A 264173-nucleotide genomic window follows, 5' to 3' on the forward strand; every position below is an offset into this window, starting at 1 on the left:
CCGCGGGCGCCGCGCGCCCGGGCTCGGATCCCGGACTCCCGCCTCCGCAGCTTGGCGCTCTCCCGAGCCGGAGCCGGAGCCGGAGCCGGAGCCGGAGCCGGAGCCGGAGCCGGAGCCGGAGCCGGAGCCGGAGCCGGAGCCGGAGCCCGGCGTCGGCGCGGGAGGGGGCGGGGGAGGGGCGGTGAGGTCAGCCGGGCGGCGCGTCCGCGGGCGCGCATGCGCGGAGCCGGCCGTGAGTGGCAGCGGCGCGCGGGGGGCGGCGGGGCCGGCGGTGGGGGAGGGGAGCGGGGGGCGGGGGCGTCGCGGCGGCCGCGCGCGCGGGCGAGACGCGGCCAGTCGGAGAGGTCTGTGGTGCGGGGCGCCCGGCGGCCCTCGCGCGCCGGCCGCGGTCGTGCGTGTGTGTGCGTGTGTGTCGGTGTGTGGTACACGCCCGCCCGCAAAACTTCCTCCTCCCGGGCCCGGGGGGCGGGCGCTGAGGGGCCGGCGCTCGCGCAGCCCGGAACCCACAACAACAACTGGAGCAGCTGTCAAAACTTCGCCGCCGCCGCCCCGCCCGACGCGGCCGCGCGGGGGAGGGGCAGCCGCGGGGCGCGACCCCCTCCCGCCCGCCCGCCCGCGCGCCCGCCCGCCCGCGCGCCGCTCCCCGCTCCCCGCCCGGCCCCTGGCTCCTCCCCGCGGCGGGCGGCCTGGGGGAGGGGCGCGGGCGGAGACCCGGGCCGGCGCCCCTCACCCCTCAGTTTCCCCGCCGCGCCCGCACCCGGCCCCCGCCCGCGCCCCGCCCGCCGCCCGCACCTCCCCGCCCGCGGCCCCTCCCTCGCGCCGCCCGCCCCGCCCGCCGCCCCCCGCCCGGCCCCTGCGCGCCGAGGTGCGCGCGCCCGCGCCTATGTGTGTGAGTGCGTGTCCTGCTCGCTCCATGTTGCCGCCTCTGCCGGTACCTGCTGCTGCCGCTCCCGGAGCTGCGGGAAATGCGAGAGGCTGAGCCGGGGAGGAGGAACCCGAGCAGCAGCGGCGGCGGCGGCCGCGGCGGCGGCGGCGGGAGGAGCCCCCCAGGAGGAGGACCGGGATCCATGTGTCTTTCCTGGTGACTAGGATGTCGTCGGAGGAGGACAAGAGCGCGGAGCAGCCGCAGCCGCCGCCACCACCCCCCGAGGAGCCCGGAGCCCCGGCCCCGAGCCCCGCAGCCGCAGACAAAAGACCTCGGGGCCGGCCTCGCAAAGATGGCGCTTCCCCTTTCCAGAGAGCCAGAAAGAAGTAAGTTGAGTGTGAGGCGGCCAGGCCGGGAGCCAGCCGCGGCGCCGGGCCGGAGCTGTCACCGCGCGCCCGGCCCGCCGCCCCCGCGCCCGCCGCCCCCGCGGGGTGGGGGTGGGGCCGCCCGCCGCGCGTCCCCGGCCCGGCGCCCGCCCGCCGCCCTGCCCCGCGCCCCTGCCCCGCGCCCCGCGCCCCGCGCCCCTCGCCGCGCCCGGGCCTCCCGCGGGCGCCCCGCACAGCCCGCCCCGCCGGGCTCCGCCGCCTCGCGCCGCCGCCGCCACACTTTACTTTTTAGTTGGGCCCTCGCGCCGCGCCCGCCGGGTGCCTCTCTCCGGGGCGACCCGTGTCGCGGTCGCCGCCTGGCCCCGCCGGGTCTTTTAAAAAACAAACACGGCGGCACACCTGGCGGGGCCCGGGCGAGTTTATTGTCAACTACAAAGCGGCGCGCCCCGGGCCGCCGGCCGAGCTGTCAAACGCCGCGGCCAGGTGGTCTCCGTGCCGGCGGGGGAGGGGGCGGCGGCGGGGACGGGCGCGACGGGTGCCGCTTTCCTTTGTCACCCTTTAACTTTTGTGGCCCCCCACCCTGCGCTTTCCTCCTCTCTCGATGTCTTAGGAAGTCGTTTGACTTCTCCCTCCCCTCCCCCACCCGGACCCACACTGCCCAGCACCCAAGCGCGCGGCTCCCTGGCGGCCGGGCGGCTGGAGGCCGAGCGAGCGCAGGAAGTTTGGGAAACGCAGGCCGGCGGTGCCGAGCACGTTTGCTGCCGGGACGCCGGGGAAGCGCTGCCCAACTTCCATGGAAGTTCCCGGGTCGGGGACAGACAGCCCTCGGCGGCTTTTGAGCAACACGCACCAGCTGCGTGTGCCTCGGCTTTCCTCCGTGGCTAGCGTTGGCTTTTTACCGAACCGGCTGCACGGCCAGTTTGCCTGGAAATTAAGACGCCCGGTTTGGTGCCAGTGCGTCGCTCAGCCCTTGCGGCCCTTGACGGTGCCATGCAAGGTCTGTGCCTGTCTTCCGAAGTTGTAGAATGGCGTGTGTCGCTTACTCATGTCACCGTACGATCGTCTACGCAGCTGTCGGTAGTGGAAGGGTGCACGGGACGGAGGGAAGCTGCACCTTTCTGGATACCCTTGTTTTTGTTGTTGGGCGAATTCATTTAGTAATGTTGTTGCGTTTGCTGGATACATAGTTACAATAGTGGCGTTAAGTGGGGCAGAGCTGAGCGGCCTGCGGGAACCCCAGGAAGCTCTCCACTGGACTGTTTTTTTTTTGGTGGTTGCTTTTTCCCCCTTTGCTGTCCTTTGACTATGAAGCCGATTCAGGGCCTTCAACTTGCCTCCATATTTTATTGCCAGCTCTTCGCCGAGCTATGACAAATCGTCAGGGAAACAAGTACAGGATGTATATATAATTGCATTAGCTTCTTTGTGATACAAAGTTAGGGTTTGGTATGCCATTTTTATTGTGATGTAATGTCTGGTGTAAACTCCCATTATTATTCCTGTATTAATTAAAATTGGGGGAAGGGAGGTGGAGTTTTGAGCAACTTTAAACTTCTTTGCCCTTTTTTGTATTCTTTTTAGCAACACATATCAAGCCGTGTTAGGGTTTTAATTCGATTGCTTCCCATTTTCGCAATTTGCAGATCACTTCTTGGCCTCTTTCTGAACGTTAATTTGGGGCTATTATGTTTTAGATTTGTTTTTAAATTCTTTACTCTAGGAAGAGTACACCTATCCATTGTCAAGCCCCTCTCCCATACACATGGCAAGTGTGTGCGGGCACACACACTTCCCCTGAGATTGAAATGAGCTCACTGGTATTATTATTATTTTAATTTTTACAGAATACACCCATCTAACAGTATGAAAACATCAACACTTTGGAAAGTATTTAGAACAATTCTAAGTCTTACGAGAGTTTTTTCTTAGATTTGAAAACTGGTACAGCATTCCTTATGGGAAATTAAGTCTAGTGGTAACTTTGATGGTTCCACACTTTTTAGTGAATTTTTTAAAATTAGGTGTCTTGAAGAGGATGGAACCTCCAATAGTTTTAGAAATATGTAAATGGAAACCAGTCAGTGAAGTGAAAGCAAAGAGAAGGGCTTCCAGTTGGGTAGTTCCACACAGCCTCAGGACATGGACATGCTGCAGAACAGGCCCTCTACTTAGCTGGGTATTGGAGACCCTGAAAGTGAAACTGACATGTAGCAAATGTAAATTGGGTTTGTAAATGTTAAAAGTATTTGCAAATTAGTTATGTAAGAAATGAAAATTAATATTCTTTGTGAAGTGGGGTGGAGATAAAGGTTTTTAAATTGTCAGTGTTATTTAGATGGTCACTAAGTGGGTTGTTTTCTGTTAGAGAAGATGGATGCATTATGACACATTTTTTTAAACAATGGATCTGTGTATTTGTGTTTGGGTTAGAAAAAGGTAACCCGTGTGCTGCTAATGACACTTCCTTTGAGTTTGAATTTTTAATAATTAGGTAAACATTAAATATCTTCTTATTTTATAATATTAGATAATTTGGGGGGGGCAGATCTTACCTTAGGTTTATTTAATATTAGATAAATTTAATGTTTTATCAAATTAAAAAAAAGGCTATATATATATATATATATATATAGTTACTGGTTTTTACATGAACTATTATTACTTTAAAATTATGTTTACTACCTAAAATCAAGAATTTTGAACTGCAGCTATTGACCTTAGAGGCAGAATTTGAACAGTAGGTATATAAATAGTAGTTTCCTGTAGTACAAAAGTCAGGTGGGACAGTGAAATTTTCATTTGTCTAAAAGTTCTTCATGGTAAGGGCTGTCTAATTATTTGGTTATTTGGAGTAGTTCATGGTCTTGGTCAGAGGCACAGGTCTTCCTGTTGGTGCCACAGGGAGTCGGCACATTCTAGAGGTCTGACTACTTTTCTGTTAATGTTAAGGAAACTCTTTCTGAAGCTTTTTTTTTCATTTTTCCTTCCTTAGAATATATAAGGGAAGCCAAGAAGACATTCCACTATTTTTCTTACAAAGTCAACAAAGTTGATATTAGAGATGCGGTGGGTCTTGGGGTGGCCCAGGAGCAGCAGTGGTGGGGAGAGGACTGGTGAGGCACCATCCTCGACCCTTTTTGTATAAAGTCTTTATAGCCTGCACCTCAAGAGGTCAGTTACTCTTATTAGAAGGCACCTTGAGCATTCTTGCTGTAGAAGAATTAGGCACAACTAGTGATGTCATACAGGGGATCAGCAAAATATGGCTGTGCTGCAGGTGATGTAAGGCCCCCCCAACAGCATTTCTCATTTCCGTAGCTGTGAACTTGAAATAAGTGATTAAAAAAAAAATCCTTTTGCACTATAATATATGGAGTTTCATGAAACAACAGCTTATAGTTTAGCAGTGTCATGATCATTACTCATGCTTTTTGTGATAGTGCAACTTTGTGATTCTTTTTTATGGTAGTAATTTTTTTATTTTAAAGTAAGTTAGATAGCCCTGGCCTGGTGGCTCAGTTGATTGGAGCGTCAACCCATACACCAAAAGGTTGCAGGTTCAATTCCTGGTCAGGGCACATACCTGAGTTTTGGGTTCGATCCCCAGTTGGGTCTCTCTCTAAAAATCAATAAAAACATATTCTCGGAATTAAAAAAAGAAGCATGAAATAGAATAACATTTAAAAAAAATAATAAAGTAAGTTAGATAAATGGAAATTTTTGGTAATTATTGATCTCTGGCACTTACTGGGCACCGAAATGTTTTAATTTATTCGAAAAGCTGGTCCAGGCACAGCGGCCTGCCTTACCTGTTGGGCAGTAGCTGTCTAACCCGACCCCTGTTTCTCTGTCTCATTCATGGAGTCCCTGGTCTTGGAGAGTATGATGTCTTTAGCCAGGTATAGAATTTTTAGTAAGTATGTTGGTTGTTATTAATATGTAAACTTGATAAACACGCATTCCCACGTAAATTTAAAAGCCTCACACATTTATTTCCCCAAAATAGCAATTTACTACATTTTCCCCATTATCTGCGTTAATCCCACCTGGCCAGATTCGTAGGCCGTGTGCACAGTGACAAGGCACACTGCTCCACCCTTTGCCTTTCCCCTACCTTTTTGCGCAACTGCGCCTTACTCCCCTGGCCGCAGTCAGATTTCCTCTGGGCAGATAGCACTGGTCCAACCCTGTGTTCTTAAGCCACTTACTGTGACGCCTGAGGGGCTCCCGTGGAGCCTCATTGCCCTTCCAAGCGGAAAACAGCCAGTTTTTAGTTGTAGGCAACCTTGGATGCTCTCTCTCTGCACTTTTGCTCTTGGGGACGTGTGGGTTCCCTTGACAGGATTTGATAGTTTTTAATCTATGAGATATTTGGACCGAACATTGGGTATGGAATAAACTTCCCAGTCACTGTGTGGGTGTGGGGGGGGTGTGCCTTTTTTTCTTTATTGTTTTGGCCCATTTTAATTTTTTAAAATTTCAACAAACGTATTAATCCCTTCCTTCTCTCTTTAAAAATTTTCCTTATCGTGTCTGTGCTAAAGTGGCTATGTTCAGAACTTCTTGGCAGAAGTTATTGAGTAAAGTAGGGATGATGTCTCTTTTTTTTTTTTTCTTCCTGTGAGGGCCGCACCTAAACCTACGCTTGTGGTTAGCATAGACCGATCTCGCATTAGTCATTGGAAGTGCCACTCTCTCTGCAGAATTTGAAGGACTTCAGAACAGCAGAGAAACAGGAATGACACAGCCCTTTTTGTACTTTGTCTAGAAAAAGCCTCCTGTAAAAGACAGGGAAATTGCTTGACTTCGCTTTTGCTGTTAATTTTTGCGATAACTAGGTGCGATGCACAGGTGCTGAAGTTGTTTCAGAAGTCTGGGAAATACTCCTGTAACTTTTCAGATCTTTCACTTGCCATGTTACTCACAGAGCATGCAAGTAACGTGCTGGGATGGACAGTCAGCCTGGAGGAAGGTTCACTGGGGCCAAGAGGGGTCTGCAGAGATTTGGAGGGAACAGTGCTTGAATTAGACCTTGAGGAATCAATAGGATTTAGCCAATAGAGTGAGAAGAAAGTGAGAGTGTTGGGGGCGGGGGGGGGGGGCGGTTAGCGGTGTGAACGGAGAGAAGTGTTAAAGGTGTTTTCTTGGGGTGTGACTACAGCGAGAGGCTTAGTATGGGGTTTGGGGCCAAGCTGTGATGGTCCTTGAATGCCACTCTAATGAGTTTGGGCTTTATAGGCCTAGGGTCATAAACTGTTTACAAGGACCAGGTAGGTAATTTAAACTAGTTGCGAGTTGCCTGCGGCTTGTAAGATCCTGAATGACAGCTGACACTTAGGCCTTTGATTGGGGGGAAATGGTGAGTGAAAGCGGCCTGGAGAGTCCTAGGAGCCCATAGACCTCGATTAGGTGCAAGCGATAGACCATTCTGGGTGATGGTTGCCACGTGAGACCCAGAGACCTCGTTTCCAGATACTCTGGTTTTCAACAGAGGCCGGAAGCTTAGTTTTTTTTTTTTTTTTTAAGTGAAATCTCTTGGTTTTTAAGTGTTTTCAATTAATTAAGATCCACAGCACTGTTTGGGACTGCACGGCGCAGGCTGGGTTTAATCTGTGGCCTGTGAGTGGGCTGCAGGTCTTCAGTGCATCATGCCCGGGTTATTGTATTTTGTAACTTAATGTTTTAAAAGCAGATGTTTGCAGTCTTCCCGAGGACTGGAATGTCATTAAGCTACTTTGTATTCATTATTTTGTGGAACGCAGGTACTCGGATACTTGGCGATTTGATTGATGGCTATTAGGAAAACCGCCCTGGTGATAATAGGAGGAGAGGACGACTTACCTGCAGGCCCAGAGGATGGGCTGTTCGCAGTCACCGGGCCCGGCCTGGGGGCAGAGGGTCGGCTGCTGGTAGTGCGGAGGGAACGAGGCCCGATTTTGAAGTTCCTGACATGTCTAGAGGAAAGAAATGTCTGGGATGTAGAACTGGAGTTTAGGAGCTAGATTAGGATAGGCGATTAGAGATGAGATTTACCAAAAATCACTGAGAATATGGAGAGTGTGTAGAAAAATAGTAAAAGGATTAAAATACTTACCCTTAGGAGATGGGGGAGAAATCACCCAGAAGGTCCGTAAACATGACAAAGGAAATCAGAATATATTCCCAGTATAAATGGGCAGGTACAAGTATATGTGCAAAGATGCTCATGGCAGCAGACATTTGCTATTACTGTTTTTGCCACTGTCATCAGTCATCAATCAAGTGTTTGCCCGACGTAATAGAACTTGCCAGTGACAGACACATGGTGAGATACCAAGCTCTAAAAATGTCATGGCATAAACTAATGTAGTAGTTATTGGGGGGGGGGGGAGACAATAAAGATTTCCTCTCTGTACAGCTGTCCTTAATAAAGAGAAAAAGATTGAAAAAGCTAGGTCAGCAGAAATCTCTATAGGATTTTTTTTTTTATTGTGAGTAACACATGAAAACAACCAGAGCAATTCTCTGGAAGCTATATATGTGGCAGTATTGTTACAAAATCATTTCAAAAAAATTTTCATTACCTAGACTTGTTAATAAATGAGACTTCTTGTTAGGTGGTTCTATTTTATTTTAATTTTTAAAAAATATTGATTTCAGAGAGAGGAAGAGAGAAAGAGAGAAACATAAGTGATGAGAGGCATTGATCGGCTGCCTCCTGCACACCCCCTGCTGGGGATCGAGCCTGCAACCCGGGCATGTGCCCTGACTGGGAATTGAACCATGATCTCCTGGTTCATGGGTTAACACTCAACCACTGAGCCACGCCAGCCAGGCTCTTAGGTGGTTTTAAAATGATTTTTTTTTTATGTCTTTCATGCTTGGGTCACTTTTAATCTTTATACTTCAGTGTAATCCATTTACATCAGAAGCAACATAGTTGATGGTCCTAGTGAAGTCTGTGTGTTTTGTTCTTAATTCCATCTTTTAGTAGACCCTAGCAAAAACAAAAAACAATTAAAAAAACCGCCTTCCCAATTTCCTGGTCTTTGGGGATCCTAATGACATATATATACCATGTGTTTGGAGTAAGCACCCAGTTGCACATAAAGTAACAATGTACTCATAGAGTTACAGAATTTAAAACTTGAAAATCCTGAGAACATTTGGTCTACCCCATATTTTACAGGTAGCTGAGCCCTAGAGAGATTGCGGCATGTGAGAAGTCCTGCATTAAGATGTTGACCTGTACACAGATAAATGGGGAGAAGACTGTCTGTTATGTTGGGGACTCCCAGTGAACCAAGCCTACTGGACTCATGCTATTGTACAGTCCTCACTCCAGGATATTTTTTTCATTGATTTTTTTAAAACAGAGTGGAAGGGAGGGAGACAGAGAGAGAGACAGACACCTGACTGTGGCTGGGAATCGAACCTGTGACCCTTTGGTGTGTGGGCCAACACTCCAACCACTGCGCCACACAGGCCAGGGCTCCCCCTGTATCTTGGCCAGCTCTGTGACTCACTTTAACCAGTAGAATGCCACAAAAATGACACTACTAGTTTGGGGCCTACGTTTTTTGTGTTTTTTTTGTTTTAAAATGTCTTTATTAATTTCAGAGAGAGGAAGGGGGAGAGAGAGAGAAACATGAATGATGAGAGTCATGGATCAGCTGCCTCCTGCACACCCCTTAGTGGGGATCGAGCCTGCAGCCCAGCATGTGGCCTGACTGGGATCTCCTAGATCATAGGTCTGTGATCAGCCACTGAGCCACGCCTGCCGGGCGGGGCCTGAGTTTTAAGAAGGCCCGGAACTTCTCCTTTTCCAGGCGTGGAGCCCTGAGTCCTCATGTAAGGAGCTTGGTCAGACCCTGCTGGAGAGACTGTGTGGAGCGGGAGGGCTTCTGAGACTGCAGGGAGACGGGGTGCCCCAGCCCAGCTGTCCCCGCGTCCCAGCGGAGTTCAGCCCCAAGTCAGGTGACCGCTAGTAAGACCAGCGGAGGAACTGGCCAGCTGAGCTGGGCCCAGATTGCAAAATTATGAATCAGTAAAAGCCGTCTTGTTTTCGTCTGTTAGTTTTTGTGGTGGCCTGTTACACAGCATATAGAGTGGGAGCAGATGGTTTTCTGAATGAGGGGACTCGAAGAACAGAAACATGTCTGAGGTGTGAGTGATCAGAATCATTGTCTTCCAGCTCGTTTTCCTGAGATAGTTCAGTGGTGCCGCCTCTGCCCTCCGCTGCTCCTTTCCCGGAGGCATTTGGAAACAAAGATGACTTTTCATTATTGGGGAATTTAAATGGTATTTTAAAGTGTCGTCGTCACAGCCCTGGCTGGGTGGCTCAGTTGGTTAGAGCGTCGTCTCCGTACGCCGAGGCTGGGGTTACATCCCCGGCCGGGGCACATGCAAGAGCCAGCCACGGTGCATCAGTAGTGGAACGGCAAGTTGATGTTTCTCTCTCTCTAGAATCAACATATATAAAAATTTTAAAAAATTAATGTAGTTACAGTGTGGCTTAGACTATAATTAGGTAACATGTAATGGGAAGATAAAACAATTACGAATATCAGCCTTCAAGAAAGTATGATTTTACTTTTTTTTTTTTTTCAATTCTTGCCCGAGGATATTTTTTCTGTTGCTTTTCAGAGAGAGTAGAAGTGCGAGAGAGACAGAGAGACATACCGATGTGAGAGACACACATCAGTTGGTTGCCTCCCGCACATGCCCTGACCCCCTGGGGCTGCGGATCGAGCCCGCAACCGAGGTACATGCCCTTGGCTGGAATCGAACCCGGGACCCTTCAGTCCGCGGGCCGATGCTCTAACCACTGAGCCACACCGGCCAGGGCTGATTTTACTTTTTTTTGACTTAAACAGAGATCTCATACAGGGGTGGGCAAAAGTAGGCTTACAGGTGTGAGTACTCGCAAAACAGAGTTTATTCTTGTCCTGTTATTTATTAGTTATTGTATCACAGCGTAAGCCTGCTTTTGCGCGCCCCTGCGTCTTTGGAGGACCACAGACTATGTCCGAACACCTGTGTTCTAGCTCTGGGCCTCGGTTGGGTTCCTTTTTACATGATAGGAAAATCTCAAAATCGTTGTGACTTGAATAGGAGCGTTTATTTCTCCCCATCAAAGTCTGGAGGGTAGGCGCCGGGGCTCATTTGGGGCCTTGGCCCTGCGGCGTTGGCAGGGACCTGGCTCACTCTCTCTCACGGGTCAGGTATTTCCAGGGTGCGGCCTTGGCTGCGAGGTTCCACGGTGGCTACTAGAGCCCTGGTCGCTGTGTTGACATCCCAGAAAAGAGTAGGCCAAGGGCACACGCCTCCTAAAACCCCCTTCTGAGGAGTACCGTATGCTTCAGCGTGTGTGTAATTGGCTGGAACGGACTCACGTGACCACACGTGGCTGCAAAGGAGGCCGGGAATGTGGTCCCTTAGCCGAGCCCATTGCTGCCTGGACTAGGGTCAGCGTGTTGTCACTCGGTGGGAGTGGACAGTGCAGAACAGCCAGCGTCTACCCCACGCTGAGCCACTGGTTTCTGTCCGCGGCCTGGTGAGATGCAGGATGTGGAACCCTGGAGATACAGGTGGACTTCATGAGGGCAGCCCCGCTTCAGTGGGAGGACTGTGCGGTGCTCGGCCGAACCCAGAGCCCCTGGTTTTTGGCCTCAGCAGGGTAAGGAAGTAGTAGAGGCGTTTATTTTTGGGGTAAATACGGGAGTAATAGTAGGCTGTCATTTACGGACTACCCCGTGTACAACTGTAGCCTTTTATTGTGTACAGTTACTTCAGTTTTTAAAATCTCTCCATTCGAAATGTGTGATTATTCTGCTAACCTTTGGACTAACCTTTTTTTTCCCCCTTTTAAAAAATATCCTAAAATTTATTCCATATTTTAAAAGTTTGCTAATAATCCTGAGTCCCAACCTAGTGCAGAACATTCTCCAACCTGGAGATGACAGTGATGTAGAGAGATACTGAACTCTTTTTTTCCCCCCCAATATGTTCTTATTGATTTTTAGAGAGGAAGGGAGAGGGAGCGAGATAGAAACATGGAGGAGAGAGAAACATCGATCGGCTGCCTCCTGCACACCCCCTACTGGGGCTCGAGCCCGCAGCCTGGGCATGTGCCCTGACCGGGAATCGAACCGGCAACCTCTTGGTGGGCTGGACAGAGCTCAGCCAGCTGAGCCGCGCCAGCCGGGCTCAGCTCCTTGTATGTGTAGGTCAGAATATCTTGAATGTGCTGAGGCGACAGCCAGCCTCAGTTCTTAGTGGTTCAGTCAAGGGTGTGTTTCTTGCTTGGCCTACATGTTTATCACGGGCCTGTCTGGGCTGAGGGAGACGTCCTTCTGTCCTTCCCGGTCGCCAGGGGAGGGAGAAGACAGCAGGGTAGGCCGTGCTCCCGCCCATAAAGACCCTCCGGATGTGGCCCACGTCCAGCGGGTGTTCAGGTCATTGGCCCTTGAAAGCCGGCGGAAGCACCTCCCTTGAAGGAGGCAGGGGAGTGAAATCCTGCCGCGTTTCTGGGGGGGGAGCTGGAAGTATTTGAGGAAGAGCACCGATGAACGTCCTACAGGGTAACATTTATTTTAGTCCAAATAATCCTATGACTTTGGAATATGTTCGGTTACCTGTCACTGAATATAACCATCTGGTTGCCTGTTGTACAGCAACATCGTGATTAGGGACTGTGTTTAATGCCGTTAAACGTACAGAGCATCCTGCGGAGGCCGGAATGGTACAGGAGGCGGAGGCCTCGGGCCGTGGGAGGCTCTCTTCCTCTCCCCCACTCACGTGAAAGGAGGGAAGGAATCGGACACTGAAATGACGGTGACCTGTTAGTGGGATGATGATAGGTCACCTCAAATCTGTTTTTTTTCCAAAGTAAGTTTTCATAAAGCATGTGTTTTACTCTCAGTCAGAGCCACTTTGCCTTTTCTCTACGGATCTCCCAAGAAGAGGTTACTGACCATCTATGCCCTGGAGAAACCAAAATAAGACACAATCCTCTCCTCAGTTTTTACTGATACGGTGCAAACCAGGATGCAAACGGACATCCTTCAAGGGGAGATACTGCAGAGGACTGAGGACGCTTAGGGAGGAAGAGCTTAGGGCGGGGGTTGAAAAGAGCAAACATGGGAGTAGAGTCTTGAAGAATTCAGTAAACTTGACTGAAAGGGTGAGTGAGGAACTAGTGCGTGGCCATCACGGGCGAGGCGCTTCTAGTGCACACAGTTATTTCATTTGATATTTAACAGTCACGCGCAGTAGAGTCATGAGTCCAGCTCTACAGGAGAAGGGGCCACGTTTCAGGAGGACCCCTTAGTTGGTAAGTGATTGAGTCAGGATTTGAACCCAGGTGTGTCTGCCTCTGCGCTTTGCTTTTTAAGGAACTCCAGTCCAGCTTTCAGCTCTACGAGGGAAAAGGCCTGAGGATCTAATGTGTAACACGGTTATTGGGGTTGATAACACTGTTGTGTGATTGAAATTTGCTAAGAGACTGGAACTTAACTTTTCTCACCAGAAAAGAAGATAAATACGTGATGCGATGGATGTTTTAATTAACTAGCTGGGAGGAACCCTTTCACAATGTGTCTGTTTCAGGTCATCACGATGGACACTTTATTTTTTTTAAAAAATATATCTTTTTTGATTTCAGAGAGAGGAAGGGAGAGGGAGAGAGAAAGATAGAAACATCAATGATGAGAGTCATTGATCGGCCGCCTCCTGCACGCCCCCGACTGGGGATGGAGCCCCCAACCCGGGCCTGTGCCCTGACCGGGAATTGAACCGCGATCTCCTGGATCCTAGGCCGACGCTCAGCCGCTGAGCCGCGCCCGGCCGGACATGATGGGCACTTTACCTCACATTTTACTTGTCGGTTATACCTCAGTGAACTGGGGGAAGTGCCCATGCACGCGGAGGAGAAATTGCTGCCCTGTATCTGAGAAAATGAGGAAGGGAAAGTAAGTTGGGAATTTCGAATTTTTACTGCAGGCAATAGGGAGCCAGTGGAAATTTTAGACAGACTACCACTGTCCCTTGGTTAGAAAAATAATTTTGGCCATAAGCGGGAAGATGGTACGTAGGGCGTCTGTACCCTGTCTGTCCTGTTTCAGGATCAGAGCAGGAGCCCAACCCGATTTAGCATATTCTTTCTTTTTCATTGAGAAGGGGGACTCGCCCAGCTTCCACTTTCAAGTTGTTCAACCCCAGAACCAGAAGGAACCCCAGTTACCTGTCCAGTGTCGTCAGTGTATGGGTTAGGCCAGGAAGTGCCAGCAGGCAAGCAGGTTTGACATTTGAGGTCACACGTCAAGAGCAGGAGGTAAATGGTCTTTTTTTTGCCAATAACTGGTACTTACCCAAGGTTCATTAGCTGACGACCAAGTGTTAGACGGCTGGTGGGAAAACCCATTTTGCGGTCCATCCATGTTGTTGCATGTTTCAGTAGTTCCGTTTTCTTCTTTTAAAATCTGTCAATTTGAGAGAGAGAAAATATTGATTTGTTCCACTTATTTATCCGTTCATTGGTTCATTCTTGCATGTGCCCCCCGGGGATCGAACCCCAGCCTTGGCGCCTCAGGAGTTGCCCTGACCCGCTGAGCTCTGCCGGGGCCAGTGGTCTGTTTCTCCGCATTGGTGAGTGGTAGTCGGTTGTGCGATGCGCCACATTTTGTTGACCAGTTTGCCAACTGATGGACATTTGTCTCGTTTCTGGTGTTTCGTCCCCAAGAATAATGCTACTCTTGGCTTACGTGTCTTTGGACAAATGTTTTCCCTCCTCGGGTGGACGCCTAGGAGGAGAACTTGCTGGGTCCGCGGTCGGCGCGTGTTTAAGGCCCCGAGAGCCCGCGAACCCCTCGGGCGCCGGGCGGCTGTGCTCCCTCCACACTGCGGGGGCCCCGGCCTCCCAGGCGCGAAGCCGTCCGTCTGCTTCCAGCCCTTCCCGTGGGCGTGGGGTGATGTTGCGTCGTGGTTTTAACCTGCACTCCCTAGTGATTTGTGTTGCTGCACAATTTTACAAATGCTTATTTATCATTTCTGTATCTTATTTGGTTTAAATATCAATTTAAATCTTTCCCGTCTGGGGGAGGTGTCTTACTTTTGAGTTGTAAGAGTTCTGTATATCTATATATTAGACCCCTTTTTTTTTTTTTAGAGCAATTTTAGGTTTATAGCAAAACTGAGAAGAAGGTGCATAGATTTCCCGTCTACCCTCGGCCCCCACACGTGCTTAGCTTCCCCCGCTGTCAGCAGCCCCCGCCAGAGTGGTAGGTGCCCCGCTCACGACGCGTCACCCTCACCCGGAGTCCGGAGTTGAATGTTACATTTCACTCTTGGTGGCGGTCGGTGGGTGGATTTTGACAAATGTAAAATGACATGTACCCACCGTTGTAATACCCAGAGTAGTTTCACTGCCCTAAAAACCCTCTGCGCGCCCGCTTTCCACCCCTCATTTCTCCCTAATCCTTGGCAACCACTGCCTTTTATTTATTTTTTAATCTCCATAGTTTGCCTTCTTTATGTTTTTGATACAAGTCCCTTATAAGTTACGTGTTTTACAGTTATTTCCCCCCAGCCTGTGGCTGCTTTTCGTTTTGAAATAGTGTCTGTTGAAATGCTGAGCTGTGTACTCTCGATGACGCCCAGGTTATCCCGGTTTCCCCGTATGGACTGTGCTTCTGGTTTCACGTCTAAGAGCCTTCGCCTGACCCAGGACGGGAAAGACGAGTGTTTACGTCTCCGCTCTTTTGTAGTGTTTTGTTTTCCATCAAGGTCAGTGCTCCATACGTGTTCCGTTATTTTTGCGTGTGGTGTGAGGTAAGGTCTGAGTTTCTCTTGTAGATGGACGTACGGTCGTTTCAGCACCTTTTGTTGAAAAGACTGCCCTTTCCTCGCTGGATGTCCCGGCACCTTTGTTGAAAATCACGTGATCATAAACGTGGGTTTATTTCTGGACTCCCTTCTGTCCCATCGATCTGTGTGTCCGTCCCTGTGCCAACACCGCACAACGGGATTACTGTGGGTTTACCGTGAGTTTTGAAGTCAGGTAGTGTAATTTCCCCAGCTTCCCTCTTTTCCAAAATTATTTTGCCTGTAGCATTTCCATATAAATTTTAGGGTTACTATGTCAATTTCTTAAAAAAAAAAAAATCTATTAGACCTTTGATAGGGATTGCAGTGACTGTTGATCGATTTTGAGGGAATTGCTACCTTACTCTTCCAATATATGAAATCGTGTATCTCTTCACTTTGATCTTTAATTTCTTTCGGCCACATTTTGTAATTTTCAGTGTACACATCTCGGGCTTTTTTGTTGTTGTTAGATTTACTCCTAGGTATTTAATTCTTCTTGATGCTGTTGTAAGTGGAATTGTTTCCTTAATTTCATTTATAAGTTGTCGCTAGTATATAGAGATAAGCTGATTTCTTTTACAGGTGATGAGGCAGACGTGCTGAGGGGGGGCCGCTACAGCGGGGTTTTGCAGTGAGAGAGATTGGGCTCAGCTCCTGAAGTGTAACTTATTTTTACTTATTGGCCTTATATTCTGTGATCTTACTAAACTTATTAGTTTCGGTATTTTTTTGTAGGCTTTTCATGACTTTCTACATCCAAACAGATAAGCTTGAACCGATCAGCTGCTTATTTTAAAAATCCCAAGCCAGGTTTTATCCCGGCACAAGGGTCTTTCGTGTTCCCCTTTCACGCTTGGGGCACGCGAGGTCCTTCTTGAACTGAGGGATCTCGGTGAGCTGGCAGCCTGGCAGAGACGGGTCTCGGACGACAAAGCCACTTAATTTTCTCCCCGACTCAGGTGAGGGTTAAACAGAACGACCAGGAGGAGCTGAGTGCACACAAGCGGAGCCACAGTTCATAGTGGGACGTGCCACTGTTTTCTTTTTTAGTCCTTACCTGAGGGTATTTTTTCCGTGCTCTTCGGGGGGTGGGGGAGAGGGAACATCCATGTGAGAGAGTCGATTGGTTGCCTTCCGCACGCTCCGCCGCCCGGGGCCGGGGGTCAGGCCTGCAGCTGAGGGACGTGCCTGGGACCCGTCAGTGCTCGGGGTGATGCCCTCGCCACGGAGCCGCCCCGGCCGGGCCTTCGGCGCATGCCCTGCTGCCGCTCCAGCGGCTCGTTGGCCGAGCGGGACGGGGACGGCGCCCGCTTCATAGGGTCGCTGCGGGAATCACATTCACGGGTGCGAGGTGCTTGGCGTGGGTCTGACGCACGGCGAGCGCTTTATTCGTTAGCATTAAACACGCAGGGTTTCGGCGGGAGGGCGAGGGGAGGGAAGCTGCCTAACTGGTGCGAGTCAGGTGGTCCTGGCGTGGGTTTGATTGAGCCTTGGGGGTTCTTAGCCCCTTTTTGGGGGGTTACAGACACCTTTGGTTATATCCCCACTTTCCACAGAAGAATGGGTACAGGAATGTAGCTGTACCAACGTGTAACTTAAAGGAGAGGGTTCAGTGACCCCCGAAGCTTATCCGAGAGCTCGTAGGGGTGCGTAGCCCCAGACCGAGAACCCTTCCTCGGAAAACACAGTGCGCTCTGAGGGCCGCTGTCCTGGATGCAGGAGGGATGCAGGTTCCCCCGAGCTGAGGCCCTGGGGGAACAGGGTGAAGCCCCCTGCAGGCAAGGTGACGTCGGGGGCACGACTCAGCAGCGTGACCAGCTTTTGGTCGACTGGCACGTGCACCGCAGGGTGTAGACGGTGCTGGCGCCCAGGCAGGCACGTGGACGTGCGGGTGGGGGGGGGCTGTTCCAGGGGTAACTGCGAACTGCCCTCGTTTCCTGTTAAGTAAATTTTCACAGACTGGAGCAGTTCAGCCAAGACACAGCCGAGGGACAGGTCAGGCTCCGGTGTCTCGAGGACACTGCCTGTGGTTTCTCAGCCTTGTATGCCCAGGAAACAGGGCAAAGTTTTTGATATTCTTACGTTTACATTGTTGGTGGTGTGTGTGTGTTTTTTCTAATTCCCATCTGATGATACATTTATTGATTTTTTTTTTTTTTTTTTTTGAGAGAGAGAGAGACAGACTTCAGTTTGTTGTTCACTTACTTACACGTTCATTGGTTGCTTCTTGTACGTGCCCTGACCCGGGATCGAAATCGCAGCCTTTAGGTGTATGGGGACGGCACTCCCAACCGAGCCCCCGGCCAGGGCTGGCTTTTATTATTTAAGGGTGATAAGGTGGGAGTAAATCAAAGTGTGGAATTTATCCCCTGAAGGACTAATTTACACCAGGAATTGTCCCTCTCTCTCGCTGGCTTCACGTCTTGGCTTTTATTTTCCCTCTTTCCGTCTTTACCACACAGCCCTCCTATTAGCCTCTTGGGTGACCCTTTACTCCCCCAATTCGCCCTTCTTTGCGGACCCCGCCCTTTTTTTCCCTTCTTCCTGGGGCGGGGAGGACCTGTTCCATCGGAGGCCGTGGGCTGCCAGGCGTTGCCGGGCTCAGCGATGGAGCCTGGCGCCCCAGGTTCCTGACCCTTGCTCGCACTGCCCCTGGAAAACCACGCGGGGAAAGACCTTAATGATCGTTTCACATTAAAAAAAATGTTTTTAAGGCTTTTCTTATAGCCAAGATTCCATATGAACTGTTTGTGATATCGCATGATACTTGCCAGTCTAGTAATTTTGAATCCTAATGTTACCTCCCTGTGTTAAGAGGCTACTGCCCCCCGGCCGGTGTGGCTCAGCAGCTGAGCATCAGCCTAGGATCCAGGAGATCGGGGTTCGATTCCCGGTCAGGGCACAGGCCCGGGTTGTGGGCTCCATCCCCAGTGGGGCCTGCAGGAGGCAGCCGATCAGTGACTCTCATCATGGATGTTTCTCTCTCTCTCTCTCCCTTCGTCTCTCTGAAATCAATAAAGACATATATGTATATTTTTATAAAAAGGCTACTGTCAAGTGTAGGCCTTTTCTTTCAAGGTCATTGGAATAATATGATAAATGGGCATTAATTTGAGCTTTGGTAAAAATGGAATTAGTTTAGTTTAAAATTAGTGTGACTGGGATTATGTTATGAAATAATTCTTTTCTAAAATTTTGGAAACATAACTAGATTATCCTTCCGCTCATTAAAACATGTCAAAACATCGTCTTTTCCAGGTTGAGCATGAATTTCTTCTGCTATTATCGTATAATCTGTGGATTTCTAACTGTGGAAATCTGTTATTTCAGTCACTGAAATTTTATTTAAAGTTACATTTTTATTACAGAAAATGTGGAACATGGAAAGAAGTAAAAACTCACACCCTTTCACACCACTGACACAGATGCTGTTATTTTCATCTGTTCTCTTTCCAACTTCTTCCATATGTACATTTTGTTTTCATTGTATTAATGATGGTTTATACTATAGATTTTGGAGCCTACTTCCTCCGTTAGCACACAAAAGAAAATTTCCATGTCCTTAATCTTCGTATCATTTTTGAAAGGAGCTTAATTTTTCATTGAATTAACTTTAGTAAATATCCCCATCACCCCCATCCCATTCCTCCACTTCCCTTAATGATACGACTTTTTTTGGCTTATGATTATACCATGTAAAATGCTCTGCAGGCATTTTTGAAGATGCTCACATTCATATTTTGGATTATTTTTATGCAACAGATTTCCACAGGCAGGATCACTCGGTTTAAACAAAGAAGAATTTTATGATTGTTGATACATACGAGCGGGGAGTGGGCTCTAATGTCTAAACTAACTGCTGCGCCTCAGACGTTGGCTCTTCCCTTTCCAGTTGGACTCCGTGTAAGCTGTTGAATCTGTTTCCTCACCTATAAAACGGGGTTGATGATAAAATCCCTGCCTTAGTGTTACTGAGAGAATTAAAGAGGGTGCGTTGCGTGTTCAGAAACCCTTCAGAACAGTGCCTGTGAAACACAAACTCTTATTTTTATTAAAAAGTTTAAAATGCTTCCCAAAAGGGCTGCATCAGCTTATAATGTCAACAGCAATGTGTGTGCGGAGCAGTTTCACTGAGTCTTTGTCGCGCCTGGTTTATTAAAGCAGAACCTTTATGCCCTGCCGGGTGGCGCGGTTGGTTGGAGCATCACCCCCATGCGCCAGGGTTCAGTCCGGGGCAGGGCACGTACTGGGATCAGCCAGTGAGTGGCAGCGATAAATGGAGCAACAAATTGATGTCTCTCCCCCTCCCTCTAAAAAAATCAAGTCGGTCAGTATAAGAAAACCCACACCCTTTTATATTCTTAATCACTGAAAAGCTGCACTTCGATTTTGTTTATTTTTTTATAGTTTAATGTATTTTTTAATAGCGAACTTACAGGAACAGCACAGAAGACAGACAACATTAAAAACATGTACTTGCATGTAGGACAACTCAGCTAGAAAAGGATAGTGAACGGATGGAATCTGCTGTATGATAAAAATGCTACAAACACTTTTTAGTTGCCATCAATAAGAAATTTACTTGTTTTAAAAAAAACCCAAATGCTCGCACTGTCCAGAAAAATTTAACAGGCTCGTTTATATTGTTATAAAGTTGAACCGCTGAAACTTGTTCACGGAAACATTTTGACTTGCATTAGTGCTTTATATGTCCCCGCATTTATATTAAAAAAACTCACACACAAATGAAAATGGAAAAACTGCCAATACTTGATTTCTGTCCCCTATTTTCAACTCGCAACCATATACTTAGGTACCTTTTGACCCCATGGGAAAAAAAAATCCAACATTCAGAACTACCAATAACAGGAAGAAAATTCTTTTAAAAGAATGAAATGTTTCCCATCAGAGTGGATTCGTAAGCACATCCTCCCCGTGTGCAGCGTGCTCGCTGGATGGCTTTGGGCGTAATTGTTACGCGTTTGGCATGGGTAACACACAGGTTGGTGTCTTCAAAGAGGCCAACCAGATAGGCCTCACTTGCCTCCTGCAAAGCACCAATAGCTGCGCTCTGGAAGCGCAGGTCTGTTTTGAAGTCCTGAGCAATTTCTCGCAGAAGACGCTGGAAGGGGAGTTTGCGAATCAGAAGTTCAGTGGACTTCTGATAACGTCTAATTTCACAAAGTGCCCGGTACCAGGCCTGTAGCGATGAGGTTTCTCCACCCCTCCAGTAGGGGGCGCACTCTCATGAGCGGCTCTGGTAGCCAGCTGCCTCCTCGGTGCTTTGCCACCGGGGGATTGTGGGCAGGCTGCTTTGTGGGAGCCATGGCATGGGGACCCCTTTACTTACCCCCTTTCTGCGGCTGGAGGCGGTGCAGGCGTTAGAGCGATGGTGGCTGCGAACACTGCACTTCGGTTTAAAATTTTTACTTACTTGATTAGTGGGATTATTGAAAACTGGATTTTACTACTTGCCTTTCCTGTGAATTTCTCACTCATGTTTTGTTTATCGCTTATTGGCAGGTGGACGTTCTTAATGTTTTTCATAGTACGTGAGCTCTTTGTACGACACAGTAAGACAGTTGCTCTAGGTATTTGGTTGTCTTTGGCTGTATAGAAAGTTATCTTCTGTGTCCTCAGGTTCCCTTATTTCTCTTAAGTGCTTTAAGGGTTTATTCAATTCTTATTAGAGAGCATTAAGGAAAACATTTGGTTATTAATCTCCTTTTTTGTCAGATCCCATTAGTAGGGCACAGTACTGAGAGAGAGATGCCTTCAGGTTTTTAGTGGTGGAATTGCTCCTGTTTTGTTTTTCTTTGTTTTAAATAACTTAGGCCCTGGGCGGTGCTGTTCAGTGGTTAGAGCGTCAGCCTGCAGTCTGAAGGGTCCCGGGTTCGATTCTGGCCAAGGGCACGTACCTTGGTCGCAGGCTCAATCCCTGGCCCCCGGCTGGGGCTCCTGCGGGAGGCACCTAGTCGATGTGCCTGTCTGTCTGTCTGTCTCTGTCTCTCTCTCTCTCTGTCTCTCTCTCGCATCCATGTTTCTCTCTCTCTCTTTCTCTCTCTCAAAAGCAATGGAAAAAATATCCTTAGGTGAGAATTTAAAAAAAAAGTACTGAAAATGTTCATTCCTAAAAATAAATAAGTAAATAAATAATGACAGAGGATTCGTAATGAGTCTTCTCTTTTGAAAACATTGAGAAGTTAACTTACTTCACAGCCCCAGTGAAAAGCCGTAAGACGCGTTGAGAGTCGCAGAGAAACCTGCTGCCCCAGGGCACCCCGGCTCTCGCCTTCGCCCACCGTGGGGCCTCGTTTTCCTTAATCTTACCCCTTTCTCTCCCCTCATATTTCCACGGGCAGCTGGTAAGCGCAGCTCTGTGCTTCCGCAGGGTTCTTCTTCCCTTCCTGTCGAATGTGTTGGGGTGACAGTGGTGAACAAGGTGACGCAGGTCTCAGGGGCACGACCCCACAGCACAGCACCTGCGCCCCGCGTGGTGCCCGCAGAGTTCCTGCCTGCCCTGTGCCGCTGGTCTGCAGTGACGTTCGGGATCTTAGGGGAAGCTGTGGGGGACGCGAGGGGGGCCGTGGAGTGGGTGAGGGGAAGCGATAAGTTAATGAAAGCCAATTGCTCCGGATTCATCTTCCCGCTGCCGACAGGGCCTGTCCCGCAGGGTAGGCCTGTGCCACGGCGTAGGGAGGGCGCAGTCCCCGGGGCTGAGCGGAGGCCGGCTACCAGTTGATGATACTAGAAATGGTCTCTCCAGACGCTGTGTTTCCGTTCGGTCCCCCTGAGTAGTTCTCAGCACTGGCAACTGTTCGTGCTTCACGCACACTTTCTAAAAGACTTTTGTAAATGCAATTTAATCAGAATAAAAGTCTTGGGATTGAAGCTTGTGTAGAGTTTTATTCGCATTTGAAACTAATTACAGTGGAAATAAAAACTAGGAACTGTTTTGCATCGTGTCTTCTAAAATAGCCTTTGGAATGACATTGTTTAACTTTGTGAAAGTAAAAAAAAAAAAAAAAAAATACACTTCTGTTTTTCGGTTGTTTTCTCGCGCCCCACGGAAGCCTGGGCTTACCCCTCACCCGACGGCCGCGTCAGGCAGCGTCTTGGGCCGGGCGGCTGCTGGGCTGCGTCCAAACCTGAGCTCCTCCCGCCTGACGCTGGGCCTCAGTGGCGTTGCCCTGACGCTTTAGGTTGGGGGACTGTCTCCTAGAAGGTGGTGATCTATAACCAGCGTTCCCAGTTGCCGAGACTTTGCAGGACACCGGGTCTGAAAAAGGCCGCGTCCCGACCGGCCTCCGCGGGAACAGCCGTGAACTTGACCCCCCGTTGGTGCTGCTCGGGCCCCGCGCCCCTCCCCCCACGGACGGCTTCAGAATGTTTATTTAAAAGCAGAGATTCTTTGGTAACCAAGACCACTTAAATCATCACTTAAGCGACTTTATTAGAACAACGGAAGTAGACTACAGTTACATATGGTGTGTGTGTGGTTTTTTCGTGTTTTTGTGTTTTTTTTTTAATTTGTTCGGTGCCGGGAGCAGAGAACGCTCGGCCAGCTTCGCGGAGCATTGGGAAGTTTGGGGAGGAAAGCGGACTCGTTTGTGTATTGAGCAGGAGGGCAGATTCTCCGTAATGACAGATGCTCGGTTAGAGGTTCGGAAAACCGGACATATTTGAAACATAAAAAAAAACCCCAAAACCCCACAATAAACATCTACAGATAAAAGGAGAAAGAAAAATTTGCCAAATCGAGTGGCAGCATCTGAAGTAGACTTTTTCATGATAAAAACTCTCTGTTAACTGGGGGGGGGGGGGGGCCTGGAAGAGGGAGGCTTGTAGGACATTTTCGGGAGACGCTGAGACCGTTTCAGGTGCTGGTTAGTATTTCGGTTTTACTTCCGCACTAGAGGGAGGAAAGGGTTAACAGAGAGGCTTCCACACTGACAAAAATGACTCGAAATGTGTTTGTTTTCTTTTGTTTTATAGTCTCGGTTTTCAACAGAATTTCGTTAAGTCGCGTAACAGAATAAAACATCACAGAGTGAAGCAGGGGCCGTGGGCATTGCGCGGCGCAGGGGAGCCCCGGGAGCGGCCCGGGCGGGAGCGGGCCCGGGCTCCGGGAGTCCATCCCGCCTTTTCCAGGCGCCTGCTACCCAGGATCCACTTTCTCCAGCCCCGCGCTCCTCCCCCCCTTTCTTGTGGGCTCCGGGGAGTGTGTCTGTGCTTTCGGCAGTGGGTGTGTGTGGGTGTGTGTGGCTGGCCAGAGGCTCTCGGAGCCGTGGCCGAGCTGGCGGGAAGGACCCTCGGTGCCGTCTGCCTTGTCCTGAGCGGTGGGCGCCGCAGGGGGTCGGGTTGGCAGGCCCTTGGCAGCGGGAGCCCCCCCAGTGATGGAGCTGCCCGCCGAGGCCGGGCGGTGGAGCCCAGCTGAGCGACCCGTCCTGGGCATGGGACCTGGCCGGGGAATATGGCTGATCCGAGCGGTGCCAGCAGTTATGAGATGGTTTAGGCACAGAAATGCAAAAATGACAATATAAAAAGGGCCAGAACCCCAGGTGCCGAAAGGGGAACGCCATCCCTTTCCCGAGGACCGTGTTTTTGCATCTGGCCCGGGAGGGAGGCTGGGCTGGATTGTTGCTGTTAAAAACAAACAGGCAGACCCAGCAGGAGCCTGCGCTTCTCTGTTCGGGGCTCCCCCGGACGAAGGCTGGAGACGGGGCGGCCCGAGGCGCCGAGACGTGCGTTTTCCTTGTAGAATCCAGTCTGGGTTTGGAAGTGAGGAAATGACAAATAATCATACAGGTTTCACGTTCTGGACGCTCAGTGGTTGGGCGTCAACCTAGGATCCAGGCGATCGGGGTTCGAGTGCCAGTCAGGGCACATGCCCCGGTTGCGGGCTCCATCAATGACTCTCCCATCATTGATGTTTCTGTCTCTCCCCCCCCCCTTCCTCTCTCTGAAATCAATGAAGATATATTAAAAAATAAAATAAAATAATTCAGCATTTTGATTCTAATTCTGTATAAATTGTGTGTATGTAAGAATATATATAGTTCTGTAAAATATTTTAACGGTAATACGGATTTCACACACCTTGAAATACTTATATAATTTGAACACTCTGGGAGAAACACGTTGGCTTCCGTTACAGGCTTGAAGATTTTCAAAATAGTTCTTGATGTGTGTTTAATTCCCAGTAATTAATTCGGGTAATCTACTAGAGTTTAATCAGAAATTATTTTAAAAACAAATTATTATGTAGCTAATGTGCTTTAGGGAACTTGTATCAGCAGAAGATAAACAGTTTGGTGGATTAAATACATTCTCCTTTTGTTAAGTAAAGCTATGACAGTGTAGGGCTGACTTCATTATGTTCACAAGCTCATATTTAGACTTTTACCTATCCACCTGTCCTATTTAATATTTAGATATAGTTATTTATTATATGTAAAATTTGTGTATTTAACCTGAGGTGGCATGTTACACTTTTTTTTTTTTAACAAAACCTTGTATTATATATTATATATATTAAACTGTCTCTTCTAGAATATTTTTTACTATATATATATATATATTTTTTTTTTTACCCAGGGCATAAAATCCTTCTTGGCCACTTTTCTAAAAGTAAGGTTAAATAATACTGAAATACATGTTTTATTTTCTGTAAGTATCATTGATTTGGAAACAATGTATTCTGACAAGGTAAACTTTAATTTAACTGTTCAATAGCATATATTTCAGAATAAACAGTTGCTTCTAATGTAAAATCATTTGTTACATAATTACCGTTCTAGTTGTGTAGTTTCTTTGCACGGGCGTTTTTAGCGTCTAGACCCATAGGAAATGTAAAATAGGCTAACGTGATGTAGTTGTCTCCGTTTCTAAGCTGCTCAGTGCCTTATTAAACACCAAACCGTATTTTTCTTGGCTTCATTTTCGTGACAACAAAAAATGTAATTTTCTGAAGTGTCAGATTACACAATAGCTCCCTATATTTTGACTTGAGAGGGTTTGGTAACTTATTTGTCAGCGTTCCTTCGCTTTCGGTTGTATTTCACGGATAACGGCAGCGGGTCTGAGACTGGTCTGCAGCGTGATGTGTGATGTGTGATGTGTTCATTTTGTGGCCGTCGTAGGCGCTTGGCGCTCGATGCTGAAGGGAGCTGGACTGTTCTTCCAGCAACTCACTGCTTTATGTTTAACCGCCGCCGGTGACACGCGGGGTGTCAGAAGAACGCTGTCCTCATACGGAGGCTTCCTCACAATGTCATTTGTCTTTTGAAGAAATAAATCCTGGTTTGTTTTTAGGCGTTTCATTTAAAACAAAAGGCTTCCGTTTCTTGAGTAGAATGTCGTTAAACAAAGTGACGAGCACCGTCCACCACCGGTTTCCAGGATTCCCCCTCAGCTGTCTCCTCCCGGCGGAAAGGAAGCCACCGCCGGCAGCAGAAACAAGCCCCGAACCCAGAAACGCTTGTCAGAAAGGCCGGGACCCGCCGCACGCCTCCCGCCGTCCTCCAGGGGAAGCTTTTAAATAGTTCCTTTGCGTGGTATCGTGATGAAAGAATAAGCTTGCTTTAGGATCGATCGATTATAGATTGACTTCTGCTCTGATAAATGAGGATTTCGCCCCCTTACGTTCACTCTCCCAGTAGATGTTACCACTTTTGGCTTCTCGGTAATCTTTGTAATTCACATAACACGGTAGAGCTTTGCTTCACCTTCCTGTAGATTGTGTATCTTGACCTTTCCCAAGAGGGGACGCTGAGGAAAATGGTGGTGCCGCTCCTGTTTCCCGCCTTTCCTTTGCCCTTGCGCCCTTCTGCGCCTGTCATTTCTACGTGGGCATTGTCACGGTTGAGGATATTTGTTACCTGGTTTCCGGACTCCTCTATACTTCGCCTGTGACTTGGTTTTAATCGTTGAAAGTCAGCTGATAGTTTCTGCGTCACTGTGGTGATCTAAATGTTCACAGCAGAGGCCGAGAGACCGTGGTGACCCGTCCTGTGCTGGCTCCTGGGTTTTGAGCCAGCGACGGCCTTTTTTCTTGCCCTGTCAGTTTTCTTCCTTGCGTGTTACCAGCTTTCCTCGCAGTTCGGTTTTATCACTGTTATTTTAACGTACATGAGTATTTCCCCCCCGAGGACATGTCTCTCCTGGTCCTGTTTGTGGAGTTTGGACCTGGTGTGACCTAGACCTGTTCCGTGTCACTCTCAGTGCTGGGCTTTGGTCCTGTGGTTACTGGATCTTAATTCTTTGTTGAGTTACTTGTTTTAATGCAGTGCATCCCTCACACGCATTTTTAAGGCAAGACCGTGTGGGAGATACAGTTTTGAGCCCTGCCATATCTGAAAAAGTTTTTATTAGCCTTACCGTTGACGGGTATTATGTTATTCAGGCCAAACTACGGTGCAGGGTGTTTCCCCTCAGAGCTCTGAGGCCGTAGCTGCAGTGTCTCCCAGCACCCCTCCTTGCAGAGGAGTCGAGATGGGCCCGTTCCTTTGAGGGTGACTGTTCACATTGAAGCTTCTCCAAGGGGTCTGTGGGTGTGCTCTTTTCCATCACTAAGCTAAGCCTCGTGTTTCCTAGTTCTTGGAAGTCCTCTGATAACACGGTAATTATCTCTCCGCTCTTCTTTCTAGGTCTCCGTTTAGTTGGTGGTTGGACCTCCTGAATTAACCCCTCTCCCCCTGTCGTGCTTTTGTTCCCTGCTTCTGGCCATTTCCTCGGCTTTCTTCTAGGACTCCGTAGTGTTTCTGTAGCAGTCATATTGTAAATTTTCAAGAATTTTCTCTCCTCACCCCCCCCCCCAGCATTCTTTTCTTATTCGAGACTATGGATTCATAACCTTCTCGAATCTCTTAGAAAATGATGAGTTTTCTTTAAAGTGCCCGGCGGGCGTGGCTCAGGTTGAGCATCGACCTAGGATCCAGGAGGTCTCGGTTCGATTCCAGGTTGGGGCTCGATCCCCAGCAGGGGGCCTGCAGGAGGCAGCCGACCGATGACTCTCATCATTGGTGTTTCTCTCTCCCTCTCCCTTCCTCTCTCTGAAATCAATATTTATAAATAAGTAACCACACTCTCCTTTGTCTGTTTGCTGTAGGATAATTTTTGTTGTTTATTTGGTCTTGTTTATATTGTGGGCTTTTTATGAAACATCCGATCCTGGGTTATCATTCAGGTTTAAGAATTAGCTCTTGGTGGGAATCAATGACTGGCAGACTTTAGGGGTGAAGCTGGTAATTATTTCTTTGAATTCCAACATTTAGGAGTCCCTTGTGTTACCCCAAAGTGCCATCCCCACATTAGGTTCACTTCTTCGTCTCCCCAGCCTTTCCTTTAGAAAGATCTCTCCATTTTATTTTACTTTTTAAATAATTTTTTTTTCTTAAAAACTTTTTTTTACTGCTATTTACAGAGTCTTGTATTCAAGGGAGATAAACATGTGTGTTTGATCTGCTGTTTGAGCCGGAGATTGGCCATCAGCCCTTAAACTGGACCAGCCCCGAGCGAAGAGCGCTTCGATACGTGTTTCTCCCCCGTTGCGGAATGGGTTAGGCTGTAGAACCACAGGGTGTCCCCCAAAACATATACGCTCTGTAACCTTCTGTAGCTCAGTTTTGAAAATGAAACGTGTTTTAAGAAACACTGCCTTCATAATCATTCACAGCGTGTGTGTACATTTTTGGGGACACCCTGTGTATCAGGAGCTTTGCGCTGGGCCTGCGGTGTCCTGGGCGTGCAGAGAAGAGCGCCCGTGTACGGTGTCGGGCCTTTTCCAGCAGGTGCCCACGGGGGCGGCGGCACAGAACAGCTTCGGGTGAAAGGGGTGCTGGGAAAGCGCGCAAGCGGCTCGGGGGAGCCCGACCTGAAAAGTGAAAGGGCCTCTCCCCCCTTCTCAGCCCACAGTTCACAGGTAGTTGCCGTTAACTTCTGTGTCCGTGGCTTTCTGCTGTGCACACCCTTTCTCTGTTTGTACGTGATGGGCTTATGCTCGTTTTTACAAAGATGGGGTCATTTTGTATAAACATCGGACCCTCGGTTAGGGGCGCTGACCCCACACAGTCAAAAATCCGAGGGACACGAAAATACCTTTGACCCTCGAACAACACGGGTCGATCTGAAACCCGGGTGCGAGCGGAGCCGCACAGCCCAAGCCCCGTGGTTCAGGGGTGGCCTGCGCTGCTCTGTGGTTGGCTCTGTCGCTGGGCAGCCGCCTCGGACATCCCGTCTCTTTTAGCACATACACATCCATCCCATTCTTTCCAACAGCCGCGCGACCTTCCCGCAGCCGGCGGGAAGTGCTTGCTCTCGCCAGGTTCTAGGTTCTGGGGACTTGGTGGGAAACGCGAGGCCAAGCCCTTGCCTTCCCTGTGCCAGCACGTCAGTGGTGGGAGATGCAGAGTGAACACACTCCTTGTCATTAATTTCAGACGCTGAGAAATGCTGCGGCGTGAACAGTGGTCGTGGTATCGACAGTATCTGTGAGGGGTCCTGAGAGGCGGCGAGGCGGGTGTGGGGAGTCAGGCGGTCCTGAGGTGATGGCGTCGAAACAGGCCTGAGGATGGGGCAGTTAGGGGACGGATCAGGAGAGCACTGCTCACTGCGAAGGCCCCACACCCGAATGGGCGTGTCCTACCTAAGGGACCTTCACCCCCGGGTAAAAGGCTGGCTTTGCTGGACCCCGAGGAGAGCCTAGGAGATGCCGACAGAGAGGTAGGCGGGGCCTGCGTGCCACCCTGAGAGCAGGGATTTTATTCCCAAAGCAGTGGGAGCCAGGAGAGGGTTTTAACTGGGTGACCAGTGAGGCCATTGAGGTCATCTTGGCAGATACGTCCTCGCGTAGGCTTGGGACCCAGGAGAAGGGCAGTAGGCTTCATATGTGCTTGTTTATTTTTAATCCTCAGCTGAGGACATGCTGAGAGGAAGAGAGTGAGAGAGAAACACCGATCAGCGGCCTTCCACATGCCCCGGCCGGGGAAGCGGACCCACAACCCTGGCATGCGCCCCGACTGGGAATCGAACCAGCAGCCTTTTGGTGCACAGGAGCATGCTCAGCTGGGCCACTCCGGCCGGGCTCGTGTGTTTTGAAAGCTGCTGTGCTAAGATCCGCTAAAGGATTCGATGAGATGCGTCTGCGAAAAAGAATTACAGTCGTCCTGCCGGTTTCTGGCATTAGCAGCGCAGGTGGACAGTAGTGTCATTTACTGAGAGCCTCATGGAGAAACGGGTTTTAACCAGGTGGAGGTACCCTAATTTACTTAACCGTGATGGGGATCGATGGTCACTTAGTTTCCAGCTGTATTAAATTTGTAGCGAGCGTCCCTGCACACTCATAAGTGTGGGCGTGCTATGGAAGTTAAATTCCTCCACGCAGAGTCCTTTTATCAGAAGCATGTAAGTTTCAAGTTTTGCGAGCTAGTGAGTGACCAGCTGCTCCCCAGAAATGAGGCACTGCCTGGCCCATGTGGCTCAGCGGTGGAGCATCAGCCTAGGAACCAGGAGGCCACAGTTCAGTTCCCGGTCAGGGCGCAGGCCTGGGTTGCGGGCTCAATCCCCAGCAGCGGCCTGCAGGAGGCGGCCGATCAGTGACTCTCATCATTGATGTTTCTCTCTCCCTCTCCCTTCCTCTCTCTAAAATCAATAAAAACATTAAAAAAAATTTTTTTTAAATGAGGTGCTGACCTGGGCTCCCGCCACAGAGCATGCCTTTCCCCGGCACCCTCACCGACGGGGGATTCTGGAGAGGATGGGAAAGGACACGCGTTTCTGGTGGTGCTGACGGAATCGCTTCTGTACCAGGCCCCCGAGCGCTCTCCCCAGGACGAGCACCGGCCCTTGTCCTTTCTCTTCCGTACCCTTGACGTCATAGCACGTGTGTGTTTCATGTACTAGCCATACAGTCGTCGGTCCGTCCTTCTAGCTTTGGTGACGTTTATGAGGCCCCTCGTCATGATCACGGCCGTCAGGCTTGCTTAGCGTGTGCCAGGCACCGGCCTGAGTGTTCCATGTGCCGTGTCTGTCTGTCTGGTCCTCGCAGCCGTCCAAACGCACTGCGCCTGCTTCAGCCTTTACGCTCTCCCTTCCCGTAAAGAACTCTCACCTCCGTGAGAAAACTGAGAGAAAGGACTTCTACAAATCTTTGTCTTTTCATTTGTCTTCTTTCTGTCAGTGTTTCTCTCTGGTGAGTTCGGCACTTTGAATACCTTCTGTCAGTTGTTGGGTTGAACCCCAGACGCACCATAAGCGGCAGGAGGGCAGCGGTGGAGCCGACGGGCTGCGGACCCGCGCAGGTGGAGAAGGCCCGCCGCCTGGCTGCGCGTCGGTGGGCTGTCGGTCTGGTCGCTAAAACCGCCTGGGTTCAGATTTAGCCTCAGCACTTCGTAGCTACTTGGTTTCGGGCTGATCCTTGGTCTTTTTTGTAGCTCAGCGTTATCAGCTGTGAAACGGGGTAACTGAAAAGTAGTCCCTGTCGTGTGGGTTTCCTGTGGGCATGGCTGCCGCAGGGCCCCGTGGACGCGTGGCTCCTGGCAGGGCGCGGGGGACCTCGTCTGTCAGCTGTTGGCCCAGGTGAGCATCCTGTCTAGCACCCGGCGCGCGGGGGAAATGCAGGGGATGGATTAACTCTCACGGATGACACGTGTTTTGCATAAAAATTTAAAAAATAGCTGAATACCGCTAGTGTTTCGGTGAGTCGTGTTGAATGGGATGCACGTGTATTAAACTTTTATGTTTTTTCCGTGCGACATTATTTCATGGTTATTTTAATCTGCCCGCCTCATTGAGTGAAAATGACTGTACTTACCACTAGCTTTTTTATTTACTTTTATTTATTTTTTTACCCCAAACCGCCTACCTATGTCCTGTATAAGGTACCTTTTGGCTTCAAATCACACAAACCTTAATTTACAGTGTCCGAAGTGATGGGTACAATTTTCTCACGGGGTCAGAAGTCCAGATGTCACTCAGTAGCTCGGTGAGGTGACCGGGACCCAGATTCGCCTCCTCCCTGGCCTGCCGTCTTGGGCGTGCTGCGGATGGTTGCTGTGTGAGTTCACTGAAATAATTATTCAGCACCCGCCGTGCACCAGGCAGTCGTCTCCAAGAGTGGGAAGTAACAGCGCTGAGCAAACAGACTGGTGTCTTGCCCTTGGGGAGCTTGCTTCTGGTGGGGGCCAGGGAGGAGACAGGTAGGCGACAGGAGCCGCGTGTCCGAAGGGTCCTAGAGAAAACAGCACTGAAGGGGACGGCGAGGCCCAGTGGGGTTTATTTATTTATTATTTATTTATTTATTTATATATCTTTATTGATTTCAGAGAGAGGAAAGGAGAGGGAGAGAGAGAGAGAGAAACATCAGTGATGAAAGTCATTGATCGAGCCCGCAACCCGGGCATGTGCCCTGACCGGGAATTGAACCCTGATCACCTAGATCCTAGGTCGACGCTCAACCGCTGAGCCACGCCCGGCCGGGCAGAGTGGGGTTATTTTAAATGGGGTGGCCAGGGAAGGCCTCCTGGAGCTGACTTTTGAGTAGGGCCTCACAGGTGGTAAGAGGGCAGGGCCCACGGGTGGGGAAGAGCATTTCAGACAGAGAGCTAGGCCCCGAGGCAGGAGTGCATCCTGTCCAACCACTCGGAGGACGCCAGCGTGGCGGGCTGAGTGCTGGGCCGCAAAGGGCAGGGCCTCCCAGGCCATCAGGAGCGCTTTGGGCTTTTATCCTGGGGAGATGAGATCTCTTTGAGCCAAGGACTGACCTTATCTTTTGAAGGCTGTCAAAGGCTCCTGCTGGCTGCTGTATCTGGACTGGAATGAAGAGCGTAAAGGCGGAGGCAGGCATGGCGGTTGGGAGACGATTGCAGGCAGGCCGGGGGGAGAGGGTTTGGGAAAAGGGAGTCAGAGCAGTTCTGCGTGTTTTGAAGGTAGAGCTGAAAGGATCTGTCCAGGAGTCGGGTGTGGTCACGTTCCCAGCAGCCCACATGCCCACAGCCAGTGGAACAAAACCTTTCCCGGAAGCCCCAGCAGGTTTGCCCCGATCCTGTTGGCTGTGGTGCGTCACGTGCTCATATCCTGTCCTAGGTGCCAGTGAGGCCAGGAAAGCGGACACTTGTTCCTCTTAGGCCTTGTAGGGGGAGGTGGCCCTGACAGCAGGAACGGGCTGTGAGGGGGTGGCTGTTGGTGGGGTGATACATGTCATTGCCCACTTTCCTTTTGGGTTGGGGTGGCCACCCCTTTTTTAAAAGTGATTTGTAAATTGCTTTTGCAGTCTAAAAAATAAGCTCTTGTTGCAATAGGTTCTAAATATTTCCAAGCCTCATATTTTAATGAGGTTTTTGTTTTTGTTTTTTCTCTGAGATCAGTTTTTAAATTTTGAAATAAATGAATCCTTTCAAAGCTACACGTAGGGGCAGGTGAACGCAGAGTCCCATGCATAATTTACAGTTTTTCCTACAGCGAGTGCAAGTGTCATTTTAGCCTGGATGCGGGCTAGTCATGCTTTATAGAACTAGCTCGTGGTCTTGTGAGGGCAGCAGTGGGGTGGGTGGGGAAACCGGACCCCTCTCCCCTTCTCTGTCCCCTTAGACCCCGCTTGTTACTGCTCCCAGCACTGAAGATGGGCAGCCTCACAGTCTCTTCTCCTCTCTTCCATGGTTATCTGTTGACCCTACTTCCTTTCCTCCCTTCCTTTCTACCGTCACCCACAAGGCCGATGGCTGGGTTATTACATGACGAGATTTTTGTTTTATTGTGATGAGTTGTTCATGCTTCACTTCGAGACGGGGGCGCAGCGCGCTGGCCACGTAGCACAGTTGGTTAGAATGTCGTCCGGCTACGCCAAGGGTGCGGGTTCCATCTCCAGTCAGGGCGCAAGAAGCAACCAGTGAATGCATCAGTAAGTGGGACAGCTAATCGATGTTTCTCTCTCTCCCTCTCTCTCTAAAAAAGTACCAAGTCCGGCTGGTGTGGCTCCGCGGTTGAGCACCGACCCGTGATCCAGGAGGTGGCGGTTCGATTCCCAGTCAGGGCACCTGCCTGGGTTGCAGTTCAGCTCGATCCCCAGCAGGGGGCGCGCAGGAGGCAGCCGACCGGTGACTCTCATCATTGATGTTTCTCTCTCTCTCCTCCCTTCCTCTCTCTGAAATCAATAAAGATACATTAAAAAAAATCAAAACAAAAAAGACGGGCAGCAGAGCTTTAAGGTTCTGAGTGTGTGCTCTCTCGTCAGACACAGCCACGTGTTCGAGCCTGAGCGTCCCGGCTTATTAGCTGTGTGACCCAGACGACTCCACACAGCACCGCTCACGGGAAGCGAAGTGCAGGCGCCGCCTCCTGGTGGTTCTGACGGGACTCGGGGCGAGTTCATTGAACCCTGAGCTTTTAGGGAGATGGTGCCGAACGCTAAGCTCAGTGCCTTTCAGCCACTTAAGGGGCAGCAATGCCAGTTCCATAGCCCTTCATTTTACCTCCGACTCAGGGTTGATGACTAATAACCAACCGGGTGAGTTACAGGTGGGGAAGTGGGGCCCTTCTGGAGCAGCTGTGAGCTACCGTGGAAGGTGTTTTATTTTTTAATGTTTCATTTATTGATTGATTTCAGAGAGAGGAAGGGAGAGGGGGAGAGAGAGAGAAAGGCACCTGAGTGTTTCCTCACAGTAGCCCCGTATTATAATTTGGCTTAAAATTCGTGGCCTTCGATTTACAGCGTGGTTAGTGACCGCCCGTCGCTACGCGGCCCGGTGAGGGCTTCCTGGTGAGGTGAGTGGACAGTTGCGGCGAAGGGCAGGAGCCGTGTGCCAGTGGGCGGCCACCAGACAGAAGGAAGGACTTAAGGACAGGTGGCACCGGGGTGGGAAGTTGCTCGGCCTGTTTGAGAGGAGTCTGGTTACTAAAAGCGCGATACACTGTATGTCACGGCCCCACGTGGGATTTAACCAGAGTTCACCATCTAATTGTGGCTCCCACGCAGTTGTCTTCCATCCAGCATTTGAATCGTCCCTCCGTTAGCAAGAATTTGAATCCGTGGCTCCAACATGTGTATCCTTTTAATTTTCCTTTTTGAATAAATTGTATACAGGGGTGGGCGAAAGTAGGTTTACAGCTGTGAGTACGCGGAAGAGTTTATTCTTGTATTATGTAATAATTATTGCATTATTTTCCATACGGACAACCGTAACCCTGCTTTTGCCCCACCCTGTGCATCTGTGATAATCAATTACATAGGTGTGGATTGCCAAATTTTAGGAGAGCTAAATTTAGTATTTTGTCTTATTAACCCTAAGTTCTAGTGTTTTCGGGCCGTGGTAGGAGATTCAGTGTCTCGTGTGCACTGCACCCCGGAGCCCTCCCTCTAAAGACTGGGCTGTAAGGAAGCCTCAGACGTTGATCATCCTGCTCCGTGAGTGAAGCAGGGTGTGGGGGGAGAACAGGCTGGAGTGAGTGGCGAGGGGGTCTGAGTCCTGCAGAGACCGTTGGAGAAATCAGAGCACCAACCAGTTACAAAGTCCTGGGGCCCTGCAGACACGTGTCCCTTTCCAGCCTGGCTTGTGGGACTCCAGAGGGGGTCGGTCTGCAGCAGTAGGTGGTGAGTTCCTCTGTCCAGCGTCAGTGTTTTGACGATGGCTTTAGACTGGCCAGATGTCACTGATGGGCAGCAGGTGAAGCGGTCCCTCCGTGGAAAGCTGCTCAGCGAGTCTAACCAATTGCTAAAAAAATTTTTTTTAAATTGGAACAAAAAATGAAACACACTTCCAGGCCTGCTTACCTCTGTAAAGGTTGTAAATGACTATTCATGTTTCATTAACATTGATTTAGCATCCCAGTAATTTCACATACGTTACTTCATCCACAGGCCCCTCCTCCCCCCCGTTTTTAACCCACAGCCCTTTTAGTAATGAGGAATCAACCTGGTTAACCTTCGTAAGCGAAAACGCCAGGATTTTCCAGGCCTTGGACGCAGACTCTGTCCCTGCCTCCCTGCCGTGGCCTCCTGAGGTGCCCTGAGGGTGGGTGCAGAGGTAGGAAGACGCCCACTCCATAGGGAGGGAGGGGGGAGGGTCTGTGCCCAGAGCAGAGGGAGGGCTGCTTCCGGGGTCACGGTTCTGCCTCATGCACGTGCCAGGTGCACGGAGCAGGTGCTTGGTAGGTATTTGCTAAGCATTCAGGGCTCTTAGTATCCAGCAGAGGGGGATTTTAAGACACCTTAGGACGGGGGTTTGAGCCTCAGCACTTGTGCTCGCCTGACTGTACGACCGTGGCCTGAGTTTCCTTCTGTGAGAGGTGGAATTGGCCTCTGCGGGGCTGGGGTGTGTGTGTGTGCAAGTACCAGTATGGGAAAGCCTCTTCAGTACAAAGTTGACTAGTTTCATGTTTGTCTTAAGCCGTCGATGTGTTAAAATGCCGTGTGCGGGGATCCGCACGTTGGATTTGGTCGGTGCTGAGCACCTGCGGCTCTGCCGGGCCCTGTGCTGGGCATCAGAAGCTTGCAGAGCGGGAAGGTGCGGGGCCTGTAAATCCCGCAGGCGGGTGGCGGGCCCGGGTGGACCCGGTGGGGTGTGTACGCGCTCTGAGTGCTGGAAGGAGGAGCCACCCACTGTCCCCTGAGGCTTACCTGACGCTTTCCTGGCCGAGGTCACACTCAGACTGAAGCTGGTGAAGACCGTCCAGAGGTGTTCCAGGCAGAGGGAACCTCACGTAAAGGCCAAGAATTTTGATGGGTGGATAAAGGGGTAAATGTGATACGCGTGTAACCTGTGGAGGAGAGGTGGCCGGCGAGGCTCACCTGGTGGGCGTAGGTTGTGTCGGAGGGTCCTCCGTGCTCTGGCGAGAAGCCCGTGTTTCTGTCCCTGACTTGGCGTGTGTGACCGCGACGAAGATGGGAGCTGCGTCAGATTCGCCTTCTCAGCGTGTCTGCCTGGAAGCAGTCAGGTGTTAGCAGGTGAGAGGAAAGGGAGCCTGAAATAAGTCAGTTTTGGGGACGGTGAAGCGGCAACAGGTCGAAGAGGTTTCAGGGGTGTGACTAGTGGGGGAGACTTAGAGGGGGAAACTGACACGATCGGCGTTTCCAGGCAGATGGAACAAATTTGGGTCGAAGCCAGACGATGCCGAGTTCAGTCTTGGGTGTGTTGAATGGCAGGTGCCTGTGTGGCACTCGGGTGAAGGCGGCCACTGGGTCTTTGGGTACGTGGGTCGTGGGGTGACCTCGAGAGCCAGCGTGAAGGCAGAGGCTGAGGGAAGTAGAGCCTGTCTGGTGAGGAGGGTCCCAGCGGTCAGAAGAAACACTGTCGGGAGGCGGAGGACCAGCCGGAGAAGCAGGGAGGGGAGGTTTGTAGGGACGCTACGGAGCCCCGGGTGGGTGGGTCAGGAGCGGCTCTGGGGACGGTGAGGACAGCCCACGGTGTCTCAGAGACCCCCAGTCCATCGCGTACCCGGGACCTGGGCTGTTAGCCGGGCTGCAGAAGGTTCGGTGGCGAGTGAGAGGTAAGGACGTGGAGCCGCGAGTGACCGGTGAGGCTTCCCGAAGAAGCCAGAGAGGAGGCAGGCTCGGGGACGAGGCGCTGAGGGGCCGAGGCTGCGGCTCGTTCACAGGCTTGTGGGAGGGGACAGCGGCGGGGCGCGGTCCTTACAGAGGGGGTGCCTTTGGGGCGAGGGGTTGACTTGGGACCCCGGGCAGGTGCCGCTGGTGAGGCTGTAGGCACAGGTGGGGCGGACGCCTCCGCGGCGCGGTCCTTGGGTTTTTACACAGAGCGACGTGAGTATCACCAGAGCCTCTGTTCCCTATTGTCCGCCACGTGGTTTCCGTGGGCCCTCGCCCAAGGGTGAGTTGGAATATCCTCAGCTTGTCCCAGGAGGAGGACCTGTTCTGGTGTCAGGAACCAGGTTTTCTTCCGTCTGCACTTGCACTCGAATGGGGGAGGCTGCGTGGGGAGCCCGTGGCCGAGCCACCTGGTGACGGGCCAGCCTGCCACGTGCGGCGAGGGCGTCGCGTTCGGCTAAACATCGGGATCCAGGTGTGGGCCGGGCTGCTTTCTCTGGAGGCTCTGAGGGGGGCCTGTCCCGAGCCTTCTGTTTGTCTGTCTGTCTTTCTATCCTATCTCTGTCTGTCTGTCTGTCTATCTATCTATCATCTATCAATCAATCGTCTGTCTTTATTGTTGAGACTATTAGAGATGTCCCCCACCTTCCCCCCACTGTCCCCTCCACCGGCCCTGCCCCGCCCCAGGCCATCGGCCACGCTGTCTGTGTCCGTGGGTTGTGCGTGTAAGTCCTTCCGCTGGCCAGTCCTCTGTGTTTCTTGACCTGCGGCTGCACCACTTCAGCCTCTGTCCCTGTCGCCGCGTGTCCTTGCCCCCGTGTGTCTGTGCGTGTCTGTGCCCAGATTTTCTCTGCCTGTAGGGACACTGCCGCACTGGACTGAGGGCCCATCCTGCTCCGGTGCGACCTCATCCTAACTCGATCACATCTGCAGAGACTGTTTTCAGACACGGCTGCAGTTCTGAGATGGACATGAATTTTGGGGACACGATTCAACCCAATCTGGTAGTTTTAGGAATGAATTTCTAAAGTGAAAATTTCATGCATCCACTAAAGTGTATAAAAGTATAGGAAGTTTTACTAATCAAGTTAAAGCCGGACCATTCCACTTGTTTTAACCTGCTCAGGGCAAGTCTGAGTGCAGGCTTGTTTTTTTTAACTGATTTTAGAGAGAGAGGAAGGGAGAGGGAGAGGAACGTCGGTGTGGGAGAGAAACACTGATTGGTTGCCTCCTGTACACAGCCTGACTGGGCTCTGACCTCTGACCTCTGACCCCTCGGTGTCTGGGACACCGTCCCAGCCAGCTGAGCTGAGCAGCCAGGGCTGTGATGACAAGCTTTTAGTAACTTTTAAAATTGTAAACCAATTCAGATGAAATCTTGCCTAGATCCATACATCTGAATTATAAATTAAAACTTCCCCAATTTTATTATTTTTTAAGCCCAAGAATACCATTGTTATCAAGGAGAGATCACGAGGGATCATCTTTTCTGATGAGAAATGCCACTGCATGTGTTTCAGTAGATGGTTTTAAAATGCTTTCTGTTGGGCTCCCCTCGGCCCCCTACATACCGATTGCCCTGTTAACCTGGTCCAGGCGCCATCACCTGAAGACGAAAGACTTCTTGAGGTTCTTGGTGTGTAATTTCTGCTTTTTGTTGTATTTTCAGTTTCCAGGGGTGGTGGAAGGGTGTCTTTTCTTCTTTTAAAAAACATGTTTTTATTGATTTCAGAGAGAGGAAGGGTGAGAGAGAGAGAAACATCAATGATGAGTCATCGACCGGCCGCCTCCTGCACGCCCCCTGCTGGGGATCGAGCCCAAAACCTGGGCCTGGGCCCTGACCAGGAATCGAACCCCGACCTCCTGGTTCATAGGTCCATGCTCAGCCACTGAGCCACGCCCGGCCGGGCTTCGCACATATTTTGACTTTGAATTTTCAAACTATCAGAAAGTTTCTCAGACTAAAGCAAGCAGGTTAAAACAACATTTCAGAGTCAAATATAATTCATTTTGAACGCTCGCTGTTTTGGATTATCTTTACTGTGATCTCCCCTCCCCCAGTTCTGTTAACACAGGTAGTAAGACTTTGTTTCCTGTTTCGCTGTCATCCAGTTGTACAAGATTCTAGGTGAAGGAACATTATCTCTTAATATACTGTAATTACAATAATAACCACCTCTGAGCTCTTGACAAATGCTATTTTGATGAATGTGAAATAATTTTAAAATAGCGCTTAGGACACAGTGAGGTGCTTGACAGATGATACTTGGTTTTGAATTGCTCTTGTCTCTTGAAGGGTCTGAAACATCTGAACAAAACCTAAAGACTAAAATAGTCCTCCAAACATTGTAAAGTCTGAAACCCAGAGAGAAGTGTTTTAGAATTCTAACATACTATTTTTCCTGCTATAACCCAGATTAGAACTGTTTCACAAAAAGGAATGTGCTCGGTTAACTGTGATCAAAATCTCCTGATTAGAATATACTGTTTTGTGTGTTTGTTTTAAAATAGACTTACAGATATATAAACAGACATATATAGGGTGTCCCCCCAAAATGTATACATACACTTTGGATAATTATAAAGGCAGTGTTTATTAAAATACTTTTCATTTTCAAAATTGAGCTGTCAGCTGTTAAAGTGTATACATTGTTGCGGACACCCTGTGTATCCATACATATGAGTGAAGCGGATTAGGCGATACATTTATTAAAAAGGGCTACAATGTTTCATCCCAGCCTAGGTGCTTCCCTGTAGATCACCGTAATGTGGGATTTGGGGAGTTTGATCACTTTACGTTACTGTAAATCATAGATGTGTCCTATTTGACAGCATTTCTTGCTCTAAAAGTTCACATGCTCGTCGTAAATTCAAACTCTAACAAAAGGTATCAACCGCGAGCTGAGCTCTGTTCCCCAGAGGACATCACTGGAAACTGCCTCGTGTTCCTTCCCGAGGCTTTTCATTTGTAGGTGAGAGACGTATATGCACAGAAAAGAATATAGGCAGGTAGATGTGTTTTGAAAACAAATGGAATTATGCCGTAAACACTGTCCTGTAACTTGCTTTTGCTCCATAGTAGTATGTCTTGCACTTCTTTTCATGGGTACATCTTGATTACTGATGGAGGTGCAGTTCAGCGGTGATTGAAATAGTGATTTTTTTCACTTATTGAATCCTATTTTAAAAGTGACAATATTATAAATCATGCTATATAATTGTCAATAAATAGGGAAGGCTCAAGTAAAATCAAACAGGAAAAGTTGGATTAGAAAATTAAAACTCTATATGGTTACGTGCAATGGTAAGGAAGCCTAGTCTCTCTCATGGACACGGTATTTAAAAATATCCCCATGTACCTCCTGTCTGTTGTAAAGCCCCACTGAAACTTTTGGGGGGCTATTAATACCTTTTTGATTTAAGGTAACATTGTTCTTTACTTGTTTCTCGGAGAGAAAGTGATTTTTTTTTTAGAACTTCAGAACGAAATTCTGTATGAATGTGTCCTCTGTAAATTAGAAATCCTGGTTCCACGTACTGGTCTGCCGGTCGTAGGAGACTCGTAGGAGCTGAGCTCTGTGTTAAGCCTGCGCTGGTTCAGATCCTGGGAGCTACGTAGCGATTGCGTGGCCACGACTCCCTCCGAGCGTCAGTTTCTCGCCTGTTAGGAAGAGGAATGATCTGATCATAGTGAGGGGTCCACCAGAAGCCAGCTGCTGCCACAGATGAACCCCGAGATCTCAGGGGTTAGGACAGTAACAGTTACCTCTGCTCCCAGGATTGCCCTGGGCGTGGATGCCTCTGGGCAGGTGGGGAGAGGGGTGCAGGGTTGCATGGAGGCTTGGGGCAGGGCGGGGGCGTCGTGAAGGGGGTGCCGGTCCCTCCTGCCCACCTGTCGTTACCTGGAAGTCAGACGCGTGGTGGGGGAGTTGGGGAGGGCAGCCGCGTGCCGGGAGGCGCGTTTGTGAATGGCGGCCAGCCCGCCGTTGCCGGAAGCACTCAGCCTAGATATGTTCTCAGGTCACTTCCCCTCTTGGGGCCTGTGCTCCCACCTGTAAAGTGGGGGCAGAGGGGAGCACTTAGCATTTACTGAGAACTTGTAGGCAGTACTGTTTTAGGAGAATCGTATGTTATAATCGCATTAACTCATTTAATTCGTGCAGAAGTTCTGTAAGTAGACTGTTACTGTCCTTTGTTTCTTGTTTAACATCCGAGGAAACTAGGGCAGGGAGTGAGCCGGGGAGTCAGGATTTGAACCCGGCGGCATTCTCTCTCCTGCGGGGTCCATGCGGCTGGAAGCCGTGTGTGCCCGTGGCTTCCCGTCACCCCGCCCTCCGCCTGTCCTGGAACTTCCTCCTCTTGGTGGCTCTCCCTCAGCAGAGGTCGTCTTTGCGCTAAAATAATTTTTTCCAGGTTGCTGCTGCCTACGATTGTGATCGCTTTTCCTCCCCTCCATCTGCCTTGATATTCAGCAGGCTTACAGTCACTATAGTCACCCCTTTTCCCTTCCCACCTGTTTTTCTAACTGTCACAGAAAAGTTTCCCAAACACAAATGGGTAGAGGATAGTCCAGTGAAACCCCGAGTGCCTGTCACCAGCTTAAACAACTAGTGACACATGGCCTATTGCTGCTGTTACCCACTTCTCTCAGGTGTTATTCCGAAACAGATTTCAGGCCTAATGGAATCGAACCCGGGCCCATCCGCCCGCAGGCCGACACGCCGACCACTGAGCCACACCGGCCAGGGCCATCTTGTTTATATTGTTACACTGAAAAGGGGCCGTCGTAGGAAGATCCCGCGTCAGTCACCACGGTGCTGCCGGAGGTCGGCAGCTGCAGGGCTTCACCTCGCTGGGAAGTGACGCACCTGAATGGTCTTTTCTTGGTGGACAAGGAGGGGTGGTTTTTTTTTTTTTTTTTCAGTCTTTGAGAGAGAAACTGTGCAGATGAGCATCCCAACAGCTAAAGCTTTGTGTGCCTTAGTGTTTGCTCGTGATGGATTCCTGCGTGGGATTCCTGGGCCGCGGGGTGTGTAGATTTTAACGACTTCTCATATTCACAAAAATCTCTGCGGCGTAATCATCCCAGTTTGTGCTCCTACCAGTAATACACGAAAGTGCCGGTTTATTGGTTTTCTTGCTAATGCTGGGGATTGTTTGGTTTTGTTGTTGGTGGTTCGTTTTTCTTCCTAACCTGTAAAAGAGCCCGGCGATCGGCCCGGGCACGTGCGTGCTCCTGCCCGCCACCCGGCTGACGGCCCACTCCGGCGTCCCCGCAGCGGCCGCGTGTAAGGGACCAGCAGAAGGGAGACGGCGCGCTCGGGCCGGGACAGGCCGCGGGGCGGGGCGGGGTTGGTAGAGGCGACTGTTACGGTGCCGTGAGGATTGTTTGAAAAGATGGTAAGTTTGGAGGGTCGATGAGTTCGGGGGGCGGTGGATCGGGGGTGCTCCGAATAAGCACAGCGAGCGAGGAGAGGCCGGGCCCTCGCTGCTGCTCTGAGCCGAAAGCTTAGCTTGTGTCCGAGGGAAGCCGAGTGGCTTTTGATTTCTCTGACCTGGAGAGGTTGGGCGTGTGCCCCAGAATAATTCATTTTGCTGAAAAAGAAGATTCCTGGGGTAGTCCTGGGAGAAAGAATAAAAAAAGCGGACTGTGGCCAGTTGTTTAAAGAAGACCTTGCCCTGGCCGGCGTGGCGCGGTTGGTTGAGCGTAAGTCCTGCTCCCCAAAGGTGGCAGGTCCGATTCCTGGTCGGGCGGACGCCTAGGCTTCGGGTTCGATCCCCAGGAGGGGGCATGTAGGCGGCAGCCAGTCGATGTCTCTCTCTCTCTCTCTCTCTCTCTCTCTCTCTCTCTCTCTCTCTCTCCCCCTTCCGCTCTCTCTAAAATCAATTAAAAAACATATTAAAAAATAAAAAGACCGTGAATGCCACGCCCCAGGGGTTGGGCTCTAGCGTGGCACGTTGTAGGCAACCTCAAGGCGTGTCGCCCAGGTAAACGGTGCAGCGTTGGTGCGCAGGCCCTCGGGAGGCAGGCAGAGCTGCGGAGAAGGCAGGAGTGAAGGCCCCCCCCCCCCCCCCCGTGACGGCTGGGACTGGAGGGGAGCCCCTGAGGTGGGCGCGAGGCAGGACCTGGGAAGAAGGGGCCGGCTGTGGTGACTGCTGCAGGGACACCCGGGGGGAGGAACAAACGTTACTGAGCGCCCCGAGCCTGATCTTCCGAGAGCGGTAGATGGCATGAGAGGCAGACAGTTGTCTTTCTGACAGTTGCTGTAAAATGTGGCTTATGGAAACTTTCAAGCCCCACCCCAAGATCATGGTGTGTTTAGTAGTAACGTGGTGTGCGTCTCGTGAGATGTTTAAGGCCTCCGTTGCGGAACAGAAGTAAGAGAAAGTGGAAGTGACCCGGATCACCGCCGGGAAGAGGGGCGGTGCCGCCCGGGCCGCTCGTCCTGGCACCTCGAGGTTCTTGAGGTTCGGGGCGGCTGCCGCCTCCTGTGGGCTGCTCTGTGCATGAGGGATGTCTGGCAGCTTCCCCGACTCCACCCACCACGTCTTCAGACGTTGCCACTTCTGCGTGCATGTGTGTGTGTGTGCTCGTGCGTGCATGTGTGCGTGCGCGTGTGTGTGCTCATGCGTGCATGTGTGCTTGTGCGTGCATGTGTGCGTGCGTGTGTGTGTGCTCGTGCGTGCATGTGTGCGTGCGTGTGTGTGTGCTTGTGCGTGCATGTGTGCGTGCGTGCATGTGTGTGTGCTCGTGCGTGTGTGAAAATGTCCCCTTCCCAGTCGAGATCCACTGCTCTTGTTACAGAGCCACGGCTACTAAGGAAGAGTCATTGGATCCCCAGAACGGTGCCCGGCACACAGCCAGCACCCCAGTATATGTCCAGTAAACGAACAGTCCTGTTTTGGCTCGAATTAAAAGCAGCGCAGAACCTGCGCTGACCAGGCTGCTCCATCATGGGGTGAGATGTCCGTCGAGCGCTTCCTTTGGGTCTCATTTTCTAATCTGGATTATTAGACCGACGGGGTTATTTCTTCCCGGGTGTACTCGGTTCTCGTACTTTTTTGCCATAAAACGTTCAGAGCCTCTCTGCTGAGTTTCGTCCAAACCTCTGTGTGGCATTCGGGTCCTGGGTCCATTGCACCTGCCAGCGCTTGTTCTCCCTGCCCGTGGCTGACTTCTACCCTCACCCCCACCCCAAGGCGCCCTCCCCCGCCCCCCGCCCGCCCTTCCTCCTGCGTCTTCGCCACAGTGCTCCCCGCTCAGCTCTTGGTTGCGTTCGCTGTACCGAGACGTTCTGCTGTTTCCATGTGCACAGTTTTTAGGCCGAGGGCTGTCCCTTACTCGTACTTGCCTCTCCGCTGGGCGTTGACTGTAGCAGAGGCTGGATGTCTCATCGGGGATGTTTGGGGGGATTCCTTCACTGGCATCAAGTTGAGTAAATCCTGCCGACACTGATTCTGTGATACCACTTCAGATGCCCTCGTGGACGTGCAGTTCCATCAAGTAGTAGATCAGTATTTCTAGGAACTGTTCATCACGGATCTTTAAACGTGTATAAAAGCAGAGAGATTCCTGTTTTTATTATTTTTTATTTTTATTTTTTAATATATCTTTATTGATTTCAGAGAGAGGAAGGGGGAGAGAGAGAGAGATAGAAGCATCAATTATGGGTCACTGATCGGCTGCCTCCTGGCAGCTGCCCCTGTGGTCAGTCATTCATGTTTCTTCTGCCCCTCCCCTCCCCTCCCCTCCCCTCCCCTCCCCTCCCCTCCCCTCCCCTCCCCTCCCCTCCCCTCCCCTCCCCTCCCCTCCCCTCCCCTCCCCTCCTGGGTTATTTTGAAATAAATTCAAGATTTCACATTATCAATACATATTTTTGTATGTAACTAGGTTTTGGGTTTTTTTCAATGGCTTCTGTGAAATGTTTTGGGAAAACTGGTTCTGCTGAAAGGGAAGGTGGAGTTTGGAAGTCACTCAGGAGGTGGCCTTGGAGGACGTTTCCTTTGTGTTGTGGGGCCTCGGACAGGGGTGAATGGAAGATGGGGGGACACGTACCGCATGTGGGTTCTTTTTAAAGGCCAGGCTACGGAAGGAAGGGTTCACGAGAGGGTTCTTGAAGTTGAAAATAGAACATAGACACCCCCTCCCCCAGAACCCGGGACTTAAAGATAAGTTTTTGTTTCAGAGTGAAGGAAATACTGGAACTTGAGTTTGTTAATTGTGTTTCATGGAAGTTCATCGTTATTGTCTCGTATTAACGGGTAGGGAACGTGAGACCGGGAAGCAGCATCGGGCGTGTGCCGGTCACATCGAGAGGGGTACAAATGGGCAGGCGGGAACACCGTAGAGGCGGCTCTGCCCCAGGGAGCGTAGCGGATAAAAGGAAAAGGGAAGGGAAAAACCCCTATTGCTCGAATATTAATGAGCAAATCAGTTTAAATAACCATGAGAGGCCTCTGGAAAAGAGATGTCGCCGTAGGACACAGTGGGACACAGTAGCGCTGAGTGGGTGGGCCTCGGGGGAAGCGGAGACGGAGTCCAGGGCCTTTTGGGAGCAGCTAGGGGCTGGAGGGGGCTGGGCCTTTGGAGGGGAGGGAGCTTCCTCTCTAAGTTACCTTTAAGTTGTGAAATTTCGTGTTCCTTCTGTCTGACTTTACATATAATTATGTATAGTTTAGTTTAGAAATAGTGACACGTCCGCTCGTGTCCCTCCTCTCCATCCCCTCCTGGGTCTCAGATTTGCCTTCAGGGAACTTCCTTCCCGAGTCTCCGGACGCTGCCTGGGTGGCGTCTCTGGCTGGTCGCGTTTGTACTTGGTCGTAATTTAAAATCTCTCTTACTCTCAGCTGTGGCTAAAACCGTGCCAGGGCACCTCTCCTGGGTAACGGCGAGTGATTTTCGGAACAGTGGCACCAGTTCCGCCCCCACCCGTGAACCTCGAGAAGTTCCTGTGGCTTTAGGTTTCACCGGCTCGGTGTGATCGGATTTGAAGCATCCCCAGTGTAGAAGGAGACAAACATCTTAACGTCGTCGCACATTTCATTTTTCTGATTGTCTGCGAGATTGAACACCTTTTAAGTATTTTCCCTCTAACTTTATTTTCCACTATCTTTTGCTTTTATGCTTAAAGGTCTGGTCATCGTTTAAAACTGTTTTGTTTATAAATCTGGTCTGGTAGTTTCTGTCTTTCTACTGGGGACTATCGTTCCCATGTTTTACAATCGCCGCTTGTTGATAATTGTGTATGTTTGGAGTTGTTTCTGTCATTTTATTTTATACGTATTATTTGTCAGATCCCCCCCCCCCCCCCATTTTCTACTTACAGTGTTTCTGCTGAGAAATTTGGTGCTGTTTTGATTCTCGGGCCTTTTTAAGTAAATTTCCCTTTCCCACATTTATTTCTGTGCTTTCTTTTATCCTGTTCTATATTTCACCACAAAACATTGTTTTGAAACAGTTTACTAGAACATAAGAAGTTGCTGTTGTTTTTTTTAAATGGGTCAATGCATTTTTTAAAATAGATTTAATTTTTTAAGGCAGTTTTAGGTTTATAGAATTGCACATAAAGTAGTTCCCACGTGTCCCTCCCCGCAAGAAGACTTATTTAAAAGGAAATTTCAGGTAAACAAAATGGACGTGAGTTTAAAGTCTGTCATTTTTTGCGTCAAGGGCCTTCTGAAACACTTGTCCCCGTGGGGGTCTCTTCCTCCTGCTTTTTGTTTCTGGCTTTCGAAGCGTCGTTGTTAACAAATGCTCACGCCACGGCTCTCTGTTTACCGCTGTAAATCCTTGGGCTGTAAAGTGGTAAAAATAAAACAACAGTAAGAAGACGGTACCTTCAGGTACTGGTTGGAAAGCTCTGTTGATGGTAATAACGATACAGTTTTCCCGCCGCACGGTCCAGCCCCGGGAGCTCGGCGGGGTCCTCAGCGGGGAGGCTCCGCGGGAGGCGCGATGCCGTGTAGTCTCCGAGCCCGGTCGCGCTGCCGGGACGATTCCTGGCCATTTAATGGGCCTGTGGTCACTCCTGGCTTTTCTCTTTGCTTTGGCTGCAGCGCCCTTAAGGCTTCGTAGATTCGCCCTGACAGTCACTCGCACAGCGACGTGGTCTTTATTTTTCCCGGGTGGTTTTTCTCTAAGACTTGGACACACGAGACCACAAGCTGCGTCCTGGACGCTCCTTACGTAGGAGACTGTCCGGGTGGTTGTCCAGTTTACGCTCGTCTGTAACCTGCCCAGGTGAGGGCGTTAGCGCCCTTTGCTAATTTGATATGTAAAAGGCTAACTCCTTGCTTTTATTTCTGTTCCTAAAATTGTGAGTGAGGTTGACAGTCGGCAGTGTGTTTAAAGGGCATTTCATTCTTTTTGTAAATTTTTATTGCTGGTCATAGTTTTTATTACTCTTTGTTTTTCTATTGAAAATTTTGTTTTTCTCTTTTCAAAACACTGGGTTGCAGGTTCTCCCTGCCCTGATTGGGGCGCATGTGGGAGGCAACCAAAGATCTGTCTCTCTCATGTCAATGTGTGTGTCGTGTCTCCCCCCCCCCCGGCCACCACTGTCTCTCTGAAAAGCAGTGGAAAAAATATCCTCGGTTGAGAATTAACCAAAAAAAAAAAAAAAACAAAACCAAAAAGGCTGGGTAAGGTTGCCTATAGCTGTTTACCCTTTAATTTTGGATATATTGTTTTGCTCTGTCTTTAAAGTCAGCTATCTTTTCTTTTGCCATTTCTGATCAGATGTTAATCTTTCAGGGTGAAATTCTCATTTGATGTTATCTTTTGGTGTTACCCCACGAGTTCCATTTTGTTTGTATTTAGTATTTTCTGTTTCTCTCCTCAAGTCCACTCTGGTAGGTTCTTGAGCACACGAGGCTCGAGATAGCTGGTTTCACGGCCCGTCCTGTCCGTTCTTCGTTGTCTTCTGTTTCCATTCCTTGGTTTTCCTCCTGATTCCGACTTGCGAACCTGCTTCTTGGTATACCTGGTAAACCTTTCCCGGGTGCCGCCTGCTTTGATGTTGTTGCTGCTGAGAGCTAGGTTTTGTCATGCTTTCGTGAGTGTTCAGCTTTTTTTCCTTGCCTGGCAGCGAAGTTAGTTGTGGACCATTTGGGGTCTCTCGGGACTTAGCTGTCAGCTCTTTCAGGTCAGGGTAACGTCTGTTAGCCTTACTTCCAAAGGTGTGTTGGTTCCACTGTCGTCCCTACTGAATGCGTTACATCCAGCTGGTGAGGCCTCAGCACTCGGCTCTGTGATCTCCGGGACTTGTGTGCGTCGCAGCTCTTCTGCAATTGGTCTTTGAAGTTGCTCTTGTCCAGCCTTACGGGGTTTTACAGCACAATTATACAGATTGGCATCCAGATAAAAACTCACGGGGACCCTTATGCGGGTTTCTGGAGAGCTCTTTCCCTGCACAGCACAGAGATTCTGTCCTGTAATTTGTAGCCTCCTGGACTGATGGTCTGTCTCCCCCTTCTCAGCACAGTGGCCAGTGTCTGAGTTCCCCTCTCGGCTACAGTTTAAATGAACTCCATGCAGCCAGCCTTTGTGATTGGGGGCTCACCTTGTTTGTTTCCCTTTGTCCAGGGATTACAGTCCTGTCCCAGCCTGTTGTCCAGTGTCCAACAATGGCTCTTTCTTATATTTCGTCTGGTTCTCTAGTTGTTGGTGGCTGGAGGGTAACTTTGAATTTTCTTACTCCCATGCGGCTTTAAGTAGAAGTCGTCTATATTATTTTAGGAACTCAAATTGGTTTTAATTTATGAGATTAATACAGAGCATTACGTCTCTGTTTTCTCATATTTAGTTCTGCCTCTTTCTCCCCTCCCCTCATGAAATTTGAAATTTTGCTGTTTTGGCTGTTTGACCTGGTATGTGATATTGAAAAATTCCCAATATTAAATCACGTTTGTATTCTGGTTATATTTAGTCTGTATTATTTAGATTTTAAAAAAATGTTTTAATTGATTTTAGACAGAAAGAGGGAGGTAGAGAGAGAGAGAGAAAAATAAACATTGATAAGAAAGAACCACCAGTCGGCTGCCTCCCGCACGCCCCGACTGGGGATTGAGCCAGCAGCTCGGGCATGTGCTCTGACCGAGAATTGAACCGGTGACCTCTTGGTGCACAGGTGACGCTCGACCAACTGAGCCACACTGGCCAGGGCAAGATTTATTTTTTAAATACATATTTTTTTTGGCTATACAGGGTGTCTCCCCAAAATTTATACACACTTTGAATAATTATTACTTCCAATGGGTTAAATCTGAAAAGAAGGAAACTATCAGTTGAGCTGTCAGCTGTTAGGTGTGTGTACATTTCTTTGGGACACCGTATGTTTGTTAGTGTTTTGGTTCAGGTGTTTCTTTTTAATTGTATTTTTAGGGTAGAGGTGACTTTTTGACAGTTTGCAATAATTCACCTATAAAATGATTTTGACTTTGGTCACTTAAAAAAATTTTTTTTTTCTTTTTGTTCAAAATATTATAGATGTCCCTTTTTCTCCCCAATGACCCATTCCACCCCACCCCCCTCCCCAGTCTCTCTCCATTGTCCGTGTCCCTGGTTGTGCATATACACATATAAATTCTTTGGTTAATCCCTCCCCCTACACCCACCGGCCCTCCTCCATCCCTCTGAGATTAAAAATTCTTATTTAAAGATTCTTATATCTCCTTTATTGGTTTTAATTGTTGATCATGCTTTTGAAAGTAAGATTTATTTAAATGTCTTTCCTATTGTTTAAAACAGCCTTTTGCTTTATTTGTTTCATATTAATCCTGTATTATTTTCTATTCTTTCAATGTTTTTCAACTAAACACTGAGTTCATTTGTATCTTTTTTTTAAAGTATTAAATAATTTAATGTGCTGAAATCTGAATACTGCTTTGTTCATTCCTAAGTTTTTTTAATATGTAGTGTCATGTTTTTTTCTTATTTTATGTGCTTTAATTTTTTGACTCATTTCTGTCACTTATTTACGAGACATGAAAAAATTTAAAGGCCTTAGTTTTTGTTTTGTTTTTAATTGCACTGGGTCAGAGAATCCCACGTCACCCCGACTCTTATGTTTACTTCACTGAAGTGTTTATAAACTAAATTTCATCCCACTTGCAAGGTGGATACGATTAGATCATGTTTACTCCTTATAATTTTCTCTCTCTGAGTGGCTGACAGGGCCGTGCATCACTTTCTTTAAAACACACCTGTCTGCGCATCAGTCCTTAACTTCATTAGACGTAGTGGTGTAGCTGGTGCATGAACTTTGAAAGGAACCATGACTCTAGACCGAGGGCGTTGTCCGAAGGTTGGCTCAGTGAGGGGCTGGGCCTAAAACGCAGAGTGACCTGGGACGCCAGCTGTGGCGACACGGACAGGCCAGGGTTTGGGCGGGAATGGCCGAGTCATTAAATATTACTGTTTAATGGGATAAAACGTTAGAATAGTTGCCTACGTCTTATTCTGTGTACTTTTCTATTGAGTGTAATACTAAGCAGTTCGCGTTTAACGCCGTGTCTGTGCTTCCCGCAGGCCTCGCAGCCGGGGGAAGGCGTCTGTGGAAGATGAAGACAGCGTGGACGGGCTGGAGACGGCAGAGACAGAAAGCACCGCGGAGACAGGTACGGGAGCCGAGCAAATTACACGGGCGCGCACACTCATTTCCCCTTAGCCTTTGCCCGTAGGCTCCGTTCTGGTGTCTCGTGCTGAGGTCGTTTAAGGACAGAGCGAGAGCGTGCAGCCCTCCTTTTCCCCTCACAGCCCCGATTTCGTAGAAATTACTTAATATCTGTAGGGATGTGTTTTATTAAAGGAGATTAAAACTGGAGTAAACAGTAATTCCGGGCCACCGGTTCGACAGCTCAGAGCGCATTTCTGGCTTATGAACCATGTGGTGTTTGTTTAGAGCTGACTGTGTTGTCGTGTGTGAGGGAAACGAACAGCTCCCCGGGTGACCGATGCTGTGAAATGCCGGGGCAGGCCGTGCCCAGCGCTTTCTGGTCTGTCCGCTGGACTTTCAGGCGACTTAACTAGGCCACTGTGCGTTGTGTACCTGCAAAAGGTAGGTAGAGTGGGCTGCCCAAGGTAGTCTCCAAAATTCATCCCAAGGTAGCGATTTAGTAAGTTGTCAGAGGGATGAGACTTCATGCTGTCTTCAGAGGAGGCTTATGTGGGAAGTGGTGCCCCTGGCAGTGTTTCATCAGCCATGGAGTAGGGTTTCGATGTGGCCACAGGCCTTTTCTCTGAAGTAGTGTCGTCTCGATGCATATAGAATGTCATGCAGCTTTTAGAGAAAAGCTAGAAAGTGCCGTATATTTTAAAACGTAGTTTTCCGTACAATACTTTCGGCGTCAGATGTGTTGCTGTTACGCAGTTACAGTTCTTGGAAAGCTCTCGAATGTTCTGCAATTCCCATCCCTCCTCCCAGCAGGTCTGGTTAGGCCGAGCGACAGGGTGAAGCCTGGGCGGTCAGAATTCCACACGTCGCCCTTGGGTGCGCATTTACCGGCGCATTACTTTACCGTTGGGTTTATATAAGTTCCCCACTAGTTCCTTTCATGTGGGTTTCCCCCCCCTTAGCATAATTTTTTTCTATACTGTACACAGTGACTTCCTGGTGAAAGTCTTTGAAGTTCTAAAGTGACGTTTTTTACGTAATGACGATACGTCCTTTTAAAGCTGCCGCCAGACTGGCCCACAGGTCCCTTTGATGAGCAGCCTTCCTGAGCGTTTCTGAAGGTGGAGCACCCGCCTCCCACTCTCCTCTGCTGCTCCCGTTGCCAGTTTTAAAAAATATGTTTTTATTGATTTCAGAGAGAGGAAGTGAGAGGGAGGGCGAGAGAGAAACGTCAGTGATGAGAGAAACATCCATCGGCTCCTCCGGCACACCCCTTACCGGGGACCGAGCCCGCAGCCCCCGAGCGTGTGCCCCGACCAGGAATCTCCCGCGCACAGGACAGTGCTCGGAACTGAGCCACACCAGCCAGGGCTCCCGTTGCCAATTTCAGTAATCTATTCGGTACCCAGAACCTGGGCTCCTTGATTTTCCTCAGAAATCGTATTTGCCAGCCCACCCCAGCCACTTGTTCTCCTGGTCACGCTTCAGCCTTTGTCACTGTGTCACTTTCTAGGACAACCGCTGTTTCACTTCCAGAAACCTCCCTTCAGCCACCGTCCCCTCGACTCACTGCCCCTTCTTTTCCCAGCTCACGTCTCCTAACGTGCACACGAGCCGTGTGGAGCCCCCCAGTCGGGTGGTCTTGCCCACGGCTGTGTCTCCCTCCCTCGCTCCCTCTCCGCTCAGCGTCCCTGGCCCATCCCTATAGCTCTTCTCTTACGCACCCTCGCTCCTCTGCTGTTCTCCCACTGCTTTCCTTCTGTCCACCATCCGAAGCTTCCAGGGATACTTAAAATAAAATCCAGAGTCCATACCTGGCTGCCCGTCCAACCATGTCTTCTACCCTTCCCCTTGCTCCCTGGGCCCAGCCACACCGGCCTCCGTGCTGTTCCCAGAGCGCCCCAAACACAGCCCTTCCTCGGGCGTTTCACTTCTGTCACCTCTGCTTGGAACGTCGCCACAAAGCTGAAATTCTGGAACTTGATTTTTTCTTGCTCGAGGAGTAGTAAGCCCCACAGTCAACCATCCCCCCACACCGTCTCCTGTGAGATGTGAAGGCAAGTCAGGCTTGGTGGGAGGTTTTAACAGGAGCAGGGAGATCTGTTTCTCACCCTGGCCTTTTCTACGACAGTTAAGTACAGCCAGGTGTGTTTGCCTTTGCTCTGTCTTTGTCCTGGGAAAGACCTCTGTCCATTTCATTTAGAGAACACGCAGGACAAAGGACAGTCGTTAAAACTACCCGCCTGCAGATTGACCCAAGCAAAGAGAAGAGTCCCGAAAATTTCTAGTCAGTTTGAAAGCACATTCGAGCCCTGGCCGGTGTGGCTCAGTGATTAGAGGGTCCGCTCGAGCCCCGAAGTGTCTCGGGTTCGATGACTGGTCGGGGGCACATACCTGGGTTGCAGGCTCGGTCCCCGGCCCTGGTCGGGGAGCGTGCAGGAGGCAGCCGACCCATGTGTCTCTCTCACATCGGTGTTTCTCTCTCCCTCCCTCCCTCTCTAAAAATCAGTGGAAAAAATATCCTTGGGTGAGTGTTAGCAACAGAAATAAGCACACTCAGCCGGCCGCGGGGCTTGAGCTCTGTGCACGTCTCAAGGCCGTGGGTTTATTGGAAGGTCTCTTGTTCTTGTAAAATCCACGTCTTGACACATTTCTTTAATGATTTGTAGGTAATAGGAGAGTATTTATTAAAACGAGCACCCTTTAGGGGTGTGGGGTGGGAGTGGTGGGGATGCTGTCTTACTAGTGGTTACTGGGAAAATAGCAAGACATCCGTCCCCCGGATCCAGCTTCGTTACGTTTTGTTGGTGAGAAGATCCTGGCTTTCTTTGGGAGGTGGGGGCTGTTGCCAGTCCCTGTACCTTCCTTTTTGAATAAAATCAACTTGGATGCAGCGCTTGTCACTGGAGAAGAGGAACTCCTCTTTTCTTGGAGGGTCATTATGTGATTAGGGCTTCGTAAACTTGCTTTAGTTAATTATAACTGGTTAATTATGATTTAGCTAATTATAATTAAAGTTTTTCTTTTTACTGTTCGAGTTGTCGTAGTGCGGCCAGTGGGGCCCCTTTTCAGCTGGCTCCTGCGTCGTCTTAAACAGCATCTCAAGTGGGCCAGAGCCCGTTGCTCTTTGGTGACAGTGCTTTCCAGGCCCACCCCCAGTTCTCTCTACCCCAAGATGCGAAATCAACTCTGAGGCTCCTGGTTCCTTTCCGTGGAAAGGACAGGATTAGAGATGAAAGCCTGGGCTCCGGGGAGAGTGAGCGAGCGACTCCATCTCAGCGACGCTGCTGGTGAACACGTGCCCGGGAGCGCGCCCACGCTTACAGCGCCTGTTCACGTCCACGCCTTCAGTTCGCCTTCAGCTCCCTTGTTTAAAACCGGCTTTGGCTTTTAGAGCAGCTGCGGTTTGCAGTCAGGCTGAGGGGAGGTACGGAGATTTCCCGGGTACCTCCTGCCCCGCGCGGGCCCGGCCTCCCCGGTGACCAGCGCCGCCCACGTGCGCCGGGGGGAACCTGCGCGGACACGGCGTCGTTACCCGGAGCCTGTAGTTGATCCTGAGGTTCGCTCTTGGCGTGTTGTGCATTCTGTGGGTTTGGACAGATACGCGGTGACGTGTGTCCGTCATTTTAACGTCTCACAGAGTTTCGCTGCCGCCAAACCCTCTGTTCTGCCGACTCGTCCCGTCCTCTCTGACCCCTGGAAACTGGGGTTCTTCTTTCTGCCTCGACCGTTTTCCTTTTCCAGAATGTCACGTACTTGGGGTCGTACAGTATGTAGCCTTTTCAGACGGGCTCCTTTCACTTAGTAATACGCATTTAAGGTTCTCTTTGTGGCTTGGTGGCTTGTTTCTGTTGATGAATAATATTCTGTCGGATGTGTGTACAGCAGTCTATCCGTCACCCACTGAAGGACGGACGCCTTGGTTGCTTCCAGGCTCCGGCAGTTACGGAAAAAGCTGCTGTAAACATCGGTGCGCAGGTTTTCGTGCGGATATAAGTTTTCCACTCCTTTGTGTAAATACCAGCGTGCACGGTGGCTGGGCCATATGGCGAGAGTCCGTTTAGCTCAGGAAGAAACGGCCGGGTTTCTCCAAAGCGGCTGCACCACCCACGGTGCACCCCCAGCGGCGCGTGCGTTGCCATCGGCCACACCATCGCCTGCGCTTGGTCCCTGTGCTGGGTTTCACCATTGTATATAGTGTCTTTTAAATTTACGTCTCCCTGGGAACATATGATGTGGAGCATCTTTTCATATGCTTATTTGCCCCGTTTGTCTTCTCTGGTGAGGTGTCTGTTAAAGTCTTCGGCCCATTTTTAAATTAGGTTATTCTCTTATCATTGAGTTGTAAGTTCTTTGTATACTGTGGATAACAGTCCTTTATCAGACACGTCTTTTGCACGTATTTTCTCTCATGCCTCTTGACGGCGTTTTTCAGAGCATAAATTTTTAATTTTAATCAAGTCCAGTGTATCAGTGTGTGTCACACGCCTTTGGTGGTGTATCTAAAAACGCATCGCCAAGTCCAAGGTCACCTAGAGTCTCCTTTGTTATCTTCTAGGACATTTCCAGGTTTGCCTTTGGCATTTGGGTCGGTGATTCACTTTGAGTTAAATTTTTGTGAGGTCTGTGCCTAGATTTTTCCCCAGTCCGGATGTCCAGTTGTTGCAGCACCGTTTGTTGAAAAGACTGCCCTTTCTCCATAGTATAGCCTTCGCTCCTTTCTCAGAGAAGTTAGCTATAGTTAGGAGGCCTGTTTCTGGGCTCTCTGTTTAGATCTGTTAGTCTGTCTGCTTTTTACCTTTACCACTCTGTCTTCATGACTGTGGCTTCCTAGACTTCGTGGCATCAGACAGTGTCCTTCCCTCACTCGCGTCTTCCTCAGTCTTGTGTTGGCTCTTTTGAGTTTCCATATAAGCTTTAGAATCGCGTTGTCGATATCCACAAAATAACTTGCTGGGATTTCTATCAGTATTGCCCTGAATCTATAGTTCACATAGAAAGGGACTGACATCTTGACAATATTGAGTCTTCTAAGTCATGAACATGGAATGGCATTGCATTTGGGGAGGAGAGGAGGTGCTGGGGTTAATAGTATATATTTTTTAAACTTCAAATTCCACTTGTTTTTTGCCGGTATGTAGGAAAGTGATTGACTTTTGTATGTTAACTTTCGTATCCTGAAACCTGTCTATAATAGCTTATTGGATGTTCCAGAAGTTGTTCGGTTGATTTTTTTTTTTTTTTGGATTTTCTACGTAGGTGATCTGCAGACAAAGACGGTTTCATTTCCCTGTTCCCAGTCAGTATGCCTTTCATTTCCTTTTCTGGTCTTACGGCAGCAGCTAGAACCTGCAGAGCATCACTGAAAAGGAAGGGGTGTTGAATCACCCTTCCTTGCTCCTGATCTTAGTAGGAAAGCTTCCAGCTTCTCTCGGTTCCTTTTTGTAGCAGTTCTTTATCAAGGTGACGAAGTTCTCCTTTATTCCTAGTTTAGTGAGAGGTTTTGCTGTTGTTTTTTTAAATCACAAATGGGCGTTGGATTTTATCAAACTTTTTTTGTGTGTGTGAATGTAATGGTGGGGATTTTTCTTTTTTAGCCCATTGATGACAGTCATTGGTTTTCAAATGTTGAACCAGCCTCGCATACCTGGGACACATCCTACTTGGTTGTGGTGTATAATTCTTTTTATACACTGTTGGGTCTGGCTTGCTAATATTTTGTTGAGGATTTTTGCATCTATGTTCATGAGAGCTGTTGGTAAGTAGGTGTTTTCTCCCTGTAAAACCTTTGTCTCTCTTTGGCATTAGGGTGTACTGGCCTCATAGCATGAGGTAGGAGGCATTTCCTCTGCTTCCGTCTCCCAGGAGACGTTGTAGAGAATTGGTGTAATACCTTCCTCCGGTGTTTGATGGAATTCACCAGTGAATCCATCTGGGCTTGGTGCTTTCGTTTTGGAAGGTTATTAATTATTGATTCAATTTCTTTAACAGATATAATCCTATGTTTATGTCTTTCCTGTGATGAGTGTTGGCAAATTATGTCTTGCAAGGTTATCAAGTTTATGGGCATAGAGATGTTCACAGTGTTCCTTTGTTATTATTTTAACGTCCACGGGGTCTGTAGTGATGCCCCCTCTTTCATTTGTGATGTTAGTATTTTGTGTTCTCCCCTTTTTTGTCTTAGTTAACCTGGCTAGAGGTTTATTGATTTTTTTGACCTTTTCGAAGAATCAGCTTTGGTTTTATTGACTTTTCTCTGTATTGTTTTCAGTGATTTCATCTCTAATTTTATGATTTATTTTTGTTTGCTTTGCATCTAATTTGCTCTTCTTTGTCTAGTTTTTTAGGGTGGAAGTTTGGCTGATTGATTTTAGGTCTTTTCTAATATATATATTCAATGCTATAAAATTTCCTCAACACGCTGCTTTCACCGCATCCAACAAATTTTGATAAGTTGAGTTTTCCTTAATTATTTAGCTCAAAATATTTTAAAATTTCTATTGAAATCATTTTTTTGATCCATATGTTATTTAGAAGTGTGTTGTTTAACCTCCAGATATTTTGGAATTCTCCAGTTATCTTCCTGTTACTGATTTCTAGTTTAATTCCATTGTGATCTGAGAGCAGACATTGTATGATTTCTATTATTTTAAATCTGTTTTATTGCCCAAGATGTGGTCTGTTGGTGAATGTAGCACGTGAACTGGGGAAGAATGTGTCTGCTGTTGTTGGATGGAGTGGTCTGTCGATGTCCATTCCATCCAAACGATTGATGGTGGCGTTGAGTTCAGCTGCATCCTTACTGATTTTCTGCCTGCTGGATCTGTCTCCTGACAGATGGGTATTAATGTCCCCGTATATAATACTGGACTCATACATCTGTCCTTGTAGTTCTATCAGTTGTTGCCTCACGTATTTTGGCACTGTTGTTAGGTGCATATGTGTTAAGAGGTACTGTGTGTTTTTGGAGAATTGACCCCTTTATGTAATAACCCTGGTTACCCTGATAACTTTACTTGCTATGAAGTCCGCTGTGTCCGAGATGAATATAGCTTCTGCTTTCTTTTGATCTGAAATCTACTTTCAGCAAATTTCCAGGATTCAGTTCACTATCAACTCTACTCATCATGTCTAGTACATTGTATCTTTAGACATATTCATCCTGTGTAACTACAGCTTTGTATCTTTGACCAGCATCCCCCCCATTCCTCCAGCCTCAGCCCCTGGCAACGACTGTTCTGTTCTCTGCCCACCTTTACATTTTTTATTAGAACTTTGTCTTGGTTTGTTGGTTTTTCTAGGCTACAGACTTTTCAAAGTTCTACCTGGAAGGGACTTTTCCCAAACTATCCCTGGTACATCAGTCCTATCTAAAGTGTCGGCGAGCATTTGCTGGAACCTTTCCTTCCGTGTTTTGGTTAACACCAGGTCAACGGCATGTTGAGATACGTTGTCAGCAGTGCCACCCAGCGCTCGCCACTCATGCTGGTCCCGGGCTTGCCCGGGAACCTCCTTTCTCACAGAGGAGAGTTGTGCGCAGAGCATGCCTGCTTGGCTCTCACTTTGTATAGACCAGTCTCTCAATCAGTTACCCAGGTCTTTCTCTAAGAATCACCCCTTCTCTCCTGTCTGTGACTACCCACTCCACCTCCTTTCCAGAAATGCCCTTCAGTCGTTAGACTTCTCTAAGCTTATTTTTCTAGAGTAGCCAGGAGTGTCTGTACCTTACTTCTATGGGGAGACATTTTTAAAAATCTTCACTGAGGATCTGTTTTTTTATTGATTGATTGGGAGAGAGAGAGAAGAAAGAAACATCGATGGGTTGCTCCCCACATGCGCTCCGACCAGGGATGAGCCCAGGACCTTTTGGTATATGGGGTGATGCTCCAGCCAGCTGAGCCACCCTGCTGGGATTTTAATTGAAATTGTCTTAAACCTGTATCTCAGTTTGGGGAGAATTGGTGCATTTACTGTGTTGAGTCTTCCGTCCTGTGAACCTGCCATGTTTCTCTGTTTGGGACGTCCTTGATTTCTTTCGTTGGCATTTTGTGATTTCCATTATCCAGGCCCTGTCTGTGTTTTGTTAGTTACATCATTTCATTTCTTGGGAAGCTGTTATGAGTGACATATATATATTTCTTGTCATACTCCCCAACCATTTATCAGCAGCAGGCACACTCACACTGTGAAATCAAACATCCTGTTGAAAGCTGGACAAACTGCGAGCTCCCCCCTTTTAGGTGTTGTGTCCACGCCCGGTGGGAAGGGTTAGCAGGATACGGTCAGGGATGGAGCCTGAAGTCACCCCCAATGGCAGGGCCTCCAGGCTAGAAGCTCCAGACAAGGCCCCGGGGTCTAAAACAGCAACTTCAGAACCACTGTCCGATTTTAATGTCTGTCATGCTAATGAGTCATTAACTCCACCAATGAAAACAGCTCTAACATCCATCATGCTCAGTAGCACCGCCCTGGGCGTTGATGGGAGGTGAAGGTCAGCGGGAGCAGGGAGCACCCCCTAGTTGCTGTAGGGGTGCTGCGGCTTCCAGAGCAGCTCAGCAGGGCCCTCCCCCCACTCCTGGGGAGTGAGCTAGTGCTTCACCAGCGTGTGCACGTCCCTGGCGCACGGTGTAGTTTTGAAGGAAGTTAGGGATAGCAAGCCCTGCCCTTCCCCAGGTGTAAATGGTTGAAGAAGTGACACACGTCTAAGAACGGGTTCCAGATTGTACGTTGCTAGTAGGTAAAGATACGATTTGTTTTTGCGTGTTTGCCTTGTGCTCTGCGATCTTGTAAACTCACTGTTTGTATCATGTGAGCTGTGGGAGTTTTTGTGGATTCCGCCCTTTCCAGCTTATGGAGTAAATATTTAACTCATTAATTTTCCTTAATTACTAAACCAGAAAGCAAAGTGCGAAGGCTGGTGAACCTTTTCTCGTAACATGATTTCTGGTGTTTTGGATATTATTATGTGCCTTATTTTCTGGATGGTTTTTAGTTGCAGCTTTGACCTCCCCTTGGACTTGTCAGATGCTCAATAGAGTTTTTAAAATTTCTAGGTATTTGTGCAGATTTTATTGTTGTTTGTTTTTGCTTTGTCGTTAATTTCTAATTCTGTTGTGGTGGGTTGGCACCCTGTTTTCATTTTGGAATTTGAGGTTTCTCGAAGTCTTCGTTGGTTTGGGGGCGTCCTCAGCTATTAGATATTCAAGTACCGAGTGTGCACCACCCTCCCTTCCCTCAGGGCCTCAGGCTGCGTCCCTGCTTGTTGCCGTTCGTCCTCTTTGGTGTGTTTCATTCTCTTGTCCCTCTGTCCTGTCTTCTGGACAGATCACTCCAGACCTTCCCGCTCACTTACCCGCCTCACTTTGTCTGATCTGTGCTCAGACCAGGTGGGCCCATTTGCCATAATTTAAAGTCTGTTACTCGTTTTCAGATGTGCAGCATTACTTTTCTAGTTTCTCTTGAAAAATTTAATGGGTAGGGTTTATTCCCTTTAATGTGGGAAACACAGGTGGTTCATATTTTTTTGCTCCAGTGGATGTTTCAGTCCTTCCTGCCTGTTCTCTGCTGGACTGGACAGTGTATTTGACGGTTTTGTTTGTTTTCGGTTTTTTTGTGTGGAAATATATTGATGATTTTTTTCCCCCATCAAAGATAATTTTGTTTTGTTTCTTAAATTTTCCAGGGACCCAGGGCACTTGTGACCGGGCCCACCCTGTCCAGTGGCGCGGCTGTTCTCTCTGTTCTGAGCACCGGCCTCAGCGCTGCACAGCAGCCCTCGCGAGGACGGCTTACTCCCGGTCACTCTTCTCCTCATGTCCAGCCACTGGGGTTCATGCCCTCCCTGAACCCCAATCCCCGATGGTTGTAGACTTCTAGGACCATCTCCTAGTCTGTTGCTGATACCCCCATGGGAAACGCAGCCCTGAGTGCCTGGCTCCCCATCCTCACTGCTTCCCCAGGAATTTTGTGTGTTTTTTAAATCCTCACTTGGGGATATTTTTTCCGTTACTTTTCAGAGAGAGTGGAAGGGAAAGAGGAGAGGGAGGGAAAGAGACACATCGATTGGTTGCCTCCCGCAAGCGCTGCATCCTGAGCCGGGCTGGGGATTGAGCCTGCAACCCAGGTACGTGTCCTTGGCCAGCATCGAACCCGGGACCCTTCATTGCGCAGGCCGACCACTGAGCCAAACCGGCCAGGACTCCCCCCGGAGTTTTCACCAGTACTCCTTACCACCTTGTGAGTAGACTTTTTAATTTTGTTTTTTAATCCTCAACTGAGGATATGTTTTTATTTTTAAAGAAAGAGGAAGGGAGAGAGAGAGGAAAAACACACATCGATGTTAGAGTCATTGATCGATTGCCCCCTGCATGGCCCCTACTGCGGATCGAACCCACAACCCAGGCATGTGTCCTGACCAGGAATCAAACCCACAACCTTTTGGTGTACGGGACGATGCCCCACCAATCCAGCTACCTTGGCCGGGACCGTAGACTTTTTGATTTTTAAGATATGTCGCTCGGCTTTCTTCTTTGCCTTCAAGGGGAGGGTTGTTCCAGATCAGCCAGTCTGCTGCTGTGCAAGTAGACATTCTCTGGGGATTTCTCGGCACCCGAGTATGTGCTTAGTTTATATCATTGTTTTCTGGGCATTTGGATAGAATGTGTAACTCCTTTTGTCCCCTTGGATAGTGTATGAAACGTGATATCCATTATTAGATCCAGTCCATTAGGGTATTTCTATTAAAAGTAAGATAACTCAGGTTCCAAGAAAGAGGGCCGCCTGTGGTCATACCCTGTCTCGTTCAGAGGTCAGATGGGTTTGAGCCGGCTTACGTCAGGCCCACAGTGTCACCGATGCCTGGGTCGCCTGCCTCTCTGCTTTTTCCCCGAGTGAGCTTCATTCTGACGGGAGCCGGCTGCCTGCAGTCTCGGTTGCTACGTGATTTCTGGTCCGTGTCCACCCAGAGGGAGCTGTCTCTGTATCAGACGGACCCGTTCAGGTCCCTGGTCTCTGTGACTCAGTCTGTTTCAGAAGTAGGCCAGTTGGTGCAATCCCAGGGCAGCCGTCGGAGCTCACTCCTGAGACGGGAATAGAAGCCGCCTGGGGCCAGGGCCGGAGGTGTGGAGCGGGCACCCGGAGGCAGCGGGGTGGCCTCTGCCCAGTCTCCACAGGTCGCGCTCAGCTGCGCCCTTGCTTACCTTTCACCTGCCGCCTGGTTCGGGGCTCGGACGGGGGCCGGCTGCTTTCTTTCTGTTGCTGTGGTTGAGTTGCTTTGGTCTGCAGATTCGATCTTCACTTTGTTTCCAGAATGTTTTCTCCCATGGAACCTTTGTGAATACTTTCCCCGTGCTGTCTGCCTCCTTCGTCGGGGAGGGATAATTACGCACGTTTGTTGTGTGTTCCTTTCCTTCCTGGGCTGATCTTCGCCATGGCTTCCACTGCCTCAGATTCTGTGTGCTTTCTCCAGCCTGCGGTCCACATTAGCAACATTGTCTCAGAGCTATTGTTGCTGCTTCATGGGGCTCCTCTTGTTTTCACTTATACAATTATTTTGTTTTCTTTAATTGCGTCACTTGGAATCACAATTTTCCACTAAAGTAGCGGTTGGTTTAGGATCTGGAGCCAGACAGCCTTGTGTTGGAATCCAGGCTCCTCTGCTGTGTTCTCACCCGAGGATATGTTTTTATTGATTTGAGAGGGAGAGAGACAGACGGACATCAATTGGTTGCCTCCCATACATACGTGCCCCCACTGGGGATCGAACTGGCAACCTAAGCATGTGTCCTGACTGCAAATCAAACCCGCAACTTTGTGTACAGGATGGTGCCCACCTGAGCCACCCGGCCAGGGCTGCTGTGTTCTTGAGCCAAGTTCCTCAACCCCATTCTTGCTTCCTCGTGTGCGCGGTGGAGATGACGGCAGCTGCTGTTGGAGGCGTCTCTTGCGCCCGGCACGTCTCGTTGAGCAGACCAGGAATGCAAGGACTTGGCCGCTCCTTATCTGGGCCATTTCTCAGAACTGCGTCTGCATGGAGCAGCTGGACGTGTGAGGCAATGTCTCCCTTGCGGGCAAAGCACGGGGCTTGTTTAGTGCTTATCGTAAAAGCAGTGGGTTCCCCACTCTCTGTTCCCTCCTTCCTTCCTTGTCATGCATTTCACCATTCATTTGGGCTCAGGGTGTCACCCCTGAGAAACCTGGGGGTCGAAAGGAAACTGATTCCCTCTCGCTCATGCTGCTGGCCACGCAGGGAGTGACGAAGTCCTTTGTCTTTGATCCTGGAGACTCGTGTCTCCTGCCGGCATCTATGAAACAGTAACCCTGACGTGTTAGCTTGTCTACAGTCCTGGACCTGGCAGCCGTCTTCGTAAGGATGTTGTGAAGTTTGCATGAGTTAGTGCACATACCCACTCACATTATTGCCTACAACATAGTGCGTGTTTCCTGAAAGTTAGTCATGGTGATATTTCTTTAAATATTCTTTTCATATTATTTGCACTGAGTTTTGGGGCCTAAGTAAAGATGTTTCTCAGAAGATTAAGATTGCTATAAATAGCTGGTATTAGATGGTGATGATGTATATTGTAATTTGCTGGTTTTAATTTTTAAATTAATTGTAAAAAATGATTATCCATTAAAAACACATTTTTAAAAAGTTATATAGAAAAATTAAAGGAAATACTTTTAATTACTAAATTAAATATCCAGAGAGCAGTTGGCTTTTAACAATTATTATATTAATTAATGTCAGCTTGTTTTGAGCTGTTGATAAGTATTGGGTTCTTGATTGGTCGCCTCCTGCATGCCCCCTGCTGGGGATCGAGCTCATAACCCTGACCGTGAATCAAACCATGATGATCTGGATCCTAGGTTGATGATGCTCGACTGCTGAGCCACGCCGGCCGTGCTGGACTCATTCTTAATCCTTTGTTTTAAAAAAATCACATTAAAATTATAACAGTAATGCACATTTCTGAAAACATGGAACTCTATGGATAAGTGTAAAGAGAATAAGTAGCTATAAAAGTGTTAAGTCCTAGAAAAAAACAATGTTTTACATTTTTGTGTGTTTATTTTTGCTACATTTCAAACTCTCTCTGTGCTCTGTGAAAGGAGTGGTTACTTCATATTAATAATCGCATCAGTATTGTAAGTAGTTTAGTGAATAAAGGTAGGATAGATAAAATGTTAGCTTTTTTGTGTGTTATTTCTGTTCTTGAGGTAGTGCTAAGTCTTTACCTTTACAACGAAATTTGGTGGCAGTGGATACACTAGATTTAGTAAGATACAGACACATCCAGAGAATGGAACTATCGAAAGGCCAGCTTCTTTTGACCACTGCTGTTCTAAAGAAGGAAAGGACACGATTGCACAATTTCTCAGATGCATCTTCTTCTGTAGTCTTAGTATAAAGAAGCATGGAGAGTATTGTCATTCTGTGGAGGTGAAGGGAGTTAGGAGAGAAGAGTAATTTTTATTCTACTTAATAGTTAACTAAAGCACAGAAGCCAGCATATTGTTTGGATCACTGGTAAAAAGTTGCCAGCGTTGACCAACATAATTAGCAAATACCAGCCCGTTTAAAACATTTTGTGTATCTTCCTCTGTGCTCTTTGTAATTCTGTATGTGTGTGTGTATTGTAAGACTTACCTGCGTGGTTTGCGTGATATAGTATATAATGAATTTAACAAGTGTCGAACATCACCCAGGTTTTGTGAGAGGCCCTGGTTTATAAACAGGTCTGGTGCCCACTTTTGTAGAGTGGGGTGCTGTCTCCTAGGAATGGGGTGCTTTTCTGTGCCATTGACCCCTTTGGCAGACTCTTTTCCAAGCTGTGTTTTTAAATGGATAAAATACATTAGAATGCTCCCAGCTGGTGTGGCTCAGTGGTTGAGCGTTGACCTATGACCCAGGAGGTCTTGGTTCGATTCCGGGTCAGGGCACATGCCCAGGTTGCGGGCTCGATCCCCAGCAGGGGGCGAGCAGGAGGCAGCTGATCAGTGACTCTCATCACTGATGTTTCTCTCCCTCTCCCTTCCCTTCTCTCTCTAAAAATCAATAAAAACATATTATTAAAAAAAACAAAACAAAAACGTAACATTGCAAAGGTAATTATATTGAAATATCAAAATAGTAAGAAGCCAAATTTGTAATTTTGTAATGTGTTTTTAAATTCACCCTTAATTATAAATCTAATTTAATACTTACTGTAATTCTGAAGTAGTAATGAGGGTAAATGGTATTTTGAGATATATGCAAACACTGAACTTGATGAGAAATTACCTGCTTCCTAGTGGTGTCGAGACGCGGGTTTGCCTGGCAGTGCCCGCTCTGCCTGTGGTTACAGCTGTATCAGATGGGCGTCTAGAATCCTAAATCTCAGAGGTCAGTAAACACAGAGGTGTAATTCCTCCCTCCAAGATCCCAGAATGCTTGGTTAAATACACTTTAAAAATTCGGGAAAAGACTCTGTGCCTTGAGGATATGTCCTGCGTGTTGAGGCGGTGACACGTGGGCACTGGGACGTTTTTCATCTTACAGTCTATTCTGTCTTACTGGTGAGATGGCGACTATATCCGTGGGGCACTGACAGCCCTTCCAAATAATTACCCAACCTTTGGGGGAAATAATTTCCTCATTGCCCCAAATCAGAAGGTCATCTCTGTGAACCTGGCTGTGAGGTGTTTTCTCTATCATCTCACTCAGTAGAGCTTAAAACATACGGAGGAAAAACTCCGCGTTTTCAGGTTTCATCTCAGAGTCAACAAGCGTCGCCCTCGGAAGCGGGCCCAGCGAGCGGGAGCTTCGCTCTTCTGGCGATTCAGTTGCGAAGCTCCCGGGGCGCGGGCGGAAGGGGCGCTTGGGCTCTGCGCCCAGCTCTGCTTCCCGTTACCCTTCAGAGTGGAGTTTTCTTACCTTTTCAGTGAGGATATTAAGCCAGGTGTTCTGGTTGTTTAAAAGGAGGGCGTGAAGTGAGATGACGGTTAGGCCCGGCCCCTGCAGTGCTGGCGGGACCCATTCCTTTCTCCTGCTCTCCCCGCCTCTGAACCCGACGCATGGCCTCGCGCCTCCGGCTCCTGACTAGACCCGCTGCCCACGAGGGTCCCGCTCGTTTTTGCGCTGGCTGCCGTTTGGGTGGAATACATGCACATGGCAGTTCTGTCGGGTGGAACTTCATCCTGAAGCCCCGATGTGCTGACTGTCTGGCCCAAGGCCGGGGGTGCCGAGTGCGGTGTCCTCACAGCGCAGCTTCGGAGCGGGCGCCCTGACATCGAGGGCCCGAGGCTGTGCGCGCTGTCCCGCTAGACGGGAGCCCCGCCGCGCAGGTGGGATGGCGTGTGGGAACGTGGAAACTCAGGGTGGCAGCCGCCCCCGCCTGCTGTGCACTGAAGGCAGTGGTCTCGGCCTTCACATGTCTTGTCTTTTCTGATCCTAAAGACAGTTTTCTGCCTGGTGGTGTCAGCTGCCTTTTAAGTGATTAGCGCGCTGACCTTGAGATGCGGTGAAGTGACGTGCCCGCATCACGTTGCCGGCAGACGACTCAGCGAGGATTCAGATTCCGGACCATTGAATTCCAAGGCTTTGGTTTTAGCCACCCCAGCAAATAGCCTTTGCTATTCACGTCAACTTTGTGTCTCAGAACCAACCATTAACTGTTGTGGGAGTGGAGCGGCAGGCCTCAGGCCTGGTTTACCACCCTGTCCCGTGTACCCGTTTCCCCAGAGGTCTGCCCAGCTCCGAGGCGGTGCCCTGAGCGGCGGCCTGGCTGGCGGGCTCTCAGCCGCCCCCACGGGATGGGCTCTCGTGTCGTTCCCGCCGCACCGGCGCCACCTAGTGGCTCCGGGTTAAGCACAGGTAGGGGCCGAGGGGAGTCCCTGTCCCCCCGGGGGCGGATCTTTCCTGCGTTAGACACCAGCCCAGGGTGGTGGCCGTGTCCACTAGTAAACTGGATAACCAGGCCCCGGCATCAGCGCTGCTTCCTCAGTCGCCGCTGGCTCACGGTCCTTTCGTCCAGAGCGCTGTGCTCTCGTCTGGTGGGGACGCGGGGAAGAGGGACACGCCCCTCGCCCAGCTGCCCGCCGTGGCCCCGCGGCCAGGGATGAAGAGCGGCAGCCCGAAGAGACGGGCGCTGTGATTGCCTGCAGCTTCGCACCGTCGTGGGCACCCCTCTCTCTCTCTGTGTCGTGGTTGGTCTAAGGAGCAGGCATCAGAGCCTGTCTTATTCCTTAAGGACAAGGGGCCAAAACAGCAGAAGTAAAACCAAATGTAAAACCAAACCCGCCGTCCCTGCTGTTTTTCGCAGATCCGGGTTAGGGTCGGGGCCCGAGGAGAGGAGAGGACGGGATGGGTCCTGCGTGGTTCTCTCCGTGGGTCGGCCTGTTCCTTCCCAGTCCCATTTCTAAGGAAAAGTAATGCCTGTAGTTAGGGTCTGTGGGATTAGGGGACCTAATTTCAGACGGCTGTGTACCTGGAAACCACCCCCTACTGTTACCATTCACGGTTAGCCTTCCGCTTCCCTCTGGGTCTAATTTGAGAGACAGACAGACAGACACACTGCCCTCTTACTTGTTTCTCTTTAGCTGTAAGCAAATTTAAAAAAAACCCCAAAAAACCCCACACACCTAAAGATGTTAAAAGTGTTATGCATTTTCTTTTCGAGGGGGAAGAAATAAGGGAATAGCTGGGGTTGTGCTGCAGCCGCCAGGGGAGGAAGTTGGGACCGGAGGCTGCACGCGGTCGAGCTGCGAGCAGGCCGCCGCCTGGTGGAGGGACACCTCGGGCCGGCCGAGGCTGCCGGCGCCGCTCCCAGGAACCGCGTCCTCGGGGCAGCAGTGGCCCGGGACCCCGGCCCTTGGGCTCAGTGCCTGCCCGGCAGCTTCTGAGACAGTCTTTCTCTCCTTTACGTGTCTCATCTTTTCTCTCTCTCAAGCCCTCACCAAGGATATGTTTTTATTGATTTGAAAGAGAGAGGAAGGTGCGGGGGGGCGAGGGAGGGAGAGAGAAAACCTTCGATGTGAGAGACTGATCAGCTGCCTCCGTACTGGCCCCGGCGGGGATGGAGCCCTCAGCCTTCAGGGGTGTGGGCGGCACTCCAGCCAGCTGAGCCGCGGGCTGGGCCTCCTCTCTCCCGACTCTTACCCTTCCTCGTTCTCTCATAATAGAAGGGGTGCAGACAAAGCGTATCCCACGCCTGCCCGGGCGCCTCTGGTGGAAGTGAAACGCTCCCTCGCAGAGCGGTTCGCGTGGGCGCTGTGGAGGACCTCCCGGCCCCGGGCAGAGACCAGCAGACCCGCATTGCTCTCCGTCTTTGGCCGCGAAAGCTCCGAGGGGGGCAGCAAGTGTAACTTCAGGGTCTTTCCCGATGCCTTTCCCTGCGTCCGCTTTCCACGTTTATTGCAGGTCAGAGATCTGCCACATATTTTTAAACAGCATAAAAGGGTCCTTTGGTCACCCACCCCCCTATTTCAGGTTTGTGCTGTGGCATTTCCCGACTCCCGACACCAGTCTCTGTGTTTGTGAGGGCCCGAGTTAAAATGTCGTAAGAGACCCCAAAATACAGCGGGGGCTTTAACAAGACGACTTTTCTCTCGTGTAATGTACCTGAGAGCGGGAGGTCCCGGCTGCTGGGGCGGCTGTGCTCCGCGGTGGTTTGGGACCCAGGGTCCTTCCGCCTTGTGTCTGCGCTCCCCTAGCGTGTTGCTCTCACCTGCGGTACCGCAGCCGGGGCGCTGGCGTGTCCTTGTTCCAGCGCACAGGAAAGGGGGACATAGCTTGGTCCTTTCAGGGGAGGTAGAAGCTGCGCCGTCCCTTCTGGTCATTTTCTGTTGGTGAGAACTCGCCAGGCGTGGCTGCAAAAACGTTGGGAAATACGGCCTATATAGCTGTGCAGTTAGGCGGCCAACTTAAAACTTGAATATTTGAGCACGTGAGTGTGGGTTTTGTCCTTTGCCCACTTTTCTTTTTTGAAGATATATTTTTTATTGATTTCAGAGAGCGGAAGGGAGAGGGGGAGAGAGAATAAACATAAGCGATGCGGCTGATCGTGTGCACAGGCTGTGTTAGTGAAGCGCGGCTGTTGCTCTTCATGATGCTTCATGATGGGCTCCGCTCCGTAACCTGCAGATGCAACAATGACTCTTCTCCTGTTGCCCCTGCAGCAGAGATCAAAGAACAGTCTGCCGAGGAGGACGCCGAGGCCGAGGCGGACGGCAGGGACGGCGGCAAGCGGCCAGCGCCCGCCCTGCAGCGCTCCGTGTCCGAGGAGTCCGCCAGCTCCCTGGTCTCCGTCGGCGTCGAGGCCAGAATCAGGTGAGGGGCTGACGGGGGACGGGCGGGTGGTTTTGTTACTTAGTAGCTGTGAGTCCCAGGCCCAGAGCCCAGCTGGGACGGGAAGGGTGGTTTTGTTACTTAGTAGCTGTGAGTCCCAGGCCCAGAGCCCAGCTGGGACGGGAAGGGTGGTTTTGTTACTTAGTAGCTGTGAGTCCCAGGCCCAGAGCCCAGCTGGGACGGGAAGGGTGGTTTTGTTACTTAGTAGCTGTGAGTCGGAGGCCGGTTCCCCTGTGTGGTTGGGGGAGGGGCGCCTGTGGGCTCAGGGGTACCACCGGGGGACCCTCAGAGCGGAACAGGGCAGCTGTCCCCAGTGTGCTTGTCCTGCCGGACGAAGCACCTGAGCTTTCGGCATGAGGATGGTTCTCCTAGTTACCTGCAAACTTGAGTTTGTACCTTTGTAACTTACGGTCTTTATTCTTTGAAAGAGCAATACAGGACGTCGTAGCCTAACTGTGTGTAGTTCAGCTTTGAAGTCTTTTTTTATTTTTATTTTTTACTTTATTTGGAAGCCGCTAACAGAGCTCTGAAGTCACGCCTCAGCCAGCGCTCCGCTCTCCTTCAAGCGTCTCCTTTCACTTGCTGTGGCCACACCTCCCTCGCTTCCAGTCTTTGCCTGGTTCCTGCCCAGACTCCCAGCTTTATAACCCTGGAGGCCTCCGGCCTCGGCGCACCCACTTTTACCTCTGCTCACTCCCTGGGGATGTCCACACTTATATTCCCAGGGCCGATTTCCTCCTAACCTCACACTTTCCTACCCAGCTGTCTGCTTGACATCTCCTTTTCGAATGTGCTAGACACCCACCTGGACATACCCCAAATCACTTTTGTTTTTACTCCTCCTCTGGCCCAGATCTCCTCCCAGAGTTCTCCACTTCAGTAAGTAATACCCACATTCACCCAGTGGCTTAGGCCAAACACTTTTGCGTTCACCCTTGAGTTCTACTTTCCTCGCACCTCACGCGCTCAGTCCTGTAGCTCAACTTTAGAAGGTGCCTCCGCCAGTCCCTGTCCTCTGCATTTGCCCGCCGACTGCCATGGTTCCAGCCCAGTACTTTTCAGAGCCCAGAGTAGCCTTTCAGCCCGTTTCTTTGCTGCTTCGCTTTACTCTCCACATCCCAGGTTCTCAGCACAGTTGCAAAGCGCATCCTAAACCCTGCCAGCTCCACCCCGACACTCTGGCGGCGGTCACATTTATATTATGCGTCAAGTCCATTCCGTGTCCTACAGGTTGCTCTGAGCCTGGCTGCCTCTCCAGCTCCATTATTACTGCCTGTGCTTCTGTCACGTGGCTACCTCGCCCCTGACACGTGGGCCGTGTTTCCCGTGGCCCTCCTCCCCCAGACCCCCCACACCCTGTGCGTAGTCCGTGGCTCTCCCGAGTTCTGTGTCTCAGCCTTGTTGTCTCGGGGCGGGGGGAAAGAAGAGTAGGTGATGTGAGTCGGTTAAGGGCATACAGGTGTTCTTGCTGCGCTGTTCTCTACGCCCGCCCCCACCCCTATCCCCATTTGGGGGAAAGTTTTGAAAAATTTCAAAACAAAGGGAAAAATAAATGGAACAGCAGCCCCCACATTCACCCACGGGCCCGCTTTCCTGGCCCTTGAAATACTGGTTATTCCCGACAGCCCGCCCAGCGTCTCTCCCGCTGTGGAGCGAGCGCTGGGAGGGCGGCACTTCGTCTGCATTCTATCGCGCTGATCACTTTTTCAATTGATTGCACGTTGTATTTTGTGTTTCGGATGGTTTCCCTTACTTAAGGCTCAGGCCTCATGGTTCTTTATTGAATTTAATTTTGAAAGAATTTCAAACTTATAGTTTTGATTGATTTTTTTTTTTTTAGTCTTGGTGCTTTATCATATTTTCATATCTCTGCAATCTGTCATCTGGCGTTTCATTTCTGGTTATTTTAGATAGGTACCCCCTTTTCTCGGCCCCCTTTTTTCCGTTTATGAAAATGGAGGTTTAGTTGACATGCAGTGACGTTCACCCACTGAGTGAGCGACAGTTCTGTACGGTCACAGGACCACTGCCACCAGAAGGTAAAGAACGGCACCATCACCCCACAATTCCGATGCCTGTTGCATCACCCCTGACCCTGGCTTCTGCCCTCAGCAACTGCTCACCTATTTGCCATCTCTGTAGGTTTGTGTTTTTTTAAATACATTTTTATAGATTTCAGAGAGGAAGGGAGAGGGAGACCGCCTGGGTGGGCCTGTGTGACTTCCCGTGTTGCTGCTGCTGCCGTCCCCAGGGTGGTACCTTGACTGGCAGGTACATTCTCAGGACGCCCCATGCGCACGGGCACCTGGGGAGGCCCCGGGCAGGTGCCCATGTCGTGGGTCATGGATGCTGTGCATTCCCACCGGCCTCCACGCGGCCTCGAGCAGTTCCTTAGAGTTTTTTGCTGCATCATTTTATCTGCTTGTTTGACATGCGGGGCCCCTTCCCCAGGTGAGGCAGGTGCTTGGGTCTCACCTCCGCCCGGCAGTGCCCGTCCTTCCTTCGCAGGTGACTTGGTGGCCCTGAAACTCCTGCACCTGCTGGGTCCAACAGGAGTGAATGTGCAGATTGTCTGGCGAGCACTGGTCGCGAGGTGGAGCAGTGCTCTGCAGCGTTCCGCTTCCGAAGTGGAGACCAGGGGTTCCCCTGGGCCCCCCAAAGTCAACAGATTACTTGGTGTTCGACTGTCCTTGCTTCTACATCTCTTACCACCTTTCCTCACACTTCAGTATCCTGAGGACTTCTCCAGAAGCACCTTCATTTAGCACTGGGCACGAGTGTGGTACATTTGTTACAGCTGATACCCCGTTTTGATACACTATTATTAGCTAAAGCCCCTAGTTTACACTAGGGCTCGTTCTTTGTGTCACAGAGGGGACCTGCTGTTACAGTGTATCCTATGGGGCAGTTTCTCCCCCCTCCTAACCCCTGCCCCGCCTCCGTCCTGCCCATTCCTGCCGACCCCTCTCACTGCCCATCTCACTGCCAGCCGGACAGCCGCTTGCATTTGTGATGTGTCTGTCCCCGAGCGTGTGATGCGGTGTTCTTCGCAGTGCAGTGAACGGCCCGCCAGGTGGTTAAGTACAGCTGCGCTGCCGCGTGTTACAGAGCTGGCACGGAACCGTGTGCCCGCCCGCCCTGCCGTCTCCCCCGGTCTTGGCTTTCCTTTCTTCATTCTGGTTAATACTTTGAGTTTCTTGAATCAGATTTAAAAGAAAATGGTGTTTCTAAGTACAAGCTACAATTTTTTTGAATGGGTATGTTTCCTATCTTAAAGCCATGCTGTGGAAAAGTAGAATTGCAAATGTATAATTGTTATCAACGTTTTTAAATACGCCTCACACTAAAAACACAATGTTTAATTTTAAAGCACAGGTGTCTTTAGTTGTCACTTTAAAAAGTTAAAATTACTTTCTCTGTCTCCCTTACTTTCATCTCTACCAGTGAACAGCTCTGTGCTTTTTGTTACTGTGGTGAAAAAAGTTCCTTAGGACAAGGAGACTTAAAGCAGTTCAGAGTGACGCCCGGATTTATCTTGCCGTGGAAAAACCAGCCTCCCTGCAGGAAGGACCCTGATGACAACAGCAATGGGACCTGCGAGAAGATTCAAAACTCGGCACCACGAAAACAGAGAGGACAGAGGAAGTAAGCAATTTTAATTTAACCGGCTGGGGCGCAGTGAGACTGTCGCTTACCTTCCCCGCGGTGTTTGTGGCTGTATAGCCCGTGTCCTTACCGAACAGTTTCTCGTGTTTTCAGCATTCACAGGGCGCTCTTGACTCACCACTAACCCAAGAAACACTCCTTTTCTCCAAATTTCATTCTTTTGAAAAGTTTGCTATCTTACCTGTAAGCTAACTTGTGGGAGAGAACTTTTAAGAACATACCGTAAGTGGAGAGAAGATGACAAAGGTTAATGAAGTCTTTCCTTCCTCTGAGTAAGTTTTTCATGGTTTGTAAGAATATGTAACAGGAGAACAGCGACACCGTGTCTCACTGCCACTTGCTGACGTGTCTGCGTGGTTCAGGATGCTGAGTGCCTTGTGGACTCTTATCACAGACAGCGTGGACCTGCTTTCGCTCCAAGTAGTAATTATGCGCCGAGAGCGCCATCTCTGAAGTTAAGGAAGCAGCTCTTTTTTTAATGAAACGAATTTACTAAGACATTTGTGAGAGTGTTTATATTCATGGGCAGTATAGTACCCCCAGCTCCTGTCTGATACGTTTGAGTTAAGAACCTCGAGTTAAAAATCTCTTTCCATGCTGCAGTTTGATTAAAGGCCACCTCAGTCTGCAGCCCTGGCGCTGGGAGTCGAGGGAACAGAATTTCCCGAGTCCGCGAGAAAGTGTAAAATTAGTTTAGCTTGGAAGGCCCCCCCTGCCCCGGAGGGTGGTGATGTAACCGAGAGCCGGCCTGGCTCTCCTCCAGAGGAGGCTCTGAGGCTTTGTCGCTGCGTTGTACTCGGTGATTGGCCCCTTCTCCTGGATGCCTGCCAGGGCCTTGAAGACCTGAAGTAGGAAATGAAGCAATCACGGGAGGGGACCTTTTGACAGAATTTAAGGTGGACCCGTTTAAGGAAGTGTAGAGGGCCTGTGCTCGGAGCCTCGCTGTTTTAATCGTACACACGAGCTTTACCTTTGAGATGAAATGAGCGGTCTCGCCCCAAGGGGGGCTGCTGTCACCCTTAGGGTTGACGTCAGCACCTTATTGATGTGGTGCCTGCGTACAAACCGGCCGAGCCACTGGTTAGGAACTGGTCAGTAGTAGATTGGTTAGTAGGAGACTGGTTAGCTATTCTGTTGGTTTATGCCCGTCCCCCAATTACCACGTTCATCGATAATGCAAATTTATGGGCGGGACTCGGCTACGTCTTCCATCTTCATGTTCTGGTTTAAACAGCGATTATTTCAGCGCCTGTTCTGGGAAATACAGTTGGGCTTCAGTAACTTACTTATTTTATAATCTAAGTTAATTTTTAGTGCAAACCTTTATGAGCTGAGATGATAATTATGTAAAAATAGCCTTGGCTTAATGAAGGTCTTTATACACACTCGGTGTTTACCAAGTTATTAAGTAACGCTAACAAGCCAGTTAAATGGGCCTTAGGAGTAAAGCACATTTATAAAAGTTGGAAATCATTTAGGGGTAAACAATTAATTTAGCTTGTAATGATTTTAAATATTTACAGAGTATTTTACTAATGGGCTATAAACCAGATAAACAGCTAGTTTTGGGGGCTTTTGTGTGTATGTGTGTGTGTGTGTGTGTATTTTAATTTGTAAAGGAGGTTTTTAAATAGTTCTCAATTTGCTGAATATAAGATATGTAATTAAGGATTTATTTCTTCTTTCTTTTTGTTTAGACTTAAAATTTGGGGGGTATGCATTTCCGCTGGCTTCCCTTGATGTTGTTTCTAAGGGGGCTGCTGTCATCCTTAGGGTTGACACACCGTACTGATGTGTGTCCTACAAACCGGTCACAAAACCTGATGGGGGGGTTTGATTGAGCTGCTGTTAGGAACTGGTTAGTGATAGTCTGGTTGGCCCTTCCGTTGGGCGTAGACCCGCCCCCATAAAATGCCGGTTCAAAGGAAATCTGTTCAGACGGCACATTAGTCTTTATAGATGGACTGTTACGTTAGTCTTTTCCCCACTCCCAATAAACTAGTTATGATTAATAATGAAGACCATGTTTGCAGGAATGGAGGTGTGCCTAGGACAGAGTTTGTTCTCATTTTACTGTGGACATTCATAAAAACGAGAATTTAAAGATAGCTCAGCATGCTCAACTTTCCAAAAAAAGTTACGTCTGTGCATTTCTTGTGCTGAACCTAAAACATGCTGGTTACTCTTTATATGGTTTGATGTTTAAATGTGCTTGTTGAAATATGTTAATGCTTTTCTTCTTTCAGCGATTCCAGGTATGAAAAGCGTAGTGCCCTGGTCAGTGTGCTGATTTTCTCTTGGTAGGAATCAGGATAGATCCCCAACAGACAGAGTGCAGTGAGTTGTGGTCCACACTCGTAGTGATGTAATCGGAGTTTCGCAGGTTCACCGCCCTGATGTCAGGAGGGGCTGAAGCCGTCGTTGACGTAGCTCTCCGTTCATACCTGGGGTCTAAGGGCCTTGAGCCTGTAACCTCCCACTGTTGTCTGCCTTACTCGGGTCGTTAGTATGTTGTCGCTTCTGCTCTCACACTGTCTTCCTTGCCCCCAGCCCGCGGGCGGCTGTTTCGATTTTTCTTTTTTGCCTCTGACTTGAGAGGTGTGGTCTTGGTGGAGGGTACCTGCCGCGTCCTGCCCCAGACCCGCTGTCGAGGTTTCCGAGGGGCCCTCCGGGGGCTCCCCCGCCTCCCGCTCCACACCTAGTGGCTCTCACTTCCCCCGGAAACGCCTTTCTGCGCATAAACTGAACCCCGCCTCCGAGGTGGTGCTTTAGCAAATTAAAGTTCCTGATTTGATCGAGTTAGGTTTTATAAGTCTTTAAGTAAGGCCAAAGAGAATATCCATTTTATGTGATAAAACGTGGCTCCCCATTAGAAAGTTAGAGCGCCAATTAGAAAAATATAATGATACAATGGCAAAATAAATTTGTAACTGTAAATTTTTACACCTTTTACTGTTTCTGAAGGCTTTTTTAGTTGCTGCTTACACAATACAATGTAGCAACCCAGTCTTACAGTATAGATTGAATAATAACAGGTGTGTTCTAGAAGTTACTTTATGACAGTTTATGCCCAACAAAAGCGATCTGGCAATACGGACACTTAAGTTGTAAAATGGAACCTTTTCTGTTGTTACCACTTCACATGGATTTTCTCTCACTCCCCCAGAGAACGGTCTCCTCAGCAGAACGCAGTGTCCTGTGTGAGTGTGAGCACGCAGACCGCCTCCGACGACCAGGCTGGCCAGCTGTGGGACGAGCTCAGCCTGGTCGGCCTTCCCGACGCCGTCGATGTCCAGGCCCTATTTGATCCCGCAGGTATGAGCCAGTGTCCAGTCACAACACCTCTCGATTCTGTAAGCATCTCAATTTTAGTGAATTACCAGCTTCGTAGGAAATACCTTCCATCTAGAAGTGATTATGGTCACATGGTACGGATGCCATTGTTAAGTATGCCCGCTCAGGTAGAATAAGTTGTCTGATTCTATTGAGCTGATTTATTTAGCATCTGCACACAGGGCTAACACCGGGCTGGACGCTTTGATAACTATTTGCATTTGCTTCTGTGTAACAGCAATGCCATGGTGATCTGACAGTTGGGGACAGAGGAAATTTTAAAGGGATCTGTGAGAACTTGGGGAACATGGCAGCTTGAGTCTGTTTACTGTAGGGGTGAAGGGCATGTGGGCAGGGTATCCCCTTATGGCAGAATAGTAGCCCAGACTCATGGTGCTGCTGGGGTTTCAAGTCAGTGTCATTCCACAGTTGAGCTGCATATTGATAGTGGTTCGTGTGCTCTGTGATAGAGGGTTTAACAACTAGGCTGTTACTATTATTACTTTTTAAATTTATTTTTATTGTTGACAGTATTACAGATGTCCCCCATTCTCCCCCCTCTCATCCCTGAGGCCTCCCCCCAGGCCACCTCTGCTCTCTTGTCGGTGTCCATGGGTTATGCATATACGCATATAAGTTCGTTGGTTCATCTCTGTTATTAATGATTGATGTGGGCTCTTGTGTGGGATGGAGCAGAATTGAGGTGTATATTGCACCTTAAACTCTTATACATCCTCTTGTCATAAACAGAGCATTAAATAACGTCCTTCATATTTTATGTGTCAGATTCCAGGTATCTTACAGCAACAAACCGATTTTTGTTGTTGGAGAGATAGTTCTTAATTCAGTGATTCTCAGTCTTTGTGAGTGTCAGAATCACCTAGAGGGCTTGTTGGAACATTCGTGCACCTCTGCACAAGTCTTTGTTCAGTGGGTCTTGGTCATGGTCTGGATTTTGTGTTTCTGACAAGTTCCCAGGTGGTATGAGACCACGTCTCGGGAAGGGCCGCTTTAGCTCCAGTGTGCGATTTACACCTTAGAGTGGGTTTGGGAGTTTTACGTCTCTCCCTGTCAGTGTTGCTGTGGCTAATGACACTCCTTTGCTCTTTTCCTGTAATGCTCCCAGGCACCTGTTGGGCGCATCGCCGCTGTGTGGAGTGGTCGCTGGGCGTGTGCCACGTGGAAGAAGCATTACCCGCAAACGTGGACAGAGCTGTTGTCTCAGGGAGCACAGAAGTAAGTGGGGAAACACATCTGCACACATTTATAACGTCTCCTGTAGTCACATAGAGGCTCGCTTGTGACCTTTCTAGGACTCTGTACTGAAAGCACGCCAGCAATAATGTGGAACACTCACGCTGTTACAAGTGGGTAGTTGGAGCATTGTTTAGTTTGCACAATATTGGAAACAACCTAAATGGCCACACACAGGATGGTTGAATGAACTATGGTTCGGTTCACACGGTGGCATGTGGTGCAGCTGGGAAAACGCGGCCAGGAACGGCTCTCGGCCGAATCCGCACACACCAGTCCAGACCGATAGAAATAAAGAAGTGGCGCGTCAGTCACGGGCTCCTCTACCCAGCATCCTTCAGTGACTCCCGTTTGGTTCTGCGGGTGAGAGCTAGTCCTGACTAACCGACCGGGCTCTGCCATCCCCCCAGTACTGAGACATCAGCAGCACTGGTCCCCTCACCTGCTCCCCTCAGCCACGCTTGTCTCGTCTCCCTCAGATACTCCGACGTCTGCCCACCTCAGGGCCTTTGCACTTCCTGTTCTTTCTTTGGAATATTCTTCTTAGCCACGGGCGGCGGCTCCTCGCTTCCTGTAGGCGGTCATTCGCGCCTCATCCGTGAGGACCTCCCTGGGTTCCTCTGGGAAGTTTCAGGTGCCCCCTGGAAGACCTGCCCTGTTGTTGCTCCCGCGCACTGCCGTCTGCCGTGGTATTTTCTTAGCAGCCCGCTTTCTCTCGCTGGAATGATAGTGCCGTCCTGGCAGGATCTTTTTCTGTTTTGGTTCCTCAAGAAACATTCGCAGCCTAAATGACCAGCACTAAAGATCGTTCACAGAATCATTCATTCATAGTTAAGTGTCAGAAGTCCAGAGTCCGGAGTATTAAAGGGGGTCACCAGTGTGGTTCATGTTACACAGGTTTATAAATTTATAATTGTCCCCCAGAAAATACCTAAAACAGAGTTTTTACAATTCTACATAAGTGATGGGGGGGGTGAGAGGTTGGTGACAATGAAAATCTTTAATATCTCAGGCTCCCTGGGGAGGAGTCTGTACAAGTGCTGTTGAACTTAGAGTGCGTTTTTATTTTACCAAAAGACAGATGTTCTAAACTTACTGACTTTCATTATGATGACACGTGGCTGTATGTGTATCGTGACACTTCATCTGCCGCCTTGGGGTAAATGTGAAATCAACAGTGAGAACTCCGTGCGATTTCAAATAAGTGCGCTGGGGTTGAGCATTTAAAAAATGAATATTTGGACTCTGTCTATTGACATTTTATTGCCAGAAACAAAGCAAATTTGTAAAAACAAACAATGGAAAAAATATTCTCACATTTGTCACCAAAAAATCTTGGACATGGAATTTCCTGATCTGTTTAAAATACTTGAAAGTGTTTTTGTTTTTTTATATATCTTTATTGATTTCTGAGAGGAAGAGAGAGAAACATCAATGATGAGAGTCATTGATGGGCTGCCTCCTGCAGGCCCCCTGCTGGGGATCGAGCCCAAAACCCGGGCCTGGGCCCTGAGGGGAATCGAACTGTGACCTCCTGGATCGTGGGGTGGTGCTCAGCCTCCGAGCCACGCCGGCCGGGCCGAGCTTTGGTATGTTTTAAACCCATTTGTTAAAAAGAAAAGCATTTTCTAATCACAGAAGGTAAAAGTTTACTAGCTAAATTTCTGTAATTTTGGTTGGGATTGAAAAATGGTCATGAGAATGAAGCAGCACCGCTGTTTAGATCATCTTATTTTTGTGAGGATCACCTGCCTCCCCCTTTAAAACTCAACGGCAGCTGGTGGAATCAAGAGGCCTTCGGGCCTGAGGGCGGGATCACGGGAGTCAGGTGGAGGCCACACGCTCTCCCAGCCTTGATTGCTCACGTCTTGGAATCATGAAGATCTGAGCGGAGTCCTTACTGCACAGTCTCATGGGACAGGTGTCCTCCTTTACTTCACTTACCAACACTTGTCAACTTACATTGTTTGCGTGAGTCTTTATTTCTGTGGCGGCCCGACTAGGGTTGTGGGCACCGCGAGGGCGAGGCCCATACCTGTTTCGGTTCATTTTCTCTCTAGCGCCCAGCAGGGCCCCTGGAGCACGGCGTCATTTCTGCGGCGGGCCGATGCCCTGGCTGGGACTTGGCCGCCAAGCGCGTTCTCTCGAGCGGAGAGGAAGGTGCTGCTGCCGCCTGGTGGCTGCCGCCGAAAGTCGGAGACGCACCGGACAGCCTGAGGCCCACGACAAAGAATGAATGCTCTAGCTCAAAATGCCACTGGTGCCTGGGTTGAGAAATCCTGGTTTAACTAATAATGTTGCTCTTCTTCTCAGGTTAATATACTTAATATAATTTCTGCAGCTGTTAAATGGCATTCTTCATCAAGCAGTTTAGTTTTCCTGGGATACCCCAGACTGCTTTTCAGTTTTTCCAGAGGGAACACTATTTATCTTTTGCTAGTTGGAAGAATATGCTAAAACTATAAACCTGTGTTTCAGGAGAGGTAATGGTGTTTCTCTTTTAATTTCCTCTCTAGAGCCCTGGGGGTGTTACCAACATCTTGGAAATGTAGATAGTTTGAGTATTACCAAGGGAATAGTTTACCACTGCCTGCTACAGATGTCTGGCCATTTATTTACCAAAAGCCTCTCTCCCCCGCACTTCCCTCCTTCCCCGCCCAAAGGAAACTCATCAGCCTCTAGCACTTACTTCTGTCCTTTTAACTAGTTCTGAATCACATGTGGTGTCATACTCTATTAAAAATTTTTTTTAATTGCTTATATCATCTCCCTTAGAATCTGTAATTTCTTGTGTTTTCTCTACCCTCACCCCCCACTACAAGCGATGGCATGGGTGTTCTGTAGTTAACTAACTATTATTGGCAGCGTGTTTTGACTGAGGAAACCTGGAAATATTTTGAAAGTTGGAAAGTTGAAGATGGTGCTCGGAGCACAAGAAAGTTTCAGTAGGTTAACATTTATCATTGTTACTAAGTTCCTAATCTTTACTTATTTTTAATATGTTTTTATTGATCTCAGAGAGAGGAAGGGAGAGAGAGAGAGAGACATCAGTGATGAGAGAGTCACTGATCGGCCGCCTCCTGCCCGCCCCTGCCGGGGATCCAGCCCGCGGCCCGGGCCTGCGCCCTGACGGCTGGGAACGGGACCAGCGACCTTCCGGCGTCCGCACGATGCCCAGCCACCCGGGCACACCGGCCCGGGCTGCTCAGTTTTACTTTTGTATGTCGGGGAAATTCCCTGGATGGACAGACTGTGAAGGCTGTTTCTTGTGTAGGTGCTCACGCGGTAACGCGATCGCCTAATGTGCGCTTTACCTTCCCCCGTCCCGGCGTTACGGTTTGGGTCCTGTGTTCTTTCCAGTCCACACTCCTACCCGTCTTCCTTTCCGATGGCGTCTGTGTGCTCCCCCACCCCCGCTCTTCATTATTCATGGACGTGAATGTTAGTAGGTATTAAAATTAGTTTCAAATGAATTTTTATAGACCTTGGGATGTATTATATCGCCCCCCCCCCTTACTTTTTTTTGCATTTAATGTTGCCAATGAGTAGTAATGCCTGATTTTCCTTTTTGGCAAGGCTCCTAGGATTTTTCTTACACCCGTGTTCAAGCTTTGCATGTTTCTAGGTGTGACACGTTTTATTTTTTTTAAATACATCTTTATTGATTTCAGAGAGAAGAAAGGAGGGGGAGAGAGAGAGAGAAATGAGTCATTGATCAGGTGCCTGGCCTGCAACCCGGCCCTGTGCCCTGACTGGGAATCGAACCCCGATCTCCTGGATCCTAGGTTGATGCGCAGCCGCTGAGCCACGCCGGCCGGGCGGTGTGACACGTTCTAATCTGCAGCAGTGTTTTCTGCTTAGGGAGGCCGTGTGACGGACACTACGAGTGGGTGCTTTCTGGTGACACAGGATCCGTGGAACAGAGGTCAAGGCCGTCCTTCAGCTTCTTTGTCTGTTAAGTGGGATTATGCTTAATGTTAGCTCTTAGGATTAGATATTTTCTTCTAGAATAATTTCTCTGGTTATAACCCTTCCACTTCCCCCCCTCCTTGCACTCAGTTAAACAGACATCAGGCCTGGATCAGTTTTCCACATCATTCTACCTTCTCTGTCTTAATTCTTTATTGCCGCCTCCTGCGAGAATCCCAGCTGACCCGCGAGGAGAAAACGTTGGTAAAGGTTTGGTTGTGGAAAACCTGATGATAATTGACATTTTTAGAGCCCTTAGCCCACCCACTGCTGCAGTCGACACAGAGTAGATACTTGATGATTAGTGGCTGAGCTTTGGAGGATTCTCAGATTTCTTGTTACTGTTTCACAGCTCATCTTGAACCTTAAACAGAAGTTTTGTTGGTTCTGTTTTGTGTTAATAGGTTTATTTTGAGAGGTTCTTCCTTATGTCCATCAAGCGATGGAAGTTCAGGAAGTTTCTCAGACTCTTTCTCACAGCCAGCAATGGAAACAACGCTCAGAAACTCAACACGCTCGTTGAGAGTTTTCCTTGGATGAGTTCTCGGACTCATGTCAGAAGATTTTATAATACTTTTCTGTTTTCTCTTCCCCTCCCTCTCTTTTTTAATGATTAAAAAAGTGGGAAAAGCGCTATTTAGGAGTTTTAAATATTGATTCCAATAAATCGTTTAGTTGATAAACCACTTAAGAGCTGTTTACCGTCCCTTCCTTTCTCCCAGTGTTCATTAGCTTTGTAATTGTTACTTTATGATTTGTTAGATTTCTAATATGTGGTTTATGAGAGTGCTGATGTTAGAGAAGTTCCCTGTGGAAATTTATTCTGGTATTTTATACAGTTTTACAAATACTTTTTATTTGGTTCAGAAAGATAAATCCCAGCCTCTGTATAAAGTATATATTTTCTTTCAATGCCAGTGTCATTCAGTTACTTTGTAACTATCACAGATGGGTTTGGGGCGTTCAGTTAAATGCAATTTGTATTTTATTTCCTCTCCTTCTTCCCTGATATCTGTACATGTTATGTTATTGTAAATTAGTATGTTGAATACATTCCAGGACTTCTCAGAGTAGTTTAGCTAATGTCATATGATATTTTCCGTTGCAAATGTGATTAAGAGAACACATTGATGTTTCTAAAATGATACAGACACTGGGGAAAGGATCGATTTAAGTTATTTTGTTTCCTTATGCACATAAGTAACAGTCATTATATCTTATCTGCCAGAATCATCTGAAGTGCAGAAGGCTTCCGTGCAACTCGACATATGCTATGAAAGTAGCAGAGACTCTAGATTTTAAGTTCGCATAAGTTGTTACATGTTAATGAGTTAATAGAAACACTTCTCAGTGGTTGGTTGGACTTATAAATGCTCTCTCTCCCCTCAGCATTTCCTTGGCCTTTTCATTTTTACTCCAGGATACGCAGACTACCTGGGGGCTGGTTACACGTGTTGTTAATTCTGAGTCCTGTTAATATACCGAACATATTTATATTCCTTGGGAGGTTGTAAACTAAAATTGATGTCCAGTTTGGAAAAAGCTGCTTATTACACTTTATCAGTGAAAAGAAATAAGGCTTTATTTCTTTTCTTCTGTGTTTTTTTTTTTTTTTTAATCCTAACCTGAGGATAGTTTTCCGTTGCTTTTCAGAGAGAGTGGAAGGGAGAGGGAGAGAGAGAGAGAGAGAGAGAGAGAGAGAAACATCGATGTGAGAGAGACACATTAATTGGTTGCCTCCCGCGTGCGCCCCAACCGGGGCTGGGGATCAGGCCTGTGACCCAGGTGTGTGCCCTTGGCCAGAATTGAACCCTGGACCCTTCAGTCCGCGGGCCGATGCTCTAACCGCTGAGCTGAACCGGCCAGGGCTCCTCTGTGTTTTTAATGCACCAGCACCCTTGAGTACAAATAAAGAACTGGGCTGTGTTAGTCCATGGACCGTGGGGCGTGGTATAAAATGTAAGTGCCAGGGGTCCAGCTGCAGTTGCCGAGGGACGGAGAAGCTGCCGGGTCCCTGCTGGGCCCAGCGTGTCGCAGGCCCGCGGGAGGCGCTGCGCTCCCCCGTATTGGCGGACGGGGGACCCGAGGCCGAGCGCGCCTGACGGCATGCGCTGCCTTACGGGGGTTGGCACATACGTGCTGAGACATGGAGTCAGTGCGGGCGCCTGTGAAGGTGTCCGTAGTAACGTCAGCAGCCCCCCCGGCTGTAGGGAAAGGCCCCCTGCGCTGTGTGACCCCCTCACAGACGGGCCGAGGGGGCGGGAGCCGCTTAGAGGCGCAGGGCCCTTCTCTGGGCGGCGCGCGTGCTCGGAACCAAAGTTGGGGCGGCCCCTCGTCTCTGCGCGGGGACCTCGGAACGGGGGGCAGGGGCATCGCCGTGCACATGCGCAGACGCTCCGGAGCGTGCACGCCGGCCTCTCCCGCGGGGTGCAGGCTGGACGCGCCGGCCCCCCAGCCCCGCCAGGGAAGGGTCTCGGGCGTGGGCCGGCGGGCAGCGGGGCCCGGCCCTCCCGGGGGCGCACTGAGCACAGCAGCCTTCAGTGCGGCCGTCCCAGCCGACCTCACGATGCAGCGGCTCTGACCGGCCTCGCTGGGCCTTTGGGGCTTATGTCTTAGCTTTCGCCACTTGCTAGGGAGTAGAAGCCGATTGAAGTTGGGCGGGGGGATACTCATGACCTAATTTTTTTCACCCCCCCACATTTACTGAGAAACTTACAGTGAATTGCTGCAGGGAAAGGGGTAGATCTGTTGCCTTAACATAGGTGTCCTCACGCACTTACTCTGTGATCGGCCAGTTAAGGTCATGTGGTTCTTAGGCAGGTGATAGTAAGATGTTTCATAAATACTCTACATCTGTTTTACTGATGGGATTTAAACGCTTAAAATAACGCTCAACTAGGAACCTGCCTTTTTAACTGATATTACTGATGTTTAAAAAAAATTCAGTTGTACGTTTTTTACAAAGTCAGCAGAAAAAAGCGAAATGCTAACTTTGTAAACGTGAATGGAAGGATGAGCCTGTGCTGTACCAAGCACGGAACCGAATACCGTAGGTCTCCTTATTCCTGACGGGTCCTTCATTGGCTGTTCTGCAGTCAGATAGTTTAATGAGTGACGCACAAAGGTCTTCAACACCTCCCCACCCCTGCCTTTGACTGTTCCTCTACCAGCTTTTGTAAAGAACTTTCTCTCCCTTCTGCCCCCTTCAGCGATGTGCATTTTGTAAGCACCTTGGAGCCACTATCAAATGCTGTGAAGAGAAATGTGCCCAGACGTACCATTACCCGTGTGCTGTGGGGGCCGGCACCTTCCAGGACGTCAGCCACTTCTTCCTGCTCTGTCCAGAGCACATCGACCAAGCTCCTGAACGATGTAAGTGCACCGCAGGTACCGCCCTAGACGCTTGCCGGTCAGTGTGCTCACTCGAAATAACCGTGTTGTCAGTCCCCGAGTGTTACTCTGCTTCGTTAAAAGGCAGCATTGTGTAACCTTCGTAATCTGGGCGATCTCTGCCACAGTGCTTGGGGAACTCTCCTATCAAGTGTCACTGAAGTTAAATCCAGAAAGTTACGTCCTCAGAACTTCAAGTGTAGTTTACATGGTTTTTCTTATTTAAAGAAATTTTCCACCACTGTCAAAAGATAGAAATACCAAGTATGCAGTATTTTAATATGCGCTAGAAAGTAAGTCATTTAAAAAGTTAAGCAGTATCCTGTGTCTTTTACACCAAAAAGCACCCCGCTGGAGAATTCGAAGGGGATTGACTCAGGCCAGTGATGTTCAACCATGAGCACAAGAGTTTTTAACACATGCGGCGGCTGACTCCTGGGTTGGGGCACTGACCTCTTTTAGTCAAATAAAAAAAATGACAGCAGCCAGCACAGCCCTAGCCGTCTGGTGTGAAGGAATCAGAATTATACATTTCTTTTTGGTCAGACTGGCAAAAAATACATTTTTTGGTGCTGCCGCCTAATTTTAGTAACTTGAGAGTCGCCGAGTCAGGTGGTGCCGCAGGATGGGCACTGTGGGCAGGGTCACCAGGTCTTGGAAACCACGCTGCCCTGACAGCCCTGGGGAAACCTGTCACCTGTCACCGCAGCCTCCGAGCCCTCTCTCTGCATTTGTGCTTTTTCCTTCCTCTCCCAAACAGTATTTTATAATTAAGTGAAAGATGTTTACGTGCTTGAATTTCATGTTGAACAGGAAACTGACTCTCCAGTCTGTCACGAAAGAGAGATCTCACCTTCTCTTTACTGGGTTTCCAGCAGGCACGTAGCTTCAGGATCTTTTTCCCTTGTAAACTGCATTTCCAGTCTCACTGAGAAATCTCCGTGATGCTTTACTCAGTCTTTTTAACCTAATTGTAGCTTTTACCTGTTTCTCAGCAGTGTCGATAAAGGCTTTTTCATCTCTGTGAAAGGTAAATACAGCTACCTCAGGCTCCAACAGAAGAGTTCCCAAGCACAGTTAGATCTCATAACCATCATTTATCTTCAGTTAAAATTATTTTGTATCTACATGGGTAATCACCATACAGACGCAAACCACAGGCAAGGCAAACCAAAGTGTCAGATCGTATTTAGGCTAATGAGGGATTTAAAGTTTTAAAAATGCTTTGGATCACACACTGTTAAGTCTGCCAGACACAGCCGCTCTCACGGGTGTTACTCATGTAAGACCTCACGCAGGGCGTTACCCACCAAGCACACAAACCACGATGCCCGTCGGAGGCGGTTCCGTTCCGGGTGGTACGTGACCCTTTGCCAGTGGGAAACAGCGGTTGTGTGTGTAAGAGTCTGAATTTCACTCGGCTTTCGTACTTAGTCCTGCTCAGAGCTCAGGAAACAATGTGTCAACTTTCTGTGACTGTTTCTAACGCGAGCTGTTTCATCGCCTACGACAGTCACCCAGTGCTCTGTGCTGGCCTGTTTCCCACAGCGCAGACCTCGCCTGCGCGGGCCGCACGTCGCTCCGTGGAGCGGCGACCTGAGCGCCGAGGTGAGATGTTTGCCGTCACTGTTCATGCCCGGAGTGGAAGGTCCATGCTGGCAGCGTAGAACTAAAAGGTGTCCTGAGATGACTGGTCTCGTGCCCTGTTCCCAAGTAGACTTACAGAGATCCAAAAAAATACCAGAACAGTAGGATAAAATGAAACAAAACTAAAAATAGGCAAGGAAGTTGGCCGTGGGAAAGTGAGGGCAGGATAAACACGAAGGTGAGGGTGAGGCTTCCTAACCTAAGCCGCACAGTGGGCTCCGAAGTTCCCAGCGGTCAGCACGGTTGCCTGGGTCCTAGTAACACCCCAGGAACTCACTTGCTGCAGAGACTGTACACTGTAGGCGGCAGTGAAAATTGTCTTCAGGCAGCTGCCTGGCAGTGTGGGAAACAAACCCCACAGGGCAGTTTCTTCTTACAGCCCTCGAACTAGGCCGGTGGCACAAAGTCAGCCCAACGGAATAAATGCTGTTTCTTGGGGATCTTGAGCAACAGTCTAAACACACAGCTTTCTGACCACCTACCTTAATCCGAGGATACAGAGAAGATGGCAGGTGGACTGTATTGTAGTTACAGGCATTAATCCTGGCTGTCGTCATCCTGTGTCATAGCACCAGGCACATGACTTTCATGTCTCAAAAGTGGGGATGGGTGAAGAGACGCTGATCAGTGAAAATCATGTAGCATTGGACCTTGTCTGTATTAATTGCTTTACGAAAAGATAGTTTAGCTCTTTGCTACGGCTCAAGCTATATGGATCCATTGAATATAACACTTACCCTGCTGGCTCAGTGTAGAGCAGTGTTAGGCTGATACCTGAGTTAGGAGTAAGAGTGACATCTTCTTATGAAAGTTGTCAAATCTTAACGAAAACGCAGCCCTCATTAGAGAGAAATCTCAGCAAAGAGAGAGCGTCAGTGAGCAAGGCCAGGCCTCAGTGGGAAGCGGTTGTAGGTGCTCTGCCATAGACTGATGCCCTCCAGCACTGTTCTCACGGTGATGCCAGGGTACATGGACCTTGTCTGGGCAGTTCACACCAAATGCCCATCGCGGGGACACGCCCAGCCCTGCTTCCCGGGGAGGTGCTGCCTCCAGGGAAAGCTGCAGGGCCTGAGGAAGGGCGGCTGTGGGCCGCCAGCGAGTCACTGCGCCTGGACCGCGGGTCTGCGCGGCGGACCGTGGGGGCAGCACCCGGGTGGCACAGGCCGGGTCCCCAGGGCCAGGGTTCGTCTTCCTCGGTCCGCAGCGAGCGGGAGGGAGGCTGTCTCAGCGCTCTCCCCTCCCTCGGGCACTAGCTGCCCCTGCTCGGCTCTCGCTCCTGCTTCAGTTACGCTGTTAACTCCAGACTCCGTCCCTTGGCCGTCCTTGTATCTCTGGACACGACGTCCTGCTGCTTTGTGTTACCCTAAATTCTGCCAGCCCCCGGACCTTCCTTTCTCGCCTGCCTGCCTGCCTGCCTCTGCGGGCCAGCCTCTCTGACTGCGTCCACGATTTCCATTCTCTTGCTAGAGACTCCTAGAGACTCCCTGTGACAGGTCACCCGGCGCAGTGACGCCGCAGGCAGAAGCCAGAGCCCTGCTGCGGAGTCCGCCTTACCCCCGCTGCCCGACCTCACTGACGTGTCGCATCTTTATTCACGGCACATTTATGCTCAGTCTCCTGTGCTTCAGACACTCGTGGGCAGCATAGTCCCTTCCGGCCTGACCCAGTGCGAGGGTCCGAGACGAGCTGGTTTCTCTTTCCCTCCATCTCTTCAGAGCCGTCGCTGAGGGAGTGACCTCGTCCAAAGCTTGGCCTTCCGCTCCTCCCGCTCTCCCTTGCTCGGGTCCCCATCAGTCCCCATCACTGCCCCCCCATCCTGTGCTGTGTCCACGCCCAGGGGCTCCGCACCTCCTCCGCCCTCCCGGTGGGCTCAGTGCTGGCGAGCGGGGAGGCGCGGCCTTGGAGCCGGCCGACCTGGGCCTCACTCCCGTCCTGTTAGCTTTAGTCTCACACCCACGCTCCTCCGCTTTCCCGCTGCTTAAAGAAAAATCTCACATAGTCGTTTAGTTACTGCTTCAAACTTGCTGTCTCTGGTGTGCAGACGTGTGTGTATGTGTGTCTGGTGCGCATACATGTGCGTGTGTGTGTGTGCATACGCTGACAGGAGACAGCGCCCTCAGCCGTCCAGCGGGGTCCCTCGTGCCGACCTCCCGGCGGGCCAGGTCTCTGCTTGTGTCCTCTCTCGGATGGGGACGTGGTCAGAGCCGCCCCTTTTTTCCTGTTACTATTTGTACTTACCGTGGAGCAAATGGACCTGCACCCAGTGTATCCTGCGGGTGTTTTTCTTTGCTTAATTCATAACCAGTGATCCATACTAACCAAACAATACGACGGCCTTGTCCCTGCGGAGTCGCTGCGGCCGGCGGAGGACGAGGTTCTCGCTGCCCTGGGACGGCGTCGGGCCGAGCGGGCGGGGCGCGTGGCCGCCACCGTCGGGTCACGTCAGCACACGCAGAGCAGCCGCACCCCTCGTGGCGTCAGGAGAACGTGCGGAGACAGTTCCCCCAGGAATCTTTGGAACCCGGGGCGTGTGTATGGGCGCAGCTCATCTCAGTGTGGACGGCCGCACTTCGCTTGTTCGTCGCCGCCTGTGGCGTGGCTGCCGGGGCAGGCGGGAGTGTCGGGCGGGCTCCAGGAGGTTCCGCGGGAGCACGTTGGATGGTGTTCCTGGCAGGTTACAGAGGAAGATGACTGAGCATCTGGTCATCAGAGTCCGGTGTCTGCCCCAGTTTCTCGTATGTTCTGAGGGTAGGCGGACACCAGATTCATTGTTAAATATCCTACGGCTTAAACTAGTAAGTATTACCCCTCCCTCTTAGTACTAATGGAAATAACTCACCCATTATGCCATGTCTGTAAAAAATGAACTAATGTGTGACATTTCCACTTTTAAATTAATGCCTGTCAATCAAAGAGCCATCGAAAAGTGATTTTAGAAGCAAGTCACTTAGTTAAAATATGTATTTAATAAGACTTTATTTGTGCCGGGCAGCTGAGGATGCCAGGTGGGAGCAGTGTTGTGTTGTGATTAATGAAGCAGCGCCTTCCAAGTGCACAGAGAGGGAACCTTCAGCAGCGGCACACACGGGCTCTTAGGTGTGCGATAGTCCATGTTCGGGACACGTTCGCGCAGAGATTGGAGAGTCTCTTTGGCAGGGGCTCCGGGCATGACAAGGAACCACATTCGGGCAGAGGGAACAGGCCACGTCCCAGCGCATGGCCCTGACCACGGCGTGTTCCGTGTGCAGCGAACTGCTCGCCGTGACCAGGAAATGCTGGTGGTCCCGAGAGTCGGTTGGAAAGGGAGGTCATGGTTTTCTGTTTTGGGGTGGGTTTTTTGGTTTTTTTTGCCTCATACTAGAAAGTTTTAATCTTAATTTTAGGTGTAAAGGAAGAACTGGTGAAGTTCCAGCGTCAGGGCCTAGAGGCACAGTGTTGAGACTCTCTGGGCGAGTAGGAGCTGATTTAGGGAGCAGGCCAGGACCCGCTCAGGGGCCGTAGTGACCAAGGCAGGGAGCGCGAGGACCGAGCTGTCCTCATGGAAGGACGGGGCACGGGCGGCCGGCTCAACAAGAGCCGGTGTCCGGTGGGTGTGTCGGGTCCGGGAAGAGTCAGAGTCGACGGTGATACTGAGCTGGTGGAGAGAAAATGGGAAGACTTAGATTTTAAAAGGGTTTTATTTTAGAGGCGTTGGGTGAGTATCTGTAGGACGTGGTTATTGAGGTCCAGGAAAACTTGAAAATGATGCATTGGGGCTGGCGATATCGATCAGGGGACCGTGGGAGTTGGTGTGATCACAAAGAGAAGGCACGGGGAATTAGAAAGGAAAGAACAGGCTGCACTCCTACAAGACACCCCATTTAGAGGGAGCGAGAGGCACAAAAGCCAGCCCAGGAGGAAGAGATGGAGGCAGGTGGACCCTACGGAAACCGGGAGACAGGCCGTGCTATCAGCCCAGGGGAGGGAGGTCTTACTGCGGGGGGGAGGGGAGGCGGGGACAGTAATGCAGATGCCCCGAGGTGCACTCAGGTGAGGCCTGAAGGGTAACCTGGAGCCCACAGGCCATCTTTGGCTGCCTCATTAAAGCAGCTTCGGTGAACGTTGGGCGTGGAGCCACCTGGGGTCCGGCCTTGGGGCGGGTACCTCCCAGCCCGGGGCTCATTTGCATAACTGCCCTAACTGTCAGATGTAGGCATAATTATATATATTGTCACATAGGTGCAATTTTATTTTATTTATTTTTAAATATATCTTTATTGATTTCAGAGAGGAAGGGAGAGAGAAACATCAGTGATGAGAGAGTCATTGATCGGCTGCCCCCCAACCCCCACCCCGACTGGGGATCGAGCCTGTAACCCGGTCACGTGCCCTGATGGGGAATTGAACTGTGATCTGGATCCTAGGTCGATGCTCAGCCGCTGAGCCACGCCGGCCGGGCTGATTGGTGCGGTTTCAGAAAACATTACCTTCCCTGTTTCGTGATGGGCGTGTTTCACTGTGTACTTGGCAAGGCAGTTTATTCTTACAGTTACTTCTTGTTTTAGTGGTAAAAGAACTGTTAAAAGTTCCATTTCTCTTGATCCACTTTTAGGGGACAGATGGTGTCCATAATTATATAGAACTTAGCGTTTCTCACTAGTGGCGGTTACTGCAGCCGAGCACGGAAGCAGTGCTTGAAGTGCTCACTCTGGTGTGAACGTGTAACTTCCACCCGATGTTCTCCCACACCCGGTATTTCCCAGTATTAACAAACCCCACCTTACTTGATTTAAATAAAAATTAGTCTGTTTATGCTTAAGAAACATCTTTAATTGATATTAACATTTCTTAATCTTTGTCTCTTGTCTGACTTTGTTAATTTCAGAACATATTTACCATCCAAATAAAGTGTTTCTTTTTACACGGCCAGCGGCCCTCGGAGGATGCTTCCCCGTTTGGTTCCCTAGCAGCGCATATTGGGCGTTAACTAGGCACCCAGCATTGTCACTGGTACTAGGGATGTAAAGGTCCATCAGAACCGGTTCAAGTACCTGTAGGCACAGATCCCAAAACTGGATGATTAAACTTAAGTGTAAATAAATTTAGATTAAATACATTGCATTGTTTTTATGGGGACAGTATTCTGATTGGATGTCGCTTCAGTGTGTATAACGTCGAGTGTCTGAAAAATTTATCGTGCAAATCCCCTTAAAGTGATTTTTAAACTGTAAAGCCAGAAAAATATCCAATTCTTATACAACGATTTCATTGTTTTACCGTTAATTATAGCAAAGGAAGATGCAAACTGTGCAGTGTGCGACAGCCCGGGAGACCTGTTAGATCAGTTCTTTTGTACCACTTGTGGTCAGCACTATCATGGAATGTGCCTGGATATAGCGGTCACTCCATTAAAACGGGCAGGTTGGCAATGTCCCGAGTGCAAAGTGTGCCAGAACTGCAAGTAAGTTTTAATTTCAACTCACAGGTGTGTATTGAGCTTGCGAGAGACCCTGCTCGTAGGTGCAAGGGGTTTGTGTGATGTGCTAAAGGTTGATGAGACCGCAGCTGTATTCATTCCCATTGCCTTCATCATGTCTTAATTTAAAAAACATGCTAGATATGTATTAACATTTATATTATTCCAAGACGAAGGCTAAACAAAAACTAATTTTAATCATTTAAATTCCTCTGGTTGACAAAAAAGCTAATTTAAATTTGCCAACAATTTTTTAAGTGAGTGATATTAACAATTTAAAATAAGTGTTAGAGACATAGAAGCTTGGAGCTGGCTGGAGAATCTCAGAGGGAAGCGGGGGGTGGGAGCGGGTGGGGAGAGATTAATCAGAGATCCTCTCTGCATAAATGCCTGACCCGAGGACACTGACAATAGAGTGGGGAAGGCCTGGGGGGGGGCGGGGGCAGGGTGGAAGGGATCAAGGGGGCGGAACGGGACATCTGTAATATTTTGAACAATAAAGAAATTTTAAAAAGTAATAAAACAAAATAAGTGTCAGGAAACTAAAGCAGCTTCTTTAGAGGGAGACTTGGGGAGGGGATTTAATAGGAAAATAGACCTAACTACAGACAGGAGCCATCCGAGTGAGCCACCTTCCCTTCCAGGAAGAACAGTTTATACTGAGATTATTGTTTTTAAAAAAACACTGTATTTCTCTGATACAGTTACCTCAGTAGAGTCGCCATACACTGAAACAAAGTATCCTATGGCATTTAAACGTTTGTAAGGGGCAATCTTTTCCTATTCGTTCTGTTCCATCCTTCAGGTCATTTCTCCAGTCTTTTCAGTAATTTTTTCTCTCTCATGCTACTAATTAGCGTGATAATGTGGGGCTGTTACCTGCATCTGCTGCAGTCTTCCAGCTGTTTACAAGCGGAGGGCTTCTGTAACCAGGAGAAATTATGCCCACCGCTGCCACAACCAGTCTGTTTTATTCCTAATTTAATTTGCTAACAATAAGCATCAACATCTCAGAAATATGTGGAATAAGTAGGATCCAGTGCTGTTATATTTTGGTAAAAATTAAAGAAAATACCAGTCAACAGTTATTTGGTACCTTGTATTTGTGCCTAGTTTCTTGGGTGGGAATGAGAGAACTTGAAGAAAGAGAGCTTTTCCTGAAGATCTTTCCATGAAGCTGAGGAGATAAATATGCAATTTTATATGTAGAATTTGTTAAGCCCAATAATAGATAACTGGAGGCCAACTAACCCATTTACTTTTTACTTCTGTTTACCCCCAGGTCTAACTCAGCGTTTCCTCTCAGCTCTTCTCACATTCCCCAGTTTTTCTTTCTCCTCATGAGTTCAGTTCTTAGTATCTGAGAGTGATTAATAGCCAAGAATCAAGGCAGAGATTATTTTTTTTTTTAGTATAGTACTTAATAATTATAAGATTGTTATTTTTATACCTATTTATTTAGCACATGTTGCTTAATGAGTATTCTAAGGCTCCAGGGGTGGGGAACCTTTTTCTGCCAAGGGCCATTTGGATATTTATAACATCATTCCCGGGCCATACAAAATTATCAACTTAAAAATTAGCTATGAAAACTCCTAGATTTAGTGAATTTCGAGTCCCATCTGCAGTTGCCTTGGCAGAGCCAGATCAAGGGGTTTTGAGAGCTGTATACGGCCCGAGGTCTGGGCATTCCCCACCCCTGCGAGTCTAAGCTCTTCAACCAGAATTGTATTTAATTCTCACAGTAATCTTTGATAACTATTCACGTTTTATGCCTGAAATTAAGAGGACTCGAGTCTAAGTTACTCAGGAGTCACGCAGCCAGAAAGACAGCAGTCCCCGTACAAAGATAGGCCTGGTGCCAGATTTGAAACTCCTTTTATTATGACCCTGCCTCCCCTGTCACTGAGCCAAGGGGTGTCCCTTCAGCTTCACCTGCCAGTCAGAGCCCCTCCCAAGAAAGGACTCGTGAGATGCTGGAGAGGCCAAGAGCAGAGTCGGTCATTTGCCCTACCCCCTCTCCCCTGCAGGAATCCCACAGTGACCAGAGCGGGTTCCCCATAGGTGAGCAGTCAGTAAGGAAAATCCCCAGGGAGCTTGGGACGAAAGCTGTCACATCCTCTAGGGGGTTCCCTTTGTCCGTGTCTGCACAGGGACCAAACAGACACCGCTCAGTGCCCGGGGTGGGGTCTCTAGTGATTGCTTATGTTACAAACATAAGGTCAAAGGTCAGGCATCATTAATGCTATCTTATTTTTTAGACAATCGGGAGAAGATAGCAAGATGCTAGTGTGTGATACGTGTGACAAAGGGTATCATACCTTTTGTCTTCAACCAGTTATGAAATCAGTACCAACCAATGGCTGGAAATGCAAAGTAAGTTGTTTATTTTTTTAAGAAAAATATCAGCATCTGTATATGTTTTTTTTTTAAGTTATATAGAGCATACCGGATACCTCTGCAAATCTATGCATTGCCATCAACTTTAAACAGCCCTATTGATGCATAAGTGATATATGATAAACTGTACATATTTAAAGTATATAATTTAATGTGACACATGTCTACCCTCGTGAAACATCCTCACCTTCAAGATAATGAACATCTCATCTCCCCTAAAAGTTTCCTGGTGCCCCCGAGAGCCCCTCCTTTTCACCGGTCACCACCCCTTGTCTTCCAGGCAGTCTGATTAGTTTGCATTTTCCAGAATTTTCTATAAAGGACATTTATATAAGATATATTCTTTTTTCTCTCTCTCTTTTTGGTTCTGGCTTTTAAACTATAATTATTTTGAGATTCACCCACATATAGGGTGTCCCTCCAAAAAATGTATACACACTTTTAATGGCTGATAGCTCACATTTTAAAAATGAACTGTACTTTAGTAAACACTGCCTTTATAATTATTCAAAGTGCGTGTATACATGTTTTGGGGACACCTTGTAGTTGCTGAGCAGTGGAGACGCCACAATTTGTTTATTGAATCACTTGTTGGTGAGCCCTGGGGTTGTTTACAACTTTAGGCTGTTATAAAATGCTGCTGAACCTGTTCACTAACGCTGCAGTGCTTCATGGCTCAGAAAGTGTTTTTTAATGATTTATCTTTAATCTCCCCAGAAATCGCTGAAATAGGTAGTCTCCCCAGATGAAGATACGGAAACAGAGACATATTTTTAAAACTCATTAATTTAAAATCCAGAGATAAAATACTTTAAAATTTGATAAGCTTCTAGGTGGTTTTATAGATTTTTATATGTACACATATTTATGTATGTATGTAGCGCTTGCATTAAATATTTGGGATCATATTATATATGCATATATATGTGTATGTTGTGCCTCCCCCGTGGTAGTTTTAGTAAGTGATTGACTTAGGTATTTGTTTTTTAGACGTTGTTTAAAGTTTTCTCTTGGGTTTGAAGAGTTAGATAAGATCTAGCCCTAGCTACTTTAGTTCAGTGGTTAGAGCGTCAGCCCCACAGACTGAAGGGTTGTGGGTTCAGTTATGGTCCAGGGTACACACCTGGGCTGCAGGCCGGATTCCTGGCCACCGGGGCCGCCTGCCGCGTGCGGGAGGCAGCCAGTGGATGTCTCTCACATCCAGGTGTCTCTCCGTCTCTCCCCCTCCCTTCCACTCTCCCTGAAAATCAGTGGAAAACATGTCCTTGGGTGAGGGTCAACAGCAACAACAACAGAACTATGGACATCTTTCCATTGTTTTTTTAATTGCTTAAGACGGGTGGGGAACCTTTTCTCTGCCAAGGGCTACTTGGACATTTATAGCATCATTCTCGGGCCGTACAAAATTATCAACTGAAAAACTAGCCTGCTATACTTGGTCATACATTTCATTAACTCACCCCTAAGGGGATGGCTGGAGCTGCTTCTCTTTGGGGAGGTCTTGGCAGGGCCAGACCAAGTGATTTCCAGGGCCGTTCACAGCCTGCGGGCCGGACGTTCCCCACCCCAGCTGAGGATCTCAGTCTGCCTGACACTGCGCAGTGCGTATTCTCACCCATCCTTCGAGCCACATTCAGTCAAGTCATTCCAGTTAACAAGGCCAGTCTTTCTGCAGTTGTTTTTAATTTTCTGGATATTCTTGGTCAGTGATTCTCTGTTCGCCCATCTATTTGGGTTTTTGGGTCTCTGTGGCCCTGAGGTGTTCCATGCTGGTCTCTGAGCTTCCGTCTCTGAATCTCTCAGCCCTGTAGGTTGGCTGACAACCGAACCTATGGGGAGAGTTACTATAGCGCCAGGTAGACAAGTCTTAGAATTATTTGTGCATGGAAGCACAAAACGTTTAAGTTCTTGAAGTAGAAGGTAAGAGTGACTCCTTTACTGTTATTTTTTAAGTTAAACTTATTGGGGCGACACTGGTTAATAGGATCATAGAGGCTTCAGGTGATATGAGACCTGTGCATTGCACTGCGTGCCCGCCGTTAATTCTCACCTGACTGAAGAAAACTTTTTTTTCCCTGTTTAGGAGACAGTTACAAAAATACTGTGACCTTTCCTTGGATGTTCTCTAGGCTGAATCACACGCTTCCTTTGAAATCCGTGTAGGTTAAGTGATAAATGCGAGATCAGGAGCCGGGAAGGGCCTAGTGGTCAAGTAAATCGCCCGAGCTTCGGATCTGTGACAGGACAGGAACTGGACCTCAGGCCTCCCGCCTGCAGCGGACTGTTCCCTCCCGCACGCTAGCCGCCCGGGCGGTCATCCTGTGCCCGCTGGGCCGGGCCTGGCTCCCAGAGTCACTGAGAGATTTCCGGGTCTGGTTTTCATGTTGTGCTGGGACGTAGACTGTAGCAACCCGAAGACTCCGGGACCACGCTGTCTGCGCTCCCACCACGTCGAGGGTTTTTAAAGTTACCTTACATTTTATAGAACAGACACGAGGCTAGGCATCCACTTCTTTTACCTACAGGAATGACTCTGACTTTTAAAATAAAACCGAGTAGAATTTATAAAGTAAGTTCAGTGGTGCTTCAGTTTTCGAATGTGATCCGTTCCGGGAGACGGTTCGAGCTCTGAAACGCTGGAAAACGGAGGGATCCGCAGCCCACAGCTGGGCCTCAGGGCCTTGCCCTCAGCGGGAGCCGCGGGGCGTGTTCGCCTCCCGAGGCGAGTTCCAGAACCGAAGCATTTCCTTCCTGGGTTTACGGCGTTGGTAACCCGAAATGTTCCTCCACGGAGACGTTGGAAAACCGAGGTACCACTGTATTCATTCAGTCAAACAAATAGGTTTTTGCCTTGAAACTAAGTGGCAAGTCTGGGCCGCGCAGACAGATACTGGGTCAGGTCTTCCCTCGGCTTCCTAACGTCGCTCCCGAGAGCGCCGTTGCGGGGGCGCTGGTGTCTGGCGGGGGTCGCGGGGTGCCCGTGTTTCCCGCGTGTCCTGGTTGCGCGTCGCTGACCCCAGGACTCCGGCGTGAGACGCCACCGGGCCGGGGCGCCGGGAGGCTGCCCCCGTGGTGCAGAGGCGCGGCCCCCGCCCATTGCGAGCTGCGGGCAGCTGTCCTGGGGTGACCCCCGCCACGTGCTGCGAGGGGGCCGGGAGCCCGGCTGCGCCGCGTCTCCTTTTCCCCGCGACTCGGCAAACCCGCACCTTCCTCCTGTCTCCGACCGCGCCTGGGACTGATAGCGACACACAGATGCTGAGTGCGGGTGGTAAAATCTGCTTTGCGGTTCCTCGCAGGCCGGTTGAAGTCACACCAGTGGCTTTCGCTTAGCATTTCCCTGAGACACTTCCAGGATCTCGGGACGCCCGGAGCCCTCCCGGGGAACGTCTGTGGTCTCCCTGCGGCCTCCCATTCTCGTCCGTCCCATTGGCACAGAGACGCGCCCCAGGGACCCCTGTCCTGGCGCTTCTGTTTGGGGTGGCGGGGTGGGAGGTGGCCCCTGGAGGCGAGGCACCGGGCGCTTCCAACTGGAGCTCCGGGGCTGCGGGGCTCGGGCGGAGAGGGGGGCCCGCCGAGCCTGTTCCCGGAGCTGGGAAGGGGGGCGCTGGCCCAGGGGCTGGGTTGGGGGGCTGTTTGTCCTGGGGGGGGAGGTTCCTGGACGGGGGCACCTGCCGGGAGTGGGGTGCGGGGGAGGGGGGGAGGGGAGGCGCCGGGGGAACGGGGCGCCTGGCCCCGCCCCCGCGCAGGTGAGGTGCGCGCCTGGCCCGGGCGGCGCCGCACGTGGTCCGGGGCGGGGTGGGGCCTGGGGGCGGGGCCTCCGGGCGGCGCTGCCTCAGGTGTGGCTGAGCTCGGCGATCGGGTCCTGGCGCGAGCTGGGGGCGCGGGGCTCCCTCGCGGCCGGGCCCCGGGAGTCGGAGCGACGCGCGCCCCGCCGCCGCCACCCGCCTTCTCGCGTCTGAAACAGGCCGGATCGTTCGTGCTCTCCGCCCGCCCCAGGGAAGGACGCCTGAGACTACGCATTTACCTGTGGCTGTGGTTTTGGCTGTCCCCGAACTAGTTGTGTTTCTAACCTTATTTATGTACGTTTGACCTAACGCCTTTATTTTTTAGGATGTGCTTAAGCATGTTCATTTCTGCCTTAATTGTATTTAATCAGACAGTTTAACCAGTGTGGTTTTGCAGATATTTTGGTACTTGAAATAGTGACTTTTTAAGGTGTAGTATTTGTGTTTTTAACTTCATTTTGTTAAAGTCATGTTTTGACTACAGCATATAAGGACGTAGGTAAAATTGACATATCATTTTTGGTATTTGTTTCTCCTTGTATTTTACTTCTTTTTTTTAAACCAAACTCGTGTTTTGTGGCTATTACTGAGGAAGTAGGCGAGGCCGGTGTTGCTACATGTATTGTGACTTAATCAATATAATGCTGCCTTTATCCTGTGTGACGCTTTTATTTTTTTGACCAGATACTTGGGGGTTTGGTTTACTAGTTGAATGATCTTTCCCCACGTTTTTTAAATTTTGTATCCTTTGTTGTAATTTAAAATGTATCTTCTGAAAGGTTAAGTAGAGCCAGCTCTCCCTGAGGTTAATGGTTGTGATTGAAATGCTTGGCTATTTTAAGACCAGCTAGTTCTGTTTCCTGCGATGATTTGCAATTCAGAATCTTACTCTGTGAATGTTAACTGTTGAAAGTTTAATTTTTTATCTCTCACTTCCCATTGAAAATGCAGAAACGAGAGATTTTTCTTTCCTTCCTCCTTTGTCTTGGTTAAGTTAACTCAGACTATAAACCTCGTCACTTTTTCTTTGCAAAAAAACTATATATACACACACACATTTCCTCTACAAATTCCTGCCTCGTTTCACCCCCCATTTTGGGGCATCCCGGTTAGTCTCTGAAGAAGGGTATGTTTTCTGAAATGTGTGTCTGGAAAGATGCCGTTGTCTTCAGGCTACACAGGAGCCTGGTCTGGTGCAGTTTTGTGCTGCACCTCTGCCTTTTGTGAACTTGGGAAACACTTTTGTTTTTCAGAGTTTTTTCAGCTTATCACAGGAGAAAAATATTTTTTATTTAATTAATTTATTTTTTTTAAGTTAACCTAGCCATGGTTTTTTTTTCTGCTTAAAAGCTTTTGTGTCTTTATTTTTTATTTTTTATTTTTTTTGGTCATTTGTTTGTATTTGCTTCCAGGATGCATCTGTGGTTCTGCATTAATTAGCGTGGTTTTCGCACATTGACCACTGTCGGGCTCCAGTTGGACCCCTGGAAAGATCTAGAGGAGTGTTGGTTAACTTTGCCTTAAAAAGAAATTTCACCTTCTTTACATTCTCTTTAATACTGTTCAGTAAAATCTAGACGATGCTGTTTCCTGCTCTCAATTCATTACCTTCTTTGTCATGTTTTTCATTGTCTTGGAAAATGTCCTCAGGTTCCCAGGTGCACTTCCCAAGGCTGTTCTCAGACTAATTTGCTCCCTACGATTCTCTGCTGGTCTCTTTCCCATTGTAACCCTGCTGGGAATCGGATTGGATAGTTGTTTTTTTTAAATTCTGTTCTACGGAGGTATTACAACGTGGGTAAAAGGTTAGGTTGTGGTGTCGAATCTCAGCTTTTCCGGTTACTAAGTGCAGGACCTTTGGCAGTGGCTCGACTTTGCCGAGCCGATTTTCCTCGCGTGGAGAATGTTCACGGTATTCAGCTCCCAGGGGTGTTGGGTTTATCGAGACGGTACCTATAAAGTGCCCACGTACCCACGGAATCAGCACGGAGCTTTCTGTTGAATTCTCTCATGCGTCGCCATGGTCTGCAGTCCCAGTTTGCTCGTTTATTGAACATTTGAAGGCCCGGTACATGTCCAGCTGGACTCTGGTGGCGGCTGGAGACACAGGGGCCTTCTCCAGAGTCTCCATCTAGTGAGGCTGCTCGGTGATGTGAGGGTTGATGTTTTCAGGAACTTTAAAAGTTTGAAAAATAAAAATACCCACATGCCATTTACCTAGATTCACCTGGGGTTAGGGTTTCAGCGTCATCGCCCTTTCTCTCCTCCCTCCTAGCCCCCTTCCCTGCCTGCCCCCCTCATTTTTTGGCCTGAACCATTTGAGGGTAAGTTGCCTGCGCTGTGCTCCCTTCACCCCTAAATACCTGAGTGTGCTTCCTAATGCTCGGGACCGTCTTCCCTAATCACAGCACCGACACCTGCTTCGCACGCTTACACCGCAAGTGTTTTCATCCAGTCTACCGTCCGTGTTTCGGTTTTGTCACTAGAGCTAAGTCCCACATAGCAGTTTCTCCCTCCCCACGTAGGGTCCGAGATCTGGTCTAGGGCCAGGGGTTCCATTTAGTTGTCATGTCTCCTTGGCTCCTTAAATCTGGGAAATTTCCTAAGCTCTTCTCTTGATCTTGAAGGACAGTTTCCCTCACACACCTGTCCCCCCCCCCCCCCCCCAGCACCTTCCCCATTTGTCTCTGTCTGAGATTTCCTCACGAGTATGTAGAGTTCGGCATTTCTTGGCGAAAAGACTGCATAGTGACGAATGCGCCTCTCGGGTATCACAGCCGGTGCACCTCACGCTCGCCTCCTGGCAGGTGCCCTCAGCGCCGATTGTCTGCGCCAGCTGCCGCCGCCAGGTTTCTCCAGTTTTCTTTTCTCCCCTGGATCCAATGAAGCTCTTTAAGGAGACACTGATCGTGCAGATACCCTGCCCCTCCTTTGAATTCCTCTAGGATATTAGGACCTGTTGCCTGGTGCAGTTTTTTGGTTTTTTTAAAAAATCCTCATTGAAGGAGTGAGGATATTTTTTTCCATTTTAGAGAGAGAGTGGGAAGGAGAGGGGAGGAGAGACAGAAACATCGATGTGAGAGAGACACATCGACAAGTTGCTACCCCACGCTCCCGGACCAGGGCCGGGACCAAACCCGAGACCCTCTGGTATGTCTGCAGGCCGCCGGTCTGACCACTGACAGGTTTCACCTGCTGGCTGTAAACTAATGCTCTGACCCATTACTGTCGCTAGCTCTCTGTGTGCTCAGGGTGTCCCACAGCTCCCTTTGGCAGCCTCTTCAGGCTGGTTCCCATGCCCCTGTGACTTGCCCTCCTCGCCTTTCATTTGGGCACCTGCTCACTCTGTGGCTAAGAGATGCTCAAGGTCATTTTATCCCACCCTGGAGTCCGTCTCCTCACCTAGGCCTGGTGCCTGGAGTGGAGAAGGGGCCCTGGGCTTGCCCTTCCAGCAGATGGGGCAGGAAATAGTGCGTGGCTGTGCACGTACACATACACGCTACAAATACATGCACACACGTACATGTGTGTATACTCACGAAATTTATAAATAACGGCTCTACACCAGGACCTCCAGTCCTGATCCCTCCCCCTGAGGGTCCTGCCTTGTCCCGCTCTTGCGAATCCCGGGTCCCACCCACACTTACTCAGCTGCTCAGCGCAGTCAACAGACTTCAGTTTGCTCTCAGTGATAGACTGTACTCCTCTTTTCTGTTTTCCCTTTTTAATATGCCTTTATTGATTTCAGACAGAGAGGGAGAGAGAAACATCAATGATGAGTCATTGATCGGCTGCCTCCTGCATGCCCCCTGCCCCCAACCCGGGCATGTGCCCTGACCAGGAATCAAACCCTGATCGCCTGGATCCTAGGTCGGTGCTCAACTGCTGAGCTACACCGGCTGGGCAATTCCCCTTTTCTTAGTGATTTCAACTTTTAAAAATATAGGCTCCTAACACGCCTTTAGAAGTCAAAAATTATATAAAAAGCTCTACCCATAGTTGTCATTTCCTCCCGTGAGACGTCCACTGCATTTGCTCCTCTGGGTACCTAACATGCTCTCTGGCTTGTCCTTCCTGTGCTTCTTGGTAACGATAGGCAGATAAATTATTTTCCTTCCACACACATTATGTATGCTCTTTTGCATGTTGCTTTTTTCACTTAAAAAGTATCTGCAAGTCACTTTGTAACAGTTCTCAGAGATTTTCCCTCCCCTTCCCCTCCCCCGCTGTCTTATCTGCTACAGTTTCTTTGGCCAGTGGCTTCTGCTTGGGTAGTTAGGTAGTTTCCGTATTTACATAACAGATGGTTCTGAAGGCAGTAATTTTGTGCATAGGGGTTTTTGAATGGTTGGGAGAGGATCTCTAGGACAGATTCCTAGAAGTGGGATTTCTGCCTGGGGGGTAAATGCCCCTGGCCTTGACCTAGATAGTCTCAGATTCCCTCTCCCCCGGCCTGTGACATTTCCCACTGCCCCCTGGAAGGCGGTGCGTGCGGGGAAAGTTTCCTGTACCCTGGCCAACAGTGTCCTGTTCAGCATTAGAATTTTTGCCCATTTTATGGTGAAAAATGACATCCAATGTAATTTTAATTTTCATGTCTCCATTGAGTGAAATTGATCATTAAAAAAAAATTTTTTTAAAATTCTCACCCTAAGATATTTTTTCCATTGCTTTTCAGAGAGTGGAAGAAAGAGAGGGGGAGAGAGAGAGAAACATCGATGTGAGAGAGACACATTGATCGGTTGCCTCCTGCAGGCACCCCGGCCGGGGCTGGGGATGGGCCCACAACCGAGGCACATAACCCGGCCAGAATCAAACCCGAGATCCTCAGTCCCCAGGCTGATGCTCTAATCACTGAGCCAAACGGGCCAGGGCAAAGTCGATCATTTTTATATGTGGAAGGGTAATTTTGACCTTTTATGGGTTGTCTGCTCGTGTGTGTTGCCTCACACTCTTGAAGACTTCGATTTTTTTTAACCCCGCAATTTAAGGGTTCTTTACATATTGGGGCTGTAAGACCTTTATCTGTGTTATATGATGCAAGTATTTTCTTCCAGTTATTCCCCTTTTGACTTTGCTTACGTTGTTTTTTATCTTTTGTCGCACATTATAGTCATATTTATTGGTCTTCTGTTACTTCTGGATTTTTTAGTTAAAATTATCCTTCCCCAACACTGGGGTTACAGAAGAGTTCGTATTTTCTCCCAGTTTTTGCGTCACTCTGTTTTCAGCTTCCAGCTCTAGCCACCGGAGCTGCCCCTTGCGTGTGGTGTGACGTCTCTTTCCAGCGGCCCCCCCGCTGTCCACAGCCAGTCACGCGCAAGACTGCCTTTGCCCCGCTGACTTGAGATTCCCGCACGGGGTTTCGATTTCGGTTGGGGTCATTTCTGGAACTCCTAGTCTATTCCATCCACCTGTCTCTCTATGAACTAATGCCGTCCTGTTTCAATTCGAGGGGCTGTGGGAGTGTTGGTGCCCTCAGAGCCTTTCCATTTCCCATTTTTCCTGCCTGTTCTCGTGTTTACTTTTCCTTTCGAACTCCAGGGTCACCTGGTCTAACTCCGTGAAACGCCTCACTGGAGTTTTTATTGGGGTCGCTTTAAGTGTATTCATTGATTTAGGGGAGAAATGGCGTCCTGAGGATGAGACATCCTAACCAAGAACAGGGATGTCAGCGTGTGTTCAGGTCTAGCGCAGCCTCGGCCCTGAGCGTGCTTGTTTGTACAGGTTTGAGGCACTTCTTAGGTTCACTCTGAGCTATTTTATTCATGTCGTTGCTGTTGTAGATGGGATTGTCTCGTTTATTATACCTTTTAACAGGTTCTTATTCGTGCATGTGAATTCTACTGACTTTTCATTGCTTGCTTTGTATCTTGCTACTTTCTTAAATTCTTTTATTGAATTTATGATCGGTTCTCTAGGAATTTGCGAGTGTGCCATCTTGGCGCCCACGAGGACAGTTTCTCTCCCCTTCTCCGGCTCCCTGCCTCTGTGTGTTTCAGGGTGCACACTGACTTCAGAACCACGTTCATAGCAGTGTATCGGGTAGACGCCTCGCGTTGTTGCCGACCTTAGTGGGGTCACCTCGGGGGTTCCCCAGTTAATAAGACGCTGGCCTTAGAGTTGAGCGAAGTGTGTCTATCACATTAAGGAAATACCCATCCATTTTTATTTTCTCAAGGGTTTTTTAAATTAGGAATGGGTTTTGATTTCTTTTTTCCCCCCAAAGCCTTTTTCAGCATCTATTGAAGTTATTTATTTTCCTCAGACCCAAGACTATGTTAAATTTTATTAATAGACTTTTCTAATAGTTAACCCTCTTTGCGTTTCTTGTATAAGCTTTACTTGAATGTGGCTTAATATTTTCCTGATTTGCTATTGGGGTCTATTTGTCATGTTACCCCGGGGTTTTGCATTAATATTGGTGCGATCACATGGTACCTGTGAGACTTCCGCAGACGTGTGGCTCCTGCTAGTTTCTCTTCTTTGGCCGGCAAGTCAGTGCAGCAGCTCAGAAAGAGGCAGCTCCCCTTGGTGGTTTAGGTCGGAACGTCGGGCGGGCAGTGAGGGCCCCGCAGTCTGTCCGTCTTGTTCCGGGCTCGTAAGGCCAACTCTCAGGCACGGAGGCGGCCGCCGCTCTGTTCTGAAAATGCGAGGGGCCGTAGTTGGATTTGGGTGTGGAGGGATGATTCTCACAATCTGAGACACCAGGTCGTTTGGGGTGGGGGATGGCACTTCTGTAGTGCGCGCCCCTGATTTTGGTTTCTAAGCCAGTGGAGCACCCGGGCAGCACCAGTCTGCTTTCTGCAGGGGGCTGAGTAGACGCACTCCACACGGGCTTCCCCCGGTTCTGGAGCACGTGTCCTGGTTTTGAAGTTTGAGTAGTTGCTGTGTTCTTGGTTTTCCCCCTCTCTGTTTATGTTTTCCTGGATCTCTCCATCCCCTATTTACATTTTCCTGGAGGTTTTAGTGCAAATTGAGTGACGTCTTATCAGATGCTCAAAACAAACTGCTTTTTCAGAAAGAAACACCCTGAGTTAACGTCATGAAAGTTAAAGCCTGATGTATAACCCGCAGGTGTTTCGTGGAGTTCAGAAAGGTTTGCCCCAGAACCCCAATACAGATGCATAACGCCCTGGTTTTGTTTTCGTCTCTCCTGGCGTTTAGAATTGCAGGATCTGTGTCGAGTGCGGCACACGGTCTAGCCCTCAGTGGCACCACAATTGCCTGGTGTGTGACAGCTGTTACCAGCAGCAGGACAACCTGTGTCCTTTCTGCGGGAAGTGCTACAACCCAGAGCTGCAGAAGGACATGCTTCACTGTAACATGTGCAAAAGGTAAGAGGCCCTTATCCCGTCCACGGGCTTCCTCAGCTCCGCTGAGTGGTACACGTGCCCGCGCGCTCCAGCTCCAGCACCCAGTGTCCCTTCAGTTCTGAGGGCTGCTGAGGGCGGAGCCGAGTTACAGTCTCAGGAAGTCAGTGGGCAAAAGACAGGACCAGAAATGAGTATTAACAGGAGAAACTAAAGAGGAAATAGTTTGACGGCGTGGAAATAAAGTGTGTCAGCACCTCTCAGGACCTGCAGAAATGCAGGTTCCGTATCCAGCGCCTTCCCAGTCGCCAGCCCCGTAATCTCTCCCTGTCGGCCTCAGCACCTCCTGTGTCCAGGTTTTCAGCAGTTGCTTCTCTCTGCCCTGCATTATGAGCTTGACTTTTAACTGGGAAACTTTTTTAAAAAACATGTATCACTGCAGGTGGGTTCACTTGGAATGTGACAAACCAGCAGACCAGGAACTGGATTCTCAGCTCAGAGAAGACTACATCTGCACGTACTGCAAACACCTGGCGGCCGAGATGGGCGCCCTGCAGCCGGGCGCGGGCGTGGAGCTGGCCGGCGTCCCTGCAGGTACACTCCGCCCGCCAGCCTCCAACCTCCTGCTTCAGTGCTAACGAGGCACCCCTGTGTGCCAGGTCCCATCTGACTCTTAATTTCTCCGCCTAGTTTAAATGTACACGTGACCCGATCACCTCTGAGGCTGATGACTGAACCTCCGGCTGGTGTGCTTTCCTCCAGGTGTATTCTTTCAGCCAACAGTGCGGGTTCCTCTGTGTTGGGTTATAGGTCCTAGTTTGCGCTCCACAGTCTGCGTTATTTCACTCTAGACAAGTTTTAGTTTTAGAATGTCCTTTTTTTTTTTCTTAAAAAAAAAAAAAAAACATTCTAAAAATTTATTTTTAGTCCGGCCAGCATGGCTTAGCGGTTGAGCATTGACTTATGATCCTGGAGATTGTAGTTTGATTTTCTGGCCGGGGCACATGCCCAGGTTGCAGGCTCGATCCCCAGTAGGGGGTGCACAGGAGGCAGCCGATCGATGACTCTCCTCATTGATGTTTCTCTCTCCCTCTCTAAAATCAATAAGGGCATATATTTCTTTTAAATTGACTTTTAGAGAGGGAGGGAGAGAAACATCTATGTAAGAGCAGAGCATCGATTGACTGCCTCCTGTCTACCCCCTACGGGGGATCAAGCCCACAACCCGGGCATGTGCCCTGGCCGGGAGTAGAATCAACAACCTTTCAGGGCATAGAACGACACCCGACCAACTGAACCACACCAGCCAGGGCTATAATTTTCACCTCTAGAGCACAAAATTTTGCTCAGGTATTTTTAGCGGTGTACTGTTGGCTGTAAACATGATAACAGGATCCTTAGAGGAAGAAACAGAACTTATTTCCAGATTGTTTTTTATTTTCATCAGTATGGGTGACAACCTCCATAAAGCCCGTGTTACTGTCTGCAGGGGGTTTAGTAGACGCTTCTTAATTACTTATATTTTATTCCAGGACACCATCAGTATACAGTATATATTTAAAATAATAAAATGCCAGTTATCTCTTAATTCATTATACTTTCCACAATTTAAAAAATGTAAACATATATTGGGTTCAGAATAGGAAAATGGGAAGAATTATTTATGGCATTTTGGGTGATAAGTTGCCCTCAGTAAAGCAGAGTGATACTTGTTGACTTAAGTTACCAAAAGCAGGAGAACTCATTCTGAGCTAAAGAGTCAATACATTTCTGTTAAGATAACAATGAGATGGAAGTTGAAGGCCCTGAAGACCCTGTGGTATTTCTGGAGCAAGCAGTTAACAAAGATGCCAGCGGTCAGGAGTCTGCACCTGGAATTGTTCCAGATGGTAAGAGAGTTTCCACAATGGATATTGTCTGTTTTCTGGAGAAAATGTGTGTGTGCAGTGAACATGTGAATGTCTGCTAAAATTTCAGTACCCTAAATAAAAATTAGCCAAGACAACTTAGGAAATTGTTCAGAGAGGAGTTTTTAGTAAAATAACTTCAGACAGAAAGTAATAGGGGAAAGGGCACATAGATACTTGTAGCTGAGCTATAATCTAGAGTTAATCACAAGTAAATGTTTTGTTTAGGGGTCAAACGATTTTCATTAAAAAGTAGTGTTACTTTCTCCTTCAGTTACATTTGTTTATTACTAATTAGAGCCGTTGCTGGTTGTGAGATGTTCCATGCAGAGACAGTGAAACATTTATTTTAGGTCGTCTCAGTCCTGTTGAGGGTTATTTCAGTTATTTCAATGCAGCTTTTTGCAATATTGATAATAGCTATTACTGTACTTGAGGATCTGAAATTAATGAGAGACCAGGATGGGGGAAAACTACTTACTAAATTTAATCTTGGCCTCATCTGATAGTTTGTGGTAGTTTATGTGAAATTGTGTGTGTTATAGGTTGACTATATATATATAAAAAGTGTGAGATTTTTTGTGAGGTTAAGTTTATACTTAACTCATTAAAAGTTATGTAAAGTTAAGAAAACTAGGGCAAAGCTTTATTATTATCTATCATCATAAGTCTTGTCACAGTGCAGTCAGAATCCTCAGGGTTTTCCCTGCCCGTCCTCGCCCTGCTTGCTCACGAACCGGAGCACGAGGTTCTGTGCTGATCTTGGAAATTGGCGCTTGGCAGCGGATAGAAACCTTGCTCAGGTTGCTGTGGAGGGAGCAGGGCTGCGGAAGGCTCGGCTCCTTGCTGGGGAGTTCACAGCGGTTCAGGCCCTCGCCGGGAGCAGCCCCGGGAGGCCTCGGGCGCGGTCTCCTCGCTGCCTGATGCCACGGCGTTCCCGCCGTGCCTGTGGTTTCTGTGCAGATTCGTGTCCTTGCCGACTTTTCAGATTAATTCCCCCGCAGAGTTGCTTCCTGCCGCTTAGGTGCACGTCGCAGTAATGACGTCTTTCAGTTAAGTGGCCCTGTCCTTGGGAGAAGGGGCAGTGGGATTCTGCAGGAGGGGACGTTCTCTAGGAGGAGCGGAAGCATTTTTAGAGCGTTTTTGTGTTTAACCGTATTAGGAGCAATCCACTGTGCTATTTGGCGTTTTCTCCTCAACTACGGTCTTTCAGTCAGGTGGGGATGAGAAGTGAGGTTTCGTTTTGATGCCAGAACGTGGGTGCATTTCACTCACCGTGGCGAAGTGTAGAAGGGGCATTAGTGTCCCTGTTAATGCGACTGAGCGGTCGCCGCGGTGGTTGGTGCGCGAGGTGCCGAGTGCTTCTGACCGGCGGCCTTACTCGGTGGAGCACTTGGGGCCCCTGCGAGCGGACCTCGCGGTTACCGTCCCCTGAGGCTGGGGTGATGGTCTAACACTAGCCCCCTGATGTGAAACTTGCTGGTGGGCGACCGGAGGCCTTTCTGACACCGAGTGATGCTCGCTGCCTGGCCAGGTTGGCTTCCTCAGTTGGAGGCGAGGAAGGAGGCTCCGCACTGAGGGCGTTGGGGCCCCGGGGAGGCAAGGCCGGCCCTGCGCCGCTCGCTTCAGTTTGGTGGGCGCCTGCGGCCGCAGGAGAACTTCTGCTCTAGGCCGGGCCGCTCTTTCCCCGGGGCCCTCGCAGGCCCTCCCGAGCCTCCCGGATCCTCGCGGCCCAGCGCTGATCGAGCACAGCTTCACCTGCAAAGTTTTAAGTACTTTTGTAAGCACTCAAGTTGTAAAACATTTTACGTGTGTGATAGAATTATATTAGAAATGCTATTTTAATGTTCTTACCAGAAATAACCTCACTCCCTGGGGATCCTACTATTTAGACCACGTTTTCGGAGGTTTTCTGGTCTGTTGTGTTTGTGCGGCAAGTTTACGCCTCACACCCCCTCATAGGCAAAGACGTGAAAATCCACACCTTCGTTAACACCGCACGTGTCCCGAACTTTGCAGAGTCATCTCAAGACAACATGCTTCCTGAATTGGAAAATCGGGTTTCTCACGCAGTCGATGATGGGACAGTGGAGCCGCCCTGTAAAGCGTCGCACCCCTGTGCCGGAGGTCCCCGCGAAGACACGCTGGAGGTGACAGAGGACGGCGTGGTCCCGGCGCTCCAGGCGCCGCAGGCCGAGGCCCAGCCTCCAGAAGCCGCCCCGCCTGGCCCCGAGGTGCTGGAGGCCTTGGCGTCCCCGAGCGAGGCGAGGACCGCGGGCCCCTCGGGACCCGGCGCCCTGGGGCAGGTGCAGGGAGAAGCGGGGAGGGGCGCAGGCCCTGCGACACCCGTCGCCCCCGAGAGCCCTGCGAAAGACGGTTCCGGCCGCGAGGAAGCCACCGCATCGCCCACAGGGCCAGAGTCGCCGCGCCCGTCCGCAGCGGACACGAGCAAGGCCCACGCGTGCTCCCCAGCCCGCCCCTCGGACCTGCCCACGCGCGACGTGCTGCGCCCCTACCCCCCCGCGCTCAGTGCCTCTGTGGGAAACATCCTGCCCACCACGTACTTCGCGGTCACTCCAAAAATTGGCATGGGCAAGCCGGCCATCACCAAGAGAAAGTTCTCTCCGGGCAGACCTCGGTCCAAACAGGTAGGGCGCGGGCGTCGTGCGGCTCTGTGGGTGGCCCTGGTCCGAGAACCGCGGTCCCGCCTTCAGGGAGACCGACGGGTGACCTTGGCTTGGGTGTTTGGAACATCTTTAGAGAAAGCTGTGAATTTACACTGTTAAACTTGGGGTGGGCTTATCTGGAATTTCAGCTCAGTTGCGAGATGCAAATTAATCTATTTGATTATAGCTTCTAGTAGAAGATACTTAATTTTTTTTTTTTTTTAGTTCTAGGCTACAGTAACAATAGAGCCTAAAAAAAAAAAAAAAAAAAGGCAAAGTTTTGGGTAGAGTGTAACTAACATTGCAGGTTAGGATTTATAACTGGTTTCTTGGAAAAGTCTCAGAACTGTACTGTTGATTTTTAGGAAGGGAAGGGAGCTAGTGCCTCCCGGGATTGTTTTAATAATGTGGGTTCTACCCCTTAAGGGTCAGATCCAGTTCTTTTTAACGGGGACTTGAGTGAAGCTACGTGCAAAGCGGAGACACTGGACCTAAGAGTTACTTATTCTACAAAATTCCTACTTTCTGAACTTTCTATAAAATGGCCAGATATCAAACACTGCAGAAGTGTTTAGTCACAACGGCAATTTGGCGTTTCAAGTCTCACCATTTAAATTGATTGAAACTTTGACTTTTTATAGGAATAATGTCTTGATTATCTGCTCTTGGAATTGTAAGATCAGTAGAAAAATAAGATTGTATTTTATTTTAATGTGAGAATTCATCTCTAAATCAGGCCCAGACATATTTTTATTCTGTAAAGACGGCAAGTTACACTGTTGTCAACCAAGGGAGGTATTTATTCGCAAACCGGTTTTTCTGCCCCTTTGTCTTCTCTTGTGTTTTTATTTTGTTTTTTCCTTTTTTATTTCTTGAATACTTATGTATAATAATTATGTAGTATTGGCTCTGAAAAGATCTTAGCAATGGAAATTTAATTCTCAAATTTAATTTTGGTTCCGATAATTCACATTACATTCTTTAAGGATATGGCATCGTAAATATTCCCGTTAAATTTTACAGCATCTCTCCTTATTTAGAGACACCTGTCCCAGCTGCGGGACCGTTAGGATTGTTTTTCTTTTGACGAGTGTTCTGAGTAGTGTGTGTTCCCGGGTGTCCCCAGTTTTATCGAGCCCTGTCCTCGCGCTTGCTGTTGCTCCTGCCGTCCTCTCCCCCAGCCTGCGGGTGTCCTGCCTCCTCCTCGGCCGTCACTGTCTCGCTCCTGCTTCATAATTTGCTGCTAATCTCAGGAGCGTTTTGTCGGCCGTGGGTTCCCTCCCCGTTATCTTGGTCGTGGCTGGGCCCGCCCCGCACAGCCTCCACCCATCACTCGCTCGGCAGTGCGCACAGGTGCCCCGCCCAGGACCAGTCATTGCTGAGGCACTGGGATCGTATGTTCCTGAACAGGAATGGGCACGGCCTTATATGGGAAATCCGTTACTCTGTTACGTGAATTTCTTTATTTTTTTAGAAATATGTTAATTTCAGAGAGAGGCGGGGAGAGGGGGAGAGAGAGAAACATCAGTGGTGAGAGTCACGGATCGGCCGCCTCCTGCGCGCCCCCTGCTGGGGATGGAGCCCGCAGCCCGGGCCTGCGCCCTGACCGGGAGTCGGACCCCCGTCGCCTGGACGCTCAACTGAGCCACGCCCAGCCGGGCAAGTAGTATTTTTTTAAAGTTTTTATAGGATTTGTTAGCGGTCAGGTCTGTTTAGCTTTCTTGCTGCCAGCTATACTTTGAACATTTTGCTTTTAGTTCATTTTGTAGATACTTTGTAAAGAGTAACAGGGCATTTGGCAGGTTGATTTTTTTTTTTTTTTTTTTTGGTAGGTGAGGAAATCCAAGATTCTAGGCTATAACTGGTGGGTGGATTAGTACGTTTCATATCATACTACAGCGTTTATTGATGCGTTTATGCATGCAAAAAATTGTAAGTGCTTAGTAAAAAACAGATGTGGTTGGTAAGTTTTAAACAGAACAATTAACACAGCAGCAAACAGAAAGAGCCTGGTCTCTTCTAAATCGAAGTGTAGCAAGTGTAAATTCAGTGTAAATTCACCTGCAACAACAGTGTAAACCGTGTTGCAGCCGACAGGGCTCTAACCTCTGAACGGTCTGGTTTTTATCGAAGCTGAGACCTGAAGGATACTTTATAACTAAAGTTAATAATTACAGCTGTGTTTTAGTTTTAAGGTCTAAGGAATATATTAGGTAACTTCTTTGTCAAAATATCTCAGTACATCATACTTTTTCTTCTTTTCCTATAAAATCACACGTAATTTATCTTCCAGTGTCTTACAGAGCGTACTTACTAAATTCATAATGCAATTACCCAGGTTTTTATTACATATGTTTTTCGTAGCAGCCCGAGTGGTTTTCCAATTTCCCCTGAAATGACACCCAAACACTGTGGATCTGTAGAACCCTTCATTTCTGTCCATCCATAGTTTATGAAGTATTAATGCTTTTTAAAATGAGATACGGTTTTGGCATCAAAGCCAACTTTTAAATTATGATGGATGACATAACATCACTCTCAAGTAGGACTTTTTACAGTATGTTTTAAGAACTGCCCACTGACATAACGTTAAACCATCTACCAAAAGGAATTTAAGATGTATGTTACCCAGATGTCCTCAGAAAAACCAGTGGAACTAGCGAGAACCAATTCAGACATCTCGTCCCCCGCTCTCTGCCACTAAATAATTATAAGCAACAAATTGTGATCCGTGAGAAGATGCAAAAGGTGTGATAAGGGAGGTGGCCTCACTCACAAACCAACGTCGAGGCCGGACCTGAGGTTTGGGAAGGAGCAGCCGGCAGAGCTGGAGGCGTCCTGAGCCCCAGGGCTCCGGCGGGTGCAGAGCTGGGCGGGTGCAGAGCTGGGCGGGTGCAGAGCTGGGCGGGTGCAGAGCTGGGCGGGTGCAGAGCTGGGCGGGTTCCAAGGATAGCAGGGGGCCCCTGCTGCAGGCCCAGGTGGGAGGGCGGCAGAGGGCAGGGTTGGGCTTGAAGAGCACCGAGGACCATTGAAGGGTTTGAAGCAGCAGTGGCTCAACCAGATTTGCGGTTCTGAAGTCCTTCTGGCCGCTGCCTGGAGGGAGCTGGAGCCGGGCCTGGGCCGGGAGCAGAGGGCAGGGAAGCAGAGTGATTGGGACAAGACTGGAGAATCGGATGAACCGAATTCACCAGCGGTTTGGACTGAAGGAGTGGCGGGGAGGGGACCGAAGAGGCAGGAGGGGAGAGGTGGAGGGAGAAGAACAGGTCCCACGTCTCCCAGGCCATTTCTGAAGGCGGGTTAGGTGCGGAGCCCGGCCTGGCTCAGGGAGAGTTTAGACGTGGCGAACTTGAGAGTTTGTGAGAAAATGGAAACACTCTATGTATGAGGGAAGTTGAAAGTCACACCAACCGGCTGCGCTCAGAACATGGGACCTTGGGAGACAACCACCCGAGAAGGTGTTTGCAGCCCTCATTGCCGACCAGACTGTTTTTGGGGGGGGGGGGGGGGGCGACACGGACGAGACTCTCGGGTGCAGCCCCAGGAAAGGCGGGCGGCGGAGGAACTGAGTGGAGACTGAGGAAGGTCGAAGGTCGCCAGGGAGGGCAGAGAACCGGTCGGGCTGCTGGAAGCCAGCAGCTGTGTGGATGAGACTCGAGGGGGCCTCTCCGTGGCGTGGTTTCCCCGTAAATGCCGTTATCCCACTGACTGACTGCTCCACGGAGGGTAGCCGGGCGCTTCTTTTTGGTTGATTATTTAAATTCCCGGTGGCATCTTTATGTGATTAATAGTTTGATAATATTCTAGAAACCTGGTAAGTACTGCTGTTAGTTTGGGTCACCTAATTGGTAAAGTGTATAGTGTGCCTTGTCGAATTACCTCAGTCAAACCTGGTTCTATACTGTTTGTTTTGCGTTTTTCTCTAAAATGGTATCTTCATGGAGTAAACATTTTCCATCATCGGATTAGTCCAGGTTATTTCCAGATGGGGTGATTTGGAAGTAAAATGTCTTAGTTTTATTGTAACTGCTCTAATAAGATACTGTTTCTTGTATAAATAATCAGGTACTTTGGGCATTTTAATTTGCAAATTTAGGACAAATTGCTTTAAGATTTTTTTGCTTTTCAAATTAATCCCTGGGATGTGATCTAAGTATAACAGTCGCCTAAAAACCAAAACCCACAATAATGGTCACCAAAGGGAGGGATGAAACGCTAGGACCGTCCTGGTATTTGCACCTGAATGTCACACACTAACTTCCCACAGTTTACAGTGACTGTGTCTACGGATTGCTGGTTTTTATTGCATTTTCTGGTTGCAGTTTTGGCCCACTGGCCAGGCTGCTCGTAGGAGAGGTTACAGGACCTTCTGGAAGGTTAGGTGACCCATTCTCCCTCCCGGGGGCTGATCTCTGCTAGGCGAACGTAATCCGCAATAGCTGCTTACGGTGTTCACGCTCGAGTTCGGTTGACTTTCATTTTATTTGGTGTTATAATTGTAGTGCCTAAGTAAATGTCGATGTCATATAAGCCTTGGTTTTTGATGTTTCATTGTACTGATGAAATATTTAATGTAAATTGTAGCTGCAAACGGTTAAGTGTAAAGTCACCGTAAGTGATAAGCTTATTTTCCCTAACCTGAAGCAGTGTGTCCTAAATTTCCACACGTCTGCATTTGTTTTTTGCTCTCCTGAAATTCCTTAGTTGCTGGCTTTGACCTTTTATGTTGCTGAGTTTTACACATCTGTTTTCTCACCTGCCATATCCTAGGGGGCTTGGAGTACCCATAACACAGTGAGCCCGCCTTCCTGGTCCCCAGACATTTCAGAAGGTCGGGACATTTTTAAACCCAGGCAGCTTCCTGGCAGTGCCATTTGGAGCATCAAAGTGGTAAATAAAATCGCATTTACATTCATGTATCATTTCTGTCTGCTTTTCTCCGAGTAGAAGTTAAGAATCGAACCTTTCCTTTCTCACTAGTTCAGCTACCAGAGCCATGCTTTTAACCTAAAACTTTAATCATGAAGCAGCAGCGTGCTTGCACTTAAAACATGAATTGGGAGGAAATTAAATTGCAATTTTACGTGTCTGATTTTCAGTGTGAATTTTAATGCCCTTTTCCGCAGTTTCTTTTATGTCGTCATTAGCATTATTGGGGGAAACCCTTGTCGCACAGGCTGGGCAGCCGTTAAGGACTTGGTTATTTATTCGGACACCATAAAATCCTATTGCCTGGAAGAGACTAAAAGAAAAACGACACTAGGCTGTTACTGTGCTAATTGATGCAGAGGAAATGCCAGGACACAGCAGATTTTATTGGCTGCGTTACCCTCAAAGTCACAGGGCCCCTTTTCCGTGCCCCGGCCACTCTGCTAGCCCTTGAAGTACGTTACGTTGTCTGGTGCGTTTTGAAGGGCAGAAAATTAACTTGAAAAATTGTTAACCGTTTGAAAAGTCGAAACCTTTTGCTGGCTGGAGGACAGCTTGCCGTGGTCCCCTGCATTCGCTGTAATTCTGGGGCGAGGTGGTTCAGGTTCAGAGGAGCTGCAGAGGCCACTTTATTTCCGACCAGCGTTGGAAGAACTGGTTTTTGAGCTCATTCTGATGTCATGCAAGGTGCTGAAACTGTAAACACTCGTTTTCAGAGTATAAAAGATGACTCTTTGACAGTTTTGAAGCAAGTACCACTGATTTTCTTATTCTTACCTGTGTCATTGGATGTTGGGGAAAAATAAACGGAGATTATTAGAGTCTTGATTTAATCACTCACTTAAAGAAAACGGGTTTCCTACCTGTTAATGAAAGGACTAGAAGAAACGGTCCAGTGCAGCCCTGCGGTCCCTTTGGTCAGAGCAGCTCAGGGGACCCAAAGGACAGCGGTTTCAGAGGACGGGGGGGCAGTTTGAAAATTGGTAGGTGGCTGTGCTATTAAAACAGACGGAGAAGTAGACACCCCCCCCTTCACTCGTGTGTAAGAGTCTTACACTCACGATATAATCATTAATTATCAACTTGGAAAGCGTTCTGCCAAATAGGTACTGAGTTCAGCATTTCACGCTGTGATGGGGGACATCAGTTGAGCACAAGGTACACTATTTAGCTTGTTAGGGAAAAAACAGCAAAGGATTTTCCTGAGTATTTTCATAATTTTCAATATATATATAAGGATATGTAGGTGCCAGGTTTTTTGAGGTAGTAATAAGTCTGAGTATAAACAAGAACAAAACCCCCACAACACGTAACCCTAGTACTTTAACTTGTTAAAATATTGGGGAATTTAACGTGTTTTCCCATAGAATTTTTTTCTCATGTTGGGTAAAAATTCCGATAAGTTATTTCCGTTTTAAGTCCTCAGAGATGATTTAAAGCAAGCCTTTCCCCCCTCCCCGGTTTTCCTGTCTGTAAAAAACGCCCCTCTGAGTACGATGAGAGAGAGGCCACGCGTTCAGCCACACAGACAACCGAGGGATTGCGGGACGGACGGACAGGTCTCCGGCAAGGAGCCGCGCAGGCGCGCTCTGGGGGAGGCGGCGGTTCAGGGTAGTGGCTCAGAGCCCGACCCGCCGGCCCTGCGACCTCGCGGCGCTCGGCGCACTTGTCTCGAGTGGGGCAGAGCAGGACGCGGGAGGCTGTGAGGGACACGCGCTGCGAGCTGCCCACGCGTCCCCCGGACGTGTGCGCTCTTAGGACCACGATTACCCAGAGGCCGGGGAGCCAGAGGCGCTCCCCGCGTCCCCGCACACCGAGTACAGGTGTCGCACGTGCACGTACTGGGGGCCCTGGGCGTCCTTAGGCACCTGGAATGCAGGACGGGGCCGGGGGGAGTGAGGCCGGGGCCTGCGGGTGCCGGGCACGCGCACCGACAGACCCAGAGTTTTGATTCTCAGGTTATAGGCGCTTTATGTCTTTTTTAATTTGCAGAATACATATTGAAAGATAGAAATACACAGAATATATTGAAAGACACAAATAATAATCCTGGTCTCAATATTTGATCAGAATTAAAAGAAAGAAGCAGCTCTTTGTGTAACATTTAATAAGATGTTTTATCTCCCACTTGGGTCTTAAATTCTCTGGGGCTTGTACCGAATGCTGACTTTTCCTTGTCTGTCCTGTAGGGCCGAGGGTCGGGGTTCCCAGGGAAGCGGAGGCCTCGCGGTGCAGGACTGTCGGGCCGGGGCGGCAGAGGCAGGTCCAAGCTGAAAAGCGGAATGGGGGCTGTCGTGCTGCCCGGGGTAAGGCTCCCTCCTTCTTACGTTCACTCTGACCCTCCACACGTCCACTCTCCACGCTGATCTCATGGGCAGCAAATTATGTAGATGCTAAAATTGTTAATTTTACTGTATCTCTACTGTGCTTTTTAAAAAACACACAAAAAACCACAAACTTCTGGTCAGGTTTTCTACTTTCTTACCTTTTTTCTCTTGCCTTCCGTTTTGATTCTGTTCTTTCCATGCCGATCCTCCCCCCAAATCCAAATGCAATATATTTTCTTTATTATTTAAAAAAGGGCGAACGCCTGTCATAGTCTTGTTTAGCTGAAAAAGCTCTGTTGGCGTTTTGAGTTTTCGGTGTAGCTGCTCTCAGCGTTGTAAAGCGGTTCACGGAAGAAACGCGAGGTTGCAGGTGAGCACCGACCCTGAGATGTGAAGGACTTTGTGACTCTCTCACACTTTTAAGATTGACAAGTATTTGCTGATTGACACACGATGAGGCTTTATTTACAGGTGTATTGAAAAAAACTATTTGGCAAGTAATGTTTCCCGCAGTAACTATTCTCCCCAAATTCTGATTTTCAAATTCTAGTTTTTGTTTTAAGATCAGGAGACAGGTGGGATTGTTTAATTTTACTACAGAAGGAGTCAGGGGACACGGGGCCCGGTCCTTTTTTAAGAAAGCAAATTCATTTCATTTCTTAACTGAGTCTTTTGTAGACCAGATGCTTTCATTTCGACAGAGCCCGATTTATCTTCCTCCGTGGATTGTGCTTTGGGTGCCTGAGAAATGTTTGCGTAAACCCAAGGTTATGAAGGTCCTCAGTGTTGTCTTGTGGAAGTTCTGGAGAAGTTCTAGGTTTCGCATTTAATCTCTGATCGCGTTCGAGTTAACTTTTATGGCGGCTGTGAGAACGGGTCAGAGTTTACTTTTCGGGACACTGAACATCCAGTTGTTCCAGTGCCGTTTTCTGAATTGCCTTTGCATCGTTTTGAAAATCAGGTGTCTGTCTGTCTGTGGATCTAATTTTGGAATCTCTTAAAGTTTCCTCTGTCATTAGGCTAGTACTGTGCTCTCCTGATTTCTTACTCGGTAACTGCTCTTGAAATCAGACACCGTGAGCCTCCTGATTTTCTACTTTTTAAGTTCTCTTGGCTGTTCTAAGTCCTTCGTGTTTCTGTGAGAATTATAAAATCAGCTTGTCAATTTCTACAAATCAGTTCGGTGGGATCTTGGTTGGATTTGCATTCAAACTACAGATCAGCGTGGGGGAAATGGACGTTTTAACCATATTGAGCCTTTTACCCCATGAACTTTGCGAATCTCTCCATTTCTTCAGGGCTTTAATTTCTCTCAGTGACGTTACTTAGTTTTCGACACCCAGGTTTCTCTCCCCGTTTCGCAGATGCGTTTCTAAGCCGCCCGTATTTTTCATGCCGCTGTAGACGGCAGCGTGATCTCAGTTTCATAGTGTGGCTGTCCTGCTGGTACCTAGAAACAGCGCTCGTTTCCGCGCGCTGACTGCACCCTACAGCCTTGCTAGCTCCCTCGCCGCTTCCCCTCGCTGATCTGTAGAGTTCGTTGGGTGTGCACACACGCAGTCATGCCGGCAAATAAAGGGTTACGTCCCTTCCGCCGGGAGCCTTCCTGATTCCGTGTTGCGTCTGCGATGCCGGCAGCACAGTGCCGGTGGACCTGGCGAGGTCGGGTGGCCTTGTCTTGTTTTGATCCCGGGGAGTCAGCGCTGAGTCTTTCATCACAACATACGGTGTCGGCTCTGGTTCTGTTGTGTTTTTCTTAGTCGACGCCCTGAGTCAGTGTGAGGACCCCGCTGTCCCTTTGTACCTTGCTGACCTTTTTCTGTGTGCGAATCGGGAGTAGGCGTTGGAGTCTCCAAGGTCGTCTCCGCATTTCTGCAGACAGTCCTACGGCTGCTTTGCCGACGCGGTGAACGACATCCGTCGGCCTTCTGTGCGCCGACGCCGCCTTGCGGCCCTGGGATAAACTCCCTGGTGTCTGTCTGTCCTGCGTCCCTAGGTGTCCGCGGCCGATGCCTCGTCGAGCAGGGACGAAGACGAGAACTCCATGCACAACACGGTGGTCCTGTTCTCCAGCAGCGACAAGTTCACCCTGCATCAGGTTTGCACCCCCTGCGCGCGGTTTCCACTCCCGACCCCCTGCCCGTTTCCCCTCTACGCCCGCCGAGGCCACCCGATGCCCAGCACTGGAGCTGTGTTAGCAAAGAAGGTGCTTTGAAAATGTCATCAAACGTTCGCCTGGTGCCTCATTTGAAAGGCGCCCGCGTGCTCCTCGTTGCAGGACATGTGCGTGGTCTGCGGCAGCTTCGGCCAAGGCGCGGAGGGAAGGTTGCTGGCCTGCTCCCAGTGTGGGCAGTGCTACCATCCATACTGCGTCAGTATTAAGGTAAATACGCTTACGTTTAAGTGACGTGACACAGTTGCAGTCGAATTTGATTGTGTTTGATTTGGGTAGAACCCGGCTTCCAGCTCCTAGAATTACTGAAACACTGTCGGTAATTGTACGTACGTGACGACACTTAGATACTTTCAGTATTGCCTTTCAGGTTTTACCTGAAGAAACTAACTCGGTAAATCTGTTGTCTTTGAATTGTAGCAGTTATCCTGCTATTGTCTTGAAAAAAGGTAAAACATAAAAAGGCATACATTTAATTTAAAAGATACTTCATACTGTTACTTCTAAGGCCTGAGTTTAGTTGATACGTCCTGTTTATTAATTATAAAAGTTGAGAGTATTTCATAAAAAGTCTTAGCCCTCCGGGCCTCTCCCCGCACTCCCTCTTCTCAGCCTGACCGTGTACCCGGGGTGCTCCGTTAGGCTCCGTGGGCCAGGAGGTTGATGTTTTTAATCAGTTGGTCGATCTTGGCCATATTTCTTCAAAATTTTTCCTGTTTCCTTTGCCTCCCCCCCTTTCCAGAATCTCACTTTGTGTGTGTGTGTGGGAGAGAAACTGCATGACATTCTCCCCCAATTACTGACACTTTGTGCCCCCCCCGCCCCCGTTTTTCTCTGTGTTGTACTTTGTATAGTTTCTATCACATTTCCCAAAACTCGCCGCTGTTAGGTAGCGTGTAATCTAGTTGAAGCCCAGCCAGGGGATTTTCCAGGTAACTTTATTCTTTAATCTCAGTTCCATTTTATCGTTTATCATCTTGTAGTTTTGAATTTAAGTTTTTCCCTTCACGTCTTTGTGTTTATATGGCACTTCTCCCTGTATGAACTAATCTTCCTGCTCGTTTGGAGATGTTTTCCTGCTGCTTTTCGCATCTAGTAGATTTTGATCGAATGTGGACATTGTGCACTGTGATAGTATATTGAAGGGAGTCGGGATTTTGTTCCTTTAAAACACATTGAGCCTTTTTGTGTCAGGCAGTTATTTGTGGGTAAGTTTGAACCTTTCGAAGCTTCTCTTTAAGCTTCCTGATGTCCTTCTGGAGAACCTTCATGATAAGGTTGCTGTTCTTAAACGTTTTGGTCTGAGAACCCTTAACACTCTTAAATATAAACAAATTAGAATTTTTGTTTATGAGGATAATGAACATTGAATATTTTATTTTAGAAATTAACTGGGAATATTTTAAAACCCAGAAATAAACAGGCACAGCTTGTATGGTGTCAACGTAATGATCGTCAGCCTCTGCAGAACTCACTGAGTGGATCGGCCTGGGTTGATGTATAAACCACGGGGGCCGGCTGTTTCTCTTCCAGATCACTAAAGTGGTTCTCAGCAAAGGTTGGCGGTGTCTCGAGTGCACCGTGTGTGAGGCCTGCGGGAAGGCGACGGACCCTGGGAGACTCCTGCTGTGCGATGACTGCGACATCAGTTATCACACCTACTGCCTCGACCCTCCCTTGCAGACGGTTCCCAAAGGAGGCTGGAAGTGCAAATGGTACCCGGGGTTTACGTCTCCCGTTCATCCTCAGGCTCAGAACTTGCCCGCGCTACTGCTCTTTTTAAAATCAGCCGTGTCTGCTTAACTGCGTAATGCATGTTTACCGTGATAGATATCACGAGTCAGAATTTTCAACTGTGAGTTAAATAATTTCCCCTCTTGTGCTCACGCGTAGCTTCTTGAGTTATACTCGCTGAACAACTAAGTAAAATTGCGACTTGGGGGGACGTCGGCTTTCAGGTGCGTTTGGTGCCGACACTGCGGCGCCACGTCCGCGGGCCTGAGGTGCGAGTGGCAGAACAACTACACGCAGTGCGCGCCCTGTGCCAGCCTGTCTTCCTGCCCCGTCTGCTGCCGGAACTACCGGGAGGAAGACCTCATCCTGCAGTGCAGGCAGTGCGACAGGTACTGTGCCGGGCGGGGCGAAACGAGCACAAACGGTTGTTAAATTTAAGAAGCAGCTTTGCTTTCCAGATGTGTAGTCAGCTAGAGACCCAGAGAAGTTTCCAGTTTTGTCTTCTCAGTTCCAGACTAAAGATTCCCCCCCATTCATCCTCACCTGAGGATATTTTCCCATTGATTTTTAGAGTAGAAAGGGCAGGGGGGGAGGCAGAGGCGTCAATGTGAGAGACACACATCGATTGGTTGCCTCCCACTCTCACCCCAACTGGGGCGGAGATCGAACCTGCAACCCAGGTATGTGCCTTTGACTGGGAATCAAACCCAAGACCCTTCGGTGCCCAGGCCGACACTATAACCACTGAGCAACACTGGCCAGGGCCAGGCCAGAGATTTTTAACTTGGGCCTTTTTGAGGGTTTATAAATCCCTTGAAATTAGATGCAGCCAAATCATTGTCTACATATATGCATTTTCCTAGGAGGGTTTCTGAATGTTTTATTAGATTTTGCAAAGGACTGCACACACTCTGTTTTCTTTAAACCACTTCTTAAAGCTCTCGACACTAACTCTAGATATTAGGTGCCACTCCCGCTCCCCCTGCACCGTCTGCGTGGAGCCTCCGGGTCGAGTGCTGTCCTGTTGTCCGGCTCCCCTCGTGCCGTGTGCACAGTTGGCTCCCCAGGTAGTGTTAGCAGTGCCGGCCGGCGCTGCAGGCGTCTCAGGACTCGGCCTGCAATTCCCAGTTCCAGGGCCAGACGACTCCTTTTGTTTCCCGGTTACCACTCAGCCTCGGTGGCTGAGCAGGGGTCCCCGTGGGGCGCACACGACACCATGTGCAGCCTCTCAGTCTGTGCACTGGCTCCGGCGAGCGTCCAGGTCTTCAGTGTGCGGTCGTCAGACCGTTGGCCTGCCTTGTGTAGGCTTTTGCTCCCTTCCTCGTACTCATTTCATTCCCTTCCCTCCCTCCTCCGCCACTCTGACCGTGTTTGTGGGTCAGCGGGCGAGGTGGGGAGCATTTAGGCTTGGGGGCTTGAAGTGTGGGGCCTGGCAACTCCTGTTTTTAAACGAAAACCATTCTCGGTATAGTTCTTTCTTTCCTTTTCACGTACAAATGCGGTCTTTCCAGATGGATGCACGCCGCCTGCCAGAACTTGAACGCCGAAGAGGACGTAGAGGGCGCGGCCGACTCTGGCTTTGACTGTAGCATGTGCAGACCCTACGTGCCCACATCCAACGGTGAGGGAACCCGCCGGGCCGCCGGCCACTCCCAGGGAGCGGGCTTCGCGCGAATCCCTTCCTTTGGCGAAACTATGGTTTGAGCAAGTATTGCATGAAGCTTAAGTTAGGTTTATTACTCTCATTATTCCAGTTTAAAACAATTTGTTTACATAAAGTAAAATAAGCGTATCTTTCAGCTATAAAATGCAATTTTGCTTTTAAAAGTCTCAGCCATGTGGTGGTAACAGTGCATAGAAATCCAGGACGTTGGTTCTTTAACTCGGTTTTTTAACATGTCTTGATTTCAGAGAGAGGAGGGGAGAAGGGGAGAGAGAGAGAAACATCAATGATGAGAGTCATGGGTCGGCTGCCTCCTGCACGGCCCCTACCGGGCATGCGCCCTGAGCAGAAGCGAACCGCAATCTCCTGGTTCGTGGGTCGATGCTCAACCGCTGAGCCGCGCCGGCCGGGCTGGTTCTTTATCTTGATCAGTGTTTCCTCCTTACTTGTGTATTTCCTTCACCCGCATGTTTTAAAGACAGCCTTTAAACCCTGTTTAGTTTTCAAGCATTTATTTTAGGAGAATGGTCATAGGAATAGAAATTTTAATCATTTGTAATACTTTAAATATATTTCATCTTTTCCCCTCCCCCAAAAACCTGTATGACTCTCTTCTTTCACTCCAGTGCCTTCCTCAGACTGCTGCGACTCCTCCCTCGTAGCACAGATCGTCACAAAAGTGAAGGAGCTAGGTAAGGTCCGAGGGCCCTATTTGGCTGTTCTTTACAAAAAAATATAAATGTGTAATTGTTGACGCCACTGACTTTCACGTGCACATGAGACCTGGCTTAAGCATGTGGGTGCTCGGTCTAGATTCCCTAATGTTGGTAATCATTTCTACAGTTGGTATTTAAAGGCTCATCTTGCCCAGCTTTAGTGGGACAAGATTCCTGTCAGTCTCACCCCGTTGGCCATGAAATAACCGTTAACTCCGCGCTTGCTCTTTTCACTGATCTATTACTGTGCGTAGTTATCAGTGAGCAGAAAATAGGCCTCGTTACAGGTGCCCTTAGCATTAACTCCGTCTATTGCCATTTCTTCTACGGCCCGTCAGCCTAGAATGGCGATGGCGGTGGTGCTGTCATTCAGCTCTCCTCTTGTTTACTTCTGTTTGCTGTCACCATACCCAAAAGTATCTGGATAGTTCAGAAATTGTCCTTATGAGCGGCAATTCTGTGGATTTTAAAAACTGCAGGATTTCCCCTTGTTTATACCTCCCCCTGTAAGGGATTCTACCGATGCTTTGCTTTCCAGATGCGCTTCCGGCGTTTCCTTGTTTCTCTTGTACAAATCGGTCCTCACCATTCAGTCTGACCGGACTCTCCAGGAAAAGGCTCCAGCTGAGAGGCTGAAGCGTTGCTTTTGGCCTCAGTGCTTTCTTTCTAAATCCTTATGTTGACACGTGAACAAGGAAATGACAGGGAGACATTTGTTTGTTTGTTTGTTTCTTTAATTTTTTTGATTTAAAAAAATCTTTTGTTAATTCTCAACTGAGGATATTTCTTTCCGTTGGTTTTAGAGAGAGTGGAAGGGTGGGGGTGGGGTGGGGTGGGGAGCAACATCGACATGAGAGAGACACGTAGATTGGTTGCCTCCCACACACCCAGGGCCGGGGATCGAACCTACAACCCCGGCTCGTGCCCTTGACTGGGAATCAAACCCTTGACCCCTGATGCACAGGCTGATGCTCTAACCAGCGAGCACACCCGCCAGGCCTGGAAGACCATTTTTTAAAAACTTGCAACCTTTCTGCCTGTAACTTAAGGAAATTTGGCCAATTGCTCTTACTTTCAGTCATGTACTCTTAGTTAGTCGTGCATTTCGTAGATGATTATTTAACAGCAGTGGCATTGCCTTGATGTGGGTGTTTTATGTCGTGAGTCAACTTCTCAGTGAGAGAGAATTCAAGCGAGAGTTTTAATTTGCATCCTTGGATATTGTTTTTGCAGACCCACCCAAGACCTACACCCAGGACGGGGTGTGCCTGACCGAATCAGGGATGACGCAGTTACAGAGCCTCATAGCTACAGCTCCAAGAAGAAAACGGTCAAAGCCAAAGTTGAAGTTGAGGATTATAAACCAGAACAGCGTGGCCGTCCTGCAGACCCCCCCAGACATCCAGTCCGAGCACTCACGGGACGGCGAAATGGATGACAGTCGAGGTAGTACTGATTGATTTTGTGCGCTGTATGTTTGCAAGAATTAAAGCATATAAGGTAGCTTTTAAAATACGAATGATTCCTGTAAGGATAAATCCCACTGACGTAGGTAACCCTCAGTGTGACACCTGCCGTTTCCAGCCAGATGGGTGGTCTTCCCCGACCTGCCTTTGCTGGTTCCCTCCCTTCTCACGTGACCTTTACACACGTATGTGTGTCTGTGTGCGTACATACACACACACGTATGATTGATTTCAGAGGGGGAGAGAGAAACATCAATGATGAGAGTCATTAATCAGCTGCCTCCTGCTGGGGATCAGCTCAAAACCCAGGCATATGCCCTGGGTGGGAATTGAACTGAGATCTCCTGGTTCATGGGTCAGTGCTCAACCGCTGAGCCACGCCAGGCCCTCCATGCCTTTTAACGACGATAGGTTAACACCTGGAAAGGGAGAAGGTTTGTCTTAAATTGGTAGCTCAGTTTTGGGTATAGTATTGGAATAGGTGACACCCAATTCCAGCTGTAGTTGGAACTCAGAAGGGAGCTCTGGGCTTGAGAGCAAGCCATGGGGTCCGCGGCCTGAGGACATAATTAAAACCAAGGGAATGATTCGGGTGCAAATTGATTTATAATTTTCTCTGTGTGTGTAACTGTTTCATTTCCTGAGATACTGCATTAAGTAGCATGAGCTCTGCGGCCATTTGGGGGCTTTTCCCACCCTGGGCGCATGGTTAGCAGGGCTCGTGACCCTTCTCTGTGTGTTTCCTGTTCCGTGGGAATGACGTACTTGATAGGTTTCCCAACTTTCTCTGTACGTTTACTGTTTTCCAGAAGGAGAGCTCATGGACTGTGATGCGAAGTCAGAATCTAGTCCGGAGCGGGAAGCTGCGGATGACGACGCCAAGGGCATGGAAGGGACAGAGGGCGTCAAAAAGAGGAAACGGAAACCGTACAGACCAGGTGCGGCGAGTTCCGATTCCGCCCCAACTCAGTCTAAGAAAAATAGAGTGGCCAGGGCTTCCCTTACAATTGACAGGATGAAACGCAGCTTCTCCGCATCTTCTGAACTGAGACGTGGGTGTTTAAGTGAAAGAACCGAACTGTTTGAATGTGCTCTTCGGGTGACAGATTCCCTAGGTTGGATCTGTGATACTTCACCATAAATCGTTATTTAAAGCCTTTCCCCGAACGTCAGCCATTTCATCAAATGCTTACTAGATGGCTTTTATCTATACCTTTCTAATATTTTTGTTTTTTAAGCTTATTTTAGTATTTATGCCGGAGTGCCAGGAAATACACAGTATGGAAGAGGCGTGTTAGGGTCCTTAGGCCTCCTGAAGTGTATAGTCCTGTTAGTACTATGATGACAAACTCTCTTATTTCCTGTCTGCCTCGGGGGTAGAGAGAAAAGCTGTCTTGCTTGTCATATTTTATTTGCCCTATTGGAGTAAATTATTGAAATGGTCACAATTCAAAACATATAGCCTTTCTTTAGGCAGCTTATTAATGTTTTATATACCAAACCTGTGCGGTGTTAAGTTGAATTGGTTCCGATTGCTCGTATTACTGACAAGAGAAAGAACTGTCTCACTGTTTGTATTCTGCAGGACCTCAGGTGCTAAGCCTCCTTACAGAGGGGCCACATCTGTAAGGACCCAGACTAGCATCACCCAAATCACTTTATGGAAACGATTTCACTTCTTCCCGATTATGAGGCGTATAAATACACTTACTTTTTTTAGACACTGCGATTCCTTCTGGGAACTTTTATTTTTCCCCCCTCTCTCTGCCTCACATGGAAGCCATCCATCCCTCCCAGTGACCCCTTACGTCACAAAGTACATTGTTAGGCTTGGATCACGTGACAAAGCCGATGACGTTGACCGTGTGTCAACATTATCGCTGCTTTACCAGCAAGGGGTCTGAGCACTGGAAAGTTAAATCAGTTGCCCAGAGTCAAGTTGCGAACAGAATTTCAGAGTCGGCTCTGGTTTCCTTGCCCTTAACTGCAGACCTGCGCACGTCTCCCAAGGGCCTCGCTGAGGAGTGACAGACGCAGTGGCCCTGAAGTCTGTCTAGTGTAGTCAGTGTCTTGTCTCTTTTCTCCCTCCGCTAATAGACAATGTAAGTTATATCATGTAAGTTACAGATACTAGTTAAGAACATTAATTTTGACATTCTGTCCTCAAATGAATTTTCATTGCTGGTTTGGTTGGTTAGTGATAAGGCAACAGTCTTTTTAACCTCTTATTTGCTTATTTCCAAACTCTTGTAGTTTTGCGTGAAAATTAGATTAATGATTTAAATAAGCCCATATTGCATCTGTAAAATGCTTTACTGTATAAGACTAAGCAACTTCACCCTTCTTACTGTGGACCCATAGTGATAAATTTGTTATTTACGAGGTTATGCAATTTTTTTTTTTTATAGGTATTGGTGGATTTATGGTACGGCAACGAAGTCGGACCGGGCAAGGAAAAACCAAAAGATCGGTGATGAGGAAAGATTCCTCGGGCTCTGTTTCGGAGCAGTTGCCTAGCAGAGAGGACGGTATGGGTTTTGTTTGGTTTAACCCCTTTGTGTTGCTATCGCTCCTGAACAGAACTGTCCTAAATAACACTACCACCTCATTGCTGCTTTTATGACCAAAGGATCCGAGTGCCTGCGGAGTTCATACCAGTGATACAGAAATTAGGTGTGATAAGGAGACGATTTGAATCCCGTAGACTATATTCCTTTGAGGTTTTTTTTTAAACAAGTTCCTTTTTTTTCCTGTGTTAAATAATAGATAGTTTAGGGACTGAATCACTTAGTTTCGTATCAGGGACTTTAAGGCCATCGCAGGAAAGGCCTTTCTCTGACTGCTGCCTTAGCTGCTTGGCATAAAACTGGAAACTTTGAGACTATGTAGTTGAAAGTGATAGTGTACTTTTAACAAAATTGTATGTTTTAGAAATACATCTTCCAATTAATATTGTCATTTTCACTTGGAGTGTCAAAGAAAGCTGAGTTGTTGGTTAAGCTGTAGCAGAACCGGCTCTAATGACGCTGCAATCATGGTCATGATCTGTACGCTTGGGTATTTTAAATGCTTTCTATAGGATGTGGGGGAGAAGTTACTGTTTTCAGCATGTGCTCTGAACAGAGTTCTTCCATTATCATGGGATGGGGTATTGTCCTGTGAATTAACAAAAATTAGAAATTGCTGCATTTGAGCCCGGCGGGCGGGGCTCAGCGGTTGAGCATCAACCTAGGATCCAGGACATCGGGGTTCGAATCCGGTCAGGGCACGTGCCCCGGTTGCGGGCTCGACCCCCCCCCACGGGGGACGTGCAGGAGGCAGCTGATCAATGACTTATCGTTGATGGTTCTCTCTCTCTCTCCCCCTCTCTGAAATCAATAAAGATATATTTATTTAAAAAAAAAAAAGACGGCAGGAAACATGCTGATACTAAATAGACACGTAATGAAATGTTATGATGCTTGAACTTTACTTACACACTTGCTGTGCGGTGCCTTTGAGGCAAGCTCGCCAGGCGCTGCGCTGTGCGCCTGGGACCGCGGTGGGCCTCGGTGCGGCCTCGGTGCGGCCTCGGTGCGGCCTCGGTGCGGCCTCGGTGCGGGCGGGCCGGGGGGTTGGTGCCGCGCATCCCTGACGCCGGCCCCGTTTCAGGCTGGGGCGAGCCGCTGCCCGACGCTCTGGCTGATGACGCTGTTTCTGTGGCTGAAAACACTGAGAAGATAAAGAAGAGATACCGGAAAAGGAAAAACAAGCTCGAGGAAAGCTTCCCTGCCTACTTACAGGTAATATTCCGCTTTACGTTGTGTTGCGTAGCTCGTTAGTGGAAGAAGGGTATTGCGTTTTGAGAAATAGATTGTTCTTGTTAGTTTCTTATTTGTGTTTCATTAGTTGCCCTCAGTGCCATTTTGGCTCCCGGGGCTCATGGAAGTTAATGCTCACCTCTGCTCCCGCCCGCCCGCCAGGCCCTCTCCCGCCGGGCCGCGCCGGGGGCTGCCTCGGACGCGGGACCCGCGGGGCCCTGACCAGCTCGGGCGCAGCGGCGGCTTCCAGCCTTTCCTCTCCCGGCCGTACACTAATGTCCAGAATCCTGCTGCACGCCAAAAAACAGACTTTTTGCCAATCTGACAAAAAAAGTGTAACTTTGATTCATTCACAACAGAAAGCCGCTGTTGTGTTGGCTGCTAACACTTTTTTATTTGACAGCCTAAGAGATCAGGGCCCCTGACCAGAGGACCGGGTGTCTGCTCAAAAGCTCACTGCAGCCCTGCCCGGGCTCAGCAGTGTCGGCCCCGTGCTCACGGCCCCGCCCCTGTGCGGGCGCCTCCACTGCACGCCTCCGTCTGTCGCTCTGTCTCCTCCCCGCCCCCTACTTCCTCCTCCAGCCCCTCCCCTTCCTCCAGCTCCTCCCCTCCCGCCGGCTCCTCCCCTTCCGCCGGCTCCTCCCCCTCCAGCCCCTCCCCTTCCGCCGGCTCCTCCCCTCCAGCCCCTCCCCTTCCGCCGGCTCCTCCCCTCCAGCCCCTCCCCTTCCGCCGGCTCCTCCCCTCCAGCCCCTCCCCCTCCAGCCCCTCCCCTTCCGCCGGCTCCTCCCCTCCAGCCCCTCCCCTTCCGCCGGCTCCTCCCCTCCAGCCCCTCCCCTTCCGCCGGCTCCTCCCCTTCCGCCGGCTCCTCCCCTCCAGCCCCTCCCCTTCCGCCGGCTCCTCCCCCTCCAGCCCCTCCCCTTCCGCCAGCTCCTCCCCTTCCGCCGGCTCCTCCCCTTCCGCCGGCTCCTCCCCCTTCCACCGGCTCCTCCCCTCCCTCCGGCTCCTCCCCTCCCTCCAGCTCCTCCCCCCTCCTCCAGCTCCTCCCCTCCCTCCGGCTCCTCCCCTCCCTCCAGCTCCTCCCCCCTCCTCCAGCTCCTCCCCTCCCTCCGGCTCCTCCCCTTCCGCCGGCTCCTCCCCCCTCCAGCTCCTCCCCCCTCCTCCAGCTCCTCCCCTTCCTGCTCCTCCCTGGATCTTCTGTGAGGTGTTACCTGCGTCTAGGGAGCTTCCTTAGGCGGTCGGTGGGAGTGTGGACGCTGTTCCGCGCGTTAGCGAAGGGCCCGCGCTCCTGCCCCGCAGCTTCTCACCTGCCGGCGGGGGCTCCCGGGCTCTGCGAGGTGACGGCCGCGCCCCCGGCGGCCCCCCCGCCCCGAGCCTGCGGCAGGGCCGTGCCCGCGCTGTGTCTGGGGCGCGGGGCGCCTCCACAGGCCCCGGGGAGCTGCCCCCGGGAGCAGCCTTCCGGGCGGTCCGCGTTGTGGGACAGAGGGAGGCAGAGCTCGCCGCGGGGAGTGCGGGCGCCCGGGGCTCCCGCCTGGCCCCCCGCCGGGCCTGGGCCCTGGTCTCTGGGCGAGCGTGCGGGAAGCAGAGGCCCGAGGAGAAGTGAGCTTGGGCACGCAGTGAGGCTAAAATGGCCACGGAAACCCCGTCCAGGTTTAGAACGTGTTCGGTCCTGAACGTGCTCGTGAACGGACACGAGGCTCGCGATGCGAGGCTTGTGGGAAAGCTGCAGGGCGGGCCGGAGCGGGCGCCGTGCTCTGCAGCAGCCTCCAGGTGACGGGCACTCACGGGGCTGGGGCTCTCCGAGCGCACGGCGCCGGCGGCCTGTCAGCTTGCCCGTCGTTAAACTTCACTGTTGCCTCGTGCGGAATTACTAAATAACCATACTGCTGTGTCTAGAAACACACTGGGAAGAATTGTGTGCTGCTGTTTGCATAACTTTCTCTTATAAAATTTTAGGAAATTGTACCTTTAAAATAAGGGAAATCTATATAAAAGAATTGATATTTCTATGTTGTTTATGTACTTATGTGTTCAATTTCTATCTTGTTAAATAACAAGCTTATCTGTTATTTCTGCCTTGTCAAAAATGGTGATAGAATTATCTGTTGCCATTTTAGAATTTTATAACTAAGTCATTTATTCTTATTTTTGTTTTGTTTTATCTAGGAAGCTTTCTTTGGAAAAGATCTTCTAGATACAAGTAGACAAAACAAGCTAAATTTAGATAATCTATCAGAAGACACAGCTCAGCTTTCATATAAAACAAGCGTGAACACACATTTCTTGGATCCTTCCTTAGATCCACTACTTAGTTCATCCTCAACTCCTGCAAAACCTGGAGCTCACGGTATGTGGAATTTTTATTCTGTGATATTATCTCCCTTTTAAATCTCTGAAATGCTTTGGTTTGGCCTCATACACAGTTTTAAAATTAGCCTTATTGAGGTGTAACTTGTGTTCAGTAATAAGTGTAACTGTTTTACGGGGCAGGTCTTTAATGTCTGGCAAATAAATGTATCTGTGTAAGTACCACCGAAATCAAGAATTGCAAAGGAGAATGTTAGGTTTACACTTGCTGAGGGTACATGTAGGGAGTGTAATTTGGCCATGAGTTATAAATATTATAATCAACCTAAGGAATTTAGATTTTTGTTAATTACACAGCCCAAAGAAATTCATAAGGACAAGAATGCTGTTCTAGGGACCCAGCTGGCAGACTGTTAATAAATGAAATCCATAGCCTTAGATCAGTTTCTCGCTGCCGACCTCGGTAAATCTTTGTTGGAGGAGGGAGGCGGCCCCGTGCAGCGGGGAATACTTGCAGCCTCTCCTTCCCCATGATGTCATGGTGCTCAGAAATGTCTCCAAATATTGCCAAATGCCCCCTACACAGTCGCCCCCGATGGAGAACTTCTGCCCTGGATACAGTGAATATGGGGACTGTTTAGTGTTAGAGGAAGGAAGGTCTGAGAACTTAATATATATTTATAAACATGTTAATACGTTTAACATCAGCAGGGCTTCTGGAGTTTAATTAGTTGGATGTATGAGAGCTGTGATCAGAACCCCCCCCCCCCCCAGATTTTTGTCTTACTAGCAATTATAATTAACGTTCTTCTGATAAACGTCCTTCTTGCCACTGATTATATTTGTTGCTCGGTTAATTTCATAAACTCAACTTGGAAAGTACTCTTACGGCAATCTTCCACTGAAAGACAGTTTGATACGTTAGGTCGTTACAGCTTTATTAACCTGGCATTATCCTGGATTGAAATGCAGGCTTTTCCTTTTTGGCGTTGACTTCTTGCCTGGACTAGAGGCCGTCTCAGCCCTCTGTCTGCATGCACGCGTCCCGTCTCCCGCTGGTGTACTGAGGCCGTGCTTTTGTTCGTTGATTTTAGCAGATTATTTCACTTTTACTTTCGTTCTGTTGTTTGAAGTATTGACCTGCTCTTGTCCATGTGAACGTGCTGTTAAAATAATGTGTCGTGAAAGACCTGTGGGTCCTTTGAAGGAAACCCCCGCTATGAAAGATGTATCTAACTAAAAATCATGGCTACCAGTTTAAAGACTTAGACGTTATTTGCACTTGAGTTTTATGAGGAACAGAACTGAAAGTGGACAGCAGCTGTACTGTGACAGGGAAGACCTTACCATACTTTATTTTTCCTTTTTTCTTTATTTGAATTTGTTTGTTGTTGTTTTTTCCACAAAACTGCTGAAGAGAAATGGTTTGATGATAAAGCCAAATGTGAGGACTAGAGTAAGATAAACATTTCGAAACTTAGCTGAAACCATGAAGTTCTCTGCTGTTGAGCCACTCCGCCTTCATGATGGGAAACCTCCACGTAGCAGTTTTCTTTCTGTTTTACATTTCACTTAACATAGTCTGTGACATCAATTTTAATGTGTTGGTGAGAGATAAAACCTGTTCAGGTGGGGGTAAACTTTTTAAACATGGCCTTTTAAAAAATGTTTGTTATGATTAGTGTACAGCATTCCATCCAAAACACACACGCACACTAGATGACCCCTGAAGGAATTATCCAGAATTTTTTTCTTTCAACTGGACTGTTGTCTAGAGAAAATATATTATTGAAATAATTTTTTCTCTTAAAACTTTATGAATATTTGGGCATGCAAGATTTATATTTTCTTTCAATTTGAAAATTATATTCTTGTGTATGTATCAATTCTATTTGGGAAGTATGCATTTAGTCAGACAAGACTATTTGTCCTGTTTTTATTTAAAAAAATCATACGTTCCCTAAGTTAAATGACTGACATAATTACGAAAGCTAGCCTAAATAGTTTTCTGCTTGTTAGGCCAGAAACCTTTGGAGTTGCCGTTGACTTCTTACTACCTCCCATTCCACATCTAACACACCCACACATTCATCCCTGCCTTCAGGCTGTACCCCACAGGCACCCACTTCTTACCTCAGCTCCCCTGTCCCTGCGGTGCGGGCCGTGCCCGGCTCTCACCTTGACTGCGCAGCAGAGCCGCTGCCTGGTCTGCAGATTGCCAGTCTTGCCAACACTCCCCCCACCTGCAGCCGCTGTGTTCCGCACATGGCAGCCAGCGCGCACCTGTGAGGTGGTAATCACACGCTCTCCGGGCCGCAGCCTCCTAGCAAGTTCCCGTTACACGTTGTACTTGAGAGTAAAGCTCCCACATACCCTTGCGTAGCTGTCTTTCTTACAACCAGCACACTGGCTCCCTGTGTTGGCAAAACCCTACCTGCTCCGTTCTGCACGTCTCCTTTCATTTACACTCGTGTGTGGTCATGTCCTGTAAAAAGCCTCCCCTGACTGACCACTTAGTCTAATGCAGCGCCGCACATCTGACTCTTAGTCCTGTCTGCTTATTTTAAAGTCTTTATGGCACTGACACTGATGTCATTTATTGTCTAACTCCCTCTGAGAGGGTAAGCTCCGTGAGGGCACGTCCTGGTTTTAGTCACTTCTCCACGCGCAGCGGCTGGAACATGCGTGTCGGCGCAGCGTGGCCGGTGCTGCGGGCACAAGTGTGGGCCAGTGCCTGCCAGTGCCCGGGGAGGGGAGGTGAGCTGGGACCACATGGCATCTGGCTTCACCTCACAGCCAACTTCTAAGTGATGGCTTCGCCTTTCCTATTTTATCTTCTGTGTTTTTATTTTCCAGATGTCATTTTTAGAGATGTCACTTTCTCAATGAATTTTTTTTTGCCTTGTTTCTTACAGTATTCTATTTCACTTTGATTGCCTATAGGCCTTTATGTCATTGTTAATACAAATTTGCCACGAAACAAAAAGTCTTAATCTTTAATGTTTTGTTACTCAAAACATCAGAGTACCTTTCCTGTGAACAAAAGTCCTTTACTTTAGAAGTAGCGATCTTAATGTTTTGTGATTCTCGCCCGTACCTCAGCATCTGCTGTACTCGAGATATGTAGTAAGTAGATGAACGAGTAAGGGTGTTTTAGAATTTAACGTCTGGGAAACTATCGAGACATTAAAAATACACTTACTGTATTTAGGTACTGCTGACGACCCCTTAGCTGATATATCCGAAGTCTTAAACACAGAGGATGACATTCTTGGAATAATTTCAGATGACCTTGCAAAATCAGTTGATCATTCAGGTATATTGAATGCTGTTTGCCCAGTGTCTGTCTTAGGATATGAGAGAGAGGTGCGTGTGTGTGCAACAAGTGTAGTCTTCTCTAAAGCAAACCAAAAAAAAATGTTTTGGTCATTATAAAAAAATTCACTATAATTTGATCTGCCTCGGCTCTCCTGCTTTAGGAGGGGAAACAGCAAGTTAGTTAATTTCTGTCGTCTTTATGATGGCGTCACATGGAAGGCGTGTTGCCTTAAAGTCTCGTGTGTCCTGTTTCTTCTCTTGTTTGCCCCTCGCCTCCGCTCCTGTGGTAATCACCCATTTTATTTGGTTTGGGTCTTGTAGGTCTTGATTTATGCACTTTCCAGGTTGACAGCTCACCTTTTCCGTTTGGTAAGAACCTGAGCAATGGATGACGGCTGACTAGAGTAGTCTTTTTTATAGTGATCTCAGCAGCCACAGCCTGTAGGTGCATGCGTATTTGTCATAGTGCTAATTTGTCACTAATCCTTCCTTTGCCTTCCCCTTTGTGCGTGCCGCTAAAGCATGGTACTGCTGTATCGTGCTTTGGGTGACTTTCTCAGTAGTTTGTTTTGTTTTGTTTTGTTTAATGAATGGTTTTATTTTTGTTAACATGTAATTTATAATTCTACCCAGGTGTTATAGAGTTAGTTTCTAATATAAAATCGAATAAGAGCAGGCTAAATCTTACTTTTTAATAATAGTAATATTGAGAATGCATGGTAAAGAAATTAGATGATAGACTACTTTTAAATGTAGTTACTGCTTTAAAAAGCAATTTGTGTGAGATAGGGCATGTTAGATCCTAAACACAGTCTGTGTTTTATACTTGACCACAGAATATTTCAAAAATATGACCTATAGTTGAAATTACTCACAGGGATTGTGTTTACTAAACATTAAGAATTTTAGAGCTTCTCATTCATTTCTGTGAAACATATCCCTTGTTTCACATGCCGCATGTGGTAGGGGAACTGTACATTAGGACCCACCTTTTCCAAGTTAAAGCTGTTACTCATGTAGTGACTGTGGCATATAGAACGTTCTCTTAGGCTCCTGTCTTAATAACGTGCTGCTCATTTTCTGTGGAAATTAGCACTTCAGACCCAGAAGTGTTCCTGTACTCATCAGGAAACGTATTTATTTAGAGTAAACTGTAACTTTAAGTGGCACCCAGTTTACAAATACACTGTGCCTAATTTTTACTAATTTTGACTATCTCGATTGATAAAACAATCCTGATTAATTCAGAATTACAGACTTCTCATTGCTCAATTTTAATCATACTGTTGTGTGTTCACGCAGGTGAATAGTGTTTTGCATTTTGTGTGCGTGTCTAGAATTCACTTTTTAATGTCTTTACCTTGTTCCTGCAGCCGGAATAGATATTGGCCCAGTCGCCGACGACCCTTCCTCTGTGCCTCAGCCAAGTGTCAGTCAGAGTTCACGACCGTTAAGTGAGGAGCAGCTGGATGGAATCCTTAGTCCTGAGCTAGACAAAATGGTCACAGATGGTAAACTATTTGCCCTACAGCTAGGCTTTCTAAAAGACATGAGTAAATATGATTTTCAAAGATTTCTGCATGCTTATTTATAATTTCATCTTCTATTTTAATGATTTCTGTGACATGCTATTTTGTATCAGTATGTTGAAATGGTGATTATTAATATTTCTATTTCTTTATTATCTCCTAGGAGCAATTCTTGGAAAGTTATATAAAATTCCAGGTAATTGTGTTCTGTGTTTTTGTTTTTAATATATCGTTTTCAGAGACAGGGAGAGGGGGAGAGAGAGAGATACATCAATGAATCATTGATCGGCTGCCTCCTGCACATCCCCCACTGGGGTCACCCCCCACTGGGGAACTAGCCCAGAACCAGGGCATGTGCCCTGATGGGAATCGAACCTTGATCTCCTGGATCATAGGTCAGTGCTCAACCCCTGAGCCACGCTGGCCTGGCTGTTCTGATTTTTTTAGTTCACGAAAGTGGCAATCCTTGTATGGCTCTCCTAGACTTTTAACCGCATGATCATTGTAATTGTGTTTCCTAGAGCTGGGAGGAAAGGATGTTGAGGACTTGTTTACTGCTGTGCTCAGTCCTGTGACCGCCCAGCCGACTCCATTGCCACAACCTCCCCCTCCCCCTCCCCCTGCACCACAGCTGATGCCCCTACACAATCAGGGTATGTACGTCACCCCAAAATATCTCCTGAGTGTGGTTCTGTGTGTATATGTATCCACGCATGTTTGTGTGTGCGTGTTTGCTAAAGCAGACTCAGTTCTGTCCCTTAGTAACAACACATACAAACTTATTGTAGAAAGCCCTCTTTTGTGACGATGGGAAAGACTAATCTCTGAATTTATCTTGGTCACACACCTCCTTCCCTCAAACTCTGGGATTTCATGGTCCACTTTATGACCAGAATCCTCTTGCTCACTTTACTGGCGGTGGGGACAGTGCTGCAGTGTCTCCCTCCTCCCTGCCCAAGTCTCAGCCCACCTTCGCTCAGACCTTCTTGCGTAGGTGTTGTGAGAACTGCGTCCCCTCGCCTGGCTGCCTGTACTCTGATCAGGCCCCAGGTTCGCTGTCCTCTGTACACCTCCATCTTCCCGTTGGTCGCAGTGCTGCCAGGACACAGACCTGTGGTTTTTAGATGGTTTTTGTATTAGTAGGAATAAGCAAAATAGAAGAACCTGTGTTTGTAAGTTTTGAATGAGGAAGAGCGTTTCCGATGAAACTTCCTAGAGTTCTCCTTTTCAGGCTCTGTGCTGGGAACTGCCGGGCACCGTGTCAGTCACAGATCACCTCCTTTTACAGAAAGGGGTGGGTGCTCTTCCAACAAGTAGCAGAATTAGATCAAGCCCAGGGCAGTCAGACCCCCAAACGTGTGCCATTTCCAGTAAACTGACACAGTAAACAGAAGTACAGAGGCCAGCTTTCAACAACATATGACCAGTCCCTCTTTAAGCAGCATTGTACAGGAAAATATTGAAAAAAAATTGCCCAACTTCATTATTATTAAATAGCAATACAAGTTTTTATTTAGAAATATATCTTCTGCTTTTTTGTTATTTATGAATAATATGCAGACTGAATTGTTATTTTCTTTTAAGATGTTTTTTCACGGATGCCACTCATGAACGGCCTTATTGGACCCAGTCCTCACCTCCCGCACAACTCTCTGCCTCCTGGAGGTGGGCTGGGGACTTTCTCCTCCATAGCACAGTCCCCTTACACCGACGCCAGGTATTTAAAGCTGTCACTTCTTGTGGCAACCCAAGTGATTTTGTTATATGAATGTTAGTCTGTTACTGTGCATGATACTAGTAGTCGTTAACATTTATGGTGCTCTTCTAAAAATCATCCAAGATTTGAGCTATTTTGTAATAATAGGTTTTAATGAAATTGTACTTGAAAGTTATTTTATCTTTATGAAGTACCATTGTGTATTATTTGCCAGGGATAAGAATCCAGCATTTAATCCAATGGCTGGTGACCCTAACAGCTCTTGGACGTCCTCGGCTCCCCCCGTGGAAGGGGAGAGCGACACGATGTCCAGCGCCCAGAGGAGCACTCTCAAGTGGGAGAAGGAGGAGGCCCTGGGGGAGATGGCCACGGTCGCGCCGGTTCTCTACACCAACATGAACTTCCCCGGCCTGAAGGACGAGTTCCCTGGTAAGTCTTGGGTATGTGGTGCTCTGTGCTGTCAGCTTCCACGTGTGTAAGACAGCCTTTGTTCTGTGGGTGTGCTTTTACTATGGTAGTGAGCCCGTGTGTCCTCGCTGATTTTCATCTAGTATGACTGTAAACAAAGCAATAGTCTTAGTTCCTTGATTCCTGGAAATATCTGGCATTTTCTTAGCCCGAGGCCCTGTGATCATTTGCATATTTCCCAGAAGCTGATATTAATGAATGAAATGATGTTTTTATGCTCTTAGTGACTATAAATATATGGAAGTCAGTGTTGTGTTCTATGTGCAACTGCACAAAACATTTCCTAGAACAGAATCTCATCATTTGTTTGTTTATTTTTTTAAATATGTTTTTATTGATTTCAGAAAGAGTGAGAGGGAGAGAGAGAAACATCAATGATGAGAGTGAGTCATTGATCGGCTTCCTCCTGCACGCCCCTTCCGGGGGATCGAGCCCAAATCTAGCCATGTGCCCTGACAGGGAATCGAACCGTGATCTCCTGGTTCATGGGTTGACTCAACCACTGAGCCACACCAGCCGGGCCAGAATCTCATCATCTAATCAAAAGTGTCAAGTTAGGCTGCATCAGACTCCATTCTAAGTATTGTCCCCATCAAAACGAACCCACTATTAGCCTCCCTTTCCCCCAGCTATCCAGTGTGCTTGAATAAAAACTGCAGATAATACAGTGGTGCCCTTTCTGAAAATTCTGATTGGCCAGAGGATGAAGCATTTGGGTTAACGAAACGTCATTTGTAGGATATTTGTGAGCAGATGCTGGTATTGTCTTGAGTTCATGTTGCTGGACAAACCGGACTGAAAAGGTTGGGCACATTCTGTCCTCAGCAACTTCCAGCCGTCAGCACACAGCTGTAAGGTTACTGGGCAGCTGGCCGCCCACCTGCAACTGCACTGGCTTATGGACGACCCTGTCTGCCAGGTGCCTTTTTGGCTCAGCCTCCTCGTGGTACTTTGTTCATTACATGTATAGAAACGAACGCCTCCTTCCCTAACGGCAGTCCCGCATTGTCCGCACAGTGCACACTTCTTCCTGTGCTTCTAACCTCACTGTCTGCCACCTACAGAGGAGCACATCTGGTCACAGCATGTCACTTTGTGTCAGTGTAATTGTTCTTAGGACAAGGCTATAGTTTAAGTAATTTTCTTTAATGATTTTACTATGTGATTATAGAACCACGTGAAACAGCAAGTAAAAGCTGCTTGTCAGCTCATCTCGATTGTCAGTGGCTTTTTTCAAGCTTCCTCTCTCCTCTTTCTCTCCCCCTTTCCCTCCCCCTTTCCCTCCCCCATCTCCTTTCTTTTAATATGGACTAAATTGTTTCTCCATTAACCACTAACTGTTCATCTCACCTGAACTTCATCTTATATACTGTCCTAACACTGAATTTCACAGAAATGGCTTGTAGGTTGTGGTTTTTCTGTATCTTGGTTATGCACAAATGCTGGTGAGAGGCGCACTTCCTCTTGGTCAAATCAATAGACTTCTCTTGAGTACAGATACTTTACAAAACTTTTAGCTTTGATTCCGATAGCATCGTACATGATTAAGGGGATTTCTAATATTTGGCTTAAATTTAACTTGACTGCTTAGCCCCTTTGATTTAAGAACTTCCTAGCTCTACATGCGAGATTGTTAACAAGGCAACACTTTATTTAGAAAATGGTTTTTTAGCCTACTGTGTGCCTTGAACGTGTACTGTACAGAGAACTTAATATAGGATACTCACTTCTGAAAATCCAGCCAGAGTGTGTCTCACTGTCAGGAGTTCACCAGCCTTTTTGCTGAGCTGCGTCCTTGTGGGCTCTGTGAACGGGCCCACCGTGTTCTCGTTGCAGACTGGACGACTCGAGTGAAGCAGATCGCCAAGCTGTGGAGGAAAGCAAGTTCCCAGGAAAGAGCACCATACGTGGTATTTAAAAAACTCCTGTGCTTTACATCTTTGAACAGAATACCTGAGCCTTGTTGTTGTCTTAAGGAAAAGATTTTCCATTGCAGAAAACATACGTTAATGCTTGTGCAGCAAACAGCTTTGTTTTCATAGTGACGTCGTAGCTCTTTATGCCTTAACATAAAGTGTGGCATTTTTATAAGCCAGCTCATGGAACCAGGATTCTGAAGATTGAACTGAAGTTATTTTAGGAGCATGTTTAATTCATTTCACTTCAGAATTGTTTTAGCTCTTCAAAGGGTCACTAAATTTTGAGGCCGCATCCCTGTGCCATTGTTTCTTCTACAGTAGGCCCTTTTTGTGTGGAGTCCAGTAGAAAATCGCTCTGGAATTTGAAGGGAACGTATCCAGACCCCTTTCAGGAGCTTTTGAGACGTGCACTTTGCCAGAGTCATTAGGGTATTTGTAAGATTCATCGTTGAGACGATGAATTGCTATTTCCCAAAGAGCCAAATTAAGATTATTGGCTGGACCTCTCCTTGCTTTCGTTTGAAAGTGTACGAAATCGACATCATTGTTTTGAGGAGTACACGCAGTTCCTTTCCAACTTGACCCTCAGCGCACACGTTGTCAGTGATAGTAGGTGTTTAGATGGAACAGAAGGGTTTTTTTCTTCTTTTAAAATATGTTTTTATTGAATTCAGAGAGGAAGGGGGAGGGAAAGGGAGAGAGAGATAGAAGGAGAGGGAGAAACATCAATGATGAGAGTCATTTATTGGCTGCCTCCTGCACACCCCCGACTGGGGATGGAGCCCACAACCTGGGCCTGTGCCCTGACCAGTAATCGAACCCTGATCTCCTGGGTCCTAGGTGGATGCTCAGCTGCTGAGCCATGCCGGCCAGAAGCTATTTTTGATGTGTCGGTAGCGCTGTGCTTTGCTTTTACTTGGCCCATCGGAGTAAGTGACAGCATTGAGATATTTTTCTTCCATGTTAAGCTTCAAACTCCAGATTTTAAGTTTGGAGGATTGATTTGATAGTTTCCTTTTCTCTAAACTGAACAAGCTGTGAATTTTTCCACTGTTGAGACAATTAGGATTGAAAATACTAGATTACGCCTGGGTTCTCTCTCCCGATCAGGTAGAGACGGTAGCAAGGGTTATAGGAGGGAGAGGTGGGCAGTGTCCAGATCTTCACATAGGAGGCTGCAGACTCCAAGGGGTTATGTTTCAACTGTTTAATGCGACTTTTTCTTGCTTTTATATGATAAAGATCAACATAGTTTTATTTTTATTTCCTAAAACTTGTTAACATATACTGGGAGATAACTTTCTGATCCCTTTTTCAAAGCAAAAAGCCAGAGACAACAGGGCTGCGTTGCGCATTAACAAAGTGCAGATGTCAAACGACTCCCTGAAAAGGCAGCAGCAGCCAGACAGTGGCGACCCCGGCTCCCGCCTCGACTCGGATCTCTTTAAGGATCCGCTAAAGCAGAGAGAGTCGGAGCATGAACAGGAATGGAAATTTAGACAGGTATGTTTCATTTTTTAAAAAAAGATTAGCTTTTTAAAATAGCACTTTTGCCTGAAGAGAGCTATTTATGTCGTTATCTCAGAACATAGTTCGTATTAGAACATAAAAATTTGGTTAAAATTAGACTTTCCTTTCTCAGTAAAGCATATGTGAGCTGCTTTGGGAAGTTTGTTGAGATGCATGAAGGCTGCTGCCCTGGGCCTGAGTTAGGTGGTCGGGGGCATAATGTCTTGGGTTTAGGAGACTGAATCTAAGGTGGGCACCATCTGGTACTGATGATGTCATGCAGATTCATTCTCAACAGAATTGAGAGTTAATTCCAAGAGAAAGGCAGCAACCTCCCCCATGACAGTTCCCTCTTCCTGACCCACATGGTTGCTTTCTCTGCCCAAACCCAATAGCAAATGCGCCAGAAGAGCAAGCAGCAGGCCAAGATTGAGGCCTCACAGAAGCTGGAGCAGGTGAAGTGTGAGCAGCAGCAGCAGCAGCAGCAACAGCAGCAACTTGGCTCACAGCCCCCTGTGGCGCCATCTGGCTCGGACACGCCCAGCAGTGGCATTCAGAGCCCCCTGACCCCGCAGCCTGGCCCTGGAAGCATGTCTCCTGCACAGTCATTCCATAAAGACCTGTTTACAAAGCAGCTGCCTGGCACCCCGACCTCCACCCCAGCGGACGATGTGTTTGTCAAGCCACAGGCTCCGCCACCTCCTGCCACCCCCTCTCGGGGTCCCCTCCCGGAGAGCCCCTCTCAGTCTCAGCCACCTTCACCGCAGGTATTCTCACCTGGATCTTCTAACTCCCGGCCACCATCTCCAATGGATCCTTACGCAAAAATGGTTGGTACCCCGAGACCTCCTCCTGGAGGCCACAGCTTTTCCAGAAGGAACTCGACAATGGTGGAAAGCTGTGCATCTTTATCGTCGGGACCCAGGCCCCCTCAGATGAGCGAGAGTGCGGTCAACAGGCCATCCCCCGTCCGAGATTTCTCCTCTTCCTCCTCGACAAGTAGCGACCCCTATGCAAAGCCTCCGGACACACCCAGGCCTGTGACGACAGACCCGTTCCCCAAACCCTTGGGCCTGCCCCGGGCTCCTGTAGTTCAAGAACAAAATGCAAAAGGGCCCCTCACAGCTGGAGCCAGTGATCACTTTGCGAAACCATCTCCCAGGGCAGATGTGTTTCAGAGACAGCGGGTCCCTGATGCCTATGCACGGCCCTTGTTGACTCCTGCACCCCTCGATAGTGGTCTTGGACCATTTAAGACCCCGATGCAGCCACCTCCATCTTCCCAGGACCCTTATGGATCAGTGTCGCAGGCACCACGGCGGCTGCCCATCGACCCTTATGAAAGGCCTCCTCTGACACCAAGACCTGCAGACAACTTTTCTCATAACCAGTCCAGCGATCCATACAGCCAGCCTCCCCTCACCCCACACCCCGTGATGAGCGAGCCTTTCGCGCATCCCTCAAGGGCTTTCCCCCAGCCCGGAACCATGTCAAGGCCCACAACTCAGGATCCATATTCCCAACCCTCAGGACCATCTCGCTCCAATCCAGACCCTTATGCTCAGCCTCCTGGAACTCCCCGACCCCCCACGATTGATCCATATAGTCAGCAGCCACCAACCCCAAGGCCACCGGCACAAGCAGATTTGTTCGTCACACCTGCAGTGAGTCAGAGGCACTCTGACCCGTACGCTCATGCTCCTGGGACACCGAGACCTGGTACCTCTGTGTTTTACTCTCAGCCACCAGCAGCACCGAGGCCGAGGGTTTCAGAGGGGTTTGCTCGGTCCTCCGTGACAAGACCTGTCCTCATGCCGGGCCAGGATGCATTCCTGCAGGCAGCACAGAGTCGAGGCACAGCCTTACCCGGCCCTGTGGCAAGGACACCCGATGCCTGTGCCCAAACACCTGGGCCGCCGGGACCTGGCCTTGGAGACACCTTCAGCCGTGTCTCCCCGTCGGCTGCTCGAGATCCCTACGACCAGCCCCCGATGACTCCGAGGCCTCAGGCTGACGCGTTTGGAGCAGGTCAAGTGGCTCCTGATGCTGCCGATCAGCCCCGGCCGGGGTCCGAGGGGAACTTCAGTGCACCTTCAAACACCTCCATGAATTCTCAAGGCCAGCAGTTCTCCGGTGTCTCCCAACTTCCTGGCCCAGTACCAACCTCGGGTGTCACTGACACACACAACACTGTCAATATGTCTCAAGCAGATGCAGATAAGTTGAGACAGGTAAGCACATTGCATGTTCTCGGGTGTTTTCAGTGTATTATTTGAGAAAGCTAGTCATTTCATCAAACTGAGTAATTTCTACACAGATATTCAGTTTTATTTTCTGTAGACTTTGTCATATTGTAAAGAAGAAAAATGAAAGTGGTGAAATTAACACCAGTCAGTTGGATTTATTGTGTATCTATTTTCAATATTTGTGAATTTTTAGGGGAATTCTTAGATATGAAATCATTCAGTTTTGTGATAGTTGGGAGGCAAGGAAAAGGCCCCAAATAACTTATGTTTTATAACCTATTGAATAGTTAGGTTTATGTAACTAGTGTTTCATCAAACTTTAAAATACTAAGATATTAAAAATTTTTATTTATTGATTGGCTGACTTGAGAGAGAAAAACATCAGTTAGTTGCTCCACTTCCTTGTGCATTCGTTGGTTGACTCTTGTATGTGCCCTGACCGAGGATGGAACCCGCAACGTTGGTGTATCGGGAGGACACTTCAGTCAAATAAGCTGCCCGGCCAGGGCCAGCATTAAGATATTTTAAGCATCACCACAGTCACACATTGGGTGCATTAGGGTTTAGTTACCAGAAATCCCAGTGACTTTTGTTTCTTTTCGTCAGCGGCAGAAGTTACGTGAAATCATTCTGCAGCAGCAACAGCAGAAGAAGATGGCAAGTCGACAGGAGAAAGGGCCCCAGGATCCAGCTGCAGGGCCTCACCCCGGCCCCCTGCAGCACTGGCAGCCAGAGAGCGTCAGCCAGGCTTTCTCCAGGCCTCCGCCCCCCTATCCTGGGAGCACCAGGTCACCTGCTGTCCCTCCACTAGGACCTAGATATGCTGTCTTCCCAAAGGGCCCACGTGGACCCTATCCTCCCGATGTTGCTGGTGTGGGGATGAGACCTCATGGATTTAGGTAACACACTTTATTTCCTGCCAGGTTTAAATTGCAGTTAGAAGTTACTTGTAGTCAAGTTGTTACTGCTTTTTACTGGTTATTTCCCTCTGAGATATAACTGGTGTTATTTCCACTCATGAGAGGTCATGGATTTAAAAAAGAAATTACTGAGTTTGAGTTTTTATTTAGATTGGAAAATATTTAATGCTTGATAATAGGAAAAACGGGTAATGTGGTAAAGTTTGATGGATGTGTCGGTTGGGTCAACCATGGAGAGTTTGGCAGTACAGTACCTCTTGACTTATAGGAAGTTTCACTTAGAAATTTCCGCATACAATTGTGCAGGTGTCCATGGAAATATATTCAAGGTTATTCTTTTAACCATTAGTTATAAATTTAAAAAAAAACCAGTAGAAACAGTCTAAGTATCCATCTGTAGTAGCAGTAAATAACAGCAATGCTAACACTGAACATTTACTGTGTGTGAAGAACTATTCTCTGCACTGCAGATGTTTTATAAGATCTTTACATCGGTTCAGTTATACTTAGAGATTGAGGAGCATAAGGCTCAGAAAAAAATTGGTTAAATATATTCTGGCATGTCTATATTGTGGCATACAAGAGAGCCATTAATTATTGATAAAGATATTTACGACTCATTGGGTGGGAAAAACAGACTAAACAACATAATTTCATTTGTATAAAACTACGTAATTGCATAAGTACGTCTTGAGTGATATATCCAACATGTTGACAGTGGTTATCAGGGAAAATTATAAGTTGATAGTTTATACCTTATATCTTTATATTGCCTGGATTTTTTTAAACACATATCTACACACACAAACACACACATTTTTTAAATTGATTTGAGAGAGAGAGGATGGGAGTGGGGCAGAGAGAGAAACATTGATGTGAGAGAGAAGCAGGGATCGATTGCCTCCTGCACACACCCTGACGGAATTGAGCCTGAAACCTTGTGACACCCAGGGTTACACTCAACCAACTGAGCCACACCCAGCCAAGGCTGGCTTTTCTCTTTTTTGGAAATTACTTCCTCATTTTCCCTTGTTACCTTTAGAAAGAAGAATTTTGTTTGAAAATAGTCCAGACTTTTGAAATTTGAGGTCCGGAAGGACTACAATGAATTACATAGAAATAAAAATAAACCATAGATAAGTCTGTCAAAACACAGAGCACTGTGTGCATTCCTTGGAGGTTTTAGAACTAAATCTACACTCTGGGCACCCTTGGGGAAGTGGTTTTGACCTGCCTATCTTAAGGACAGTAGACTGTTTCTTTCCCTGCCCTCACCTCAAACCTCACCAGTTTTGCAGTTGGACTTCCTTGCAAATAACTGACTCAAATTTTTATGATCCAATGGATTTTTCCTACTTTTAAGGAAGACCCCTTTGTCACTAAGTATTGACCGTGCTGGCATTGCATAAATCTACAACGTAACCACCACATTCGGAGCCCCTCCGGCTTGATGAGTGAGGATTCTCCTCTCCCCCAACTTTGTATTGTAGTTTACATTGTGACTCTTCGTGGAGGTTTCCACGTGGTTATAAAGTTAGTGGGGTGTCTTTTGTTTGTTTGTTTCTGAAGTAGATGGTGGGAAGGTCAAAGCCAAACACACGCCCCAGGTACACTGAGGAGATGGTTAAGACAGGCTTTCAGTTTCATCAGAGGTGTTTCTCAGTCCGATCCCTGCCTCCATGTCAGGCTTATGCTTATTTCCCTTTTCCTTCCTCCTCGATTTTAATGTGTGCCTGTTCTATTTCCTATTTACTTGTAAATCACCTTTCGTTTTCTAGAATGAGGTACAGGATATACAATAAAGGTAGTCTTACAATCATTTGCTAAATGTTTACAGATGACGCCTATTAGTCTGCCTCTTCCTCCCTCCCATCCTCCCTCCTGTCTTCCCTCCTGTCCTCCCTCCCTCCACGCAGATAGGTTAGTCCCTCCAGCCACCTGCCTTTGTCTTCTATGTACAGAGGCCCATAAGTCCCTCCAGTACAATTTGTGAGAGCTCCTCCCTTGATTCAAGCACCCTCCCCACCCTCCCACAATCTACTTCCTCAGTAGAGCCCCCTAAATGCAGAAGAAATGGACTCCTGCTCAGCTCCACGAGTGTTACACTTTAGTTCTGAACAGTTGATTCCATCTGCTTTCGGCTGTTCCTTTGCCTTCATTACGTTGTCTGTGAAGCACCTGTCTTTAGAGCTCAGATACAGGGTGTTGAGTGTACATTACGGGTTTACTTAGCAAAAATTCATGTGCGTGTGGATACTTTAGCAGTGCTTTCAAACTAGATAATATTGTCTTTCCTGAGTCATTGTATTTGGCAACATTTGTATCTGAGTTTAACCTAAAACTTTTCCTATCCTCAACCTATTCCTGTATTTAATGTGATACTTAGTGCTTCCTATTTGCTTTTTCCACGTAGATTTGGATATCCAGGAGGTAGTCATGGTACCCTGTCGGGTCAGGAACGCTTCCTCCTGCCGCCTCAGCAAATGCAAGCACCTGGAGTTCCCCCACAGCTGAGAAGGTCAATGTCTGTGGACACCCCCAGGCCTTTAAGTAACTCGCAAGTGAATAACCCAGTGGGTCTTGCTCCGCATTTCCCACCCCAGGGTCTGCCGGTCCAGCAGCATAACCTACTGGGCCATGCGTTCATCGAGCTGCGGCACAGGGCCCCGGACGGACGGCCGCGGCTGCCCTTCTCTGCCTCTCCCGGCAACGTTCTAGAGGCACCTGCTCACCCGCGACACGGGAACTTCATTCCCCGGCCGGACTTTCCCGGCCCCAGACACACAGACCCCATGCGACGCCCTCCCCATGGTCTACCCAGTCAGCTGCCTGTGCATCCAAATTTGGAACAGGTGCCACCCTCTCAGCCAGAGCAAGGCCATCCTGTCCATGCACCTTCTATGGTCATGAGGTCCCTGAGTCATCCCTTAGGTGGAGAGTTTTCAGAGGCCCCTTTGTCATCGTCCGCACCAGTTGAAACGCCGTCAGATAATTTACAGGTCACTGCCCAGTCTTCCGATGGTCTTGAAGAAAAACTCGATTCTGATGACCCATCTGTGAAAGAGCTGGACGTTAAAGACCTCGAGGGGGTTGAGGTCAAAGACTTGGATGATGAAGACCTTGAGAATTTAAATCTGGATACGGAGGATGGCAAGGGAGACGAATTGGACACTTTAGGTAATTTGGAAACTAATGACCCCAACCTGGACTACTTCTTAAGGTCAGGGAAATTTGATATCATTGCTTACACAGACCCAGAACTTGACCTTGTAGATAAGAAAAGCGTGTTTAACGAGGAGCTAGACCTTAACGTCCCCATTGAAGACAAGTTAGATAGTCAGTGTGTATCTGCTGAACCAAAGAAAAAGCAAGAAGAGAAAACTGTGGTTTCTCCTGATAAACATTCCCCATGGAAGAAATCCTCTGTTACCAGTGAGATAAAAACAGAAGTACTGTCTCCAGATTCCAAAGGGGAAGCCAGGTGTGAAGGGGAGAGGAGCAGCGAGGGTCAAGACCATGCCGACACTCCCTGCTCCCAGGCTGCCGCTCATGCAGATGGGCCGGGCGGCGACGCCGACCCGCCTGACCAGAGGGCTCACCGCGAGGCCGCCGGCCCCAGCTCGGGGGCTGCTCACGGATCCGCGCCCCCGCCCCCGCCCGCCGACCACGCAGCCAACTCCTGCAGTGTAACTGCCTCGACTCCGGTTCTTTCTAGTTTACTTGCTAATGAAAAACCGGATACTACAGACATGAGGCCATTGGGGTCTCCGGCTCCAACGCTGCCAGCTTCGCCACCCAGTCACATGCCGGGTTTGCCACCTCCTATGGTGACACCGCCTGGCCATGTTTTGGATAACGCCGTGAATTCTAACGTGACGGGTGTTCCTCGGGTAAACCATGCTTTTCCTCAGGGCGTGCAGGTGAATCCGGGATTTCTCCAGGGTCAGGCAGCAGTTAATCATGGTTTCGGGACAGGAAAACCTGCAAATCAAACTGTGCCTCTGCCCGGTCAGTCTGGGGCTGGTGGCTTGTCTGGGCCCCAGCCGTTGATGGTCCCTCCAACACTCGCCCAGCAGGGCAGAGAGAGGCCCCTCCTCCTTGAGGAACAGCCTCTGCTTCTGCAGGACCTTCTGGACCAAGAGAGGCAGGAGCAGCAGCAGCAGAGGCAGATGCAGGCCATGATCCGGCAGCGCTCGGACCCCTTCTTCCCCAACATCGGTAGGAATCATGGTGGGCCTCAGGGTGGTGGTGTTCATTGTGTTTGTAAGGTGTCAGTGTTGACATTATGTGTGGACTAGAGCACCGAGGGTCACATAGTGATTAAGAGTTTTAGGTTCCTCCCAGGTCAATCAGGAGGTTCAAAACTCTTGAGTCTGACCTCAGTTCTTTGTAGGTTATTGTTTAACAGGAGCCTTCTTTTTAGTTCCTTTTAACCATTGTTATCATGTATTTTCAGAGGCGTTGAATTTAAAGAAATTATGAGAGACATAGATTTCTTAATGTCCATTTGTGTACAATAAGTGCGTGGCTGTTTTTTGTTATTTAAAGCTCTTTAACTTATTTCTAAAAGCTGACTAATTTGGGGGGAAAAACAATCCACCAAACAGCAGTGCATTCAGATTACCTGAGTGTCCCTAAGAGTAGGAATTAGCAAAGGGAGGGCGCGTGTCTGAGGCAAACTTTCCTCTAAGCAATAAAACTGTCCTGTCTGCGTTACCGCTTTCATCATATGGGCCCATCTCTTCTCAGGAAGTAGCCTGTCGCCTGTCCTCATCACAGGGATACGTCCTCAAGAAATTGATACATTTTCCCCTAGGAGGGTGTTAACTAATTTGGTAGGATTCCTTGGTATTGGAAATAACTGCAACTCCTCATGCTGTTAACTGTACTAAAGAAGCAGTTTGATCAGCATGTAAAAGTTTGGATGAAAAGGAACCTCGGTGCTTTAGGTTTTTGCTGATACTCCCTTTGAGTTTGATCTTCCTGTTTCATTCTTGCTTTGGTGATGGGTCCCTGAGATGTGACTGAATTCGGCTGAGGTTCTTCACAACTCACCATTCCTCACCTGACCTAGGAGCCCGTGGTATTGGTTATTGATTAATAAGGAATTAGAGTCTATTAGTTATATAACGTGTGTGACAGTTACACGACCTAAGTGTAACTTGAACCAAGTCCTGTGAAATAAGTAACTTTAACATCTATTTCTTTAGATTTTGATGCAATCACAGATCCTATCATGAAAGCCAAAATGGTGGCCCTTAAAGGCATCAATAAAGTAATGGCACAGAACAACATGGGCATGCCACCAATGGTCATGAACAGGTAGGTGACGTTTTTGATTCTTCCTCTGCGCTAAGACAGGCGTGAGGTTATTCCTGGTTCCTCCAAAGAATATGTAGTAACTCAAGAACCTATGTTCCAGGAAGGAACAGGATTTGTTTGTCGTGACGTTGGCCGGATATGATTAAATGGGAGTACTTCATTTTTCTTAGTTCCAGGGTAAACATAGTGAAACAACATAGGAAGGTTTGGAAGGTTGACTTGATTGATCAGGAAATCAGCGTTTTAAGCGCATGTTCCTTTAAGTGCCTTTAGAATAGCTACTGCTCATGAAGAGCTGCTTGGGACGGAGACCTTTCCTCCTAAGGAAGGTGGGAAGGTGAGCCGGGAAGTTGGAGTCAGACTGTTCTCTGTGGAGATGAGGTGGTGGTTGATATAAGCCTGTGAATATTTTTTATTCCATCAAAGGAACAGTGCAGAGGAAAATGTGGGACATTTCAATAGAGGGGCTGAGTGAGTCAGGCCGTAGAGTGAATGCCCCCAAACTGAACTTGAATCAGAAAATGACGTCAAGAGGAGGAGAGAAGAGGGCATTTGAAGGTCAGCAGCTGGAGAATTTGTATTATTTTTCACCATTAGCAGACAAATGGAAATTACGCATTAAAGAGGATTGTGAGAGGTGTTTGACCATCTGAATTCCTGGAATTAGAGTATGTGTGCCCCCTAAAGGATATTAACCTCAGGGCAGTGTCTTAAGTTTTGATCATGGACCACCGTCCGAATTATTTTGTGGTTTTTGAAAACACATGTTCAGTTACTCCCACCAGACCCACTGAGTCAGGATATCTGCAGACGGCACTGGTCTGTCTGTCGTTGGCGAGCACGTGCATGGCTCTTACGTAGATTGTCGTCTGACAGCCTCTGTCCATAGAGGGATACAACCTCAGTTTAGCCTCATTGTCTTTTCAAACAACTTTTTATGGAGAGGCTGATTATGGAATCGAATGTAAAACCTGCATGAATTTAATAGACATTCTGATAAATTAGGAATCCTTAAAGGTTGAGATAGTTTGGAAATGGGTGAGAGGTATTGTTGAGATGAAAGTAGAGACTTGCAGTGTCGCACAGCATTTATTCACACTATTTCTCTATCATGGGTTCTTCCTTATGTCATGTACCTTTAGGGTTAACATTTTGTATGCAAAACCAGAAACATAGTGCTACGAAGGAAATCAGTCAGATTTTAAACATAGTTATTTACGTTTAAAAATTATGGTACATATGCTTCTTTATGCATTAACAAATTTAGCAGTAGATCTAGTAATTACCACAATTTCAAAGTAATGATGAATCTAAATGAGCCGTATTAGGTACGTGCAGCAACTGTTGTTAGGAAAGTAACGTGAGTTCTATTGGTAACAGAGTCATGCTACTGCTAATACTGTAGTTTGCTGTCTGTAGTCAAAATAACATTTAGTTTAAAAGATGGGCTTCAGAATTAAAACTCCTGCTGGTTCAGCATTGTACCTTGTACCTCTAGGAATTAGAGATATTAGTCACATATTAGGCATAGGGTTTGCTGTTCTCCTGAGTGCTTGAAGTGTGACATGCTGACTGGGGGTAATAGTGTTGTTTGAATTAAGAGGTCGTTCCTGCCCAGGCTGTAGCGGGCAGAGAGGATAGGTAAATGAAAATAATGGCCAAATAGTTTCAACCTTGTAGACTTTTTCTTTATCTGTGACCAATTTTTAATTTGCTTTAACGTTAGATATAAAAATGTACCAAAATGTGTGAAACTTCCTAATTGAGAGAGATGCATCTTTAGAATACAGAATAAGTTCCCTATTATTTTTAATTTTACTTCAGAAAAGACATTTTAAAAAATAAAGATTGGAAGAAGAAATAATTCTCTTAGAATATGTGTAATCTATTTCTTTAGATTTTTTTTTTTATCCGAAAGGATTGATTGATTGTATGGTAAGGTATAATGAAGCATGAACAGTGGAACAGCTCTGGCGTGGCCGGCCTACCTCGGCTCCCCCGTCGTGGGGAGAGTGACCTGACGTCTCTGACTTTGATCATGAGTCAGGTCCGCGGGAAGAGGCCCCGCTTCCTGGAGGGTGGGGGAGGGTTAAACGGGGTTGGCACGCAGAAAACGGGCGTTAGCAAATGTCCTCGGCCACAGAGACGTAGCCATTCTCTTTCTTCCCTGGAAGCAAACAGTGTTAAGCACTTAAAGTAACTTTGCTCACAAATGCTCGTCATATGATGCCTAGTGCTTCCCATTCACAGGTTCCCCTTCATGGGCCAGTCGGTGACTGGAGCGCAGACGGGTGACGGCCAGACTCTCCTGCCACAGGCCATTCCTCAGGTATCGTCACCAGCCCCTCCAGAACCTCGCTCTCCTGTTCCGTCCAGACCTCTCTGCCCAGTAAGGCCACTTCCAGAAAGTCACAGGACCTTAGATACCAGCTCAGCAGAAATAAAGATTGGTTTTTTACGATTAAAATGGACCCCAGTTTCTTAAAAGGATGTGTGTATTTAAGGGTAGAAAGTCACTTGGAGGGAAGCTAGATGCTTAGGTTTTTTTGGTTTTGCATTTATTTATTTATTTATTTATTTATTTAATTGTGAGCAATTTTACAGATGCCCCTCCCCACTCAGCACCCCCACCCCTCACTCCACCCTGCCTTCACCACATTGTCTGTGTCCATGTCCATGGGCTGTGCATATATGTTCTTTGGCTAATCTCTCCTAGTTTTTATTTAACTCCACAAAGACATTTTCATGTCCTTTATTTTGGATTTAATTCATTATTTTAAAAACATAAATCTGCTATAAACAGTAGAAAATACTGATTATAATCGTTCTATTTAGATATAGTCGTCTTCTATCTTTTCCTTGGAATAATTTAGTTTTTTGAATATTCACCATTCATGATCATCAGCTCTAAGGATAAATATATAAATATTTAGTGTCAGGCAATGTTGGGGAAAATAGAACTAACTGCTCATCTCATACAGCATTTTCTTCAATGATTTTTTTTCAAGTATCTACCTAGATTAAAAAAAAAGAAAGCTACCTATTAAACTACCTACTACATGTCTTTGCAGAATTTTCTTTTCTGCCCAGCTAGTTGTGCTTTAGCTTTATTATGCTGATAACTATGTTCTTTTTATTATTAAAAGAAGAGAGAACATCTTAGGCAGTAGAAAAAGCATAGGCTTCATAAATTAATTTTTACAAAAACTCAGTTCCACTCTGAATCTCCTGTGCAACATTGTTACACATTCTGTGACCTGCATTTTCTGACCTGTCACATGGTCCCCAACTGCCTTGCAGCATAAGGGTTACATGTAGAACATTCTGGCTGTTAGTGTCTTTTATATTTGTTAACTGTGTACAGCTCACATCTAACAGAACTTGTAACGACTAAATAAATGGTTTCTCAAAGTGAAACATACTAGATTGTTGCCAGGGAATTGTGAGATTAAAAACTTTATTCAGTCACCCTGGAAGAAACAGCATCTATTTAAAAAATTAGACTAATATTTTCAATTAGCGTACATTTGTTTTATTATCTGTACATGTTAGAGACAACAGCTTTTGTTTATAAATATAACTGTGTGCTGTGGAGTGGAATTTAGTCAGTCCACAACCTATGGTTATGTCTTAATTGCAGAAGAGACCAGGTAGATTTCACCAAAAAGTGGGGTTTTACATGATCTCTAGCTATGTGCAGACAGTATTTGATTTGCCCTACTATTGTATTTCTGATGGATAATCCCTCACCTCAAACATAATTGTTTTCCAGTTGAAATCTACAAAATGAAACAGTTCAGACATAGTTTAAAATTTTCAGAAAATAGATTGTCACTACTCAGTTCATCTACTTTTTATTAAAAGGAGAGCTTTAAAGATGTCTTAGGATATTAAAGGGTTTTTCCCCCTTCCATTTCTTTCTCTTTTTTAAAAAAAGTTTTTCCCCTTTAACTGAAATGTGGAATAAACCTATTTGTAAATTTTACTCATTTTAGGATGGCAGTATAACACATCAGCTTTCTAGGCCTAATCCTCCAAATTTTGGTCCAGGCTTTGTCAGTAAGTATAAATCTAATAAGTTACCTGTTCTCTGGGGATTGCTTGTTTGCTCTGTGTTCTAAAAACTTGGAGCTAGTGTAGGTGTGTTAAGTCTGAGTGCCCTCATCCTTTATGAAACCTTATTTGGCGTCTTTTCTTCAAGGCATGTATTTTCATTGCTTTTTTCCTCTGCATGAAAAATTATAGTTAGATAAATATTTTAATACAGAAAAATCATCGTCCCTGCGCTCTTCAATATTGTTGCTGTTTTGTTTTTTTGTTTGTTTTTTTATATATAGATCAGGCACTTTACAATCTGTAGAGTTAAACCTCTTCTTGCTCTAATGACTGTCTGCCTCAGTGACAAGGACACTAAATGGGAACGACATAGGGAATGTGCTTAGAAGCCCGTTGGGTTAGCAGCATGGTGTGCAGGGCAAGGCTGCAGGACGCCACTGAGTCCTCCTGAGTTACCTCCGGGGTCCCGAGGCGGTTCAGGATAGTGTTTAAAGTTCTCCCCAAACTGAACCTTTCTGAAATCTTCGGACTGTTTAGCTAACTTTTTTTTTCACCATTATTTTTCATTTTGCTCACCTCTGCTCTCCTGGTTCCAGAAACCAGAAAGGCTTTCCTTGCGGTAGGTCTCATTCTACCAGAAGCAGAACTTTTGAACCTTGTGAAAAAGCCTGTTCTTAGAAAATGCCCTTCAAATTTAGACTAGATTTCAAGTCCTTACATGTCCTGGGACTTCTGGGTTTAGGACCAAACCCAGAGTCCGGCCCTTTGAAATCACCTGAGTTAATTACCATCGTAATTTGAACATGTTTCGCATTAAAGACAAACTGCTGTGACCAACTGGCTTTTTCTGGCTTTACTGTGCCCATCGGCTTTGGTTGCATTCTGATTGTATGACAATATGCTGTTTCCATTGGTGTAATTTTCCAGCTAATGTCCATCCTGGAATTGTATTGATTTATTTCTTTGTCTTATAGTGAGTCGAAAAGGTATATTCTGAATTTCACTACTGTGAGATCACTTTTTTTTTTGACTTGGGATCAGTGAAGTAAAGTGCCCTGAAAGCATAGAGGAGGACTGTTGGTGCGAGACAAAGAGATACAACTATTTTGGGGCGATATCAGTGACCGTCGTAAATGTAGAAAAGATTTCACTGGGTTAATTACTCCCTCCCTCTGCTTATCTATGGAAGTTCTGCGTCACAGAATTCTTAAAAATTACCAGCATTTTTAACTTAGAGGTTTCCTTTATGAAACACAGACTTCACATTGGTCCTTTCTAAGACATTCTCGGTTCCCTCCCCCTCAGTTTAGGACATATTTCTACTATTGAGAAATAGGGAAAACCTTATAAAACTTAGGGGAATTAGCGTGGAAATATTTAGCCCATGCTCTGGACCTTAATGGAATACACACGTCTTACTTTGTCTCTTCAAAGTCTGTAAACGTGACTTAACGAGATACACAGTGGGTTAGAGGACTTGATAGTTCAGTAGGTTGTTTTAACCGTTAGGTAAAAGTCTTCTGCTTTCAGAGACTGGATTCATAGTCTGGACAAGTATGAAGTTAGCCTGTGTCGTAAAGACACGCTTTCTTTGGTTTTCTCAAATATTTTTCTAAAACCTCCTACTTTGTAGTTACATTATGGTCTAACGTTTAGCATGGTGTTTTCAGAATACCTATTGCAAGGTCCCGGTAAAAGTGCGTTTGTGTAGCTTTTGTATTGTTGGGCTCTTCCGGAAATTAACACAGCTGAATTTTTCATTTTCCCTCAGATGACTCGCAGCGTAAGCAGTACGAGGAGTGGCTGCAGGAGACCCAGCAGCTGCTCCAGATGCAGCAGAAATACCTCGAAGAGCAGATCGGCGCGCACAGGAAATCAAAGAAGGCGCTCTCCGCCAAGCAGCGCACCGCCAAGAAGGCCGGGCGCGAGTTCCCCGAGGAGGACGCCGAGCAGCTCAAGCACGTCACCGAGCAGCAGAGCATGGTCCAGAAGCAGCTGGAGCAGGTACGGGCGGCCGGGGGCCGCGAGGGCTGACGCGCGGGGCAGGTGCGGGGAGCAGCTTGGGGCTCTCGCTGACTGAAGAAGCGACGGCCCCGTCTTTCCCTGGAGCGGTGGTCACACGGCATGGACTTACTGTAAGTGGAACTGAAGAGGCTGCTTCTCACAGTCCTGACCGGGAGGCACCGTTCCCATGCTCTGGTAGACACCTGGGGCAGCCGGGAGGCTCAGGCGCCTTCCCTGCCTGAGGACTCACTCCGCGGGGCCCTCAGCGCTCCTGAGCACAGAGCTCAGTGCACCCCGGGGTTCAGGGGGCAGTGCGAATTAGCCCCAGAGGTATTTGTTTATTTGGAGTTGACCTTTCCTTGACCGTTGCCTTTGGTTCCCTGATTTCTAGTGAAATTTCAGGTGTAGCAGTTGACTGATCCTGGTGTTTTGTCAGGGTATATTATTAGTATTTCTAAAACACATTGATATATTTCATGAAAAGTACTCATTCCTAAAAAATGAAACTATTCTGCTGTTTTCTTCCATTACAAACCACATTTCTCAAAATGCTCATATTGAAATAACAATTATATTTAAAAAGTAAAATTTTAAATTTTTATGTAAAATAAAACAGTAACTGTTCAAAATGGACTAAGAGCCCACCCCTAGATATTTACCCAAGTGAATTAAAACTTGGGTTCACACAAAAGCTTGTTCATGAATATTTATAGCAGTTCTATTCGTAGTCACCAGAAACTGGGAACAACCCAGGTATCCTTCAGTGGTGCATGGTCAGAGTGGTGTATCCATGTAGTGGATAGTGGAGCACTACACAGCAATGAGGAAGAACGGCGTGGATGGGCCTCGAGAGCATTATCCGAGTAAGAGAAGCTAATCCCAAAACGTTACTGCTGACTCCATTTGTATGACGTTCTTGAAATGACTGAGTTATAAAGATGGACAATAGTGGTTTCCAGGGCCAAGGGATGGGGGAGGAAGGCGTGACTGCAAGGGTGGGGGTGTAGTAGGAGGGAAGTTTCTGTGTTTTGATTGTGGCAGTGGCTACACTGATGTCTGTGTGTGTTAACGTTCATAGGATTGTACACCCAAAAAGTCACCTTTGCTTCTGTCAATTTTAACTTATAAAATTGAAAAGTAATTTAAATGTTAATAGTAGAAAGGGAGGCTTTCAGAGTAGATTGACAGAAACCGAGTGCTGTGTAATGAACACTCACTCTAGTAAACAACCTTCTCTACTGCCTTCTGAGGAGGTGAGTGTTATCACCATTGTGCATGTGAAGAACCTGTGGGTCATCGCAGGGGTAGGTGACATGTTCCCTCATACTGACTTGAATTAGGGGTTTCGATTCAGATAACTTATCTCCAAGCTATAGCTACCATCAATAAGGTGATTATAATATCTGTTATGAAAACTAGGACTAATCCAGAATGAGAGGTTTCTTTTCTCTTTAAATTTACCCTCTGGGTTTGTGCTTATTATAAGTAAATGTCCTTTTAAGGGTGGGTATTTCTTTATAAAGTAACTTTAGCACTTTCACTGTCTCCAGTGTATTTCTGTATGGTGGGGGCTTGGTTTTTGCATATCCATGATCAAGTCCTACTTAGAAGCTAATTTTGTGCTTGGACAGTGGGCACATCTTCTGTTACTGTAGAGTAGCCAGCAATGCAGTGTGATATCATCAAGATAAGCAGTTGCTGGCAGTGTTTTTTAAAGTATTTTTAAATGTCCTGGGAAAGGCAGGGACCACCACCTTCTGTTTTCCAGGAACTGCTCTAGGTGTACCCAGGCCAATCGCAGTTCCTCAGTTCTAACCAGTAAACTGGTCAGGAAGCGTAAGGAAATACAACAGAAGTTACAGCTACTGGAGAGCAGGTCAGAACCATCATGTGCAGAAAATGTGCCCATGAGCTAGGGAAACTGAAAATCTGTTAGAACTACTGATATAATGTATATACACCCAAAAATGGGGTGATTGTGAAGGATGTGAACTTGCCCAGCACCCCTCCCTCCTACCTCCCTCAGGGAGGCCATGTGCCCCCAGGACTTGGGTGGTTTCTTGGTTGGGATGAGTCTGTGGCACCTCGCACAGGGCACAGAGGAGTTTGGAATGAGTTAACTGACACTGGTCAGTCAGGACCCTGGTAGGAACGATTCAGAACATGACCTTGGACAGATCTCAGAAATCATCACTTGAGCGTGTTAGCTGTTAAAGGCAGGGTTTTCCAGTCCAGTCTTTTTAACCTGGAGGGGAGGGTATGGACCACACGCTACTAATTCATCCTAACATGTCAAGCCATTCTGTATATTGAAGAAGTGAAATAGTAACATGCTTAGGTGGTTAAGTTTGGGTTGCGTCTCACGGTTACTCTAAACTCGTGTATTAATGTCACATCTAAGGGTCCCAGTTTGCTGATTCTTGTGGAGATTTTCCTTATTTTGGGCAGGTTAACCAGTTTGACTTTCACAGTAAGGTTTTCTTACTACTCATTTCAGAAAATATTTCTAATTTATTTTTGGTATTTCATATGTAAGTAAATTTTACAGATGGTTAGAAAAATCCTCCTGTTAAAACAAGATTGGCAGTCTTTAGGTAATGCATAGCGATCCAGCTTGTGGTTTTTGCCATTGCCTAAGCAAAGTGTTTTTGCTTGTACAAAATGGAACTACCTTCAGTATAACCCCACCCCCAGAGCCCTGGCCAGTGTTAGCCGCGCACCTGCAGTGCACACCCGTGAGATTTAACTCTTCTTGCAGATCCGGAAGCAGCAGAAGGAGCATGCCGAGCTGATGGAGGACTACCGGATCAAGCAGCAGCAGCAGCAGCAGCAGTGTGCAATGGCCCCACCCACCGTCATGCCCAGGGTGCCGCCCCAGCCAACTCTCCTGCCTGGAGCTGCCCCGCCCACCATGGGCCAGCCTGGTTTCCCCCTGGTGGCCCAGCCTCTGCAGCACACAGCTGTCATTCCCGGCCACACCACTCCCGCGCGGATGCCCAGCTTGCCTGGATGGCAGCCGCCTAGCGCCTCTGCTCACCTCCCCCTCAACCCTCCTCGGATCCAGCCTCCAGTTGCCCAGTTACCAATGAAAACTTGCACACCAGCCCCAGGGGCAATGCCCAGTGCAAATCCGCAGAGTGGCCCACCTCCACGCGTGGAGTTTGATGACAACAACCCCTTCAGCGAAAGTTTTCAAGAACGGGAACGGAAGGAGCGTCTCCGGGAACAGCAGGAGAGACAGCGAATCCAGCTGATGCAGGAGGTGGACCGGCAGAGAGCGCTGCAGCAGAGGATGGAGCTGGAGCAGCACGGCCTGCCCGGCCCTGAGCTGAGCGCAAGGCCGGCTGCGCCCCAAGTCCCCTTCTACAGCCCCGACCTGCCTTGTGACTTCATGCAGCCCCCGCGGCCACTGCAGCAGTCTCCTCAGCACCAGCAGCAGGTGGGCCAGGTTCTGCCGCCACAGGGCTTGCAACAAGGGCCTATTAACTCACCCCCCACCCCAACGTTCATGCAGACCGGCGAGCGAAGACAGATAGGACCCCCCTCATTTGTCCCCGATTCGCCATCGATTCCTGGCGGGAGCCCAACCTTCCACCCCGGGAAGCAGGCACACGGCGGGCTCCCCGGGGCCGGCTTCCAGCAGCCCCCCGTGAGGCCACCTTTCTCTCCTGCCTTGCCCGCGGCACCACCAGGAGCCAGCAGTGGTCTCCCCTGTGGCCAGGACCCCGGCATCACCCACGGCCACGGGTACCCCGGAGCGGCGCCGCCCCTTCTCCCGCTGTACCCGGACGTTGCGCAGGAGGAGAGGGGCAGGAGGAGGAGAACACGGAAAAAGAAGAAGGAAGACGACGCGGAGCCCGCAGCACCGCCCACGCCGCCCTCGGACACGGCCGCCCCGCCAACCCCAAGTGTCTCCGAGACTGCCTCCACGCCCACAGGGCACACGCCCGGGGCGCTTCCCCCACAGGGAGAGCCTGAGCCGGTGGGAGCAGGTGGCCCATCGGCTCCTGGCCTGGCTGCGGCCCAGCAGCACGCGGACCTGGAGAGCAGCCTGCCCCCCGGCGAGCCCTCCCGAGGGTCGGCACATGCGCACGCGTGCGCCCCGGCAGAGGCCGACAGGAGGCCCGCGGACACCCCTGCCTCCGCCGAGGAGGTCACCCCAGAGATGGCCGAGCCCGAGCGGTCCCTGGGCTGCGAGGGGCCTCCCTCAGAGGGACAGGCTGGGGGACAGGCTGCAGACACGGCCGTGGTCTGTCCCGTCTCCTCGGGACAGAGCCCTCCTCACCCTGCCGGGGCACCTGCTGCCAAAGGAGATTCGGGCAACGAGCTGTTGAAGCACCTACTGAAAAACAAGAAGGCCACCGCCCTTGCGACCCAGAAACCTGAGGGCGCTGTTTGCCCAGGAGAGGACGGCACGAGGGACAGCGAGCCGGCCGAGAGGCAGAACCCCGCGGAAGGGCCGGTAAGTGTGACTCGTGCCAGCAACGGCTCACTAGCTTCCAATTTTAGGATTCGGGTGCAGGGTGGTGCCAGTGCTGTTTGCTTCAGCACTATTGGGCAGCCGTCTTACTCGGCAGGACCGGTTTGTATTTTCTTGGTTTTGTCTCTGTGGACCCCACATTTTGACTTAGACCCATAAACTGTATTAAGTGATGATTTGTTTACTCTGGTTTTCAAAACTCAGGGACGTGGTGATGCCCTTCAGGTGTAACCTGGGCCTGTCAGCTGATCCCTCCCACATCAGGCTCTGACTAAAGCAAGGAAGGAATGTCTGTGTATCTTTACTGGGAAAAATGGTGTTTCCACTGACCTTCGACTGCCGGGGCTCTCAGACAGCCGGGAGCCCCCGTCAGTGTATTAACAATGTTGTCCGAGCGCATCCTGCACCCGGAGCCAGCTTGTCTGGGTCATTTTCCATGCATCAGTGGTTTGCCCTTTGGGTTTGCTTTCCTTTTTCCCCTGTGTGCGAAGACCTTCCTTATAAACGCACCTGTATGAGATTTCAGCATCTCGATGACCGTCATTGAGAAGGTTCTCAGACAGAGTTCCTGGGTCGCAGGAATGGTCTCTTGCTACCTTGTCCTTTAGAAGCTGTGGTGTGTTCCTGCTGTTCATCAGCTTCCCTCAGAGCTGCTCACGTTGCGTTTCCATTTTTTAGCGGAGCTGACGGTGTCTAGTGGGACAGGGCCGTCCGTGCTTTAGGCGAGCGGCTGCTGCTTCCTTTCCTCTCACGTGTCCAGCCGGTTGGTGGAGGAGTGTTGAGCCGATAGGCTGGTGTCATTTTTGTACGTTTCCGTGAATGGTTGATACTTTCTCAGTCCCGTTGGTCCCCAGCCGCCTTCTCCATCCCGTCCTTTGCCCCTGGGACAGTGAACCTCACAGTCCCTGAGCATCCTTCTGATCTCACCCTCCACAAGCTGCCATGCTCGCCGGCGCCACTCCCCCTTCCCTTTTACATCCGGCCAGTGTCTTGTTACCTTTGAAAACTCATTTCTGGAACCATCTTCTCCAGACGCCGGTCTCAAACACGTCTTCCTGCCCTGTGCTCACGTTGCCCTGTGTATGGGGCCCCCCAGTAATCAGCTCCCTGAGGGCTCGCCCCGCTTCTGAGCTCTTTCTGGCCTCAGTGCCCGATACAGGGTATAGCGCAGAGTCGGCACTAGGGCAGTGGCGTGAAGTCCACACTGGAGAGTAGGTAAAAAGCGGGGTGAGGGTGACCGTGTATGTCTGAAGGTTTGGGCTGTGTCACATTCTCATGTCCACGTGGGGGTGGCAGGGCAGACACTTTGTTACCGAGGGTAATGGCTCCTTACTGCATCCCGGCGTCGGCCGTGCTGCCCACTTGCCCTGAGGTACCATTTATCATACCCACGTTGCAGACGTTGACGTTCGTGCACTTTGTAGTCCTGACTCGGGAGCTCTGCCCTTCCCTCCAGCTGGGCGGCTACTGACCTGCACACTGGAGCGTAGTGAGAAGAAAGGGGTGACGCTTCAGGAAACAGAGCATTCGATGCCCCCGTCTCCCTCACCTTTAGTCCGTGCGAGGAGTGTGTCAGGGTGGAAGCGATGAGCACGCGCTGGAAACCCCGTGTGAACAGTCCGCTCACTTCTTAACCTTTCCGATTACATCAGCAACCTCTGGGGGCGCACGCGCAAGGTGGCTTCGGTTGTGGCAACAACCCGTTGCCAAAAGCAGGAGGAGGTGAAACCAAGAAACCACGAAGCAAACGGACCCAGAGGACGGGGGAGAAGGCAGCCCCTCGCTCGAAGAAACGGAGGAAGGAGGAGGAGAAGCACGCCGCGGACTCGGCCAGCGACACCTTTACCCACCTGAAGCAGGTGAGCCTCCCCTCGCGGCCCGTCAGCCATTCATGATGTGACAACTTCCAGGGCAGTTCCACCCCCAAAGTAGAGGGTTGCAGGGGTAACACATCTCAGCAAGGGACCCAGTGGAGTTCCTGTTTGCGGAACTGCAGCGTGTCCTGTTGGCACTGACAGCGCAGTAAACGCACTGGCAGGTGCTGCCGGGCAGCCGCTCAGCGCAGGGAGCGCCGTCCGCATTCCTTGTGAGTCTGGACGCAAAGAGGCGCAGCTGCCGGCCTCCCGCCCATCAGCGCTGTCCGGCCAGCTTATGGTCAGTCGTTACTGAGGTGGGAGACGCCCCGAGAGTGCCACGGGTTGCCTGGCCTGTTCACGCCCTGATTCCTGTTGAGCAAAGATGAGAATGGGTTTTCTCGTTAGATACTGGCAGCGTCTCCTTAGACAGACAGGGACGAAGCTCATTATGAGGTGGATCTCAAAGATTCTGTGGTCTCACTTATTCCAGCATTTTGATACTTGAAATTTTTAAGTCTTATTTTTCTCAAGCCTGTTTGACTAAGTTGCCTCGGGTCTTAGAAAAGTTGAGAATCGCCCTGTTTTGTTTACCGTGTGATTACTCTCAAATGTGTTTTTCAATAGCAGCTCTCTCTGCTCCCTCTAATGGAACCAATCATTGGAGTGAACTTTGCGCACTTTCTTCCTTATGGCAGTGGCCAGTTTAATAGTGGGAATCGACTTCTAGGAACTTTTGGCAGTGCCACCCTTGACGGGGTTTCGGATTACTATTCTCAGTTGATCCACAAGGTATGTTTCCTTGCCAAGGCGTCACCTCGCTTCCTCGCTGGATACTAGCAGCATTGGCAGAGCTTGTCCCGTTGTTTCCGTCTAGTTTCCGCCTAGTCTCCCGAGTTTCATTTAAACTTCAACTAAACAGTTAATATTTTACTGGTGAAGCGTTTCTGACGTGAACATTTGAAATTTTTGTGAGGAAAGAATAAAAATTGTGAAAAATACCCATTATGTATTTCCATGGTGGAGAAAATACATATTTATTTCTCTATAATCTTTATGAACTCTTAAAACAAATCCAAATTCATAATAAATAGGCTAAAAAACATAGGAATTTACCCTGGAAAATTAAATGAAAAAAATCTTAAAGTGTATTTTGCCTAATTAGGTACTAACTGCAATTATGCATTAATTCTTAGACAACTAAAATAATGTCACTAAATCAAGGATATCTTTTGGCACTATTTTTTAAATCACGTTTTACTTTTGCAAAAACAAGTCTCTTTTGCCAGCGTGTTTGGGAGTGCCGTCAGGTTCCCTGAGGCTTCTCTTCTTACCTTAGTACTGAACCCACTGTCCTGTGGTGCTCCTGTACGGCTGGTGTTGGCTCTCCGCGGCTGGCACCTGGCTGGCCTCGTAAACGCCTTCCTCCTGCTGCCAGCTGCTCCACACAGCCTGCCGTCTCCTTGGTCTTTCCCCAATTTGCAGTTTCACCTCGCACTTGATTTGCATGTTGTTATTGGTAGATTCCCACAATCTAAAGCAAATGACGAATTGGTGACAGAGGAGAAGCAGGGAGAAGTGTTTGGAGGACGAGCTGCATCTGTGAACGACTCAGTCCCTTTAGAGCTAGTGCTCCTGCTTCTACTTCTTTTAGAGATTTTGGACAATCCAGATCCTAATATTCAGGATGTGAGTCACAATGATGGCATTAGGGCCACAAATTCTCAAGTTTTTTATAGAACTGGGGCATATCTTAATGATAAAGGAATTTTTGAGAACTTTTTACAATTCGTTGGTTGAGTTTTAAAGCTGTCCCTCACCAGCTACAGCAGCAGCACTTGGAAAGAGTTGTATAGAGTCGAATCAGGCGTAATGTAAGTTAGCTTCTCGCTTTTGAGGTTGGGTGCTCAGGCTGGGCCGAGGCAGCGAGCGTTAGTGTGCCCACAGTCACGCTGTTTGTCCCTAGAGAGCCTCCTGGCCTCGGATGGTTATCCTCTCGGTGCGACTTAGGAAGAGGCCTTGTGACTGATTTCTGTAGCCCTGTTCCCCGTGCTAAGAACTCACAGAACTAGATTATGCAAGGTCGTGCTTATTTGCTCAGTAGCATGTAATTTAAAATTTTTTGGTCTCCTGCAGCAGAATAATTTAAGTAATCCTCCAACACCCCCTGCCTCTCTTCCTCCTACACCACCTCCTGTGGCCTGTCAGAAGATGGCAAACGGCTTTGCAACGACTGAGGAGCTTGCTGGGAAAGCCGGAGTGTTGGGGAGCCACGAAGGTATGACGGGGACTCCCCCCCACCCCCTGGGGCCCTGCAGAGGGTGTCTCTGCCAACTGTGGGGAGAGCCTGACGCTCTCCCCACTCAGCAGTTCTGACTGATGTATTCACAGTTGTGTGTGTTTGCTTTTCCAGTTACCAAAAGTCTGGGACCTAAACCATTTCCGCTGCCGTTCCGGCCCCAGGACGACCTGTTGGCCAGAGCCCTAGCTCAGGGCCCCAAGACCGTCGACGTCCCGGCGTCACTGCCGACTCCACCTCACAATAACCAGGAGGAGTTAAGGTAGAAAGAAGGTCCTCTTTTCACAGACATTTTGCAGTTATTCCCCATTTTTAAATGTGTATGTGTGTGTTGTGATGTCTTAGGAAGAGCCTGTGAAAACATTTAAGGGGTAAAGTTTGGTAAGTAACTTCCTTCAGAATTTAAAGTTTATAAAACATTCATGTTATTAAACAAAACTAGTTTGTGAATTGTAGAAATCATATACAATAGGAAGTTAAATAGTAATTAAATAGACACCAAGGCAGTGGGACTCGCCTTGTAAAATATTTCAAAGGCCACCGTCCTTCACAACTGTTAATGCGATGGGTGGGTGTACGGACGGCCACAGTCTCGAGTAGAGCCGAGTCAGACATGAGAGGTGCTTCTGTGGAGGGAGTTCTGTGACTTCTGGGCTAGTTCTTGAATCTAGGAATCTGACTGGGGACTCAGGTCCCCGTGTAGGTGGTCACTGCCAACTCCAGACCAGGAGAGGTGCCTTCTGCTTCCCCAGGCCGTTCTCTCCAAGGGAGAGGTGATAGCTGCCCTCTACTTAATGAGACGTCATTCGTCTAAATCTCTGACTTTATGAACGGACAGCTGTGGACCAAAGAGAAGTGACCTGTTCAGACTGAGAGCCCAGGTGCCCTTTTCCTCCCGCACCTCGCTGGCTTCCACGGGGACTCCCTGTGTGAGGAGGTCTCCTGGGAGGAGGGCGACACCAGGTTCATGGAGTGTCCCACACCGTTTAGCCTGAGACCACACTTGCTCTCCAACCCCAGTTGCCTTGGAAACCTCTAGCTCTTCCCATGTCACTTCCGTGTCCCAAGAGCCTCACGGTCACGCTGGTGGTAGAGGCCGGGCAGTGCCGGAAGGCCCGGGGTGGGTGTGCCCATGTCAACGGTCACATTCCTTCTCGTAGGGTGCAGGACCACGGTGCTGAACGGGACACTCCTGACAGCTTCGTTCCCTCGTCCTCTCCCGAGAGTGTGGTGGGGACAGAAGTGAGCAGATACCCAGATTTGTCGTTGGTCAAAGAGGAGCCTCCGGAGCCTGTGCCATCCCCCATCATTCCCATTCTTCCCAGCACCGCCGGGAAAGGTAGGGACGTGCCAGCTGCGGCCTTCCCCACAGTGCGCTTGTCCTCTGAGGCCCGTATTCTGGTTCTGGAAAGGATTAACACTCCATCTTCCTGTCTCCCTCCCTCCTCCGGTTTGTTCCCTTTTTCAGGTTCAGAGTCCAGACGGAATGACATCAAATCTGAGCCAGGCGCTTTCTTGTTTTCGCCACCTTTTGGTTCCTCCCCCAATGGCCCCAGGTCGGGTCTCATATCTGTGGCCATCACTCTGCACCCCACAGCTGCTGAGGTAAAGCTCCCAGGGGTCCCCATGTCCCAGAATGGGTCTCGCTTCTTAGACCTCCAACGGGCGGCTTCCCATGAACATGGGCAGCAGGGGCCTGGGGGGAAAGGGAGGCCAGTGGGGTCAGGTTAATGTCCCTTCGGGCACTTGGTGCATTAGTGCTGCAGACAAGCCTCAGAGTGATCTCACCCTTGTCCAGGCCGAAGGGCAGAATGAAGGCAGAGTTGTCTTCATAACTAAAGGGTGTGAACTTTAGAGAACTCTTTACAGAGAAACCTTTGATAGCTGTTTACACACAGAAAGTAATTCAGCTGTGAAAACAGCTGTCAACAGTAAAAGTTTTATGGAAACAAAATATAAACATTGTCCAGGTGGCAGCTGCTTATGTCAAACACGAGTGAATTGCTGAGTCGTTTCTTGACTGTTAATTCTGTGAAGATATTTCATTGGCTCCCAAACTGGGCCCCACGGTGTGACGTGGTGGTGGTTGGAGAACACAGCTGTCACGTAACCCGGCGTTCTCAGACACTTCAGCGTTCCGCCCGGAGCTGGACAAATAGGTCCTCTCCCGAGGTGTCTTGAGTAGCCATGGACTGTGGTGCGGTCTAGCTCATTCCCGTGGTGTGTCCTGGATGCCCATCCGATACTAAGTCCTAAAATAGTGTTCTCAATGTTTACCATCAATGGGAACCCCTGCAGAACATTTCTGCTGATGGAAACTTACCGTGGATGTTCGCCCATGGAAGCGGTGTTTTCCCCGGGGCTCTGAGTGTACATAGAAGCTGTTGTGTGCCCTGCAGACAGCATCTCTCCTAAGTATGAGCGTCTATCCATGGGCCAGTGGGTGGGTGACGTGTGCTCACTGGCATTTCTGTTGTAGAACATCAGCAGCGTGGTGGCTGCCTTCTCCGACCTCCTTCACGTCCGAATTCCTAACAGCTACGAGGTTAGTAATGCTCCAGACGTTCCATCCGTGGGTTTGGTCAATAGCCACAGAGTAAACCCAGGTTTGGAGTATCGACAGCATTTATTTCTTCGTGGGCCTCCACCAGGATCTGCGAACCCTCCCAGACTCGCAGGCTCCTACCGGCTGAAGCCGCCCAATGTCCCGTTTCCGCCAACAAGCAACGGTGAGTGGGCTTCCATCTCAGCCTCAGATCCATTCTGCACTCAGGAGTTATGCTTTTTCTCTTAAAATTTCACTATAGCTTTAACAAGTAGCAGGTAGCGTGCTGGTGTAGGCTTGTTCTGTCTTCTGGGGTGTGATTTTACCTTTGGGGTGTAAGTGATGTGTTGTCAGGAAGCACTTGAGCAGGTTACATGGAAGCAGCTTTTGTTCTCTGCACCCAGACCCCCACCCCCACCCCCCACCTTCGACTGCCGGCCCACACTGCCCAGGCCTCCCGTGTCCCGGGACTGCCGGCCCACACTGCCCAGAGGGCTGGCAGCTCTACTTTGCTCTTCCTGTCCACGCCTTTCATCACTGCCTCCACTGTTTCCCCTGCGCTGCCTGCACAGGGCCTTCCCAGACCTGCTCCCTCCGGCCCCTGTGGCCTGGTCCCCTCCTCGCCCTGCTCCCGCCCCCTCAGCCAGCGCTTGTTGCCCGTTTCTGTCCTCCTGCTGCTGTTAGAACCCAGTCGCCGCCCATTCCTCATCTCTGAGCTCGACTGAGTTGCCTGGTTTGGGTTTTGAATTCAGCCTCCAGCTGCCCCTGCCGCCCATTCCCCCGGCTTCTCCCTGCCTGCCGTCGCGCCCTGCTTGGGTCCTGACGTTTTCGTCCCGGCCCTGGAATCTGTCTCATCCCTCTTTGTCCAGATCAGACGTATTTAAGACTCTCGTACGTGTGTCTCATCGTCTTTCATAAAGCGTTTTTGTATCATCTTAACCCTCAAGCAAAAGTAGTATCTCTCCCCCGGCTCACTCTGCACGTAGACTGGACGGAACGTGCTGAGGCTTCCTTCCTGCCTGACGACCCGCGTTCCCTCCCCGCTGTTGGTAATTGCTGCCTGTGGCCCCGTTTGTGCCCTGGGGCCATGCACATAATAGACGTCCCCACAGGCACTGTGTAGAAATAAGACTTTGATTAGTAAGAATCACATAGGTCAGTTAGAGGAGCTGTGCGATCAGTTGCTGGAGCAGTGTCACATCACCACCACCCTGTGCTGTTGGCCTTTCATCCCTGACGAGCTCCTGCCTGCAGGTCTCTCTGGATACAAGGACTCCGGCCATGCGGTGGCAGAGGGCGCGGCACTCAGGACACAGTGGTGCTGCCACTGCAAGGTGGTCGTTCTCGGCAGCGGTGTGCGCAAGTCCCTCCGAGACCTGGCCTTTATGAACAAGGTACGTGCGTGCATCCCTTCTCCACTCAGGCGTCCTGGGCAGGTGCTCCTGTGTCCAGGAGAGGCCCTCCTGGTGATGCCCGGGTCCACGGTCCTGGGTGCAGCCGCCTCATAGACTGTCGGGACTAAAACCAAATGACTATAACAGACTTAAGTTGGGTATTATGAAAACATTTTTAAGTGGAATGGAATGTAGGTAGTAAAGTTTATTTTCATAAATTCGTTTTCTGTGTGGTTAAATCATTACATACTAAATAGACACAGTCACCTTTTTACTCATAGGATAGGAAGATGTTAACATACATAAAGCCGACAGCATGCAGATCCTGCTTTTATTAAATCATGACTTTCTGAGACCCCCTGCCCCAACACCTCTCTCTGCTTTTCAGGACTCCCGCGAGGGCTCTGGCCGAGTGCAGAAGGACATTGTCTTCTGTAGTAATAACTGCTTCATTCTGTACTCATCGACCGCACAGGCAAAAATCTCAGAAAGCAAGGTAAAATCACATTTCAATTAATCAGCAATACACAGCGAGTGACTCTGTCCTGGGGATGAACAGGTTCCCAGAGCTCCGGGTGGAGGGAGCTGAGCCAGGGCTGCTCAGGTAGAGAGCGGTCACAGCCACCCTCTGTGTTGCCGTTTCAGGTTAAGTAAGTTATTTGACCAGTGGACGTTGTAATTTACAGGCTTGAATCATATCTTACAGGTTCAGAATTGAGTAAAAACACTCATCATAAATGTTGAATTTTACTTAGTTACAAATAGTTTAGTTAGAACTATGAAATACTGTTCTTACTGATTTATGCCAGTGGGAAACCTGTCAAAAACACAACTTTTGTCTATTCGTGTGTTTTGGGGAGCAGTTCTGCTGCTCAGATCATGGTGGCAATGGTCTGCTATACTTGATTTTGTGTCGTTTCAGTGCATCTGAGTGTGTAGTTAATGGGGTTTGTTTTTTTTGTTGGTTTTTTTTTTCAGAACGTTGTATCTTATTTACTTTAAAAAATTTTTATTTTTTAATTACACGTGACGTGCAGTATCCTATTTCAGGTGTACAGTGTACAGATTCAGGCACCTTAGGAAGTGATCCCCTGGCACCACACATCATCACTGCAGTATCCTTGACTGTGTCCCCATGATGTGCTGCCCACAATTATTTTTATAGCTGGCAGTTTGTACTTCTTTATGCCTTTACCTTTTCTGCTTGTACCCCCAACTCCCCTTCCATCCGGTGACCATCAGTTGGTCTCTCTTTCTGTTTTGTTTATTTTGTGTGGGGTTTTTTTAAAGCTTCCATATATAAGTGAGATCATACAGCATTTGTCTTTCTCTGAGTTATTTCACTCAGCATAATGCCCTCAGGTCCATCCATGTTGTTACAAAGGACAAGATTTCGTTCTTTCTGTGGGTGAATAATATTCCCTTGAGTGTGTAGCGCCTTGTCTTTATAAACTCCTGTCTGTTGGTGGGCGGTTGGGTGCTTCCGTATCTTGGCTACTGTAAATAACGCTGCAGTGACCTTGTGGGTCCACATATCTTTTCAAATTAGTGTTTTGGATTTCTTCAGATAACCCAGAAATGGAATCGCCGGGTCATAAGGCAGTTCTGGTTTTCATTTTGGGGGGTTCCCCACACTGTTCTCCACAGTGGCTGCCCCAGTCCGCATTCCCACCAGCCGTGCACAAGGGCTCCTTTCTCCCCACACCCTCGCCAGCACTTGCTTGTTGATTTAGTGACGACAGCCATTCTGACAGGTGTGAGGTGACATCTCATTGTGGTTTTAATTTCCCTGATGATTATTGACATTGAGCCTCTTTTCCTGTGTCTGTTGGCCATCTGTGAGGTGGACAGTATATCTTCAGTCATTTGCGTGGAAGGGAGTTCTTCCCTGTGCAGTCACACTGCCTGTCATTCCTCCCTCCAGGTTCTTGCTCTCGTGTGTCTTTCTTGAAAGAAGGTCCTGGAGGCTCTAATTTTTCCAATAGGCAGTAGACCCCAGTGTAATGAAATCCAAGCTACATGCCAGATCGGTTTAGAATTTAACTCTGAGTCTGTTTGCCTGTGTGAGAGAAGAACGGTTTCTCACCAGCTTCTTTGGTCAATGTGCAATTTCTGCCTCTTCTGGGTCCCACGTGAGCTGTGTCTTCTTTCAGATCGCTTGCAGGATGGGTGCCTGAGAAGAGGGAACCTGTGCTGGGGGTTAATGGTTTGGATGCTCCACCTAAAGAGAAACTACTAGAGCTTCTCTCTTAGTTCTTTTAGCAGGTGAATTTGAACCTGGCAGCCTCAGAGAAAAGTTCATTTGCTTGTAAACAGGGACTGACTGACTTCCTCCCCTTCTACATTTATGCCAATAATTGAGCCAAGATCAACAGACAGGAAGTTCAGAGAGTGGTGATAGGTTCACAGAAGACTGTTTCAAAAGTTCTTGCTTGGTTTACCAAAAGCACTGTTCTACTGTACAAATCACATTCGCCAGCTCCTCTACCGTGCTAGGTTTTCTGGCTTTATTATAGTTAGAAAGGAGTGCACAGGAAGGGTTAGGAGCAGAGCTTCCCAGAGTTGAGGCCTCGTAGAGAAGGCCTGTGGAGGGTCCACCCCCAGTGGGCCTCCTCCATCAGCCCTCTCTCCACCCAAACATCTCCGATGCTCCACACCGACTCCCCCACTGATCCCCACCACTCACAAGCCTGTCCCCTGCCTGCCGGTCACACACGCTGTCCAACCCTATTGCTTGGCTTCTCGTTTCCACAAGAATTGCTTTAGAGCTTGTGAGTGACTCTTCTGTTTCTCGCCAGGAGCCCCCCCTCCCTTCGTTGCCACAGTCGCCCATGAAGGAGGCGCCTTCCAGAGCATCCCACCAGTACAGCAACAACATCTCCACGCTGGACGTGCACTGCCTGCCGCAGCTCCAGGAGAAGGCGTCTCCCCCGGCCTCGCCGCCCATCACCTTCCCTCCTGCCTTTGAAGCAGCCAAAGTCGAGGCCAAGCCAGACGAGCTCAAGGTAACGGTCAAGTTGAAGCCCCGGCTGAGAACTGTCCACGGTGGGTTCGAGGACTGCCGGCCGCTAGCTAAGAAGTGGCGAGGGATGAAGTGGAAGAAGTGGAGCATCCACATCGTGATCCCCAAGGGCACATTCAAGCCGCCCTGCGAGGACGAGATTGACGAGTTTCTGAAGAGGCTGGGCACCTCCCTGAGGCCGGACCCCGTGCCCAGAGACTCCCGGAAATGTTGTTTCTGCCACGAGGAGGGCGACGGCCTGACGGACGGGCCGGCGCGACTGCTCAACCTGGACCTGGACCTGTGGGTCCACCTGAACTGTGCTCTGTGGTCCACAGAGGTCTATGAGACCCAGGCCGGTGCCTTGATCAATGTGGAGCTGGCCCTGCGGCGAGGCCTGCACATGAAGTGCGTCTTCTGTCATAAGATGGGCGCCACCAGCGGGTGCCACCGGCTGCGGTGCACTAACGTTTATCACTTCACCTGCGCCATGAAAGCACAATGCATGTTTTTTAAGGATAAGACCATGCTTTGCCCCATGCACAAACCAAAGGGAATCCACGAGCAGGAACTGAGCTACTTCGCCGTCTTCCGGAGGGTCTACGTGCAGCGGGACGAGGTGCGGCAGATCGCCAGCATCGTGCAGCGCGGCGAGCGCGACCACACCTTCCGCGTCGGGAGCCTCATCTTCCACGCCATCGGCCAGCTGCTCCCGCAGCAGATGCAGGCCTTCCACTCGCCCAAGGCGCTCTTCCCCGTGGGCTACGAGGCCAGCCGGCTGTACTGGAGCACGCGCTACGCCAACCGGCGCTGCCGCTACCTGTGCTCCATCGAGGAGAAGGCGGGGCGGCCCGTGTTCGTCATCAGGGTTGTGGAGCAGGGCCACGAGGACCTCGTGCTGAGCGACAGCTCGCCCAAGGGTAAGGCCGCCCCGCGCCCGGCCGTGTCGCGTGTCCGCGTCCCCGCGTGTGTGCTCCTGTTGGATTCGCTTTGTAACGGCAGACGTGGGTCTTCGCTTACGGATGCGGGTCTGAGCTTGTGTGATTCCACCTTGCTCCTGCCCGTACAGTTTTCTTAACATTTGCTAGACTTGCTCTCAGTCAGGAGACAGCGCTGGCTGGTGTGGCTCAGTGGTTAGGGCGTTGGCCCGCGGACTGAAGGGTCCCGGGTTCGATTCTGGTCAAGGGCACGTACCTGGGCTGCAGGCTCGATCCCCAGCCGCCCGGGTGGGTGTGGGAGGCAGCCAGTCAGTGTGTCTGTCCCACATCTATGTCTCTCTCTGAAAAGCAACGGGAAAAATATCGTCGGGTGAGGATTTAAAAAAAAAGTTTAATAAATCAAAATGTAGTCAAACACAGAGCTGATGAAAGAAACAGAAAAGTTTGTCAATAATGGTGCCTGTCATTTCCAGTGGGGACCCTCCTAGTGTCACTAGCAGGCAGGACCCACCTCTGGACATGGTCTATCTCAGGAGCGTCGGGCAGTGAATGTAGAGCTAGAAACGAGGCGGCTTTGACCTCCAGGGTTCACCTAGGTCGTCGTCACTTTTCATGTAGAAGGTCCTGGGGAGGGATCTGCTTTTTTAAAGGTTAGCCCTTTTTTGTGTTTTTTAAAAGGTTTGCAATAACTTTTTAGTGTATGAAAATGCTCTAAAAGTGACTCTTATAAAAATATCAGTTGCATGGTTTAATTTAGATTTGAGAGGAAAGTAATGTTTCTAGAGATGTCAGTAGTTGGAGATCTTAAAACCTAATGTTACATGGCCAATACGAAAATGAATTAACTACGTCATATTCTTTCCCCCACGTTCGTTGGTCCCTAAAACTCACCTCTGCCAGCAGGTCCGTGAGGCCCCCGCCAGCCTCACTGGGGCCTGGGACATGCGGCGGGTTGCTCTTCTCTGCCCTGGGTTTGTGCTGCCTCCTGCTGGCCTCTCTGTTCAGCTGAAAGCACGTTTGTCACACAGACTTTTTTTTCTCTGTATGCAGGTGTTTGGGATAAGATTCTGGAGCCTGTGGCATGTGTGAGAAAACAGTCTGAAATGCTGCAGCTTTTCCCCGCCTATCTGAAAGGAGAGGATCTGTTTGGCCTGACTGTGTCTGCAGTGGCTCGGATCGCGGAATCAGTGAGTGGACAAGGCGGGCATGCGGCCGCACCCCTGGGGCAGTGTGCCGCAGTGTGACTGCTTTAATTCATGCTGTTGGTGTTGCTGGCAGGCTGACTCCTGTCTCTCTAAGGAGGTGTCCGGGTTCACTGGGAGAGCTCAGGAAGTGTCCCGGTCACTCAGGTGCCCACACCATTGGGGGTCCCCTGTTCCCGGGGTCACAGGAGAACTCATGTCTTCTCTGACATCTTTGTAATCTTTAAGGTTACAAGCATGTTTGTCATGGAGTCTCCACACAGTTTGGAAAACAGCATGATTATAAGGCATAATTTTCAAATATAATAACTCACTGATGAGTTTTCTTGGGAGAAGCAAAGAACCCCAAAGCTCCCGAGTAGCATGCCCAGCTGCTTCCTTTGGTAGCGAGCCCTGCCTGTATGGCGTGTGTCGATTATGTCTATAGAGAAAAGTGTTCACAAGAAAATTCTAGAAAAGACCTTCACGTGTAAATTATTTTACAAGTAAACCTTTAGTTTTACCACCCACACCCCTAGGACCTGGGAGGGACAATCTCCTCATGTCATAGTCGAATTGAAGTGAGAGATGATCGTGGAAGTCAGTCACGTAAATGATTTTTAACTAGACTTACTGACATTGACGTTGTGAATTAGTTATGTTCCCACGTGTGGGGTCGCTGTCCTTCCTCAGACCCTGAAACCCCCCAGGCTGCTCGCTAGTTTTCTTCAAGGGGCCCTTGCCAGCATTTACTTGCAAAGTTGCGTGTTCGTGTTTGTACTTTTAGCAGAGCTGAGTGTAGGCTGATCGTGTTAATGTTGCGTTTTGAAAATGTTGATAGGTTACTTCCATACAAGCTGGGCTGTCCTTTCAGCAGCTCAAGACCACCTGTGTGTCCATCACGAGTTAACTGTCTGTCTCTCTGCTTCCTTGCAGCTCCCTGGGGTTGAGGCGTGTGAGAACTACACCTTCCGCTATGGCCGGAATCCGCTCATGGAACTTCCTCTTGCCGTTAACCCCACAGGTTGTGCCCGTTCTGAACCTAAAATGAGTGCCCATGTCAAGAGGTTTGTGTTAAGGTATTTTGTTTTAACTTCACATAGTACAGCCCAGGGTTTCTAGGCGTCTTAGTGGTTTTCGTGCTTGATTTGTCTGCTGCTTACAAACCCTGTGTCTCTGGCTGTGTCTGTGCCCGACCACATCCGAGAACGCACCGTGGGGCTCTGCTAGGCGGCTTCGTGTGTGTTCCTGTCGGCGCATCGGAACGGCCGGCTTCGGGGTGATTCGGAGACATCTTCAGTTCTCCTTTCTTTTCTCCTGTTGCCACGCCCCCGTCTGCAGGCCTCACACCTTGAACAGCACCAGCACCTCCAAGTCCTTCCAGAGCACAGTCACTGGGGAGCTGAATGCCCCCTACAGCAAGCAGTTCGTCCACTCCAAGTCGTCACAGTACCGGAAGATGAAGACCGAGTGGAAGTCCAACGTGTACCTCGCCCGGTCTCGGATCCAGGTGGGAAGGCGGCGTCCTCGGGAGGGAGTCGGGTGGGGTCTGGCATTGGGAGAGATGGGCATCCGGTGTGAAGAGGGTTGCACACAGCTGTGGGAACAGGGTCACGTTTTCCAGATCCCTTCAGATCCCGCTAGTTTATCCCTCTAGCAAATCCAGATGCCACCTCTGCACAGACCCTTCACTTTCCAGTGGAGAGACTGTTGGACTGTACACCGTTGCTCAGGGGAGCAGGTAGCCCTGGCCTCGGCACACACGAGTCTTTCCAGCACGTGTGAGCGATCCAGTGAAAATAGTTGTAAAACGAGCTCCCTTTTTGGAAGCTATCCTGGGGGCCCAAGCATGTAGCTTTCTTCCGGAGCTGCAGACCTAGAAACCAGAGGCCTGGTCAGCATCTCCCCTTGAGTGTCCCAGACTGGAATATAAAGCTCTCTAATCTACTCCTGGGCTCTGCACCCCCATTTCACCCCATCTCACTGCACCTCTGCAGATCCACCTGTCCCCTCCCATCCAGTCCCACACAAGCCTGTGTGATCCCTTCAAACGAGTCTCATCTGCACTCCACTGTCTGTGCTCAGTCAGGTCCTCGCTCCTTCACTGGAACCTTTCCCCTCCTTCTGAAAGATTTTACCATCTTTTCTTTCTCCTCAATGTATGGGCATTTGACAACGATGTGGCTGTGTTAGGGTTTTAATACTGATTTCCTCCCTCGATGAGCCCTTTCTGCCTGGAGCAGCAATGTGGTCCGAGAAATGTCATGCTTGTTCTTTCGCGAGTTCCTACCCCCAACCCCCTCTGTTTGCGCCTATGGGCACATACTGGACCCTGAGATCCAGGATCTCGGCATGGACCCCCAGACCCACCCCCAGCAGCCTCTGGGGCCTTGTGTGGATCTCAGGCTCGGACCAGTGCAGCCAGAGTTCCTTCCTGTCTTCATCAGCTCTCTCACCCTTCTCTTTGGGCTTCCTTCTTCTGAGACTATTTACCTGCTAATTTTTTTTTTTTAAATATGTCTTTATTGATTTCAGAGAGAGGAAGGGAGAGGGGGAGAGAGAGAAACATCAGTGATGAGAGAGAGTCATTGGTCAGCTGCCTCCTGCACGCCCCCTAATGGGGATAGAGCCCGCAACCCGGGCCTGTGCCCTGACCTCCTGGTTCATGGGCTGATTCTCAGCCACACCCACTGGGCTGAAGTTAAATGTTTTACATTTAAGACAATTTGATTTGCTTCCAATGAATAGCCAGTTGTTGAAGAACCATTTATTCAAACTGTACTGACCTCTGTGCAGATTCCTGTCTTGTGTCCTGGTTATTCACCTCCAAGTCATATCTGGAATTGAACAAATCGCACCCTTTTTATTTACTGTTCCAAAAAATAATTTATTTCGCATAGGAAACTAGCGCAGGCCTCTATCCTGCGTGCTCCTGGCCAGGGCCTGAGGAGGGGCTGTCTAGGAGTCCCCAGGGAGCGCGGATCTTCCTCTGAGATGCATGAACTCAGGTTGGGAGGAGAAGATACAGATCTTTGTGGGAATTGTCCACACTCTTCCCAGCATGTTCTTTTTCCAGAACCTGTAATACTGAAGACTGTAGGTGGAGCGTGTAGTGTGCCATTATTAGGCTGCTAGAGTAGACGGCAGGAGCTGCCAAAGGAGAGAAATGCTCCAGTGTCTTCGCTAATTCAGATTCCTGCACATTTCTTTAGCAGCCTCAGGATTTTATATTGGGGGGGAAATTGCCTTTCCCAAGAACTTGCTTCTTTCCAACTTTCCTGACAGAGTAAATGAGCTTCTCCTAATTTTCCTTTCTGCTCAGGCTTCTAGGATGATATCGCCAGATCTGAAACCTGCTTTAGTCTTATTCATGATCCCTTCCAGCGAGCCCTGTTTCTGTTTTGTTAAGTTATTGTCGTGTCCAGTTCCTGCAGAAATAGTGGTGGGACAAGATAAGTCCTAGAAGCCACCAGCCTGTTAGCTGGTGGGGTCTCCGCATGTGTTTCAGGAAGGATGACAAAGCCGGGTAGAGACTGTGGCCGCCCATCAGCTGGGCTACTTTGTACACAGGCCCTGAGACTTTAGTGTGAAAAAGACACATGGCAAGGTAGTGACGGCGTAGCTTGAATAGGTACGGTGTCCATTCTTCAGGTTTCAGAGACGGCATGTTCAGTAGAGAAGATCACCTGCGGTCAGGCTACGTCTTCAGCTTGGCTTTTGATACGACCTTTGTCTAAAGAGAAGGCAGGATTGTTGTCCAAGGAACTGAAGTGTGTCTGACATACACACTCACACTTTCTCCCGCAGGGGCTGGGCCTTTACGCTGCTAGAGACATCGAGAAGCACACTATGGTCATCGAGTACATTGGGACCATCATTCGAAATGAAGTCGCAAACAGAAAAGAGAAACTTTATGAGTCTCAGGTAAGGGCCCCAGCCGTCCTCTCTGTCCCTGTGCCACCAACGGCCTGACTGTTGTGCTGGTTCAGTTTTGAACAGAAGCCGTCTGGTGGTGGCGTTTTCCCCGCCGTCTCCGCCAGTCCCTCTCAGCCGCTGCTGTTTGCAGAGGTGCGTGCAGGTTAGCGAGCCGGCTTACAGGCGGCCACCAGTTTGCTGACCCCCATTCATAGCACGTCAGTGTCTGCTGCCTGGCTTGGGTCACGTCCTCCCAGTGTGATCAGGGCCATTCCGGGTCACGTCCTGCTTGGACTCCCTGGTGTGGGCAGGACCGCAGAGAGGACTTGGAGTTGTTTCTTTTTCAGAACCGGGGCGTGTACATGTTCCGCATGGATAATGACCACGTGATCGATGCCACGCTCACAGGAGGGCCTGCAAGGTGAGGCCACAGTCTGATCGAGGCCCTTCTCCTCTCGGTGGGCCACTGTCACTCTAGCCTCCCAGGGGTTAAAATCCAGGGCAGATAAGTTTCAGAAAGTTTCATTTTAAATTACGTATATTTGTTCTTGGTCTGTAGATGGGCAAAGAGAAACGTAATTAGGAAAAAGTTTTCCCCACGAGCTGCAAGTTTTCAAAGCTTCTCTCGGTTGACGTAGTTTTCTGAACGGTGGTTTGCAGGTACATCAACCATTCGTGTGCACCCAACTGCGTGGCTGAAGTGGTGACTTTTGAGAGAGGACACAAAATTATCATCAGCTCCAGCCGGAGAATCCAGAAAGGAGAAGAGGTGAGAGTGTGGGGGCGCGTCCGCGCGTGCAGATCCCTGGGTGTAGTTTTCGCCTCTAACTTCCCCAGTGGTTTCCCAGCTCTTTGTTTAAAGCTAGACTTGGCCTTCTCAAGGTAGGTCCCATTTTTGCCACCGTCATATCCCGACACCCCACACGGCACGTGGAGTGTTGACTGCCACCTCTCCGTGTTCCTCCTTCATCTCCGTGTCACTCCTGTGGCATCATCTCCTATGTCTCCGGCTCCTCCCTCTCCCTTTACCCAGGTCACAGTTTGGCAGGACCCCTTTCTGTAACGATTGAGCCTGGCGTTGAACAGATGACAAAGCCGATCATGGCATTCTCCCCGTGGTCTCAGGACTACTGTGGCACATGCGGGGGCGCCACCCGCTCCGGGTCACTTGCATTCACACGAATGAGAAGTATCGTTTAGAGGTTTTTCACATCCACAGAGTTTCAAACAGTTTAGCTGCTTTATTATTTTTTCTTCAAAGTGCTCAGTGCTGAACTCGACGTGCCTTGCGTCTCACAGATGGCTGGGAAGGCTGCCAGCCTTCACGGCCTCGTTGTCATTTCCCGACTTCGTTGTTCACACGTGGTCAGCGTGTATCGCTGAGGCAGCTCCCGGAGCTGGAACGGGCGTCTGCTGGGAAGCTCAGGCCGAGCACTGGGTTTCTGTAGGAAACGCCCCGTTTAGGGATGAGCAGCCGGGGTCTGGTCTTTGTTGGAGCCCCAGTCCCCCATAAAGAGACCTGTGGGATTCTGTTTGGGGGGGGGGGGGTGTCATCTTTTGGGAAGTCCCTTTATGAGTAACTGAGAGGAAGTGTGTGAGCCCAGCCCGTGCCAGTGAGTGCCAGGGGTGTCCTGGCGATGGTTTCCCCCATGTTGGGGTCCAGGAGCGGCTTGTACTGGGGGAATCATGCAGAGTCCCAGCGACCTTGATGTCAGGGTTGGCCTGAGATGTTAATAATTGGGTGACCCCTGCAGAAAGGCATCTTAAATTTAAGTGAGGAGCGGTGGAGGAGAAAGAGGGTAGCTGGCTGGCCAGGGCGAGTCTCTCTGCCTGACTTGCGTGTCCCACCGGCCAGTGAGGGCAGGAGGAAGCCTGGAGCTGGGGGAGGACCCTTCTCCGGCCAGCGCCCTTGCTCAGATCGGGCTGGGCCTGAAAATACTGCCCCCCGGGTTCCTGTCCCGTGGGGAGCCCGGGTCGGCGCAGCCAGGCTTGTTCCCTGCCGCCCGAGGCCGCCCCTCGCTGGCCCGCCCTGTGCCCGCCTTGCTGGCTGAGCGGGCGATGCGCCGGGCCCTTCCCGCCCGTCCCCCGGCCTTGACGCTGTGTCTTTGCCGTGGGCAGCTGTGCTACGACTACAAGTTCGACTTCGAGGACGACCAGCACAAGATCCCGTGTCACTGTGGGGCTGTGAACTGCCGCAAGTGGATGAACTGAAGCATTCCGGCCGTCTCGGCGGCGGCTTGTCCCTGGGAAGAAGCGAGTCAGCGCACCGCGTGGTTCGGCGGCAGGACGGTGTTTTGTTCCGTTTCCCGCCTCTGGAACCCAGCCTCTGGGAGTTCTGGTCCCCTCAGCCCTCGGGTGCAGCGCAGCAGGCAGGCGGCTTTCCTGGGCGCCCGAGGCTCCGGGACCAGGAGCGGTCAGCACTTTTTCTTTCCTTCCCTCTTTCTTCTGTGGGTGGGTTTTGTTCTGTTCTGTTGTTTTGTTCTCACTGAGGAGAAACTTTCACTGGGGCAAAGAGCCGATGGCTGCCCTGCCCCGGGCAGGGGCCTTCCTATGAATGTAAGACTGAAATCACCAGCGAAAGGGACGCGTCCAAAGTGCTGGCCACGGCCTTATCTGAAAAAGGGGCAGGCCCTCTATTTAAAGTTTTTTAAGTAAGTAGACACCACTGAACAAGGAATGTACTGAGATGACCTCCTTAGGGATAGGCTAAGGGATAACTTGCACTAAATACATTTAAATACTTGATTCCATGAGTCAGTTTATTGTAGTTTTTGATTTCTGTAAAATAAGAGAAACTTTTTGTATTTATTATTGAATAAGTGAATGAAGCTATTTTTAAATAAAAGTTAGAAGAGAGCCAAGCTGCTGCTGTTACCTGCAGAACTAACAGACCCTGTTACTTTGTACAATTATGTAAATATTTTGAGAAAAAAATACAGTATAAAAATAGTTATTGACCAAATGCTACCAGGCTCCGCAGCAGCTCGGGTGCTTATAAAATGTTCTTAGGGATGTTTCAATATAATTTTTGTGTTATTAAATACGCCATTATAATTATGTAATAACCAAAATTTTGACCTAGAGTGTTTGGGGGTTTTTGGAAACTACGGTCAGTTAGTACTTAACGTTTTATACACCTTCTGACAGAACGCGTGTATACCACGACTAAACTTTTATAGCCGTTTTGGTAATTTAAACTAATTTTTCATATTATATTGTTGCATCCCTACTTCCTCAGTCAGGTTTTTTTGTGCTTACAATTTGTGATAACTGTGAATAACTGCTTAAAAAGACACCCAATGGAGGCTGAATTTTCTTCAGCAGAAGTAGTTTTGATTAGAACTTTGTTTCCGGCCACAGAGAATCATTTACACGTACTAGGATCATGTCGCAGGAACTCGGGTCTAACTCTCTAGCCTTCTATTTAACACAAAAATTTGAAAAAGAAAAAAAAAAGGGAGGCGTGATCGTGGGCTGCAGGACTCCAGCAAAGGGTTTCGGAAGATGTAATTTTAAAATGTGTTTGTATGAACTGTTTGTTTACATTTCTTTAATAAAAAAAAACAAAAAAACACTGTTTTGTGTTTGCTTGTAGAAACTTAATCAGCATTTTGAACCAGGTTAGCTTTTTATTTTGTACTTAAAATTCTGGTACTGACACTTCACAGGCTGAGTAAATGAAGTTTCGTGTGCACAATGCAAGTCGGCTGTCGGCTGTCGGTCTGTCCAGTGAGCAGCTCTGGACTTCAGTGTATATGGCATGATGTATTTTTATCTTACAGAGTAAATCAACTGTATATATTTTTCTCTTGATAAATAGCTGTATGAAATCTGTTTCTTGACTATTTTTCTCCTCTTGTACAATATTCTGACATCCTACCAGTATTTGTCCTACCGGGTTTTTGTTTTGTTTTCTGTTCTGTATAATAGTATCTAATGTTGACAAAAATTGAATTTTTTGAAGTATACAGAGTGTTATGGGTTTTGGAATTTGTGGACACAGATTTAGAAGATCACCATTTACAAATAAAATATTTTACATCTATAAAAGCCCCGAGTCTCTGTTAACCCCTCTCGTGTTCTGCTTTGAGCTGAGACTGGTGGCTGTCGGCCACGCAGCGGTGGCCTGGGCCGCCCTTCGGAGTTCCTGCTGCGCGGTGTCATCAGCTCGCTTCGCTTCGCTTCGCTTCCCGGCAGGCGGGGCACCGGCGCCCTTCCCTGCAGGCGAATCGAGGGGGCTCCGCGGCCCCCCCGCCCGCCGGGGCGACTGCAAACCGGCGCCCTGTCCCTGTGCCCGTTCAGCCTGTTTTTAACTGTGCAGTTGCTCTCCCGGGTTTTATTCTCTGTGGTAGAGGCTTTATTTCTATAATGTTGAATGTATTTAACACTTAAGGAGGTTACTAAGAATTAAAATTGCTCTGAATCCCCCTCAGGATTTTTCTTACTTAGAGAGGTTTATTACAATTTGTGAAGAAACCTGAAGCCTTTTGTGTGCTTATTTTTTCTACTTCCAGTAAAATTCTGTGTGCAATACGAAATGTCTTATTAATTTTTTAAGAAGTTCAATTACAGTTGAAATATAAACTATTCCATTAGTTTCAGGTATACAGCAGTGATTCTGCATCACAGTGGTCATCCTGTTAAGCCTGGTGCCCGCCTGGCACCGTGCGTAGTCGGATTACCATGTCCCCTGTGCTGTGACTTACGTGCCCGACTGTTTATAGCCGGCGGTGTGTACCTAAGCCCTTCCCGTCCCATCCACCCTCCAGCCCCCTCCAGCGCGGCCATCGCTTTGTTCTTTGTGTCTGAGTTTGTTTTTGTTCATCTGTGTTGCTTTTAGGTCCCACATAGAAATGACGTTACGTGGTGTTTCTTTCTCTGACTTATTTCATTCAGCGTAATGCCCTCCAGGTCCGTCCACAGTGTCGAAAACGTTCAGGTTTCATTCTCTCTCGTGGCCAAGTGATGTCCCGCTGTGGCCGTACTAACTGCGCCGGGTCCACCGGCCTGCTGAGCTCGCGGCTGTTGCCACGTTGGTGTTGTGACAGTGCCGTGAGCGTGGGGCGCTTACATCTTTTCGAATCAGTGTTCTGGGTTTTTTCGGGTATGTTCCCAGAAGGGAAACTGCTGGGTCACAAGGCAGCCCTGATTTTTTGAGGACCCTCCACGCTGTTTCCACAGGGGCTGCGCCCGTCTGCACTCCCACCAGCAGGGCGCCAGGGTCCGCTCTCCCCGCACCCTCGCCAGCACTTCCCATGGGGTTTGTTGGCGATGTCTCACTGTGGTTTGAATTTGCGTTTCTGATGATCAGTGAGGTGGAGCATCTTCTCACGTGTGTATTGTCCGTCTGTATGTCCTGGGAGAAATGTCTATTCAATTCCTTTGCCCTGTTTTAAATGAGATTGTTTTTTGGGGGTGGTGGTGTAGGAGTTGGTAATAGTTTTATTCTAAAAATATTTTTGGTGGAATCTTTCGGGTTCTCCACAGCGTAAACATTGACAGTTACGCTTCTCCCTCTCCGGTTCGGATGCCTTTTCTTTCTTGTCCGATGGCGGTGGCCAGGCTTCCAACGCCGTGTTGAATAAAAGTGGTGGAAGGGGACAGCGCGTCTTGTTCCACTTGTAAAGAAAAGGCTTCCAGCTGCTCCCTGCTGGTACGTCAGCTGTGGCTCGTCGCGCGTTCCCGCGGGCCCGCTTGCTGAGGCGTCACTAGTGAGCGCTGGGCTTTGTCAGATGCTCTTCCTGCATCTCCTGATGTGACCGTGTGGTTTATGCTTCATGCCGTTCACGTGGCGAATGACGCTGATGTGCGGATGTTGAACCAACCTTGCGCCCTGGGAATAAATCCCATGTGATCTGCAGTTGGCTGCCGCCCGAGCCGGGCTTGGGGCCGCGTATCAGGAGGTTCGGGTGCCCTGAGCCGCTGCTGCCTGTTGAGGGCTGGGGGCCTCTGAGAGCCTGGGAAGTGGGCTGAGGCCGGCGCTTGTGTGGGGAACTCACTGGCAGGGGTTCTGGCTGAGCCGGGGCCTCAAAGCTCCTGGCACCTGACGGATCTTTTTGGAAACTCTTCCAAGGCGTTTGCGGTCTGTGAGCCGTCGGTTTCTCGCGGCTGGAGCGCGAGTTCATGTCTGCGCCAGGTTTTGCAGCTGACAGATGGGATGGGGCACCAGGTCTCGGCCTCGCGCTGCTGGCGGGGACGCACGGCACCGTCGTCAGCACGCTCGTCTGTGGTTCTGGAAGATTCCTTACAGCTTCCGTAACCTTCTGAACTGGACCCACGTTGTCCTCGGGAAGACCGCTCCTCCCCTCCATCCCTGGAGGGTCCCGCCAGGCCGTTCAGAGGTGCCTGAGGGTGCGCCGGGCGGCCCCACCTCCGTTCCCGGGGCGACACTGCAGAGCTCCCAGGTCAGATCCCCGTTTCCCCGCTGCGGGCACCCCCGGCTGGTTTGAGCGCGCTCCCCACCTGCAGAGCCGGCTTCTCGTCTGAAGGCTGCTTTCTGGGGCTCCAGAAGCCCCTTCCTCCAGCCGCTGGGATGTGGAGAGCACTTCAGGTCTTGGTTCCCAAAGAGGAGTCCTGTGAGCTCACCCCCTGCCAGGGCCAGCACGCCCATTTCCTTCCTGCTGCCACCCCACCCTCACCCACCCAGCCCCTTACTCCCACCGCCAGAGCCCCCCGACCTTCGGCTTCCTGCCTTGGCCTTTTCAACATCAGCGCCCCCACGTGCCCATCCCCGGCCCTCTGCTCTCTGCTCTCTGCCCTCTGCCCTCTGCCCTCTGCCCTAGCAGGCTGGCCCTGTCCAGTGCTGACCCATGTGACAACTTTCCAAACAGCGCCGTTGGCTCCAAAGCCAGGTCCAAGCAGAAGCTGCCCGTTACTGTTGCAGCTGCTGTGTTCCCGTAAGAGCTGCACCTGAAATACTCGCTTTCTCCTTTCCCGACGCTGCTGCACCAAGAGGTCCTGCGGCGGCGGCTCTGCCCGCCCGGGTGCCGCACCCGGACACCCCAGGCTAAAGCTGCCGCTCCCGTGGTGCCCGCGATCTCCTGAGCTCCGCCTCGCAGCCCTGATCCGAATCCTTCCCCTCCCGGGCGGAGCCGCTGCTCCCTGTCCCGGATGTGGATGCTCGGCCGCGGGGCTTCTGAAGTCCGTGGTCCTCCCTCCCCCTCCCTTCTGATGACAGGTGAGTCCCCGGAGCACTGTGCCCTCTGCTTCCTAATGGGACTGCAGACAGAGGAAGACAGCTTTTGAAATAAATTAGTACCTTACCTGTGACGGTGCAAATGCATGCAATACTTGTGCAAAACTATTTGATAATGTTTTGTGATTAAAATATTCATATTTATCCTTAGGGAGGGAAAACACCGCTTTTCCTCCTGACCGTGCTGTGATGAGCACTCGGGCTGCGCCCCAAGGACAGTGCAGCACAGCAGCTCCCTGGCCTTTTAAGCAAACTACTTGAGGATAGTTTCAGATTTACACAAAAGTTGCCAAGATAATACAGACATTCCCCAAACCCCCTTCGCCGCCTCCCCTCACTGTAACTAGGGTGCGTTTGTCAGAGCAAAGACATGAAGGACGACAGGCATGCTTCCAGCATCACCGGGTTTTCAACAGTCCTTTTTCTGTTCCAGGACCCGACCCAGGACACCACAGGCTCATCGTGACAGCTTGGTCCCCTCTGGTCTGTGACTCAGGTCTGTCTCGTTTTTCATGACCTTGACAGTTCTGACCGTTTCTTTCATTGCGTTCAGGTTTTCCCTTAACACTTTTCGCACATTGAACGTATGTGTAACAGCTGTTTTAAATGTCGCTGTCTAATTCTCTTACATTTCTGGGCCTAATTAATTGACCTCCTGGTAACAAGTCACAGTCTGCCCTGCCTTCTCCGTGACTGGTGATCTCTGTTGGATTCCAGAATCGGTGCCTGTGTGTTGAGCGCTGGGGGGAAGTTAAGTTACTGGAGAACCAGTGTCCTCCCTTTGAAGCTTGTCCCTTAAACATTTCCAGGATGAGTGTAACTTGGCCCCACCATTGAGGCGTAAGGCCCTTCGGGGGCAACATGCTGACGTCCTGGGTGTCCAGGGCCTCCACTTGGCCGGTGGAGCTTAAACCGCCAGCCTTATGTGATCTCCGGGGGGGGGGTGTCAGTTTAGTTTTCCAGGACTTGGTCTTTCCTTAGAGCTTCCTCTTGGCCGTCCCGGGAGTCACCTCACCTGTGGACAGACTGACACACAGCCAGACTCAAGTGGAGACCCCCGTGCCCATCTCTGGACCCCTTCTCTGATAGCTCCCTCCTCCCCCGCGCTGGGCTGCAGATGCCAGCCACTGTGGCCTCCCTGACCTCGGTTCTCGGTTCAGCGAGACCACCAGCCCCTTCGGGGTTCCCCTCCCTGCACAGCAGCCTGGGAACTAGAGCTGGGATGGCGCGGCTGGGTCCTCAGGGTTCGGTCCTGCAGCCCCTGCCGCCCCGTGTCTGCAGTTGTGTATTTTGCCCTCCAGCTGGCTGCCCCAGGCCGAGTCGGGGTCTGTTACTCCCCCTTGGACAGCAGCAGCACTTTTCTCATTTAATTTTTCCTGCTTGTCAAAGTCTGTTTCCTCACCCCGTGTTCCTTTTTACTCCTAAAGCCATTTCCTAAGATGCGTGACTCGGGATTTCTGTCACATTTCCGTTTTCAGACTCTGCTTTATAGGGTCATTTCCTGTTACTTGGTGTCTTTTTGTGGGTTCTGAACAGGCCAGTCGCAGCTTCGGTCGACCCTGTGAACGTGTCTTCCTGCTGGGCTTTCCTCCCACTCGCCTCAGCCTTTCCCCCGCCGACCCGGGGCTCACCGACCTGCCAGTGCAGGGCCGGGACGGTGGCCCCCAGGCAAGGAGCTGTGACTGTTCCTGAGCTTTCTGCCAGAATTCCCAGCGGCCGATGGGCGGATGCACCCTCGCCCCACTGGGCAAAACCCGGGTCGCAGTGCCTGCAGCTGTGTTGCCTGGTGAGCTCAGCCACTGGCTCTGCGCCCCTGAATCGGAGGGGACTGAGGGACGCACCGGTATTGCTGCCTGCAGCCCAGACCTAATGTCCCTCCCAGAAGTGGAAAAATTGGGGTATAAATGAAGGAAAACAGTGCGTGTGAGTGTAAAGACGTGAAAATGGGCCACGGTATGAATGAGGACAAGCCAGTCACGCCGTCAGGGCCTGGAGAGGGGAGGCCACGGGGCTGAGACCACCCCTGCCCTTGGGGCCTGACCAGGTCGAATGGAACCTGGGCGGCCTCACCCTGGGAGCTGCTTTCCCCAGATGGTGATGGACTAATGACCGAATGTCTCTTACGCTGTGACTTGGACCTGAAGGTGGGGGCTGGTGCCAGTGGAGTCAAGCACGGGAACTCGGTCCCACCCCCCTGACCTCCGGGGAGGGGAGCGGGGCTGGAGGCTGGTCAGTCACCGGTGGCTAGGACTTCACCCTCTGTACGGAAACCTCCGCAGACCCAAAGGGACAGGGCTGGGAGCCCGTCTGGGCTGGTGACACGCGGAGGTGTGGGAGGGGGAACTTGGGGGGGGCGCACAGGCTCCTCGCCCCTCCCGCACACCCTGGCGCCTCATGTCCGTTGGACGTCCCATTTCTCAGCCTGTTTCTCTGAGTTCTGAAAGCCACTCCAGCAAACTCACTGAACCTGGGGACAGGGTCATGGGGACCTCTGACTTACAGCCAGTGGTCAGAAGCGCAGGTGGCAGCCTGGACTTGGGACTGGCACCTGCCTGGGGGAGGGGCGGCCTTACGGGACCGAGCCCTTCGCCTGTGGAATGGGACGCGCTCCCCAGGTGCAGTGTCAGAGCGAGTGGAGCTGCAGGACACCCGCTGGTGTCTCGGGACATTGTTCGCTGTGGGGACCGCACATTCGGTGACCGGAAGTGAAGTGTTCGGAGGGGAAGCAGGGACGAAGGGGACGGGACAGACTGAACCCGGTTTTCTGAGAGACTTTTTGCCTCCTTACAGTAACTATGGATTTGACCTTGACGCGCTTTTGTTGCCCATTTGGTGAGAATTTGGTTTTCCTGAACTTGGAAGGGGGGGCGGTTCCCCGACTGCTCTAGCCTGAGCCCCCCTCGCGTGCGTGGGCTCGGCAGCCGGTGCGGGGCCTCGCCTCCCCCTCCACTCGCCGGTCCCCGTCCGGCTCGTGCTGTGGGCCGTCCCCGTAGGCGGGGCCCTGCCCAGAGAAGCCCCGAGGTCAGTGTCGAGCTCGGGGAACCAGCAGGCTCGGCCCTCGCCCCACCTGAGTGGGAAAGCCCCCCCGCCATCCTCAGGTTCACCACGTTTCCTGTGAGCCTGCCAATTTGGGGGTTTTCTTACTTTTGGGTCCACCACATGCTCTGTTGTCCCTTCCTTGTGCTTCAGCCACACAGATGTCAGTCACACTCAGGTCTGACGGCTGTTAGTTTCCCCAGCGCTTGAGACTGTGAGGTGCCCTCCTCACCCAGGGACCTCGCACGGAACCCCAGGGTTTCGCCCGGCTGCTCGAATTGTACACGGTGCCGACTGCGGGGACACGTGAGACCTCCGCGGGAACCCCCTCCTCCGCCACCTCGGAGCCCAGGTCAGTCCTTTTTACTTTGGCCGTTTAATGGATGTGAAACGGAGCCCGAGTGTGGGTTTAATCTGCGCCCCCGATGACTATGGTTCTGAACAGCCTGTCTCGTGCTGAGCCAGTTACAAGTTTGCTGACGCGTCAAGTGTTTTGTTCATGTTAAGAACTGGGTTGCCTTTCGTTGTACTTATTGGGATGACGCTGGTTGATAAAATTATGTTTCAGGTGTAGAACCTACAGTACACCTGTACGTTACATTGTGTGTTCACCACCCCAAGTCTCCTTCTGTCACCATTTATCCCCTTGACCCACTTCCACACCCCTCTGCCCCCCCCCCCCCCCCGCTATCTGTGCCTGAGGGGTTGTCTGTCTGTGTTACTGAATTTTAAGCATTGTTTATACACTCTGGGCACAAGTCTGTGCCTTACCTTTCCGTTTTCTCAATGGTGTCTTGAGCAGATTTTAATTCTGATGAAGTCCAATTCATTATTCTTTTTTAACTAGTTTTTACGGGTTAAGAAATCTCTGCCTAGTCTTGGGCGTGGAGTGGTTAAGCCGTCTCAGAATGGACATCAGGGCGTGTTCACGGTCACTGTGGTGACAGCCACTGGCGTCACCTCGGCCGTGCTGCAGACCTGCCTCGGTGCTGGCGCTCCGGTCACAGCGTTACCCTCTGCTGCTGTGCGTCATTTTGGATGGACGCCAAGGGAATGCCGCACTTAATCCGACTCTGCCAACAGCTTTATCTAGAGGCCTGCTGCTGTTTGTCTTTGATGAGATTTTTGTCACCAGGAAAGGCAGGATGGCATTTCCTTCTTCCAGACTGAGTTGGTGCGGTGCATTCTTGGTTATCAAAATACACAGCTCTGGGACTTTGAAATGGTAAATTATTCGTGAAGCGTGAGAAAGCAAGGTGCGTCTTACACAGCCTTAATCACGAGAAAATGGAAGCTCAGTGTGTAGATACAGGACCTAGGGCACGTGAGACTGTAAACTGCTTGTGGTTATGGACGACTTCGTTCTTTGCTCCTTGCATTTGTTTGCTATTATGGGGACACACTAACTTTCAAAAACTGTTATTTTTAAAGCCTAAAAAAAAGAAAAAAAATCTTTGCTTACCCTTAAGTCATGAAGGTAAGCTTCATTTTACAATTTGTTTTGAGATAGTTTGTGTATGGTGTAAGGTTTCATTTCTGTCTGTAGGGATGGGAATTTCTTCCAGCATCACTTGTTACAAAGTCCTTTCCCCAGTAAGCTGTGTTGGCTCCTTTGCTGAAAGTTTCCCGTATGTGTGCGTCGTCTGTCCTGCCATCTACCCATTACCTGTAAGCCATCGTCACAGTCTGGAATCTGTGCAAGTCTTCCAACTTCATTCTCAGTGGAATGCACGTCCATGTGAATTTGAAAATCAGATGGTCAACTGCAGAAAGCCTGCTGGGATTTTGGTGGAGGGCAGCATTCAATCTGTAGATCAGATTGTGGAGAATTAATGTCCTAAAAATACCGAGTTTCCTAGTCCCCGAGTGTGACACAGCTTCCCATGTGCTTAGCTTGTCTTTATCTCCTCAGCAACGCGTCACACTTCCCGTTGTTCATATTTTGATGCTGTTACTGCAGCCACAATACCATTATTTTCCATTTTGAACTGTTGCTACTACATTAAAGTACAATTCAGCTTTATACTGACCTTTTATTTTGTGAACCTGATTAGTTAACTTATTAGATAAATGTTTTAAACTCACTACGATTTCCTACACGCGCGACCAGTCTTCCTCTCCGGAGTGCGTGCCCTGGCCGCCCACCAGCGCTGAAGGGCAGTGGTAAGGACAGGCATCCTTGCCTTGTCCCTAACCAGTGGTGTGTTTTCTTTACGAGACTGGTTTTTCATGGAGGCCCTCTGTCGGGTTGAGGAACCTTTTCATTCCTAGTCTGCTGAGTTATTGTCATAAATGGGTGTTGGATTTGGTCAAATGCTCTCTTTTGCTAGACCATAAGCCTTTTCTGTGTTGTAATAAAGTACACTGATCGAGTTGTATTGTCAAAACAACGTGGCATTCTGGGGTCCAGCCCTCTTTCCCCCCGCGTATCGTCTTTCTGCGTGCTGCCGGATTTGATTTGCTAATGTTTTGTGTCTTCTGTATTCATGAAGGTTATTGGTCTATAGTTTTCTGGTGTACTGCTTTTAAAATTGCTCATAATATCAAAATTTCTCAGTAGTTTTCCAGAAGAGGTGTATTATTGTACAGTTTTTTCCTCCAGTGTTTGATAGAATTCATCAGTGAAGCCATCTGTGCCTAGTTTTCTACGTGGGAAGGATTTTAAACTGCAAATTCAACTTAATAGGTATAGAGCTATTTAGGTTATCTGTTTCTTTCAAGGAATTTGTCCATTTCATTTAATTTATTGGCATAAAGTTGGTCATAACGATCCCTTACCCTTTTTAAAGCAGTTTTACGTGAGGACACGCACAGCTCCGCCAACATCATCATCATCAGTGGTAACTTGTCACTGTGCTGACACATCATTAGCATCCGCCGCCATAGTTTAGGCTCTACTTTGGGGTTTGTACATTCCATGGGTTTAGACGAATGTGTGTCATACCTGAGCATCGCTGCCTAACAATGCTCTGTGCTGACCCTCTCTCCTTTCCTCTGGCAACCACTGATCTTTTCCCATCTCCATGGTTCTGCCTTCTCCATTCAGCCACACAGCTGGACTCAGCACAGTAAGTAGGTTTTCAGACTGGCTTCTTCTACTGAGTAACGTATTCACGGTTCCTCCGTGTCTTTTTGCGGCCTGATATTTCCATTCTTTGAACACTGAGCAATAATCCATTGTCTGGCTGGACCAGTTTATCCATTCACTTACTGAGGACATCGCCTTGGTGGCTTCCAAGTTTTGGCAATTAGAAGTAAGTCTTTTGTGGGCATAAGTTTTGAACTCCGTTGGGTAACTACCAAGCAGCCTGATGGCTGGATCACATGGTCAGAGTATGAAACGGCCAACTGTCTCCATAGGGGCTGCACCACCCGCAGCGGCTCACCCTGTCAGTGACTCCCCAGGAAGGCTGCGCCCCCCCCTACTGATGCTGGCGATTTGTGCCCCTTTTTTGACTAGAGGTTTTATCAGTTTTGATTTTATTCATTTTCTCTGCGTCGTTTGCTTCTGTTCTGAAACTCAGTATTTCTTCTGCTGCTTTGCTCCTTGAACTTGCTTTTTCTGTTTTCTTAGGATGAAAGCCAAATGCACATATTTTCAAACTTTTGACCCTTTCCTAATACAGGGCTTAGTGCTGTAAGTTTTCCAAGAAAACTGCTTTGTGGTTCAACATAAAAAAATTCACTTTATATTTGGGCATTTAATACATACACGATTCCTAGAGAGAGAGATCCAACTATTCAACTACCTGGGTGTTCCACAGGGAACTTTAATGTCAAGTATCCAAATTCACATACCTTCAGCTTCAAACTCATAATTCAAGCCTAGAAACTGAAAACTTCCTCTGGTTAGAGCCACTACCTAGCGCACTGGTTCATCGCTGAATCCAACCGTGTTTCTTACCATGCATCACACACACAGGACACCTCAGACTTCACTACAAAAACAGGTAAATAATTAAAAGGATCCTTTATTTTAAATGTAGATAGTACCATAATCATCAAAATAATTTATAGTAGTTATTAACCACCTCTTAAATATGACCCTATAAATGATTCCTTCTGAAGTTAAAAGTAATATGGATTCAATCAGTTTGAAGTTAACCGTCTGCTATGAAAGGAAATTGTGACATGTTCCTGATCAGATGAACACCATTCCATCACTAAAGGGGATTAAAAAGAAGCATAAACTAATTTGAATAGGCTAAGCAATTTCCTGGTTTTCTCCTGTATAAACCTGACCCTTTAAACTATCTGGTTTCCTACCATAAGCAAGAAATTCCTTAACGGCAACCTAGAAATGGCTTCAGTGTCTTGGTGACACACTTCTCCACCTCCTGATGGCTGCTCAGTGCTCCGATCCCAACAGTATGTTGACTGTCTCACCTCTGCTAATTCCCAGGCATCCCCACAGGAGGACACGCATCCCAGGCATGGCGTCCACCTTAACCTTCCAAATGCCACTGCTGCAAGGGGGAGCCATCACAGATCGCCATAGCAACATAGCCTTTGTGACTCAGTGGATCAACTGCCTTCAGGCACTGTCCCACTGACACCTGGTACAGCCGATTATTCTTCTGAAAAATAAAAAAAGGTAACTTAAAGCACTTGCTGTCTGAATAAGGTAAAGATACAGTCATCCGGAAGCGATGCAGAGCATTTAAGATGACATGCGGGATGCTACAAGCTCAGAACACCCTCCACAAGGTAGACTATCAGCCCACCTGCCCCCTCCCATCCTCACTAAGCCAGCTCCTCACCCCAAAGGTCCATTGCTGGGATCCTCCCGACCCGTGGCACTTCATGAGGCGTGGCGGGTCTGATGATCGAGTTTCTGACATATCCAGGCAAAGGAGATTACTTAAAACCAGTTCATGCTCTTCATTATAAATCCAGATCTAAGGAGGAATAGGAAAGATCAAAACCCCAAGTCCTACTCAGAGCAGCCACACAAGACAAATAAAAAGCATCCAAATTGGAAAGAAGAGGTAAAAACCGTTAGAATAAATGAATTCAGTGAAGTTGCAGGATACAGAATCAGTGTACAGAAACCTATTGTTTTTACATATCAATAATGAACGCTCGTAAGTGAATAACCCCATCACAATAGCACTGAAAAGAATAAAATACCTAGGGTAAGTTTAATCAAAGATGCAAAAGACCTGTGCTCTGAAAACTGTGAGACATTTGATATATCTCCTTAAGTGAAACACAAGAAAAAATAAAATGGAATGACATCAAACTAATAAAGTTCTTAAAAGGAAACCACTGATAAAACAAGAAGCAGTTTATGAATGGGAAAAGATATATGCAACTGGCACATCCAATAAAGGTTAATATCCAAAAATTGTAAAGAACTCGTACAACTTAACACCAAAAAGCAAAACCAATTTCAAAATGGGCAAGGGACCTGAATAGACATTTCTCCAGAGAACATACAGATGGCCACAGGCATGTGAAAAAATGCTGGAGTCATTACTCGAGAAATGCAATTAAAACCACAATGAGATATCACCTCCCACCTGTTACAATGGCTGTTGTCACTAAAGAGCAAGTGTTGGTGAGGATGTGGAGAAAAGGGAGCCCTGTGCATTGCTGGTGGGATTGTAAATTGGTGCAGCCACTATGAAAAATATATGGAGGTTCCTCAAAAAATTAAAAATGGACCTGCCCTATGACACAGCAACTCCACTTCTGGGTATTTACCAAAGGGGAAAAAAAAACAGTAACTTGAAAAGATTCCAGTAACCAAGACATGGAGGAACCTAGATGTCCATCACAGGTGAACAAAGACATCGCCACATATACAACCGAGTATTACTCAGCAACAGAAGAAGAATGAAACCTTGGCATGGATGGACCTAGTGAGTAAGTCAGAGAACTCAAATACCTTATGACCTCACTTACATGTTAAAGAAACAGATCCTCTGATAGAGAACAAGCTGATGGTTGCCAAAGGGGCGGGGGGGAGCTAGGAAAAGGTGCACGTCCTTGGCCATTCCTCACAGAGTCACATAACTTTCAATTCATTCTGTATAACTGGACAGTTCAAATAATGCTCTAAACAATTCCTCTGACACTTATCAGAGGTCACACTGAAATCTAATGTCTGCCCTCCTCCAGGAATGACGGGTGGCAGGTCCCCTTCACTGAAGGACACCTTCTAGGGACTGGCATTGAGCACAGAGGCATCGCTCACCTGATCTGGGTCACTGTAGTCACATGCCTTGAGCACTACAAGGCCTCCCTTCTGACTTGGGCGGCCCTGGGCCACCAGGCACTTGCCAGTCTGGAGGTGATAGAGCTGTAAAGGAAGAGACTGCTTGTGAAACCCAGCATCGGAGAAAGACCAATGCTAGCAAAGGGGGTTTGGGATGAAATATGAAAATATTATTCCAGACATATGAACCACTGGAGTTCATACAAGCATTTTTTATTCCTAAATTCTAGCCTCAGTACGTCAGATCCTTGCAATAGGCTTCAAGGTTATAGGAACTTTCAACCTATGCAGACGGTGTCACAGAGAATCTCTACCTGAAGTTGCAGGTTACTAATCTGCAGGGAAGGAAGGAAAACTACAGTCTGGGCATTAAAGTAATACTGGGGAGATTAACGTAACATACATGCCAAACGGGGATAAATACGGATCACAAATGCCATGCATTCCAAAGCTGGGGTGCGTGAGCACAGAGGGGAAGCAGAGGGCCTCGGTACAAGGCGAGAGTAGTCATGGTGAGGGACTCAACGCCACGGACACACCCTGGTACCTATTTTACTTTAATAGAAAACACCTAATATCATCTTGACTTTTTTTAACCTTAGTAGAACAAGAAGGGGGAAAGCTCTAAGCTTACTCTGGCCACCCAACAGCTGTGATGGAACCTTCTGGGGGCTGCCTTTGTAGCAGAAGGAAACGGGGCAGTAATGACAACTACACAACTTTCAGAGAGCAAATTCTAAGAAACGATTCAGGAAAAAGGTTAAGAATTTCTGGCTAGACCCCTAAAATTTAAGTGTGATTATAAAACTGAAGAAATTTTCTTAAACAGAAGGGAACAGCCAACTGAATGTGGTTGATCAATTCTGCTCAGCTCAGGTGACTGCTGAGAAAGTCAGGTGTGAAATCACCTTGTGCCAACACTTAGACCCGAACCCACCTTTTACTTCTGTCTGCAGTCAGGTCCCAGAGCTGAGGCCAAACAACATACAGCTGCCCAAGTTCTCCTTCTGGTTCCTTATTTAACAGTCTCTGCCGAATGAACTTTACACTCGCACTGCCTTTATCTGCATATTCCTATTTATATCTATCCTCTTGGAAGCTAGCACATAACTTACAGAAGTCAGGCTCTCAACACTGGCAGGTAAAGGATCTGAACACTGACAGTGAAGACATTGAAATTTCTAAGGTCTTACACCTGAGTAGAGAAATTCTCATAAGAATATAATGGAAGGCAAACTACAGTCCAACATGAAACATCTGCTAAGTCTCTATGTCACTTATATCAGACCACATTTAATGAAATACTCTGATAAGATGCTTCCTTACCCTTCCACGCTGAAGGATTTTGGGGCGTTTTGGCCCTCTGTTGATAAAAATGGGCTGCTGGGGTTTGGCATTGGGCCCGGACACCTGCATCTCCGGGTAAATGGTATCCAAATACCATTTAAACGACTTACAGCCCAGCTTCCTCCTCAATTCAACACGCTCACTGATATTGCCATAGCTTCTGGTCCTCAGGTCAGGTCTCAAGGAAAAATACTGCTCCTGAAGTTGAAAAAGAAAATTAAAAAACAGAAAGGATTTTTGTTAAAATGAATATCATCAATCATATCTGAGGTCTAAAGAATTGAAAAAATGGATTCTCAGCAAAAAATACTTTTCATGCCAGTGTTTTCTTGATGTTGACAGAAAATGTCAGTAGAAAATTTACGCAATTGGGTCCATAATTGATAGTAACAGTTAAGACATCTTTAATTTAAGATACACCCCAATTTCAGAAATGGCAAAACATGTAAAAATGGCATCTTGAATAAATTCTAATGCATCTTGGAATCAATGAAACAGGCTACAGATAAGACTAGCAGTTCTCAAACGGTTTGATGCCAGGACTCTATATTTTAAAAATTACTGAAGACTCCAAGGAAGTTCTGTTTCTGTGAGTTCTATCGATATTTACCATACGAGAAGTTAAAATTCACAAATTTAAAAACGTTTACATCATTAAAAATAAACATTACCTATTAATATGGTTGGAAAAAGAAATGGAGTGAGGACAGTCACACTGCTTTAATTCCTGCAAATCTATTCAGTAGCTGAAATGAACTAAGCTGGACTCTCCTGTCAGCACATCAACCTGTTACTCTACGTTGTTAGGTTAAAAATATTTTAATAACTGGCCTTTTTTTTTTTTTAAACATATTAATTAGAGAGAGAGGGAGAGAGAGTCTCATTGATCGGCTGCCTCCCGCATGCCCCCGCCTGGGGATTGAGCCCGCAACCCGGGCATGTGCCCTGACCGGGAATCGAACCCCGATCGCCTGGATCCTAGGTTGACGCTCAACCACTAAGCCACGCTCGGCCGGGCCGGCTAGTCTTTCTGATACTACATTAAAGCTCTAACTTTTAAAGGTTAGCTGCAAACGATTATAAAAATCACCATTGAGCTTTTGGTATTGCTGCATTAAATCTACCGGTTTATCTCGCAGCCATGGTTGTGAGTCCTTTTCTGACATAAAAAGTGTCCGTGGAGAAAAGGGGCTAGTTCAGTTACAACTCAGAACTCCTATTTTTCCTAGTGACAACCACTGTCTCCAACCTACAGCACAAGTGCTCGCTGTGGACTTGCCGTGAACACTGACGGGGATGGGTGAGAGCTGCTAGAGGGAATTACTCAGACGACGTCACCAATGACGTCCTTAGGAAAGACTGGCCTTCTCCCTTCTAGCTTCTGGCTGGGTTGGCAGTGAAGGACGCAGTTTGCTCCAGTGCCTTGGTCTGTGCCAGGGCATCAGCAATGTGGCGTCAACATGGTGAAATGTTTGGCACATTCTCTACGAGCCTGACTCTGAAAACGGCTTTGCCCCGGCCGACAACCTGAAAGGGTGGCCAGGACCGCCCTGGGCCTGTGGCCTACATTTGAGAGCTGCTGCGTTACCAACAGTGGTGATTCCAAGATGATCCGCACGGAGCTGGACCTCAGGAGCCCAGTCCAGTGCAGGCAGGAGGGAGGTGAGGCTGCAGAGCGATGGGTCCCTACTTCCACCCCCACGCACAGCGAGTCCTTCGACCCTGTCCTTCCACGGGACACCTACCTACCTCTCCACTTGCATTTGCCTCAGTGTTAAAATTACTGTGTTCTCCCTTAGTCGTCTTTGTATCCCCTAAACCTAACACGGGCTGGTACACAGTAGGTGCTCAATGAATGCTTGTTTTTAAAAAAATTGTACACAGTTGTTCACAGCAGCATTTTTCATAAAAACCCAAATGTCCACCAGCTCATGAAAGGATAAGCAATGTGGTATGTCCACAATGGGATATTATTTGGCAATAAAAAAACCTGATACATGGTATAATATGGATAAACCTGACATCATGCTAAATGAAAAAAGATGGTCACAAAAGGCCATATGTTGTGAGACTACATTTGTATAAAATGTCCAGAATAGGGAAATCCATAAATTGAGGAGGCAGATCACTGGTTGTCTGAGGGTGGGAGGAGGTGATGGCTGAAGGGTACAGCATTTCTTTTTAGGGTGGTAAAATATTCTACAAAATGACTTGTGAATTATACCTCAATAAAGCTGTTGCAAAGGAAGTACCAGTGCCAGCTGCGTCTAACAGAGGAGACAGGAAGGAACGCTACCTGAGCAGAGCCTAGCGGGAAGCTGGCGTGGGTCACAGCGAAGCCCAGCGAGCAAACGGGAGGGGCCGGGTTCTGCGGGAGCCCTAGGAGGAACCAGGACTGAAAAAAGAGAAACAGAATTTCTCCTTTCTCTTAGTGAGTGGTCAGCTGGAAAATTGAGACTCGAAACGAGTGAAATCCTGAGTGAAGGGAAGAAAGAGAAAAACCTAGAAGGAGACGGTCCCCCGAAGGAGCGATGGCCTTCCCATGAGAAACCTGAGCTCACCTTATACTCATCCAGCCAAACGTGTGCCAGCCTCAAGGAGTTGTGTGTCATGGTGTCCTGGCCTTCAGGGGAGCCATACGGGCGCCTTTTCCGGAAAATGTGCCCGACTCTGGAGCAAGGGATGATGAACAGCTTGCCCCCGCACATCCAGATCTGCCCAGAGGTAAAGCGCGTGTCAGTAGCTGCCCACGGCCATGAAGTCACACGTCCCTTGTCATGACACTCACCTTTATTACACAGCTGTCTGCGGTATAATCATGTCTTTATGACTAAAAGCAAGTAAGCTCCTAAGCAACATAGTGTTTGTTTACTACCGGGCACTGTTTCAACAGATCAGGGCACTTGACCTTTGGGACTTAGGGGAAGAAAAGCTTACCATCAGCCCTGGAATTTCAGTTTCACAGGTGTTTTCTTATAAAATGCATTTATCTTTTTTTAAAAAAAGTGTTTTATAAAACACACAGAATAACTCTAGGTTAAGATTCAAAAGCTCTTAGTTCTGGGTTTAAATTTTGACTATGAGTTACTTTATACGGTCATTTTAATTTCTGTGGAACTCAATTACCTTATTTACAAAATAAGACTGAACTAACACTATCTATTACTCCTTTCAACTTTAAAATTCTAAAGATTATGTAAGAAAAAGTGCCTTTTAAAAATACTGTGGTCAGCACATCTGCAGAAATAACAAAGTGACATGCACGAGGCATTGTGCTGCTGCCGGGTGCAGATCTGCCCAGGCCGGGAGGGGGGGACGACACCGCTGAGTCCTTCCCCTCCCCCTCCCCTTCCTCAGGTCGGAGGTACTAGATATATGAAGGATTCTGTAAGCTACACATGGGGTGATGAATAATTTGTTATGTAAACTGGGCTCCTTCTAAAAGTGAAATGGGGAGCTAGTAATAATTTCTCTAGGGAAGCTGCAGACTGGATGGTCCTGGACAACCGGGAACTCTGACCCCAGCTACGTACAGCAAGAACCAACCACATCAAACGCTCATTAAGTCCTCTGGTTTTACACCCATTTCACTCTGAATTCTTATGAATATAAGCCTTCTTACATGCTTTCCACCTTTTAATTGGCTATTCCCCATCACAGATTATGGCAAAGCAGCAATCATTAAGGATAGTTTCTTCAGATAGAGAGAATTTACAGAAAACACAGGCTCACGGGCGAAGACTATACCCCATTACACACAGACCACCCGGCACGCGAAGCCAAGTCACCCGGAATGACAGCTCCAAGTTCTCCCCGCCCCAGATGTCCATGCCGCGGTCGTACTGCCCCAGCTCACGGAAGTAGTTTCTGTTCATGGCAAACAGCCCCCCGGCCATCGTAGGGGACCTAGGAAAGGAAAACAGTTATTGTATGGACTCTACACAGTCGATTAGCTACTCTCTCTGTTTTAAAAACGTCAGTGCGGCCCAGCCAGCGTGCCTTCGTGGCTGAGCACCGACCGAGGACCAGGAGGTCACAGCTTGATTCCCGGTCGGGGCGCAGGCCCGGGTTGTGGGCTCATCCCCAGCGGGGGGCGGGCAGGAGGCAGCTCATCAATGACCCTCATCATTGATGTTTCTTTCTCTCCTCCTCTCCTTTCCTCTCTGAAATCAATAAAAATATATTTTAAAAAATTCAGTGTAGCTTTGGAACATTACTAATACAAATTAGATTAACTATTATGAAATACTTTATATCTAATATAGGGAATGAGCTGGGCCACGTAAATGAATTGTCTAGATCATTAGTGATAAACTAGACAACTGGTAAATGAAGGCTATCTTTCTAAGCACCAAAAATTTTTATTTTATTATAACCATTGTTGACAGAAATCCACCTGAAACAAATTTTTTTGGCAGTCTCAAAGCCTCTGGGATAAAAACTGGACTCCAGGACCTGCCAAGGTGAGACCAGACAAACCTGCCACTCTGAATTGGACTCAAACGTGTTGGACCAGTGGCTCTCAAGTAGGCTGATTTTGTCCCCAAGAAAACATTTAAATTCTGGAGACCTTTTTAGCTGTCACAACTGGGGGGAGGGCGGGTGCTACTGGCATCTGATGGGTTGAATGCAGCTAAATAAAGAATTTATCAGGCTAAAAATGTCAATCCTGCCAAGACTGAGAAACCCTGGGTTAGTGAGAGAGAGGCGTGGACTGGCCCTCCCAGGGAGCCGAGCCCAGCTTCCAGGCCTCACTTCCAGAACTGGATTAGGTGATCACGGATGCTAACGTCTCAAGCTGCCTGCCCCAGGGAAGCAAACTTCTCTATGCAAGAAGAAAACATCACCCCAGGTATGAATGTAGTTTTACAGTATTTCATATACAGTGTCTGGGACTAAACAAAAGAAATAAGCCAGATGTGCAGTGGTGTCAACTAATAGTTATCAGGCAGAGATTTGAAAACTGTCCAGTAATATTCAAGCATAAAGGATAAAACTAGAGTTTAGCAGATTCGACACCATCTAAAAAGAAACCGAATTTATGCATATCTGAAAAACACTTCTGACAGACAGAAAGGAAATGAGAGAGATTACCAAGACTGCTGCTGACTTCTCACCAGAAACTGGAAGCCAGAAGGTTCTAGAATGAAACTTTCAAAGTGCTGAAAGAATGTATCTGCCAAACTAGAACTAGATATCAAGTAAAATTACTCCGCAAAATAATGGCGAAACAAAGACATTTTTGGAAAAAGGAGTAATAACCACCAGAAGGTCCAACCAAAAGAAATACTTAAAGGTGTTCTTGAGACAGAATGAAAATAACCCTGAATGAAAATGTGCAGATGCTGAAATAGAAACATAAAAGGAGAAATGGGGTAAACCCGTCAGTCGCGGCTGCATGTCTTGCAGGGTAAGATGTGTATTTACACACACACGCACACGCATGCACGCGTCAGCAGTGTCGCCTGCGGGGATATCAAGTACGAAGGCCAGTGGAGGAGCCAACAGCACCCCAGTGGCCTGAGGTGCTGGGAAGGTGAGGGGCTCACCCTACCACCGGCAGTTTCACGCCCATAAACCAGAAGCCAATAAGAATGTTGGTACCAGCACTGTTTCCAACATAAAAAAAACCCAAAACCAACTGCCCCACCAAAAGCAAACTGGATAAGTTATATTTTAATGAAACACAGTATTATACAGCAATGACGACAAGTCAACTGTAGCCACACACTACACAGCAGGTGCATCTTTAAGGCACTGCCGAGTAAAAGACAACAAAATTCTGAGTCCCATGGATTCATTTTCATGAAGCCCATCATCAGGCAGAACTAAACTATATTGCTAGAGATGCATACACGGTGGTGGACGCCACGGGAAAACAAGGAACTAATCACCAGGTCAGGGCACTGACACTCCAGGGAGAGGGCAGGGCTGTCGCCAGAAGGGGAGATGGGCATCTGGTGCTGTGTGTGGACCTGAGTAGTAGTTGCACAGGTGTCCACATTATAACCATTAAATTTGTGCACATATGTGTGCTTTTCACATCTGCTATTTTTTACAATGTTTAAGAAGAGAAGGTCCAAGGACTTTAAAAAGTAGAAATACAGGCAACTGTTGAAACTGACATGAGAAGTAACATTTAATAGCAGATTTATAATATTGGATAATATGGATAAGACATTTAATAGCAGATTTATAATATTGGATAATATGGATGAGACATGAAAACAGTTCATACCCTAGGAATCCATCCTGAAAATCCTGGTTGTAGATGAACTTACGTATCAAATGACCTTCACAGCACCATTCATACTAGCGAAGAACTGAAGGTAGTAAAACAGCGCAGCACAGGGCACCCCCTAAGGTATCCCACGCAGCGTACCGCAGGATACTGCTGATTCCGTCTGCCTTCCTCACTAAGCTACAAATCCTTGAGAGCACAGACAACTTCTTCATAAATCTGTCCTCAGGACTTGCAGAGTGCATAAAATTCAGTAAGCACTCGGCGTTTTAATGGACAAATTAAACCAACGCTTCTGCTGCTTGCAGAGAAGGAATTATCTTTAAAATGCTCTTTCTCCTTTGAAGTACCGGTGGGGGTTTTCTGATACACAGGAGAATCTTACTTTATTGGTGCTGTAGCTCCCTCTGGTCCTCCGAGCTCAGAAAGGGGAACAAGATCCCATTTGAAGTGCAGCCCCCAGTTGAACCCTCCACGCACCACAGGGGAAGAGCTATAGGCCAGCGTGTCTGCACTGATGATGTCGATCACCGGGCACACGACTGTCCGCCGGTCATCGCGGATGGCAGCCAGCAAGGGCTGCAGCCACATCACATTCACTTCGCAGTGGCTGTCCAGGAACACCAGGACTTCTCCTGAGGAGGCAGACGACAGGGCTTCACAAACGCATCGAGGCCTCAGTGCTGCCGGCACCGCTCGCTGCCCCACCCTCCTGTACCCCCCTGCTCTGTCCGCTGGGGCCTCATTTTTAGACTCTCCTTCCCTCCTTTCTCGTTTAAACCTACAGTGAACTGAAGCCATTAACAGAAAAGGAGAAATAACGGCTCTCCATGTGGCCTGCAGTTGCACAGACTGAATTCAAGGCTTATGGTTTTCGTCTATTTAATTTTACTAGAAGACTGACTGACTGAGCCGGGTTGACTTACAGCAACGAGAAAGAAAATGGTAGAGTATTTGTGGGGAACGGAAAGAGTGTGCATTCGAAACACTGTACTGCCACAGCACATTATGACTGAGAGTTTGTATTTCTCAGATGCCAATAGCCATTTAGTTTTTTTCATTATGACCTGCTGGTCCTTGTTCAAATATACTTTAGGATCTGTCAGAAATAAGCCAGTTTTGGAGAAGTCAGTGTCAGGTTCAATGTGACCATGTGTAATCTTACTTCATTCAGTTAAACTGAAAAGCAATATTTTTAGAATTAAGAGAAACTATGAATACATTTTCTCAAAGGAGCCTGATTTAACTGACTTCACCTGCACTGACTGGTGGACAGGTGAACACTCTGCCCTTCTGTCCAGTGGCACCTGGTGAGCTGTATGCATGCTCCCTGCATCCTCAAGGTTGTTCAGACACCAAATGACACAACCAGCTCACTGTTGTCATGGAGAATGTTCTTACCTGTGGTATTTCTTTCAACTGAAATGGGATGACACTGGTGCTTTAAGTAATTCATGTGAAATCTACATTTCATGGACCAATCGTTAGAACAATAATCCTATCTGACGATCAGATTATTGTTTCTTAACTGCTCACAATAACCATGAAGTTATCAATGAAATTATCAAAGAAACCTTCCTTCCTACCTATTTATCAAGAGGAGAGAAACTGTCTCAATTTTCTCACAAACTGTGCACATGATTTGTATGTGCCCCTCAGTCCTAAACTGCACCCTCCAGGCAGAATTCCTGGACGAAAGAGCTCCCTGTTTCTGACTTGGGATAAACTAATGGTTTAATTCTTTGGGCTGGGAGGGTAGCAGTTACATTTCAGGCCATGTAAGTACATCATCCAACTGAACTGGCAGCTGTACCTAAAAAAATTAATTACCTTCATGATTTTGGGGGCCATATCCATGCACTACATGCAGTAATATATACCTCATATTTTTAAACAAATGTATTTAACTTAAATTAATTTTAAAAGGAATTTTTCCAACACCATAAATGACAACCAGATCACCAACCTTACACAGAGGCCCCCTAGGAAGGGACGCAATGGGCTCGATATAAAGTAACTGAAGACGAACCAGATACATTTTCAACAGAAGATTCTGAACTTGAAGCCTGTTATTTCTCTTAAAAGGGTCAAGATAAGTGTGAGCTGCAAAGGCTTTAAAATTGCAACGGCACCAACGGAGGCTTCTCCTTGACTGACACAGGAGGATTAAGAGGAGATTTGAAAGAAAATGCCTTTATAGCTGTAGTGATTTTTTTTGTTTTTTCTCACCCAAGGATATTTTCCCATTGCTTTTCAGAGAGAGTGGGGGGAGACATCGATGTGAGAGACACATCGGCTGGCTGCCTCCCCAACAAGCCCCGACCAGGGCGAGAATTGAACCCGGGACCCTTCAGCCCTCAGGCTGACACTAACCACTGAGCAGCTGGCCAGGGCTGTAAGTCAATTTTAATCACAGTTTGGGCACATATATTTTAAATTTTGTTTTTAAAAAATTACAAAACTTCCGTTGCAGTTTGGTTTGGCCCCTTCTGCTTATATTTGTGGGGCAGTAATTAACAGTAAGGGCTTTTAAGAAAACAGGCCTGTGAGGACTCTGGAGTTCGCCTCCCTGGAGCATGTGCTCTGGGACAGCAGGGCTGGAGTTCTGAAAAGGCCTTTCCCAAACTGAACGAGCCTCCTCTCTCCCGTGGCAGTGCCCACACAGGACGCACTTCTCAGACCCCTGCAGAACCAGGGACAGCACTCACCACTCAGCACCCACCACAGCGCCCAATGGGAAGCTATACCTGTTGCGTGGGCTGCTCCAATCATTCTTCCTCGAATTAATCCCTCACGCTTTGTATTTCTTATTACTTTAATTTTTCCAGGGAGGTGTTTTTGGGCAAATTCATCTAGTTCTCCTTTCAAATTATCTGAAAATAGAGAGTCCACAATGCTTTTAGCTTTTCCTCACTGAGTATGACGTTAGCTTTTTAAAAAAGGTAAGCCAAGGGAAATATTTCAAGGGTCCAGTCTGGGTAGCAGATTACAAAGGTAATGCAGTTTCTTCAAAATTATCCCACAGTCAGTGGACAGGCATTTATTGGGGTTGGCGCCACTGCAACTGCATGCACAGGGTCCTCCCGTCCTCTGCGTATGGAAGGGCCAGCTCTGCTGATACCAGTACCGTAGGGACTACAGCCTGAGTCCCACATTCCTTACCCAAGTCGCTGTCATCATCTACGAGGATGATTTCGTGGAGAAGCTGGGCAGGCGTGCGGTCCAGGACGCTGTGCACAGTCCTCAGCAAAGCAGACAAGGCTTCATTGTAGAAACAAATAACAACACTAGCGACTGGCAGATCCATCGGGTATGTCTTGTCTTTACATCTGCAAAGACAAATGAGAGAAATTCCAACATTTCAAAGGCTCATATGTTTTATTATTCACCAAACACTAACTGTGACCTTACTCAGCCTCTTCCTTACATTATAACAATTTTTCAAAAAACATTTAAGAAAACTGTGGTTTCTTACTCAAGAGTTTTACATTTAATAACTTCTCCCTCAGATATGGGCTACTCTGCTTATTTTTAGGTCAACATTTTAAAAACTTGATGTGTTTTCTTTTTTGGTACATAGGTTACATAAAATCACTGCAAGTTTTTAATGCAGCACTTGGAAGCTGATGTGCAGCTTCTCCTCAATGAGGTCTCCAAAGGAAATAACAGAAATATAAAACTCGTATTTGAAAATTTTATTTTTTTGCCCAATAACAGAAAAAGATGTCAGTAAACTATGATATATATCAAGATAATGGGAGAGCTTCCATATACGCAACTAAACGTTAGGTGGCTTTATACGGTGACAAGAAATCAAAGCTGGAATCCTCTGTGCTTCCGCATGGCATTCAGAGCCTTCCGTTGTCTGTGCCCAGCTGACCCCACCCTCTTGCCACTCGTCCACTACAGCCAAAGTGAACCACTTCAGTCCCTTTGACAAACTACATAGTTTTATGCCAAGTCTGTTCCCTACTTCCCGGCATCACTGCCCAGCATCACTGCTGTGGCGTCTTCCCTGACCTCGGGTTTGGGGGCCCCATTCCACCAGTTCCCGTCACAGTCCTCACGCTCATGCTCCTATAATTACTTGTTTCCTTATACACCTCCCCTGCTAGATCTGAAGGCCTGTTTACCCAGAAATGTCTTATTCTGTTTATTTTGAGGCCTAATACAGTATCTGGTCTGTACGTGGAATGACTGACCAACCATATGAATAAAAAGCCTTTGACGAAACAAAATAATGAAAAAGGGAATGTGAGATAAGTAAAATTCTTCACTGATTTATTGGATTCATGGCAAAAAGGAATACAATTAACATTTTTAAAAAACTTATCTCAGGTTATATAATTGCATGCAGTCAGCACCTCTCTCCTTTTCCCCAAGATTTTAACTTTTAAGAGAGAGACAGCAAGCCCTAGAACTTTGTCCTACAGTCTCAAATCCTGTGGATTCAGGCATGTCGGGGGAAATCTGTCACGTTTCCTAGTCTCCAGAAAAACAAAGCCTGACTGCAAAGCATTAATGCCACCCTAAGCCTTACTACACTGGCACCGAAAGCACCCTGGTGCTAAAATGGTGAGCAGAACCCGGTAATGACGTACTCCGCGTTCCTTGTATCTGGCACATCTCTGTGGTAGCCCAAGCGGTTGCTAATCAGCATATTGAAGGCATGCTTCTGATACCCCAGGTCCCTCAGCTCCTGGTCATGTTCATTAAAAATCATACCTGCAAAAAAGTTTCAGTCAGTGTATGAAATCTGCAAAGGATTATTACAATTACTGTTATGTTACGATCTTAATACTGACTTTAAACTCTTATAACCAGAAAATAGCTGTGCTTCTCAATCCATTTTCAAAAAAGTAAATTGAGGTTGAAGCCACATTTTTATTAGTTTGGCTGAAAAAGTGTACCTGAACCATAAATGACACCTTCTCACTGGCCATAATCTTTAGAAAAATGTTTTATTGATTGATTTTAGAACCACTCTAACCAACTGAGCTACTTGGCCAAAGCCTCACTAGCCATAATCTGTTTTCAAGGGAAAAACTTACCTCTGACCAAGAAAATGGAAATGATTTTTTTCCATAAAAGCAGTAATTGTAGAACCCATATAGACCTCAACAGGTCCCACTTACAGGCAAGTTTTTATATGAACCCCTCCCCTAAAAAAGACTCGATAAACTTTCCTATAAAAAAAGTCATTGGTTCCAGGCTTAATCAGCATCAGTCAAGAAAGCCCTCAAGAAAGCACATGATCTTAACTGCCCTGGAATCCCATCCCTGAGTTCCAATCTTTCTTACATTCCCTCCTCAATTTCAAGTGCATAAAAGAAACCACAAACTGTTATCCTCAAAGCATTTATGTCAGTCAGTTGAGATCTTGCTCCCAGGTCTTTCCTCTTTTTGGCTCAAATTCTTATAAAAATTCTCTATAGATCTGGACATTTCTTACATTGACAAATTCCATATTAATTTTAGAATCAGCTTCTCCATATTTTCAACAAAGGCTGTGGGGATTTCAGTGAAGTTTGCATGCAATCTGTGGATTGGCTTTTGGGTAGGCTGACACCTTGACAGTACTTAGCATTCCAGTCCATGATGTCTGTCCATGTATTTAGATCTACTTTATTTTTTCAGCAGTGATTTGTAGTTTTCAGCCTACAAATCTTGCACCTCCTTGGTTAAATTTATTCCTAAGTATTTTATTCCTTTGGATAGTATTGTAAATAGAATTGTTCTCTTTATTTTCAGACTGTTCATTACTAATGTACAAAAATACAGCTGGTTTTTGCAGGCTGATCCTGTACCCTGCGAATGTGAATTTATTTATTAGCTGCAACAGTTTTTTTGTGTACTCTTTAGGGTGTTTTTGAGGATTTGGCTGTTCAGTTAGGCAGCGTGAGTCTGTCACTTCAAACAGCTACCGTTCTCTCACTGCTTCTTTCACAGGTGAATACAATGTCCATTCGAAATGGTAAACCGAATGTTACTTCTTACACAGGTCTTACCAAAATAACCATGAGCAAAAAACACACTCCTAGAACTTCTCCCCTTACTGCTCTTAAAGTGCCTAATGGCTGTCTGAAAGATTATAAGATGTATTTTATGAAAACTGAGTATTAGCTTCTGTTTCCTCATATAATTTAAATACTTTTGACTTCATGTATTAGAAAATCGTTAAGTCCTAGAAACCGATTTTATTTTCTTGAAACTATGATCAATTTAAAAATGTTTTAACATTTCCTTTATATTCTGTGGACCTTTCAATCTCTCAAAATCTTTTACTATATTATTTGATTATTTTACTTATTAGTTGATGTTTCCATGACAAGATCAAATTTCTTTTTTTTAAGTTTTAAAGAAAACCAAAATGGCTCTTATCCCTTAAAATCAAGTTTGCTAAAACCTGTACTTTGGAATTTTAATATTCAGAAATATATACAGTAGATCCTTGCTACCAAATTGAACAGAATTTTTTAAAAAGTTTCTATTTTATACTCAGATTTTATAAAATCCTATATTTAATAAATATATCCTAGCAACTTAATTCTTATAAGCAAATTAGATATAAGTAATCTCAGCTTATTTCTAAACCCAGTATTTATGATGTTTTAATTATAATTAACTCTGTGCCTTTCAAAATATGTTAAATAGAGTCAAGCATGTTTCAACTATTTCTTTCCCTTATTAAATAATGAGAGCAATTAAAATCTTCCCCCATAGGTTCCACTGTCTTTCCAGCCACTTAATTTTTCATTTTCTATTCTGGACCTTCTTAGTTTCTCCCAAGTCCTCATAAAATACTGAAGTCAGAGTTGGACATATTGAATATAACTCCCCTCTAAGTCAGCAAAGATCATAAAGACCTCAGCTAGTTCATGAACGAAATAAACTGGTGGAAAAAATGGCACATTTCTAATCCCCTGAGCAATAACACAAGGATTTAAAGAATAATTAAAACTTAAAATTTCCAATGATTAAATACCTTGACAAGCTGCTAGCAAAAGTGAAATACACTTACCCAATTCAGAAGAGAATCTCACGTTGCCTTTTCCTGCATCTTCAATATGAGGATCCACCACATCGTCAACCTTGTTTGCTTTGAACTGTAAATCTAATACTCGACTTGGGCCTCGAGTGAAACGGGGATAAAATTTTTTGGGGAATGGTCCTTGGGGCCCAGACCCCTTGATGGGCACATTCTTAAGTGGCTGAGTCACTTCACTGAAGTTGAAATAAACAAAAAGCAAAACTGTCCAGGTCGCAGATGTAAAAAGGCATCCATAACAGAAATACCGAACTGTGACGCTTCCCATTATAGACCTAGCATAGCTGAAGGGCCATTTTCAGTTTCCTAAAAGAGAAGCACAGATATGTCAAGCACGTCAGGACACCTGTGAATCATCCACCAAGCTCATAGTCACTGTTTCCCAAACCACCAGGGTGCACTTCTGAACTATTAACTCAGAATCTGTACTCGTACTATCAACAAAGATTCAAAAGGAAGAAGGTACGTGGATAGAGCCGAATTAAAAAGTAAATGCAACAATTAAAACCACAGGCCAATGTGTTAGTGCTCAGAAAACCAATGGCAGCAAAACAGCTGACTTATGTGCCTGCCATGTTCATGGATACCACTCCACCTCTGTTCGAGATTGCTTCGTTTGGTGATTTTTTTTCAGATTCTTTTAATGAGGAAAATACCAGTCTGCCATGTGTCAGGACAGTACATCTAAGATCCCTTCCAACTGTAAAATCACAAGACTCTTTAACCCAAGGATCTTAAAATCTGTTATTAAAATTAAGCAGCTTTAAAAAAATAGTTCTACTTTCTAATAAAACATTAAATCTACCCCAATGCCTACTCTAGATTAAACAGTTAGATTTTAAATTTATAACCAAAAGAATTCAAGTAACCCTATTTCCCTCTCCTTATGTTGTCCTATAAACAACACGACATCAGTTTTTCCCCAAGCTTTCTGATAATATCTGGTCTTCATGAAGGCCTCACACAACCACCTGAGGAATTCTCTGTAAAGAGATCAACATACATACAAAATAGCCTCACAGAACATCAGCGCAGAGAAACCTTACATAAGTAATGCACACAGAAGAAATCTACAAAGCACTACTAATACATTACTCCTTATTTCTACAGTATGCAAAAACTTTTAAAATTTAAGTCCCACTTCAAAAATTAAGCTGTTTTGTACATTATGCCATAAGCCTAGAAGAGGGTGGGTATACAGCTCAATTTCTCGACTATCTGCCAACCAAGTAGTTATTTTACTACATGTCCATTCAAAACCTTAAAAACAAACACCACCCACTACAATAACACCAAAGGAGCAGCGGAAATGACTGTGGAGAAGGAAAGAGGCTCCACTGAAAGTGCTGTAATGTCGGCTGTTAGCCTCTCAAATGAAAGACACGCACATAAAAACTGCTTCCTTTAGAAGTGGAAGAAAATGTTCTCTAAGCAACGTGAGCGGAGCCATCAAGGCAAATAAGACAAAAAGTTACAAACTTGCCACTTTGCAACAAAAATGTAAAGAGTAAAGACATTTAGCTGAAATATTAGATTTTAACTAAAACAGATATAACTTTCTAATATTCACTTGAGGGTAGGGAAAAAAAAAAAAGCAAACGACATAATAAACAAAAGCACTATTTCTCATAAGGCCATGGAATCCTGAAGTTCAAGACTAACCACACGGGCTGCTCCGATCGCAATAAGGAACTTTCCATCTAAGGAGCCAATCCCTTCCTCAACTATTTAATGAGATTCTATTGTTTTCCTCAAACCTTCCCAGGCCTTCCCACTTCCACTGTGGCCTCCTTAATCCTGAACACAGACTGGAACCATGCAAAAGGGACAGAGAGGGGAAAACCAGTCAATCTCGTATTTAATCACAGGAAGAAGCCAGAGGCCAGTAAGCAAGGGCAATTCCATCAAGCAGCTCTGGACAATAGAGAGACCCTCTGACATTCAATTCAGGTATTTTTCTTTACCCCAAATCCCACCAGCATGTTGGGTGATGTCCAGAGCTCTTCAAAACCCTAGCTTTAAAATTTCTTCATTCATGTTCCTCCGAGAACCTTCACCCATATTCTATTTAAGAAACCCTGCCCCTACCCTATTCAGAACTCATCTAATAACCTCCTAAGTATTTTTTTTTTTTTAAATATGTCTTTATTAATTTAAGAGAGAGGAAGGGAGAGAGAGATAGAAACATCAATGATGGGAAAGTCGTCATTGATCGGCTGCCTCCGCACACCCCCAACCGGGGATAGAGCCCACAACCCCAGCATGTGCCCTGACTGGGAATCGAACTGTGATCTCCTGGATCCTAGGTCGATGCTCAACCGCTGAGCCACGCTTGGTCGGGCAACCTCCTAAGTCTTAAAAGAAAACCACACTCCAACCACAACCCTGACTCCCCAGCAGTGTCATTCTTACCCACACTATACTACTCTTCAATCTCACTGCCGACAAAGTCCAACCTTTCCCTTCTCGTACAGCTTTCTTTGTTTCTGTCTCCAGGTACATGTCCCTTAATGGCTTTCCTTCGCTCCCTATGCATCTGGAACATGCTGGATAATATTAGAGAATGGGAGGGCCCAAGGGAAGAGCAACACGAAGCAGAAGAGGGTGTGTGAAATTTTAGGTAGGTGGCCAGGGAAGGCCTCCCTGAGACGGAGACACTTGAATCAAGGCCTGAACAAACAGTGAGCACTGCAAGTATCTGGGAAAGAGCTGTCCATGAGAGGGAGCAAAGGCAAAGACCCTCAAAAAGAAGTGCCCCTAGTGGGGTCAAACAGTTTACACTGTATAGACCATATGCTCTGTCAGACAACCACACAGGTTAAAATCAATCAATGACAGAGATAACTAGAAAAATGGGAAACGTCTAAATGGAAATTAGACATTATTTAGAACCAAATAGTGAAAATACTACTTTTCAAAACTTACGAGATAAAGCAAACACCAAATTTAAGTGCCTAAGAAATTAAAACTGCCAAACAAAAATCAAAAGCTGAACATTTAATCTAATCTGTGCTAACAAGTAATCCAGCATCTACACAATGGTCTTTTGGCTTCGTACTTCCACTGTTCTGTCTACAGGCAATCGCCTATGACTTCAATGCCCAAGCCTTCAAGAGGGAGGGTCAAAGCGAACGTTTAAAGGTTGGTTAACACCAAACAACCAGTGAACAAATTCTTTCAATCATAAACTTGAATAGTTAATTAAGCCAAAACTTCAGCAGTTGGATATCATTGTAATATTTTTCAAAAGGTAAATGAGTAAAAGGCTAACCAGCTGTGCACACAAACTTTCAGGGAAACAAGGCAGTATGGTTTTGTTTTTCTTTAGTCATGGTCTGGTAGCTGCTCAGGGACAGGTGCCCTGTACACGGAGAGTCGAGTTTTGCCAGGGAAGTACAGAAGAGTGCGGAGAGATATATGCAATGCTGATTAGAAGACAGGCCACAAGTCTAAGCCAGGCAAGGAGAAATGTACGGATGTGGGAGAATGGGGCAGGATGAAAAATACGATGGGCCGATGGGTGAGAGGTCCTGATGGCTGAAAACTGTTGAAGTTATGTTACCTGAGAGAGTGACCTGGAAAGACTGAGTGTTGTGGCTGGAAAATCAGACTATGGAGAGATACAACTAGTGTTAGAAGAATCCCTCCCAGATACACAAACTGGAGACTTCCTAATAAACAATTTGCCTATAGTACAGGCACACCTCAAACCAAACTTAGTGTTGCCACTGTTAGCATCTACTGTTATGTCAAAAATGCACTGTGGCACACTAGGTTACAGAAGTCTAATATCTCATGAGCACCAATCAGTTTAAATCCCAGCATCATTATCAGACCAGAGTGCGGGGTATTTCTCTATAGCACAGGAGTGAGCTAGGAAGACTCATGTTGAGATGCTTTTCACAGTCGGCTTCTATTAACAAAGATTGCAACCCACACCAGCTACTAAATTATGCTCCATAAAGTAGTTAAATTAGGTCAAGTTCACTGAGACAATTCCTGTTATGTGATGTCACTTTATACATGATATTTTAAATCATTCCATTAATTTTCCAGTCACACCCTATTAAATGTACTGAACAATCCAGCATTTTTCTGAAAATCATGAAATAACCCTAAAGGAAAGGCTAATATCTAGAACACAGTAGGGGCTTTATATGCCAGACACCATGCAAGGAGGTGGGGATTTGTATTTTAAGCTCTGCTATCATGCTAAAAAATCAGAAAATACAGATGAGCAAAAAGTTAAAAATTAAAAACCACCTGAAATCCCACCACTATTAATGTTTTGCTGTAACTTCTACTACTTATTTTTAATTTCTCTATACTAGCTATAAAACATTATACTACTATCAGCGCTTATCAAAAAATAAATTTAATAGACTCAGGTTAGTGGCATTATGGATAATTTTCTGGCTACTTTTATTTAAAACATTTTCTACAAAAAACATATGTATTCTTTAATAATAAAGGTAAAAAATTTCTTAGGAAAAAACTTCCTAACTTAAAAATATAAGAACAAATTTGGAGAGGATTAAGTATGTTAAGGCGTTGAACCTCAGAAGCAAATGCGGATTTTAGCATGCAAAAAGGAATATTTTAATTTAATTTGTCTGAAATTTAAGAATAAAATTTGAACAATGAACAATGTAAAAACACGATTTGAAAAACTGTTTTTCTTCTATGAACCACTATCTAGTTTGAAATTTGTGTGCCTTCTACTGTTCACAGTTTTTACTAAAGACTGAGACAATTCTATTTAACGAAACAGGAGAGCTTTCATTTCCCTTTAGTACAAAACTATTTTCATGATAATTAATGGAGTTTAAAATATCTATCTTTAAATAAGTATTTACCTTTCAATAGTTCCAGCTGTTTTCTCGTCAGCGTACTCTCTATTCCAAACTGCCAAACATTTGTGAGCTTTTCCCATAAAAGAGACACATTTGGATCTAAACTCAGCTGAACAGCCCTGTGAGCACAAATACTAACTTACAGCCGCGCCCTTCCCAACCCTGCGAAATCACCAGGCGGTGACAGCAGGAAGGCACTCACCACTCTCTCATTCCTCGCCCGCCTGCAGGACGGGAAGAAAACACTGCCGCCAGTGTACTTCACAATCACGAGCGAGAGGCTATCAAATGAGGACAGGTTCAGAGCCAGCTCCAGACATCACACGCTCCCTGGAATAACCCTCTGACAGCCCTCTCATACTTATGACGCTCCTCTAAAAACGTCTAAGGAGAACATAAACATGTGTAATGTCTATTTTATAGCTCAAATGCAGAGAAAGACGCATGGTGATGATGAGAGAAAGAAACAAAATTAATTAAATGCTAAAAAAATAATAATAACAAAAGGGAAGAACAACAAAACAGAGCACCTAAAACAAGCAAACCTGGGACACCCGCTTGGCCGGCGAACATGGGCTGGCAGAGGCCCTGCCTGATCAAATGCCCAAGTGGAAAGGCAAAGCTCTCCTGGTCAGGACCAGCGGAAGACCATCAGGAGAAAGTGACCCTGGCCGCCTAAGGGCCTGCACCATAGACATTCGCCTCATGGAGTCATTACATTGCAGATCTTTCTAACCACATATCCTATTATAAACATTTATATATATGTACATTTTTGTATGTATATATTTATTATGATTTATCTTTCTTGTTGAAAGTATTATAGATGTCCCCTTTTAACCCCCCATTGATCCCCTCCAGGCCTTCACCACACTATTGTCTGTGTCCATGGGTTATGCATTTATGCATATAAATTCTTAGGTTAATCTCTCCCCACCCACCCACTCACCCGCGCCTTCCCCCTGAGATCCCTCAGTCTGTTCCATGCTTCTATGTCTCTGGATCTATTTTGTTCATCGGTTTATTTTGTTCATTAGATTCCACATATAAGTGAGATCCTGTGATACTTGTCTTTCTCTGACTGGCTTATTTCACTTAGCATAATTCTCTCCAGGTCCCACCATGCTGTCTCCAAGGGTAAGAGATGCTTCTTTTTTACAGCTGAGAAGATGCTTGACATGATTTCAATCTTTTTGAACTTGTAGAGACTTACTGTCCTGACATGTGGTCTTTGATCTACTATAAATATTTAATCTGCTTTATTGGGATGTCATATTTTAATAACTCATTTCTGACCCCATGTGCCACTCAAGGAAATGCCCTGACTGCAATCTGTCTTTATAAAATCAAATGAAGTCAGAAGCCAAGCGGATAAATGAGGAAAGAGATAGGAAGCATAAGAGTGGTAGGAAGGGGCAGGGCATGTCCCCCACCTAAAGAAATTTAAATTCCAAAACGGCAAAAGCTCTGCTGATCAGCCACCTGCGGACTGCAGCTCCTGACAGAGGCGCCTAAAATGAATAGCACATAACCGCGTGGGAACCAAGAATGAGGAGAGCTATTCTCTCTCATTCTCCTCCGGCCCACGCAGGGACTCAACTCAAAGTGCACCTAACGGGTGATCACCTTTGAGGAAGTGACCTTAACTGTCCTATAATCCAACCCCCGCTGCCCTGCATTCTCCTACCTTCACGTAATCTTCCTTATGTCCCCTCCTTAATTCCAAATGCATAAAAGCTGCAAACTCATTTCTTTAAAGCATTTTGCTCCATTGAGATCTTGCTTCCAGGAGTATCCTGTATGGCTCAAATTATTATAGAAATTCTCTAAAGGTTTGGGCGTTCTTATGTCAACAAAATTAAAAGTAGAACTACATACTCTACAACCTAGCAATTCCACTTCTGGGTATTTATCCTAAGAAATCCAAAACACTAATTTGAAAAGATATACACACCGCTATGTTCACTGCAGCATTATTTATAATAGCCAAGATATGGAAGCAACCTAAGTGTCCATCGACAGACAAATGGATAAATAAGTGGCACATATATACAATGGAATACAACTGAGCCATAAAAAAGAATGAAATCTTGCCATGTGCAACAACATGGATGGACCTAGAAGGCATTATGCTAAGTGAAGTGAGTCAGACAGAGAAAGACAAATACCACAGGATTTCACTTACATGTGGAATCTAAAAAACAATAAACAAGCAAAACAGAAACAGATACAGAGAATTGATGGTCTCCAGATAGGAGGTGGGCTGGGGAGATCTTGCTGAAAAACGTAAAAGAGACTAAGATGTACAAATTGCTAGTTGTAACAACAGTCACGCAGATATAAAGTACAGCATAGGTGCTATGGGGAGGCAAGACCTTGGTTCTTGTCTTCTTTAGGGGAAGATTTCAATCAAGAGATTAAGTATAGGAAAGAATTTATTGACAGCAGCAAAAATATACTTAGGACAATGAAACAAGGACAGGCATAGAAGAAGCAACAGGAGAGCTCGGCTGGGCTTCTTTGGCTCCCTGGGAAGTGAGAGAAAAGAGGGCGAAGGGGGCCTTGGAGACAGGTTCAGGGGGTTAGCCCAGTAGGAACTATTGATGACCACTGCTCCCCAGGTTGCAAGTCTCATAAGTCCCTTAAGAGTTAAGGGACACATGCCTGTGGGAGAAGGGAATGGCACGGGAGAGCAGGGAGAGCACCCTGGGACTGAGCTGCTGCTGCCCATTGCTCCCCGGGTCGCAAGTCTCATTGGGCCTCTTAGATGGAAGAAGAGAGATGGAGCTGGCATGCTCCCCTGGGAGAAGGGAGGGGAACACGAGCTGGGACCTTCATTTTCTGGGGTTTTAAAGGCTGGGCCTTTAGGGAAGGCCTTAGGAGAGGATCAATAGAATATTCGTCAGCTTTACACTGATGCACCAAGATGAGGTGCATTCTTAATTTATCTGTCCTTGGGAGTGGTTGGCAAATGGCACTATAGGATTTCTATTATCTGTCTCCCTGAGCAGTGTGATTTAAACTATTTTGCCTCTGGCTGGGGAGGAGAAATACAATCCATTTACTCTTAAGTGTCCTTGGTTTAAGGAAGATAGGATTTACTAGGTGGCCACAAACTGCTGTTTAACTATTTATTTCCCTGTTCTGCTTGTCCTGGAATTTTCCTAGGTGCTTACTATGCTATAACATAGGCAGTATAGTTAATAATACAGTAATAACTATGTTTGGTGTCAGATGGGTACTAGACTTATCGGGGGCATCACTTCTGTGGACGTAAGAGACATTCAAATCTGCAGAGAATTTTCTGGAGTTTATTTGAGCCAAACTGACAACATACGCTGGGGAGCAGGATCTCAAACGCTCCCAAGAATAACAGTTTTGCAGCTTCTTTTATGCACCTGAAATTAAGGAGGGAACAAGGAACATTACAGGAAAGTGGGAGAAAGCAAGGCATGCAGGGATTGGCCTACAGGATAGTTAAGATTGTTTGCTCTCTTGAGGATGGTTAAGTCTGAAAGGGTGGTTCATGCATTAGAAGAATGGATCTGAAAAGAGGCATTTCAAACCCTTTACTAAAGATGTTACATTCCTGGGGCATGACTACCCACCACCACCTGTCTGATTAGGAATTTATGACCAGATCATCCTGTGAGGTTACTTTCCACAGAACCCCTTAATTTGTCCACAAATAAAGTATATGAATTTCTAATCACTATATTGTATACCTAAAACAAATATAATAAAGTATGTCAACTATAATTTAAAAATAAATTTTAAAAATTAAAATTAAAAAAGAAGGGGGGTAACTTCTGCTTAGACGTCCACTCCCATCCTTAGAACAAGAAAAGCTGGACAAACTGAAAATTAATAACACTTTTAGCCCCATCAAAGAAATGAAGTTATAGGGCAAACTGCTACCCAAAACCTGGAGAGACACAGCGGAGATCTGCTTACCTGGAGCAAAGCTGCTGGAGCCATAAACTGGTGCTGGAGGCTGGATGTGAACTGGCACGAGAGTTAGAAACTCCGGGGATGCAGTCTTGGGGGGCAGGCACACGAGAGTTAGAAACTCCGGGGATGCAGTCTTGGGGGGCAGGCACACTTTTATGGGCTTTACCTCCAGGAACCCCACCAGGTCCTCAAGGTGAAGGTAAAAATCCCAGAAAGATCCTCTGGTGAATCTGGCAGGGGAGGGAAAGAATAAACACTGTGAAATAAGCCCAGCACCTTCTCCATAAAAATGGTTGGGAAAGGATAGTCCTCCCACTCCAGCCCTGTCTAGCCTACCTATGATAAAACCTAAGGGGTAAAAGATAATCAACAAAGGTGAAGGTGTAGAGGAAGACTGGGAACTCTGCAGCTAGGAAAGGGAGGAGGCTGCAAGGGGGAAGGAGCCACACCCCGGGAGACCCTTGTGAAGGACAAAGGCTGGGACTTAGTGGGTTGGAGGTTACAGAACTCCTATCCTTCCTCTCTTTACCACCAGAACACATTCTTCTCTAGCCCACATTCACCAATGGAGACACATTCTGGGCTATAAAACATACTTGAACAGATAAAAGATTAAAAATCACACAAAGTATATTCTTAGACACGATGAAATTAAACTAGAAATCAATAACAAAAATCCCTCAGGTATCTGGAAATTAAAGTCTCAAAAGAAATTTTAAAATATTTTGAACTGAAAATATAACATCAAAATTTGTGGGATGCAGCAAAAGCAGAACTTAGAGGAAAATTTATAGCATTAAATGTATATATTAGAAAAGAAGAAAGATCTGAAATCCATAACCTAAGCTTCCACCTTAGGAAACCAGAGAAAGAAGAGCAATTTAAGCCTAAGGCTACCAGAAGAAAATAAATAATAAAAATTAGAACAGAAACCTATAAAACTGAAAACAGAAGAAAAAAGCAAAAAATCAATGAAACCAAAAGTTGGTCCTTTAAAAAGATCAATAAAATTGATAAACCTCTAGGCAGGCTACCCACTCATCACCTCCTACAAAAGGGGGAGACACAAATTACCAGTATCAGAAATGAAGGACAGAACATCACGACTGTTAACATGGATTAAAAGTATAATAAAGAAATTACTACAAACGGCTCTATGCCTACAAATATAACTTAAGATGAAATGGACCAATTCCTTGAAACTGCTAAAACTCACACACAAAAACCTGCACACAAATGTTTATAGCAACTTTACTCATAATTGCCAAGACTTGGAAGCAATCAGGATGCTACTCAAAAGGTGAATGGATGAACAAACTGTGGTACAACCATCAAATATTATTTTGCAAAAAGATAAAGTGAGAAAGGGGAGAGGGAGAGAGGGAGGGAGGGAGGGAGGGGCCACACAAGATATCTTTAAGTGCATTTTACTAGTAAATCAGCTTCCAATTATATGACATTCCATATCCTGGAAAACATGAAATTACAGAGATGATAAATAGATCAGTGATTGTTAGGGGCTCAAACGGTGGGGAGGGTGAGGATGAATAGGTGAAGCACAGATTTTATTAGGGCAGTAAAACTATTCTGTATGGTATTAAAGAGATAAATACACAACACTGCTTTTGTCAAAACCCGTAAGCCTTTACCTAACAGTGAACCTTAATGCATGCAAATTTAAAAAATCATTTAAGAGCTCAAGGGACCCTAGAATGAAATGCAAAATGAGAGAAAAAAAAAAAAATGTATTATAAATGTATGAAACAATCTCACTGAAGAGAATAGGGAGAAAAGGTGCTGACTTAATGCTAGAAATAGTTGGGGTCTATTAGACTAACGGCAAATGGAACTGGGCATATGCACTGTATTCTAGCTAATAAAGTTGTTTCCCAAGGAGATATAGGTAAACAGTTCTGAAAACACTGTCTGTACAGTCATGTGGCCACTTAACCACTGGGATACATGCTGAGAAATGCATTGCTAGGCAATTTCATAGTTAAAATGGCCCACACTACCTAAAGCAATATACAGATTTAATGCAAACCCCACCAAAGTCCCAACAGCATTTTTCAAAGAGATAGGAAAAAAAAAATCATCAAATTTGTATGGATCCACAAAATATCCTGAAGAGCCAAAGCAATCCTGGGAGAAAAGAGCAAAGCCGGAGGTATCACACTCCTTGACTTCAAATTATATTACAAAGCTACAATAATCAAAACAGCATGTATTGGCCGAAAAACAGACACACAGACCAATGGAACAGAATTGAGCGCCCAGAAATAAACCCACACATATATGGGCAACTAATTTTCAACAAAGAAGCCAAAAATATACCATGGAGAAAGGAAAGCCTCTTCAATAATAAAGTTTTGGAAAATTGGAAAGCCATATGCAAAATAATGAAAGTATACTGCTATCTTACACCATACATTAAAAATAACTCAAAATGGAGTAAAGACATATGTAAGACCTGAAACAATAAAATACATAGAAGAAAACATAGGTACAAAACTTAGGGACCTTGGTCTCAGAGAGGTTTTTGTGAACTTGACCCCAAAGACAAGAGAAGTGAAAGCAAAAATGCATGAATAGGCCTACATCAAGCTAAAAGGCTTCTGTACAGCAAAAGAAACCCGTCAACAAAAGCAAGAGGCAACCAAGCAAATGGGAGAATGTATTTGCAAACAATACCTCTGATAAAGGGCTAGTATCAAAAATATAAAAGAAAACTTATACAACTCAACAACAAAAAATCCAATTTAAAAAACGGGCAGAGGACCTCAACAGACATTTTCCCAGGAAGACATACAAATGGCCAACAGATATGAGAAGATGCTCCACTTCCCTGACTATAATGGAAATGCAAATCAAAACCACAGTGAAATACCATCTTCACACCTGTTAGAATGGCTATTATCAATAAGACAAGAAATAACAAGAGTTGGAGAGGATGTGGGGAAAGGGAGCCCTTGTACACTGCTGGTGGGAGTGTAAACTGGTGCAGCCACTATGGAAAACAGTGTACGGGGCCTCAAAAACTTAACAGAGCTACCATATGACCCAGAATCCCTGTTCTGGATACCTACTTGAAAACTTTGGAAATGTTTATTCGTAACAATATATGTACCCCTATGTTCACCGCAGCATTATTCACAGTAGAAAGGATGAAACACTGCCATTTGCGACGAGTGTATCACGCTAAGTGAAATAAGTCAGATGGAAGGACAAGAGCCACATGATTTCACTTGTATGTGGGATGTAAAACAGAAAGCAACAAACGAACAAACTCAGGTCCAGGCAACTGTAAGGTGGTTCGCAGGGGGAAGGGAGGTGGGTGAGGCTGAAGAGGGTAAAGGGAATCAAATAGATGGACGCAGGAGACTAGACCTTGGGTGGTGAGCACACAATGCACTATACAGACGATGTGCTATAGAACTGTACACCTGAAACTTACATCATCTTGTTAACCGATGTCACCCTAATAATTTCAATTTTTCTAAAAAGACACGGCAAATATGAGATGCATGAGGCTGCTGCTGGGATAACATGGCACAGTGCTTTTCGGCAAACTTCTCTTTTAATAAGTAGATACAGTGCACTCTAAAATAAGGGCAAAGAGCAGAGTGCAGTAAATGCATCAACCAAACAGCCCTTTATCATCAAGTATCACGTACTGTGTAAATGTATGCGCTGTCCTGCTATAGGGCTGGCAGCGTGGCAGGTTCGTTTACACCAGAATCACCACAAACACGTGAGGAATGAGTTGTGCTATGACGTTACCGAGTATTGTCGGCTCCATTACAACCTTACGGGACCACTTATGGGGGAGCGTTGTCATATATGCAGTCGGTGCTGACAGAAAAGTTGTTATGCAGTGCATGACTGTATACTAGAACGAAGCAATGAAATAAATGGACGGTGGAAGCCAAGTTTCTAACTGTTGGAGAAGGTTACAGAGAAGCAAGGCTAGAATGACCCATGTGGTAATGGATTAGAGTACGAGATATCCGTATAAAGGTGTTCAGCTTAACATGTTAGTTTTAGACAGAGATGGTTACACATATAAGTATTTACATGTAAGTATGAACAAGGGCAAGTATGTACACATATATTTTCTTGCTTGTCAGCTCAGAGGGCCTTGCTCTCTTCTAGAACACGACCGCAGTAACAAAGCACACCTAGTGTCCAAATCTTGGTTTCTAATAGCATAAAAGGATGAATACAAAAGGAACCAAGGCTCCTTGAGGAAATGACCAATTCTAGGACTAGGACAGAAAATATCAAGATGAGCCTGGAACACTTTGTAGTGTTAGAAAGGACGTGCCTCCAAAAAAAAAAACCCCAAAACACAACCACCCTCAAAAGCAACAACGAAACTCCATAATGATGGGGGTATGTCAAAGGAACAGATGGAACCAACTGAAAGAGCTCACAATGGCAATAGCAAAAACAATTTAGGCAATGAAATAAAATGGTATAACCCAAAGCAGAAGTAAATACCCGAGTTCATACCAATATAAATGATTAAATATATAAATAATAAGGTAGAATAGATCTCCTGGCGGAATTCCAAATAATTTATGTAGCTCCTTTGCCCTAGAGAACGTGAAGCGTAACTCCCACCTGTGAAACGTGGGCAGTGCGCAGGGACTTCCTCTCAGACAGCAGAGTAGGAAAAGAGGAAAACAGAGTAACTTTACAGTGGAGAAACCTGACAAACCGCCTCAGCACTGATCAGTTAACATCATGGTGAGAGGATGCAGGGTGTGATGGGAATGACATTTTACTTCTGTGGTTTTCTTCCCCAAAATCCACATTCCCAATATAATACTGAGAAAAATATCAGACAAATCCCAACTGACAGACATGCTATAAAATACCTGGCCACTATTCCTCAAAACTGTCAGGGTCATCAAAAACAAGGGAAGTCTGAGAAACAGGCAAGAAGAGCCTACGAAACCATGATGCTAAACGCAATGCGGTATCCTAGATGGGGGCCCTTCATTTTAGTCTAATGTCCTTCGAACAGAAAAAGGACAGTAGGTGAAAACTAAGGAAATGTGAATAAAGTATGGATGCTGGTTAATAATACATCACTGCTGGGTCATTAATTTTGATAACTGTACCATGCTAACATAAGCTGTTACTAACAAGGGAAACTTGGTATGGGATATATAGAAACTCTCAGCATCTATCTTTGCAATTTTCTGTAAATCTAAAGCTATTCTAAAATAAAAAGTTTATTTTAAAAAATTGGAGGTCAGAAGGAACTTGTTTCGTATTGCTAAAATCATCTAATCCTATATCTGAGATTTGCTTCAAATTAGCCAATAGGTGGTAAGATAGGAGGGGTATAGATGAAAAAAGATTGACCACTAATAGATTTTTTTTTAAATACATTAATATTTCCAGGCTAAATTTTCTATAATAAAACTTTATATATATGTATATCGCCCGACAAATGCTCTTCTGACCATGGCCCTTCTATTAGGGTGCTGGGTTATGTAGGTACAGGGTAGGGCACAAGCAGGTTCACGGTTGTTCGTATGGAAGCTGATGCAGTAAGTAGTAATACCACAATAAACTTTCACACTCACAACTGTAAACCTACCTTTGCCACACCCTGTATGTTGGTTTCTAGGGGCTGTAATGTGCTTACACGATTGAGTCCTCAGCTAATTTTTGTGGGCACTTTTTAAAAAAATTATTATTTTTAAACATATCTTTATTGATTTCAGAGAGAGGAAAGGAGGGGGAGAGAGAGAGATAGAAACATCAATGATGAGTCATTGATCGAGCCCGCAACCCGGGCACGTGCCCTGACCGGGAATCAAACCCCGATCGCCTGGATCCTAGGTCGACGCTCAACCGCTGAGCCACACCCGGCCTCAGCTAATTTTTGTGCATGGACTCAGATTCTGTGGGTTTTGTTTTTCTATATATAAACTCTTTTCTCCTCACTTCTGCTTCCTCCTTGTTAAGTAATACAAGTTTCACTGGAGACTAACTTTTCGACTTAGTCTTTAGATCACAGAATGTTCACGTGGAAATGCATGGTAAAGGGTGTGTAAATGCAGAGAAGTCAGAAGGGTGGACTATGCCAGTGAAGTCAGTCCCCTGGTGCCAAGTCCACACTCCCCATTCTGCTCCAGTGGTTCTCAGCCAGGGGCTGGGATATTTGGCAATGTCTGGGGAAACCTGGCAACCCTCAAGGTCTTTTGGCAATGTCTAGAAATGTTTTTGGTTGTCACAACTTGGGGGATTCTACTAGCATTTCACAGCTAGAGGCCAGCAGTGCTACAATGCATAGGACCATCCCCAGCAACAGAGAATTGTCTGGCCCAAAATATCAACAGTGCCAAACTGAGAGACCCTGTTCTACTCTGTTATGCTGAGGCTGGAAATCTACACATGGCATTTTTTAAACTATCGATAAATGAAAAAACTTAGATAAAGCTTGGAAGTACATATGGAAAAATCTTCAGTGTCAATAATTAGTAAAGACATGCAAATAAAAGTATTTTCTAACTCTTGAATTAACATTTTTAATACTCATTGAAGTACAAGTAGCTAAATGATGCATTTATCAGTGATGAAATTATAAATTGCAGAGCCTTTTTATTTTTATAACCCTCACCCAAGGATATGTTTTTATTGATTTTGGAGAGAGAGAGAGAGAGAGAGAGAGAGAGAGACAAACATTGATGTGAGAGAGAAACATCAATGGGTTGCCTCCCATACAAGCCCCAAAGGGGAAGCAAACCCGCAACCTAGGTATGTGCCCTGACCGGGAATCCAACCCACAACCTTTTTGGTGTACAGGACAATGCTCCAACCAACCGAACCACCCGGCCAGGGCAACTGCAGGGCTATTTTAAAAATCATTTATTTGACAATGGCCCACGAGCCTTAAAAACCTTTGTACCCCTGGTCAGTCATCTCACTTTCTCTAAGAACAAAAATCCCCCCAAAATAATAAATCAGGTGAAAAGCTCAGGCATATCCTAAAGCAAACTCTAAAAAGTACTACAATAAAGACAGAAACAAACTTTACAGAAACAAGTATGGGAGAGAAATTAATTCTGTATGAAAACTTAGAAGAAAATTTCTTATAGAAATTGAGACTTAAGTTTGACTTTAAAGATTAAAACTTCAATGGCCAAATACTGAAATGCTATCTCAAGCAGAAAGCTCTCAAGTCCTGGGAAATTGCACCATGTGTTTGTTTTTAGTTTTCCAAACTGAACAGCAAATAGAATGGCTGGCCTGACGAACACACGTTAGCTGGATGACGCTGACTAACTCTATGCGGACAGGCAGGGGCTCTGACCCTGAGGAGAATTAGCCTGTTCTGCTTGCAAAAGGAGCAGCTGTAAGCAAATATATCTTAGGAAGAAAATTCTAGAAGCAGTGTGTAAAACGTTTGGAACAGAGAAAAAAATCTAAAATCAGGGAGCCCAATAACAAAACTTCCAGTAAGAGGCAATCACGGCTTGACCCAGAGCTGTGGAAGTCAGTGGAGAGGAGGGCCAGAGGCAGAACTGTCTGCACCTGTCAGTTTGACCGGACATGGGACCCTAAGGGAGAAAGGGGGAGTAAAACCACCACCAGCTGTCAGGCCTTAATGACAGGGCGCATGGGGAGAGCAGGTCTGGGAGGGTTAACAGGTGAATTCCGTTTTGGAAATGCTGCATTCAAAAGAACGTTGATATTGCCCACAGCCAGGTGTTCAAATCTAAGCCTCAGGGAGAAGTTAATAATAAACATCAAAATTATGGTTTAAGTGCCATGAACAGAGGAGGGTTTAAGCAATGAAGAGCACAAAATGGATTAGGGAGCAAGCCCTGACCCTGTCCTGTGCAGAAGGAAGAGCCTATGAAGGACCTGGGAGGAATCACGAAGCCCAGCACCTCCAGAGGGTGGTCTGACCAGCAACACCAAGTGTCACAAAGACTTGAGCGAGGGCGAGCCAAGAGAGGCGAGATTGGGGGGAAGGGAGTCATCAGATTTAGCAATCAGTGAGGCGGGTGGGTTTATAAGAAAGTTTTTGTTTTTTTTTTTAAATCACCCAAGGATATTTTTTCCATTGCTTTTCACAGAGAGTGGAAGGGAGAGGGGGAGAGAGAGAAACATAGACATGAGAGACTGGCTGCCTCCCACAGCTCCCTGACCGGGGCCGGGAATCGAGCCTGCAACTGAGGTACGTGCCCTTGGCGAGAGTCGAACCTGGGACCCTTCAGTGCGAGGGCCAGTGCTCTAACCACTGAGCCAAACTGGCCAGGGCAGAAAGCATTTTTAAAATGTGAAGAATGTGGTAGGTAGACAGCCTGGGGGGGGGGGGTCGGCCGGCCGGACCGTCATCCTGTCACGTGAGCCACCCTGTGCTGCAGGTCCGATTCCCAGTCAGGCCACTACCCAGGCTGCAGGCTCCATTTCCGGTCAAGGCACGTGCAGGAGGCAACCAACCCATGTTTCTCTTTCCCTTCCTTTCTCTAAACATATCCTCGGGGGAGGATTAAAAAAAGAGTTAACCATAAATTTATCCTATGACCCAGCAATTCCCACCCCAGAGAAGAGCGACTCTAACGTACCTGTAAACACATTCACAGCAGCCCACAGGTGGGAACCCCCACGCCCATCGACAGGTAGACTGAGACACAAACCGTGATGCAGCTTTGCAGGAGAGTATTATTCAGCCACAAGGAATGAAACCTCACCTGCGCAGTAACACAGGTGGACCTTGAACATTAACCAGCCAGACACAAAAGGGCAAATACTGCGGATTCCACTTCTGGGCTCCAGAACAGGCAAATTTGACAGAACGGGGAGAGGGAAAGGGGGAGTTACTGCTTAATGACTAGTTTGTCTGGGGTGATGAAATAGGAAATACACCGTGGTGATAGTGACAGAGTATTGTACACGTGCTTAATACATCTGAATTGTACACTTACAGTGGTTAAAATTATAAACTTCATGTTACATATATTTTAACAAAATTTTTTTGAAGTTAAAAAGAAAACACACATTTCCCTGGCCGGTGTGGCCCACTGGTTAGAGCATTTAGCTATGCACAGAAGGGTTGTGGGTTCGATTCCCTGTCAAAGGCAGGTACCTGGGCTGCAGGGTTGCTCCCCATCCCCTGGTCAGGGCTCGAGGGGGAAGCAACCAATCCATGTGTCTCTCTCACATCGATGTTTCTCTCTCTCTCCCCCTCCCTGCCTCCCTTCCACTCTCTGAAAAGCAATGGAAAAGTACCCTCGGGTGAGAATTAACAAAAACACACGTAGAAGGCAAATTGCAAGGAACAGCACAGAAACTGTCTAGAGACAATGTGAACTGTGCGGACCGCTCTTTCATGATGGCTCCCTCGAAAAGCTCAATTTATAGGTATGAGGGCAGGTTGTCGGTTTTCTACTTTTCTGAAAGGGGCAGAGCAGATCTCAACACAGGGTATCTCTAGATAAAAGGGAAGCATTGGGAGGGGGAAAAAAGCCTGGTCTAAAACTGTGGCCTGGGGGAGGAGAGCAGTACAGCAGCACCTGGTGGGTGCGCAGGGTATGAACACCCACTCAGTTATGATTTCGTTTTATATTATATTTGGAAAACCAACCAGCTGTTTTCACAATAGAGGTAAAAAAAGACGACATGGGGCCAAATCTTCTTCCATGACAAGAACAGACAAAGCCAGCCCGGTATGAGCGTGTTAACATTCCTCAAAGGGTGAAGTCTATCGTGATTGGGGGGCAGGGGAAGACGACACAGGATTTGAAATTTTTATCTTCATCCAAACAACACCAATTTTAAGAATTCGGGAAATTGTACACCACAAACCACCCAATGTCTTCAACAAGTACAGGATGTCCCTCCAAAATGTACACGTTTTTTGCATACATTTTTAAATAATTATAAAGGCAGTGTTTGTTAAAATACACTCCGTTTTCAAGATTGAGCTGTTTAAAGTGTGTAGCCATTTTCAAGGGACACCCTGTACATAGCAAAATGAAACGGAAAACTTAAGAGGCTCATCAACCAAATGCCATGGGTGTACTGGGTTAAAATCCTAATTGGCACAACTAGCTGTAAATTTTATGTATCCCCACACACAACCAGCAGTAAATTTTATGTACACACAGAGCTATAAATTTTATGTACAGACACACTCAGCTGTAAATTTTATGTACACACGCACACACACCAGCTGTAAATGTTATGCACACACCCAGCTGTAAATGTTACGCACACACCCAGCTGCACACACCCAGCTGTAAATGTTATGCACACACACCCAGCTGTAAATGTTATGCACACACACCCAGCTGTAAATGTTATGCACACACCCAGCTGTAAATGTTATAAACACACACCCAGCTGTAAATGTTATGCACACGCACACACCCAGCTGTAAATGTTATGCACATGCACACCCAGCTGTAAATGTTATGCACACGCACACACCCAGCTGTAAACGTTATGCACACACACCAGCTGTAAACGTTATGCACACACCCAGCTGTAAATGTTATGCACACACCCAGCTGTAAATGTTATAAACACACACCCAGCTGTAAATGTTATAAACACACACCCAGCTGTAAATGTTCTGCACACACCCAGCTGTAAATGTTATAAACACACACCCAGCTGTAAATGTTATGCACACGCACACACCCAGCTGTAAATGTTATGCACACGCACACACCCAGCTGTAAATGTTATGCACACGCACACACCCAGCTGTAAACGTTATGCACACACACTCACACACACCCAGCTGTGTTATGTACACGCACACACCAGCTGTAAACGTTATGCACACACCCAGCTGTAAATGTTATAAACACACACCCAGCTGTAAATGTTATGCACACGCACACACCCAGCTGTAAATGTTATGCACACGCACACACCCAGCTGTAAATGTTATGCACACACACTCACACACACCCAGCTGTGTTATGCACACGCACACCCCCAGCTGTAAATGTTATGCACACGCACACACCCAGCTGTAAATGTTATGCACACGCACACACCCAGCTGTAAATGTTATGCACACACACTCACACACACCCAGCTGTGTTATGCACACGCACACCCCCAGCTGTAAATGTTAGGCACACACACTCACACACACCCAGCTGTGTTATGCACACGCACACCCCCAGCTGTAAATGTTAGGCACACGCGCGCGCACACACACACGCATTTTCCTTCCGTGAGGCTGAGGGAAATGCGGACACCGCCCGGGGGGGGTTCCCACGGGGCGCGTTGCTGGGCTCTCCCAGGTTTTGCTAGAGGTTCCCGCGGTCCCCCCGCTCCGCACCGCACCGCACCGCACCGCACCGCTCGGGCTCGGCCGGCGGCCCCGGCCCCCGCGCGGCCCGCACCCCCCTCCGCGAGCACGGGCCCCACCGGAAGTCACTCGGGGCGGGCGCCGCGGTCCCGGGTCTCCTCAGCCAAGGCCCCGCCGGGAGGGAGAACCGCGTCCGGGTTTGACCCGCCACACGCGCGCCGGACGCCAGGCCCGCGGCTCAGGCCCTGCAGCGGGCGCGGGGCGGCTGCACCCACGGGCCCCTCGCGCGGGGCCGCGCGCCGGAAACGCTCGCCCGCGGCGCTGAGGGGGACGGTGGCTGCGCGGGGACAGACGCCGCCGCCGCGCCGGGCGGTACTCACCCCGGCGCCGGCAAAGCAGGGTCCCGGCCTTCAGGGGCGCGGGCTGTGGCATCGTCCCGCCCGCCACAGCCCGGGTCGCAGCCGCACGAGCCGCCGCGGGGAGGGGGGCGGGGCGGGGCGGCGGCCGCGGGCTCGCCCAGGCCCTGGGGGCGCTCGCCCAGGGGCCGCTCCGCTGCCTGGACTCCCGCGCGCGCGCCGGCCGAAGCCACGTGACGGAGGCCACGCCCCCAGCGCGCCGCGGGTGACGTCACCGCGGCAGGTGCGCGTCGGGACCTTCTCGAGGCCTCGCACGTGGCCGGGGCCGGGGGCGAGGGGCGGGGCCGGGGGCGGGGGCTTGCGCTCTGTCCCCGGCGGTCGCTTTTTTGTTTTTTGGGGTTTTCTCCCCTCTAATAAAAAGCCTCGTCACACACACGGCCTCACACGTGTGAAAAGGTGGCCGACGCCCCCGATGGAGGAAACGCAGGGGGCAGTGCCCAGGTTTCGGCGACGCCTGAGTGATGAAGGTCGGCAGGCCCGGGAGCTGCGCGGAGGCTCCCGCGTGGCCGGGATGCGTGCGGAGGCGGCTCCCGCGTGGAGCACGCGCTGAGTCTCAGGTTACTCAGTAGGCTCCGCCCAGCCTGTTGAGTAACCAAATTCTGCAGCCTGCGGAGACCTGCGACGACACTGAAGCGCCCTTGGCGGGGGCGCCTTGCGGTTAAACCGCGGCTGTTCACGGTTGGGCTGATGAGCTAGCGCGTGGGCCGGGCTGCTGGGGCCCGAGACACAGCTGTCAGATGAAACACAGGCCTGAGATGAACTCCAGATGAAGAGTGATTCTGTAGTGCACGGTCCATGGGCTATACTTATACTAAAGTATTACTGGTTGTCCAAAATTCAACTATCACTGTGCATCCTGTATTTTTTTATTTTTATTTTTTAATTTGCTAAATCTTGCAACCCTAACCTGGGGCAAATTCTAAACCTGTTTTCTCACCAACGAAATGGGGGTAATCAGAACAGGACCTCGCTCCTAAAGTTGTGGGGATGGAAGGAGAGAACCCATGCAGAGTGTCCTTACCAGGTGATGAGCGCGATCAATGTTAGCTCTTAATTATTCCAGGCCAGTGCATCTTAGGATAAGTTCCTAGAAGTACGCCTGAGTTATGTAGAGCTCCCCAGCGTAATTTAAGGTTTGTCTGAGCATTTGATCGTACCGAAAACGGTGTTTTGCGAAAAGCCTTGAGCAGGCTAGCAGGTACTCTACTAGCTGCAGAAGATTTTTAAATTTCCACAAGAAAACCAGAAATTGCCACCTACAGGCAAGTGCAGATTTTCTTCCAGTCACACCAGATAGTGGGATGTTGACTCTGATTTGTTTTCAATTCGAGAGTCGACTGAAACAGTATTCAAGGGGTGGTTGTGTAAGCAACATGCTTTATCCTTTCTAAGACTTACCCATGCTATCTAGACTGAATTAAATTATTCCAAAGCTGACTTAATATTAGGCCCAGGGCTCTAAGAAAAAGAGCAATCCTGTCTCTTTTTTCCCCCCGCAAAGGTGATATTTACAACACCCTTCTTTAGGTTTACTTAAAAAAAAATCCTCAAATTTTAAAACTAGAGAAAAGGTGTTACTTCAAGAAGATGCTCTGTATTTCTACTATAATTCTTTTTTCCTTCTGCTACAGAATTTCTATTTTGTGTTTTACTCTAATTTTAATAAGATTCATGGGTTCATTATAATCAATCTTTTATTACTTTCTAGAAGCAGGTTAAGGTCTAAATATGGGCCAAGAATATAATGATAACACGCTTATTTTGTGCTGCTACATTGACCTTTTAAAGGTTCAGTCAAGTGCCCCGGCCGGTTTGGCTCAGTGGTCAGAGCGTCGGCGTGCTGACTGAAGGGGCCCAGGTTCGATTCTGGCCAAGGGCACTTACCTCCCTTGCAGGCTCGATCCCCGGCAACCAATTGACGTGTCTCTCTCACATCGATGTTTCTCTCTCTCTCTCTCTCCCCCTTTTACTCTGTCTGAAAAGCTAATGGGGAAAAATATCCTCAGGTGAGAATTTAAAATATAAAATAAAATAATAAAATAAAATAAATAAAATAAAATAAATAAAATAATAAAATAAAATATAAAATAAAATAAAATGAAATAAAAGGCTCTATCAAGTTACCCTGGCCATCTATAATATATGAGCACAGGTTTTTTTCCCCATGTCTGTCTTGCAAAAGATTTTATATTTTACTCAACACAAAGGTATAAAGAGATTGTAAACTGGTTTTTTTCTTTACATTGCATACGTATTATCTCAAAGAACACAAGCTCCGTGAACAGAGGGGTGTTGGCACCCTAGCACCTAGGATGACACCTGGCCTGGGATGACCCCTCATTGGTTGATTGAATGAGCATAATAGATGAGTCCCGTTGTTTCTTGCTGTAAAAACCAGCTCATGTCTTCTCCAGCCTAGGCTCTGTTTAGCAATCCTGTCCTAAGTCTTCCCCCCACTCTTACGTACTCCTTTCAATGTATTCCTTCACTTATTTTTTTCATTCTCTTTGTGAATTAAATGCAGGGCATCCCCCGCAAAAAATGTATACACACTTTTTTTCTGACAGTTCAACTGATGTTTCTTTCTTTTCAGATCATTCAGATTGTGTATACATTTTTGGGAGTCACCCTATATATTTCACTTTTTCTAGGCATCTGCACCGGGGTTCAAGACATCCCTTGAACCCGAATGAAGTACTTTAGACATGGGGGCGTGTGTTCACCCAGGATGGGTTTGGAACACAGCCGCCTCCTCCCCGATCCCAGCTGAACAGTTCCCGAGTCCGTCGGAACAGAGGTTGTCAGCGGGGCTCCCAACCTAAGGAGCCTTGGGAGAGCCGTAGGCCAGAGCCTTAGGAGGGCAGGCGTGAAAAAGGCAAAATCAGAAGCGGGGGAGAGGGAGCGTCTCCAAGCGACAGAAAGGCAGATGGGAACAAACAGGAGCTGGACCGGGACACCCAGGCAAGTGGACCAGACATCAGAAACCCAGGAACCCAGCTAAGCAAGGCGTCCATGCCGGAATCGACGTTGGCAGCGAGAAAGGAGTTCAAGCCCGGCTGGCGTGGCTCAGCAGCTGAGCTCTGGCCTCTGCACCAGGAGATCGCAGGTCGATTCCCTGTCAGGGCCCGTGCCCAGGCTGCGGGTGCTGGAGGCAGCCGATCAGCGACTCTCGCCGTTGATGTTTCTCTCTCTCATCTCTCCCTTCCTCTCAATTAGGAGTTCAACTAGGTCGCACCACAGTGGGTATTACCAACCAAGGCTCTCTGTGAACGTCTTCTGAAAAGACGACTGAGCCGGGTCACCTGTCTGGGGTAGGAATAGAGTTAGCAAAGGCTCCAAGAGTGGGGCAGCCCCTGTGGTCTACTGGGACTAGGTGAGTTTCACTAACAATTGGAGATAATTATATGACAGAGTCTTAGCTGTGTGACCAGCATACACTTCTAATGTTCAAGGTCTCGGCCTCCCCAGAAATTTAGTGGCAGATGAGTAGCAAAGTATTAAAGGCCGTCACTGAAAGAGGAGAGGAAAGTCAGTCCTGTCCTAGACCATTCTGGTTGTATTTCCCATTGCATTTCACACGATGCCATGTGGGCCACGCTCGGGTTCGTCTCTGTGTTGAAGGATTTGGGGGACTTTTTAACCTCTTCTTAGTGAAAATGATTTGGCCTTGGTTTCCTGCCATTGGACATCTCCAGTTCCGGGAAGACTGTATCCAGATACCACTGGAATGACTTGCAACCCAGTCGCTTCCTTAACTCAACGCGCTCGCTTATGTTTCCATAGGGAATGGATTTCAGACCAGGCCTTCCTAAAAAATACTGCTCCTGAATGGAAACAGAGAGTTTCATTAAACCAAACCAGTCTCCGGTCATCAAATCATGACATCGTATGAACTTAAAAACAAAACAAAAGAAGACCTCCTGCCCGGCTGGCGTGGCTCAGTGGTTGAGTGTTGACCCATGAACCAGGAGGTCAAGATTCGATTCCCGGTCAGGGCACATGCCCAGGTTGTGGGCTCCATCCCCAGTCAGGGGCGTGCAGGAGGCAGCCGATCAATGACTCTCATCATCGATGTTTCTCTCTCTCTCCCTCTCCCTTCCTCTCTCTGAAATCAATAAAAGATATATATTTTAATATAAATAAATAAATAAAAAATAGCCCGGCCGGGCGTGGCTCAGCGGTTGAGCATCGACCTAGGATCCAGGCGATCGGGGTTCGATTCCCAGTCGGGGCACATGCCTGGGTTGCTGGCTAGCCGATCCATGACTTTCATCATTGATGTTTCTATCTCTGTCTCTCCCTCTCCTTTCCTCTCTCTGAAATCAATAAAGATATATTTTTAAAAAAATAAAAAAATAAAAATAAAGGTTGCCTGTGGGGATGGGAGCAGGGAGAGGTGTTGGCTTCGGAGGGACAGTCCTTAGGGTGGGGGGCAACAGGCCTAAGCAAAAACAAAACAAAACAAAACAAGAAACGTGTGTTGGTCGATTCGCTTCCGAGCAACGTGAGTTTCCCTAGAAATGAAAAAGTCTCGAGGAAAACAGGGAAGAGCACCCCTCGCTGTCCGCCAGGGTGGCAGCGGCCTCGGGGAGCAAGGCCCGCTGTGCGCCCCCCCGCAGGCCAGACACGCGCCCTACCTTGTATTCGTCCAGCCAGACGTGCACGACCCTGAGGCTGTTGTGCACCAGGGCTCGGACGCTTTCAGTTCTGTTCCTGGTGCTCCGTTTGTTGATGTGTCCGACCCGAGAGCAGGGCATCATGAAGAGCTGGCCCCCGCACATCCAGATCTAGGCACAGGGAAGACAGACGACATGTTCGCGTGCGTTGGCCCGTAGCAGGCGACCGCTGGGTTTTTAATTTTTTTTTTTATACAAACGTAGCACTAGCTCGCGGTGATTAGTTTCGTGCTTCATTCAACCCTCAGAGCAGCCCTATGGTGTGGATACCGCGAGCGTCCCCATTTTACAGATGGAGGAATGAACGCCTGGACTGGCTAAGCCGCGTGCCCAGTGACACAGGGCCAGTGCGTGGGGAGCACAGGACCCCGGCTCGGGGACCCCGGCCCCCCGCCGGTGCCCGCATGCTAGGTGATCCCGCCTCTCTCCTGCGTGACCAGTTCTGAGGCTGATTGTACGTGAGAAGTGGCATGATAAATTTGTCTTAAAACAGTCTCATGTAAGCCCTGGCCCGCATGGCTCAGTGGTTAGAGCATCGGCCCTCGAACCCAAAGGGTCACGGGTTCGAGTCCCCGTCAAGGGTGAGCACCCGGGTGGCAGGCCCCAGCCCCAGCCCCAGCCGGGGCTCGTATGGGAGACACAGCCAATCCGTGTGTCTCTCTCACGTCGATGTTTCTCTCTCTCTCTTTCTCTGAAAAGCAATGGAAAAAATATCCTCAAGGGAGGATTTAAAAAAAAAAAGTCAGAAAAAGGAAAACACGGAAAAGAAATATAGTAAACAATTTAACACGCGCTAAGATAACACGAGACTCCAAGTGTGAGCTCTGCGGAGTCATGACTTAGAGTACACGGAACAGATGGTAAAATGTACACTCGGACAGTAACGGCTGTCACTTATTAATCGGCTCCCATAAAGTCACCAACTGAGCCGTTTTCTCGACACTAACTTTCTTGGTTGGGCAAAGAGACAAGCGAGACAGACTAAAGTGAGGAAAGAGAGCGTTAAGAGGGACAGTAGTGAGCTGACAGCCTAGATTTGTGTGCGAAAATCTATTACGAAAATCTACTAGTTTAGTAAAAAGCAAATACCTATGATAAACATGATAAACATTCGAATAGGACCTTATATTTTCGTTGGACTCTCGGGGAATATCTACCTTGTACTTCATTCTTACCCCAATTATTTCATTCAGTCTCACAAAATCCTGAGAGTGGCATTTGTATTTATTCCTACTTAACAGGTGAGGAAACTGAGACTAGAAAAGTTAATGACTTGCCAGGGATCTTACAGAGGTGCCGCTGGCACTCATTCTAAGATTCACTATCACAGGATTTCTTTTTTTTTTTTAATTCTATTTTTATTTATTTTAATATATCTTTATTGATTTCAGGGAGAGGAAAGGAGAGGGGAAGAGAGAGACAGAAACATCAATGATGACAGAGTCATTGATCGAGCCCGTAACCCCGGGCATGTGCCCTGACGGGGAATCGAACCCCGATCGCCTGGATCCCAGGTCGACGCTCAACCGCTGAGCCACGCCCGGCCGGCCTATCACAGGATTCCTTAAAAGCTGAATCTATTTTTGCCTGGCTGGTGTTGCTCACTGGGTGAGTGTCCACCCCTGAACCAAGGGGTCACCAGTTTTGATTCCCAGTCCGGGCACGTGCCCCAGTCCCCAGCAGGAGGCAGCCAATTGATGATGTTTCTCTCTCATGGTGTTTCTCTCTCTCTCTCCCTCTCCCTGCCTCTCTCTCTAAAAAATCAATAAAAACATTTTTTTTTTTTTTAAATCTGTTTTTAGTAACTTAGATAGAATTCACATACCTCAAGAAATCACTCTTTTAAAGCATAGAATTTAGGGATTTTCAGTCTTTCCTCAAGACTGTGCCACCACCGCCATTAATTCCAGCACATTTGCACCCCCCCATGAGGACACCGGGCACCCGCTGGCAGTCGCTTTTTCCCCTCCAGCCCCTGGCCACCATGAATCTACTTTCTGCTTTCACGGATCCGCTTGTTCTGGGTGTTTCATGCGGACGGGCTCATAGACGCTTTGAGCGGCCCTGTGCCTGGCTCCGTCCACTTCCCGCAACGTTCCCACGTTTCATCCGTGTCGCAGCAAGTATCCCGGGATTTACGGGCGAGGAGACAACTCCGGCATCCTCTCCTGAGTCCTCCCGTTTTGCAGATAGAGAAGCTAAGACCCAAGGAAGCTCTTACATATTTAGTGGCATCCAGGTCCCCCTACCCGCCTAATCCGGTGCGATTTCCAACACACTACAACTACCGAGACGGTCAGCAGAATTCAAAAGAGGTTCCCCAATAGAGAAAACGGCCTGCTAATGTGATAGGCCGCACATCGGAGATAACACGGTGGGAAAACCTGATATTTTATGAAATGTCTTCCATTTTTTTTTGCAAGGAGTCCCATAAATCGTTGTTTTTCGTGGGACACCGGAATGGTACCAGACACTCACGGAGAAAAATAGCGTAATTGCCACAGCAGGTGACACGACTTAAAGGTCGATTTCGCTTTGTGTGTACAAAGGGAACTGTTTCTAAAAAACACACAAAAACCCCACAAAATGTGAATTACCCTTAGTGAAAGCTCCACGTTTTCTCCCCCCCAGTAGTTCATTTCCTTGTCGTACTGTCCAATCTCGTAAAAATAATGCCGATGGATAGCAAAAATCCCTCCGGACATCGCAGGGGACCTGGAAAGGACACAGAAATAGTAGGTTGATTCTACAGACTCCATAATGATGGGCTTTTTTGCCAAAATTATATCCAATAGTAATGATGACACAGTTAAAAACTAGAAAACAACCATATTAACTAAGTCAAAATTATCTTAATATTTAAGTACGTGAAATATACTAAGTTAAAACCGAAACTACCAAAAAGTAGGCAATAACGCTTACTTAGCTCTTCCCAAATTATGCGAGCAATACCCAGGGCGGGGTAAAAGTAGGTTTACAGTTGTTCGTATAGAAAATAATATAATAATTGCCCTGGCTGGCCTGGCTCAGCGGTTAGAGCCTCGGCCCTCGGACTGAAGGGTCCCAGGTTCAGTTCCAGCCAAGGGCACCTGGGTGGCAGGCTCGGGGCGCCTGCAGGAGGCAACCAATCGATGTCTCTCTCACATCGATGTTTCTCTCTCTCTCTCCCCCTTCCACTATTTCTGAAAAGCAATGGAAAAAATCTCGGGTGCAGATTAAAATAATAAATAATAATATAGTAATTAATAAATAACAATACAAGAATATACTCACAACTGTAAGCCTACTATTGCCCCGCCCTGTATTCTAAGTGTTGTCTGGGTCAGAGGGAAAATTATCTTTAGAGTGCGTTTCCCGCAGGGATGACGACTGAATTGGGTCCTAGAATTCAGAGATTCCTCCTTATTAAGGGCATTAAGCGAACGGTCATATTTACTTAGAGGAAAAACCACCACGTGACAAAGCATTTTTTGTGCGTGTCCCTCAATAGCAGAGCCCATAAACACCAAAGTAAATTGTTTGACAGTAATTACCTGTTCGTTCATTCATTCGTTGGTACAATCAACTATCTATTAAGCATCTATAACATGTTAGGGATAAATTAGTGAGTCAACAGCCCGGCCGGCGTGGCTCAGTGGTTGAGCGTTGACCTCTGAACCAGGAGGTCAGGGTTCGATTCCCGGTCGGGGCACGTGCCCTGGTTGTGGGCTCGATCCCCAGTAGGGAGCGTGCAGGAGGCAGCCGATCAATGACTCTCATCATTAATGTGTCTATCTCTCCCTCTCTTTTCCTCTCTCTCAAATCAATTAAAAAAAAAATTAAAAAAAGAAGAAAAGTGAGCTTGGTGTCAAAAGTTATCAGTAAATGGGGAAAGGGACCTGAAAGACGTCTCTTCGGAAACAACCTCACCTGCCCTTAAAAGTCACAATATTCAAATTGAAATCACACGCGTACAGTTTCCCAGACCAATAACCCAGAACAATCATGCTCACCTCAACCTATAAAGTTACAGATGGAAGCCCCTGGATAAATATTTTAGAAACGAATGCGGCAGACGCCTACTTTTTCTATCCACAGCGCTGGCATTTCGCCCATCGATCAGCCTGTACAACTGCCTCCCGAGAACCAAGTCCACAAGCTGAAGAATGTTTGGTGGGAGGAACTCAAAACCTACCCAAATCTACTATTATGTAGACTTTTATTTTTCTTTATTTTTCTTTTATTTTTTTTTATTTCAGAGAGAGGAAGGGAGAGGGAGAGAGAGGTAGAAACATCCAGGATGAGAGTCATTGATCGGCTGCCTCCTGCTCGCCCCCGACTGGGGATCAAACCCGGAACCCGGGCCTGTGCCCTGACCGGGAATTGAACCTTCACCTCCTGGTTCACAGGTTGACATGCAACCCCTGAGCCACTCCGGATGGGCCATTACATAGACTTTTAGAAACAAAATGAGTAACTTTCAGAAACAAGACAAATAACAATAGAGCATTAAGCCCCCCAAGTGGAAGAAATAATCTCTGAAGACTTCTTCCCCCAAGTACCAGGACGCCTAGGTGATTTCCCCACAGTAAGACATCTCACCGGATGGGCGCCGTGGGGCCTTCTGGGCCTTCCATCTCGTAAGAGAAAACGTTGTCCCATTTAAATTGTAGATTCCAGTTGAAAATTCCTCTCACCATGGGGGAGGGTTGGTATTTCAGCGTCACGCGGTCGATGGAGTCCAGCATGGGACACACCACCGTTCTGCGGTCCTTGGCGATGGCAGACAGCAGGGGCTGCAGCCACTTTTTGTTCACCTCGCAGTGGCTGTCCAGGAACACCAAGACGTCCCCTGCGGAGGCAAGCACGGGCTCGTCCGTATGGATGACACACCTGACGGCCCAAGTCAGAGCCCAACGCAGTCGATTTGTGGAGCATTTGCCATGCGTCTGGCTCTCAAGGTGCCTTCAGTCCCCCGGGGGGGGGGGGGGCAGAGAGACACATACATTATTTTGAGCTTAAAAATGTGGGACACCGTGCGCTACGGATACGCAGAAGGAGCCAGTGAATTGCGGGTTAGAGAGGAGGTTTGGCAAAGACCCTAAAGAAGCAGGTAAAACTGAGCTAGCCGGCAATTAAAAAATACTTTAGCCCGGCGGGTGTGGCTCAGCGGTTGAGCATCGGCCTATGAACCAGGTGGTCAGGGTTCGATTCCCGGTCAGGGCCCAGGCCCGGGTTGTGGGCTCGATCCCCAGCCGGGGGCCGTGCAAGAGGCAGCCGATCAATGACTCTCATCATGGATGTTTCTACCTCTCTCTCCCTCTCCCTTCCTCTCAGAAATCAATAAAGACATATTTTAAATTAAAAAAAAATTTTTTTAGCTTGCTTTTAACCGATCAACTCAATTGAGAAATGTTTATTGTGAGGATACCTTCTCTGGAGTTTACTTCGGGATGCAAAGAGGCATCATTAGTTTTGCCTTTGAGTTCAAGCTTTAATGGGGATCTAGTCTGCTTAGAGAACATGGGGAACAACCGGCACCCCCGAAGGAGAGGGCACGTGCTTGGAAATACCCAGGGCAGGCGAGTCCCTAGGGGAAGGGCCCGCTTGCACCCTGGATTGATCTCCTTCATTGGTGCAGCCTTTTTGAGGATAATTTGGCAGCACCCATCACCATTTAAAATAAGAATTCCCTTTTGGCCAGAATTTCTACTTTTAGCAATTTATCCCATTAGCACAAGCACACCTGTGCAGGAAGATATACATACGAGAACCGTCGGTGCGACCTTTATTTATTATTTATTTTTTTGGTGATCGTAGGCAACCAATGGATGTGTCTCTCTCACATCGACGTTTCCCTCTCTCTCGCTCTCCCACTCTCTCTAAAAATCAATGGAAAATATATCCTCGGGTAAAGAGTAACAACAACAAAATATGATCTTCCATTCGAAATAACAAACCGACATTCTGAAGCAGTGACGTTTTAGAATCAAAAGAAAATTAAATTCTTGTCCGGCTCAGACACAGGTCCAGTTGTGTCTGTTCAGGCCCGTGGAGGCCTGGAGGGCCCCTGGGAGGCGGCGCCTGGGAGGCAGGAGGCGTCTGTGACGACGCTGGGGGCGTCCCCGGGAAACGCTCCTACCTGAAGCGCGGGCCGCCCCGATCAGCCTGGCTCGAATCAGCCCCTGTCTCTTTTTGTTTCTTATGACTTTTATCTTCCCCCGGAAGATTTCCAGGTGATGGTCTAGTTTGTCTTTCAGATCATCTGGGGGGGGGGGGAGAAAAAAATCCAAGGCTTGACAATGTATAAACGATATGCTGCGGACATTAGAACAGTTGAGCGCAATTTTGCTGGATTCCTAAAAACCATGCTAATAATCCGCGGAGGTTCTCAGGTGAGGGGAAAAATTCGTCTATGTGAGGGCTGTCTCAGCACAGAAACCAACCGGAAATATTCCTCTGTTTCTAGTGAAATACCTCTATTTTAAATGTTTTTATTGATTTCCAAGAGAGGAAGAGAGCGGGGAGAGAGAGAGAAACATCAATGATGAGAGTCATTGATCGGCCGCCTCCTACACGCCCCCCACTGGGGATCGAGCCCGCACCCCGGGCCTGTGCATCGAACCTCGACCTCCTGGATCCTAGGCCGCTGCTCAGCCGCTGAGCCAGGCCGGCCGGGCATATCACAATCCTTTAAACCCCTGCGCAATTAGTTTTCTTTCATGGAATAATCGGCATCGTGTCTCTCCCCTGCTTTATGCCTGTGAGAGCTCCCCATTTTCTACAGATAAAACCCAAGCGATGCCCTGCACGAGCGGTTGCCTTCTTAGATCTGCTTTTACGTCCGCTCTTCCCCGCGGCTCTGTGCTCACACGTAGACTACAGAAACCGCAGAAGTGGCCCAAGCTCCCCATGTTTTCTCTCGCCCCTGGGCCTCTTCGATGCTTATTTCCTCTGGAATCTTCCTCTCCGTCTAGATAACTCCAACCTGCCCTTCAGACCTCGGTGCAAGGATGTCCCTTCTTGCTGAACGTCGCCAGTGATCTCTAAGGGCCAGGTGGCGCCCCCACGTTTCCCCCGTGGAAGCACTAACCACCCCGTCTGCCCAAAACCGGGAGGACAGGGACCAGCTCCTGCACCCCCATCAGCGCGGCAATGGCACCCAGCTCGGTGCCTGCGTCCGCGCCACCCAAAGCTGGTCTCTGTGTAAAACAACTCACACGCGACCAGAGATAGCTCGGCCTCCCAAGGAGGTTGGGCAGGTTATCAGCGTCCCGTCTTACCAAAGTCGCTCATGTCATCTACCAAAATAATTTCTTCGAGGATTTTGTGTGGTGTGAGGCTGATGACACTGGACACAGTCCGAAACAAGGCATTAAATTCTTCGTTGTGGAAACAAATGACGACGCTGGCAGTGGGCAGTTTGGTTGGGTATTGTTTTTTAAGACACCTGCAGGCACAAATAAGAGGGGGAGAAATGATTCATGTTTTGGGATCTCAGATCCCTGGTTTCAAACTATGTTACAAAGCTACGGTAACCAAAACGGCATGGTACTGGCATAAAAACAGACGTGTAGATCAATGGAACAGAAGAGAGAGGCCAGAAATAAGCCCATAAATATGTGGTCAATTAATATATATATGTAAAGTTCCATTAAAAAAATGGAATCAGCCTGGCTGGTTTGGCTCAGTGGTTAGTGTTGGCCCAAGGACCGAAGGGTCACGGGTTCGATTTCCGGTCAAGGGCATGCACCTGGGTGGCAGGTTCAGGTTCAATCCCTGGCTCTGGTCATGGCCTGTGCTAGAGGCAACCAATTGACGTGTCTCTCTCACATCGATGTTTCCCCCCCCCCCCTCCGCTCCACTATCTCTAAAAAAATCAATGGGAAAAAAAATATCCTCAGGTGAGGATTAATAAAAAATAAATTAAAAAAATGGAAACATACAAAGAAGGAAATCTTGCCATTTGCAGTGTGGAGGGACCTTGAGGGCATTATGCTCAGTACAATAAGACATGTTGTATCTATGACTTATTTGTCTTTGACAAATCTGTATGATCTCACTGACTTGTGGAATCTAAAAGAACAAAAACAAAAACAAAAACAGTAGCAATTTCCATACCCCCCCCCAGAAAAAAACCCGGAGCTCCTAGATACAGAAAATAGATTGGTGGTTGCCAGAGGCAGAGGGGAGATGAAATGGGGGGGGCTCAAAAGATACAAACTTTCAGTTATAAAATAACTAAGTCCTGGGATGTAATGCACAGCTTGGCGACTATAGTTAATAACACTGTATGTTGCATGTTTAAAAGCTGCCAGGAGAGAAGATCTTAAATGTTCTCATCACAAGAAAAAAAAGATGTTTTGTAACTATGTATGGTGACCAGTGTTAACTAGATTTATTGTGGCGATTATTTTACAATATATGCTAATATCAATTCATTATGTTGTACACCTGAAACTAATATAATGTTATATGTCAATTATATCTCAATCCAAACAAAACAAAAAAAAGAGAGAAACATACATTTTATTCCTGGAATCTGGCACATCTCTCTTGATGCCCAACCTTTTACTGAGAACAGTATTAAATCCATACGTGAGAAATCCTAAAAGAAGTTCTGGGTCTGTATGGTTAAAGTTTTTACCTGCAAGAAAAGGTAATTAGGCTCACTAAGTACTGGCTTACTACCATCACTTTGATACAGGGGTGATGTTTTTAACTGTACCTAGTACAATTTATTTTTGTGAAAAACAGAAAGCTATCTGAAACAAGTATAACAAACTATATTTTTAAATTGTAAAATTCAAGTGCTAAATACATACTACACCTGTTTTATTATTTTCCGTATAGAGTATATAAAAACATTTCATACTTTAAAAAGTGAGTTGTCCTGAAAAGGACACTCTCTCGCCCTTCCAAATAGTAAATACAGGGTGTCCCCCAAAAATGTATATGCACTTTGAATGGTTATAAAGTCAGTGTTTATTGACATACAGCTCATTTTCAAAATTTAAAAGAATCTGCAGAAATGAACTTTTTTTTCTTTTTTGGTCAACGTCTGTTTTCAAACCAATGACCAGTCTGGTCCAGGCCCTGCTGAGAACACGAAGCGATGGAACCGCAAACATCAAGGATCATTTCGTGCGGTATTTGTGGGCCCTCAATTTGTCGACTGTTGCCGGGTTTTGTACCATAAACTTTATCTTTTAAGTATCCCCATTTAAAAAAAAAAAAAATCCAGTGGCACTTTAGGATAAGTTTTTTTTGTTCAACGCTTAGTCTGGCTTCACCCATTATTTCAAATCATTTAAATCCGGAAAGGAGTGAAAATTAAGTGGGTTATCAGCTGTAAAAGAGCAAATACAGCCCTGGCCAGTTGCTCAGTTGGAGCTTCGCCCAGCGACCTGGAGGGTCCCAGGTTCGATTCCTGCTCAGGGCACGTATGTCGGTCACAGGCCCCACCCCTGGCCTCATTCAGGGTGGGCGGGGGAGGCACCCAATCCATGTGTTTCTCGCACATCGATATTTCTCTCTCTCTCTCTTTCCCTTTCATCCTCTCTGAAAATCAATGGAAAAAATATTCTCCGTGAGGCTTAAAAAACAACAAAAAAAGTGTGTGTACTTTTTTGGGGACACCCTCTACATGGCATATTTTCCCCTGAAAATGGCTAACAGAGAAAAATGAAAATACTTACCTAATTTTAAATGTAGATTCAGTTTTTCAGTTCCATATCTGTCAGGTCTTTCAAATATTACGCGTTCTCCTGGTATGTTCCCTGAGCCGTGGATAATCTGCCGTTGCAGCCTTGTTTCAAGGTACCAAATGGATGCAGACTTCTGGGTTCCCTTCCCCACGCTGCTCACTTGGTAGTGGTATAAAGGTACATATAACAGAGCCAACAAGACCCCGAATGTCAAGGTCCCGTAGAGCAAACACTGGATTGTGACATTTCCCATCGTAAGCCTAGCATTTTTGAGGGTCCATGTTTTAATTTCCTAAATAAGAAGGATTTGAGAGAAGCTACATTAGACAGCCCGGTGGTGTGCAGTGGCCACCTCCTTGGCGGAAATGCTATTTTCAGTGTCTTAAAGCAATCATCTTGCTCTCAGTGCTGATCGTGCGTTTGGATACAATAGTATCCTTTTTCTGTTACCAACAACACTTGAAACTGATATTCATAAGATTCAGTAACAACCAAATGTATAACATGCTTATAAAACGTACAGTATCATTTAAATTTTTAATAATATGTTTTTATTGGTTTTTAGAGAGAGAGTTAGAAACATCGATCGGCCGCCTCCTGCACGCCCCCTGCTAGGGATCGAGCCTGAAACCCAGGCCTGTGCCCTGCCTGGGAATCGAACCCGCAACCTCCTGGTGCACAGGACAATGCTCAGCCACAGAGCCACTCCAGCCAGGCCGTATAATATCATTTAAAGTGACTGGTCCATACTCCTGAGCATATAGCTAATAGAAATAATGTGAGAGAAGGGTTTCTCATCCCTTATATACCCTCTTAGTGTATATATGGGATTATATATACCCATCTATAATCCATCTTGGGGCATACTATTTTTAAAATCTGATTTACCACCAATCGGACTGTTAAAAACATAAACATACAATACCGCACGCTGGGGGGGGGGGGAATGGGCAATGAAAACCGTGGCCCACCACTGACGGGACTGTGAAATGGTACAACTGTTTTGGCAGCGTCTAATTACGTTGAATTTATATGCACGGAATATATCCCGAGGAATATTCCTTGAGGAGGCTCTCATGAGACGTGTACCAGCACGTTTATTGAAATCACGTTTGGAATAGAAACGGGGCACAGCTTATGTTCCTCCCCGCCCGACGACTGATCAAGGGAGGCGGTTCCATCAATACTGGAAATGAGCCCGGCCGGCGTGGCTCAGTGGTTGAGCATCGACCTAGGATCCAGGCGATCGGGGTTCGATTCCCGGTCAGGGCACATGCCCGGGTTGCGGGCTCGATCCCCAGCGGGGGGCGTGCAGGAGGCAGCCGATCAATAACTCTCTCATCATTGATGTTTCTCTCTCTCTCTCCCTTTCCCTTCCTCTCTCTGAAGTCAATAAAAATATGTTTTTTAAAAAAATACCAGAAACGAACCAGCTCCATGTGTTAACATTGTAAAACCTCAGCAAACAATGTTGCCCCAATGAACAGATAGTACCCTGTCTTGCTTCCCATAAACGTTTGGAAAACATGAGAAGCAGTGCAATTGTTTATGGCAACACCATACACAGCAAAGGATGGGGAAACTCTGTGCATGCAAATTGGGGGGCGTGGGGTACAGGGAAGGAAAATGAGCTCTCCTAATGCTTTTTAAAAAAAAAAAAAGTCTGAGCCCTGTCTAGGTCGTTCAGTCGGTCAGAGCGCCGTCCTGATACTCCAAGGTTGCATTTGTCTGGAATATGTCATCGCCCCCCCCATTCGCACCCCACCCTCACTCCCAACACACACAGAAAACCTCTCCTACCAAAACGACAGATCCAGGAGGTCTGGGATCAGCTTTTCAACGTGGTTTCTTCAGAAGAAAATCATGCTCAACTATTTTCTTCTCTAAAATATGTGGACTTCACATGCTGGGAAAATACAGAATTTGTAAAACATATTTCAGCGATAAAGTGTATGTATAACAAACGAAATTTTAAATGCATTTTTTTTTTAAAAAAAGCGTTTTAACACGCACGTGCATGCACGCTTGCACACGCACCCACCCAAAACCCTAAGCTAAGTCTGGATACAGTCAATGAGTTTGTTTTAAAATCCGGGCCTCTAGCCCTGGCAGGTTCGGCTCCGTGGTTAGAGTGCAGGCCTGAGGACTGACGGGTCCTGGGTTTGATTCCCGCCGAAGGCACTTACCTCCCTTGCAGGCTCCATCCCCGGCCCCCCCCCCCAGGGCTCACGGTGGGAGCAACCAATGAATAAAATATCCTCCAGTGAGGATTTAAAAAAAAAACAAAAAATGTGAGTCTTTAGAGTCAGGACAACACCGTCATGTTTTAGATGACATCACGACTCATTTTTCTGTAAAGCCTCAGCATTTGTAACCCCTCGCTTGCCTCGGACAATCTTAATACTGATCTCCACACAAGACCTCTGGCTTTCTGACACCACGAAGAGCCTTTTTTTTTTTCCTATTTAATTTCTTTGGAGTAAATAACACCTTCATTTAGTATAAATCTTAAGCAGCACAAAGGGGTGAGTATATCTTGAAAACTGGCCCTGGTTTTCAAGAACTCAGGTCGCTGTGAACACCCGGTCCACCTCTCTAGGGTGGCGATGACGCCTTTAAAAAAAATCACATCTAAAAAAAAAAATTTAAAAAAATTAAAAATAAATAAATAAATAAATAAATTTAAAAAATCAGATCTTCCTAAGCCCTCAAGCCCAGAGTCAGGGTCTTGGAGAGATTAAGCGACTGAATGAGCGGTTTCCACCGATAGCCCGGGTGCGGCTCCCAGCTCACTCACCTACCTCAGAGGCCGCTTCTCTGGCTGCTTCGTAACCGATGTGTTTCCTAAGCTGAGTCATAGGCGGAACGAGGCAGGAATGTGCGCTGGATGGTCTGAAATGTGGAATTATTTTCTGAATGGCTGACTCTGCGGTGCCTGGATTCTGAGCCAGCACTTGCCTGGCCTGGGCCATCCGGTCTCACAAAGGCCCCGTGACATCACACAGGGTGTCCCAGCCCCCGGGGCCCTGCCTGGGAGCTCGGACCAGCAGGTGGAATCCAGGACTTGCCGAGTGCGAAGGGTCCTTGGAGAAAGTCTTAGATTCCTCACCGCCCCCCCCCACCCGCTGAGGAAATGGGAAAATGGAAATCCTAGCCTTCTCTACATTTTTAACACTTTTTCTTTTTTTAAAATTATTTGAGAGAGAGAGGAAAGGTGTGTGTGGGGGGGAGATCGAAACATCGATTTGCTGTTCCATTTAAGGATGCGCTCCTCGGCTGAGTCTTGTACGTGTCTTGACCGAGGGTCAAACCCCCAACCTTGGGGCATCCGGACCAAGCTCCAACCAGCTGAGCTACCCGGCCAGCGTTAGTTCTTTTGAAATCAACTTAAGAAAAACAAGTTTTCGGCACTCCCCGCGATCGACATAAAGGTGAATCGACGGGTTCCTTGGCCGCCTTTTCATTTTTTACTCAACATTTGGAGGTTCGCAGATGCGTTCAGACAAATGCTTGTGAAATGCCCTCTTTCTTAACATGTCCGAGCAGATCCGAGCCTCCCCCAGTTCGGGAGGCTGCCGGCTGCTCTGCTGGGACCAGGCATCTGCCTCCAAGTCTGTGAGAGGCGGCGGGAGGGCCGGGCCTTCCCAGGCCTCTGTGCCCGCACCGGACGGACAAAAATGACCTCTAAGCATAACTCCGGGCCTCCTTTGGAAAAGCTCGAAGGGAAGGTCCTTCCCTTTAGAGTAAGATTCATATTCAAAAGAAACCTTTTATTCATAAGAGCCCTCAGCTGGAAACAACCCAGATGTCAACAGCAACATGGGTAAATTGTGGTCATTCCTCCAATGAAACGCAAAACAGGGACACACACCTGCACCGCGGCCACGTGCAACGACACGGAAGGATCCTGCGGACATCATATTGAGCCACGGGCGCCAGACACAGGAGTTTATAGTTCTGCTTCTCTGAAGCTCAAGAAAAGGCAAAATGGATCTGGAGTGGGGGTGGAGTGGGTGCTTGTTCTTGAGACACGGCAAGAGTGAGCCTTTCAGCTGGGCCGGTGTGGCTCAGTGGTTGAGCATCAACCTATGAACCAGGGGGTCACAGTTCGATTCCTGCTCAGGGCACATGCCCAGGTTGTGGGCTTGATCCCCAGTCAGGGGCGTGCAGGAGGCAGCTGATCAATGACTCTCTCATCATTGATGTTTCTCTCTCTCTCCCTCTCCCTTCCTCTCTCTGAAATCAATAAAAACATTAAAAAAAAAAAAAAAAAGGGTGAGCCTTTCAAAATGGTCTGCATTTTCCTGATCTGGGCGACAGCTTCATGAAAGTCATATACAAACTTTCACTGGGCTGTTCATGGAGAGTGTGTGCATTTTGTGGTACGTACGCCATGTCCTCAGAAAAGTAAGGAGAAAAAAAGTGAGTAGGCACAATTTTTGGATAAAAGGACACAGAAGATGTAGGTGCAGCCCAGGAGTTGCTTAGGAGTTACCAGGGTGGCCCAGGCCACTGTGGCTCAGTTGTTTGGGCATCGACTGGTGCACCAAAAGGTTGCCAGTTCAATGCCCGGTTAGGGCACATGCCCAGGCTTCGGGCTCGATCCCCAGTAGGGGGCAGTGCAGGAGGCCGCCGATAAAACACATATTGAGTGGCTACGGCCCAGGCCAGGAGGGGGGGGCGTCGCTGTCAGAATCAACCCAGAAAGGGTTTTGTAACAAAATAAAAGAGAGAGAACAAAGTCACAACAGGAGGCAGTTAGCGGGCAGGGGGAGGAAGACGGGACTCAGGGAGGGCGGCCAGGTGGGGGAGAGGGCAAGGTGCGCCCGCAGCAACGCAGGCCAATTCCCGGGAAGCTTCTGGAACTTTCCCTGTGGCGAAAAGGGCATTAGGAGGCTGACGCAGTGCCCGTTTTCTCTCCAATGAGTGGGCGTGTTTCATTTTAGCCAATTCTAATTAAACGGTTACACAGAGAAACAAAGTGGCCCTGAGCTTTATTCTCAGGTCAGGAAGGAAAAGAAAGACACAGGCACCAAAGATACAAAATTACCTTCTGTTAAGACAGGAGACACTTCAAATCCAGAGCCAGGAAAACCATCTTCTTTCCCGTCCTGCGTCTCCCGAGGGGAAAAAGGGATACTCAGACCAGGGGCTGAGAAGCGGGAAATGGGAAATGGGGGTGCAAAGAAGACAGGCGAAAGCATGTGGGGGTAAATCTGCCAATTATTGCAAACCCTCCCAAGCACTTTGGGGGGCTGTCAGCTCTTGGAGGGCAGGGCCCCGGCCTTGTCCGTCTCTGTGCTCCGTCACGCTGTGCCTGACACGCGGGGGCCAGCAGACGCTAAACAAATTCCCAAATGATGATAACACTGAAGACAAAGAAGTCGGTGGCAAAACGTGAAAATGTTTTAAGGGGAAAGGGAAACAAAAGGAAGGAAGAGGGGATAAAGGAGCTGAGAGTTCACGAAGTGCACCGGCCGGTTTGGCTCAGTGGCTGGAGCATCAGCCCTGGGTCTGAAGGGTCCCGGGTTCAATTCTGACCAGGGGCATGTACCTCGGTTGCAGGTTCGATCATCGATGTTTCCCTCTCTTTCTCCCCCTTCCACTCGCTCTGAAAAGCAATGGGAAAAATATCCTCAGCTGAGGATTAACCAAAAGAAACCAAACACACGCATAAACACGCGCACACACACAGACACACGCACACGCACACACACAAAACCACTTTGGTTCTGGGAATGTCAAGGACATCTGTTGGAGGAAGCTGCTCTAAAGATAAGAACTACCCAAACTCTCGGTTAGTTATTAAAAATATTAATGATTTAATGAGAAATAGTCTATTTGGAGACTTTCGATGTTGGCAGCTTGGTTCACACGTCAAATTATGATCTTTTCGGGCAGCATCTTGGCGCTGGCGAGTCCGCGGAAGCAGCCCCAGTGTTCATGAGCGGGTCAGCGGGTGAGCAAAGTGTATCCACGTCGACGGGACATCACTCAGCCTCGGAAAGGAGGGACGTTCCCACGCAGGCTACAGCAGGGGGACCCCGAGGGCGTGATGAGGTTTTTAGAGCAGCGAAAATCACAGGGGCAGGACGTGGAACGGCGCTGCTGGGGTGGGGAAGGGAAGGGAGCACCGGCGTCGGGGTTCAAGTTTACAAGACAAGGGCTGTGCAGATGACTGGTGGTGACGGTTCCACAACACTCTGAACGTAGCATTTCACAGCCCTGAACCGTTCACTTCGAAATGGGTAAGATGATAAATTTTACATTCTGTGTATTTTACCATTAAAAATGCCAGCGTGGCTCAGCGGTTGAGCGCCGACACATGAACCTGGAGGTCAGGGTTCGATTCCAGGTCGGGGCACAGGCCCGGGTTTCGGGCCTGATCCCCAGCAGGGGGCGTGCGGGAGGCAGCCGGTCATTGACTCTCATCAATGTTTCCATCTCCCTCTCCCTCTCCCTTTCTCTCTCTGAAATCAATAAAAACATATTAAAAAACGGACGGGGGAGTTCGTAAGGTGGTTTATATCCTCTGATTCTTGCTAAGACCCCCCGCCCCCCCGCTATGCTTCTTGCCGTGCGTATTAAAAGGCGGTTTCACTTCCCCAGCCCACACTCTGGCTTCCTGCCGGCTTCCTGTCCCCCTGATGTTATGACTTTCGCTTCTGGCTGCCTCTGCCTCTGGCCGCGCTATTTGGGATGTCAGCTCTGAAGTGAGGCGATCCCCTACAACTCTAATACGTCGCCTACGTATTTTTTGTCTTAGGAACAAATAAGCAAATGAGCGCCGTAGCATTTTCGTCTTTTAATTCAAGAAGACGTCCAGTATTAGAATTGCCGGGCACTGTAGACTTTTGGATTACTTACCGCCTCCTCCTACTGAGAGATAAGAGGGGAAGTTTTATTAGAAAGTGTGTGTGGGCCCAGCCATCTGGCTCGGTGATTAGAGCGTCGGCCCTCGGACTGAAGGGTCCCGGGTTCGATTTCTGGACAAGGGCACGTACCTGGGTTGCGGGCTCCATCCCCGGCCCCGGTCAGGACGCGTGCAGGAGGCAACCAGTGGATGCGTCTCTCTCACATCGATGTTTCTCTCTCTCTCCCCCTCCCTCCCTTCCACTCTCTCAGAAAAGCAATGGAGAAAATATCCTCGGGTGAAGATTATAAATAAATAAAAATAAGATGAATGGCTTATCCTTTCTTTCATCTTTCCTTAGCTCCCAGCAACCTGGCTGACAGGCTCCTGTGGAAGGTGTCTCCTCACGGTCCCTCTGGGGCCCAAGATGTGGAGTCTTTAGGGATCTTGGCAGCACAGCTCCGGGGGCAGACAGGTGAGGCCGTGTTGGGGTCAGGCTGCGGGGCTGCCGGTTGTCGTGGTTGTTGGCATGACCTCAGGAGGTTTCCTGGACCTCTGTGTCCCCCCCCCCGTAAACGTAAATGGGGCATGCAGACGCCAGCCTCCTAAGGTCGTCGTCATTATTAACTGAGAAAATTCAGGCCAAGGCCGAGCTCCGAGTGACAGTAAGGGTGTCCAGTAGGCCGATCCTCTGCGAGCAATTAGACAAGACCAGAAACATTGGGGAAACCAAACACAATGACCCAGGGATCTGCCCTGAGGCCACATCCCAGGGGAATTTCCCTGTGTCCACACCGGTGGAAGAATGTCAGGTATGGTGTCGTTCATTGTGAGGAAATTCAAATCCCCGTCCATATCCCAGAGTAGGAGAACCTGTACATATATAGTGGTCTTCGTCCGATCAATAGGATACAGGAGGAACCCAAATGAATGGGGGCCCCCAGGATAAACTTCTAGAGCACAATCCTGAGCGAGAAAAGCAGGTTGCCAAAGAACGCACCCAACATCTTCAGAAAGTCTAAAAAAACGCAAAACCACCATGCGCGTTGTGTTGATAGCCATATATGCGGAACACTATGAAAATACCTAGGGGAGCATTAAATACAATTCAGAATAAAGGTTACCTTGGGGAGGGGGCAGAAAGGGAGCCTCCACAGGGGCCCTCAACTGTGTCTGTTTCATTTATTAAAAGATCTGAAGTAAATATGCGGCCAGATGTCAAGATTTGATACAGCTGGTGTGTGGTCCATGCGGTCATTTTTATATAGCATTCCCTAGATACGTTTTATAAGTTTGTAATATTTCATAATAAAGTCAATGAAGGGTCCTATTTAACTGACAGGATTCAGACATCAATCGCTTACAATGTTTCGTTTTATGGAGTCAAAGTAACTGGTGTGTTTTATTTCACAGACGGCCCACAAGGGGGAGCCCTAGAACAATTCAGCGCCAGAGGCACAACCGCCTATAGAGACCAGCGGCCTGCTGGCGGGCTGGCCTGCTGTTCATTCATTTCTTTGTCCAGCAGATACTTATTAGGCAGCTCGGCCTTTAGAGGGAAGGGACTCGTGGAGGTCACAGTCCAGGAAGGAGGTGGACAGCCAGCCAGCGGTCACACTGGATTCAGCAGAATGTCCTGAATTCCGCTCGTCCTGGGCAGGAGGCAGCTGTGCAGGAGGCAGGGTGGCTGGAGCGTCCACAGACTTGAATTTGGCTCTTACCTCCCACACCTGCCAGGTTCTAAGGACACGTCACGCAATGTCTCTGTGTCTCAGGTCCTTCTTTGCAAAACGGAAACTTCCGGGGTTCCCTGCCCGGGGGGTGGGGGGTGGAGGGCTTCGTGAACGTTTCTAATCCTCGGAACACTGTAATTATTCGCCTCTCCCCTTTCTCAGTATCATTATTACCTGAGGATCTGTTAGGCAACTGCATAGAGGTAGAAAAAAAGAGCGGAATCAAGGAAAGTCTAAGATTGCAGGGGAAAGAGCCCAAAGCCCAGTCAGCGGCGGGAGGCAGGGCTGGGAGGGTGACGGAAGACTCCCCTTTGCCAAGACAAACACACCTGCCACTGTCACTTTTCATTTCTACAAATACTTTATTGTTCGACATTGAACAAATCCACTTCTTGGAAGAGCCCTGGCTCACCTGAGGGAATCTCATCCAGTGAAATGTTGTATCGCGAGCTTACGGGTCAAAGAAGATGATGGGCCCGGCTGGTGTGGCTCAGCGGTTGAGCATCGACCTAGGATCCAAGAGATGGTGGTTCGATTCCCGGTCAGGGCACAGGCCTGGGTTTTGAGCTCCATCCCCAGTCGGGGGCGTGCAGGAGGCAGCCGATCAGTGACTCTCATCATTGATGTTTCTCTCTCTCCCTTTCTCTCCCTCTACCTTCCTCTCTCTGAAATCAATAAAAATAAATAAATAAATAAATAAGAAATATTTGCTCCCAGCCTCAAATGAAGGGCTTGGCAGGGGCTCAGAAACTTTGAGCCGGGAGGAAATTCTCCCTGGTCTTCCCAGGGCAGTGAGTGGGTGATGGGAACTCCTGTTTCTGTTGACCGTTGCCTTCTGTTGGCCTCCGGCTCCTTTACTCCTAATCTCTTTCCCATCTGGAATTGCGTTTCAAGCTTAGGGGGCCAGGGGGGTTGGCCTATTTCCAGGGGCCGCCCTCCAGGTAGGCTCCCGTGGTGCCTGGCCCTCCCCCGGGCTGGCACAGGCTCCTGCTCTGTCCCTCAGTCTGTGCGGCTGCTGGCCAGGCTGCTGGCCTCCTCCCGCCTCCCGCCCGCCCTCTGCTCTGCTCGGCCACCAGGCCTCTCGCCCCGGGGCAGGGAGATTCACAAACGTCCTGAAACCTGAAAGGATGAGCCGCGTCAGGCTCGCTTCCCTATGAGCACCTTTCTCTGGGTTCTTGGCCCCTCTCGTCCTGGTAATGGGTGTTGGCTTTCTTTCCTTTGCTCTTTATTTTTAAAAATTTTAATTCTCATCTGAGGATATGTTTATTGATTTTAGGGGGGGGGGGAGAAAGGAGAGAGAGAAACACAGATATGAGAGAGATACACTGATTGGTTGCCTCCCGCAAGGGCCCCAACCGGGGCCGGGCATGGAGCCTGCAGCCCAGGGACGTGCCCTTGACCAGAACTGAACCTGTGACCCTCCAGTCCGCGGGCCGATGCTCTAACCACTGAGCACACCAGCCAGGGCACAAGAAGCGATTTTCGATGCTTCTTATCTCCATGGTGTCTAGGAGGGTGCTGAGATCAGGTGGTTTAATTATTTGTCTCGGCTTCATGGTGGTAAGAGGGCCTGTACCCTGGTCCACTTCAGACAGCTTCAGATTTCTGCTTCTACCACTAACATACTGGGCTCCATATACTTGTTCCGAGGACACACAAGACACTAAAAAAAAGGGGGGGGGGTTTGGGGGAGACGTGCTCCCTGGCTGGTGGGCACAGCCCTCAGGCCCGGCGCCCTCTGTGGCTTCCTGGCTCCATGTGGGACCAGGGCGTCAGGTGAGAGTGATCCCGTCCATCTCCAAATACCAAGAGGCCCCTCCCTTTCTGGGACCCTGCTGGCTCCCTGCCATACTGCTGGGAGGAATATACAGGGTGTCCCCCAAAATGTATACACACTTGAATAGCTGAGAGCTGCTAAATGAACATGAAATGTATTTTAATAAACACTGCCTTTATAATTATTCAAAGTGTGTGTATACATTTTGGGGGACACCCTGTATTTTTCAGATCTGGAGGGAAGCCCTTATGTGTTCTCTGCTTCTGGCCGAGATCTCATGTCCCTGTCCCGACTGTCTTTGGGTTTCTAGAAAACACAGAAGCCAAAGGGCTTGCTGGATCCTTCCGTTCTGTCCCATTCCTTCCCTGAAGAAAAAAAGTAAGAAGACAGACTGCCTGCTTGGATGGAGAAAGGAAGGGGGAAGGAGAGTATTGTGAACTGTGTCCCCCAAGAAGATATGTCAATGTCCTACCCCCCAGGGCCTCTGAATGTGACCTTGTTTGGAAATAGGGTCATTACAGATGTACTTAGTGCAGATGAGTCCACACTGGAGCAGGGTGGCCCCTGATCCAATATGACTGGTGTCCTCATGAGGTGACAGCTATGTGACTACAGGGGATTGGGGTGATGGGTCTCAAAGTCGGATGCGCCAAAGATTGCTGGCAAGGCACCCGAGGCCAGGAGGGCGAGATGAAGGACTGATCCCCTTCTCGGTTTCAGGGGAAGCGGAGCCCTGCTAACTGCTGACTGGGGACTTCTAGGCTTCAGGGCTCCTGGACAGTGAGTTTCTACTGTTTCAAATTACTGCTCTGTCGTGATACTTTGTTACAGCAGCCCCGGGAAACAGGGGGAGGTAAAGGAGAGCAGCCTCCCCGCCACCGTCATGAGTAACAATCTTAAATTCGCTACAGTTACTAGTAATTGATCAGAGGGGGAAATGATTGGGACTTTGAAAAACAGGTAAAAGGTGAGTGAAAGAGCAGCCAGGGATCAGGGATCAGGGATCAGGGATCAGGGATCAGGGATCAGGGATCAGGGATCAGGGATCAGGGATCAGGGATCAGGGAGGGGCTGGAGACGGCTTTTGGGCAGAGCAGGGGTGTGTGGGGAGCCGAGGTGCTGGGGCTGGACACGCAGGTGGGGTCTGGAGCGCGGGCGGTCTGGACAGGTAACGAGAAGCCGAGCGAGGATTTAAAGGTGGGAACAGCAAGAGCAGCTTTTAAAACAAAATGTAGTGGGAGTGGGGAGGGGCCATAAGGGCTGTAAAATTCGAACCAGGTCTGAATGCTGGCTTGCTTGCCTGCCCACTAGCTGTGTGACTTAGACCAAGTTAGTGAACCTCTCTGGGAATTATGTTTTCTCAGACCATAAAAAAAAAAAGACAGAGAGATCGCAGGACAATTCCCGGGAGGCACACAGCAGGAGTAGCCGCATAGTCTGTGGATCTTTCCAAATCCCCGAGGGAAAGCACAAAGCAATTAGGTAGAAAAAGCAAAACCAATGCACAACATTGACCAGGTTACCAGGTATGAGGCCTCTCCCTAAACTCCAAAATACATGCAGGTAGGCAAACCACTCAAACGGGAAGGCCTGCCCGTCTCAGCCCCCGGCCCGAGAACCCAGGGGAGCGGCGGCCGGCAGCCGGTGGAACCCGGAGAGCCCAGGGGAGTGGGCGGCCGGCGGGCGGTGGAACCTGGCCGACCAGTTTGCAGCCAGTGGCTCAGATGGGGAGACGGGGCGACGGGGAGACATTTGCCCGTTTCCGGGACAGCGAACGTCCTGCAGGAAAACCTCCAAGGGCTGGGTCAGCCCAACTCTCCGAGCTCCGGGAACTGCCCCGGCTCCTTCCTGGACCCCCCCTCCCGCCCCCACGGAGAAAGGGCTTGGCGGGAAATCAAGACCCAGACGAGGAATTACAGAAGTGGCGAAGACAGAACGTCCAGATGACAAATCCAAGCCAATAAATGGCAGGAAGCAAGCTGCTCCACAAAAACAGCAGAAGGATCGCTTGCGTTAAAAAAAAAAGAAAAAAAAAAGAGGCGGTTAGAACGAAGCCTTCTCATAAAAGTTCAGGAAAACTAACTTCATATAAAGATCAACAGCAGGAAACATCGAGGTCAAATCGCGCACAACGTTACCTAGTCCAGAGAAAGAAGGGAAGGAGGGGACCCGCACCCAGACAAACGAGGGGCGGCCCCAGGCTGACCCTGCGCCGCGGTGACCTTTCGGGGGCTTGGGGAAGACTCAGCTTAGAAAACATCGCCGGGCGCCCTCACCTGCGACATCGCTAATGCCCATCTCGGGCGTTACAATCTTTCAAGGGCTGGGGCCTGTTCTCATTTTACTCACTCACGGGTGCAACGTTGTATCCTCCCGAGCCCTGGGCCAAACCGGAGCAGCCGCACCCAGCCGCCCGTCTCTGGCTGAGGCTTTCCCCGTCCCCTTTAGTCCCTGTGACCGGGTGGGCTGGGAGGCAGCGCCGGGCAGCAGAGCTAAGAGCTGGGCACCGCCGACTTTTGGCGACAGTGACCGTAAAGGCAACTGGAAAATGGGAAGCGGGAGGCCAGAAGTGGGGAAACGAAGCTCTGTGGGGTTTTTATTTTTACCATAATTATACACAAATAAAACTTCAGGAGTCAAATCTGCGGAAAGGTCCAATAGTTTAAAGAACTTAAAAATTGGAAAATGACTTCATGTTTGTTTGTTTGATTGATTTTAGAGAGAGAGAAAGAGAGAGAGGGAGGGAGACAGAGAGAGAACCATCGATGTGAGAGAGACGCATCGAGTGGTTGCCTCCCGCACGGGCCCCGACCGGGACCGAGCCTGTAACCGAGGTGCGTGGCCTCAGCCAGAATCAACCCTGGGGCCCTTCAGTCCGCAGGCCGACACTCGAACCACGGAGCCAAGCCGGCCAGGGCCAGACAAAGACTTATTTAAAAAAAACAAAACACAAAGCAAAAAATCTGTCGGCTCCCAGCTTCCCCTAGAGAGGCACCACTTAAAAATGTTTTTTAGCTGATTCCTAGGAATTTACCCCCATATCGCCGATCGATGGGCTTTGCAAGGTTATAAGCCCCTGTGTTTTACAACCTGTCCAGCTCACAAGGTTTGCTGGTCAGCGACTGCAGGCAGAGAAAAGGGGCTGGCGTTGCCGCTTGAACGCGCAGGATGCGGGGACCGGCGACCTCACAGCAGCAAGGTGCTCGGCATCTATTTCGGGGTCGACGGCCCGACACTCAAAGCCCTCATAGCAGGTGTCCGGGGCAGGCCTGAAACACTAGAGGCGATTTCCGGGAAATGTGGCTTTAAAACTTTTCCTGAAGAAGTTGCCTTTCCGCAGGCTTACTCTGCTCCCTGCTGGAGTGTTGGCCTGAGGGCACCTCGGTGAGGCCGCCTCGGGAATCCAGCTCCACTGGCGAGCGAAGGGAGGTGTGGGGTGTAGAGGCACAGCCTCGCCCCCCAAGTGTCCTGCCCCTTCTCAACCACGTTATTCTATCAGTGTCATTGTCCCCGATTTAAAAGTCACAGCCGTCATCTATCACACGGTCGTCCAGGCTTCTACTATCCTGCGTGTTTCCTGTTGTACCACTGCTACGTCTTCTTATTTTTATTTTTACTCTTTAAATCTTCACCCAAGGATATGTTTTCATTTTTGTGTGTGTGCATTAGATGAATGTCTTTTTTAATTTATATTTTTAAAAAATGTATCTTTATCGTTGAACGTATGAAAGATGCCGCCTTCCCCCCCCCATTGATCCCCTCCCCCGGCATCCGCCCCTCCCCCCCCAGGGCCTTCACCACACTATTGTCTGTGTCCATGGGTCACGCATTTATGCAAATAAGTCCTTTGGGTTTTTAAAATTATTACCCTGGGTAATATGTGGAATCTGATAAAGAAAGTCTCTTCTCGTTGCACATTTCCCCCAAAACCATTAATGACTTTTCTACTATATTTTAGGGGGAACGTTAAAAGTACACATTTCAATTTTTTAAAATCGTATGTGTGGGGGGGTTGGGGGGGTAGGATTTGCTTCTGTTCACTTAACATAGTACTTTGGGAAGTAATGGTGGTCTGTTGTTGTTTTCTTTTAATTTATCTTTATTGTTGAAAATATTACAGATGCCCCCTTTCTGCCCGCACCCACTCCCAGTAGCGGTGGTTTTACTAAGTGAAATCTCCCTGCCCCGAAGCTCCATCCTCCATTCACTCCGGTTTTCTTCAAGTCTCACCCCGAGCGAGGTTTTGGCGTTTTCTTGATGTGGGAGCTGCACATTTCATTTTTGTGAATCACATTATTTCTTCCCTTTAATGTTCCAGCCGGCTGTTGTTATTACATAAGAAACGTGCCCGGCCAGCGTGACTCAGTGGTTGAGCGTCGACCCAGGAACCAGGAGGTCAGGGTTCAATTCCCGGTCAGGTCACATGCCTGGGTTGTGGGTTCGAGCCCCAGCAGGGGGCCTGCTGGAGGCAGCTGACCAGTGACTCTCAGCATTGATGTTTCTCTCTCTCTCCCTTCCTCTCTCTGAAATCAATAAAATCAGACATATTTTAAAACAGAAAAGAAAAACATTAAGTTCTACTTATTTCCCAGTCACTCTGTGGAATTACCTTACTAGTTTGAAGTGGTTTTTCAGTCCATTTTAATTTGTTTTCCAGGTTAAGTGATTAATATCAGCAAACAAATTCCTGTCTCCTTTTTAATATTTACAGTTCCTGGTCTGGTCAGAATTTGATGAGAATACCTCCCTGGTTTCAATGACTTGGTCACGGATTTTTTATTATGTTAAGGAAATAACATTTGATTATGACTCGATTGGTTGCCTCCTGCACGCGCCCTGCCCGGCTGGGGGTCGAACCTGCAACCCAGGTACGTATCCTTGACCGGGAATCGAACCCGAGACCCTTCGGTGCTCAGACAGACGGGTCTGAGCCACACCAGCCAGGGCTCTAGCTGTTGTTTTGAGAACAGGCCGTGGGGACCGCGGTGGACACAGAAACCGGTAACCAGGTGACAGACGACCAGCGCGGGCCTGACTGGCACTTAGGAGGTGGCGAGAAGTGGGGGTTCTGGAGAGGCGGTGACGGGAGGATTCCCTGGATTAGGTGGCGGGCCCGGAAGCATGGGTGGAAAAAAGCAATCGGACAACTCGGATTCTGGCTTGGGACATGGAGGCTGGTGAGACCACGGGCCCGGGCGGGGGCTACGAGGAAGCAGCTGCAGGTGGGGTGGGATGGCCGGTCTGCGTGTGGGGTGTGTTCAGTTTGAGATCTGGGCCTACGAGGCACCCCCGGGGAGACGGCGGGCAGGAGTTTGGAGACGCGAGCCTGGAGATCACGGACAGGGGTCCAGGCCAGGGGGGTCACCTTGGGGTCGCTGGGAACCGGCGGTCTCCATTTCCTGGGTGAGCACCGTGAGGGAGGGCGTGCGCCCAGGTGAGGGGAGGCTCCAGGACCCAGGAGGCCGGCGCTGCCAATAGGAGATCAGGAGGGAAAGCCAGCCGAGGGCGAGGGCGGAGGAAGGCCGCGGCGGGGTCGCAGGCGGAGGACCAGGGACGGACGGAGAGGACCACCCACCCACGGCGCCGCTGGGAGCTGAGGAAGGTCAGTGGTCCCGCGACGGCGGCCCCAGCCCCGCAAGGCACGGTGGCTCCGGGCCCGTCCGAGGAGGGTCTGGAGAGAGAAATCCGGGGGAAGGAGAGGCAGCCGGGCCACCCAGCTCTTGGTAGGAGCTGGATTGTGAAGGGGAGCAGAGCGCTGGGCTGAGGGGCGGGGGGCGGGGGGCAGGGGGCGGGGGGCCGGGGAAGGAAGCACATCTGGGGGCTGGCGGCTGGGGGCTGGCGGCTGGCGGGAGCGTCCTCCGTCCATCGCGAGCCTTGCTCTTGGCTGAGGCTGCACGTTGGAGTCTCTGGGGCACTTTAAGTCTCCGGATGTCTGGGTGGAACTCCAGGGGGATTAAGTCAGAATCTTTGAGGGGCGGGACCCCCGTGTTTTGTGTTTCTTTAAAGTTCGCCAGGTGCCCTGGCCGGTGTGCTCAGTGGTTGGAGCCCGGCCCACGCACCGAAGGGTCCCGGGTTCCCTTCCCCGTCAAGGGCATGCACCTGGGTGGCAGGCTTGATCCCTGGGCGCACGTGGGGAGCAACCGGTGGTTGTGTCTCTCTCACATCCATGTTTCTCCCTCCTTTCCACTCTCTCTGAAAAGCAATGGGAAAAATATCCTCAGGTGAGGGTTCACAAACACAAAACAAACAGCTCGCCAGGTGACTGCAATGTGTGGGCGAGATTGAGAACCACTGGGTGCGAGAAAGAAACGCGGGTGAGCAGGGAGGAGGGGAGGCGCCCCGTGTCCTCGAGGGCAGGGTGCAGGCCGCCTCTGCGAGCAGGCAGGAGAGCCCCGCGGGGGGTCCCGCGGGAAGGGGCTGTGGGGCGGGGCTGGGTGGACGGCCCCTCGGACTGTCCCTTTGTCGGAGAAATAAGACGAAGGGTTATCAGCTGGGAGTGAGGGTAGGGAGAGCGTCGGAGGCTCGAGGGAGCAGAATGGTCATGGGGGGGGAGGAGACAGGAGGTTTCTGAAAGTGTCCCGTGGCCGGGGCAGCACATGGGCCCCTGAGGCTCGGGTCAGTCAGTTAAAGAGAGTCCGCCGAGCCCGGCCACCCTCTCCCCGCGGCTCCCGAGTCCCGGGCGCCTGCTCTGGGGCCGGCAGACCAGGGGGAAGTCCTGACTCTGCCACGTGTTGCTGTGGGATCTTGACCGTGTTATTGAATCTCCCCGAGTCACGATTTCTTCCTTGTGAGTCAGTGGCAAGACCTGCCACCAAAGACCACGTTCAAGGTCGGGGGGGGGGGGGGCAGGAAGCACCCAGCGCGTGGTAAATGTTCGCTCCTGTTATAACTACCGGTCGGTTAGACGGGCCGAATTCTGTCTCTGTGCTTTGGGCCGGGCGCTGCTTAGTGTCTTGCAGAGAACAGGGTGCGTGTTGGGCCACCCGGAAAGTACATGGTCAGTAAAATGCCTTTGGCTGAATAATTAACTACTTCAGGAACATCTGTCTCGGTGTGAGCTGCGAGATCATTGAAACCGGGAAAAGGGCAACAGCCGGGGCAAAGATCGGCCTGCCTTGCTAGTAGTCTTTCCCCTACGATCCTTCCCCCTGTTTTTTTAAATCCCCACCGGAGGGTGTTTTTTTCCATTGCTTTTTAGAGAGAGTGGAAGAGAGACAGAGAGACATCAATGTGAGACACACCGCGATTGGCTGCCTCCCTCACTCGCCCCGACCCGGCTGAGAATCGGGCCTGCAACCGAGGCACGTGCCCTTGACTGGAATCGAACCCAGGACCCCTTGGTTCTCGGGCTGACGCTCTAACCACTGAGAAACCCGGCCAGGGCTACGGCCCTCCCCATTTTAAACGTTCAGGTCTCCGCTGCAGAGTTATAAGCCCAATGCACGATCTGTTACCTTCTACTGAGGAGAAGTTAGAAATACAATAAAAGGCACACACAATAAAAGGTCACGTACAAGAAATGGCACAAATGCAACAGAGCCATTAAAATAAGGACGGGAGATACGACTGGACAACCCAACCGGAGGGGGGGACAGTCCGGGAGATGCCGGCCCTGCAGGGAGCCAGCCGGGAGCTCTAAGCGCTGGGCACAGCCCTGACCCTTCTTGGAAGCACTGCCCCTGCAGAGGGGATTGTGCTGGAAAAAGTAGGGGTTGAAGCCAAACAGCCAAATCCTGCCATCGGGAAGTGTGTCAGGGTCCGGCTGATCAACAGTGGCAAAAAAATAAAAAAATAAATAACAGCCGTTGTGCCCGATGATGGTGGTTTGAATGTTACGGAGGAAAACGGTTACGTTATGGTGGCTGGATCTGGCCGCAGAGGTCGTTGCTGTTAGTGACGTTCCTGGGGTTTGCTTTAGGGTTGTCAAGGTGACCAATGTCTCTCTTTTGGCCACATGCAAAGCCAAGAAGGAAAGACCAAGATCATAGGTTTTGATGGTGAAAACACAGTCATAAATTTTCATTTGCCAAAAACAAAAAAACCCCTCTTTCCACCTGGCCCGTGAGCAGTATCCCATGTTCAGGCCTCTCACTCATTCCCCTCATTGGATAATCTAAAGGCCACTTGAGAAGGATTTATAAAATCAATAGTAGCCTGGCCGGTGTGGCTCAGTGGTCGAGCATCGACCTATGAACCAGGAGGTTCGATTCCCGGTCAGGGCACATGCCCGGGTTGCCGCTCGATCCCCAGCAGGGGGCGTGCAGGAGGCAGCCGATCAATGACTCTCATCATCGATGTTTCTCTCTCTCCCTCTCCCTTCCTCTCTCTCTAAAATCAATAAAAAACATTAAAAAAAAAAATCAATTGTAACCCTAAACCCACACTTGCATCTCAGACAGCATACACACTCAGGGAGGGCAAACTCAGATGGGCCTCCAGCCCCGCACCGTGGGACCCAGCCACGCCGTCCTGCCCGGCAGTCCCAGGGACGGGCTGTTCTCCAGGGCCACCCTCCAGAGCCACGCACCTTCTGGTGGGCTCTTGGCAGGGAAGCCAGAGCCGGGCACACAGCCGTTTTGTGTCTGGTTCCCAAAGTACTTCCCAGAAGAAGGATCAGAGGAAGGGTCTGTGCGGTGGGTCCCAGACCTCCCCGGGCGTGTGGCCCGCCCCCGAGAGTGCCCACGCGGAGCCTGGGAAGGAGGCCAGGATGCTCCCGGGTGGCTCTGAAGCAAGCGCCCGCCTGAGGGCCGTGCCAGGAGACGCGCTGCTCTGCCTGGGCCAGGCCCGGGCTGTCCCTGGAGCCACGGAACTTGGGACCAGCACTTCTAGGAAATCCCTCTCCTCTGGGGTAAATGTCGCCTCGGAGTGCAGGCTGCACGGAGGTCAGAAGGCCACAGGGCATGTGCCCAGCAAATGATAGGCTTTCTGCAATTTTCCAGAAGAATTCTGGAAAGCAAACAGGACTGACCCTGCCCCTGCTGTGTGCTCCGATTTTGGGACTGACAATGAAGAAGAAAAAGGACCACCCTGGCCCGTGTTGCCCAGTGGTTAGAGCATCGGCCCGCACACCGAAGGGTCTCGGTTCGATTCCCGGTCAAGGGCAAAGACCAGGGTTGCAGGCTCAACCCCCGGCCCCAGCCAGGGCGCATGCAGGAGGCAAACAAGGGACGTGTCTCTCTCCCATCGATGTCTCTCTCTCTCTTCCCCCCCCTTTAGCCCCTTCCTTCCTTCCACTCTCTCTAAAAAATAGCAGTGGAAAAATGTCCTTGGGTGAGCATTGAAAAAGGAAAGAAAGGAAAGGACCTAGCGTTTCCTGAGCATCCCCCGGGCACAGGCGCTCATGCGCCCAGCTGCTCCTTCCCACCTGCCCGCAGCAGCACCACGGGGAGTGGCAGAGGCAGGCCCACCCCGCGCCCAGCTCCTCCCACCACCTCCCTTCATAGAGCAGAAAACCTCAGGGGCCATCACAGGTTCGTTAATGAAACAAACTCTATAAGAAGCGAAAAATCCTGCGTGAAAAAAATGGCAAGATAAATGTAAACAAAGTCAAAAGACAGGTTGGGAAGAAATATTTGCCACCCCCGGCACTGACAGGGGGCCCATGTTTTTCAATATATAAAAAGCTCCTGTCGTAGATAAGAGAAAGACCTGCTGCCTGACAGGAGAGCGGGCCCAAAGCACAGAGAGATAATTCACAGGAAGGTCACCGTAAAGGAAGTGCAAATGCACAAAAAGGCGTTCATTCTCATTCATGACCAGGAAAACACACAGTAAAAACACACTGAGCCCAGTCGGTGTGGCCCAGGGATTGAGCATCGACCTGGGATCCAGGAGATCGGGGTTCGATCCCCGGTCAGGGCACATGCCCGGGTTGCAGGCTCGACCCCCAGCAGGGGGCCTGCAGGAGGCAGCCGATCAGTGACTCTCATCATTGATGTTTCTATCTCCCTTCCTCTCCCTTCCTCTCTCTAAAGATTAATAAAAAAATATTTTGTTTTTTTTAAATGATTTTTATTTAATTTTTTAAAAAAAATATATCTTTATTGATTTCAGAGAGAGGAAAGGAGAGGGAGAGAGAGAGAGAAACATCAATGATGAGAGAGTCATTGATCGAGCCCGCAACCCGGGCCTGTGCCCTGACCGGGAATCGAACCCCGATCGCCTGGATCCTAGGTCGACGCTCAACCGCTGAGCCACACCCGGCCGGGCTAAAAAAATATTTTAAAAAATACAATAAGACACCCTTTTCACCTAACAAACTGTCAAGTAGCAAAAGGTTACAAAACAGACTGAGGGCTGCTGAGGGCGCGGAGAGCAGGCGTCTGCTGACCCCCTGGTGGGAGCAGGAATCGGTCACCTCTGGGAGGGATGAGTCACCCGTGCATTGAAATGAATCGGGGACACACGCTCTGCTCCAGCAACTGGGCATCGGGGCGAGCGAGCGAGCGAGCGGAGCCCTGCGGAGTGTGTGGCGACCTGCGGGTGTGCAGGCCGGCGTGGGAAGCCGCCCACGCGCTCGCTTCAGCTGCGGGGAACGGCCCAGAGAGGGACAAGGCAACAAATCATAAGCCGAAGTCGTCATAAATCATGTAATGTTTCTACAACATTCCCACGGACAAAGCAGCTCCCTGTAAACTGGCAGGAACGACAGGACGTGCCGCTGAGCTGAAAAGAAAAACAGCCCATCGCCTACGGCGTGTTTCCACGTGGGGGGGCTGGTGTCCCAGGGGCGCCTCCCTCCCGCTCCTGCGTGAGGCTCTCACGCCCCTGC

The 264173-nt window shown here is 48.3% G+C and overlaps 3 protein-coding genes and 1 pseudogene across 22 annotated transcripts; 1 reads left to right on the forward strand and 3 right to left on the reverse strand.

The window, feature by feature from the left end:
* The first annotated feature begins 867 nt into the window (after positions 1–867).
* On the forward strand, positions 868–182752 carry KMT2C (lysine methyltransferase 2C). Of its 13 annotated transcripts, none has more exons than XM_081147756.1 (60): positions 868–1251; positions 50160–50248; positions 68401–68551; positions 72014–72214; positions 75402–75550; positions 76695–76804; positions 84001–84163; positions 91097–91268; positions 93545–93659; positions 104636–104805; positions 105224–105375; positions 106560–106670; positions 108708–109336; positions 114122–114241; positions 116470–116586; positions 118604–118705; positions 118886–118990; positions 120314–120495; positions 120739–120903; positions 122026–122135; positions 122804–122869; positions 124127–124339; positions 125169–125297; positions 126768–126887; positions 128011–128141; positions 130323–130503; positions 133675–133779; positions 134103–134150; positions 135155–135334; positions 135474–135506; positions 135832–135963; positions 136895–137027; positions 137242–137456; positions 139332–139405; positions 140735–140917; positions 141319–143154; positions 143776–144068; positions 146503–148307; positions 149300–149411; positions 151662–151740; positions 153407–153470; positions 155239–155471; positions 158230–159933; positions 161604–161810; positions 162432–162596; positions 163941–164082; positions 164218–164365; positions 165264–165442; positions 165572–165708; positions 166583–166832; positions 167903–168042; positions 168431–168538; positions 170841–171963; positions 173032–173168; positions 174099–174241; positions 174504–174672; positions 176970–177086; positions 177425–177498; positions 177738–177846; positions 179196–182752. In XM_081147756.1, the coding sequence occupies exons 1-60, from the start codon at positions 1091–1093 to the stop codon at positions 179286–179288; spliced, it is 14784 nt and encodes a 4927-aa protein (XP_081003882.1). In that variant the 5' UTR covers positions 868–1090; the 3' UTR covers positions 179289–182752. The 13 variants fall into 13 exon arrangements, with proteins under 13 accessions (XP_081003882.1, XP_081003888.1, XP_081003891.1 ...); XM_081147762.1 differs by having other exon boundaries at positions 174099–174229; XM_081147765.1 differs by having other exon boundaries at positions 164016–164082.
* Positions 19979–20423, reverse strand: LOC308561979 (histone H3.3A pseudogene; annotated as a pseudogene). The gene has a single exon. The product of its transcript is annotated as a histone H3.3A pseudogene (transcript).
* Positions 182753–191261: 8509 nt separating the features above from the next.
* Positions 191262–228862, reverse strand: GALNT11 (polypeptide N-acetylgalactosaminyltransferase 11). 7 transcript variants are annotated; one of them, XM_081147008.1, is made up of 14 exons: positions 228381–228557; positions 216972–217198; positions 213220–213401; positions 208138–208470; positions 205718–205841; positions 204279–204445; positions 203864–203989; positions 201502–201751; positions 198664–198781; positions 197437–197589; positions 194855–195073; positions 193508–193612; positions 192069–192206; positions 191262–191885 (listed from the first exon to the last, which is right to left on the reverse strand). In XM_081147008.1, exons 4-14 carry the CDS (start codon positions 208430–208432, stop codon positions 191754–191756), a joined length of 1827 nt encoding a protein of 608 aa, XP_081003134.1. In that variant the 5' UTR covers positions 208433–208470; positions 213220–213401; positions 216972–217198; positions 228381–228557; the 3' UTR covers positions 191262–191753. The 7 variants fall into 7 exon arrangements, with proteins under 7 accessions (XP_081003134.1, XP_081003132.1, XP_081003133.1 ...); XM_081147006.1 differs by lacking the exons at positions 213220–213401; positions 228381–228557 and adding an exon at positions 228642–228862; XM_081147007.1 differs by lacking the exon at positions 213220–213401 and having other exon boundaries at positions 228381–228572.
* A 1985-nt stretch (positions 228863–230847) lies between these two features.
* Positions 230848–243325, reverse strand: GALNTL5 (polypeptide N-acetylgalactosaminyltransferase like 5). The gene is made up of 8 exons (XM_081147106.1): positions 243031–243325; positions 241859–241979; positions 240616–240782; positions 239475–239597; positions 237935–238184; positions 235951–236068; positions 233315–233464; positions 230848–232501 (listed from the first exon to the last, which is right to left on the reverse strand). The coding sequence occupies exons 1-8, from the start codon at positions 243290–243292 to the stop codon at positions 232325–232327; spliced, it is 1368 nt and encodes a 455-aa protein (XP_081003232.1). The 5' UTR covers positions 243293–243325; the 3' UTR covers positions 230848–232324.
* Positions 243326–264173: the final 20848 nt, after the last annotated feature.

Source organism: Miniopterus schreibersii (assembly GCF_964146895.1).
Source record: "Miniopterus schreibersii genome assembly, chromosome: 9".
NCBI classification, from domain to species: Eukaryota; Metazoa; Chordata; class Mammalia; order Chiroptera; family Miniopteridae; genus Miniopterus; species Miniopterus schreibersii.

What these genes read in the sequence shown, in the direction of transcription:
- KMT2C (XM_081147756.1), top strand. Translation starts at nt 1,091, where the DNA reads ATGTCGTCGGAGGAGGACAAGAGCGCGGAGCAGCCGCAGCCGCCGCCA. An exon ending in GCTTCCCTGCCTACTTACAG is followed by an intron (nt 128,142 to 130,322) that starts GTAATATTCCGC and finishes TGTTTTATCTAG; the next exon opens with GAAGCTTTCTTTGGAAAAGA. An exon ending in CAAAAATCTCAGAAAGCAAG is followed by an intron (nt 168,539 to 170,840) that starts GTAAAATCACAT and finishes GTTTCTCGCCAG; the next exon opens with GAGCCCCCCCTCCCTTCGTT.
- GALNT11 (XM_081147006.1), bottom strand. Translation starts at nt 208,432, where the DNA reads ATGGGAAGCGTCACAGTTCGGTATTTCTGTTATGGATGCCTTTTTACA. An exon ending in ACTTGGAGCTGTCATTCCGG is followed by an intron (nt 197,590 to 198,663) that starts GTGACTTGGCTT and finishes ACCTCTGGGCAG; the next exon opens with ATCTGGATGTGCGGGGGCAA. An exon ending in CCCAGCAATGGACCTTTGGG is followed by an intron (nt 191,886 to 192,068) that starts GTGAGGAGCTGG and finishes TTTATTTTTCAG; the next exon opens with AAGAATAATCGGCTGTACCA.
- GALNTL5 (XM_081147106.1), bottom strand. Translation starts at nt 243,292, where the DNA reads ATGGGAAATGTCACAATCCAGTGTTTGCTCTACGGGACCTTGACATTC. An exon ending in GAATCTACATTTAAAATTAG is followed by an intron (nt 241,980 to 243,030) that starts GTAAGTATTTTC and finishes CTTTTCTTGCAG; the next exon opens with GTAAAAACTTTAACCATACA. An exon ending in ACGTGGAGCTTTCACTAAGG is followed by an intron (nt 233,465 to 235,950) that starts GTAATTCACATT and finishes CCCTGTGCCTAG; the next exon opens with ATCTGGATGTGCGGGGGCCA.